At 46.3% G+C, this 280,596-nt stretch overlaps 22 protein-coding genes, 4 long non-coding RNA genes and 2 pseudogenes across 42 annotated transcripts; 16 read left to right on the forward strand and 12 right to left on the reverse strand.

Annotated features, from left to right (window-relative positions):
- Nucleotides 1-5,304: 5,304 nt before the first annotated feature.
- Nucleotides 5,305-8,696, forward strand: LOC120692558 (cyclin-dependent kinase inhibitor 5-like). The gene is made up of 3 exons (XM_039975883.1): nt 5,305-5,799; nt 8,014-8,223; nt 8,310-8,696. The coding sequence occupies exons 1-3, from the start codon at nt 5,459-5,461 to the stop codon at nt 8,377-8,379; spliced, it is 621 nt and encodes a 206-aa protein (XP_039831817.1). The 5' UTR covers nt 5,305-5,458; the 3' UTR covers nt 8,380-8,696.
- Nucleotides 8,697-16,809: 8,113 nt separating this feature from the next.
- Nucleotides 16,810-17,694, forward strand: LOC120689384 (keratin, type II cytoskeletal 1-like). Its single transcript, XM_039971672.1, has one exon. It carries the CDS (start codon nt 16,810-16,812, stop codon nt 17,692-17,694), a length of 885 nt encoding a protein of 294 aa, XP_039827606.1.
- Nucleotides 17,695-23,219: 5,525 nt separating this feature from the next.
- Nucleotides 23,220-27,106, reverse strand: LOC120691776. Its single transcript, XM_039974968.1, has 3 exons — nt 26,772-27,106; nt 26,318-26,641; nt 23,220-23,972 (listed from the first exon to the last, which is right to left on the reverse strand). The coding sequence occupies exons 1-3, from the start codon at nt 27,000-27,002 to the stop codon at nt 23,445-23,447; spliced, it is 1,083 nt and encodes a 360-aa protein (XP_039830902.1). The 5' UTR covers nt 27,003-27,106; the 3' UTR covers nt 23,220-23,444.
- A 3,898-nt stretch (nt 27,107-31,004) lies between these two features.
- LOC120693327 (IQ domain-containing protein IQM4-like) lies at nt 31,005-40,840 on the forward strand. Its single transcript, XM_039976744.1, has 11 exons — nt 31,005-31,415; nt 37,400-37,629; nt 37,739-38,240; nt 38,350-38,464; nt 38,853-38,918; nt 39,001-39,089; nt 39,176-39,266; nt 39,360-39,506; nt 39,578-39,670; nt 39,765-39,866; nt 39,986-40,840. The coding sequence occupies exons 3-11, from the start codon at nt 37,792-37,794 to the stop codon at nt 40,700-40,702; spliced, it is 1,869 nt and encodes a 622-aa protein (XP_039832678.1). The 5' UTR covers nt 31,005-31,415; nt 37,400-37,629; nt 37,739-37,791; the 3' UTR covers nt 40,703-40,840.
- Nucleotides 40,841-43,370: 2,530 nt separating this feature from the next.
- On the reverse strand, nt 43,371-45,320 carry LOC120692596 (non-specific lipid transfer protein GPI-anchored 14-like). Its single transcript, XM_039975957.1, has 3 exons — nt 44,823-45,320; nt 44,299-44,379; nt 43,371-43,749 (listed from the first exon to the last, which is right to left on the reverse strand). Exons 1-3 carry the CDS (start codon nt 45,154-45,156, stop codon nt 43,589-43,591), a joined length of 576 nt encoding a protein of 191 aa, XP_039831891.1. The 5' UTR covers nt 45,157-45,320; the 3' UTR covers nt 43,371-43,588.
- A 1,694-nt stretch (nt 45,321-47,014) lies between these two features.
- Nucleotides 47,015-54,701, reverse strand: LOC120688096 (carbon catabolite repressor protein 4 homolog 1-like). Its single transcript, XM_039970258.1, has 13 exons — nt 54,479-54,701; nt 53,997-54,300; nt 51,474-52,242; nt 50,832-50,918; nt 50,669-50,752; nt 50,506-50,592; nt 50,320-50,406; nt 48,816-48,869; nt 48,600-48,691; nt 48,388-48,502; nt 48,145-48,295; nt 47,863-48,014; nt 47,015-47,538 (listed from the first exon to the last, which is right to left on the reverse strand). Exons 2-12 carry the CDS (start codon nt 54,185-54,187, stop codon nt 47,869-47,871), a joined length of 1,863 nt encoding a protein of 620 aa, XP_039826192.1. The 5' UTR covers nt 54,188-54,300; nt 54,479-54,701; the 3' UTR covers nt 47,015-47,538; nt 47,863-47,868.
- An 8,491-nt stretch (nt 54,702-63,192) lies between these two features.
- On the forward strand, nt 63,193-65,249 carry LOC120692990 (protein SULFUR DEFICIENCY-INDUCED 2-like). Its single transcript, XM_039976395.1, has 3 exons — nt 63,193-63,446; nt 64,073-64,441; nt 64,568-65,249. Exons 1-3 carry the CDS (start codon nt 63,330-63,332, stop codon nt 65,006-65,008), a joined length of 927 nt encoding a protein of 308 aa, XP_039832329.1. The 5' UTR covers nt 63,193-63,329; the 3' UTR covers nt 65,009-65,249.
- Nucleotides 65,250-65,854: 605 nt separating this feature from the next.
- Nucleotides 65,855-68,029, reverse strand: LOC120692991 (putative vesicle-associated membrane protein 726). Its single transcript, XM_039976396.1, has 5 exons — nt 67,786-68,029; nt 66,558-66,699; nt 66,320-66,440; nt 66,165-66,227; nt 65,855-66,079 (listed from the first exon to the last, which is right to left on the reverse strand). Exons 1-5 carry the CDS (start codon nt 67,976-67,978, stop codon nt 65,933-65,935), a joined length of 666 nt encoding a protein of 221 aa, XP_039832330.1. The 5' UTR covers nt 67,979-68,029; the 3' UTR covers nt 65,855-65,932.
- Nucleotides 68,030-69,595: 1,566 nt separating this feature from the next.
- LOC120691285 lies at nt 69,596-78,500 on the forward strand. 3 transcript variants are annotated; one of them, XM_039974329.1, is made up of 15 exons: nt 69,596-72,061; nt 72,155-72,283; nt 72,375-72,563; nt 72,647-72,714; nt 73,578-74,152; nt 74,243-74,332; nt 74,405-74,467; nt 75,340-75,438; nt 75,997-76,112; nt 76,192-76,401; nt 76,522-76,794; nt 76,891-77,038; nt 77,344-77,477; nt 78,139-78,219; nt 78,309-78,500. In XM_039974329.1, exons 1-15 carry the CDS (start codon nt 69,611-69,613, stop codon nt 78,393-78,395), a joined length of 4,713 nt encoding a protein of 1,570 aa, XP_039830263.1. In that variant the 5' UTR covers nt 69,596-69,610; the 3' UTR covers nt 78,396-78,500. The 3 variants fall into 3 exon arrangements, with proteins under 3 accessions (XP_039830263.1, XP_039830261.1, XP_039830264.1); XM_039974327.1 differs by having other exon boundaries at nt 74,243-74,467; XM_039974330.1 differs by lacking the exons at nt 76,522-76,794; nt 76,891-77,038; nt 77,344-77,477; nt 78,139-78,219; nt 78,309-78,500 and having other exon boundaries at nt 74,243-74,467; nt 76,172-76,312.
- Nucleotides 78,501-79,771: 1,271 nt separating this feature from the next.
- LOC120691287 lies at nt 79,772-80,524 on the reverse strand. The gene is made up of 2 exons (XR_005682167.1): nt 80,208-80,524; nt 79,772-79,881 (listed from the first exon to the last, which is right to left on the reverse strand). It is a non-coding gene; the product is annotated as an uncharacterized LOC120691287 (long non-coding RNA).
- A 28,676-nt stretch (nt 80,525-109,200) lies between these two features.
- LOC120687927 (pentatricopeptide repeat-containing protein At5g15280, mitochondrial-like) lies at nt 109,201-113,406 on the forward strand. Of its 5 annotated transcripts, none has more exons than XM_039970022.1 (3): nt 109,201-109,410; nt 109,500-110,185; nt 110,766-110,917. In XM_039970022.1, the coding sequence occupies exons 1-3, from the start codon at nt 109,361-109,363 to the stop codon at nt 110,822-110,824; spliced, it is 795 nt and encodes a 264-aa protein (XP_039825956.1). In that variant the 5' UTR covers nt 109,201-109,360; the 3' UTR covers nt 110,825-110,917. The 5 variants fall into 5 exon arrangements, with proteins under 5 accessions (XP_039825956.1, XP_039825955.1, XP_039825953.1 ...); XM_039970021.1 differs by having other exon boundaries at nt 109,202-109,410; nt 109,500-110,563; XM_039970019.1 differs by having other exon boundaries at nt 109,205-109,410; nt 109,500-110,563; nt 110,753-113,406.
- An 86-nt stretch (nt 113,407-113,492) lies between these two features.
- Nucleotides 113,493-124,499, forward strand: LOC120687929. The gene is made up of 12 exons (XM_039970023.1): nt 113,493-114,068; nt 114,163-114,291; nt 114,383-114,571; nt 114,655-114,722; nt 115,585-116,159; nt 116,250-116,271; nt 117,351-117,544; nt 118,681-118,779; nt 119,352-119,467; nt 119,547-119,756; nt 119,877-120,149; nt 124,124-124,499. Exons 1-12 carry the CDS (start codon nt 113,526-113,528, stop codon nt 124,430-124,432), a joined length of 2,727 nt encoding a protein of 908 aa, XP_039825957.1. The 5' UTR covers nt 113,493-113,525; the 3' UTR covers nt 124,433-124,499.
- Nucleotides 120,677-121,966, forward strand: LOC120687930 (protein PAM68, chloroplastic-like). The gene is made up of 2 exons (XM_039970024.1): nt 120,677-121,377; nt 121,541-121,966. Exon 1 carries the CDS (start codon nt 120,746-120,748, stop codon nt 121,355-121,357), a length of 612 nt encoding a protein of 203 aa, XP_039825958.1. The 5' UTR covers nt 120,677-120,745; the 3' UTR covers nt 121,358-121,377; nt 121,541-121,966.
- An 818-nt stretch (nt 124,500-125,317) lies between the features above and the next one.
- Nucleotides 125,318-125,730, reverse strand: LOC120687933. Its single transcript, XR_005680911.1, has 2 exons — nt 125,614-125,730; nt 125,318-125,534 (listed from the first exon to the last, which is right to left on the reverse strand). It is a non-coding gene; the product is annotated as an uncharacterized LOC120687933 (long non-coding RNA).
- On the forward strand, nt 125,641-129,550 carry LOC120687932 (protein PAM68, chloroplastic-like). 4 transcript variants are annotated; one of them, XR_005680909.1, is made up of 2 exons: nt 125,641-126,806; nt 129,169-129,549. XR_005680909.1 is itself a non-coding variant. In XM_039970027.1 (2 exons), the coding sequence occupies exon 1, from the start codon at nt 125,791-125,793 to the stop codon at nt 126,400-126,402; it is 612 nt and encodes a 203-aa protein (XP_039825961.1). In that variant the 5' UTR covers nt 125,641-125,790; the 3' UTR covers nt 126,403-126,422; nt 129,169-129,550. The 4 variants fall into 4 exon arrangements, 2 of the variants coding, with proteins under 2 accessions (XP_039825961.1, XP_039825960.1); XR_005680910.1 differs by having other exon boundaries at nt 125,641-126,581; nt 126,666-129,546; XM_039970027.1 differs by having other exon boundaries at nt 125,641-126,422; nt 129,169-129,550.
- A 400-nt stretch (nt 129,551-129,950) lies between these two features.
- On the forward strand, nt 129,951-132,544 carry LOC120687931 (subtilisin-like protease). Its single transcript, XM_039970025.1, has one exon. It carries the CDS (start codon nt 130,000-130,002, stop codon nt 132,301-132,303), a length of 2,304 nt encoding a protein of 767 aa, XP_039825959.1. The 5' UTR covers nt 129,951-129,999; the 3' UTR covers nt 132,304-132,544.
- A 16,267-nt stretch (nt 132,545-148,811) lies between these two features.
- LOC120690236 (beta-galactosidase 5) lies at nt 148,812-155,443 on the forward strand. The gene is made up of 19 exons (XM_039972819.1): nt 148,812-149,299; nt 149,672-149,767; nt 149,869-149,981; nt 150,312-150,378; nt 150,472-150,564; nt 150,862-151,005; nt 151,587-151,675; nt 151,866-151,971; nt 152,066-152,153; nt 152,377-152,495; nt 152,582-152,743; nt 152,866-153,044; nt 153,216-153,325; nt 153,409-153,518; nt 153,604-153,714; nt 153,797-153,910; nt 153,992-154,194; nt 154,398-154,731; nt 154,846-155,443. Exons 1-19 carry the CDS (start codon nt 149,132-149,134, stop codon nt 154,963-154,965), a joined length of 2,526 nt encoding a protein of 841 aa, XP_039828753.1. The 5' UTR covers nt 148,812-149,131; the 3' UTR covers nt 154,966-155,443.
- Nucleotides 155,444-161,217: 5,774 nt separating this feature from the next.
- LOC120689793 (BEL1-like homeodomain protein 7) lies at nt 161,218-164,684 on the forward strand. Its single transcript, XM_039972192.1, has 6 exons — nt 161,218-161,475; nt 161,844-161,905; nt 162,115-162,894; nt 163,033-163,412; nt 163,504-163,564; nt 163,668-164,684. The coding sequence occupies exons 3-6, from the start codon at nt 162,226-162,228 to the stop codon at nt 164,274-164,276; spliced, it is 1,719 nt and encodes a 572-aa protein (XP_039828126.1). The 5' UTR covers nt 161,218-161,475; nt 161,844-161,905; nt 162,115-162,225; the 3' UTR covers nt 164,277-164,684.
- A 12,659-nt stretch (nt 164,685-177,343) lies between these two features.
- Nucleotides 177,344-185,556, reverse strand: LOC120691441 (annotated as a pseudogene).
- A 2,033-nt stretch (nt 185,557-187,589) lies between these two features.
- LOC120689632 (pentatricopeptide repeat-containing protein At5g01110-like) lies at nt 187,590-191,756 on the forward strand. Of its 4 annotated transcripts, none has more exons than XM_039971993.1 (3): nt 187,590-189,609; nt 190,339-190,470; nt 191,037-191,756. In XM_039971993.1, exon 1 carries the CDS (start codon nt 187,645-187,647, stop codon nt 189,598-189,600), a length of 1,956 nt encoding a protein of 651 aa, XP_039827927.1. In that variant the 5' UTR covers nt 187,590-187,644; the 3' UTR covers nt 189,601-189,609; nt 190,339-190,470; nt 191,037-191,756. The 4 variants fall into 4 exon arrangements, with proteins under 4 accessions (XP_039827927.1, XP_039827928.1, XP_039827926.1 ...); XM_039971994.1 differs by having other exon boundaries at nt 190,345-190,470; XM_039971992.1 differs by having other exon boundaries at nt 187,591-189,664; nt 190,345-190,470.
- A 456-nt stretch (nt 191,757-192,212) lies between these two features.
- On the forward strand, nt 192,213-201,026 carry LOC120689633 (DNA topoisomerase 3-alpha-like). 4 transcript variants are annotated; one of them, XM_039971995.1, is made up of 24 exons: nt 192,265-192,564; nt 193,516-193,694; nt 193,788-193,860; nt 194,152-194,274; nt 194,341-194,462; nt 194,533-194,605; nt 194,707-194,823; nt 194,949-195,032; nt 195,501-195,680; nt 195,809-195,937; nt 196,843-196,917; nt 197,246-197,335; nt 197,489-197,593; nt 198,224-198,258; nt 198,352-198,481; nt 198,657-198,709; nt 198,795-198,891; nt 199,000-199,038; nt 199,172-199,250; nt 199,367-199,438; nt 199,587-199,670; nt 199,862-200,023; nt 200,104-200,224; nt 200,487-201,026. In XM_039971995.1, the coding sequence occupies exons 1-24, from the start codon at nt 192,265-192,267 to the stop codon at nt 200,728-200,730; spliced, it is 2,766 nt and encodes a 921-aa protein (XP_039827929.1). In that variant the 3' UTR covers nt 200,731-201,026. The 4 variants fall into 4 exon arrangements, with proteins under 4 accessions (XP_039827931.1, XP_039827932.1, XP_039827929.1 ...); XM_039971996.1 differs by having other exon boundaries at nt 200,110-200,224; XM_039971997.1 differs by lacking the exon at nt 199,000-199,038 and having other exon boundaries at nt 192,213-192,564.
- On the reverse strand, nt 197,097-206,633 carry LOC120689635. The gene is made up of 2 exons (XR_005681371.1): nt 205,797-206,633; nt 197,097-198,513 (listed from the first exon to the last, which is right to left on the reverse strand). It is a non-coding gene; the product is annotated as an uncharacterized LOC120689635 (long non-coding RNA).
- A 4,077-nt stretch (nt 206,634-210,710) lies between these two features.
- Nucleotides 210,711-214,440, reverse strand: LOC120690340. The gene is made up of 4 exons (XR_005681714.1): nt 214,431-214,440; nt 211,714-211,715; nt 210,846-211,025; nt 210,711-210,770 (listed from the first exon to the last, which is right to left on the reverse strand). It is a non-coding gene; the product is annotated as an uncharacterized LOC120690340 (long non-coding RNA).
- On the forward strand, nt 213,115-217,148 carry LOC120690338 (myosin-binding protein 1-like). The gene is made up of 4 exons (XM_039972962.1): nt 213,115-213,639; nt 213,730-215,092; nt 215,169-216,537; nt 216,811-217,148. The coding sequence occupies exons 2-3, from the start codon at nt 214,096-214,098 to the stop codon at nt 216,518-216,520; spliced, it is 2,349 nt and encodes a 782-aa protein (XP_039828896.1). The 5' UTR covers nt 213,115-213,639; nt 213,730-214,095; the 3' UTR covers nt 216,521-216,537; nt 216,811-217,148.
- Nucleotides 217,149-217,899: 751 nt separating this feature from the next.
- Nucleotides 217,900-220,965, reverse strand: LOC120690339 (fructokinase-1-like). Its single transcript, XM_039972963.1, has 5 exons — nt 220,534-220,965; nt 219,713-219,960; nt 219,254-219,545; nt 218,658-218,810; nt 217,900-218,544 (listed from the first exon to the last, which is right to left on the reverse strand). The coding sequence occupies exons 1-5, from the start codon at nt 220,891-220,893 to the stop codon at nt 218,161-218,163; spliced, it is 1,437 nt and encodes a 478-aa protein (XP_039828897.1). The 5' UTR covers nt 220,894-220,965; the 3' UTR covers nt 217,900-218,160.
- Nucleotides 220,966-221,749: 784 nt separating this feature from the next.
- Nucleotides 221,750-225,052, forward strand: LOC120689385 (proline-rich receptor-like protein kinase PERK9). Its single transcript, XM_039971673.1, has 4 exons — nt 221,750-222,392; nt 222,675-222,723; nt 222,967-223,095; nt 223,460-225,052. Exons 1-3 carry the CDS (start codon nt 221,750-221,752, stop codon nt 223,007-223,009), a joined length of 735 nt encoding a protein of 244 aa, XP_039827607.1. The 3' UTR covers nt 223,010-223,095; nt 223,460-225,052.
- Nucleotides 225,053-257,673: 32,621 nt separating this feature from the next.
- LOC120689761 (glutathione reductase, chloroplastic-like) lies at nt 257,674-263,557 on the reverse strand. Its single transcript, XM_039972159.1, has 11 exons — nt 263,058-263,557; nt 261,877-262,102; nt 261,265-261,543; nt 260,994-261,167; nt 260,850-260,903; nt 260,615-260,763; nt 260,109-260,172; nt 259,859-260,029; nt 259,639-259,776; nt 259,428-259,482; nt 257,674-258,046 (listed from the first exon to the last, which is right to left on the reverse strand). Exons 1-10 carry the CDS (start codon nt 263,423-263,425, stop codon nt 259,450-259,452), a joined length of 1,656 nt encoding a protein of 551 aa, XP_039828093.1. The 5' UTR covers nt 263,426-263,557; the 3' UTR covers nt 257,674-258,046; nt 259,428-259,449.
- A 7,587-nt stretch (nt 263,558-271,144) lies between these two features.
- LOC120687664 lies at nt 271,145-279,513 on the reverse strand (annotated as a pseudogene). Its single transcript, XR_005680801.1, has 24 exons — nt 279,212-279,513; nt 279,022-279,128; nt 278,808-278,923; nt 278,002-278,264; nt 277,741-277,812; nt 277,542-277,617; nt 277,283-277,381; nt 277,040-277,194; nt 276,814-276,918; nt 276,548-276,634; nt 275,639-275,723; nt 275,414-275,561; nt 274,764-274,840; nt 274,595-274,675; nt 273,670-273,861; nt 273,475-273,588; nt 273,245-273,337; nt 273,031-273,157; nt 272,814-272,890; nt 272,450-272,497; nt 272,295-272,364; nt 272,155-272,228; nt 271,957-272,067; nt 271,145-271,740 (listed from the first exon to the last, which is right to left on the reverse strand). The product of XR_005680801.1 is annotated as a putative ion channel POLLUX-like 2 (transcript).
- Nucleotides 279,514-280,596: the final 1,083 nt, after the last annotated feature.

Below are 280,596 nucleotides of genomic sequence, written 5' to 3' on the forward strand. Positions count from 1 at the left end.
TACCCTACGTCCACTGGAAGAGGTTTTGATCTTGGTTGTGTATGAATCTATCCTCTGTCGGGTCTTGGCTTATTCCCAGCCTGAGTTTTTCTTCTAGCGGGCGCCCCCTTTTATAGACCAAGGGGTGCGGATACATAGGACGTTGGGGCCCCGACAAGTGGGCCCAACGTGACTGTGCAGCATACTGCGCAGAGTACTCAAATGGCTACAGTGGTTACGAATCTTTCCTCCGATATGCTTCCATCCCCTGCTGACCCTCTGACGAAGGGAGGTCTTCTCTTGTCCCGTCAGCAAGGTGCCCGTTGGGGAAACGTAGCTTGCGGCGTGGCCTGTTGAGGCTATTATGTAGGCGTCATAATGGGTGAAGCCGAGCTGTCGTGTCCATCTGTCATAGCAGACTGACAGGCGCGTCGTGGGCGGCGCCAGCGGCACCACTACATGTCTTGGTAATACGCGATCAATAGTCCCCTGGTCAAAGACTCACCTCGGCCTCTGCTATATCAATGCGGACGTTCACCTACCACAATGAATGTAGTGGCAGGTGATCCTTAGTATGGAGACCAAGCGGCCTTACATACGTGTCTGTGCTTGCAGACACGTGGCAGCTCCGGACCCCCCCCCCCCGAGGCGGGGTGTCAACCCCTTCCCTTAGTGAGGGGTCCGGTTACTATACCAGGGGTCCGGGACTCTGCGGGGGTCCGGTCCTCCACGAGAGGTCCGGAGCCCCCGGCTGTTCGGGCTGAGCGCCTGCTCCTTCCGGAACACGTGGTGCTCCCGGACCTTTCCCAACCAGAGGACGGGTCCAGGACCGTTGACGGGTGAACAGGGCTTCCGGACCGCAGGGGTTCGGCTGCTGGACGTAGTTAAGGATAACTACAAAGCTCTTCTTGCCTAGACACAGTAAGAGGGGGTACGCCAGTCCTGGGGTACCGACACTCATATTCTGGAAAATCTTCCCATGTCATAAACCTTCCATTCAGTATAGGTAAACCATTTAGGGAGAATGGGTTTTTAGGTCTTTCTCACGTGTTTTTTTTCGCTCGTCAAATGTTTACCTATCTTTCGCGGAGAATGGTCGATCGGTTTTCTTCTTTTAAAGAACTTTGTAAATGAATGATCAAGAGAAAAGACAGAGAGATATTGACTTTTTTCACATCTGTAACTACATTCTCACATTATTGATTTTTTTATCTTTTTATGCGATCGGAAAACGAATGAGATCAGAAAGATAGGCGGACGACTTGACGATAAGGTCGGATGTTTCCGTGAGCAGTAAGCAGCGGATCTCCCCTTTTTTTTTGGGAAAGCTGGTGGGCCTTTTGGCGTGTTAATTCTTTCGCCGGGGCGGCCTTCTTCGTTCGGTAGATCCGGTCGAGGTGGTTTTCGTTTACCAGCGCGTAGGTGGTTTAAGTTCCTATGACCGAACATATTTTCTTAATGTATTAAAGAGGGCCTCTCTAACCGGTGAAAAGTGGTAGGTGTCCACTAACGGCTATTCCTGGCTCGGCTTCGATAACGCAATTCCGGGAGGAGTCGGTAGTTGGGCACTGGATCCCTTCGGACCTGGAGAACGTGTGACACTGGGTCGGGGTTTGGTGAACCAACATGTCGCTCCTTTAGTTTAAGTATCGGGCCCCTTTTTCGTTGCCTAGGTTACACCTTCGGAATACCCTAGACGGGGATTTCGCTCTATTCCCCCCAATCTTCACTTTGCGCCACGCCGACTCTCCGTCGTGGAATTAGACCAAGGGTCGAAAACCCATACCATAGGACCCCGTCTCCCGTATCTTATCTTTCGCACGTAGGAGATCGAGACACTGCCTTAGGGCTATGGGGAAAGTAGATCGATTGCCCAAGAATTACAACTACATAGAGGGTCTCTACAAGTCTATAAAGAAGTTTCCAAAAATCGATCGGTAGTAGTCCGGTCGCACCCGAACAATAATATTCAAGAGGGAAATGCACCTAAGATCAAATATTTTGAGCCGGCTTCCGTGGAAAATTCAGACTTTCTTTTTGATGCTGCGATCACATAAAAACATAAACTTTGAAGCTCAATAGCTAAATACATGGCAATTAAATCATGAGCCGGGATCATTAAGAGCATACTGCGAGTAGGAAGTGGAATTAATACAATGAATTCAAAAGCATCAAACCTCTCTTTTTCGAAAGAATCGAAACACATCGAAATGGTACCAGCCGTACTTAATAATAGAAGGATTTGGCAGAAATATGTAAAATTGTCCCTCCTAAAAAAATGATTCCAGAATAAATGGGCAATAGTTAGGAGAGGTGCGACAGCGGCCAGCAGAAGCAAGGTTATTAGATACCGAAGGAAAGCCCGGCCAGAACCACACGTGCAAGTTTCCCTGCATGTGGCTCGTCCGTGATAACTTCTTCGGATTTGCGTGAACTAGCGGACCGATCACTAAGTGGTTAGTACCTCCAGCATGAGCGAACCTTTTCTGAACTGGTTAGGAATGGGTGCCACTATCCCAGCCCGGATCCAGCCGGGTTCTATTGATTATGTCCCCTTCCCAACAGTTGTACCTTGTCTTGGGGCGTCTTTCTTTGGCTTTACTATCAAGCCCGCCGGAAAAATCAAAGTCTTTCTCTTCCCGTCCCGGGTCATGGTGAGGCGAAGGTGCGTCCACAGAAGAGGAAATCGCAATGCATCTTGCTCAGCAGGCGTAGCTTGGAGTGGTAGTGTTGCGGGAGTAAGGTAAGGAAAGTGGCCTAAGAGAGGAAGCCAAACAAACCAACCTGGGCCTTTTGAGCGCTGCTAAGCTAATATGTGCCAGAGAAAGAAAAGGAGGCAGGGGCAGGACGGTCATTTCGCGTGGCCGTGCTGACTGGGAGGCAGCGTGGTGTGCCTGCGTGGCATGCCAACTCAGCAAAAATAGCAAATGTAAAACTTCTCTTCCGTTTAAACCCGACATTCTCGGAAGTTGACGTGCCATCAGAATAGCTAATTCCGTAGCCTGATAGTCCAAGAATCTGACACTGTCAAACAAGTTTAAAATCCAGCCATATGTTTAGTCTATATTTTCTACAAAACGAGGCCACTACACGGAGAGGGCTCTCCCTACACTGTTAATCGAACAGCCCTCGCATATATATCTATTATCTTAGTATTTGGTCAACAAACGGAGCTTCCACGTTCGCTCTTAAGACCTAAAAAATCCCACATTAATTGGAGAAAAAAATAAAAATTACACACAACTACCATTATAATAAGTTTAGCCCAAAATATCCATTTTAAAAAGATAACAAGTAGCACCTACGTGAACCCTTATTAAGAAAAATAAAAATTACCTACCACTGCTATTACAATAAATTAGTTAAAAATACCCCTAAGTCTACCCGTCAATTCAAACCATTGCTATTTAAAAATGTTTTCTTATTAATGTTTAAAGTTAAAATGTATAGCTCTGACGTGGACCCTTACTCGCTATTAAATCTTACGAGGAGATAAAGATTTAAATTAGTTGTACAAGGTAGAATTGATTGTATGAGACATGGGAATCCAATTCATGCTATCTCTACATATGGTTCCCACACAATTAAGAGAAGTGATAAATATACACTGTTTAGTTTCCAAAAAATTTCACATGCTACAGTAATTTTGAACGTTTGACCACTCATTAGGAGTATAAATATGAATAACTGACAAAACTCATTCTATAACCCCCGGGCGAAATCGCGAGATGAATTTTATGAACCTAATTATGCAATAATTAGACAATGTCGTGCTACAGTAAATAATCTCTAATGATGGATTAATTAGGCTTAATAGTTTCGCCTCGCAATTTTCTGTCCATCCATGTAATTAGTTTTATAATTAATCTATGTTTAATACTCGTAATTAGTATTGAAAAAGGTGCAAAAAAATTTTGCCCAAAAAATTTTGGTAACTAAACGGGGCTAAGTACTCTCACGTTATGCTGTTATTCAAAGAAAAGTATGTGGATTGGTGCATAAAGTTGTATTAATAAGTTGACGGTGTGTCTAATAACTTGCATCCGGAGCTAAAATATATACAGGAAAAAAAGATCATGACATATTCACTTGCATTGCAATATCAATCAAAGTACTGAAAAGAAACAAAATCAAATTGACAAGATCCAAGATAGAGAAATAAATTATGTGTCATAGCTAGCCGCGCAAATGCGCGGGTCACCTTACTAGTTAATGTTTATAGGAGATACAGTCCATGCGAGGGGGAGGCAGTGACAAATAAAATTGATATTGCCATGGATTACAGATCAAAATCTAATTACACCATTCTGTCTGTTCCAACAAGGACTTCAAAATAAGATCTCACCTGAGTAAGTTTTGATCAAAATATCGAAGTTACTTTGTTAAATCAAATATTACATTCTCTATTATATAAATTAGTCAAAAGTTACTTCCTCTCGTGTATATTTATGGACTGTGAAGTTATTTTTTCTGACCATAAAAGTTACTTTTTCTAACTTCATCGACTATAATGTTATTTTTTCTTAACCTTTATGGAATACAAAGCTACTTTCTATACTCATAGTTACACTCACAGACTATAAAAAGTATTGGAAAGTTACTTCTTCGTGTAAAAATAAAAATTACTTGTTCGTGAAAGTTAAATGTCACTTCCTACCACATTTAAATAGTGCAAATCAAAATGGCGAAGTTATATCTTGTAACAAAAACTGTTTGTTCGTATGTTGAACTTTACTTCCTACCATATTTAAGTAACATAAGTTTAGATAGCCAAGTTATATTTTATAGAGTTATTTGGAGAGGCCTCTTCAAATAGGTTTTTCGTTCTACAAATTTATTTAAAACTAAAGAAGTTTGACTTAGAACCAACCACCACAGTGTAGTCAACGCCGCAATGGCATGGCTACGCTCCGTATAGAGTCAACTACGATCACGTGCAAGTGCAATTGATGATTACTACATTGGAAAAAAAAAAGCTACTGACAGTGGGAACGTAATTGTGGAATTCTGTAATACTAAAATGTTAATTGTGGAATCCGTTTGGATGGCTATAATAAGGATTTTAGATTCCTAGAATCTCCCGGCATCCAAACGGCTCGGGGCGCACCGAAGGTCGATGACCAGCAGCAGCACAACTGAAAACGAGCTGGGGTCGACTGCAAACGGGCTGAGCGTGCGTGCGGCCTGAAACCATCATCTGCTCCATGGGCCTCTCTTTCCTTCCCAGGAGAGGCCCATCAAGTCTCAAAAAAAAGGAGAGGCCCATCATCAAGATTTTTGGAATGGCCTTTGTGGGCTGTGTCCCGCCGCCCTCGTCTTCCCCTCCCCATTATTCTACTCCCGGGATTCCTTTCCTCCCCCTGTTGCTGCGACCGCGACCTGCCGCCGCTTGCCTCTGCTTCTCCTCCTCGCTTCGCTTCCGACCAAGCTTTCGAGCCAGCGGCCGCCGCAGCAGGGGTTCGGGAGACGGGGCCAGGCCATGGGGAAGTACATGCGGAAGGGCAAGGTGTCCGGGGAGGTCGCCGTCATGGAGGTCCCCGGCGGCGCGCTGCTCGGCGTCCGCACGCGCTCCCGCACGCTCGCGCTGCAGCGGGCGCAGAGGCCGCCCGACAAGGGGGAGGCAGGCGAGGCCGCCGGGGAGTACCTCGAGCTCCGGAGCCGGAGGCTCGAGAAGCCGCCCAAGGAGCAGGCGGCGGCGCCCGCGCCCAAGAATGGCGCCGCTACGAAGGCCGCTGCCGCCGCGGCGTCGCCCGCGCTGGCCGAGGACGAGGTCGAGGTGTCCTTCGGGGAGAACGTGCTCGACTTCGATTCTATGGAAAGGTGAGATTTTTTGCCGTCCAGGTTCCGGTCCTCACCCAATTCTGTTCCTTTGCCGCGAGGGGGATTCGTTAGGGTTTGCGCTATCTTCTCGATTCCAGTCCATTAGCGCCGCCCGGGCTACCTAGTGCTTCGAATTCGCAGTTGAATGATGCCCCATTTGCCGCCCAATTCATTTTTTTTCGTTTGCCCCCCATTATCCTTTCCGGTGTGTCCAATGTTCTGTTGTATCCTTGGGACAACTTCTCGGTCTAGAGGTCCACTCTTTGGCTGAAATTGAGCCTCCTGAATTCATATCAGCTGCAAAAAATCACTTGGACTCGGTAATCCTGTTTAGCTTAAAAGAATCTCTTACCTTATTTTATTGAAACCTAGACATAAAAGATGCACTTTTTTGCTCAAATGAACAAGTAATCCTCACTTAGTTGCATGTCACTTGGATTCTTGCACCCAGTCCAAACTAAAGCTGCCTTCTTAGTAGTTTATCACTAGGGGCCGTTGCTTAGTTTTACCCGTAGCCGCAGGGGAAAAGTTGCGTCCTTTCCCCATGTTCTCTCCCCTTCCCTACACACGCAGCCCTTCTTTCTCTGGCATTTTCATTTGTGCTACCTATTTGGGTCTCGCTTAGTGGTGGGGTTCGGCAGTCACCCTCCCAATCTTTTGCCAATCAAAGGCCCTTTTGTAAGAAATCTCAATTGCCGGAGAGACAGCACAAATCTCACACTCAACATCCCATTTCGTGCGTTTCTGCTCACTTGCCACTGTTTTGTGTCTGGAGGGCAACTAAACAGCATGCCATTGGCAAACATCTCATCATTAGCCGTGTACCAGTCTACCAGAGTGTCACCACCATTGAATACCTCCTGCTTGTTAGCTGCCTGGGATCACTGGCCCTTGGGATGGACCACCCTTCTTGAAACGCAAACATGAAATGGAGTTTTCCCTCCATTTCTATTCTGGTGTATCAACCACTATACTTCTTCAGAAAAATGTCTAGCGCAAGTCCATCAAGGGAAGAATGAAAGATACGACTCTTTCTGGTATCTTTTTTAGATTATGGAAAAAATTCCGGCCTTGATCATTCACAAGTGAATGACTACAGCCACTCTTTCTGGTATCTACTGTGCAATGTGGTGCTCTGGGTTCTATAGCTGTTTGGGAAAAAAAAAGTAGTGTGTCATGAGATGTGTTACATTATTTTAGTCGCACATTCTTGTGTGCATCGGCCCACATTGGCATCAAAACTCATCCATCAATCCCTCATCTCATTTTCCATGCTTGATATTTCAGGCAACATTCTTCCTTGCTTCAAAAGAACAGAAAGAAAAGCAAGGTGTCACACAAATCTTAGCCCAGATTATTGTAATACCCTGATGTGTGGTCTAACAAATTGGGAGCCAATCCATATTTGTATTGTCACATCCATCCCCATTTATCACAAACAGCTGCTCAAATTGAAACTAAAAGGAGGACTGGAGGAGTATGGGGTCTGTGAGGTCACCATGAACGGCCTGGTGCTGATGGCCTTGTGGGTTCAATGCGGGTGGCGCGACAAGTAGAGGTGCAGGTGGACTGCAGGTGAAGTAGGCTGAGAGGCAGGGCCGTGTGATGGAAAAAACACCAGTGTTGATGATAGGTCGATGGCAGTGACTGGGGAATGCGACTACGGTGAACTTCTCTGGATCTGGTGCATAGAGGAGAGAGGCAGAATCCTAACGGACTCTCAGGTCTGACCATAAGAGTGGGTGGACCCAAAGCTTTGGTAGCCCCATATATCTGGAGGAGTAGAGAAAGCAAGAAACAACGTGGTTACCTCGGTACGCTTTTAATGTGGTGTTAAAGGTCATTGTTAGCACCAGGACGGAGCAAAATGTAGACACGATATTAAAAGCGCTACGAGGCAAGCGGATCTACATGACTATTTTGTTGTAGTGTTAAGGAAGGAGACATAGTTAAAGAGCAAATTTCGTCTGCCCATTAGTAAGGGTTGCAATAATAGTGCACTATTACAATATTGAACAGTGACTCGAATGGCTGTGGTTTTTTAATAGTGTGTCTGTGATACTTGGCCTTACTTGATGTCTGCTTCTGGGCAACCCCATGGGATTTCAATTTAGAAGTGAGAAAAAAATTTGTACACTGCAATGGTACTTGTGCATTTATGCCACTGTTTGTTTTTCTTTCGAGCTTTTTTACTCATGTCTCTTTTGGTTGCAGGAATACCAGAGAGACGACGCCTTGCAGTTTGATTAGGAACTCAGAGATGATAAGCACCCCAGGATCCACAACTAAAAGCAAAATAAGCAGCTCGATGACATCCCGTCGCAGAATGGAAAGCTCAGTCTGTCGTTTCATACCGAATTCACTCGAGATGGAAGAGTTCTTCGCAGCGGCTGAACAGCATGAGCAGCATACCTTCAGGGAGAAGTACGTCTGGCTTCCCTCTCTATGACTTAAACATTTTGTTAATTTTTGCATAGGCTGACATTGAACTGCAATATTGTTCTGATCAGGTATAACTTCTGTCCTGTGAACGACAGCCCTCTTCCTGGACGGTATGAATGGACGAGGTTAGGATGCTAGATTTTCAGCACAAGAGCTTCATTGATCTGATATGTCTACAGCAATGACTGGTGTCGTGGCCGTGGCGCCAACCAACTGGATTGCATTAGCCTCCTTGTCTTTTGTAAAAATTAGATTAATTAGCCTGTAGCTGAATGATCGTGTGTAATGAACAGGTCCAGCGCTGACTTACACACAGATCCCCAACCTTACTGTAACCGTTAACTGGTCAACGCTCATGCTGTAACCGAACCATCTCATGTAGTGTAGTGTAGGCCTAATCCTCTGTGCCTAGTCCTTGAACCAAATTAATGAATTAGAGTTATATTTGCATGACATTTTCCTGATGTTTTCAGCTGTTGCCTCTCACATGGCAAACTCATGCTCTGGTCTGAAAAATTGGCCTTGCAGTTTCAGAAAAAGGAAAGGAAAAATTGGCCTTGCGCCATTTGAACGTGGAGGCCCGTCATGCCCTTGGAAGGCCGTGTCATGATGGAATCTGTGGGGCTTGCATTCGCAGTATTCGTGATACTCCTTTTGAACCGCGAACTCGTTTGGGTTCCAATCCATTGGAGTTCGGTCTTGTGGCGTGAGTCAAGACAAGACACTCCGTGCAGTTTCCTTCGAGACTAAGTGGCGGAGCGTGAGATAATATTAAGGGGGGCAATTTGTGAAGGCTCAAGTTTAAAGAGCCGACATACCGCACCGTAGGCAAGTTTTAAGTGTCACATGTCATGGCGCCCTAGAGCGCAATGGAGAGAAAGCTTGGCGATAGTATTAGATAAATATGTGTGAGGCATCAAATAATATAAACGTAGCTACCTAAGCTTTTGAGGATAGCAATTGTCGGTACCCCAGGACTGGGGTACCCCCTCTTACTGTGTCTAGGCAAGGGTCTTGTAGTTATCCTTGACTACGTCCAAACAGCCGGACCCCTGTGGTCCGAAGTCCTGATCCCTCGGCAACGGTTCCGGACCTGCCTCACGACTGGGAAAGGTCCGGGAACGACGCGTGTCCCGGAAGAGGCAGGCGCTCAGCCCGAACAGCCGGGGCTCCGGACCCCACAAGGGGGCCGGACCCCACAAGGGGGCCGGACCCCGTGGAAGTCCCGAACCCCTCATAGGGTCCCGGACCTCCTGTATGGTAACCGGACCCCTCGCTAAGGGAAGAAGTCGACGCCCTACCTCTGGGTGGTCCGGGGCGGACACGTATACAAGGGCACTTGGTCTCCATACTAAGCCTCACCCACCACTGCATTTATTGCGGTAGGTGGACGACCGCATTGATACAGTGGAAGCCGAGGCGATTCTTTGACCAGGAGGCACTATTGATCGCGTATTACCAAGGTAGTGGAGCCGCCGGCGCCGCCCACGCCGCGCCTGCCAGTCTGCCATAGCAGATGGATACGACGGCTCGGTTTCGCCCATTATGACGCCTACATAATAGCCTCAGCAGGCCACGCCGCAAGCTACGCTACTCCAACGGGCACCTAGCTGACGGGACAAGGAAAGACCCCCCTGGGTCAGAAGAGCAGCAGTACGCATATCGGAGGAAAAGATTTGTAACCACTGTTGTCTTTTAAGTACTCTGCGCAGTATGCTGCACAGCATGTTGGGCCCACTTGTCGGGGCCCAACGTCCAATGTATTCGCTCCCCCTTGATCTATAAAAGGAGGGGCGCCGCTAGAAGACCTCAGGCTGGGAAAGAGCCAAGGCCAGCAGAGGATAGGTTCATACACACCACCAAGAACAATACATCTCCCAGTGGACGTAGGGTATTACGCTCCGGCGGCCCGAACCACTCTAAATCGTGTGTTCCTGAGTCCTTGTCTCAGCGTAGATTCAGCCCCATCGCCTAGAACTTCCCCGAGTACTCCCTCACAAGGGAATAGGCGGGTGCGCTCCGCCACCCGGCTGTGGGTACCCCTAGAAACCCCACGACAGCAATTAGCATAAAAATCAAGTTATCAGCAACAAATTATGAATTTATGAACTTGCAAGATAAGGTTTTAGAAAAGAATCGACAAAGGGACTAGCTGCAGCCCATTAGGAGCCCTGTGCTCTTCTTCATATGTCCAGGCGACAGTGCCCAGCGAGCTCCACAGCCGGTGAGGTAGTAACAGCTAACGAATACAATGAAAAGAGAGCGTTGCGACGTATTATCCAGCAATTATAGTCAAACGATACAAAATGCAAGAAAAGCAATAGACATGATTACACGTGGTCCTCTCTGAATAGTTCTGCAAGATTCATGGATGAACTCGGATACGTGAGTTACTTGTAATAAACGGACTAGCAAAGTAAACCAAACCCTCGCAAATTTTTTGGGAGGGGGGGGGGCGGGGGGGGGGGGGGGAGGTTGGCCTCCAATAGACTCCGCCAAGTGGTCACTGGGTGATGCCGTGGTGGTCTCACTTGCATCAGCAGTGATTAATCATTTCGGAATGTTGCAGGAGAATGCTTTTTTTTCATTATTTTGAAAGAAGTACTTGTTTTCTTCTATAAATATATTGTGGTCCAAACATGTACTACCCCCATACCTTAATATTTGACGTTTTAGACAAAACTTTACACTACAAATAAGCTAAAGGTTGATGTCCTAACGTCATTTAAAAAAAATCGGAGGGAGTATTTAACCATTTTAAAGAAGACAACGGGTGAAACCATCTCTAAATACTTTTTTTATATATGAAAAGACACTTCTTCCGATCTCTGCATGAATCTTCCGATATAAAGCATTTCCTTCTTCGTGACAACATCTACCTAATCACGAGAAGCAGTTCAAAACTGTTGGACCGGTCGGTACAGGAGCATGCGCTTTCTATTCAGCTCCCCTCGTCAGGTCCGAATCATTTCCTTCGTGTTCGAGCACACTATTCTCTCTGCTGGACAGACCAAGTGGCGAACAAAATTAAAAATCTCGGACCCAAGTCCTTTTGGGAAGCATAGCAAATTGTTATAGATTCAGACGTTTCAATCTGACGCTTTAGAAATTCATGACACCGTACATGCTTTCATCGCATGGATTGCTATGGCGTCCTAGTTTATCCTTTGTTCATGGAACGGACACTCGAGTCAGAGAGGAAACCACCAGCTCTCTGAATTCTGAATCATCGCGGCAGTTCGTGCTGGTACTGAATCCTCGTGTACTTTCCGGGTTTCCCTTTGTGCTGTGTCTGAATGACGAGAGATTAGGTCCGGTTCTGCTCGTCCTAAAGGTGGTTTACTTTTGGAATCGATCAAAGAAATGTGTGATCATATATGCGTGTCTAACCAAACCATTATGTGTTTGATTAGTACGATGACGTCGATACTATGACGACAAAGCTTTGGGGGGGGAAAAAGGTGCAGCCATCAGCAGTACTGAAAGAAAACTGCAGCTCAACTCCCTCTCGAGTCTCGAGGTTGTGTGTGATGAGAAACAAAATATTGCTAGTGAAAACTGCAGTGGCTGCGCTGTATTATACTACTGCACAATACTCCAAACTGAAGACCCATGGAGCGAGAACAGGGCAAAACAATGCTGATGATTCCATTGGAAACAAAGGTGCCGTCGCTATACGATGCATAGTTGTATACCTAGTTCAGTTAGCCAAATCATTGCTGTGACATCACCTGTGATCTGATCTGATCTGATAGTGTTGACGCAAATTTCAGTAACACACCAACGCACTAGATCGTGCGGCGCGAAAAAGAGCTCAATGCAGCTCTTCCTGCGTGGAGCGGTCAGACCGGTCTAAGGGACCGGTCAGATCGGTCGCCGGTAAGAATCGGAGACGACCGACGAACGCAAACCCGGGAGGGGCCCGTCAGGGTAGGCGCACATAGGGTTGTTTTAGGATCGGCAGGTCACCTAGAATGCCTTCAAACGTCGCGGAGACGAAGGAAGAACAGCAGATGGGGTTGGAAAAGCTAGGGTTTGGAGAAGAGGATAAAAAGTAGAGTTTGTATTGATTTTGTTCGATTGGATTTACTAATCGGTCGTGACCTTTTATATTTATAGGGTGGGGTGGACTTATCCCGCAAGAAATCCTGTTTACAGATCTAAATCTATAAAAAAAACCCTAGTTGTACTCGGACTCTACCTGAACCGGTCAGACCGGTCAGTCCCTGCCGGACAGGCCACAGTGCCTCGACCGGTCAGACCGGTTGGTGCCAATTTTGGCTGTCAACATATGCCCCCCTGTTTTTTGGTAAATCTTGCTTGCCAAAAAACATTCTTCTGAGCCAAAATTGGCTAAGGGCGATGATTAACACTACATCGGCCATTTTTTTTACTAAAGGCGATAAACAATTATCGGCCATGTTTTGCTCAAGTCGATGTTGAAACAACTTGTTTGGGCCGCCACACCTTCTTCATTGTCGCTGACGTCTTTGGCACGGCCTCCACTTGTTGTTCCATTGTCTCCTTCTTGCGCATACGTTGCAGCCTTTTCTTCTGAGTATGAGACAAGTCTGAGGGACACCACCTCGGCTGTAAATACTTTGAATCTTGCTCCTTGCTCTTCGCATTCTCTTTGCTGCAATCAACATCTTGACTCGATTGCTCTTGATGTCTTGACGATGATCTCGTATCCTTGACTTCGCTTGGTGGCCTCTTATGTCTCTGAGCACTCTCTTTCTTCTCATATTTGGCCAAGAGTTTCTTAAAATTCGTCCTTGTCTTGATTTTGGAGGAGTTCCCAGATTTACTGAGCGCACCGGTCAGACCGGTCGAACCGGTCAGACCGCTGCTATGGCCGGTCGGACCGGTCGAACCGGTCAGACCGCTGCTATGGCCGGTCGGACCGGTCGACTTGTTGTCGGCCTTCTTCTTCTTGTCTTGCCCCCTCCCCCGAGTGTTTTTGCGCCTTGTGGGATCTTCTGTGTCAGCTTTTTTTCAGGTCTTTCATCGACAATAACTACATTCTTCTCCTTGGTTGATTCGGCTTGACTCGGCCGAACTAGCACTTTAGGATTATTCAATTCCAACACATGCACTGGAAAATGATTCTGATCAACCTGCATATTAGGAATAACCAATCGTCCTTCATTAATGGCCGATTGAATTTGTCTACGTAACACATTGCAATCATTAGTAGCATGTGAAAAAGTATTATGAAATTTGCAATATGCTCGCCGCTTCAACTCTTCAAGCGGCGGTAGAGTATGTGACATCTTGACATATCCAATCCTATATAACTCATCAAATATCCTCGCGCACTTGGATACATCAAAAATAAATCGTTCATCTTGCCGATTTTTCTGAATCGGCTTAAGAGCAGAACAAGTAAATGGTTTAACTTGAGATGGCCAAGCAAACTCAGCAGCATACACATCATTAGACTCATCGTCCGAACAATTTGAATTGCATTCTAAAGCATGCACACTAGAATGATGATGCCTATGAGATTCTTGAGACTCTTTGCTTCGGCTTTCTACAGTCAAAGCTCTTTGATACACTTGAGTAACAGTAAAGAAATCATAGCATCCTAATCTTTCTTTAATATGAGAGCGCAAGCCATTAAAAGTCAAATCAGCTAAATCCTTTTCTGCAATATTCACACTAAAGCATCGTTTTTTGTATCGCGGAATCGTCTTATATAATCATTGACATATTCATCACGCGATTGTCTAACCGATGTCAAGTGAGACAATTTAAGCTCATCATGCCCACAGAAAAAGTGCTCATGGAACTTCTGCTCTAATTGTTCCCATGAGCCAATAGAATTAGGTGCCAAAGATGAAAACCATGAGAAAACGGTTCCAGTTAGAGATAAAGAAAATAAACACACTTTTAACTCGTTTATTGAACTAGCTTCTCCTAATTGGGCAAGATACTAACTAATATGCTCAAAAGTACTCATAGTATCTTCCCCACTGAATTTAACAAACTCAGGCAACCTAAAACCAGCAGGGTATACAACCGAATCAAACGAAGTAGGATACAACTTTTGGTATGTGCGGGTTTTACTTCTAACATCCACTCCAAAACTTTCTCTAAGCCGATTAGCCAAATCATTCTTATAATCAGTAAGCATTTTATCGAAATTACTCGAAGAATTTGGCTGTGGATGTAGATACCTCACGCTGGTTTGGAACAAACTGACCGGATGACCGGTCGGTACGACCGGTCGGACTGGTTGGGGGGAACCGGTCCGACCGGACTGATATACCGGTCTCTGCCGATTTTGTCAACACTGCACATATCGGTCGAACATCTCGTCGGAGATAGGATCGGTGTGTGGCACTGAATTTCTGGAGATTTCTGGTGGTGTGTACTGAACAATCTCGTTTGTTCGGCTAATGTTGGCCGAACCAGGAATACTCATAATAGGATCAGTGTACGTGGGTGTAACAGTTTGACCACTGAAATAATTCATCGGCATCCCATATTGAGGTTGACTCGTAGGAGATGCTGCCGATGGTTGAGGAACATAAAATTCAGAAGTAGAAACAGATGGAGGTCCGTCCGCTGATTCTGGTTTCTTACCAGCCGATTCTCTTTCCTTAGAGCTAAGCCAATTAACCCAATAAACATCACGCTCAGCTAGCAATTTCTGAATTTGTTCCATAGTAACACCAGAAGGTGGAGCAGTTGCAGCAGGTATTACCTCAGTAGATGCATCCGAGGAGGTAGAAGCGAAGTTGGTCTCCTTGATCTTGGTGACTTTGCCGTGTCGATCGACCTTGATGCTCGCAAGCGCCGCTTGTAGATCTTCTTCATCGTGCTTCTTTCTTGCGCTCCTCCAGCAGCAGATGGACATCCTCCGGAAGATGCTCATATGTCGAAGGGAAGATGTTCTCCTTGTCGATTTCTGTGTTGGAGCCCATCTTCTTTGGAGTAGATTAGATCGGTTTTATTAATCAAGATCTTTCTTCCCCAACGGAGTCGCCAAAAAGAATGTTGACGCAAATCTCAGTCAACACATGAACACACTAGATTGTGCGGCGCGAAAAAAAAAGCTCAATGCAGCTTTTCCAGCGTGGAGCGGTCAGACCGGTCTAAGGGACCGGTCAGATCGGTCGCCGGTAAGAATCGGCGACGGCCGACGAACGCAAACCCGGGAGGGACCCCGTCAGGGTAGGCGCACGTAGGGTTGTTCTAGGATCGGCAGGCCACCTAGAACGCCTTCAAATGTCGCGGAGACAAAGGAAGAATAGCAGATGGGGTTGGAAAAGTTAGGGTTTGGAGAAGATGATAAAAAGTAGAGTTTGTATTGATTTTGTTCGATTGGATTTCCTAATTGGCCGTGACCCTTTATATTTATAGGGTGGGCTGGACTTATCCCACAAGAAATCCTGTTTATAGATCTAAATCTATAAAAAACCATAGTTGTACTCGGACTCTACCTGGACCGGTCAGACCGGTCGGTCCCTGCCGGACAGGCCACAGTGCCTCGACCGGTCAGACTGCTCGGTCAGACCGGTTGGTGCCAATTTTGGCTGTCAACAGATAGTATCACTGGTGCTACTGAATACTACCTCCGTCCCACAATATAAATATTTATTGACTTCTGATGATCATGTTTGACCGGCGGCCTCGACGGTGGATCTCCGGCGGCGGGTGCGGACCAAAGGTCCGTGAGGCGGTGGAGGCGAGCGGAGGCGAGGGCGCGCGTGAGCAGAGGCTGACTGGTGATGGGCGTGATGGTGAGAGGCGGGCCCCACGCCACGGTGGCCGGTAGCGCGCGTCCCGTATCGCGCTAGATTTGGCGAGTCCGGGACGGTAGCGGGACCTTTCCCATCCCCCGCTGCAGCCTCGTTTTCCTGTAAGGTTTACTGAAGGACCTATTCAGTGTCCCGCTGCAGCTGCAGACAGCCTAACTGACCAACTCCTGAATAGCATCGCGCGTCGCATCATGTCCTCTTCAGGAACAAAAACTCAGGAACAAAAACAAGGATCCCACATGGCATGCCCTAGCTCGATCGTGTCTCGGCACTGTTGGAAACTCAGTTTGTTTCAGCCCGTTTTGTCAGAGGGAATGTTAGTTAGCGCTTGTTAGCTTTTGGTCAATAACTGAATCCGCTTTGGATGCGTCGTGTACGCCTGAATCGCGCTTTGTTCGCGGTGTGGCATTGGTCTTTCCGTTGAGTCGTAGCTGAAGCTTCGCGCTCCACTCGTTCGGTCGTGGGATGGCGCGATCAAGTAGGAAGGAGTGGCGCGCGTGGCGCTCGTCGTGGGTCGTGGCCGAGAGTCACTCGTGTATGTATATATTGTGATCAATAGAGTCAAAAACGCTGCGCATTAGCGGCACCAAAAACACCGTGTGTTCTTCGTTGTTTTCCACAGAGCTCGCGTGTGTTTAGTTCGCGTGTGTGCGTCCGGTGATCACCGGCGGCGTGGGGTCGTCGGTGTTCATCTTCAATTGGCATCAGAGCGGTTACCGCATTCTGGGAGTGCCCATGGTGATGCTCCGCCCACGCGGTCTGTGGGAAGCTCACCAAGACCAACTACGCCGAGTGGTCGGCGATGATGAAGGTGATGCTCCGCCCACGCGGTCTGTGGGAAGCCGTGAACTTCGCCGACGTTCCGGAGCATGAAGACATGATGGCCATGGAGGCTATCTGCAAGTCGGTGCCGGCCGACATGGTGGTGTCGATGTCAAACAAAGAGAGCGCCAAGGCGGCTTGGGACGACATCAAGACGGCGAACCTCGGCGTCGAGCGCGTCCGCAAGGCCAAGGCGCAGACCCTGCGAAGGGAGTTCGACGGCCTCGTCTTCAAGGACGGCGAGAGCGTGGACGAGTTTGCGGTGCGGATCAACAACCTCGCCGCACGGCTGAGGACGCTCGGGGACGACCACACCGAACCAACGGTCGTACGCAGGTTCCTGCAGGCGCTCCCTCCGCGCCACCACCAAATCGCCATGTCGATCGAGACCCTGCTCGATCTAGAGACCCTGTCCGTGGAGGAGCTGGTTGGGCGCCTGAAGGCGGCGGAGGAGCGGCACGACCTCAGCGGTGGCGGCAACAACCTCGCGCGGCTCAACCTCACAGAGGAGGAGCTGGTCGCGCGCGTTTCCAAGAAGCTGCAGCTCTCCGGGGGCCCGTCGAACTCCGGCAACTCTGGCTCAAGAGGGTCTGGGGGAGGCCGCAGTGGAAGCTGGGGGCGCGGCCGTGGTGGAGGCCGTGGCGGTGGGCGCGGTGGTGGCGCCAAGAAGCCTGGTGGTGACGCCGGGCGCGAACTCAGTGGCGACGTCGCGAGCGACGAATGTCGTTACTGCGGCAACAAGGGGCACTGGGCCCGCGAGTGCCGCAAGAAGAAACGTGACGAACAGGCCCATGCAGCCGAGGTCGAAGAGGAGGGCGCGCTTCTGGTGGGGATCACCTCCATCACCGTCGACTCGGAAGAATAGGTCCACGTCGCGGTCGGTGAAGGAGGGGCACGCGCGCGCTGGGTGTTCGCCGACCCGGTGGCACACGTGGCGTCGGCGTCTCCCGCTGCAACGCCCGCAGGTACGAAGGAGGTACACATCCGCGAGGACAAACTCTTTGTCCAGCTTGGTGAGAAGAACCGCGACGGGCTCACGCGGTGGATCCTCGACACGGGCGCCACGAACCACATGACCGGGGAGCGGTCATCCTTCTCCGACCTCGACACTAGCATGCACGGCACCGTCAGGTTCGGCGACGGGTCGGTGGTCGGCATCGAGGGGCGCGGCACGATCCTCTTCACCTGCAAGACCGGCGAGCATCAGAGGCTGCCTGGAGTGTACCTCATCCCCAAGCTCACGGCCAACATTATCAGCCTTGGCCAGCTGGATGAGGACCACTACAAGATCCTGATCGAGGAGGGGGTCCTGTGCGTCTGGGATCAACGCCGGCATCTCCTGGCAAAGGTGCAGCGCTCGGACAGCAGGCTGTACACTCTCGACCTCAACATCAGCACGCCGGTCTGTCACACGGCGTTCGGGGACGACATCTCCTGGAAGTGGCACACAAGGTATGGACACCTTGGTTTCCGTGGGTTACAGCTGCTGTCGAAGAAGAATATGGTCTATGGCCTGCCGGCCATCGACCATGTGGAGCAGGTGTGCGAGAGCTGCCTCGCCGGGAAGCAGCATCGACAACCGTTCCCAACGGCGAGCAAGTTCCGCGCGTCGCGGTCCCTGGAACTGGTGCATGCGGACCTGTGCGGACCGATCACACCAGAAACGCCCGGCGGGAAGCGGCTGTTCCTGCTCGTCGTGGACGACAGGAGCCGTTTCATGTGGCTGGTCTTGTTGGCGTCCAAGGATCAGGCCGCGGGCGCGATCAAGCAGCTTCAAGCGCGCCTGGAGGTCGAGTCTGGCGAGAGGCTTGGCACCCTGCGTACCGATCGCGGGGGAGAGTTCACGGCGCGGGCGTTCATGGAGTACTGCGCCGATCAAGGGATCCAGCGTCATCTCACCGCGCCGTACACGCCGCAGCAAAACGGCGTGGTGGAGAGGCGCAACCAGACTGTGCTCGGGATGGCTCGCAGCATGATGAAGGGGATGCAGGTGCCCGGATGGCTCTGGGGTGAGGCGGTGAGCACCGCCGTGTTCGTACTGAATCGCTCGCCGACGCGTAGCGTGGAAGGAAAAACTCCGTACGAGGTCTGGTATGGTTCTAAACCGGCTGTGCATTTCTTTCGCACTTTCGGTTGCGTTGCCCATGTGAAGGTTGCCGGGGGACATCAGAAGAAGCTGGAGGATCGTAGTACGCCAATGGTGTTCATCGGATATGAGCCTGGATCAAAGGCGTACAGGTTCCTGAATCCAAGCACTGGACGGGTGTTGATCTCCCGTGACGCGGTGTTTGACGAAGGGAGGGCCTGGAACTGGGATGGTGCTCCGACATCCACGGCGAACAACAACTCGGGGGAGCCGTTCACCGTCGAGTACATGACCACGTTCATTTCGGGCGGTGGAAGCCTGCCGCCGCCGCTCGGAGGCTCACCACCACCATCAGGGGCGGCGCTGTCTACTCCGACTAGAGTTCTCGGCACTCCTCCAAGCTCGCCGTCTCGAGGGGCAACAACGGCGAGCACCCCAGTGCCGGGACCACCGGCGGGCGTGGAGTTCGTATCTCCACCGTCGGGTGACTTGGAGCTGGATGCAGATCATGAGGACGACGCGCCTCTGCGATTTCGGGCATTGGACAACGTCCTTGGGGACGTTCCAGTCCCTGGCGAGGCAGGCAGGGAGCTCGACGCGGGGCTGCTCCTCGCTGTGGATGATGAACCCACCTCATTCGACGAGGCGCGCGGGGAGGAGGAGTGGCGCAAGGCCATGCTCGACGAGCTGTCGTCCATTGAGCAGAACGACACTTGGAGCCTCGTCAACCTGCCGCCCGGTCACCGAGCCATTGGGCTCAAGTGGGTGTTCAAACTCAAACGCGATGAGCAGGGCGCGGTCGTGAAGCACAAAGCACGCCTGGTGGCAAAAGGGTACGTCCAGAAGTTCGGCATCGACTTTGATGAGGTGTTTGCACCGGTGGCTAGAATGGAGTCAGTAAGGATGCTGCTCGCCGTGGCTGCTCAGGAGAACTGGCTTGTACATCACATGGATGTTAAGTCAGCGTTCCTGAACGGGGATATCGCCGAGGAAGTCTACGTGCAACAGCCGCCTGGCTTCACAGCGGCTGGGCACGAGCAGAAGGTGCTGCGTCTGAAGAAGGCGCTCTATGGACTCCGTCAGGCTCCTAGAGCGTGGAACCAGAAGCTAGATGCAAGCCTGCACGAACTTGGTTTTGTGCGTTGCACGAGTGAACACGGCATGTACACCCGTGGGAAGGGGCCATCACGGGTGATCGTCGGCGTCTATGTCGATGATCTGATCATCACTGGAGCCAAGGAAGGCGATGTCGAGGCTTTCAAGAAGGAGATGCAGCGCCTATTCAGGATGAGCGACCTTGGGTTGCTGTCCTACTACTTGGGCATCGAGGTCAAGCAATCCAAGGCTGCTATCACTCTCGGACAGGCTGCGTATGCGCGCAGACTGTTGGAGAAGGCGAACATGGGAGGGTGCAATCCCTGCCATACTCCGATGGAGGCGCGGCTAAAGCTGTCAAAGGATGGAACGACGGCGTTGGTAGACGCCACCGAGTACCGCAGCCTGGTGGGCAGCCTCAGGTACCTGGTTCACACTCGCCCGGACATCTCGTTCGCGGTTGGATTTGTGAGTCGTTTCATGGAGAAGCCAAGGCATGAGCACATGGCAGCGGTGAAGCACTTGCTGCGGTACATTGCCGGAACGATCGAGTTCGGCATCGTCTACCCCAAGCTGACAGGCAGCGACAACAACCTGATCGGTTACAGTGACAGCGATTTGGGGGGAGACACTGATGAAAGGAAGAGCACCACAGGAATCATCTTCTTCCTTGGGGACAAGGCGGTGGCTTGGCAGTCACAGAAGCAAAGGGTGGTGGCGCTCTTGTCCTGCGAAGCTGAGTACATTGCTGGCGCTGCTGCAGCTTGCCAGGCAGTGTGGCTCACGAGGTTGCTGAAGGATGTCATGGGAGATGATCCTCGAGTGCCTCAACTCAAGATGGACAACATGTCTGCAATTGCTCTCAGCAAGAACCCAGTGCTGCATGATCGAAGTAAGCATATTGACACTAAATTCCACTTTATTCGTGAATGCGTGGACAAGGGGAGCATTTTGCTGGAGTTTGCGAGCTCACAGGAGCAACTCGCTGATCTGATGACGAAGGCACTTGGCCGTTCGCGGTTCTGTGAGCTTCGGGAGAAGATTGGCGTGGTCAATCTGGGCTGAAACAACAGACTTTGGGGGAGAATGTTGGAAACTCAGTTTGTTTCAGCCCGTTTTGTCAGAGGGAATGTTAGTTAGCGCTTGTTAGCTTTTGGTCAATAACTGAATCCGCTTTGGATGCGTCGTGTACGCCTGAATCGCGCTTTGTTCGCGGTGTGGCATTGGTCTTTCCGTTGAGTCGTAGCTGAAGCTTCGCGCTCCACTCGTTCGGTCGTGGGATGGCGCGATCAAGTAGGAAGGAGTGGCGCGCGTGGCGCTCGTCGTGGGTCGTGGCCGAGAGTCACTCGTGTATGTATATATTGTGATCAATAGAGTCAAAAACGCTGCGCATTAGCGGCACCAAAAACACCGTGTGTTCTTCGTTGTTTTCCACAGAGCTCGCGTGTGTTTAGTTCGCGTGTGTGCGTCCGGTGATCGCCGGCGGCGTGGGGTCGTCGGTGTTCATCTTCAGGCACTGTTCCTCTGATCAGATTAGACGACGCATCCATACATCATACATGCATTTCCACTGAGATTTTTCGGGACCATACCGGCTACCAAGCTTTAGTACACAGTTTCACCTCCAACAGTTTTCGCCGACGGCCGGCCGACGCCTTCTCCTCGCCCTCGCACAGAGGAGACAGGGGTAGCCCAGTAGGCAATTTTGACATGTGATGTGATTTGACCGATCCGTCTGCCCGCGATCGAGCCGTCGACCTGGTGATGCAAAAACATTGGGCTGTGTTTAGTTCCAAATCTTCTCTCTCCAAACTTCACTATTCACTTATCACATCAAATTTTTTACCTCATGTATAGAGTATTAAATGTAGATAAATAAAACAACTAATTGTATAGTTTTGATGTACACGACGAGACGAATTTTTTGAGCCTAATTAGGTCATGATAGAATAATAATTACCACAAACAAACGAAAAATACTACAGTGTTCGATGTGATTTTTTTTATCACCATTTTACATATATAAACACAGACTTGAAACAGGGCCGCCATGTGCGAACTGTCCCCTGCAGCTGCAGGAGGCAATGCGGCGGGGGTCTCGGCCTCATCAGATCGGCAGCGAGCAGCGAGCATGCATGCAAGGTCTGGCGCCTCTCGTGGTCGCCGCTATGCTTGAGCATTTCGAGGAGCGTGGTCCTTGCCTCCTTGTGATAACGCAGAGCAGATCGCCATGAAACCTGCCTCTCGTGGTCAGGGGCGGATCCACGAGGAGGGCCAGGGGGGCTCCAGCGCCCTAAGCTGCTCTAATTATACATAAAACACTGTAGCAAGACCTCCAAATCACCATTAAATCTTCACACAAATCAATATTTCTATTATTTCAGCCCCTCTTCTCTTCAATCCTGCATCCGCCACTGCTCGTGGTCGCCGCTATGCTCGAGCATTTCGAGGAGCGTGGTCCTTGCCTCCTTGTGATAACGCAGAGCAGATCGCCATGAAACCTCATTCCCCGCATTCAGGGCGAGGGCTGCTGCAATCTGCTCCATGCTTGCAAAAACTCGGCTGCCTGCAACTGCAAGTGATGAGAATGGCAGAACAAACCCGAGCAACAGGGTGGTCAACTCGGTTGCCTTTGCCGGTCCGATGCCGTGGAGAAGACAGGAGGCATCCCGGAATAGAGCCAGGCCCCGGAGGCGTGGCGGACACCGCTTATGATGACGCGATCGCGCTGGAAACACACGCAAGTGCTGAGGCCCGGCGCAAGGGGCCAGGCGGCACAGGACAAGGAGAAGCCAACAGGAGGTTACAGTGGAGCTGTGGAGGCGGCATGGCGCGGTTGTGTTAGCAGCAAAGGATTCTTCAGAAACGGACGGCTCGTTTGCGGACTGTGTCAAAGCGCCAACCATCAAAGAACCACCCGAACCAACTTGCCAAAGTGGTCACTGGCTTCTGCCAATAGGGTATTCAGTAGTAGTATACTAGTAGCACGCGACATCTGACTTTATGCAGATCCTGAGATCGTATGCATCATCACAACATGGATGCATCTCACTCACATGTCCAGATACTTGTACAGTAAGAACAGTGGAGTAAAAGGTCAAAGTGAACCTAGAGAGTCTGATGAATCTTTCTGCAACCTCAATACTGTGGTCAAGGAAAAAGTAGATGTGCGTTTCAGAATTCGTTAATCCATAGGACTGGACTGGGAATGAATCGCAGATCCAAAGTGGGTTAAAATATTGCCATCATTATTGTTTTGGGTAAATCAGATACACAAATATGTACATGCACGATCATTGATGCCACGCACACTCACAAGTTACAAAGGGAAGACAGACAAATACGAAGCTACAAAGCTCCCTCTCTCTACTCAGACTAGTATGTTACACACACACACACACACACACACACACACGCCTGAATCATTCTTGAGCTCACTTGCCGGCAGCGATGGCGGCGCCGTACGACCGGCTCCTCCTGACCTCCTCCGGCGGTATGAAGGCGTCCGGGCCCAGGCCCGGCACGTTGAACGCCACGTCGTCGATGGTCCACGACTCCTCCATCCGCGTGACCACGCGCGCGGCGCGCACGCCCACGCCGAAGCGGGCGAGGTGCGCCGTCGACGTGCCGGCGTGCGCGACGGCCACGCCGCCGCCGCCGTCCACGGCGCGGTAGTCCGACATGGCCGACGCGATGGTGGTCTCCCAGTACATGGCGGGCGCGCCGGGGGACTGGATCCGGGTCAGCTGCGAGTCCTCCAGCCGCGCCAGGAGGCCGCTGCGCTGGCTGAAGAACCCCGTCAGCCCGTGCCGGATCACCTCCGCGGTGCCGTCGCTCCAGCTGGAGAGCACCGAGGGCCCAACGTCAAGGCGCAGCACGAAGCAGTCCTCGCCGTCCACCTGCTTCTCGCCGGCGTGCTCGGCCGTCGAGAAGATGGACGCGATCGTCACTGGGTCCAGGCCCTGCATGCACCAATAATCCATCACTTTATTTACTGCCAGTGAACATGTAAATAAATCATCAGAATCCTGGCAACCTCGCAAATCTGCAAGACTTTTGCCTTGGTGAATACTGACACCTTGAAAAATAGTATATGCGCGCGCGCCCACATGGATGCAGGTGCAGCAAAAACACGATGGAAAAATGCATTTGACAGCAAAGTTGACAAGACAGATAAATCTCCTTGACTTGTTGGCATACATGTGTTTGGTGCTTGCTTTAGGACCACCAGTGCTAGCAAATTTCAGAGAAGGGCAGATCAGATTCTCCAAGAAAATGGTAATCTAAGTGTGCCCAAGCCCAAGTGCATACTTAGATTACCATTTTCTTGTCTGAAATCCGTATCAGACAATAATTCTAAACGGGGAAACTTTCTCAGAACTTTCAGCTACTGCCATCGAGGACAATGCAACATGAAACAGACAAGTGGGAACTGGCAGTGCATTCCCTGCATCAGGGTTTAGGAGTAGGTAAGAACATGTCAGTACGCCATAATTTATTGGAATGGGACAGAGGACACTGCTGATATAATGATGCAGTACTGCTAAACAAAACACACCATTGCTTAAAATTCTCTATGATAGTACCAACAGCTAAGAGCCTCAACATATGTGCTGCATCCGTACAAGCCTCCAACGTGAATACATTTTGATGATACTACCTACATTTGTTATCCATTTCCACGGGGATTGGTCGAAACTTAACAATACTCAAGTCAAGAAGACTGAACAAATTGTATGCTTTGACTAGCCCACAGAGTCATATGCTCACTTGAGCTGTTCTTATTATCAAATTGGCTGAATGGTAGACCCTAAAACAACGACTCGAACAATAAACTAGTGTGTAGGCCTCATCAATCCAACGTTCAAACAGTTAGGCTTCATCAGATGTAACCTACTCTGCAGAATTTTATTAGAACGTTTGGTAAGCATCAAGATCATGAGAATCAGAACATGACCTCAGCACCCAATTTTCATATTGCAAACTATAGTTGGATATGGTATAGCTTTGCTAGAAATACCAACTGATAGCCTTAAGTGAAGAGTGTCAATGGGTCTAACCAAATAAAGCACAAAATCAGGAATTTATTTCCTTTCAGAGTGTTAGGAACAAGAACACTGTTTCATGATCCACAGATTTCGCCAAATAAGAAATACCAATGCAGCCGGGCGGCCAGTTGGCTAGCCCGGTCCGGTAGCGTTGCGCCCCAACAGATCCTGAGTTCGATTCTCATCAGAAGTGAATTTCCGGCTGTTGGGGTAAAAAAACCCCTCGCTGTGCTCGCCGCGAGGCTTGGCCCTCTCGGGCATGGGCCAGGGTTCGGGGGTTTTCTCTACCCGGGTAAGCCGGTGTGACTTCCTCTTAATGAAAAACGGTGGGGCCGTTTCCTCCCCGGGTAGAGTTTTTTTTCGTGGACAGACGACATGTATATTCTTCTTGCCAACAAGTTCTTCAGAGAAAACAGAGAATTGTTTTTCGTCAACTCCCATCCTCACACTGACACACCCTTAATGTGTTCAGGAACAACCTAACCTATATACTAAAGAGGTTCCACTAGCCAAGTTGATCGGGATAAGCCTAAACAAAAGCAGCCAATCTAAGTTAATGATGAAATCAAGCTCAGTGATCAAACAAATATTCAGACATCTCACACTAGGCTGATTAAGCTCTTTATAAAAAAGAGCATCCTGCGGACAGAGATATTCTTATTCCAGCCCCATGTGATGGATAAAGGCAGGCTAATCTCACCCTACCAACTGCTAATCGTCCTCCCCAGTTCAAACATGGACAGTTTGGAGTTTGGACTCCAGTTCTCAGGCTCTCCGCTCTCCTGCAGAGCTCGAAGGAGAGCAGAGCATGAGGCAATCATGACATCAACAGTGTGGCATCCTGCAGATCCCAAGATAACAACTGTGCAAGTGCAGAGCCCATACATGAGATAAATCCAAGTGCTATTTTTAACAAAAGATTCATCGCATTCGCATCGAGTTGTTTTGTTTAAGGGATCTTCTCCTCTATTTTTTTTCTATCATGTACTGCAAAGCGAAAGGGCGTGCGCAAAAGCAGGAGGCTATTCGATCGATGGCATGCGAAAGCAGAGGAAAGCCAGCAACGGCGGCGGCGGGCCCCGCCTGTCATGGGCCAGGCTAGCTCGCAGCAGTAACGCTGTGCATGCGAGGCATGCCCATGGCGATCGGCAAAGCGACGAGGGGGGAAAAAGGCGAACGGAAGAAAAAGGAACATGGCATCACGATGCGAAACAAGAGATGCCAGTGGGGGGCAGGGGAGGGAGCGCCATGATGCCAACCTGGAGCGCGCGCCGGAGTGGGCGGGAGCCGCCGCGCGCGGCGTGGGCGCCGAGCCAGGGCGTGCGGCGCCAGGCGACGCGGCCGTCGCTGCCGGCCGCGACGCTCTGCCCGGCCACGGACATCTCGACGAGCCACATGCTGGGCGCGAGCTGCCACAGCACGAAGCTCCCCTCGTGGGCGCGCCCGCCGCCGCCGGGCTCCTGCAGCATCGACAGTCGCACCCGCCCCGACGCGTACATGCTCTTGACGGCGCCGTCCTCGAGCTTGCCGCACCCCGTCGTCGCCCTGAACTGCTCGATGATGTACTGCGCCGACGACGCCACCTGCACGGGCACACACACGCGCGCATCGCTCCTCCATCATTCCATTCCAAGCAAAGCAAGCGCGCGCGTAGCGTACACACAGGCGCGCGGGAAGGTTAATTAGCTGTTGATGGCGGCGGCGTGGACGTACGTGGCGGGGAAGGCGCGGGAGGAGCGGGACGGGGGAGAGGGGGCAGGCGAGCACGGAGAGGAGCACGCGGAGGTCGGCGGCCGGGCGGGCGTCGTCCCCGGCGGCGCCCCCGGAGAGGAGGCGCGCCCACCGGTGCAGCGCCGCGTGGAGGCCCGAGCGCCGGCGCGCCGCCTCCTCCTCCCCGCCGCCGGGCTCCTCCGCCAGCGGCTCCAGCGCCACCCTCGATCGCATCTCGCTCGCTCTCCGCCGGCCTCTCTCTCGCTCGCTCGCTCCGGCCCGTGCGTAGCTTCTGTGTCAGGCTGCCGCGCGTGTCCGCTGCTGCTGCTGCTGCTGCTTCTCGTTATAAGAGGGAGGCGGCCACACAGGCCAGGCCAGGGAAGCGCCGCGCGCGGTTCACCTCGCGGGCGCGTACACGAGCTGCCTAACGGTAAGCATGACTGACCCGTGAGCCCGAGCTGCTGGGGGGTCCGCTGTGTCAGTGGAGCCGCTGGGCCCGGCGCGCGTGTGGAGTGCGGGGAAAGGGGGGGAGGGTGGAGCGTTCAAGGGAGGCAAGAAGAGGGAAGGGTTTGTTTTGGGTTGGGGAGCGGTCAAAATCTCGCTGGCGCTGGTGGCGTTTGTTGTTGGTGGCGGCGTGGCCGTGGCAGCTCAGCGTCCGCCTGAGCCGCCCGCCGCCGGCCTGCTCTGCTTCCCAGCCAAGCCAAGTCTCCTCCCCTCCAACGCCAGGCCGCCAGTCCGGCTGACACGCCTGTAAATCTCCAAGCTCTTACCGGAACCGAGCTGTTCCCTTCCCCAGTGAAAATCCTTGCGTTCGAAGCAGGCCGCTAGCTAGGATGCGCAGCCGGAGCCTGTGCACGGGTAGACGATGATGCATTGATGCGCCGCCGGCCGGCCGGCCGCTCGCACTGTTGCTTGCGGCCGCGTTCGCTATCAATCGATCGCAGTGGAGTGGCGCGCACGTTTGGGTTTACGAGGTGGACGTGCGGGAGCTTTCCTCCTCTCTGTTCCGGGGACAGGGGGATTTCGTTGATGTGCCCGGCCGGCCGGCGCGGCCTCTTCTCCCTGGACGCGGCGCGCATGCTGCCGTGCCGCCCGCAACCGCACTGCATGGCTCAGGTCGGTATGGCTCCCCCCGTTAGCCGGCGGCCGCAAGCATCGATGGCGAGGCGCTTTCGGCCGCGCGCGCCATGGCGGGACGCGACGGCGACCCCGCAACCCCGCGCACGCAATGCAACGCGCGCGGGGAGGCGGAGGCGGAGGCGGAGGCGGAGGCGGAGGGGAGCCGCGGCCAGCATTGATGCGCGGATGGTTGGGCTGGGGGGTTCCCGGGGACGCTGCAACGACGGAGCGACGGCGACGCGGCAACAAACCAGCAGGAGAGCTTTTGCCTTGCCTTGCCCAACATGTATGTATGTATAGCTTGGCTTCTTCCTCAATCCTGGACTAGAATCCAAGGCGATTTCCTTTCTCTCTGTTTTCTTTTTCTCAGTCCCTCGTGCCTTTTCGGGTATGGACACGGAAAACACACACGGGATCAGGCTTCAACTTGAAGGTTTTCCTTGCTGCGCCGAGACGTGTAGTGCGTTTCTTGACTGGTCTGCTGCTGAATTCTGGAGAGCGTGTTTAGTTTGTGTTTATCTACCTATCCGACTCCATCATCCATCGCTGTCTGAATCAGAGACAAAAGAATTCAGCTCTCTGTCATGGTCAGCACAGTATTGAATGATCCTGTGCGGTGTGGGGGTCTCTCCTTCCCTACATCGCTGACGAGTCATATCTCGCTTCAGAATCGTGCTGGCCTGTTCTGAATTCCCAATGATTTTTTCCTGAATTCCAGCGATGCAATGACAAGTGTACGATCTCAGGGGGACGTACAGGGCGCCATTGCTCAAGGCCTGAGATAATGGTTGTGTGCTTTATTGCTGGGCTCAGGTGCTGCTTGCCCAAGCAGCAGGGTGTGCTTAGATCACTTTGCATTTTGTATTTTTACGTTTTTGGAAAATAATCTTCAATATTTGAAGTATTAAATGTAGACTGATCACAAAACTAATTATAGATCTCATCTGTAAACTACGAGACGAATCTAATGAGCCCAATTAATCCACCATTAGAGCATGTTACTGTAGACGTACTGTAGCACTTTAGTGTCTAATCACGTCATAATTATGCTCATTAGATTTGTCTCGCGATTTACAGTCCATTTGTGTAATATGATTTATTTTTTGATTATATTTAGTACACTATGCAAGCGATTTACAAAAATTTTGCATTTTGCGTTTTGGGATCTAAACAAAGCCTAAAACAAGATTCATTTATTTTTACAGACTCAGTGCTCTTGCTTGTCACTGAACACTTCAATGATACAGTACACCGAAACAAATATTACTGCCCCTGCAGCCAGGATGAGCTATCCAAAACAAAAGGTATCTGATTAGACGCTAATGTGGTATCTGATGAATGTTTAGTCAAATTAAGCTGTAAGCTTATAGTACAAGGATGGATGACAACGATGTATTCAGCTACTTGCATTGTGCACCAAGCAAGTTCAACCAACGTAGTGGACGCAGAATATCAGTTTCCGGGTTACTGTCAGAATGATGGCACGGTAGCTGCCTGGCCCTGATCAACCACTCAAGTGACATAACGAAATTGCAATTGGCGTAGTACCTGTTCCTAGGAGGAGACAACATCGACCGATCGGAGACCAGGATGGCATGATCCGTGCGGGTTCAAGTCCATCGTGAACTGACCGGAGGAGGGGGCATGTCCCTTTCATGTGCGATACAACTTGATGAGTGGCGTTTGGTTGGCAGGATCTGGAGAAGACCACAGAGGACTCGGTTGCAATTGCGCATGCTTCAATGTGATTAAGGATGTAAAGTGTGTGACGACTGCGTCAGCATCGCATGAGCCACACACCTGATATTGTTGTGTTTTGGTTTACTGGGGAAGAAAGCATTTGATACGGTTCTGGTGACTTGTGCTTGTCACAAGCATGATCACTAGTAGCTTTGGAGTGTCTCCTCTGTCTGTTGACAATTTGCTGGTTGGGTTGGTGCTGGTGTACTTTCCTTGTCGTCACCGTTGTAACCTGGAGTACGCAGGTGCAGCAGAGAGGAGAGATGGGCTGAGATAGTTTCATCTCAAAAATTAAGGGGAAAAAAAGAAAGCGGGTGGAGATAGTATGGGCCATAGATAGGCCCACCGAGCCCAGACTGAGAACAAGAATGGGCCGAGCTCAAAAAAAAAATCTGTTTTATCTCCTCCAACTATCACGAAAATTTGATTTTCCTCCCGCAACTACGAAACCGGTACTTCACCTCCCTCAACTTTTCAAACCGTACATTTTACCTCCATCGAGTGGTTTTGAAGACTGTTTCGCTACAGTAACCATAGTTTTGTCTTTTTCTTTTTTAAAAAAAATATTTCAGTTGAATCTTTGAAAAATCATTGTAAATTATAGAAAAATCATAAAATAAAAAATTTAATTTTGTTGGACTCCACATGAGAAGATCTACACATTGAACATATAATATGATATGCTTTAGTATAAAGTTTTTACTACGAAGGTTTTGTTTTTGTCTTTTTTATTTATTTGGCTGAATCTATGAAACATCATTGTAAATCATAGAAAAATCATAAAATAAAAAATCTAATTTTGTTAGACTTCACATGAAATTAAATTTACAAAATTGAATTTTTTTAGATTCAATTTCATGTGGAACCTAATTTTGTAAATCATTGTAAATTCAATTTCATGTGGAGTTTAATAAAATTAGATTTTCTATTTTATAATTTTTTATAAACTATATACTAAAACATATCATATTATATGTTCAATGTGTAGATCTTTTCATGTGCAGTCCAACAAAATTGAATTTTTCATTTTATGATTTTTCTATGATTTACAATGATTTTTGAAAGATTCAACTGAAATTTTCTTTAAAAAGGAAAACTAAACTACGGTTACTGTAGCAACCGCGGTTACTGTAGCAACCGCGGTTACTGTAGCAACCGCGGTTGCTGTAGCGGACGCGGTTACTGTAGCGGAGCAGTTTTCAAAACCACTCGAGTCAGGTAAAATGCACGGTTTGAAAAGTTGAGGGAGGTGAATTATCCAATTTCGTAGTTGCGGGAGGAAAACTAAACTTTAGTGATAGTAGAAAGAGGTAAAACAAATTTTTTTTCAAAAAAAAAGCATGGGCCTCTAACTTCCTGGGCTCAGTGAACCAAACATGCGTCTTCTTCCCTACAGGACGGACAGCCGGAAACTGCAAGCAAAGTAGCAAACCGTCAGAGCTTCAGAGGCAGCGCCATGCGTGGCGGCGGAGATAGCTAGGTGCCGACGCATGTGCTCTTGAAATGCACGGGCGCTGCGGCGGATTGGTTCAGTAGTTCGCGGGGCGGATGCAGCTTTGGTTGTTTCCTTCCCCAGGGCCTCGGGGAGGGAAAAGGAAGGGAGCATGGATCATGTTGCTGCTTCTCAAAGTGCAGGAAGCGGAGACGATGACTGAAGAAGAAGGCTGGAACCCGCCTCCGAAACGCGACTCAACCTCATCACGGCATCGCAGTCGCCGGTGAGCCGTTGGGAGCACGGATGCCAAGTTCTGCCACTGCATGCGAGGTGTACGGTGGAATGCTCGTGAGGTAGCATCCTGCTAATTTGGCCTGGTTGGTGCGTTTCATTTCGCCTCGACGTGTGTAGCAGCAATCGGAGTCACGGTACGGTGCTGGAGCACTTATTTTGCTGGGCATCGAGTGCCAAGAGAATACTAAGCCCGTGTTCAGTTCCAAACTTCCAAATTCAAAAAAAATTTTCCGGCACCCGCATGGAGACTTAAATCTAGACGAAATAAAAAACGCGTTGCGACTGTTGTCTGTAAATGGCGAGACGAATCTAATGAACCTAATTAGGCTGTAATTAGGTGCTAAATTGCTACAGTAATGCTACAGTAAATAATCTCTAATGCCAGATTAATTAGGCTCATTAGATTCGTCTCGCGATTTACAGACGAGTTCTGTAATTATTTTTATGATTAGTCTATGTTTAGTACATCAAATATAAAAAGATGCCTTTTCAAAATTTTTACAGCCTGCAACTAAACGGGGCTATAGGAACTTTGACTGTCACTTGGATTATGAGTTCTACTCATAATCTCATTATGAGTAGACCGGTAAACCGGACCGGTAAACCGGTACTGGAGCCCGGCGGTTAGGCCGGTCCGGTCGGGAATGGAAACCCTGGTTACAGTAACCATCCTCTAATTACGCGGTCAAAAATCTCATTAGATTCTTCAGGGTTCCTATAGCGCAGGTGTTTTGAAGTTGGTTTTGTAAACTGACTTAGTTTGACACTCGTAATTAATGGTCAAAGTTCCTAGTGATATCTAGCACTAGGGAACCAAACGGGGCCTAGAAGCGTACGAGTAGAACTCATAATCCAAGTGACAGTCACCACAGTATTTGATGTACTAAACATCAAATACTCTTGAGACGAAGTTAAACCGGTACGTACCGGTATTCCGGTAGGATAGTCCGGTATACCAGCCGGTTTGGTCGGTATACCGGTGTTTTCGGCGGTCCGTTTTAAATCGTGAACCGACCGGTTACACCGGTATACCGGCCGGTTTGGCCGGTATACCGGTAGTTTAGAGTATTTTTCCGACGCTTGAAAAATGGATTCCCGGTGTGAAATAAAAGAAAATTTCGACATGAGCTATGCACATTTTAATGTAAATGACCCTACCAAAGCAATGAGTTATAATCATGCATACAAATACAATAGTAATAAGCGTGCATACAAATACGGAGTCATACACCTATACACATGAAATGAAAGTTCAACGTAGGAATGGGAAGACCCCCATTTGGGATGTGGTTTGGTATTCGGCGGTGGACATCAAAGCGATACCTCGCACTCTAAGCAGCTCAGCCTTGTAGTGTTGCCAAATTTGGCCCGTCCACGCCGATGTTGTCTGCCATTCCTGAACTAACATAGTGTAAAAATGGGGGTCTTCCCATTCGTACACCCATCTCGTCGGTGGCTGCATGCTGATGTCAGGAATGGGATAGTGAAAAGAGTGCCTCGAATCGCTGTAGGAGGAAGAAGAGTTCTGTGGACTGTCATAGTCCGTCGGTCCACCTGTTCTCCTCTGCGATTGCGGTGCTCCATGGTCGGTGTCCTGAGTGGCATGTGTGAACTGAGTTTCCCCTGCAATCAACCATATTTCATAATTAGTAGTCAATAGTCAGAAATATGTGTGTATTTGTATGTGCAATATATACCTGTGAAACGAACACCACGAGCACGACCACACCACCAGCAGCAGCATCAGCACCACTACCACCACCAGCAGCATCAGGCTCAGCACCGTCACAATCATCGGCCGAGCTGCTATCCTTGGACTCCTGATACGGAGGACTACGCTCACCTTCGCCATCATCAGTCTCGGTGTCGCTGTTCACTGGTTTTGCTGTTCCTTTGTCTTTTCGACGCTTCGAGTCACCCTTCTTAGGCCACTTGTGCAACTTTCTCTTCCCTAGGTGAGTGTCACCTATATTTTGACGTGCCCAATCGCTGATGGAATCATTCCCCGTAGCCTCACGTAGATCTGACACGTTTATTTGATCTCTGACAATATGGGACGGGAGAGGGATGTCGCCGTCATCATCATCCTCGTCCAGAACTGGAGCCCGGTTAGATCTACCATATTCCATCCATTCCCGCACCGGATTTTTCTCATCATAGAAAGAAAGATGGGCTAGCTGGTCAATGAAATCACCTTCTTCACGCATCAGTGAGCCGGAGACCTCCTCAAGTCGGAGACGAAGATTGTAGTTGACATAGACAAGCTTATTAAGTTTCTTGTGCGACAACCGATTGCGAACCTTTGTATGCAGCAAGGCAAAAGTACTCCAGTTCCGCTCGCATCCACTGGACGAACAACATTGTGAAACAAGCCTCATGGCAAGGTACTGCAGTTTTGGAGTACTTGATCCGAACATCATCCACCAAGACGCTGCATGTGCAACCAAGTATGTAAGCAATATTTTCGAATAGAGAAAATAACAATTTCATACGGAATAACTCTTACATGGGGATGTCTTTGGGTCCATCGCCATCCGCATTGCCATATCACTGCTATACTCGCCAATTTTCTACCGAAACACGTCAAACTCCTGCAATGCCTGGACGGCGCTCTGGAGATCCGTCATGCGCTGAAATGTATCCTTAAGTCCACGAAACATTTGTTGAGTTGGATCCATCGTATATGCATACCTCGGATTTAGGACAGCAGCTGCAAAATATAAATCACTTCAAATAAGCATTATTTCAATAGAGTTTAAAAATAGACGACTGATGTGTGCTTACCTGGACCCACATACGTGCCTATGAACACGTCACCCAACCTCTCGTCCACCACCTCTACATACTCTTTCAGTGTGGAAACATTTGTCCCAAAGAAAGACTTCAGCTCCTATTTCATAGTCTGGTAGGCCATCACGACTTCGCACATGTTCGGCTTCTTGTCCTGATTAGCGAAGCAGAGGAACTTGTATATTGGTTGAACCGTGTCGATGATATATTTCAATGCATCACACCACTCCATACTTGAAAAACTTGCATGAGTAAATCTACCATCTTCTGTATTCGTCCATTTGCTGTGTTGGAACTCAGTAGATGCCATCCACTGCATGAAACGATATATCTGCATACATGCACAACAAAAATATATCATCTCTGCTTGCCATTGTCTATCTGCATACATGCACAACAAAAATATATCATCTATTATTCTTACTGTAGCGAAAATGGCCTCTCATGCCATATTTCAATATAATGTTTTGGCGATTGATGACACACGCAACACTTGAACTAATGTGTTTGCTTAGATGATATACTCAGGCTTTTAGGTTCAAGTGATGACAAAGAGAAGAGAGGAGAAGCTAGGCCCGAAGGGCCGCCCCTACGGGGGTTCCGCTACCCGGTTAGCGGACGGGGGTCGAGGGGGAGCCGCCCCTCGCGGGTCTCAGGGCAGCGCCCTGAAACCTAAAAGAAATCAAGTCACCGGTTGAACCGACGCCAAGCAAATTACACACGTCGGTGCATTGACTTGAGCACGTCTGGGAGTTTTAGTATCACCGGTTAAACCGACGTAAGGCAAAATGTACTCATCGGTGCAATGACAGAGATGGCCTGCGGGCTAGGGTTTGGCACCGGATGAACCGACGATAGGAAGTTTGAATACGTCGGTGCAATGGCAGAAGCAGACCAAGAAAAATGCATACATCGGATGAACCGATGATGCACCGGTTAATGGCATCGGTGCAGTTGTCCAGAGAGTTTGTTTTTCAAGGATCAGAGGACAGTTGCACTCACCGGTTAAACCGACGCTAATATTAACATACACCGGTCGATTGCGTCGGTTGATTGCCCGTACACGTAACGGCTAGTTTTCAGTGGGCAGTTTAGTATCACCGGTTAAACCGACGATGGCAATTTGGGGAGCATCAGATTAACCGGTGTTAAGCACATTTCTGGCAGCTTTTCTCCAACGGCTATTTTTGCTTGTGCTGCCTATATATATCCCCAAGGCCGCACCATTTGAGAGTGCTGGAGTTCAAAGAAGTATACTAGAGCTAAAGATCATCTCCAACCACCATAGAGCTTCATTGTACATCATATAGGCTTAAGCACACTTGTTAGAGTGCTTAGTGCTTGATTAGGGATTAGTTCTTGCGAGAGCTCCCTTGAGAGAAGTCTTGCTGCGGCAAGCAAACACTTGTACTCGTCGTGTGACCCTCCGACTTGGTGTGGAGTGGCAACGACACTTTGTGCGGGGAAGGAGGCCCCTACTTGGTGTTAAAGCTCCAAGATAGTGAAGACGGTGCCGTGGTGACGCTTCGAGATAGACGGTGGCGGTGACCTCGTCTTTGTGACTTGGTGTCACTTAGCCTTTGCTTGTCGGGAGCCTTGGAGGCGTGGCAAGACGGTGATCAAGCGAAGAGACTCGGTATCACACTTGTTCTTTGTGAGCAAGTGGCCGTGGACGTAGGGAGGGACTTTGGTGTCCTAACCGAACCACGTTAAATCGTGTGTCTTGGTGTCTTCACGGGAGTTTGCATATCCTCTCCCTTACCGCTTTACTTACCGCATTACGTTTCCGCATTTACTCTTTCTTGCTTACCTTTACTTTCCTAGTTAGTTTGATTAGGATTGGCTATAGGTGGCAAGTCTTTTGGGGTAAGTAGAGGGTAGCATAGATAAACCTTAGTCATAACTAGCATGTGTAGGACGTGTTAGGTTTATCTTAAGCAATTAGATTGAGCCCTAGGATAGAAAAGCGATTAGCGACCCTATTCACCCCCTCCCCCTCTAGGGTCGGACACCCCGGTGATCCTTACACTTACTCCTACCTAAGTTATAGTGTCAAAAATCATCTAATACACCTAAATTAAATCTAGCTAAAACCTACTACATAGTGCAAAAAATCATGTAATATAAATAAATCTTTCCTAAATTCTAAATATACCTAAGTCATACACCTAAATCCTAAAACAAAACATCTAAATACACCTAAATCCTAGGAAAAAAATCCTAACCTGACCGCGGCTTACCGCCGCTAATTGGCAGTTTACCGCCTCTCCAAGCCGGTAAACCGGCCTCCCCGGGCGGCTAACCGGACGGGACCGGTAGATCTGCTACCGGTCTGGCTTACCGGTGGGGGAGACCGGTTAGCCGGGAGCTGAGGGCGGCTAGCCGGCGAAGGGCGGCGGTCGGCGACTTCTGGCGGCGGACTGGACTCACTGAGGGGGGAGCGGATGAGAGAGACGCGAGTGAGCCTTCTGGTTCTCGGATGCCAGGTTAAATGAACACTGCAACGCGATGGGCCCTTAATGGGCCGCGGCTTTTTTTCTTTTTCTTTTTTTTATTTAACTTATAAATTCCGCAAACCATACTAAATGAACGAATTTTGGAGAAAATTTGACACCATTAGATTCATTGCACCTTGAAGTATTTTTAGGAATTTTTCATTTTTTTTGAATTCAAATTTAAATTTTGAATTTGGACCGGTTTCATACCGGACCGAACCGGTACCGGGCCGGACCGGTTTGACCGGTAACCGGTCAAACCGGACCGGTTACCGACGGTTCGGTTAACCCTGACTGTAACATCACTGTAGCCAATCATCGTTTAATTACCGCCATTAGATTTGTCGCGAAAAGTTACACCCATCCCTGAAAAAGTTTTGCAAATAAACCTCATTTAGTACTCCATGCATGCAAGATTTTTTTTCTCGGCTTGCGTGCGCTAGGGAATACTAGAAGAAAACAAACAAGGCCTAGCGCATGTCATGTTTTCTATGTGATGTCTATTTTCAACAACACCAAATAGTATACCATCTTGCCATAACAAAATAAATAAATAGTATACCATCTTCCTTTTCTTCCTGAGAACATGTAGGCACCTCAGCCTTGCTTTGTTATTTATAGGCTCAAGGCTGGAGACAAACCTCCGCCGTGTTTTTGTCACTTGCCCTATTGCGTGGTCATTAACCATGCACCAGTTATGAGTGGTTCCTCCTAAATCTACTCTCATTTGCCCTGCAAATTTTGCTCTTTCCTTTCAGCCCTCTGGCTCGCAGACCTCCTCTCAAGAGGCTCTATTTGATGGATGGTGCAAGAAATTTGAAGGTAAAGAGGTAAAGCTGATTGTTGATTGATTGAGCTCCTTTCCCTTTTTTCGGCCTTAGAATACTTATTATGTCAAGATTTCTTGGTCTCTTCTTTCTTTCCTCTCCGTCTGCCGTCCATGCAGGAAACGACTTTTTAATCGTAAGAGGCACAAGACTTCTCAAAGGTAGTCTCATGGTAAAATCACAAATAAACGAAGAGAAGTCATGAATCTGTTTCTAACACAACTATGTCAATTCAAAGAACCTTATCCCATACCTTCGTTCTTGACACTGTGTGTCAAAGCATTCATAAAGAAGTAAAGAACACAACTGCGGAAGAGATATAAATGGGGCTGTCAATCTCATACCCACAAGATGACTACCTTCCTGAGGATGATGACGATGATATGGACAGGCTCTTTGTGCGGTCTCTAAGCTTTGATAATCTTAGCACGCTTGATACCCTTGAGTCACCACCGGCATTGCTCGATGCCCTGACTTCCAAGAGGCTCATCATACGAGGCTCTTTAAGCTTTGAAACAAGGGACAGTGATCCATTTCAAGCTGAAACTACGCTATCAATTGTGAGCCCTCAACCTGCAAAGAAGAGTGGCAACTACAAGCCTATCAACCTGCGAAGACATGGATCCTTGGATAATTTGCCACCAAATTCTCCGGTGATTGCAATGGTCAGCCCGAAACACCAGGCTGCAGCAATAAGGGTGCAGAAGGTGTACAGGAGCTTCAGGACAAGACGGCAGCTTGCTGATTGTGCTGTTCTTGTTGAACAACGCTGGTTTGTGCTATTCCATGCGTTTGATGATTCATTCTCAAACTTGATATGGTGTTTTTCTGATATTGGGGTAATGGTAACTAAATTTTATGAATTTTGATTCTAAAACCAGGTGGAAACTACTTGATTTCGCACTGCTCAAGCGCAGTTCAGTGTCATTCTATGAGGTACAGAAGCCGGAGACGGCCCTCTCAAGGTGGTCTCGTGCCAGAACAAGAGCTGCCAAGGTAAATTCACATGTTTACAAATTATGTTGCATAACCATTATTTTGAGCTTGTAACTGTGAATTGGAAAAAAGTATTATGGAACTTTGAGCTCGTGGCATTATTGTGATCCTTTCATTAGTATTAATCATTTTTATAATATTATGAACTTGGTAAACTGAACAGGTATAACTAATTTTATTCTGCTGTTACTGGTAAATTTGGTCTGGTGTTTTTGTATTGCTGAATGGTGTCATTAATGGGGCAAATGTTGCCATGAAGCTGATATGCCAAACTGCTGAAACGATGTGTTCTATTTTCCATAGGACTACTGGCACATTGTTGTTCTAGCACTATTGATTATTGAATACCGAATCTATCACTGGTATTTTTTTTCTGCTTTTGCTTCAGGTGGGGAAAGGTCTTTCCAAGGATGAAAAAGCTCAGAAGCTTGCACTGCAACACTGGCTCGAAGCAGTATGCATAAAAATGATTCCCTTCAAACACTAACTGATGAAAGGACATCATAGATAACAACTCATTTATGTTTCATTGACAGATTGACCCTCGACATCGGTATGGTCACAATCTGCACTATTATTACCAACATTGGCTACACTGTGAGAGCAAACAGCCATTCTTTTACTGGTATAGTTCATACAAAACTTTTAAAGCTATATCCAAACTAGGTGAAGAAAAGAAGTTAAAAGCTCTCTGAAATCATGTTTGAATAGGTTGGATATCGGTGAAGGAAAGGAGGTTGATATGGAGGACCGGTGCCCAAGATCGAAGCTGCTGCAGCAATGCATCAGGTATCTTGGTCCAGTAAGTGCCTCATCCCTCGCACCAATGAATCTGAAATCTCAAAGCTGAAAATTCTGCATATCTGAACACTAGATGTTTTGCTACTTTGTACAGAAAGAAAGGGAAATCTACGAGGTCGTGGTTGAGGATGGAAAGATGATGTACAAGCTGAGTCGCAAAATCATCGACACGTTTGAGGGCCCCAGGGGTGCAAAATGGATCTTCGTGCTGAGCACAACGAGAATTCTATACATCGGCACTGTATGTCCAACCCCACCACCTTGAAACCATGAATCTGGCCTCTAACAAAATAAACAACCACATTATTGCAGAAGAGCAAGGGCACATTTCAGCACTCGAGCTTCCTAGCTGGTGGAGCCACATCTGCTGCGGGCAGACTGGTTGTAGAGAAGGGAATTCTAAGGGTGCATGGATCAACACTTCACTACCAGCCTCGTAGTGTTTAGTACTGGTACAGCACCGAACTCACCTGTCTGATTCAGTTGAACATGTTTCCAGGCTGTCTGGCCACATAGTGGTCACTACCGGCCCACGGAGGCAAACTTCCGGGAGTTCATGAACTATCTGAAGACGAGGAACGTGGATCTTACAAATGTCAAGGTGAAGAAGCAAATCGAGTGCTATTTTGCTGTATATATCATCTTTGTCCAGGAAGAAAAGCCTATTACTTTGGCTTTTTCTGACACGATAACATCCTTATGTTGCCGGTTTTGCTACAGTTGAGCCCATCAGAAGGCGAGGAGGACGAGGGGCTCAGGCACAGGGAGAGCAGCGATCCCGCGAGGCAAGAAGACTCCAAGCCCCAAACCCCTGGCACCGACCAAGACAAGGCCACAGCCAACACCACGCCGGCCACGCCACCCTCCACGAGCGGTGATACAGCAACCACCGCAGCAGCAGGAGGAGGAGGAGGAGGCACCCCAGTGATGAAGAGGTCCTCGTCGGGCAACCGGCTGCAGCGCAAGCGCCCGCCGCGGCTGACGGTGAACAAGAACCAGCTGGGCAAGGGCACCGCCGAGCACGGCGCGGGAGCGTTCGGGGACTGCCTGGACTTCTGCAAGGAGAACCTGTTCCGGGGCGGCGAGGGAGGCGAGGAGTTGGTGGTGGTGCCGCAGGAGAAGATCCAGCACCGCATCAACTCCAAGATGGCCCTCCACTCGTACCAGCTCGGGAACCAGCTGTCGTTCCGGTGGACCACCGGCGCCGGGCCGAGGATCGGGTGTGTCCGGGACTACCCGCCGGAGCTGCAGTTCCGGTCGCTGGAGCAGGTCAGCCTGTCGCCACGGGCCGGTGCCGGGCCGGCCAGGTTCGGGACTTCGCCCCGGCACCAGAGCCCGTGCGCGCCGCTCGTGTCGCCCACGCCCGGTGGCCTCGTCCCGCCGACGTACGGCGCGGCGGGGACAGCTACGTCGCGGCTGCAGCACGGTGCAGCCTAGTCGCGCGCCATTGGCATATAGCATGAACCATACCAGCAGAGCTTCTAACTACCAGCACAGCAGTGTGCCACAACTCCACAGCATATTGTTGCCTATTCTTTGCACACTGGTGAATCACAACTTCTTTTGTGCAAGAAACTGTCTTTTCCCCTTCGTGTCTCCCCGAATGATGCGCGGAATCCTCTGTGGGGAAGCCTGAGAGTTCTCGTTTTCTTCTGCAGATCCTCAAAACACTCGGGCACTACACCGTTGTACTCATGAAACATTAGCCCTCTTGCCCTACAGTATGAATGCACGATAGAAAACATGATCAGCTCATTGGAGATATTTGCTCCATAGATTGGATACCCTAAGTGCTAGTGATGAGGTGACTGAGAAACTTACCATTCGCGATGATTGCAGTATGTGAGGAGATGATCGGCAATGGTGAAGGGCCGCACAGATGGTCGAAACCTTGCAGAACATTGTTGGCCGCTCGAACGATTTGTCATGATCTGGCCATCTGGGGGCGGGGGGCGCAGAGGGGTAAACCGAGTTGCTGCTGATTGAAGGGGGGGTCCTTGGCTGAGACGGAGAGGCACCTGTCCTGACGAAGGAACAGAGCCTGGTCGACGACCCGAGGTTGGTTACTGGAAGCAGCCTCCAGCGGTCGCTGATATCCACTCTGAAGTCTGAACATTGCGAAAGCAGAACGTTGTGCCACATTACCATGATGGACAATAAGCAGCATGTGCCTACCGTATTCCACAAGGTTGCCGAACTTGTCCGGGACGTGAGCAACGACAGGACCTGCAGGTGGGTTTGGAGGGTAGACTTGCACAACCTGCCTGGAAAATGGCAAGAAGCCGTGGAGCCGACCTTGGAACTTGGAATGGTTTCCCGAGCTCCAATGAATCATGGCTCCCAAACAGCAGAATAAAATATAAACGCAGGCACAACAAGGTAAAATCTACAGATACGACAGCGTACCGATAGTGATGGAGAAGAAAAGGGGCGCACCTCTCGTTCTCGCGAGGACGGAGGCCGACGAGCTCACTACCACGCGAAGCGGCGGCGCCAAGGGGAGCACTTGAAGCCACCGTGGGCCGGATGCCTGGATGCGACCCGTGGGCGTCGCGTTTTTTTTCATTTTTATATTAAAAAAAATAAAATTTCAAAAATATATGTCGGATAGAAAAATTTTCAAAAACGAGTGCATGTCGCCCATCCAGTGGGCGACAGGACATAAATATAAAAAAATTACATTTAGGTCCTGGCGCCCAGGGCGCATTAAACTGTGAACTTGTAAAATCGATATAAAATCGTAGAAAAATATAAAAATACAAACTCAACTGTTCTGGATTCTATGAAACAAGATCTACAACTTTTGTTACATAAAGTTTTTCATTTGATCAATGTATCTTGCTCTATTTTAAATACCAGTTTAATGCACTTTTATTTAAATCTCAAGATCCATCCTTTGGATGCATGTCATCTTTGGCCAGAGTGTTGCATATGGTGATCATAGGCTTGTACAAAATTGGTAGGCCCAGAAAATATTTCTAGAATAAGTTTTTAAATTAGATCTTGCAATATGTCTAGTTTAAATGGGTTATTTATCCATGCTGCTATATTAAGTATTAGAAGTCATAACTTTTATAATACCATTATTTTATTTCCTAAGAGATATAAAAAATGTATATAACAAGAGTTGTAGATATTATTTCATAGAATCCAGAACAGTTGAGTTTGTATTTTTTCGATTTTTCTACGATTTTATATCGATTTTACAAATTCACTGTTTAATGCGCCCTGGACGCCAGGACCTAAATGTAAATTTTTTTACATTTATGTCCTGTCGCCCACAGGCACCCTGTCGACCATTAGGGGGCGACAGGCACCCATTTTTAAAAATTTCACTATTCGATATATATTTTTGAAATTTTATTTTTTTAATATAAAAATGAAAAAACCTCGCGGGCGTCATCGGAAGCCACCCCGCTGCAGTAATGGGCCGAGTCGAGACTCACAAAGAAATAGCCCATTTTGGCCCAGTTACCATCGTCCCCCTGTAACGGTGAATATGCAAATCTGGACCGTAAGAGTCGGATCCAACGGCTAGAAGGACCCCAGGGGTGGACGGTATTTCATTTACCGTCCACCCCGCGGTCGTTACTTCGTGTCTTCGTCTCCCGATCCGGCCATACGCAGGGCCGGAGCCTCGCCAGGCGCGCCGCTGCCGCAGTCCGCGGTGCCCGCGCTCACGACCACCCTTTCCGTCCGGTGATGGATACGCCCCGACGGCCACCTCCTCGTTGAGAATGATCATCCTCAGCGCGCCGCGCAGGAACTCCTGGACGCGATGAACCCGCCGGGCGTTCGGGCTCGGCTCGCTGCTGCCCCGGTGCGGCCATGCGCCCATGCCCGAAGCCGAGGCCCTGTGGCCATGCTTCTGAAGCAGTCGGTGGCCTCGCCACCGGCCCCGGGACCCGCGGCGTGCCGGCCCGGCCTCCGATACGTTTGCCCGAACCTGTTGACGCCAAGTCTGTCGTCGACGAGTGGCGCGCGCGCGCCGCCGCCGCTGCCGCCGCCGACGAACGCAATGGCCCGCTAATGGAATCTGGTTACTTGGCTGATCGGCTGATACAAATGCGTCACGTGCTCACAGCAAACAGGCATTCAGGCAAAATAAGGATAAGAAACCAGAGGCACTGGTATAATAAATTCAAGCTAGCGAAATCAATCGTCTATCTTGGCCTACACACCCGTACGCTTAACACCAGTAGCATACAACAGTAGAGCAGCACAACACCACCACGAGCATACAGAATTTATCTGTCACGAACTACTACAGCATGACACACACACACACCCCGGTGATCTCTTGTGGGAGCACTTGACAGAGGTCTAGAATGAGCTAGGCGACAGCTCCGGCACGAGCAGGAGAAGGCAGCCTACGAGCAGCGCCGTGAGCGCAACGCCGGCGGTCGCCGCCGAGGAGACGCGGCCGCCTCCATTGGTCGCCTGGAGGCCGCGCGAGTCGGTCGTGGCCGTCGAGTTGTCCTTGGCTGCCAAGAGAAACCAGCGGCTCTGTCAGGTGCTACAGGCTACAATGGGATTGGATCGACCAAATTGGACTTATATTTGATAATGAAAATAAAAATCGGTGAGTCGCAACTCCAAGTGAGAAAGGGAACTTAAAGAATGCTTTAGTTCGGCTCTTATTTAGATGTATAAAGTTTTGGAGGTAAAGTACTGTAGTACTTCCGTTTGTATTTGATAATTATTATCCGATCATGAATTAATTAGACTCAAAAAATTCGTCTCGCAAATTATAAACAAACTATGTAATTAGTTATTTTGTTTAACTACATTTAATATGCATGCGTTCAAAGATTCGACGTGACGGAGAATTTTGTAAAGTTTTAAAATTTTGAAGACAACTAAACAAGGACTCGGTTCAAAAAAAATGCTTTAGTTTTTTTTAAAGGGTTCTATAGTCTGTACTGAAAGTCTGAAACGGTGTTAATCTCAAAAAAAAATCTGAAACGGTGTTCAGAATACGACATATCTGCAGCAGGGGAGGCGATAATGGTGTGGAGGACAGGCAGGCTCACCTGGGGCAGCAGCGGAGCCCTTGACGCCGCCGGGGCTGAAGACGGCGGCGTCTTTCGATCCCGGAGGAATATGCAGGAGCTCTGTAAGGCCAAAAAAAAGAACATTTTACTACCGGGCACCGATTCACCTCTATGCCTTGCAGTTGCACTGTTGCAGTTGCAGAACTCGAAGTAGAACATGCTGTTGAGTTTGAGTGAGAGAAAAAAGAATAAAAGAGAACAGTTCTGCATTTCCAAATTGCAAGATCCAGTTGCATTTTCATGGCCGGCTAACAGCTTGCTAAAAACAGAACACAGACAACGATACGAAACACAACAGGCGCGTGGTGCCAAAACCAGGACCCGGATCACGAAACGACCGCGCACGCATCGCCCCTGTAGACAGACGGTTGTCGCGTGGCGTCACCCGACTGGCGATCGGCATGGCATCCGAGGAGAACTAGAGCTTCCTGCAGATCCCCAGCTCGAAGCAGCCAGGCAAGGAAGAAGCAGCAAGCAAGAGCGGTGAGGGACCAGGGGCGTACGGGCGCAGTGGGAGGCGTTGGCGCGGGTGGCGCCGCAGGCGGAGGGGAGGGCGAGGGCGAGGGTGGCGTTGATCTTGATGCCCAGGTTGGGGTCGTCCTTGTCCTTGACGAGGACGCAGAGGCACTTGGGGCTCTTCCCGAGCACCTGCCGGAGGCCGCCGCAGCAGTCGGGCGGCGGCGCGAGCGCCTGCCCCTGAACGTACTGCAGGCACGGCGCCAGCCCCACCAGCTGGTCCGCGCACTCCGTCTTGTCCGCGTTCATGTCGCCGCCCGCCAGCGTCGCCGCCGCCGCCACCGCCATGACCACCGCCCACTGGGCCGCCGCCGCCGCCATCGTCGTCTTCCTGGCTCGCTCTCCCACTGTCGCTCGCTCTCTTCTCCCCTGGCTGTATCAGCTTGGAAGGCTTGTGGTGCGAGTGTTGGATGGGAGTGGGGTGAAGAGGGGGGAGTTATAGCGGCCGGCCGGACGGACGGGGCGAACAGAGCAGGAGCAGCGGTGACGTGACGTGTCCGGGCGCCTGGTCCTCCTAGTCGTGTCGTGCCCGCGTGGACAGGCGGATACGCAGTGGCACACTGTTCGGGTTCGGGCACTTGATGGCCGGGACCGGTAGGCCAAGCCGCACAGCACCAGCAGCCACGCGCCGCCGTCGGTAAAACGGACAAGGCGTTCTCCGTGTGGTGAAATGGTAACTGCTCGTCTGCTCCAGTGTTGTGTGTTGACCCAGTGACGTGAGGCCGCACAGAACAGAAGCAAAGCTCATGTCTATCTTTAGTGTCCGTCCAACCAACGAACTGAAATCAGAAATGGCCATGTTGATGGCGCTGCCAAAAATGCGATCGGTGCCACAAGAATCCGCTCGGAACCGTTGCCAAACTCTATCCCAACTCTCGCCATCGCCGTGTGTTCGCCGGTGAGCGATGGTGGTGGAGCGCCAAGGAGCCGGCCACTCGATCGCTGGGAGCAACACATGGCATGCAAATACAGCAACAGGAGCCCGGCTTTTGATTCTTGTCGTGGTAGCTAGCGAAGGCGGATGGGAGGAGCAGACCACTGCAACGCCCAATAACTCTGCATTCATCCTCCCCGTAGGGACTGGTGAAAGGCTGGAAACTCCATGTGGCATGTGCACTAGCTGACATGTAGTGACATCCAGACTGACAGCAGCAAAGACCAGCTATTGCGCCCTTACCATGGCCTTCTTCAGTGACGCACCAGGCACTAGACGAAGCCGAGGGAAGGCAGCAGGATCAGGATGACACGCAGGCGCAACCAAACAAAGAACGCTCTGAATTTCTTGTTGACACTGAATTTACATGGACAAATAGAAAGAACATCCCTAGACCCAGAGGAAGCAACCAGTAAAAAAGGAATAGGGCCCTGTTTAGTTCCCTTTACATGTAAACGCAAATTTTTTTGCGAAAAAATCTTGCCAATTTGAAATACTAAATGAAGTCTATTTATAAAACTTTTTGCATAGATGGGTTGTAAATCGCGAGACGAATCTAATGATACTAATTAATTCATGATTAAACAATAATTAGCGGGTGATTACTGTAGCATCACTGTTGCAAATCATGGATTAAGTAAGTTCATTAGATTCGTCTCGTGATTTACAGCCCATCCATGCAAAAAAAATTATAAATAGACTTCATTTAGTACTTCAAATTAGAAAAATTACTTGGCAAAATTTTGCGTTTACGAATTTTTTGCATTTACGGTGTGGGAAGGCCTAGGATTAACATCGGGGACACTGTCAAAAGTGGAAAGCCAACTAATGCCGCTTTAACTTTCATGTACCAGGGACAGCAAAACCAGCAGCAGCAGGAGCAGTGAATTATCGGCACCATATTAAACAGGCTACTGTAGATAGGGAATGGCGTCTAGCCGCTGCCAGCGGAAGTGAAATCAAGACTGACACGGTGCCACTTGCTTGGGACGTCCTTCCATCCATTTTTGTAGTACAGAGTACAATTTCTAACATGCCAGCCTGAATTACTTGGTCCTTCAACAACAACGCCACCTGTAAGTTCAGCTTTGGGTGTTCTTACAAAAAAAAACTGAGCAAAATTCATTTCTAACCGAACCATTCTCAAACATGCCCCTTACCTTACCTTTGGAAATCAAAATAAATTGTACAAGTTCTAGGTAGATAGAGATGGATGTTCCAGAAACAAGTAAACCGTCCTGAAGTACAGATCAAATTTCACAGTTTTCATTCAATATTGCCTCCCAAATGTGTAGCTCAAAATTCTTGCAACAGCCTCAACAGGTGCTGTTCCATGTCCTCCATGATAACCCAACAGCACTTTTCAATTAAGCATCTACAAACATCTACTCCTACAAAACAAAAGTTGAGCCCCCCAGACAACAGAATTTACATGTCACAATAAAATGAGACATAGGAAGGGATCATTTCCAGTTTGTAAGAACTAGATTCCATGGTAAAAAAAAATGTGGACAATGGACTCACACTGAAGGTGAGGGGTGAGAATGTGAGGCTGGAAAACTAAAAATGTCATCCAGATCTATTGAATTATTTCTCTTTGCAAAGATATAGGAAGTCACATTCCAACTAGAGCCACTACAAAACATCAGGGCAGCATGTAAAAGGGTGAGGAAAATCACAAGCCTCTTTCCCTTAGGCTTTCTCATTCTTGACTTCTACGAGGGCACGTTCTCTTCACATTGTTGAGAATCCCTCTCCTACAGCTCCTCCTGGTGAACACGAATGAATAGGATATTAAGGATGGATGGTAGGACTTGAAACAAAGCTAATATCGAAACATGGATTTTACTGCTTAATGGTAAAAATGGGCAATGTGAGCACATCAACAGTAAAATTGTAGATTTCAAAGTTTAAATAGCATAGAGCACAATAATATCATGCAGGATCAAGACATGCTCGCATATACTAACACGATTTGCAGCAGCTCGAGCTTTCAACTGAGCTCCACAATCAGCATACCACTTGCAATAATATAGGGGATGATCCATCCTTATTTACAACAGAGAATTTTATAAGTAGTAGTCTGCCCATACCTAAAATTATCGTCTAACTCTAGGCGTGCACCGGAATTCTGCTAGGAGTGCGATATGATCCGATGACCATTCAGGAGAAGGAAGAGCCGTGTCTTTTCTCAAGCTATCCTCGTCCAATAGTTCCAGTAACGACTCCACTGTCAATGAATCCGCTGAAATAGTAGAGCACATTATAAAAGATAAAGTTAACAACATCTACTTATTCCATGTAAACAGATAGACAAAGTTAAAAGAACACAGCATAGCAAGTGCTTGAACCAGCTCAAGGATTTAAGCACTGACCTGTGTAAAATATGTAATCGATGGTACCAGTGAAATCCCTTGTGCAATTTGTGAACAATGGCTCATTTGTCGTGGGGTCCATCCTCCTTCGCTGGTGATCCAAATCATAACCAACACTAGCCATCCTCGCAAAAGATGAGTATGCACTGACCTATGAACATGTAAATCTTCTGTTCAGAGCCAAAGCCAGGAGGGGGAAAAAAAGGAAACCAAATGGTAAGAGCCATGGTAGCCTAATTGTACCAGAGGAAGCTGGTGTGTCAGTTTGCTTAGTGGACGCAAAATTCCGAGAGGATCTACTGCCAGATCTGGATGCAATTGATCAACTTTGCCCATAGCAAGAAGCCCATGTGACGTACTACATGAAGAACATGATTGTTTCCCATTGAGTATTCACATTGAAAGACAACAATTACAACACAAACAAAAAGAAGTGCTCCTAATATCTAACAAACCTTCCGGGGATTGAATTAAAATCTCCGCAGACCAACATAGGAATATCCGCACTTACGGCTATTTTTTCCAATCCTTTTAGGAGGGTGTGTATCTACAATAATTTCATAGACATGAGATTCAATTGTTTAAGAAGAAAATGATGTCAAAATATGTGTGTGTGCGTGTGGGGAGGGCCGGGGGCGGGGGGGGGGGGGGGGGGGGGGGATGATTTGAACCTGCCACAGCTTCACATCTTTCAGGTCATGATGGATATTTATATGTGTATTCGCCTGTTTAGCACAAGCAAACAATTCAAGAAACAAATGAGATCCACAGGGCATTAAATAGATGCCATCTTGTGATGGACATAGACAAACTTTCAAAACTTTGTACATTATTATACATAAAAGTATTTAGCTGTCACATGAAATATGGTATGAACAGATCATCATCAAAGTTACCTCTGTATTATGTAAGTGCATATAATTAGAATAAATAATTGTCAAATAAGTGCATTGGATCCTAAATGACAAGTAAATGGGAACAGAACTTTTAAAAGAGACCCATGCATGGAAACAAGATCAATTCATATGTTTAAAAGCACAAAGAAACTTGCCGAAGGAATAACCAAGTAACCGACATAATCTAGTCAAAATAGTTCTGTTTGCTACCCGTAAACTGAAAACTATTCTCCAATCTGTCACTGAAACTTATTTCTCTATTTTCCACTGTTCGGTAAGGATCTTGGTTTCCTTGTCATTCTCATCAGGTCAAGGATGGTCGAATACCATACAGATGTAATAATAATAGCATAGAGGACTAGTTTACCTGTCTATCCCCTAACCATCATCATCTTTCCTATGACTAGCACAATTTCCAGGACCACCAAGTATCTCCTCTTCACTGAAAAATTCCCACAATCTATTCTCTGATCTGTCATTTAGAGTTTGGATTTCTCTGTCTTTCAATGTTTTGTAAGGACCTCATTTTCCTGTCACTTTTCATCAGGTCAAACATGGTTGACCACCTTTGAGACTTGACACCAACAAATTTAAAGTCTAGCAATATCCATTTTACCACTCTAACTATTACCATTTTTCAAATTCTAGCTGATCAGTTCGATCTACATCAATGTATCACTCTAGCACCACCATGCCTCTTCATTCCACACACTAAAGGTAATTTAATGACAAGCTAACAAAGGCCAATGAACATTGACCTAACAGAGGTGGTACCCTAAATCCATAATGAACTATTGATAAGAAAGAGAAGTGCCCAAATTTATCTGGCAGAGAGGGCATGGTTTTCCTTGATGAGAAAAAAAAAAAGCTTTCTCAGTAGCAAACATTCTGTAAGCTACTCACAAGTCACAACACAATAGAGGAACTACAACAAAATCTAAAGAATCTAGAACTAAAGATTATCAGAAAAACAAATTGTATATAGTAACATTAAGCTTACCCATGGGTCATGGTTAACAGAGTACACCACAAGTACTTTAAATTAACAAAGATACCGTTGATTTACAGTGTATTATTTGTTTTTCTAACCATGAGAGAATATAATGGTGCTCTAATGTTCATTAAAAGGACCTGAAAAGATTGCATGAAATGGCATCCTTCATTTAGACTCAAATGGTTTCGGGGATAAATAATCAGCCTAATGGAAGTTTTTTATCGTCTTCAAAAGCAGCAGAGATATTATTGACAATGCTAACCCCAATAATAAGGAAGCACTTACCACACAAAGAAGCTGTCTTTTACTAGGATTTTCAGTCCCATGGTTACCAAATTTAGCTTCTAAAACTGCAATTAACGCAATATTATCCTGCAAGGCAGATAAATTATTAGAAGAATAGTTAGAGGAAAGGTAATGACTAACCATGAAGCATGTAACGTATATTTGTAGGTTTCAAACTGGTTGTACCTTAACCAAACGAGTTAAAGCCAACTTCTTTTGGGCGGCAGGAATAATAGCATCAGTTAAAGACTGTGCAGCCTTGTTAAACTCGACCTGCAAAGAACAATGTCCAGAAAGTATTAGAATGATGATAGTCCAAAGGGTTAACAAAATACTAAAAAGCACCCACCTCATATTTTTTGACATGCGAAAATCTGTCCCTCCGGAAAAAAGTGGCACAACCATCAATTGCTTGAGGAGTTCCTGCGTACACCTGTTACAGCGATACTTAAGAAATTAAGCCCGATATCATACTGCTGTTTTACTGCAAAAGAAAAAAGAACCAGACAAACCTCTGTTGTCCTCCTTTTATAAAGTGCTTGATATCCATGTTTATCAAGCTCTGGTGCAAAAAATTCCTCAAAGTGATTATTTTGTACCTGGAAATAGTAACATACAGATCACCTTCACAAACATAGGGATGCCATGCTTTTGTTTTATGTTATTTTCTATGAAAATGCTCTCTATTCTCTCTGAAACATCAATCATACGAGGAAAGTAACAATTGTCAGGTGTCATTTATATGGGTTGAGAGTTCAGAGGAGGATGTAGCCTAATCAAGTAGCAAAGACCAAAGAATTGAAAGTAAGTTCAGAAGACAGACAGAAATGTTGTGATAATACTTCTTCTCATTCAAAAGAAAGATGATGAACAATATCCTACCATATGCCAAATTATTGTTCTAACCTCTGCATTGTTTAGTTACTCAGAAATAATAACTAAGGAAGAGTATTTGACCGTATCATGAAGCAATGGAGCAATGTTTAAGGGGCTAGAAATTCTGATTGTATTTGTCACAAGTTGACAGGAATAAACCAACATCAACTGATTCTTAAGATCATGATGCTGATCATAATACTTACAATTTAATAACAAATAAAGAAGTAGTTCCAATCATTCAACTTCAAATTATGAAAAAAAAATAGCACATATACCTCCTGAAGGCAGATAATGTCAGCATGGTAACCAATAATTTCACGCAGTAAATTTTGTCTTCTGTAAGCCCATGTAAGTGCCCAAGTTGGACAATAGCTGTACGTATCACTTGTCGCGTATGTATCAGCGAGAATATTGTAGGATAGCACAGTGAATGTCCCAAACGAAGAAGTTCGGCCATCTAAATCAAAGTGCCCCATAGCATCAGCTGTATTCACAGGGATCAAGCGACGTGGAGTGGGGGTTGGTGCTGGGATGACACGGGATGTCATGACGGAAGTAGGAACTCTGACTGTCCCCCTTGTTTCCAAATCCACAACTACACATTCAAATCTTAGTACATGCCCAATATCATCAGCGGTTGCTGTATATGTCCGAGAGCGTCCCACTTCGAACCATGTTTCACCAGAACTCTTTTCAGTGCCTGTTGGATACACAGGTGTAGGTCCATTATTAAAACCTGAGTTCTGCGAAAGATTTGGAGTTGAACCAGACAAAGCAGTACTGATAATCCCTGAACTCGAACTGCCACTGCCAAATCTGCCAAATAACTCCTCTTCTTCTGTTCCATTTTCGTTTAAAGCACTAATAGCACGTTCGTGCAGAACCCTGTGGTGTTGCCAGGCATCACAGAAGCACTTAGCAGAACAATGGTAGCTCTTCGCAACAGGTATTTTTGACTTCAGACACCCTATGCACTGAAGCGTTGCTTCTTCTGTTGGGTGTACACTGCAGATAGCGGCTCTTCGATCACTTTGTATGCGGTACCTTCAAGGTAGGAAAATGAATATTCATCCATTCATGGGTATTGTCTAAAAAGTTCAAAACTGTGTTAGCGTAGATTAAACAAGAAACTTCAGGCATCATGAATGAAAGATTATTGTATATTGTGTGTCGTATGGAGATTCCACGCTATAACAGGAGTTGATTCATAATGAAAGTACAGCAGATGCGTGAATTTCTAAGCAATGTTCAAGAATCCTATAAATACCACACTAGTGACAAAGTTTGCTGGCCTTAAAGAACCATAATAACAAGAACATAGCAACCGCAAAATAAACCTTAAGCATCCAACTATTCATATAACTACCAGTCAATATGCACTAAACCTTAAGCATCCAACTATTCATATATCTACCAGTCAGTAACTCAATATGCACTACTGCAAACGACTATACCATTGTCATAGATGAAGCTGGAATCAGAAAACTAACTATGCAACTAAAAACATGCAAAATTTCGAACTCATCAATTTACAAATAATTTTGCAGATATGATCTTTTTGCCCTAGTGATGGATGAGGTCACCAGAGACATACAAGGTGATATTCCTTGGTGTATGTTTTTCGCTGATGATGTCGTGTTAGTTGATGAAAGCCGTGCGGGAGTGAATAGGAAGCTGGAGTTGTGGCGGCAAACGCTAGAGTCCAAAGGTTTTAGACTTAGCAGGACTAAAACTGAGTATATGAGGTGTAACTTCGGCGCCACTCATGAGGAGGGAGATGTTAGTTTGGAAGGCCAAGTAGTGACCAAGAGGGATACCTTTCGATATTTGGGATCGATGCTACAGAGAGATGGAGATATTGATGATGATGTTAGTCATAGAATCAAAGCGGGATGGATGAAGTGGCGCCAAGCATCTGGCGTCCTTTGTGACAAGAAGGTACCTCAGAAGTTAAAAGGCAAGTTTTATAGAACGGCGATTAGACCGGCAATGTTGTATGGTGCGGAATGTTGGCCTACAAAAAGGCGGCACGTCCAACAATTAAGTGTTGCAGAAATGCGCATGTTGCGTTGGATTTGTGGGCATACAAGGATGGATCGAGTTCGAAATGATGATATACGGAATAGGCTAGGGATAGCACAAATTGAAGAAAAGCTTATCCAACACCGGCTGAGATGGTTTGGACATGTCCAACGGAGACCGCCAGAGGCACCAGTGCACAGTGGTATCCTAAAGCACGACGGTAATATGAGGAGAGGCAGGGGCCGGCCGAAGTTGACATGGGAAGGAACAATTAGAAGAGACTTGAAAGACTGGAGTATACCTAGAGATTTGTCCTTGGATAGGAGTGCTTGGAAAGCCGCGATTCTCGTGCCAGAACCATGAATAATGGTCTTTGTTGGGTTTCAACTCTAGCCTACCCCAACTTGCTTGGGATTAAAAGGTTTTGTTGATGTTGATGTTGATATTTATCTAACACAAGAGCCATAATAAGTAGTCGAACTAGTTATGTATCTAGCATGTAGCATCCTATGAGCACGCAATAATATCACAGGAAACCAAAAAATCATTTGAACAATATAGAGCTTGAATTTTTCATATTTCATATGCCTAATTAGAACGCGAAATGTGCTAAAATTGCTAATAATTCAGTCATTCTGGACTGCGTCAAGTATTGGAATGGTGAAAAAAACATTACATCAATCAGCTTGCATTCAAATAGCTGCTCAAATGAATATCCGTGTCAGGTTTACTATAATGGTCCTAGCCGCAAGACTGCAACTGAAGAGAGTGCTTACCACTTGTAGCGCATGAAGTAGCCATCCACAGGAGAGGCCTCAGACACGTCGTCGGTGAAGATGCCGCCGTCGGGGCGGCGCAGGAGCACGTACGGCGTGATCTCGCAGCCGACGATCGGGATCTCCGACGGGAGGTGCACCCGCAGCACGGTCAGCATCCTTCCCCCAGGTGCGGACTTCACCTGGGTCATGGGGGCTCAGCTGAACCCCCAAAATTTTGGAAATCAACTCCGCCCGCACCTCGATTAGGTACACGGAACTGCTACGATGCAATCGATCTCTTGCACGCCGAAGACGACGAACCCTATCGAACCAAAAATGGATGGATTCGATGGCGTTAGCAGGGTAACACACGTATCGCACAAATCGACGCCTAAAGGAATCTGGATTGAGAGGAACAGGGATTCGGCCTTGATTGGAGAACGCAACCAAATCCTCCCTCGCATCGAAGGAACCCATCGGAGCAAGCGCGGGTTACTAACCAACACGAGAAGGAACCAGTCGTCGTCCAGATGGTGATGGATCTCCCGCTCGCAGCTCGCCAGAGCGAAAGAGGAGCAGCGGACGGAGGAGACCGCGGAGGGGAAGGGGCCGGCGGCGGCTGGGCTTGTGCTCGGCGGCGAGGGGCGAGGCTTTGAGGGGTTAAAGCCCTGCTGCGTCCATTTGGAACTCTTGAGGAAGTGTGTGGGACCAAGGACCAAGTCTGATTGCAGCGACACGTTCAATTCACACAATCATACTGTACTTCACACCACACTTTATACACCCGCTAAATGTTCCTATTTTTTTAGACACGATAATATTTATTATAATAAAATCACATCAACATATCAAATACATCTCCTAAATACAGCAAATAGTGTAATCGAAAAAAATAAATACAGCAAATACCAATTCTCTACGCCATCACCCCAACTCTATCTACCTTCTTTTCTTCTTCCTCTTCTTCATTCATAGCTGAAAAAATAGAAATATTTTTGCGGCTCCTGCTCCTTCCGCCCCCAGCACAGTTGAGGTGTAGACTCTACCTTCGTCTATTACGAAAACGTGAAATGAAACTATAGTGATCGAAACTCACAACTAAACCAGACTGCAACGATATTTCCCCACACGCTTACACTAGGCTCTATAATTTCTACAACCAAAAGTCCAAAACTATTCAAGATTACAACATTTACTGTCTACAAATTTGTGCTACAAACGTAACATCAAAAACACAAAAATGATCGGGCGTACAAGTTCAATGCATCGAGCCCTTCCATAATGTTATGGATACTCAAAGGACAAGCCAATAAATGGAAAGAGATATAAGCCTTCGAAGGCCATGCAAATAAACAGTTTTTTTAGAAAACCGTGGGTGCCTTCTCTCATCTAATTATTTATTGGAGCTTCTATTATTTGTATGATTTCTCTTAAGTCTTAACCGGTATATTTTTTATGTAGGTTTGTCGATTTGTACCTTGAACGCTGTCCGCCTGTCCCTGATAGATATGGCAAGCTTCCAAATATTTGGACTTTGTAATACCTTTTTTCCTAAAGTGAGATTTTCTTTGATATTACGTATTTCTACTTTCTTCTCTGGTTGGGATTTGGCACTGCAACCTATAATTTGGAACACTCTACAAGTCTTCCAGGAGTAGCTTCAAAGCACCATGTTTTTTAATTAGTACCATAAGTACCTAGAAAAAATGAAAATCATTTTAAGAATGCGATCACAGCACCACTAGGACACGCATGCACACAATCAAACATACGAATATGTACGGGAACCTGGTCGCTACCCAAACCGTTTTGGACATGTTTGCTTTTGCCTCTGGTCTCAAAACAAATCCTCACAAATGTGCAATCACCCCGATATGTTGTAACCTTGGAAGACACTGCTTGCATCATGTGTTTCCTCAATGGAGTTCTGCAAGCCTTCCCGATAAATTATTTGGGCATCCCACTGGCGGTGAAAAAGCTGAAAAAGACCGATTTACAACCCCTAGTGGACAAGATTGTCGTCGGTCTGCCTCCTTGGAAGGCTTCCATGCTAACCAAGGCAGGAAGAACAGTGTTGGTCAAGGTTAAGCTTTCAGCTATCCCTGTACACATTGCTTTAGCCATTTCCCTACCTCCTTGGGTTATTCAGTGCATCGATAAACGGCGCCGCGCCTTTCTTTGGAGGGGATCTGACTCTGACGCAATTAGTGGTGGCCACTGCTTACATGCATGGCCCAGAGTATGCCGGCCTGCTATACTTGGTGGATTGGGACTGCCTGACCTCACCTTGCAAGGGTATGCCTTGAGAATGCGTTGGCTCTGGTTTCAGCGCACTGATGTTAGCAGACCCTGGGCCGCTCTACCGCAACAAGAACGGATAGTGGACATGATGTTCAGCTCTTCTATCACGGTTGAAATTGGAAATGGATTAAGGTCGTTCTTTTGGACGGACAAATGGATCAATGGTCGTTCCATTATTGACATCGCCCCAGCCCTCCGGAATGTTGTTGCCCCACAAACACGCAAGAGGAGGACAGTTGCTGAAGGACTCCTGAGCAATGCGTGGGCACAAGACATTACCGGTGCTTTAACTGTACAAGTTCTGATGGACTACTTACTCGTATGGGATACTATACACCAAAGCAACTTTACTTTGAACACCAATAGTCCGGATACATTTAGGTGGAAGTGGACAGCAGATGGCCAATTCACGACTGTTTCTGCATATACCGCCTTCTTTGTGGGTCAGCATGCCTTGCCTGGTGCAAGGGAGCTCAAGAAAACCAGAGCACCTGGTCGCTGCAAATTCTTCCTTTGGCTCGCGATGCATGGTCGGTGTTGGACTGCAGCCCGCAGGAAGACACACAACCTGCAAGATAATGATAACGGTAACCTTTGTGACCAACACCCTGAGGAGATCTCACACTTGCTGCTGTCATGCGTATTTGCCAGGGAAACATGGTTCATGGTTCTACGGCGGTGCAACCTTCAGCAAGTTACCCCTCAGCCCACAGCTTCTGGTCTCTTTGAATGGTGGTGCCGCTCACGCAAACAAATCAGAAAAGAGCTCAGAAAAAGGCTTTGACTCTCTTCTATTACTGGTAGCATGGTTATTTTGGAAGGAAAGGAACCAACGTGTCTTTCAAAGGAAATCACTAACGGTCCGTGAATTAGTGACACTAATCCTGGATGAAGCAAAGGTCTGGGCTTATGCAGGTCACACTCACACACAATTCTTCCTGCTATTCCCGGAGCTTTTGCGGGGACCTCTCATAGTTGAGGAGCTCGCTACAGGTCGCGACACGGTTACGATGTAATTTTTTGGGAAAATTTGATTCATGCCACCACAACTCCGTGAAATTGGGTTTCACGTTCAAAATCATGCCACTCAATGGCATGGATTTCAACATGAAATCCAATTTCAAGAAGTTGTAGTGGCATGGATCCAACTGACCCTAATTTTTTCCTTTTGCTCAGGGGCTCGCGTGATCTCTATCGAGATCACTCTTCTGTGTAATTAAACTCTCTTTCTTCTTAATGAAAAATGTGTTCAGGCACGGTCGCTAAAAAAGAATATCTTTGTAATCATGAACCTTTGATCCTTTAGACAAATAACTCTTCACTTTATCAAGCCATAATTAGAAACCATCATTGATAATACATAAACACTTGTTTCTATTTTCCTTTACAACATGCTTGACTTTCAACAATATTTGGCTTTTGCTTGATTATATATCACATGAGCCAATGACAATAATTGATTTGTAAGTAAATCCCTGCTCATGACAACTTCAATAATATTGTTAGTCCTTTAATCATGTTGTCAATCAAATCACCAAAACTTATTAGGGCCTAGATGCACTTACACTAGCTTTGCATCAACACGTTCACATAGACGACCAAGGTGGTGCTGGTGGGGCCTCGCACTACGAAAGAGCCTCCATCTGACTTGGTTAGATGGCTTCGGCAGCACTCGGGTCCTGGGTTCGACTCCTGGTGATAGCAAATTTCAGACTAAGGGACTAAGGTTTAAAAAATCCCTCTCGCTAGCCAGAGAAGTCGAAGTCGCTTCCTCTTAATAAAAAACTAAGGGGGTGCCATCATACCCCTTCCAGTCAAGTTTTTTGGTGGGACCTCGCATCAGAATAAACCTTGTTCGGATTCTCTCTGGTGACCTGGGATGCTCTATGATTATTTGGATCAGCTTGTCTCCAGTCGAGTTTTTGGGTAGGGCCTCACATCAAAATAAACCCTGTTCGGATTCTCTTTGGAGATCTCGGGCGCTCTATAATTATCTGGATCAGCTTGTCGCCGGCAGCGAGCTCGATGGGTGGCGTTGCTAGTCAGGTCGAGGCGGCTAGCGGGGTGATGAAGGTCTCCATAATAGATGATGTCGGGGCCGACAGGAGCGGATACAAGGGGGTGCATGGGGCTCATGCCCCCCCCCCCAATTTCAACCATGAATATTTTTGGTGGGAGCTTGCACTATTTCAACCATGAATAAAGAACAGGAAGAAGAAAAGGAGGAAGGAGAAGAATGAAAGGAGAGGAGAGAGGAAGAAGAAGAGGCAAATGAGTCTCCCTCCCAACTAAATTTCCATCCTAGATCAGCCAATGCGCATCCATCGGTTTGGTCGTTGGTGAGCTTGCCGCAGATGCTGCAGTCATGCTCCTCGGCGTTGCTGCCTTACGACCCTTCTGGCGGCGCCACCCACACCAGCATAGCGGCACGATCACGACGACAATAGCAGCACCTATGGTGATCTCGCCCTAGCTCTTTACTGACAGTCCAGGGTGGTTGTGGCTCATTCTCGAGCGCCCCATCACTCGCGTACAAGATGAATATGGGAGTCGGTGTCGCTGCATGGTGTGCCTGGCCCATGACATAGGTTTTTATAGCAAAGCGTGCGAGAGAAAGGCGACATGTTTGCTCTGTATTTGTATCAAATCTGACATGATAGGGGTGGATTTAAAGAGGGGATAAAGCGCTTTAGCCCCTACTATCCAAAAACTCCATTAAAATCAAAGAAGAAAGATGGGAAGGAAAGAAAAAAATGAAGAAAAAGAGAAGAAATGAGTGAAGATGACGTGGAGGAAGAACCCCTAACCTTGAATTTTGCGTGCGCCACCATGACATGCCATCTGGCTTGTACATTCTCTCTGTTAGGAAAATCCTTCCCATCGACTACAGAACTCTTTTACACGTGTGACGCATATGCACGAGTTAAAGTTGAGAAAGTTGAGTCTAAAGTTTGAGTTGTGCCTATTGAGGGGTCGGATTTTGGAGAAAAGTTGAGGTATTATTTCATATATTGGCTATCCATTGTGAATTATATTTGGTTCTACCATTGTGGGGGAGAAACTAGAAATCCAATTCTACGCTCGCTCGCTGGTTTTAATTTCAGCAAACGGTTCGACACGTCTTCGCTTTCTCAAATTGTCTCGGCGCTCTGCGCCTTCCCTTTCCTTTTTTAGTATCCCACGCAGCCGCCCTTGCGCTTCATTTTTATTTTTCGGTCGCATGGGGCCCACTTGGTTCTACCGTTCATTCATAAGGATGAGTAAAATATGGATTTCAAAATCAGTTTTCCTCCCTTTCCCTCTCTTTTTTATCGCCTTCCCGGATCGAACATGCAGAAAACTGTTTCCCAACTAGCTTCACGTTCGAATCATCTACAAACTCCGTTCACCAACCATTGATTCAATCTTGTGTGGTTTTAACTTGAGTGTTAACTTTCCCTGGACCACCTTTCCTGTACTTAAGAATGCATTTTTCAGTTCTTCTATTCTGGTGTGTGCGAGATGAAATTAACAGATTTGACCAGTCTCAGGCAGAGGAATGATGAGTCAGTTGCTGCATTCATACAGAGGTTTAGAGATGTCAAGAATATGTGCTATAGCCTGGTTTTGTCTGATCAGCAGTTGGTTGAAGTTGCTTTTCAGGGACTCTTGCCACACATTAAGGAAAATTATGCTTCTCAAGAGTTCGATAGCATTAGTCAGATGGCACATCAGATTTCAGGAGAGGTTCGGCCCTATGAGCAGAAAAGAAATAATTTTCAGAAGAAAGTTAATTATATCGATTGCTCGGACTGCTCTGACTCCGATGAAGAAGAGAAAATGGTGGGATCGGCTGAGTGGGTCTAGAATAATAAGAAGTCGATTTCGTGTCATTTGGGAATAAAGAACCAGAAAAGTTTGGGTTTGGTGTCACAAAAGCTAACAAAATCTTTGATTTGTTGTTGTCAGAAGGACAGATTAATCTCAAACCTTATCACAAAATCCCAACATATCAAGAACTCAAGAACATGGGGGTGGGTGACGCGTCTATAGGAGCGAATACAAGGGGGTGCATGGCGTTGCCGGTGAGGTCGAGGTGGATGGCGGGGTGATGATGTTCTCCGTAGTAGATGATGTCAGGCCGACGCGCGCCGACAGGAACGGATACTAGGGGGTGCATCGGGGCTCCCCCCATTTCAACCATGAATGAAAAAGAGGAAGAAGAAAAGTAGCAAGGAGAAAAAGAAAAGGAGAGGAGAAAGGAGGAAGAAGAGGCAAATGAGCCCCCCTCCCTACTAAATTTCCATCCTAGATCTGCCACTGTGCATCGATCGGCTTGGTCGGTGGTGAGCTTGCCACGGACGCTGCGGTCATGCTCCCTCGCGTTGCTGCCTTACGATCCTTCTTGCGGTGCCACCCACACTAGCATAGCAGCACAATCACGACGACAGCAGCAGCACCTACGGTGATCTCGCCCTGGCTCTTTGCTGACAACCCAGGGTGGCTGTGGCTCATTCTCGAGCGCCCCATCAATCGTGTACGAGATGAATATGGGAGTTGGTGTTGCTACATGGTGTGCCTGGCACATGACATAGGTTTTTATAGCAACGCGTGCGAGAGAGAGGCGACGCATTTGCTCTATATTTGTATTGAATCTGACATGATAGGGGTGGATTTAAAGAGGGGATAGGGGGCTTTAGCCCTCCTACTACCCAAAAACTCCATTAAAATCAAAGGAGAAAGATGGGAAGAAAAGAAAAAAAGAGATGAAGAAAAAGAGAAGAAATGAGTGAAGATGAGATGGAGGAAGAACCCCTAACTTTGAATTTTGCGTGCGCCACTGCGACGTGCCCTCTTGCTTGTACATTCTTTCTGTTAGGGAAATCCTTCCCATCGACTGAAGAACTCCTTTAGACGTGTAACACATATGCACAAGTTAAACTTGAGAAAGTTTAGTCTAATTAAAGTCTGAGTTGTGCCTGTTGAGCGGTCACATTTGGAGAAAAGTTGAGGTATTTCATATACTGGCTATCCATTGTGAATTATATTTGGTTTTACCATTGTGGGGGAGAAACTTCAAATCCAATTCTACGCTTGCTCGCTGGTTTCAATTTCAGCGAACGGTTCGACATGTCTTCGCTTTCTCAAATTGTCTCGGCGCTCTGCGCCTTCTCTTTCCTTTTTATAGTATCCCACGTAGCTGCGCTTGCGCTTCATTTTTCTCTTTCGTTCGCATGGGCCCACTCGGTTCTACCGTTCATTCATTACGATGAGTAAAATCTGGATTTCAAAATCAATTTTCCTCCTGTTCCCTCTCTATCTCTTTTTTATCGCCTTTCGGATTGAACATGCAGAAAATTGTTTCCCAGCTAGCTTCACATCCGAATCATCTACACACTCCGCTCACCAACCACTAATTCAATCTTGTGTGGTTTTAACTTGAGTGTTAAGTTTTCCCTGGACCACCTTTCCTGTACTTAAGGGTGCATTTTTATAGTTTGATCAGCAATCCAGCTCCGCGCTCCCTGCAATCTTGTGGATTTTCATGGCAATTTCTCCAAATTGATAGGATGTATCGTTTGTCTCTAGGAAAAAATCTGCTCGACTTGGTCATGGCTAAGAAAGTCGGAGTACTCGTTTTCCTACTACATTGTAATACTCGATTTCTTTTAACATTCTTTAATCTTACTATATTTCCTACGATATTGTTGTGTTCCCGGTTGGCATTCCTGTTTACTGCTGAAGTCTATGGAAGTAGACACCTCTCGGTGTACAGCACTGCCATATACGGCCTACAAATGTTACTATCTCCAAAAGTTATTGAAACACTTGGAAGTGAAAGAGAACCGTGAAACAGAAGGGAATCCAGCAGGCATGATGGCGGCACAAACCAAAGCTCCTCCGATGTCTCAAATTCTACAAGTCTACAATTGGCACAGCCCTTGACTAAAGACCGTATACATCGAATATTTCAATTGAAAACATGAGGGAAATTTGTTCCAAATTTAAGTCCAAGATTTTTTTTGTACAATTGGCCGGATACAACAGACTCAACGTGAAAACACGATAAATAGGAATTTGTCGATTTCACAGCAACTTAAATCAGAACGAGAAATTGTGACAATTGGGTTGTTCTTTTTTTTTCGTGTAGGGTTGTTCATACTTTCGTGGCAGAAGAAGCAGGGTCCTCTATATATGTAGGTTGTTCAAGCTCCAGAGATAAGCTTATCACAAAGTTTCCTTGCAATCCCATGTGCATTGCAGTTGCTAGATAAGCTTGAAAGAAGAGGCAAAACATATGTAGCCAGCATGCATCTAAGTAGTTATCTACTACCGAAATTGTACAATCTTTTTCGTGTGCCTAACAATAAACCATTTCCAGCGAGTTGGATGGGTGTGGCACAGTAGGGGTGTGTTTAGTTGGTGAAAAAATTTGGATTTGGCTACTGTAGCACATTTTGTTGTTATTTGGCAATTAATATCCAATTATGGATTAATTAGTATCATTAGGTTCATCTTGTAGGAATCAGTTAGACTATGTAATTAGTTATTTTTTTAACTGCATTTAATACTCTATGTATGTGTCCGAAAATTCGATGTGACAGATACTGTGTAAATTTTTTTGGAACTAAACACCCCCTAAGCGCACGGAGAAACTGACACAACACAGCTGCAGCTGGCCCGGGCGCCGGGTCTCCTCCTCTCATGTGGATGGCCTGGATCGCTCCAGTGCCACGTCCTTCCCGTCACGCGAAGAGGGGTTCTTATCAGGCGCGAGCGCGACCTAGCTACTGGACAGGGCGCGATGAACTTGCCCCGCTATGCCGGCTCCGGCCCGACCCCCGCGTCAACTGAGGAGTGAACCTGGACGGGTCCCCGTCCCAGTGCGCGGCGCGGGCAGGTTATAAACAAGGACAGCTCCTCCGCCTATCGCCATCGTCTATAACCGTACGGCAGCCAGCGAGGAAGCAGCAGCAGCAGCGACGAGAGGGGGGAAGCCCGAGTCCATCATTAGCTAGCTAGCCAGCTATAGCTGGTACACTACGAAGAGAGATCGAAGGTCGTCGAGGCATGGATCAGCTGTTCGCCATGGCTCGGCCGGCGAGCCCGGCGGCGGCGGCCGCGCCGCACGTCGCGCACAAGATCCCGGCCGGCGACGGGCCGTACGCCAGGGCCAAGCACTTCCAGGTAAGAACTTACATCCATCTATCGATCTGCCTGCCAAGCATGTTGTGGCGATCCAATTAGGAATGCACAGTCCTTTTGCTGCTGGCGCGGTTTCTAGGGATCTTGGAGAATGACAAGCTCATGTGATAAAAGACTGGATTTGTGAGATTCATTTAAAAAATATTGGGCTAGTTTATTAGATTGTTGCCCACGCTCGGCTGGGCTAGCTGCTCTTTAAATTAACGACCTATATATACTTCGTCCCAATTACAATTCATTTTGACCTTTTAGGCACAATTTTTGGTATGTATCTAGACACAGTGCACGTCTAGATGCATAACAAATAAAGTATATGTATCTCGGAAAGTTCAAACGACTTGTAATTTGGGAGTAGATATGAACTTTCTAATTTTGTATAATAACCTAGTAAATTTTAGCAAAATCTATCGGGATAAATAGGCTTGTTTTGAGCTAGCACCTCTAACCAAACGGCATGTGCACATGAGCTAGGGGCAATAAGCAAGTTGATGAGATATATAGAGTGCTGCCAATGCAACTGAAAACTAAAGCACGCACGAAAGAGACAGACACTCGGAACTAACGTCAAAAATTGACTGACACGAACACTTTCCCGATGAAAACTGAAGCTGGTGGAGAAGGACCTGGACGCGTCGATCGCGTGGTTCTGGAAGGCGATCAACACGGGCGACAAGGTGGAGAGCGCGCTCAAGGACATGGCCGTGGTGATGAAGCAGCGCGGGTACCTGGGCGAGGCCATCGACGCCATCAAGTCGCTGCGGCACCTCTGCCCCCGGCAGTCGCAGGAGTCGCTCGACAACATCCTCCTCGACCTCTACAAGGCCAGCGGCCGCACCAAGGAGGAGATCGAGCTGCTCAAGCACAAGCTCCGCAAGATCTACCTCGGCGAGGCGTTCCACGGCAAGGCCACCAAGCGCGCCCGCTCGCACGGCCGCAAGATCCACGTCTCCGTCAGGCAAGAAACCTCGCGCGTCCTGGTAAGTTCATTATTCGTCGTCGCCATGGCCGGACTAGCTCGGAGCGAGCTTGCGCTGCTTTTTTTACATTATATATTGTTGCATTATTCGATCTGACACTCTAGCTTGGTACGATACACATGACAGGGCAACCTCGCGTGGGCGTACATGCAGCAGCGGAACTTCATGGCGGCGGAGGTGGTGTACCGGAAGGCGCAGATGATCGACCCGGACGCCAACAAGGCGTGCAACCTCGCGCTCTGCCTCATCGAGCAGTCGCGGCTCGCCGACGCCGAGGTGGTGCTCGGCGACGTGCTCGCGGGGAGGTACCAGGCCCGCGACCAGCAGGACGGCAAGATCGTGCGCAAGGTGGAGGAGCTGCTGGCCCGGATCATGGCGCGGACGTCGCCACCGGGTGCTGGCGACGATGGGCGGCGCGGGGACGACGATGACTGGGTGGAGAACGAGATGTTGGCGCTGCTGGATGTGGCAGTGAAGCAGTGGGCGGCGCCCTACCGGAAGAGCAACAGGAGGCTGCCTGTCTTCGAGGAGATCACGCCTATCTACAGGGAGCAGATGGCGTGCTAGAAGCTAAAGTATCAGCATCTTCTAGGGCGGAATTTAAGTATGTGCTTGCATCTGTGTAGATGTTTTGTATGCATGTATGGGCATGTCTTAGCGTAGTCATGTATCGATGCATACAAATATGTACATATATACCATTGTACCAAGTGCAAGTCGTGCCATCACTCCATCTGTGCTGGTCATCACAGAGTGGTAAAACATTCACTATAAAGAATCTATAACATCACAGAGTGCTGTGTAATCACTTGGCTTCTCTCCTCTTAATAAAAAACGTGCTTATTAGGCATGATCCTTTTAATTTTTTTTAGTTTGGGATAACTTGATTTAAAATGAATTACTTATAAATTCTTTTAGTTTAAATCTGAATATTTTTAATTCCCACAAAATGCAAAACCACCTTCAAAATCATTCAAGGGGTCAAATTCGCCCAGTTTTAACAGTTGGATGACCTCTGTTATCCGGTTTCGTAGTTGAAGGTTGAAAATCAAAATTTTTGTGATTGCTCGAGGGTGTAAACTGGATATTTTCCAAAATAATAAATATCTTAGCAAAGATAATAAGTCAACTCAAGTGTCACAAACATGAAGGCCAAGTGCATGAACAAACTCTGCAACGAGTCACAGAGCATAAATACCTTAACTGACTCACAATTCACAAGTTACTACTATATATTACAATTATTGAGAATAATAGAGAGAGCTCTGTAATCACTTTGAGCCAAAGATCTAGATGCAGCTAAGAACAATGTGATCAATGTAGACATCACACCGCAGATATGGATTTTAGCGAGGCGGTGTGATGGTAATCCGCTCCCTACGTGGTCGTTTCCCTTTTCTTTCCCGTGTTACCTTGTTATCTGCAGGAACAACAACATCAAGCTGGAGGCTCTCTATATAGAGCAGTAACCAATGGGATGGGGGTTTCACATCACCAGCAATTGAAGTCCTTGCAGACTGTCAAGACAATGAGGAGGATCAGGGCAACCACGATGCCAAAAACGATGAGCTTCATCTTCATATTCTCCCACCACATCTTCCGCCGTATCTTTGTTCCCTGTTGCCTGAAGTCTTGTGCCTACAGGTGAAACAGGTGAACCTTGTGATAGTTTCATAGACGAAGTGAATGAATCCCAGGCAAGAGTAATAAGTATATAACGAACCTGCGATCGTAGATCCTCCGTTTTATCAACGAGAAGTTCAATTTTCTCACCACGATCTAGCACCTGATGACCAGTATATATAAAGCTATTTAAGCACCAAATATAATGATGATTTCTCGTGTAAACAATTAATAATGTAGTGAAATGAGACACACCTTTTCGATGTTTTGCATCATCACTCCCTTGACCTCTGTGACTTGAGCCTTCACTTTTGCAAGCTTGTCAATCTCCTCAGGGTGCTGGTCGCAGTACCTCATGTGCTCCTTAAGTTTGGGCCTAGAAGAAAAGACTTTCATTTAGCAGTAATTCACACTGACAAAGTGACTAGTTAGCTTTCAAGTGAAAATGGTCAGAGGGGTTAATGCAAGAGACTGGTAATATAATTTTACATACCCATATTCTCGCTTGAGGCCATTGGCATTAGCAGTTCTGGCTTTCCCTCCGCTATATTTCTTGGAAAAATCTTCCTTGACCCTCTCAATGAAGCCAATTGGAAGCTGTCGGCCAGATGATTCAGTAGCAACGACGCAGTATGCTGCACAGTAAAGACATTTTGTCACATGAAAACTTGCACCGCTAACTTTCTTGTAGATGTCAACACCATCTCCTAAGATTAATTTATCGTCATGATACTTCATTACTTCTAGTAGTGTTCTGTTAGTACTGAAACAATTGGAAATCAAAGAGACTATAGAAGTAGAAATGAAAACATCATGTCCAATGTGATTTTTTTTCACAGGTACGAAAAGGATATATACAATTTACGATCAGATGGAACTCACAAAGCAAAGTAGACGACATGCTCACAAAAATGATGGGACAAGAACTAAAATATCATTTCTCCGGCACAGATTATATGTAGTATAAAAGAAAAACAATGTTAACCCAAATGCTGAAAAGGGACGTCCTACGCATCCATCTTAATAATCCACATATGGGCCAAGAGAAGAATAAAATACCTAAAAGAGAATTTTTACAATGATTGAAAAAATAAGAGCCGTCTATCTGACAAAATCGTACGGGTGATCAAGATAGGAAGTACCTGGAAGCACCTAGACTAAAGTACCTGGTGGTATAAAAATATGGGACCAAGTGCCAAAAGTGGGACCGAATACTAATTTAATTTAATTTTTGTAAATTCCTTCTATTGATCAACGGTCAGAAAACATTTCAAGGTAAAAATATCTAAAAGTACTCATTGGCATTTTGCAATCATTGTAATAAAGCTCTACCTAAAAATTTAACCTACAAATGTATGTGTATGATGAAAATTAACCCAACCGTAGAAAAATTTAATATCGGGCTAGCCACATTGGTCATATCAAACACCGCAAGCAATGCAAAGCACAGCCCTTTACAGTTTTTTTTCTTTCTTTCCGACAAGAAGCTATCTCGACATCGCACTTTGGTTTCATCTTGTCTTTATCAAGCTATTAGTGTAAAGTGTAAAGACATGATGCTTCGATTCCCTAATGCAGTAATGCCTCCATGATCGCCATCGAGCAAAAAGATGAAAAAAGACACATTATTCTTTCAGACAAAATAATCACATGCTAATGATCTATGAACAGAGAGAGAGAGAGACTCGAGGGGGCCGGGTGAGATTAGCAGGGTGCATTACTGAATCCATCATGGATGTGGTAGTTGAAAGTGTGCCCGTCGCAGTTGTAGTTGAAGCGATTGTTGTTAGAAGGGAGCTTCTGCAGGCACTGCGCGGCGACGGAGGCGAAGTTGCCGGAGACCTCGGCGTGGTCCGCTAGCACAGTGGTGCCTCGCGCCACGAAGCTGTAGATCAGCGTGCGCTGCTGCCCCATCTCTCCGACCACCGACGCCGGCCTGCGCGGGGGAGCCTGCTTGGAGGTGGCGGAGCGAAGGGACTGGTGGTGGTGGAGGAGAGGGACCTGCTGAGGAGGTCGCGGTGTTTGGAGGTGCCGGAGAATTGTGGTGGCCAGGAAGCATGGATGCTAAGTTTAGGCAGGTGGTGATTCTCCCTCCCATGGCGCTTGTGGTTGCATGCATGCATGCTCCTGGCATCCTTTTTTTATTTATCTTTTTTTTGTTCCTTTTAAATTTTAATTATTAATTAAGAGGAAACCTTACATGCATCCTAAAATTAAGGCTGCCGATAAGTGTTATTGTGCGTGTCCATATAAGAAGGAGCGGAACTTGAATTGCTCTTTAGCATTTACCATCTTATAAACATTGCTATGAACGTAGGGATGCAGGTTATATATATTTCGGATCATTAAATCGACCTAAAATGTTGATAAAATTAACTAAAATGACATTTTGCATAAATAATTCGGGAGATGAAATGAAGAGTATCATGCTTTCGTAATTAATTAGTTGATTAAAAAAATACTATTAGGTATCCACTTGCATCCTTACCTACTTGAATGGAAGGAAATGTATATACCTCGTACGTTAGCCGAACAAGCAAGATGTTTCCAGATATGAAAACAAACCCATGTGTCGAGATGTCTTTTATGTGAAAACTATGCATACGATGCAAATTTTCTTTGTGTAAAAACGTAATTGACGTGTACTCAAACTAACCAACCGGATCAGTAAAGTAAATGTACACGTCGAAGTGGCTAACTGTGTTGTTGACTTGTTGCATCTCATAATGAAGTCCAGATAATTAACCTCATGTTCGAATGTGCGATATAGAGTTGTCAATTGGTAATTCTTATAGGCGCATCTCCAATCTTCTTTAGTTTAAAATTTTAAATTAAAAAAAATTGGATGTGCATCTAAGAATCACCAATTGACACCCCCGAGCTATGGCTACTTATATTGTACAAATTGAATGGGAGTCAACTAATAAAATGATAGTCTAATGCCTTCCAAACTTTGCAAGTTCCATAACAATAATACGATCGACACGGTAGATGTATACAGTGACACGGTATATCTCTGGGTCCTTGCAAAAGATTACTGCATCCTATGAACACACGGGGAACTCCAAACAAAATTCACCACATTGTCTTGGATCTACTACACTTGGCCGCTGTCGCATTCCCTGATGCATCGCAAAATGTGTCTCTTTTGTGACCTCATGGGTGACGACAGGTGAGTTGGTGATAGTGAACCGCAAACAAAACAAAAGCCCAAGAGAAAAGGGGAACGTGGCCCATGAGGCCTGAACCAACCGCCGGCGAGAGAAGCGCACGCGACGCAGCGGAGAGAGAGAGAGCCCGAAGTCCCCGTCACCACCTCTCGCGATTCGAGGCCCCCGGTTCGCATCGGCATCAGATCGGCTAGTAGGCGGCGGCGCACGCTCGGGTTAGGTGGTACTCCTAGACCTAGACCCGGCGGACCCACCGGCAGGAATGGAAAGTGAGGTAGGGGGCGCTGCGCTCCGGGTGCGGCTCCGCGTTTTTTTTCTCTCTTTTTTACAATAGGGCATCCGCCGGTTCGCCCCAAATCTCATTCCGCCTCCGCCGATGGGCCGAAAGAAGCGAACCCCCGCAAACCCTACTCCGCCCCCGACCGACGCCCCCCGCCGGCCGGCGGCGGGGGGCGGCGGGGACGACGCCGCCGTGCGCGCCGAGGTCGAGAAGGCGCTCGCGTGCCTGCAGCGCGGGAGCCACGCGCGGGCGCTGCGCCTCATGAAGGACGCCGTCGCCCGCCACGGGGAGGGCTCGTCGCCGCTCCTCCTCCGCGCGCACGGCACCGTGCACGCCCGCGCCGCCGCCGTCCTCGACGACCCCGCCGCCCGCGCGCGCCACCAGCGGGCCGCGCTCCAGGCGGCCCAGCGCGCCGTCGAGCTCGCGCCGGACTCCGTCGAGCTGGCCCACTTCCACGCCATGCTGCTCTACGACGCCGCCACCGACGCCCGCGGCTACGAGGAAGTCGTCTCCGAGTGCGAGCGCGGGCTCAGCATCGAGGCCCCATCCGACCCCGCGCCCCACTCCCTCAGGCTGCCCGGCCCCGACGTCGATCAGATCCAGTCCGAGCTGCGCAACCTGATCCAGAAGGCCAACCTCGCCTCCATCTCCACCTGGGTCAAAACCCTGGGCGGCGCGGGGGACGACAAGCTTCGCCTCATCCCAGTGCGCCGCCTTGCTGACGAACCCATGGAGGGCCGCCTTGTCCCCTCGATGCCCTCCCCGCGCCGCCCAAACGAGATCAAGAAGGCCACCAAGACCCCTGAGGAGCGCCGCCAGGAGATTGAGGTGCGCCTGGCTGCATTGAGGCTGCTGCAGCAGCAGAAGGAGCAGAGCAATGGTGCTGTGGCTGCCACCCCAACTTCTTCTCAGCCGCAGGGAGATGAGGCCCCCTCCTCATCGTCTCAGTCATCGGTGGGTGGGCATCGTGCTGACCGGAGAAGAGGCGGCTCTAGGAAAGCCACGATTTCATCTGCTTCTGATCGGATGGACCAGGTGCGTGCCTACTGGGGCGCTATACCAATGGAGCAAAGGCTTGCATTCTTAAGCGCCAGCATTTCTGAGCTCAAGTCACACTATGCTGCCGCAATGCATAAGGAGAAAGACGCTGCCAATATGGCATCTGACGTGCTTAACGAGGTGCTAGGGTTTGCCGCCAAGAGTGGTAAGTGGGAGTTCTGGGTATGTAGCCGGTGCCGGGAGCAGTTTGCAGATGCAGAGTCACACCGGTTGCATGTGCTGCGGGAGCATGTTGGCATACTCTCACCTGAGCAGCAGGATTTGGTGCCGCAGGAGATCGATGCTGACTGGGCAGCAATGCTCATTGGTTGGAACTGGAGGCCATTGGATGCTACTGCAGCATTGAAACTGCTCGAGGAAGAGCAAGCCGACAATCTTGGTCTGGATAGGGACAAGGATTCCATGTCATCGGACAATTGGAGTAACAAAGACAAATCAGACACGTCAGAATCATCAGTCTCGCCACATAATGAGGAGTGCGATGGTTTTGGAGTGATGACAAGGGAAGGTGACCGTAAGTGTCCACTCCCGGATGATGGTGAAAGGGCAAATATTATAGAGAAGATCCATTCATTGTTCCAAATCCTTGTGAAGAACAAGAATCTTTCAGTGAGCAATCTGAACAAGGTGATACAATTTGCTATAGAGGAACTCAGGGGGTTGCTGTCTGGGTCACTGTTGCTTAATCACCCGCTGGATGACTCACCGCTTTGCATTTGCCTTTTAGAGGCATCATCACTGAGGAAGGTACTAAAATTTTTGCAGGACCTGATGCAGTCCTCTGGACTCAATAGGCACTTAGAGAAGGCTGAAGGCCTAGGTGATGAGGATACTTCCCCCAAAAATCACAATGTACTGGAGAAGGTTACTCTCAATTCTGATTCATCAGAACTGATCATTGATGCAGAGACTTTTAGGGGAAAGTTTGACTCCGAGAATGTTGATACGGATGCACTGCTTTCATGGTTGTATGATGGATCTTCAATTGGAGAGCAGCTATTGTGTTGGAATCGTATGCTTGAGGAAAGATCAAATCAGGGAATCGACCTTCTCCGGGCACTTGAGAGGGAGTTCAACAGCTTGCAGAACTTATGTGAACGGAAGCTTGAACAGCTGAGAAATGAGGAGGCTTTGATTTCTGTAGAGAGCATCTTTGCTGGAGAGCAAGCAAAAAGGAATAGGAGGGGGCAGTTCATTGGGTACGAGGAGCTCCTCAGGAAGCGGCAGGGTGTTTTGTTGGAGTGCAATGCTGAGGAGCTGACTAACAGTAGCAGATATGAGTTGGATGCAGTCTCAGCTATTTTGAAGGAAGTTCACACATCACACTTTGGTTATGATGAGGCTCTTTCTAGCATGGCCCCACGCCTTTGTGACTTCGATGGGTTAGACGATGAGGAATGGAATATGCATGGTTTAATGCATTCAAATTCAAATGATGCCGTGGTAGAGATGATTGTTTCAAAGATGAAGGAACAAATTACTATGGAGGTCAGTTCTTGTGGACTTTAACTGCAGGAGTTACTTAAAATCTTGAAAATGCATTTGCAATCTTTGTTTTCTAACTTTTTTTTTGGCTTGCAGCTTAGCAAGATAGATGCTAAGATTATGCGAAATGTAGCTGTGATGCATCAACTGGAGAATGAACTTGGACGTTCTTCTTCTCTTGATTATCGAATGATTCTTGTGCCTCTCATGAAATCGTTCTTGCAAGTTTGTATTCAGCATCCAAACTCTGTTTCTAGTCAGTGCCTTATCTTTTTGGTTCTTCGTTGCTTAGTTGTGGCTGCGGTATGCAATGCAGACCTATTTGGAAGAGCTGGTGGACAAGGATGCCAGAGAGAGATCTGATGCTGCAAGGGAAGCCTTCCTGGCTGAACTTGCATTGGATGCTAAGAAGAATGCTAGCAAAGGGGGTGACATGAAACAATACCATGAGAAATCAAAGGATAAGAAGAAGTTGAAGGATTCTCGGAGATCCAAGGACCTCAAGGTGGTTGTGATTTTGAGTGCAGTAGGCTTTTGATTTACAAGGAAATTTCTTTTCTTGCTATAATTCTCCTGATTCATCCCTAGGATTCAAGCTGGAGTGACCAGTATCTTGTTTGCGAAGACAGTGCTGATGAGGAAACAAGAGAGAAATTGTAAGTGATTCTTATAGTACCTATGCTCTCATAAATTTGATTGCCATAGAAGATCTTTTTGAGGGGCACATCTATTCTAGTTTATCCTTAATTAGGTACAGAGCATTGACATGTTTCCTCAGGGAAGTGTTTTCGAATTCTAGTTTTCCTTATTTTGGTATCCGTTTTTAATCAGTACTACTAGTTTGCATCCTGGTCAGCCTATGCTTGTTCCAAAGTTAGATTTTGTCAATAGAATTTACTTGAGGGAAAGATGTTTGTTTGCGTGATTACAAGCTTACTTTGTTTGATGCAATGTTTTATTTCTTTTCCTGCGTATATCATGGCATTTAATCTGGCCACAGTAGGAAGGAGCCAATTGACATTGCATGTTTTTTTTACATACTTGCTGAACAATATTAACCTTGACCAGTAATTTTGCTTCCATTTGAGCTAGCCATGTTGCTTGATAGGTTCGCTGGATAATGTTGAGAACAGTGATTGTACTGCATGTTATCATGCAAGTATTGTTTTAAAACCATGCATTCCGCTTAACGTCCGAGGGCAATTAATTGGTTATTGTGGTTATAAATTCCAGCCTCATAGAAGCGAATATGGATAGAGAGCCATCTTTATCTTATTAATGCCATTCTGCACCTGAGATGTCAGTACGTATCTTACATGTGCTTATATTAGAAATTTACTGCAAAAAAAATTTACTGCAAAAAGCTTGTTTCATCAGTCACCAGTGCCTAAGTTATTTAGATTGTGCAGCATGATTAAAAAGATGCTTCAATGGAATAATCCTTTCATTGACCTATTTTTTTTTTTGGAAAGTGGTTGTATGCTCGTTTCATTGTTTTGATCATGCTAATATTTTGCAGTCAACTTGTTGCTGATTGTGATGATTTGGACTGCAAACTCTCAACAAGTGATGATTACTTCAATGAACAAGAGGAAGAACTTAGGCGTAGAGTACAACTTGAAGCAGAGGAAAGAAAGCTGGAAGAGACTCTGGAATATCAACGAAGGATAGAGGAGGAAACAAAACAGAAGCATCTTGCAGAACAATTTAGAAGTACCTATGCATCTTCTGTTGTTGGGACAGCTGGTCTTTTAAGCACTGGGAATTTAAACAGGGCCCAAGATAACCGTGAAAGTGCATCCACTAACTCTTCGTTTGCTTATCTAGAAGGCATAAAGTTTGGCGACTTTCGCTATTCTGAAGTTCCATTGCGTGAACACTCTAACTACACTGAGAACAATTTCAGGGAGAAACATAATGGATTGGATACACCTGGGGCGCATGCATTAACCAGCAGCGATATGAGTGTTTCTAAGTTAACATTGAGAACGAATGGGATTTGGAAAAATGCACAACATACAAAAGCTCAGGGTAACCCTAGCTTCCAAAAGTCCAGGAAAAGTACTAGCGAAGCACAAAAGAAGTATGCCCAAGGTTGTTGGTTATGGTGCTACGCCTTGTACAAGTTAGGATCTATCATTGTCATTCACAATTTTAACATTTAATATCTGTTTATTGTTGCAGGTGTGCCTGGTGCTATTTATGATGATGATGGTGATGATAGGGCATCTGATCCCCAATTTGGTATGACAACTCCTAGATGGAGCAGCACTGGTAAAACACCTTCCTATGTGAATCACAGCTATCATAATGGAAAGCAGAATCAGTTGCATATGTTGCCTTCAGATGATCGACAGTTTGTTAATAAAGGACACACTGCAGGAACAGAGGAGCCAAATTTTGAGAAAGGTAGCTATTTTTGTATATCCACAAGTCTATCACTCTATCCTTATAAATGATTTGCACTATAATTGTTTAAGTACTTGATATAGTAGTTGAAGCTTCAAATAGAATCTGCTAAGTTTGACACACTAATTAGCAAATACTCCCTCCATCCCAAAAAAACATGTCATTCACTGTAGGATTCAAAATTTCCCAGAAAACAAGTCATTTACCCTATTTAAAAAGTGCATGTGCATGCAAGAATTCCAAATATTGGTAATAAATAGAGGCAAACATGGCCATTTTACCTCTTTTGTTAACCGGTCATTGAATTCCTAGAATGACTTGTATTTTGGGACGGAGGGAGTAGTTGCCTGTATAGTAATAATATGTTGTGGTTCCTTCTAAGCTGTTTCCTTCTGCCTACTTGCCTTTTTTTTCGGTTTTGTTTCCTTCTGGCACAACATTATTCTGGTTTTGTTTCCTTCTGGCTACCTGCCTTTTTTTGGTTAAAAAAAAGGTATTTTGGGGTTTCCTATGATACAAACACGTCCAATGAGCAATAGAATTCATACATAGCAAATAAGTTTAACACATCTTGGAATGCCTGAATAGATCTAAAAGCTTATAAAGCATTGAAATACTTCAAAGCTCCAATTATTCTTGTATTTTTACTTTAGTTCTGTAGAATTCGTGTACTTGCTTTATAAGCATTTGTGTTAGTTGACCAAGGCAACCTGTAGGTACTTTGTTTACTATGGCAATTTTTGCATATTGGTTCCAATGGTTCTTTACTTCCTAATTCCTTGACACCTTGTCTTGTAAATTACCAAGAAATGGAATTAATGATGTATATGTTTTTATTTCTTTATGATCCGAACTTCTCTGTTCTCATCCAGTTGGCGATGGTGCAATTTCATCAGCAGATGTCTGCATTGAGAATGATTTTGATAAAAGGTTTCAAGAAGACCTTGACGAAGCTGTGCGCCAAAGCCTTGGTACCCTTTCTTTTTATGGCTGCTTCCATTCTCAATGCTTGTGCTCATATCTCATGCTAACATGAACATTTGTACTCAACACCTTTGTAACATCGTAAATAGATCTTTTTGTGCTGTATAAGGTCCACAAATTATCTGCTTTTATAGTTCCACATGAAACATGATTTCCTCTTGTTGAATGCATGCTTGTCTAGTAAGTTACAATTGCTGAGTGTTTCCATACCAATGTCCTTGAAGAATAATTTGGCGATTATAATACCAGTATTATATTTTTACCTCAGGTTGCCGACATTAGGATCTAAGTTTGATTAGTTCTTGGAAGAGTATTTTTATCCATTTATTGTTGACTATCACTTCACCAACAGCATGATGTACTTTGAGTTTGAGATGATGTACTAGTCGAGGATGAGCGATTTAAATAACTAATTTCTTATGCCAAGTGATCATTATATAGGAATGATGATGTGGTGTTGCAAGGATTGTTGTAGTATCATGTGTTAATGATATTAATTTCGTCTTCTGCAATCTCCATTTCTGACTTATGTTCTATTGTTTAAGGTTATGATACCTATTCTGCTGGTACCATATGCACTTCAAATGGGACAGAAGTGTATGGAGCTGGCCTTAAAAATGCTGCTGGTGAATACAATTGTTTCTTGAATGTGATTATTCAGGTAAGGATAAATTTGTATGTGCTTTTCCCAAGGATCAAGTAACCATGCTTGTTGACCAGTAATGTTCTTCTTTATTCAGTCATTATGGCATATAAGGCGGTTTCGATACGAGTTCCTTAAAACATCATCACTGCACAAGCATGTTGAAGATCCTTGTGCTGTCTGCGCATTATATGATATCTTCATTGACTTGAGCAAAGCTTCCAAGGGTCAAGGAGAAGCTGTTGCGCCTACTTCTTTGAGAATTGCTTTGAGCAAATCCTACCCGAACAGCAAATTCTTTCAGGAGGTAAATTAGCATTCTCCTGTGATAGTTTAAGGGATTTACGTACGTTCATTCAGCATTTTATCATCTATATTCTTGCAATCTCCATGTTCGTTGACCGTAACCAGTTTATGATCACTGCAGGGGCAAATGAACGATGCATCTGAGGTACTGGGGGTAATCTTTGAATGTTTACATAAATCATACACTTCTCGTACTGTCTACCATGGTAAATCTCATGAGAAGAATTCGATTGGATCATGGGATTGTACAAATATTTCTTGCATAGCACATAGTCTTTTTGGAATGGACGTATATGAAAGGATGAACTGTCACAATTGTAAATTGGAGTCTAGACGCCTCAAATATACTTCATTTTTCCACAATATCAATGCTAGTTCACTCCGAACTGCAAAGGTTAGTTTTCTTTGTTTGGTTGAATCTTATCATATGTGCCCTTTGTATATTGCTATCAGGAGAGCTGCTGATTCCTAACTATTCTTTCTTCTTCAGATAATGTGTCCAGATTATTCATTTGATGAACTTTTGAAGGTTGTAGTAATGAATGACCAACTAGCTTGTGATAAAGATGTTGGTGGCTGCGGAAAACTGAATCATATACACCATATTCTTTCTAGTTGCCCACATGTTTTTACAGTTGGTAAGCATTTTGTTCTAGGATGTTTCAGGCTGCAATTATTTTATCCCATGGAGATGGAGTTCCATGTCCAGTCAAGCAGTTTGACAAATATTTGATCTCACACTATTCTCTTAGGATTATTTTATCTTTTTTATTGCCATAATCATGTAGGATAGATTGCAGTATTCTCTTAGTTGACCATCCTTAAAAACGCAACTGCAATCCTGCCTGCTTTTGCCATGTTACTGCACTTGAACACTTGATGCTCTATGTTTGGTGAGGTCATTTATTGACATGCCTCTCTACTTTTTGAACTTTCATTTTAGTTTTGGGATGGCAGAACAACAAAGAGAGTGTGGATGACATATCTGCAACTTTGGCTGGTATTTCAATTGAGATAGACATTAGCATATTCTACCGTGGTCTAGATCAAGGAAGCAAACACACTCTAGTGTCAGTGGTATGGCCATGAAGATCCTTTATTTTGTTCTATCCCATTTTTTAATATATGTATGGTTTTGTTTATAGCTGTTTTCTTGAACTTGTAATTTATATTCTTCTGCTATGCATATTTAGCATTATTTGTATACTCAGAAAATAGGATATATCACCCACTTCGGCAACTTTTTGTTTTTGCTTTCTGAACTGTGAGCTGCTGATAGTAATAGAAATTAGTCGGTTGATGTGTTTAAGGTGAAAAGCGACAACAGGACTATAATGTGATTGTCAACAGCAGCATATTATGCATAGCAGTTAGATGCAGGTGCAGTAGCGAATTCTGTTCAGCTGTTCTAAAACCCATAACATCAAAATGGTTGTACTACTATTACCTTTCACGTACTTGTGATGATATATTTATAACTTCTGGTTGCCAACTGCTGCAGTAACATAGCAATCCAAGTTTCAAAAATGATTGGTGTAAATTCTGATTTTGGTTCTGATATGTACTTTTTTCATATTATATTTCTAATGTTGCTCTACACCCCTATCAGACGATAATCAAATAAATACAGATTTGTTTTGTTTTCTCCAAATTACGGATTTACATTGAGGGCCTTAATATTAATAGCATAGGTTTTCACAGTATCAGTTGTATATCTTATTGCTCTTAACACCTGCAGGTTTGTTACTATGGCCAGCATTATCATTGTTTTGCTTTCAAGGATGGACGATGGGTCATGTATGATGACCAGACAGTTAAGGTAACCAGATAGCCTAAATTCAGCATCCTCATCTGCTTTTCCAACTCTTGCATAGTATGACCTTGTTTTGCCCTATGTCATTTGTGCAGGTTATTGGTAGTTGGGGTGATGTGATTGTGATGTGTGAAAAGGGTCATTTGCAACCGCAAGTGCTTTTCTTTGAGGCTGCAAGTTAGTTTGCTTCAGCTTCAGGAGTGTTGTGCAATGGTTAACACGCCCTCAGATATATAGGGTTCCCCCTGTGGTCGTGAAGATTAAAAATAGAATAGCAAATTCGTTTTGATTTTGGTGGTGGTGGTGGGGGGGGGGGGGGGGGGGGGGGGGCGGCGGAGTTACATTGGTCCATAAGTTGAGCCCGTACTAAGCAGTCATCTGAGCATACTAGGGCAGAAAGAGAGCTGATTATCCTTGTCTCTTATTTTCCCTTAATCTTGGGTATAGTTTCTGAGCCTCTGACCCTTCATCTGCCAATAAGATTTCACCACCGATCAAGTGGGTTTGGGGCACTCGCACTGCCATCGAACAAGTCTACCTGAATCTATCAAAAGCTCTTCATTATGCACCAACTATGTATAGAATTTTGTGCTTAAAATGCGGAGTCTGGTATAGGATCGTTTGTTTTGCTTTTGGAGGAAATGGAAGGGAAGATGTGGTGTGAGCTGTATTCATTCATCAGAGAAATGTTTGGACTAGCAAATGTTTGGAATAGCAACACCACTTGGGATATGGTACTAACTCCGGGAAAGGGCGAGATGAGATAATGTTCCGAGAAATCTGTAAAGCATGAGCCTACATAGAATGACTGGATGAGATGTGATATGGTCATATGCGATGAATAACAGAATCCTTATCACTACTGTTGGTGCCTCTTTGCTGGCTGACACAGCAACCAAAAAATGCTGCCGCTGCTGTTCATTTTTTCCGTTCTCCCTTAAATTCTTTAATTGGAATGTGACAGCAGGTCCTGAGGTCATCTGATATCTCGTACTGTATGGTTGCAATCGTGTTGATAACTTTGCACAAACAACGTGCCTTGGCGCGCTCAGGCATTTTAAGCTAAACTACCAAGTGACGATTAAGTTACATAGCTAGGCATTACTTTGATGGCTGATCAAGGTAAAAAGTAAGCAGGTAAACACATGAAGGTATGAACATTTCTTATTGATAATTATATTATAGGTACTGAATAGTTGACATAAATATTGCAGGAGATAGTGACCTTGTTTGGCCATTCCACGATTAGTGCGCATGTTTTTCGAAAAAAAATCTCGCATGCATGGTGTACTAAATGAAGTCTATTTGTAAAATTTTTTCAGGAATGAGTGTAACTTTTCGCGACGAATTTAATGATGGTAATTAATCGATGATTGGCTACAGTGATGTTACAGTAATCATACTCTAATCGCGCGGTTAAAGGCCTCATTAGATTTTTCAGTGTCACTAGCGCGGGGGTTTTGAAGTTGGTTTTGTAAACTGGCTTTGTTTGATATCGTAATTAGCGGTTAAAATGTCATTATTCACTAGCACAGCACAAACCAAACGGGCCAGTAGGTTAGGGTTTAGCATTTGTAATTGCAGGAGGTAGTACATTAGGTTACATAGCATTTGTAAGTCTTTGGAGCTTCTAGGTGGTTGCAGAAATCATGCAATGGTAGGGATCCCCTGCAATTTTTTTTTCATTTGGTTAGAGCAAGACTAATGGTTTAGTCTGATGCTGGCTGCAAGAAACTTTATAACTCATTTCTTAGCCCACTTGTATAGTGGTTTAGCTCTCCATTAATATATAATCCATTTATCTATCTCACAAAACTTTTTGGTTTTTGTGTCGAAGCTAGCTGTAAGCTAACAGTTCACTTCTCTCTCTCATTTTCTCTCTCCTCCACCTCAGCAATCAGTCTGCTTATAGCCCATCATAATACTTGCTTTTAATGTGAAACAACCTTTGAGATGATTTTCATGAAGTAGAAGACAGTTAGTTTAGTTCATACCTGTCTGTAACATGGTGATGCTGTTGTTTTTTTATGCTAAACAGTGGACATCATCATTTGATTTGAATGGTCGGAGATATGCTTTTTGTTGGAAACATTTTCTGCAGCTGTTAAGTCCAGTAACTTTTTAGCAGCTTTCCAACCATTGTAGAGCAGCTCGGCGCAATTGAGAGCATACGGCAAAAATAGCTAAAGTAGAAAATAGTTCTGGGCTCTTAAACTAAAAGAGCCTCTCAAGCTTGGTATAACCACAATATTATTGTCCATAATGTTGTTGGTACACAGCAATTTCCACCAAGTTAAGTGGCCAAAGGTAGGTAATATTCCATGAGGTGCATCGGACAAATAATCAAAGTGAGCCCGGATATCCAAAACGGTAGCAAATGCTCTGTCTGAAGTCCAATTAACAAGCAGTAACAAAATTAAGACTGCTTTGGTCAAAAGCAATATTATTTGCAAACTGAGCTATAGATGTACCACTTCATTGTATCTTAGAGAAGTTAAGCATTCACTCAAACCAATTAATATAAATTTGCCTGCTTAAAATTTTAAAAGGGTTCTGATAGGAAGCATGGGTTCTGATAGGAAGCATTAAGACCACTGCACATAACATTCACTGTAATGGAAAAGGCAAGAGCTATGGCACCATTGAGACGCTTTTAGTCAACAATTTGAAGTAAACACAAACAAATTTTTGCCAGTTTGAAACTTTCACAGCCTTGTATTAAAAAATGGATGATGCAGAGCTTACATGTTACCTTAGGTACCGTTTGGATGTTAGCATTGGGGCCTGGAATCGGGAATTGGAATTCGCTGGCACCAATGCCACCGTTTGGATGTCACTAGAATTGCAAATAGGAAACGCGAGCCAATGCCGCGCGGCATTCGCTTCACTTGCCCGCACCCTTGACCAAATCGGAGCCCCGCACCTCGGTATTGCAATGCATTCGACCCCACGCCGCTGGCCCTCTCCTCCCCCAGTCCCTCTCCATTCGCCGGCCGCGCCACTGCCCCTCTCCATCCACCGGCATGCCACCCCGCCCTCCCTCTCCTTAATTCCGTCAGCGGGCTGCACCCCTTCTTCTCCTCCTCCTCCTACTCGTCTTCCTCATGGCCGGCGCCCCTCCACCTCTTCCTCGCGGGCTCGCGGCCGGCGCCCCATCGCTTCCTCGCGGCCGGCGCCCTTCCTCTCCCTCCTCCCACCCGGCGCCCCTCCCCTGCCTCCCAGCACGGTGGGCCGCGCGGCGCCCCTGTTGGAGTAATGGGCTTGGCCCATTTATTCTAAAGCATTAAAAGAATTTAAAGCCCACTATTAATGCTAGGGAATCAATGTTTAATTCCGTACCGGGAATTGAGGAGGATCTCAACCGACTTAAAAGGTGGACTTCTTGTACACCACTTGTGAAGCCGGTAAGAGGAGGACGGTGAACCACACGCGCGCGCGCTCGCTCGCCTCGCCGAGCCGGGCCGGGCCGGGCCGTGGCCGTGGCCGTGGCCGTGGCCGAGGCCGAGGCGAGGCGAGGCGAGGCGCGGCGCGGCCGGCCGGCCGGACGGTGCGGTGCGGTGCGGTGCGGTGCGGCGCGGCGCGGCGCGGCGCGGCGCGGCGCGATGTGATGGCTATTTTGCCGTTGACAGCAATTAATCGTGCGATTAAACGTGCAATTAAATCTGTAATTAATGGCCATAACCGCATCACCTAAATGACTCTGATGGTGTCCAGGTTCAACGAACCTGAGCACCTGAGTCACTATATAAGGAGTGCCATTCCCCTCATCCATCCTGCACCAGAGCACTGAGGCAACTCGGCTCCTCTCTTCTCCCTCTCCAGTTGCAACAACTGAGTTCCCCAACGCTAATTTCTGCGCGCACAGAATTAGCGTGAGCAGGCCTCCGAAACCTTGCTCGCCTTGAGATCCTGCACGGGATAGGCGGGCAATCAGGTTTTTGGGTAACGCTTTAGCGTGACTGCTCAAAAATACTAAGGTTTTGCCCGATTGTACGACTACTTCCTGGTGGACGAGCCGAACGACTACGTCGACTACATTCTGGTGGCCGAACGACTACGTCGACTACATCTTGGTGACCGCTCGTGGGACTGCACTGCGAACTTCTTCCTGCACCGATTTAGTTCGACTACTTCGACTGAGGCCAACCGAGTAGATGTCTACTCCAGTTGGTAACAGCGCAGCCAATGCCTCCGGCAACGGCCCCGCTTTAGGGTACTCCCTGAAACTTTGGTTATTTATATTGTTTATGCTTATATGTGTGATAAGTATAAACATGTTCACATGTTTTATTTTACTCCTTAAAGTCATAGAAATATTGCTAGTTTATACATTTAATTTTGGAATTAAAATATACCGAAAATTGCCTAGTTTTCTAACAATCCAAAAACCTGATTGTGTTAATAGGCTTTCGGTATCTAGCTTTGCTGCATCAATCAAACCATCACCTTTTGATGGTTCAAATTACAAACGTTGGCAAGAGCGGCTTATACTGTGGTTAACACTATCGAGAGTGATCCATGTGAAAGAGGGTAAGCCTGAACAATTCTCTCCAGAGGAAGGGAGTGCGTTCGATGAGGCTGATATCCTCTTTCGAGGCTTGATCATTAGTGTTCTCAGTGATAACCTGGTGGATTCTTATATCCAGCTGCCAACTGGCAAAGCATTGTGGGATGCTCTTGAGGCTCAATATGGAGTATCTGACGCCGGGAGTGAGTTGTATATCATGGAGCAGTTCCTTGAGTACAGGATGGTCGAAGACCGTTCTGTAGTGGAACAGGCTCATGAAATACATACTCTGGCAAAAGATCTCAAAAATTGCAGCAAAGAGTCCCCATGTGTGTTACCCAATAAGTTTGTGGCTGGAGGTATAATCTCTAAGCTGCCACCTTTTTGGAGGGACTTTGCTACTTCTCTAAAACACAAGAGACAGGAGTTCACAATAGATGGACTCATAGGGACTCTTGATGTTGAGGAGAAGGCGAGAGCAAAGGACATACGTGGAAAAGGAGTTGTTGGTGCTTCAAGTGCCAATCTTGTTAAGAAGAACAACTCCCACAAGAACAAGAAAAAGCCACCGCAGAACCAACCAAAGACTAAGAAGACAACCACTTTTAAGAAGAAGAAGAAGACGGGAGCTTGCTATGTGTGCGCTAGTACGGATCACTTTGCTGCAAAGTGTCCGAACCGCAAAGGCAACGACTCCGCCAACATGGTTATTAGCGAGCCTGGAGGAACATCGGGGTACGGTAATTTATTACCTACTGTTCTTTCAGTCTTTGGTTCACCCGAGTGGTGGGTTGACACTGGTGCTAATATTCATGTTTGTGCTGATGCTTCTTTGTTCTCTTCTTACCAGACCGGCGGGACTTCCTCCTTGCTGATGGGGAACGGATCACATGCGTGTGTTCTTGGTGTTGGTACGGTAAATCTGAAGTTTACTTCGGGGAAGACCGTGCAGCTGAAGAACGTACAGCATGTCCCCACCATCAAGAAGAATTTAGTCAGCGGCTCTCTACTGTGTAGAGATGGTTTCAAATTAGTCTTTGAGTCCAATAAATGTATCTTGTCTAAGTTTGGTACTTTTGTTGGAAAAGGTTATGAAAGCGGAGGCTTGTTCCGTCTTTCTTTGTCAGATGTTTGTAATAAAATTGCATACAATGTTATTAACGTTGATGAAACAAATGTTTGGCATTCGAGGCTTTGTCACGTTAATTTTGGTTGTATGATGCGCTTAGCTAATTTGAGCTTAATTCCAAAGTTCACTTTTGTCAAAAATTCTAAGTGTCATGTATGTGTTGAATCAAAACAAACTCGTAAGCCTCATAATACCGCGGAGGCAAGGAGCTTGGCACCCTTAGAATTAATTCATTCCGATTTGTGCGAAATGAATGGAGTGTTGACAAAAGGTGGTAAAAAATATTTCATGACTTTGATTGATGATAGTACTAGATTTTGTTACATCTATTTGTTGAAGTCAAAAGATGAAGCTTTATACTACTTTAAAATCTATAAAGCTGAAGTAGAAAACCAACTTGAGAGAAAGATCAAAAGAGTTAGGTCAGATCGTGGTGGCGAGTATTTCTCAAATTTATTTACTTTATTCTGCGAGGAACATGGTATTATTCATGAGAGGACGCCTCCCTATTCACCTCAGTCAAATGGGGTTGCCGAAAGAAAGAACCGCACTCTAACGGATTTGGTTAATGCCATGTTAGATACAGCGGGGCTTTCCAAGGAATGGTGGGGTGAGGCTATATTGACTGCATGTCATGTCCTAAATCGTGTTCCTACAAAGAATAAAGAGATAACTCCATTCGAGGAATGGGAGAAGAAAAGGCCAACACTGTCATACTTACGTACATGGGGTTGTTTGGCAAAAGTGAGTGTGCCAATAACCAAGAAACGTAAGCTTGGACCTAAAACTGTGGATTGTATCTTTCTAGGTTATGCTATTCACAGCGTTGGATATAGATTTTTAATAATGAAATCTGGAGTACCTGACATGCATATTGGTACTATAATGGAGTCCAGAGATGCTACATTTTTTGAAAACATTTTTCCCATGAGAGATGAAACAAGTTCATCTAGACAAGAGTTCATCGAGGATGATGGCTCTGCTGAGCCGATAGAACACAATGAACATACACTTGTAGAAAATCCTGAGGAGAATAACAATGATGCTCCAAGAAAAAGCAAGAGACAAAGGACTGTAAAGTCTTTTGGTGATGATTTCATTGTATACCTCATAGATGATACACCCAGAACCATTGAAGAGACATATTCATCTCCTGATGCTGACTATTGGAAGGAAGCAGTAAGGAGTGAGATGGATTCTATTATGTCTAATGGAACCTGGGAGGTCGTTGAACGTCCTTATGGATGTAAACCGGTTGGATGCAAGTGGGTGTTCAAGAAAAAGCTTAGGCCAGATGGTACTATTGAAAAGTACAAGGCTAGGCTTGTGGCCAAGGGTTATACCCAAAAAGAAGGAGAAGATTTCTTTGACACTTATTCACCAGTTGCCCGATTGACCACAATTCGGGTGTTACTTTCCCTGGCAGCCTCTTATGGTCTTCTCGTTCATCAGATGGACGTTAAGACGGCTTTCCTCAATGGAGAGTTAGAAGAGGAGATCTATATGGATCAGCCGGATGGGTTTGTATCAAAGGGTCAAGAAGGAATGGTTTGTAAGTTGTTAAAATCTTTATATGATCTCAAGCAAGCGCCTAAGCAGTGGCATGAAAAGTTTGATAGAACTTTGACCTCTGCCGGCTTTGTTGTGAACGAAGCTGACAGATGTGTGTACTATCGTTATGGTGGGGCTGAAGGAGTGATTTTGTGCTTGTATGTGGATGACATACTGATCTTTGGCACTAGCCTTAATGTGATTAAGGAAGTCAAAGAGTTTTTATCTCAAAATTTTGAGATGAAGGATCTGGGAGAAGCTGATGTTATCCTTAATATAAAGCTGGTAAAAGAGATCAATGGTGGGGTGATTCTTACACAGTCTCACTATGTGGAGAAGGTGTTAAGTCGCTTTGGTTATAGTGACTATAAACCTGTCTCAACACCATATGATGCCAGTTTAATTCTTAGAAAGAACAAAAGGATAATGCGAGATCAGCTGAGATATTCTCAGATCATTGGTTCATTAATGTATTTAGCAAGCGCTACAAGACCTGATATCTCGTTTGCTGTAAGCAAACTGAGCCGGTTTGTTTCAAACCCGGGAGATGATCATTGGAAGGGTCTTGAAAGAGTAATGCGCTATCTGAAGGGGACAATGAACTATGGAATTCACTACACCGGGTACCCAAGGGTACTAGAAGGGTATAGTGATTCAAATTGGATTTCTGATGCTGATGAGATAAAGGCCACAAGTGGATATGTGTTTACACTTGGTGGTGGAGCTGTTTCCTGGAAGTCTTGCAAGCAGACCATCTTAACGAGGTCAACTATGGAAGCAGAACTCACAGCATTAGATACCGTCACTGTTGAGGCTGAGTGGCTTCGTGAGCTCCTTATGGACTTGCCGATAGTTGAAAAACCGTTACCGGCAATCCTAATGAACTGTGACAATCAAACGGTAATTGTCAAGGTGAATAGTTCAAAGGATAACATGAAGTCATCTAGACATGTGAAAAGGCGGTTGAAATCTGTCAGAAAATTGAGAAACTCCGGAATTATAGCCCTGGACTATGTTCAGACGGCTAAAAATCTGGCAGATCAGTTTACAAAGGGTCTTTCACGAAATGTGATAGACAATGCATTTATGGAATTGGGCTTGAGACCCACGTGAGTCATTCTATAGTGGAAACCTGTCCTATGTGATCGGAGATCCCGTGAATTAGGATGGTGAAACAAACTAAAGTCTGACTGTGAGAAGAGAACCTTTGTGAAAAGGGCTCATTCCGTGTATAAGGTGCATTTCTCTTCTAATCTGTATGGCAGGTTGGTCTATACCTTAATGTGTGCCAGGTGGTTTCTTTTAAACAAATGAGTTGTTTTCTTGAAACAAAGATGTTGTCCTACAGAACATCTGAAAGGAACACACCTATATGAGTTTGACCACTGGTCATGGTCTATGAAAATTGGGTATTCTCTAGAAACTCATGAAGGGCCTGGAGTATGACTTATAAGCTCCAAACCGCGGGGATGCTTTTGCAGCCTAGTACCAGTGTAGGGCTCTGGTCAAACTTGTTTGCACAAAACTGGCAATTCAAGGCATAGTCCATTGCACAGTTGTGAATAAGTGTAGCCTTTGTCCTAGATGGAAGTTCAACTTAACAGTCTCTGTCGAATACTGGTATATCAATGAGAGAATGAGGGTATTTCTAGTGTGGCTTGAATTTTTTGGTGGGGATTGTTGGAGTAATGGGCTTGGCCCATTTATTCTAAAGCATTAAAAGAATTTAAAGCCCACTATTAATGCTAGGGAATCAATGTTTAATTCCGTACCGGGAATTGAGGAGGATCTCAACCGACTTAAAAGGTGGACTTCTTGTACACCACTTGTGAAGCCGGTAAGAGGAGGACGGTGAACCACACGCGCGCGCGCGCGCTCGCTCGCCTCGCCGAGCCGGGCCGGGCCGGGCCGTGGCCGTGGCCGTGGCCGTGGCCGAGGCCGAGGCGAGGCGAGGCGCGGCGCGGCGCGGCCGGCCGGCCGGACGGTGCGGTGCGGTGCGGCGCGGCGCGGCGCGGCGCGGCGCGGCGCGGCGCGATGTGATGTGATGGCTATTTTGCCGTTGACAGCAATTAATCGTGCGATTAAACGTGCAATTAAATCTGTAATTAATGGCCATAACCGCATCACCTAAATGACTCTGATGGTGTCCAGGTTCAACGAACCTGAGCACCTGAGTCACTATATAAGGAGTGCCATTCCCCTCATCCATCCTGCACCAGAGCACTGAGGCAACTCGGCTCCTCTCTTCTCCCTCTCCAGTTGCAACAACTGAGTTCCCCAACGCTAATTTCTGCGCGCACAGAATTAGCGTGAGCAGGCCTCCGAAACCTTGCTCGCCTTGAGATCCTGCACGGGATAGGCGGGCAATCAGGTTTTTGGGTAACGCTTTAGCGTGACTGCTCAAAAATACTAAGGTTTTGCCCGATTGTACGACTACTTCCTGGTGGACGAGCCGAACGACTACGTCGACTACATTCTGGTGGCCGAACGACTACGTCGACTACATCTTGGTGACCGCTCGTGGGACTGCACTGCGAACTTCTTCCTGCACCGATTTAGTTCGACTACTTCGACTGAGGCCAACCGAGTAGATGTCTACTCCAGTTGGTAACAGCGCAGCCAATGCCTCCGGCAACGGCCCCGCTTTAGGGTACTCCCTGAAACTTTGGTTATTTATATTGTTTATGCTTATATGTGTGATAAGTATAAACATGTTCACATGTTTTATTTTACTCCTTAAAGTCATAGAAATATTGCTAGTTTGTACATTTAATTTTGGAATTAAAATATACCGAAAATTGCCTAGTTTTCTAACAGCCCCTCCCCTGCCTCCCTCCGCAGCGAGCCCCGTGCCGCCCCTCCGCGGTGAGCCGCGCGGTGCCTCTCCCCAGCCTCCCTCCGCGGCGAGCCGCGCGGCGCCCCTCCCCTGCCTCCCGCCGCGGCGAGCCGCGCGGTGCCTCTCCCCGTGCCGCCCCTCCGCCAGGCGCCCCTCCCTTGCCTCCCTCCGCGGCGAGCCGCGCGGGCGCCCCTCCCTTCTGCCTCCCTCCCCGGCGAGCCCCGCGGTGCAGCCCGTCTTGGAGGCCAGCCCGTCTTGGAGCAGCAGCGGCCGGCGAAGCCCGACCCCTCCCGTCCTTTCTCTCTCTCAGTTGAGCTATGGCTGGGGTGGAGCCGTGGAGTTGAGAGTGGAGAGACGTTTTCAATTTTACCGTAGCAATTTTATCTGTATCCAAACAGCTGATTTGGTATTGCATCCCATTTCCAATATTGGTCTGATTTGGTATTAGAACCAATTCAATGCCAAGCCCTCCAATATCTACATCTAAACAGACCCTTAGACTTTTTGTCCAACTGTCCAAGTAGAACATATTCCATAGGGGAATGAATAATGCACTATATAGGTAAAGTCTTTGTTGCTCATCCTAAACACCATAACACATGTTATTGTTATGGAAGCGAGGAGAGAACAAATCACAATCAAATAGTTCCTGCTGCTAGCCATAGCACACAGCTTGTAGTAAATCTTCCTAACATAGGAAATTCATTAAACATAGGTAAGATCAAACTGGAGTCAGCCTTATATCACATCACCACATGAAAGCTTTATTTATTCCTTTATTTGTTGTTCAATCGGTGCACATTTTCCTGTAAACGCATAATTATCTGTCCAGTATCAATGAATCCAAAAAAATGTCACAATTCAGAATAGTATTAGTTTGTGTTTTGTATTTGCAGTGGAGTTATAAAGTATCACTGTGAAGCATTTTAAGCAGAGCATCACATGAGTTTTTTTGCACCTGCAATGGAGTTATACAATATCACTCTGTAAAGCATTTTAAGAAAAAGCATCACACAATTGAGGGAGGGAAGGAGACTTTCAGGTGTCCATTTAGTCATTTATCAAGTATGCTAAAAGTTCCACACCTACAACTCGGGGTCAGAACCACTGCTGAACACTGAGCTGTCAATAGAATATTCAAGATTCCAACCTGCTTCAATATGCAAAACACGCTGCCTGCATACCTGTAGGATACAAGAGATGAGACTAATTAAAGTAGATGCTGCTCAGATGCTAAAATGGCAGAAGGAATTATATACAGCACTTCATCCTTTAGTCCTAGATGCCGAAACGACAAAAGAATAAGATAACCTTTGAAGTATGCTCAGAAGTTAATAACTCAAGCCACAACACTTAGCTTCATGATCCACTATACAAGCTAGGGCTATTTTGCACAGATTTTAGATATAGGTACCACGAAAACTTTAAGAAATTGCAATATGAAGATACAGCTTTCAGTTTTCACAATTGCCATATATGCAAGTAAACTAAAGAACAGTATCAGAACAGAACGTAGAGCTGATGAAAACTGTAACCATTGCACGCACATCAGGAAGTATAGATTTTAACACACCATAGGTATAGTTGCATAGATGTGGCTCATGTTATCAGAACTTGTACGGACTTCGTCACACAAGCTAAAGAAGCCTTCAGTCCTGGTAAAAAAAGTTTACAATTGCAAATGACGAATTAAAAGTTGCATGAAAGTTTTCATCAAAATGCTTTGTTAGCATGAAAGAAAAAGTTGCAACATGGATATGATAAAAGACTACAGGTATTTTAATAGAAACAGTGGTTCTTGCTGAATCTAAAAAAAAATCCCAAATAAGCACAAAAAGATTCACCTATCAGATGCGTGAGGCTAAAGCCTGAAGCTCTAAAACAAACAAGGCTTGATCAAATGAGACGCACCAAAAGGATTGCTCATTTATTTGTAATGCTATAGAATTCATTTGGATTGACAAAAATTTCTTGTTCCATCTTGAGCTAGTGATTTCAAATTAAAAACCTAAAGCAGTCCATTTTGACCTTATTCTAAGAAAACAGAAGCTGAACCAGAGATTTTTTTTTGAAGAAAGGTGTATATGTGCAGTAAAATTAACATCAATTTCAATAGGCCATGGAATGTAATGGTATTTCTCCAGACAGAATGACCTATGACTTCCTTGTCTATGGATTTCACAAGTCTGGAGATGCCAATAGTTCAGTTAGCATGCTTGATGCCTGTATTGCTCAGGGAATACAACCAAGCAACCGCAGTCTCAGAATAGTGTTGAGTCATCACTGCAAGCTAGGAAACCTTGACAAATCACTAGAATTATTTCACTTGATTGAGAGCAGTGGATGGAAGCATGGTTCTATCATTAGGACCATCCTCACTTCATGTCTTCTTTCATCTGGGAGACATTTGGAAGCAAAATTATGTCTGAACAACCTGAGCAAAAGTGAGTTTATTGGATCGTACACCAATTTTGATGACCTCGTCAAGAAATTCTGCGTACTAGGAGACTTGAAAACGTCTCTTAAACTGCTAGATACAATGTTAAAGAAAGGCAAACTACCTAGTGAAGTCAGTTACAGTTCTATTATATACAGACTGTTTATATTAAAAGAATTTGATCAGGCACTTGATTTTCTCGTGGAAATGCAATTTGCGAGCCTAACACCAAGTGAGACCTCCGTTGATGCACTTGTACATGGCCTTTGTGCCACAGGAAGAACTTGTGATGCTATGAAGATTTTGCAAATGCTAATCACCTTGGGATCTGTACCATCCTATGGCATGTATAGAGTTGTTCTTGATAGCTATTGCAGAAGTAATAATCTACAGAAGGCTACGGCACTTCTGCATGACATGCAACAAGCAGGGCAAGTACCCAACTTTGAGATGCAATGGTCTATTATAAGCAATTTCAGCAGTACCAATGAGAAAGCTGAAGGACATGGAGAGCCCATTTTGCCAAACCTTTTCCTTAATCCCCCATAATGGTCATAATTTGACATGTGGTTTTCAGAAAACGGTGAACTGATGAGTATTGTAAGTTGAACCCTGTGGAACTGACAACACACACTGAAACCAAGCTTATGCAATACTGCAACTCTAATGTGCTACTTGGGGAATGAAGGTTCAAGATTTGATAAACCACCTCCAGGTGCCCAGTTCTAGGATCATGCATATACCTGCTCACCACACTCACTTCATAAGCAATGTCAGGCCTAGTATGGCAAAGATATATTAACCGACCAACTAGCCTCTGATATCTCTCCCGATCCACAGGGTCACCTAACTCAGCACAAGTTTGGTGATTCCTATCAATGGGTGATCCACATGGACGACACCCAAGCATCCCTGTCTCCGCCAACAAATCAAGGACATACTTCCTTTGAGAGAGAATAATTCCCTTTGATGACCTAGCAATCTCAATCCCAAGAAATATCGAAGTGGTCCAAGATCCTTTACCTCAAAGGATCTACCTAGTCTTTCCTTCAGTTTCTTGATCTCATCTACATCATCTCCAGTGATCACTATACCATCAACATATACCGCCAGGATGGTGATATGAGAGCCCTAATGTCGGTAGAAGACTGTGTGATCTCCATTGCATTGGGAGTATCCCATATCACACACTGCCCGTCTGAATCTGTCAAACCAAGCATGTGGTGACTGCTTCAGGCCATAGAGTGACTTTTTGAGTTTACACACCTTTCCAAGAGTCTGTTCATTCGCAAATCCAGGTGGAATTTCCATATATACCTCTTCTTGCAGATCCCCATGAAGAAATGCATTTTCACATCTAGCTGATGAAGTGGCCAACCAAAGTTTGCTGCATATTATATCAATGTCCTCACCGTACCCATTTTTGCCACAGGTGCAAAAGTTTCATCATAATCAATTCCATATGTTTGACTGTACCCTTTTGCAACCAATCTTGCTTTGTACCTATCCACCTTTCCTTCAGGAGTCTGTTTCACTGTGAAGACCCACTTGCAACCCACAACCTTCTTCCCTTCTGGAAGATGAACAAGTTCCCATGTCTTGTTCTTTTGAAGAGCAAGTAGCTCTTCTTTCATTGCATCCTTCCACTTTGGATCCTGTTTAGCACACCTCCAATCCTTCGGAATAGGTACTGTTTGCAAAGATGCAACAAAGGTCCTATATGCAGGTGAGACACTAGAATATGAAACATACTTCGCAATGTCATGTTCAAAACCATAACGAGAAGGAGGTTTTCCAACATTGGCTCTAGGATCTTTACGCTGTGCAAGTGGCAATTCTACATGCTCAAGGGTGGAAGGAATATTACCAGTCGGGACTGGAGAGCTTGCTGCAGAGGAGTCTGGAGAGGGATGTGGGACTGGAGCTTCAACTTGTTCAGGTTGTGGTTGCTCCCCCTGCTTCTTAAACCGCCTTCGAAAGTACACTATAGGTTGCTTTCCCTGCCTGGGTTGCTCCCCCTGCTTCTCGTTCACTTTCTCCCCAGTTGGGCATGGAATTGTCCCAACAACCACAACATCACCGTCCTCCATCTCCTCCTGACTATCAATGTTTAGGTCATCATCACTATTACCATCACCACTTCTTTCATCATGACTTTCACCATTGCTTGACATCTTCGGGCTTATCATCTCCACATCTTGTGGAACCACACCTCCAACAATCACTCCTCCTGAAACTCCGCTCACTAGATCACTTTCTTGACCATTTCTTTCATCCCCCTCTATATGGTCACTCTCATTGACCGGAGAGAGCTCCTCCAAAAACTGATCCAGACCATCCTTCCTTATATAGTATGGTTCTTCCTCACAAAAAGTCACATCCATGCTCACAAACAGCCTCCTACCGATAGGGTCCCAACACTTGTACCCTTTCTGAGTAGAAGCATAACCCACAAATATGCACTTAACAACTTGAGGATCCAACTTTCCCACCGTAGGCCGATGATCCTTCACAAAGCAAACACAACCAAAAACCTTGGGTGGAACTTTGAAGTCATGCCTACCCAACAGAAGCTCAACAGGTGATTTCATACCCAGTATTCTTGATGGCATTCGATTGATGAGGTATGTGGCTGTCATCACTGCTTCACTCCACAAATACTTGGGTACATTCATCTGAAACATTAGAGACCTTGCTACCTCCAACATATGACGATTCTTCCTCTCAGCTACACCTTTCTGAGGTGGAGTTCCAGGGCAAGTTGTTTGATGAATGATTCCTTGATCTGAATTCATTATTCACATACTCTGTTCCATTATCAGTCCGAATGATTCGAACCCTTGCATTAAACTGATTTGCCACTAATTTATGGAAATCTTGAAAGCACTGGAACACCTCACTTTTATGCTTAAGCATGTAGATCCAAGTCATACGAGTGTAACAATCGATAAAGGTGACAAACCACTTAGCATCACTCACAGAAGTGACTGAACAGGGACCCCAAATATCTGAGTGTATTAGAATAAATGGTTCACAACTGCGAAGGCCAATACTAGGATAGATGGATCTCGTATGCTTGCCAAGCTCACATGCATCACAAACAAGTCTAATTTTGTCCACTCCCTTAAACATAGCAGGATACAACTGACTTAAATTTTCAAAAGATACATGTCCTAACCGACAAGGGAGTAGCAGAATTTCTTTAACATCTCCTTCAGCAGCTACTGTCGATGCTGACTCCTCATGACTGATGAACCACAACCCATTACGCCTGACTCCAGTCTCCCAATCCTTCTCCCAGTCCTCCTCTCCTGAAAGACTCAAGAATTTTCATCAAATGTTACCGTGCACTTGAATTGATCGATGATTGAACTCACAGAAAGGAGATTGACTGGAAATGATGGAACATGCAGGACTGATGACAGGTTAAGAGAAGGTGTACACTCTAGAGACCCTACACCATGGATAAGTTAGGAGGTGCCATCAGCAATTTGAATGGACTCAATGAGTGTAAGGACTGTATGTTTTGAAAGAACTAGACATGCCAGTAACATGCTTGGATGCCCCTGAATCTATGACCCAATCTATGTGATCCTATATGAAGATGCAAGTGCCTGTGCCTGAGTACCTTCGCCCATGCAGGCGTAGTTGGCAAAGTTACCGAAGTTGTTGGAGGTTGAAGTCACAGGATCATGCGAGGCACTGGTGGAGCTCTCAGGAGTTTTGCCTTTCTTCCGTTGCTCCCATTGTTTAACCTGCTCTCCCGTCAGAGTGACAGACAGAGTATCCTCACCGGCCGCCACATTGGCCCTTGGGCCACCATGACCTCTACCACAGCCTCCACCACGGTAACCACGACCTCCTCCATATCCTCCACGAGAACTCCCACGACCTCCATGAGTTCCACCTCGACCACCACTACCTCTTGGATTGGGACAATTGTAACTCATATGTCCCTTTTCCCCACAATTATAGCATTCTCTGTCTTCAACAGCAACATAGGCCGGCTTCATAGAATTGCCACTATCCATCACTCGAAGCCTGCTCTCTTCATCAATCATGGCTGAAACAGCCTCATCCATGGTAGGAAGACTCTCCTGGTGACAAAATGCAGCTCTCCTACTCTCAAACTCTGGGTCCAGATTCTTCAGGAAGTGGGTCACTCTCCTATCCTCCACCCACTTATGAACAGCCTGAGCATCCGTGGTGTCTCCATTTGGAGAGAAGCATAGTGATCTAGCTCTTCCCACAAGTACTGAAGCTCACTTGCATATTGCTCCACTGGTCTTCCTGCCTGTTTCACTGCATTTGCCTTGCCCTGAATTTCCATCATCATCATCACATTTCCCCTCCGAGAGTATATGTTACTTAAGGTCCTCCATATCTGTGATGCAGTGTGCATGGCTTCTACCCTCTTGCTAACAGTGGGAGACATGGATGCCAATAACCATGCCACTATCACCGAATTTGTTGCATGCCAAACTCTCCACTCAGTGCTAAGCTTATCAACCGGCTCAACACAGGTCTCCTCCAAATAGTGCTTCACTCCCTTGCCTCCTAGAAGCACACGGACTCTCCTGAACCAGCTCAAATAATTCTTACTGCCCTCTAGCTTCACATCGTTCGGCATAAGCTCCAACTTCAACTCAGATAAGCCTATATTTGTCTTGGCACCAATCAAGCCTAACCCCATGAGCTCCTGAATCATACTCCTCATCTCACTCATCATCTCAGTCTTTGTAATTCCTTCTGAACCACCACCTTGGGCTGCTTTTGTTGCAACCTCTTCTTTCTTCCTTTTTGCTTCGATTTCTTCTGGACTCATTTTCATCACACAATCCTTCACACTTCTCTAGGATTTAATGCGCAGCAGCAGCCCCGCAGCGTGCGCTCGCAACGATAAGGTGAAAGCAAACTTCTCCCTTCTTCACCTCAGATGCAGAAGCAGCTTCACCAGCACCTAGAGGAGCTGCCAGTCACACAACCATGTAAATTTGGGCTCGTACCCCACAGCCAGCACCACCTTATTGTGCTGCGGCCACCTCCCAGCAGCCACAAGTGCTGGACCCAGAATTTTTTTAGAGCCTGGGCCAAACATAGCTAATAATAAGTTGATATGGTGCAGTTCTTTGCTACCTTAGGTCATTCTGGTGATATAGCTTTATGTTACACACAAGATCATATACTGGACATAAGCTTAGAGGTACACAACAGTAGAATTATCATGTGTATGGGCTTCTCCACGTTGCCTGGCCTAAGTATCACCGATACGCGATACGCCGATACGGATACGGGTACGGCGATATGGCGATTTTCAAAAAATAAGGATATGCCGATACGGCATGTATATAAATTTTTACAAACATAAATTATCAAATAATTCTTGAGAACGAAATAGATAATAAACATTATATTTTTAAAGGGCCAACACATGTAGCAAATGTTCAAGTTCAACTAGAAATAGCTAAATGATTAGTTCAACCTTGATGGGCTCCCGATGCTCTTTCAAATAAGGTGTTATTGGCCCAAAAGTATCGGACGGAGTATCGGGAAGTATCGGACGGAGTATCGGAAATTAAATCTTTTATTTTTAAATCATAATTTTCCGATACTTTCCGATACGCGTATCGGGCGTATCGGGGCGTATCGCCGTATCGGGCCGCATCGGATATGGGTACAACACCCATTTTGAAGTATCGGTGATTCATAGTGCCTGGCCATGCAATTTGTGTTGCGCATCTAAGCACCACTCAGCAGGGAGCCCGGGCACGTGCCCAGGGTGGCCGGGCCCTGGGACCGCCCACCACCACCGCACCTTCACACCCCCACCTCCGTGGAGAGCCTGCAGACCCCCACACAAGCTACACCAACCGCTCGCCTGCGTCCGCCCAGCACGCGCCGCACACAGGGCTGCAGCCCTCCTCACGCCGGCCGCTCGCAGCCACCTCCACGCGCTCCCGAGCCACCGTCGGGGCTGCGCCCGCGGCACACGCCGACGCCCGCGACTCCGGCCGGGCCCGTAGTCGCGCCGCACGTCCTCGCGCCGCAGCCTCGCGCGCCAGGGCACGAGCGCCCACGCCGCAGTCGCCTCGCGCGCCCGTGCCGACCGCAGCTCCGGCGACCCTCACTTGCTGCAGCGCCGACGCCGACGGTAGGTTCCTCTAACCCTAGTGTTGACAGCCAATTCTGGCAGTTCAGAGGCCGACCGGTCTGACCGGTCTGGTCTGTACAGTCCGAGTAGAATTAGGGTATTTGTAAAGAGTCCTCATGTAATCCTACTCGTGAAGGGGTACGTCTTCCCCGGCCTATAAATATAAAGACTAAGGCCGATTGAGGTGATTCCCAATCGAATCAATACAAAAAATTGCATTACTTTTATCTCTCAAACCCTAGCATTTTCCAACCCTAAATTGCTTTCTTCCTTCATCCCGGCGGCGTTTGAATACGTTCTGAGTGGCCTGCCAACCTCAGAGCAACCCTACGATCACGAGCTCCGACGGGGTCCCTCCCGAGCTCACTGTTCTAGGTCTTCGTGAGTTCCCTGCCTGCACCGGTCAGACCGGTCGGCGAAACCGGTCAGACCGGTCCGCCCAGGGTTTTTGCTGTGTTGATCGTTTTGATGATCGTCGTGCATTCTAGCGCATTCGAGTGTGTTGGCGCGATTCTATGTCAACACACTTTTTGGCGACTCCGCTGGGGAATCAGATTAATCTGGTTTTAAAACCGATCTAATATAGATTCTCCGAGAAGATGGGTACTCATGGTGAAATCCACAACGACAATGTCATCAAGGCAACCATGGAGGAGCTAACTGAAGAGGAGCGCAACGCCTACCTCATCGTTGAAGAGCACCTGAAGGGGCAGTTTCTTCAGGGATTCAAGAAGGAGCGAGGAGGCCTATTCAAGAGGGTCGGGGAGTTCGTGATGCCATCGTTCAAGTTAAACCAAGACAAGGTCGAGGTACTTCCTAATGATCCCTCTGAATTAGTTAAACAATTCTCTCTCATGGTAGATTCGAAAATATCTGCTGCGCAAGTAGCTGCGGGAGAGACTCTTGCTGGGCTTAATGATGAAATTGCAACGCTTAAAAAGGGTAAAACTGTCGAGAGTGGCGCTCAATTCACAGGAGCAGATTCGGCTGGCACGTCTCTTACCCAAGATCAATTCTATGGGATGCCGCCGAACTCGTTCCCAGGGCAAACTCCGTCGCCATCTACTGTCCATGCGCCACCGGTCCCACCGGTCTCCTCGACCGGTCAGACCGGTGCTGGCGGTCAGACCGGTTACGCGACCGGTCAGACCGGTCTGACGGGACAGCAGCCAGTGCCCTCTGTGCCGCACACGTCCAACCCTAGTTCGGCCGTCCCTAGCCGAACTAATGAGATGGTGATGTATACAGGGCCCCATGTTACGTCACAGCAGGGATCTGGACCTCATCGAGGACCGATTCCTAACACTAACGTGGCTTACTCCGGTCCTACTATTCAACGTGTTTCATCCTCTTCGTATACTTCGGCCAATGATGCTTGTCAGGCCGATTTTAATAGATTTAAAGAAGATTTGGCCGGTGTACTTAAATCTAAACTCGGGATTGATATGGGTGGGTCGCGTTTATATTAAAAGCCATATCCTCCTGAGTTTGATTTTATTTCATATCCTGCTGGTTGGCGCGTTCCCGAGATTGTCAAATTCAATGGTAAAGATTCTCGCACGACTTGGGAGCATGTTAGCCAATATGTCTTGCAATTGGGAGAAGCGGGTCTTAATGATGCTTTGCGGGTTCGCTTGTTTTCTTTGTCTTTGACTGGAACCGCTTTCTCTTGGTTTTCCTCGCTTGCGCCGGGATCTATTTTAAATTGGAATCAATTAGAGCACAAATTTCATGATCACTTTTATAGTAGGGAAGCCGAAATTCGATTATTAGATTTAACGTCGATTAAACAAAACCGAGATGAATCGGTTTTGGATTACTTCCAAAGATTTAAAGCTTTAAAAAATCGGTGTTTTAATTCATCTCTTTCGGAGAAGGATTTGGCTAACTTAGCGTTTAATGGCTTGCGTTCTTATTTGAAGGAGAAACTTGAAGGTTTTGATTACATTACGATTAATCATTTGCAAATGCGAGCTATTGGCACCGAATTTAAGTACAAAAATTCTAAAGATACTTTCAAGCCTCATCGGTCCAACACACATGTTCTTGATCATGATTCGGATAGTTCGGACGATGATAGTAAGAAAGTATATGCCGCTGAATTTGTTTGGCCATCAAAGGCCAAACCCGGTTCGGTTCCGTCTCTCAAGCCGATTCAAAAGAATCGGCAAGAGGAGCTGAAATTTACATTTGATGTTTCTAAGTGTGATCGGATTTTTGATGAATTGCTTAAGAATGGTAACATCCGATTGTCACATGCTATTCGATCTCCTGATGAACTTAAACGACATGCATATTGTAAGTGGCATAACTCTACATCTCATGCTACTACTGATTGTAATGTTTTTCGTCGACAGGTACAATCGGCCATTAATGAAGGACGATTGGTACTTTCTGAGATGCAAATTGACAAAGCTCCTTTCCCTGTCCATACGCTGGAATTGAACAATCCAAAGGTGCTCATTCGGCCGGAGCAAGCCGAAGGAGCTAAGGGGAAGCATGTTGTCATCGGTGATCCAAGACCGATGAATACAAGTGACAAGATCCTTGCCCGGGAAGTTATCAAAGAGAAGACTGATGATGGCAATGATACTTTGAAGATCATTGTCAGAAATCCCAGACTCGGGGGGCAAGGAAGCTCTCCACCAGAAAATCGTTTTGCTGATCAGGCGCAACCGGTCAGACCGGTGTCTCCGACCGGTCAGACCGGTCCGACCGGTTCTTCCAGCTGGTCTGACCGCCCTGGTGACCGTCCCCGGACTTTCAAGCCAAAACGTCCGGAAGTGGGTACTTGGAAGACCAATGAGGTGAAGGTGCAGGGAAGAGCTACTAATCAGAAGCCCACATTCAACGAATTGTTGAACAAGTACACAAAGGCCGTTCACAACGATCGGCCGCTAATAAAGAGACCGCGATCACCACCGCGCCAAGATCGTCCAGCGACCCCGAGGGGGGAATTCAGCAGGCGCAGAGGTGATGTTGTCACATTGTATCCTCCTCAGAAGATGTATGCTACCATGCCATGGATGCCACCGGCGTCAAATGCAACAAATCCGGTGTGGGAGCATGAAGGGATATGGATGCAGTGTTTTCCGATGCCTTATCCTCCACATTATCAGGGGGAAAGCTCCAGAGTACCAGTACATGACCGATTGGGACCACGCCAATTTGGTCCAGTGCAGCAGGCTTCACCGGTCAGACCGGCCACCTCCGACCGGTCAGACCGATCTCATCAGAGGCCGAGCCAAGCTCCTGTTCCGAGGTTCGAGCATCGCGTCAAGGAGAAGAAAGGGGAGCAGAAGCCTGTGGCCGACCCAGAGAAGCTTAAAGCCGATGTTCTGGTTCAAATCGGTGAAATCAAGGTGCCCATAAAGGATACGGGCAAGAAATCGATGGATATAGATACATCGGTTGGCGTTCCTTCGCAAAAGCCAGTCATGGCCAATGATCATGAAGCTGGTAGCAGCAAGAGCGCGGCGGACAAGTACCATCAGCCTAGGTGGTGCCCTTCGGGTTTAACTCATACACAAAAGAGGAAATTGCAGCGCCTTCGCAACAAAGAAAAGAAGGAGCAGGAGAAAGAGAAGAAGAGGGATGAGGACTTCAACAGATACAGCCCATGTTCCCTCAGAGCAAGGTTTGGAAGGCCAAGACAGCTAATCAGCCAGCCAGACTGGTCGAACCGCTGCAGACGACCGGTCAGACCGGTCAGATAGACCGGTCGAGCCTTCTGCAGAGCCAGCAGCCGAATCGGCGCCGCCCGTTTCGGTTTCTTCTGTTGACGAAGCCCCAGCAGTTCCTCCAACAGCCGAAGACGAGGAATTGGTGGATTATGAAGCGTCTCCGGAGCGCACCAATTTGGAGATTAACGTGGTGCACTTGTCTTCGGATTATTTTGTGGTTCCGGAGGAAGACATGGCTCATCTTCAGTTTGGTCCCCGTGAAGCTGTGTTACAGAAGCCAAGCGAGAAAGACAATCACCTTAAGGCTCTTTACATGAGGGGACACATCAACGGAAAGCCGGTGACTCGCATGCTAGTGGATGGTGGGGCCATTGTAAATCTTATGCCCTACTCATTGTACAAGAAGCTCGGCGGCCAAGACGAAGACTTGATCAAGACAAACATGACAGTCAGCGGCGTTGGAGGGAGCAAGCCTCTTAGCACCAAAGGAGTTGTGTAACACCCCGGTGTTAATTTTTACGCTAATATCATGCTTAACCGCTAATTAAGGCTAACCACCGTCGTTAGCGTTAATCGAGTTTGTGCGGTAAACATCGGTTTAGCAGTGTTCGATCACGTTTTTCTCCTTGATCCGAGCCTCAAATCAATTTTCTCCCAAGATGAAAGTTGTAGATTTTCTTCTCCTCTACAACTTTTATTTTGGCCAAATTTTGAGTGCCAATGTGAAATTTCGAGTTTTGGAAGGTCAAAATCGGCTCAAAAACTTTGAACACGGTCACTGTGCTTGCACTGTCGCTTGAGCGGCGGCGACAGTGCCGGCGCCGCCAGCGTCGCCGTGCCGGCGAGCTCACCCGCCACTTAACATCCTCATGGCCGCTTCGTTGGGCAAGTTCGATTTCGCTGCTTCAGTTCCCCTTCCTCGCGCCGCGCGGAGCACGCGAGCGGAGCAGATCAACCGCGCGCCGCTGCTTGCCGCGCCAGCCGTCGTTCGTCGCCCCGCCGTCGTTCCTCGTGCCTTGACTCTCCCTAACCCCGATCCACCTTGCCCTCCACCTCCACCGCCCCTCTCTGAGCCGTTTGTGCCGTACCCCGGCCGAATCGAGCTCCCGACCGCCGTCCGCCATCGGAGCTCACCGGAGCTCCGCCCCGTTCGACGCTCTCCTACCTCCGGCCCTCCTTCACGCAAACCAAGCCCTCGGTGAGTTTCCCCATGCCACTCTCCTACTCCCCGGCCTCTTTCCCCCTTGATTCCGTGGCCTCCGGCGTCGGAACGCCGCCGCGCCGCCGTGGCCGCCGCGTGCCACCGTCGGCGCACGCGCGCGGGGCTCCCCTGCGCGCGCTCGCGGGGCACCGTCGCCCGCCCCGACGCGCCACCGGTACGACCCCACCGGCGGGGACCGCCGCGCGCCGCCGCCGCCCTTGGCCTTGCGCCGCCGCGAGCCGCCACGCAAGCCCCCTCCCCCTGCGCCTCCCCGCGAGCCGTTGGCCGCCCTGCACCCCCGGCCGCCCCGGGCCGCGGCTCGGCCCAGCCGCGCCTCCGGCCGGCCACCGCCGGCGGGGAGCGCCGCCGCGGGCTGCACCGGCCAGAGCGCCGGCCGCGCGTGCGGGCGCAAAACAGAGGAGGGCGCGGGCTGGGCTCCCTGACGGGTGGGGCCCGGCTGTCAGCCCCCATTTTTATGTTTTTCAATTATTTGTTTAGGCTGAAACCTTATTTAATTCATAGAAAAATGTAGAAAAATGCTAAAAATGCAAAGTAAATTTTGGTAGTTTTCTTAGATCTAGAACTTCAGAGGAAAAATACTCATGCATGTCAAATGTCAGTTTTATCCCTGGTAGAATTTACTTTGTGTTTGAGCTTGTTTATTTTTTATATGCAGTTCTGTTGATCTAAAAATTATGAAATTAATTTAGTAGCCTCATATTTTCATGTGAGACCCACTGTAAAATTTTCATGACCTGTTTCTGTACACTTTTGTGTAGATCTATTTGTGTTTGGGTTAGCTTGCTAGGGCTAAAGTAAATACTTTCTTTCATCAATAAAAGCTGAAATAATTCTGTGGCATGCTTTATCAATATTACGTTAATCTGGTAAATTTTTGTTGCTAGAGCATGTATGAAAGTTAGGTTTTTGCTTTTACATTGCCCCTAGCTATGCTTTTTTTTCTTTATTATATGTTGTTAGTTAATTATTTCTTGCATGTGTAACCTCAACAAAACAAACTCCTGTCTTAATCCATGCTACCCTAAGCAAGTTTAGTAGTTGTTGTTTTGAAGGAAACACTTCAGGCTAAAACGAGTTGAACTTCTGAACCGCATGGCAGTGCATCGTTTCGAAATGCATCGCATCTTAAGCACTCATATATCGCACTGTGTCCTAACTGTTGCATGGCATTCTTTTTCATATGTGTAGACACCACAAACGAAGCCGCCTACGAGCTGATCACCGAGCCGATCCAGGAGCCGCAAGCGAGAGAGCAGTAGGAGGACGCAGTCGAGCCCACTTCCGAAGAAGTTGCTAACCCCGCTGACCTGCAAGGCAAGCCCCGGAGCATAACCCATAAATTCAGTATATTAATGTTTAATTAAGTAATTGTGCATTTATGTTCTAGAAATTATATGGAACCATAGTATGCATGTTTTCCCTAGGTACCTGTGTGTCTATACTAGTAGGCAGGTGTCGATAGAAATGCTCTGCTAAGTAGAATTTCGGTAGAAGTCGAGTGATTGCTGTCACTCGCGAGTTTTAGGATATTGATTCCTTAACTATGGCTTCGATATGAGTTGATGAGTAAAGAGAATTGGAGACCGGGCGGAAATGAGTTGGAGTATTGTTATGGAATAGATGAGAAAATGAACTCCCGCCTGTGTCGATTGAGGACCGTACCGTTGTTGGCCCTGATGACTGAGGATTTAACAGTACTAACCACATGCCGGAAGTAGGAGGTAGTCGAAACCGGTAAGCTAATTACCTGATTTGCAACGATACTTTGAATCGCGACCTACTACTCTGGGAGTGGAATGATGGCGGGTGTTGGATAGTATGTCGCCTCCGGGTTCTCCGGGAGTTCGCCGTGAGGGACCCTTCACCCGAGTTTTGGCAGGCGTGATTCAGACGCCGGGGTGATGATGGGAACAGTTGACGTGTGTGGCCCGACGGGGTTTTCACGTGTCGTGTGAGTTAGGTCCACTTTGCAAGGTTAAATCGGATCGATTCGCCGTCTCTCTCAGTTAAGAGAACCTTGGTCACTGCGTCACATCGTAGTAAGTAGTGGAATAAGCTTTGAAAGGTGAAGGCGGAATGTTGAATCTGTTGTTTTGAAGAATTAATCTGATCTACCCTGTGTGCTCTAGATGTTTAGGCGAATTTAGTTAATACTCGATGTACTAAATGGAGCTAAAATATTGAAAGTAAGGATTCACTGCTTGCAGCCTTTCAGCAAAAGAACTCCAGAGCCAAAAAGCTTTGCATGTCTAGGTAATGGGCTAAGTATACCCAAGATCGGGTAAGCCTTGCTGAGTATTAGTATACTCAGGGTTGTTGTTGTAACCCTCCTGAGCAGGTTGTGTTCCCGCTGACTTTGAGGAGGTCTGTGCGGCTTGGATTGGACAACCGCTTCCTCCTGGGTGGACCGTCGAGTGGGCCCTGTCTTCCCCGTGAAGATCGGGCAGGTTGGCATCACATCGGTGGGCAGGATGTGGAGCTCACCTTATATCATCGTCGTGGTTACCGTATTGTATTTCGAACTCAGTTTTAAACTTTCGCTGTGCTTTTGAACTATGTCGTTTGTACTTAAAGTTTTTATGTAAAACCTGTGTTGTAAATTAATTTGAAGATTTCTGTATGCTGGTATCACCTGTGCTCGTTTTCGTGCGGGTCTACTAGTGCAATTGTGATCCTGGAGTACAGTAGTTTGATCGGGATTTACCCGACAGCCTGTCAGATTACACCGTTTTAAGTGCCGAGTAACTTGATTAAGTATTAAGATGATGGTTAGCGCACTTAAGCCTGTTTAATTTGGGCGGTGCTGCTACAAGTTGCTTCCATGGAGCTCACCATTGGGAGTAAGACGCTTGCTACAGCTTTCTTCGTCTCAGAAGTGCAAGGTAACTACAATTTGATTCTTGTGAGGGATTGGATTCATGCAAATCAGTGTGTTCCTTCTACCTTGCATCAATTTCTTGTTCAGCGGATCGGCGATGAGGTTGAGATTGTCCATGGGGACACTTCATCCTTTGTTGCTTTAGCCGATTTGGATTCTATTAGTGCACACGACAACGTCAAGTGTTTATCGGGCGTGGATCTGTCCGATTATGATTTGATCAGTTGCACTAAGGATGGTTTTGTCTCTGCTGTACTAAAGCCGATGGATAATCGGCTAAATCATTTAATGTAAATCAAATGAGTACAACAGAAGCTCCAGAAGCGACCGGTCAGACCGCTCGTGCCGACCGGTCAGACCGGTCCTGTCCTGTTCGGCGCACAGGGCCGACCGGTCAGACCGGACACCTCGACCAATATGTGTGAAGCCATTGAAGATTCTGGTGATCTAGATAAGTTGGGCCAAGGGTTTACATCGGCTGATCCTTTAGAAAAGGTAGATATTGGTGATGGAACTATTCCTAGGCCGACTTTTGTAAACAAAATTTATCGGCTGAGTATAAAACCGATTTGGTTAATTTATTGAAGGAATATGTTGATTGTTTTGCTTGGGAGTATCATGAAATGTCTGGTTTGAGTCGTGATCTTGTTGAGCATCGTTTACCAATTAAAGTCAGTTTTAGACCTTATAAACAACCGGTTAGGCGTTTCAATCCCATTATTTATGACCGAATTAAAATTGAAATTAATCGTTTACTTGATGCTGGATTTATTCGGTCTTGTCGTTATGCTGATTGGATCTCTAATATTGTACCCGTTGAGAAGAAAGATTCAGGGAAAATTAGAGTGTGCATTGATTTTAGAGATCTTAATAAAGCTACTCCCAAGGAGAAATATCCTATGCCTATAGCCGATATGTTGATCAATGAGGCTTTCGGACATCGTGATATTAGTTTTCTTGACGGTAACGCCGGTTACAATCAGATATTTATGGCCGAAGAAGATATATCTAAAACGGCCTTTAGATGTCCGGGATTTGTCGGTTTGTTTGAGTGGGTGGTTATGACTTTTGGTTTGAAAAATGCGGGCGCTACTTATCAAAGGGTTATGAATTTAATCTTCCATGATTTGATTGGTGTCATCTTGGAAGTGTATATTGATGATATTGTCATTAAATCGGCCGGTTTAGATCATCATTTAGCCGATTTAAGAATTGCTCTTGAAAGGATGCGCCGGTATGGTTTAAAGATGAATCCACTCAAATGTGCTTTTGGTGTATCGGCTGGAATGTTTCTTGGCTTCATTATTCATGAGAAGGGAATAGAGATTGATCCTAAGAGAGTCGAAGCCATGAAGAAGGTTGAAGCCCCTACATGTAAGAAGGATTTACAGAAGTTCTTGGGCAAGATAAATTTCTTGAGGAGATTTATATCTAACTTGTCTGGGAAGATCGATGCTTTTACTCCTATTCTTCGGTTAAAAAATGAAACCAAATTTACTTGGGGGGCAAAACAGCAAGAAACATTTTAGAAGATCAAGATTTATTTGTCTTCACCACCTGTACTCAAAGCACCTATGAGAGGAGTACCTTTCAGACTTTATGTGACTGCTGAAGACAAGGTTATTGGGGCTGTTTTGACTCAAGAGACCGAAGGAAAGGAATATATTATTACATATTTAAGCCGACGACTTATTGATGCGGAGATGAGGTATACATTTATTGAGAAGTTATGTTTGTCTCTTTATTATGCTTGTACTAAATTGAGACATTATTTATTATCTAGTACTTGCATAGTAGTATGTCAAACCGATGTGATCAAACATATGTTATAAAAACCGATTTTGAGTGGTAGAATCGGTAAGTTGGCTTATGCTTTGGTTGAGTATGATTTGGCTTGTGAGCCTTTAAAATCTACGGGAAGCCAAATTGTAGCGGATTTTATTGTTGAGCATCGGATTAATGACAAGCATGTTTAGAAGTCGGCTATATTATTTGCACACCATGAAAGTTGTACTTTGATGGATCGGTTTGTGATGATGGTCAAGGGATTGGTGCCGTTCTTATTTCTCCGAATGGTGCTGTTTTTGAATTTTCAAACCGATTGGAAGAAGAGTGCACAAATAACAAAGTGGAATATGAGGCTCTTCTATTTGGCTTGGAATTCTTGCAATCCATGGGCGTGAAGCATATTGAAGCCTTTGGAGATTCTGTTCTGGTGGTGCAGCAAGTATCTAAGGTATGCCAGTGTTATAATGGTTCCCTAAATGCATATCTTGATAAATACCTCGACATTATTTCTTTTTTCGATGAATTTATTATCAAACATATTCCGAGGGAAGAGAATGGAAAGGCAAATACTCTAGCTCAGCAAGCATCTGGCTATAATGTTACGAAAAAATATTTCAACATTCGTAAGCCGATGCAAACGAAAGCCGAGTGTTTGGTTCTGGACGCACCGGTCCGACCGGTCAGCGAAACCGGTCTGACCGGTCTAGACCGGTGATGCAGCTGCTGGTTATGATTCAGCCAAAAAAGATGATTCAATTGTATGGGCCGAAGCCTAGGATTGGAGGGTTCCTCTTATGTCATATTTGAGAGATCCTGGTCGTGGCGCAGAGAGAAATATTCGGCATTTGGCTTTCAGGTATGTTTTAATTGACGATGATATTTATCGTCGAACTGCCGAAGATTTGCTCCTCAAATGTTTAGACTCGGATCAGGCTCGGATTGCTATGGGTGAGGTTTATGAAGGTATTTGTGGTACTCATCAATCGGCTCCCAAGATGAAGTGGTTACTCAGAAGAGCTGGTTTCTATTGGCCCACCATACTATCCGATTGTTTTAGATACTATAAAGGGTGTGAAGAATGTCAGCGATTTGGTGATTTGCAATTGGTGCCTACTGCGTTGATGCATCCTATTATTAAACCATGGCCGTTCCGAGGTTGGGGGTTGGATTTTATTGGACAAATTAATCCTCCATCTTCAAAGGGGCATCGCTTCGTGTTAGTTGCTACAGATTATTTTATTAAGTGGACCGAAACAGTTCCTTTGTAGAATATGACACATAGGGAGGTAATTGAGTTTATTACTGAGTATATTATTCATAGATTCGGCATTCCACAAACTTTGACAACGGATCAAGGTCCTTCATTTATATCAAAAGAGGTGCGTGCCTTTGCCGAATCTTATAAGATTAAATTGCTCAATTCATCTCCATACTATGCTCAGGCCAATGGGCATGCCGAGTCTAGTAATAAGATTTTGATCAAACTTATCAAGAAGAAGATAGAAGAAAATCATAAGAGATGGCATGAAGTGTTATCCGAAGCATTGTGGGCTCATCGTATATCTAGACATGGTTCTACTAAGGTTACTCCTTTTGAGCTTGTGTATGGTCAAGAGGCCGTTTTACCCGTTGAGGTAAATCTGGGCGCATATAGGTTGGCAAAGCAAAATGACCTCTCCACTGTTGATTACCATGATTTGATGATGGATAATATTGATGAGGTGACCGACAAGCGTTTGAAGGCTTTGAAGGAGATTGAGAAAGACAAGCTTCGGGTAGCCAGAGCTTACAACAAAAAGGTAAAAATTAAATCTTTTCAAGTTGGGGATCTGGTTTGGAAGACAATTTTACCTCTTGGGATGAAAAGCAACAAGTTTGGCAAATGGTCGCCAAGTTGGGAGGGTCCGTACAAGATTGTCAAGGTTGTTTCCGGTAACTCATATATGATGGAGATGGTGCAAGGTGAACGTCTACCTAGAGCTATCAATGGGAGATACTTAAAGAAATTTTATCCTAGCGTATGGCAAAGTGCATGAAGACAAAGATGGCCGGTGTTAGATATCGCCCTTAGTTTTGTTTTTAGACTTGTATGCTCTGTGTAAAACATGTACATCAGGATAGTTCTTGCTTTTTGGCTTGTGAAACTCACCAAAAAGCAGGGGGCATATGTTGACAGCCAATTCTGGCAGTTCAGAGGCCGAACGGTCTGACCGGTCGGGCCGACCGGTTAGACCGGTCTGGTCTGTACAGTCCGAGTAGAATTAGTGTTTTTGTAAAGAGTTCTCATGTAATCCTACTCGTGAAGGGGTACATTTTCCCCGGCCTATAAATATAAAGGTTAAGGCCGATTGAGGTGATTCCCAATCGAATCAATACAAAAAATCGCATTACTTTTATCTCTCAAACCCTAGTCTTTTCCAACCCTAGATTGCTTTCTTCCTTCGTCCCGCCGGCGTTTGAAGACGTTCTGAGTGGCCTGCCGACCTCAGAGTAACCCTACGATCACGAGCTCTGACGGGGTCCCTCCCCAACTCGCTGTTCTAGGTCTTCGTGAGTTCCCTGCCTGCACCGGTCAGACCGGTCGGCAAAACCGGTCAGACCGGTCCGCCCAGAGTTTTCGCTGTGTTGATCGTTTTGACGATCGTCGCGCGTTCTAGCACATTCGAGTGTGTTGGCGCGATTCTATATCAACACCTAGCTCTCTGTAGACCATGTTGTAGATTGGGGAATTTCACTGGCTGGGTCAAACTTCCCCACAACGTTCTCTTCTCTTTTATCTTCTCCACTTTACACAATGATCCTTATACATTTACTAATTACAATAATACACCAACACGCCGCCGCCGTTTCTCGTCTCCGCCTCCCCAGCTCCCCTGACCTCATCCGGGTCCGGCGGGAGTCGCTGGTCAGATGCGGCGTGCGGGTCTTTTCTCAACGGCGGGGCTGAGAGGCTGTACAGGATTAGATGTGGAAGCCATGGCGGTTACCGGGCGCAATTCGTATCCGCCATCTCAGGTGAGCAAGTGACAGCTTTCAGCTAAAATGCACCGACCGACGTTTCTTTCGCTCTAATCGACTCGTTCAAATTCCATCCCTGACATCAGGAGAGAAGCCAAGTTTGGAGGCCGAGGTTTTGCCAATGATGCCCCGAAGCTGAACTCCGACAACGGGAGCTTGTTCAGAAGTGGAAGCAGCCACGTTGGGGAGAACCGCAATCCAGTCTTTGCAGGCGCTCCGGAGGAAGCTGGGTCTGATTTTGTGCAGAAAACTGGAGGAAAGTCCAAACCCGAGGCCCATTCTGCAGTAAAATCATGCTCTGGTATTGGGAGTCTGATTATATCAAAGTGCGCTCACATATTTGAGAGTAGAAGGGACACCTTTGATGGGAAGTGCAGCTTGCAAGATGTTCTTAAGCCTGGTTTGTGGCTCTCACCGGAGACCCTTCGCCGGTTCTGGCGCGTCTCTGAGCTGAAGCCTGAGGATTATCTTGACATATTGATTGGTTTTGGGTCTAGCTCGGGACAAGTGAGGAACGCGAGGTTTTTATGGAATTTGTACAGGTGGGCCTCACAGCAAAGCAAGGAGTTCCAACATCTGCCAAGGTCAAATGAGACCATGGTAGCCATACTTGTGGATGCTCATATGCTCAGTCAGGCTGAATCACTACTGCTCTCATTGGATGATCATATGGCTCTGGCCGTTTCAAGTGAACTATTCAGTCGGATTATCCAGGCGTATTCAGAAGCATGCAACCTCGAGAAATCAGTTGCACTTTACGATTATGCAAGGTGTAAGTGTTTGATTCCTTCAGTTTCATGCTACCAAGTACTTCTTCATTTTCTGATCAGAAAGAGAAAGGATGAATTGATTTTAAGAGTATATTTGGACATGCTTCAAGCTGGGTTCGGTTCTTGCACCAAAGGAGACATTCTTGATTCTGTTTTCATTGCTTTAATCAAGAAAGACAATTTTTTGGAAGCTCTTGCTATACTTCGGCAAATAAAGAGTTTGGGTCTTAAATTAAGCAAGGGATCCTTATCAATTATTGTAGAAGAATTTAACAAGAAAAAGGACATTGGGGATATGATGAACTTTTTGGAAGAGTGGAGGTGTTTACCTGAGTTGCGTCTTTGCAACAGAATCCTTGCGTCTTCATGCACAAATCTCGGTACTGATCAGGCATGGTTGGTCTTCCAAAGATTGGAGGCATTAGGGTTTTCTCCAGATGCTACTACTTTTGGAATTTTCATATTTCATAGCTGTAGAGAAATGAAACTTATATCTGCATTCGTATATTTATCAGAGTGCTTTTCTAGACATATTAAACCTAGGGTGTGTGCTTATAATGCTATTTTAGGTGGCGTTTTCAGGGAGGGACTGTACAGACATGCAAAGTATGTCTTTGAAGATATGGTTGAAAGAAAAGTAACGCCTAATCTTTCAACATATAAGATAATTCTGGCAGGATATTGCTGGTATAGACAGTTTGATGATATTGAACAAGTCTTGAGGGATATGAAAACCAATGGTGTAAATGATCTTCCTTCTGGAAACTGTGCACTCTCTAAGACCTTATCATTCTTGGGGCTAGATTACCTAGGAGTGAAAATTAAGAGAGATAATGCCACTGGTTTCCCGAAAGCTGAGTTTTTTGATTCGGTTGGCAACGGTCTTTATTTGGACACTGACTCAAAAAAGTTTGAGATTTCACTGGCACAGATTTTGGATACTGCACTTCAACCAGATGTTAACTCAGAGCTAGTCAGTGCATCTCAGCAAGGCAATGTTGCAAATGCTCTTCTTGTGAAAGATGAAGCTTTTCAATGGGGATATGCCATTTCACCAGCTAGCTGTTCAGAATTATTCAAGGCCTTATGTGTGAGCCCTGCATTTGTAATAGATGCCATTGACCTTATGGAGGAGATGCCAGATATATTTGACAAGTTTGGTGCTCAAAGCCTTAATTTATTTATCCAAACCTTGAGTAGGAATGGGATGCCAGCTCATGCAAGACTGGTTTTTAAAAAAATGGTCAGAGAAGGCTTGTCAATCAGTCAAGATACATATACTTATTTGATGATAGGCTTCTGCAAAGAAAGAAACATAGCAGGGTTTTGGGAATGTTGGAATCTTGCAACAAATTATAGTTGGTCACCTGATAGCAAGGATATGATGGCCCTCACCAGTTGCTTGTGCAAATGGGGAGTAATTGAGGAAGCCCTGAAGCTTATGAACCAATTATTTGACTGTTATCCGGATCTATTTTTCAGTGCATATTATGCACTTCTCGAAGAATTGTGCAGGACAGGGTTGACCAGTGTTGGATGTGCAATGTTGGAGGCTCTCAAAGAAAAGGGAATGGTTGTGGATAGCTCAATGCTCTTTTGTGTGATGGAGGGCTTCCTAAAGGAGCATAAGACTGCTGAATCAATTGGAATGTATGACATGTGGCTTTACAAATGCAAAGAACTAGATACATTTACTTTCCGTTCTATATTGCCTTCAGTGCCATTGCTTGATATGGACCGAGCCAAGAACTTGGTTGAATCTGTACTGAACATGGAATTTACTGAATTCTCATATTGCAGTTGCATTTTGAAGGAATTAGTGCAAACAGGAAATATGAAGCGGGTAATGCAAGTCTTGCAAGAATCAATTCCTTGGAAGCTCAGTGGCACCTTGTTAAATTCCTTAATTCAAGCATATGGTTGTCTAAAAAATTGGAGAATGTTAGATGCAGTTCTTTGCATGATGCTGAAGATGCATGCCAACCTTTCTATATCTAGCTATCGCTTCCTTGTCTGTAGAATGTGTGAGCAAAGTCGGTTTTCTAGTGCATCAAGCCTTAGGACACTGTTCCAACATAGTGACAAGTCAAGAAAGCTAATTTCATGTAATATTCTAATATTTTATCTTTTTCAGAGAAGGAACACCTCACAGGTTCATGATTTATTGAAGGACATGGAATGTAATGGTATTTCTCCAGACAGAATGACCTATGACTTCCTTGTCTATGGATTTCACAAGTCTGGAGATGCCAATAGTTCAGTTAGCATGCTTGATGCCTGTATTGCTCAGGGAATACAACCAAGCAACCGCAGTCTCAGAATAGTGTTGAGTCATCACTGCAAGCTAGGAAACCTTGACAAATCACAAGCATTATTTCACTTGATTGAGAGCAGTGGATGGAAGCATGGTTCTATCATTAGGACCATCCTCACTTCATGTCTTCTTTCATCTGGGAGACATTTGGAAGCAAAATTATGTCTGAACAACCTGAGCAAAAGTGAGTTTATTGGATCGTACACCAATTTTGATGACCTCGTCAAGAAATTCTGCGTACTAGGAGACTTGAAAACGGCTCTTAAACTGCTAGATACAATGTTAAAGAAAGGCAAACTACCTAGTGAAGTCAGTTACAGTTCTATTATATACAGACTGTTTATATTAAAAGAATTTGATCAGGCACTTGATTTTCTCGTGGAAATGCAATTTGCAAGCCTAACACCAAGTGAGACCTCCGTTGATGCACTTGTACATGGCCTTTGTGCCACAGGAAGAACTTGTGATGCTATGAAGATTTTGCAAATGCTAATCACCTTGGGATCTGTACCATCCTATGGCATGTATAGAGTTGTTCTTGATAGCTATTGCAGAAGTAATAATCTACAGAAGGCTACGGCACTTCTGCATGACATGCAACAAGCAGGGCAAGTACCCAACTTTGAGATGCAATGGTCTATTATAAGCAATTTCAGCAGTACCAATGAGAAAGCTGAAGGACATGGAGAGCCCATTTTGCCAAACCTTTTCCTTAATCCCCCATAATGGTCATAATTTGACATGTGGTTTTCAGAAAACGGTGAACTGATGAGTATTGTCAAGTTGAACCCTGTGGAACTGACAACACACAGTGAAACCAAGCTTATGCAACACTGCAACTCTAATGTGCTACTTGGGGAATGAAGGTTCACACAAGCGTCAACTTCCAAGCAAGAAGGCCTAGGTGATGGGGATACTTCCCCCAAAAATCACAATTACTGGAGAAGGTTACTCTCAATTCTGATTCATCAGAACTGATCATTGATGGAGAGATTTTTAGTGGAAAGTTTGACTCCGAGAATGTTGATATGGATGCACTGCTTTCATGGTTGTATGCTGGATCTTCAATTGGAGAGCAGCTATTGTGTTGGAATCATATGCTTGAGGAAAGATCAAATCAGGGAATCGACCTTCTCCGGGCACTTGAGAGGGAGTTCAACAGCTTGCAGAACTTATGTGAACGGAAGCTTGAACAGCTGAGAAATGAGGAGGCTTTGATTTCTGTAGAGAGCATCTTTGCTGGAGAGCAAGCAAAAAGGAATAGGAGGGGGCAGTTCATTGGGTACGAGGAGCTCCTCAGGAAGCGGCAGGGTGTTTTGTTGGAGCGCAATGCTGAGGAGCTGACTAACAGTAGCAGATATGAGTTGGATGCAGTCTCAGCTATTTTGAAGGAAGTTCACACATCACACTTTGGTTATGATGAGGCTCTTTCTAGCATGGCCCCACGCCTTTGTGACTTCGATGGGTTAGACGGTGAGGAATGGAATATGCATGGTTTAATGCATTCAAATTCAAATGATGCCGTGGTAGAGATGATTGTTTCAAAGATGAAGGAACAAATTACTATGGAGGTCAGTTCTTGTGGACTTTAACTGCAGGAGTTACTTAAAATCTTCAAAATGCATTTGCAATCTTTGTTTTCTAACTTTTTTTTTTGGCTTGCAGCTTAGCAAGATAGATGCTAAGATTATGCGAAATGTAGCTGTGATGCATCAACTGGAGCATGAACTTGGACGTTCTTATTCTCTTGATTATCGAATGATTCTTGTGCCTCTCATGAAATCGTTCTTGCAAGTTTGTATTCGGCATCCAAACTCTGTTTCTAGTCAGTGCCTTATCTTTTTGGTTCTTCGTTGCTTAGTTGTGGCTGCGGTATGCAATGCAGACCTATTTGGAAGAGCTGGTGGACAAGGATGCCAGAGAGAGATCTGATGCTGCAAGGGAAGCCTTCCTGGCTGAACTTGCCTTGGATGCTAAGAAGAATGCTAGCAAAGGGGGTGACATGAAACAGTACCATGAGAAATCAAAGGATAAGAAGAAGTTGAAGGATTCTCGGAGATCCAAGGACCTCAAGGTGGTTGTGATTTTGAGTGCAGTAGGCTTTTGATTTACAAGGAAATTTCTTTTCTTGCTATAATTCTCCTGATTCATCCCTAGGATTCAAGCTGGAGTGACCAGTATCTTGTTTGCGAAGACAGTGCTGATGAGGAAACAAGAGAGAAATTGTAAGTGATTCTTATAGTACCTATGCTCTCATAAATTTGATTGCCATAGAAGATCTTTTTGAGGGGCACATCTATTCTAGTTTATCCTTAATTAGGTACAGAGCATTGACATGTTTCCTCAGGGAAGTGTTTTCGAATTCTAGTTTTCCTTATTTTGGTATCCGTTTTTAATCAGTACTACTAGTTTGCATCCTGGTCAGCCTATGCTTGTTCCAAAGTTAGATTTTGTCAATAGAATTTACTTGAGGGAAAGATGTTTGTTTGCGTGATTACAAGCTTACTTTGTTTGATGCAATGTTTTATTTCTTTTCCTGCGTATATCATGGCATTTAATCTGGCCACAGTAGGAAGGAGCCAATTGACATTGCATGTTTTTTTTACATACTTGCTGAACAATATTAACCTTGACCAGTAATTTTGCTTCCATTTGAGCTAGCCATGTTGCTTGATAGGTTCGCTGGATAATGTTGAGAACAGTGATTGTACTGCATGTTATCATGCAAGTATTGTTTTAAAACCATGCATTCCGCTTAACGTCCGAGGGCAATTAATTGGTTATTGTGGTTATAAATTCCAGCCTCATAGAAGCGAATATGGATAGAGAGCCATCTTTATCTTATTAATGCCATTCTGCACCTGAGATGTCAGTACGTATCTTACATGTGCTTATATTAGAAATTTACTGCAAAAAAAATTTACTGCAAAAAGCTTGTTTCATCAGTCACCAGTGCCTAAGTTATTTAGATTGTGCAGCATGATTAAAAAGATGCTTCAATGGAATAATCCTTTCATTGACCTATTTTTTTTTTGGAAAGTGGTTGTATGCTCGTTTCATTGTTTTGATCATGCTAATATTTTGCAGTCAACTTGTTGCTGATTGTGATGATTTGGACTGCAAACTCTCAACAAGTGATGATTACTTCAATGAACAAGAGGAAGAACTTAGGCGTAGAGTACAACTTGAAGCAGAGGAAAGAAAGCTGGAAGAGACTCTGGAATATCAACGAAGGATAGAGGAGGAAACAAAACAGAAGCATCTTGCAGAACAATTTAGAAGTACCTATGCATCTTCTGTTGTTGGGACAGCTGGTCTTTTAAGCACTGGGAATTTAAACAGGGCCCAAGATAACCGTGAAAGTGCATCCACTAACTCTTCGTTTGCTTATCTAGAAGGCATAAAGTTTGGCGACTTTCGCTATTCTGAAGTTCCATTGCGTGAACACTCTAACTACACTGAGAACAATTTCAGGGAGAAACATAATGGATTGGATACACCTGGGGCGCATGCATTAACCAGCAGCGATATGAGTGTTTCTAAGTTAACATTGAGAACGAATGGGATTTGGAAAAATGCACAACATACAAAAGCTCAGGGTAACCCTAGCTTCCAAAAGTCCAGGAAAAGTACTAGCGAAGCACAAAAGAAGTATGCCCAAGGTTGTTGGTTATGGTGCTACGCCTTGTACAAGTTAGGATCTATCATTGTCATTCACAATTTTAACATTTAATATCTGTTTATTGTTGCAGGTGTGCCTGGTGCTATTTATGATGATGATCAATGATTTCAAATCGAGCGACTAGTCGCGATTAATCGACCTTATCGGTCCAGCGTGCTCGATTAGGGTCCACGACTCGATCAAGAAGCCCGATCGACCGATCGACCGACTAATCGGCGATTAGAGGCGATTAATCGTCCGACTAGGGGTGTTCTCGATTAGGTTTGTGTAACTGGGCTAGATTGCTTGTGGGCTGGTGAGAAAATGAGAGGCCCAAAGCCCACTAGGGTTAGAACTTAAGAAGCAAGACTGGAGAGGCTCCCAGCCAGGCAGCCACCATTCCGTCCCGACCGAGCTGCGCCTGTGTCGGCAGCCGCCGCTCCCTCCATTGCCGCCGCCGCCACGGCCCGTCGGCGCCGCGAGCGAGCTGAGCTGCCCCGACCGGCGACCTCCTTCCCTCCTTTCCCTCCGGCGACCTCCTTCCCTCCTTTCCCTCCGGCGAGCTCCCTTCTTTCCTCCGTTCCCTTCGGCGAGCTACCCCGACCCGCGACCTCCTCCTGTCGGCGCGCGAGCGCGAGCACGGGTGACGGGTCCGGCGAGCTCCAGAGAAGATGGCTTCGTCGTCCTCTGATAGTGGTGAGCAATCCCTTCTTCCCTCCTTTCCCTCCTCTATTCCAGTGTGCCGATTTGCTGTCAAGTACCATTGCATCCTGTGATTCGTTTGCGTCTTGAGCAGAAGGGGAGCTGAGGCGTGCTATGGTGGAGGTTATAATGCTCAAACCAGATGCACCCAGTGCTGGTGGGAGTGGTGACGCTGCCGACCGTCCTTCAGTGGTTGCCTCCACTGGTGGTGTTGGTTCTTCTTCCTCAACTGCTCCAGATTCTGCAGCGTATGCTGAGAAGGCTATAGCAAAACTACCACCGCACCTTGCTAGTACTTCAGTACTTAACTCCTATACTATACAATAATATAAGTATATATATATATATATGGATCCTAAATGTCCTGGACGACTAGGGTCGATCAGACCCGACTAATCGACCCTAGTCGACGACTAATCACGATTAGTCGTCTGGTCCACCCATTGTTCGATCAGACGATTAGGCGATTTAAAAACATTGATGATGATGGTGATGATAGGGCATCTGATCCCCAATTTGGTATGACAACTCCTAGATGGAGCAGCACTGGTAAAACATCTTCCTATGCAAATCACAGCTATCATAATGGAAAGCAGAATCAGTTGCATATGTTGCCTTCAGATGATCGACAGTTTGTTAATAAAGGACACACTGCAGGAACAGAGGAGCCAAATTTTGAGAAAGATAGCTATTTTTGTATATCCACAAGTCTATCTGTTAGAGTCAAGGGCCTATTGGGCCTTAGCCCATTAGGGTTAATTAGTTGCTTGCTTAGGGGCAAAGTCAAACCTCTCTATATAAGGAGATGAGATGTATCAATCTAATCAAGCAAGAGATTAGAAGGAAAACTCTTCTCTCTTGCCGGCCGTGGGCAAAGCCCCACGGCCGGCCTTCTAGCGCCCCACCAACCCTAGCCGCCGCCTCCTTCTTCCTCCCCAGTCCCCTCGATCCAACAACAACCATAACACTATCACTCTATCCTTATAAATGATTTGCACTATAATTTTTTAAGTACTTGATATAGTAGTTGAAGCCTCAAATAGAATCTGCTAAGTTTGACACACTAATTAGCAAATACTCCCTCCATCCCAAAAAACAAGTAATTCACTCTAGGATTCAAAATTTCCCAGAAAACAAGTTATTTACCCTATTTAAAAAGTGCATGTGCATGCAAGAATCCCAAATATTGGTAATAAATAGAGGCAAACGTGGCCATTTTACCTCCTTTGTTAATCGGTCATAGAATTCCTAAAATGACTTGTATTTTGGGACGGAGGGAGTAGTTGCCTGTATAGTAATAATATGTTGTGGTTCCTTCTAAGCTGTTTCCTTCTGCCTACTTGCCTTTTTTTTTTGGTTTTGTTTCCTTCTGGCACAACATTATTCTGGTTTTGTTTCCTTCTGGCTACCTGCCTTTTTTTTGGTTAAAAAAAAGGTATTTTGGGGTTTCCTATGATACAAACACATCCAATGAGCAATAGAATTCATACAGATTGATAGCAAATAAGTTTAACACATCTTGGAATGCCTGAATAGATCTAAAAGCTTACAAAGCATTGAAATACTTCAAAGCACCAATTATTCTTGTATTTTTACTTTAGTTCTGTAGTATTCGTGTACTTGCTTTATAAGCATTTGTGTTAGTTGACCAAGGCAACATGTAGGTACTTTGTTTATTATGGCAATTTTTGCATATTGGTTCCAATGGTTTTTTACTTCCTAATTCCTTGACACCTTGTCTTGTAAATTACCAAGAAATGGAATTAATGATGTATATGTTTTTATTTCTTTATGATCCGAACTTCTCTGTTCTCATCCAGTTGGCGATGGTGCAATTCCATCAGCAGATGTCTGCATTGAGAATGATTTTGATAAAAGGCTTCAAGAAGACCTTGACGAAGCTGTGCGCCAAAGCCTTGGTACCCTTTCTTTTTATGGCTGCTTCCATTCTCAATGCTTGTGCTCATATCTCATGCTAACATGAACATTTGTACTCAACACCTCTGTAACATCATAAATAGATCTTTTTGTGCTGTATAAGGTCCACAAATTATCTGATTTTATAGTTCCACATGAAACATGATTTCCTCTTGTTGAATGCATGCTTGTCTAGTAAGTTACAATTGCTGAGTGTTTCCATACCAATGTCCTGTTGGCCCGTTTGAAGAATAATTTGGTGATTATAATACCAGTATTATATTTTTACCTCAGGTTGCCGACATTAGGATCTAAGTTTGATTAGTTCTTGGGAGAGTATTTAAATTTTTATCCATTTATTGTTGACTATCACTTCACCAACCGCATGTACTTTGAGTTTGAGATGATGTACTAGTCGAGGGTGAGGGATTTAAATAACTATTTTCTTATGCCAAGTGATCATTATATAGGAATGATGATGTGGTGTTGCAATGATTGTTATAGTATCATGCGTTAATGATATTAATTTCGTCTTCTGCAATCTCCATTTCTGACTTATGTTCTATTGTTTAAGGTTATGATACCTATTCTGCTGGTACCATATGCACTTCAAATGGGACAGAAGTGTATGGAGCTGGCCTTAAAAATGCTGCTGGTGAATGCAATTGTTTCTTGAATGTGATTATTCAGGTAAGGATAAATTTGTATGTGCTTTTCCCAAGGATCAAGTAACCATGCTTGTTGACCAGTAATGTTCTTCTTTATGCAGTCATTATGGCATATAAGGCGGTTTCGATACAAGTTCCTTAAAACATCATCACTGCACAAGCATGTTGAAGATCCTTGTGCTGTCTGCGCATTATATGATATCTTCATTGACTTGAGCAAAGCTTCCAAGGGTCAAAGAGAAGCTGTTGCGCCTACTTCTTTGAGAATTGCTTTGAGCAAATCCTACCCGAACAGCAAATTCTTTCAGGAGGTAAATTGGCATTCTCCTGTGATAGTTTAAGGGATTTACGTACGTTCATTCAGCATTTTATCATCTATATTCTTGCAATCTCCATGTTCGTTGACCATAACCAGTTTATGATCACCGCAGGGGCAAATGAACGATGCATCTGAGGTACTGGGGGTAATCTTTGAATGTTTACATAAATTGTACACTTCTCGTACTGTCTGCCATGGTAAATCTCATGAGAAGAATTCGATTGGATCATGGGATTGTGCCAATATTTCTTGCATAGCACATAGTCTTTTTGGAATGGACGTATATGAAAGGATGAATTGTCACAATTATAAATTGGAGTCTAGACGCCTCAAATATACTTCATTTTTCCACAATATCAATGCTAGTTCACTCCGAACTGCAAAGGTTAGTTTTCTTTGTTTGGTTGAATCTTATCATATGTGCCCTTTATATATTGCGATCAGGATAGCTGCTGATTCGTAACTATTCTTTCTTCTTCAGATAATGTGTCCAGATAATCTTAAGAGCTGGGCTCTAAACAAGTTGAGATAATTTAATATGATTTCAAGTTAAAAATATACAAGAGACAAGTTGGATTTTAAAGTTAAATCAATAGAATCGTAATCCGTTGCCACTCATGCTTACAAGTAGCTTGACTGACACAAGTTCCAAAAGGATTGACGCTTGACTCGCCTTCTTCAGAGAATCCCTTGTCCACAGCTCCTAGGTCTTGAGAATCTCATTCCTGCGTTAGACAAGAAATTTTGAACATAGTTTTCAAAAAGGAAATTCTGAACACAACATGCGTTTGGGAAGGCCTGAACCGAACGGCGCTTCTTGTTCGTCGAGGAACCGTGGCCTCGACCTCGAGTCCTCGACCTGGATGCCTCACACATGACACACTGGCGCGTGCCGCCTGGAGCCTGTCCGATTCGCCTGTTAGAGATAAGATGCCCCGTTGCTGTAGCAAGTGATTTTGGCTTGAAACGGGGCTCTCGCCAATGGAGCTGCCGCTCGCCCCACACGCCGCCCTCCTCTCCTGCGGCTCCGCACCCTTCGTCTTCGGGCTCCGCTCCCACTCCGCCGCTCCGAGCCGCCGCGCCTCGCCGCTCCAAGCCCGCAGGAACAAGAACTACCGGAGCGACGCGGACGCCGGCGGCGCCGCGGAGCCCAAAATCATCACCCTCGGCCGGCCGGGGAAGAGCCGGCGGCGCCGCAACAGGAAGAAGCAGCCGCAGAAGGATGAAGCCGACGACGATGAGGAGGAGGACGACGACGACGAGCGCGACGCGACGATCCCGGAGGTGGTGACGAACCGGATGATGCGGCGCGTGGGGGTGTCGGTGGGCGCGCCACTGGCTCTGGGCGGCGGCTTCTTCCCGGTGTTCTACTACCTCAAGGCGGTGCAGAAGGTGGACGTGCCGACGTGGATCCCCTTCGGCGTGTCCTTCGTCTTCTTCGGCGCCGCGCTGCTGGGGGTCAGCTACGGCATCGTGTCGGCGAGCTGGGACCCCGCCAGGGAGGGCTCCCTGCTCGGCTGGACCGAGGCCCGCCGCAACTGGCCCGTCTTCTGGGACTCGCTCCGGGGGCGCTCGCCTCCTCGCCGGGGATAGGATAGCTAGAGCTAATCAAGGCCAGTAATCCACCCTCTTATCTTTGCTACATTTTATACAGTACTTGTCATGTGGCCATTCTTGCAGAGTTGCTGTAGATGTAGAGTGTTCTTGCGTTGATTTTTTCAGGCTACAACTCGTTCGTCTGATAGTACCTCATTGCATCGATCATGCTACACGTAGGTGACCAGTTCACGCCTGTAGTAAAGATGAAATCAGTGCTGGACTTCAATGGATTCTTTGATCTTGGCATTGCAAATTAGGCTGGGAGACGGTTCATCTGTGCGACTGCTCTGCCAATCCAACAGCACCGCGCCGTCGTCGTGCGGGGCAGCAGCCATTGCTCGGCTCGGCGTTGTTCCTTCTGCGGGAGTCCAATGATGCCGTGCACTCTTACTCTCTTAGTAAGGCAGCCGATGAGCCTGTTGAAATTCGTTCAAACGTTTGTTTAAAATAACACTGTTCAAACACCGTGCACGATTCAATTCGTTTTCTCCTTCTCCTTTCCTTTCCCTTATTGTACTCGTATCTTATTGCCTTTTCTTTCGCGCTGCTCAAACCTGCATATCTTATTGCTAGTCTAATAACGAGCTAGTGACATCGATCTCTTGGCTTTGTCATAAGGATTAAGGGGAACAGACAAAAGTCCATCTACATACAACATTAGTTCACGTGCACGTGAACTAATGTTGTATGTAGATGGACTTGTTGTCTGTTCATGTGGTGAACAAATAAAGGTAACAACCAAGGGATCATTCTGAAATTAGATTATGAAAAGATTTATGATAGAGTTAGTTTCGAGTTTTTGGAAGATCTTTTGTCTTCTAGGGGTTTTGGTGAGAGATGGAGGAGTTGGATTAGACAAGTGGTTAGGGGGGGGGGGTCCAATTTGCATTAGAATCAATGATGAAAATGGCGGTTACTTTCGGCCAGGTAAAGGCTTGAGACAAGGTGACCCTCTATCTCCCTTACTTTTTAACCTCGTTGCTGATGTCTTCACTAGGATGCTAATGAAGGCAGCTACAGAGAGTCTGATACTCTGATCACTGGCCTTTTATCGGAAGTGTGTGAAGGGGGGAATTATCAGCCTTCAGTATGCTAATAACACCCTCCTCTTCCTCCAAAATGATTTGGATAAAGCTAGAAATCTAAAGTGGCTTTTAGTCTGCTTTGAGCAGCTTTCAGGCCTAAAAATTAACTATGACAAAAGTGACCTAATCGCTATTGGTTTGGATGAAGAAAGAGAGAATGATATGGCCAAAATCTTTTGCTGTAAAACTGATCAGCTTCCTTTCAATTACCTTGGTGTGCCTCTACACCATAGTAAGCTGAAGAGAGAGCATTTAGTGGTAGATAGGTTATTAAGAGGATTTCTGGTTGGAAGGGAATACTCCTATACTATGGTGGGAGGCCGACTCTACTAAAATCTTGCTTGGCAAGTATTCCAATTTATTTAATGTCTGTAATTAAGTTTCCAAAGTGGGCCACTAAAACAATTAACTCACAATGAGCCATTTCTTCTGGGGCAACACAGAAGAAAATCACAAGTACCATCTAGCTAATTGGCAATTGGTCTCTCAACAAAAAGAGCTAGGAGGTCTAGGAGTCCATATTTGAAGAACCTTAATATGTGCTTGTTAGCTTCCTGGATCCAGAGATATCACCTAAGTGATTATGTGCTCTGGAAGGATATTGTTGACTACAAATATATGATCAATCACCCTAACATTTTTTGTTGTCTCGACAATGGAACCTCCCCTTTTTGGAAAGGGGTTTTGTGGGCGGCTCAGGCTGCTAGAATTGGCTACTGCTGGAATATTGGTAATGGTCGTAGGGTCAGGTTTTGGGAGGATCAGTGGTTTGGTAGCTCTAGTCTGGCTGTCCAATACTGGCCTCTTTATATCATTTGTAATGAAAAAAGGATAACGGTTGAGAGAGTCTGGGATAATGCCAATTTAAGGCTTACCTTTAGAAGAGCGGTTTCGGAGAGCTAGATGTTGATGTGGGAGGAGTTATGTCAAATAGCTTGTAACATGGTGGATAATGATGATGACATCATTTGGAAGTATGTGTTATATTGTGATCCAAATTCAGCCCCCCACCTCCCACCCCTGGCGCGGTCCGGTTCATATACCCTTTAGGGTTTGCTCCTCGTTGTTTTATTCCTCTTGTAAGCCGCAGTAGGCGTTGCAAACACACAGCCGATGTATCGAAGATTTGCTGGCTGGCGCCCGTGGTTTTTTTCCCTTCCACATTGGAGGGGTTTTCAACGTTAAATCCTCGTGTCTCTTGTGGTTGATCTTGTTGTCCTTCATCGTTTGTTCGCCGTCGATTCTAACAGTATGAGTCTAAAGGTACATATTTGGTTCATTCCCTTTATTCTATTGTGAATTCTAGGAGGGTAATTCTAGTCTATGAGCCTGCAGTTTGGAAGCTAAGTATTCCACCTAGGATACATATTTTCTGTGGTTGCTATCCAAAAACAAACTCCTGACTAGAGACAACCTGGGTAGAAGAAGAGAGCTCGATGATCAAATTTGCTTATTTTGCTGTGAGGCAGAGTCGGTTAACCACCTATTTTTTGAGTGGTGTGTTGCCAAATTGGTTTGGCTGGAAATTTCTGCCATTGTGGGAAGAAGGATTGGGATGGATTTTGAATCCATTGCCCGCTGGTGGGTGAGCAATAATAAGAATGAAAATCTGAATTGTGTCTGTGCTACTGTGCTCTGGGCTCTTTGGAAACTAACGAATGGTTTGTGCTTTTAGGGGAAAACTTGGCGTGGCGAGGAACCAGTACTAGGGGCAGTGGCAAGGATGCTGGACAGGTTGAGGCCTCTGTTCAAGGAGAAAGAGCTCAGAGATGGACTGCTTCATTGGGGCTCTGGCGCAGCTTGGGCCAAGACTGCCGAGAATTGTGTGGATGAACAGTTCAGAGTCGGTGACATCTTCTTCTACGCAGTCCCATCAGGGCTCCGGCGTTGCACCCTATTCCGCAGACTTTTGCCGATCTCTTGTTCTCTTTCTGGTAGCACGAGAGTTGCTCCAGCTAAACTTGTATCGAGCGGGCAGGCTTAAAACACTTCTCTTTCACGCTCTAAAAATCGTGTACAGAAACCTTTTCTCTAAAAAAAAGTTGACCTGACCGCCTCACCGGAGTTCGGCTGTCGATGGGTGGCCGCCGAGGGAGACCCCATTCTACCACCCCTCGCAGTCCTCAGGAACGAGCGCTCTCCTCAGGAACGAGGGCGACGCGAAAGGGACATGGTGGAAGACGAGGAAGGTGTCGATGGGAAAGGGTTTTCGGATAAGGTCGCAGTGCATGTGGTAGAAGCAGACCGGCCGTAGCTGTTTTACCTGTTGGCCTCATGCATCCGCAGGCTGATAGTTCAGTTCACAAGTCGTCGGTCATCGCCGACGTGATCTCCCCGTCGAAGACTTCGGGCCTACACGGGTCTGCTGCGGCGCCGTTCTCACAACGGCAACAGCCTCGCTCCCGGTCCCAGAATACGGCATACCTCAAAGGACAAAGGCAATCTGATCATTGGAGACGTCGTTATAGTAGACTAGTCCAAACAGCTGCAGTCTGACACTATTAGGACAAAATATTTTGGCAATACGACAACTCAGCTATATGAGAAGTGGATGCTTGGAATCCTCGCAGCACAGCGTGGTCAGGCGGTCAGCGAAGCAGCAATGGGAAGCTCCGAGCTCTCGCACTCGGTGTTCTCCCTTGCTCCATTCCTTCTCCTCCTCGCTGCCCTGGCCGAGGTGGCCGGCGCTGAGCTCGCCACGTTCATCGTCCACGTGCAGCCTCAGGAGGGGCAGGTGCTCGCTTCCGCCGCCGATAGGCACGCCTGGTACAGGTCGTTCCTGCCCGAGGACGGCCGGCTCGTCCACGAGTACCGCCACGTCGCCAGCGGCTTCGCGGCCCGGCTGACGTGTCCAGATAATCTTAAGAGCTGGGCTCTAAACAAGTTGAGATAATTTAATATGATTTCAAGTTAAAAATATACAAGAGACAAGTTGGATTTTAAAGTTAAATCAATAGAATCGTAATCCGTTGCCACTCATGCTTACAAGTAGCTTGACTGACACAAGTTCCAAAAGGATTGACGCTTGACTCGCCTTCTTCAGAGAATCCCTTGTCCACAGCTCCTAGGTCTTGAGAATCTCATTCCTGCGTTAGACAAGAAATTTTGAACATAGTTTTCAAAAAGGAAATTCTGAACACAACATGCGTTTGGGAAGGCCTGAACCGAACGGCGCTTCTTGTTCGTCGAGGAACCGTGGCCTCGACCTCGAGTCCTCGACCTGGATGCCTCACACATGACACACTGGCGCGTGCCGCCTGGAGCCTGTCCGATTCGCCTGTTAGAGATAAGATGCCCCGTTGCTGTAGCAAGTGATTTTGGCTTGAAACGGGGCTCTCGCCAATGGAGCTGCCGCTCGCCCCACACGCCGCCCTCCTCTCCTGCGGCTCCGCACCCTTCGTCTTCGGGCTCCGCTCCCACTCCGCCGCTCCGAGCCGCCGCGCCTCGCCGCTCCAAGCCCGCAGGAACAAGAACTACCGGAGCGACGCGGACGCCGGCGGCGCCGCGGAGCCCAAAATCATCACCCTCGGCCGGCCGGGGAAGAGCCGGCGGCGCCGCAACAGGAAGAAGCAGCCGCAGAAGGATGAAGCCGACGACGATGAGGAGGAGGACGACGACGACGAGCGCGACGCGACGATCCCGGAGGTGGTGACGAACCGGATGATGCGGCGCGTGGGGGTGTCGGTGGGCGCGCCACTGGCTCTGGGCGGCGGCTTCTTCCCGGTGTTCTACTACCTCAAGGCGGTGCAGAAGGTGGACGTGCCGACGTGGATCCCCTTCGGCGTGTCCTTCGTCTTCTTCGGCGCCGCGCTGCTGGGGGTCAGCTACGGCATCGTGTCGGCGAGCTGGGACCCCGCCAGGGAGGGCTCCCTGCTCGGCTGGACCGAGGCCCGCCGCAACTGGCCCGTCTTCTGGGACTCGCTCCGGGGGCGCTCGCCTCCTCGCCGGGGATAGGATAGCTAGAGCTAATCAAGGCCAGTAATCCACCCTCTTATCTTTGCTACATTTTATACAGTACTTGTCATGTGGCCATTCTTGCAGAGTTGCTGTAGATGTAGAGTGTTCTTGCGTTGATTTTTTCAGGCTACAACTCGTTCGTCTGATAGTACCTCATTGCATCGATCATGCTACACGTAGGTGACCAGTTCACGCCTGTAGTAAAGATGAAATCAGTGCTGGACTTCAATGGATTCTTTGATCTTGGCATTGCAAATTAGGCTGGGAGACGGTTCATCTGTGCGACTGCTCTGCCAATCCAACAGCACCGCGCCGTCGTCGTGCGGGGCAGCAGCCATTGCTCGGCTCGGCGTTGTTCCTTCTGCGGGAGTCCAATGATGCCGTGCACTCTTACTCTCTTAGTAAGGCAGCCGATGAGCCTGTTGAAATTCGTTCAAACGTTTGTTTAAAATAACACTGTTCAAACACCGTGCACGATTCAATTCGTTTTCTCCTTCTCCTTTCCTTTCCCTTATTGTACTCGTATCTTATTGCCTTTTCTTTCGCGCTGCTCAAACCTGCATATCTTATTGCTAGTCTAATAACGAGCTAGTGACATCGATCTCTTGGCTTTGTCATAAGGATTAAGGGGAACAGACAAAAGTCCATCTACATACAACATTAGTTCACGTGCACGTGAACTAATGTTGTATGTAGATGGACTTGTTGTCTGTTCATGTGGTGAACAAATAAAGGTAACAACCAAGGGATCATTCTGAAATTAGATTATGAAAAGATTTATGATAGAGTTAGTTTCGAGTTTTTGGAAGATCTTTTGTCTTCTAGGGGTTTTGGTGAGAGATGGAGGAGTTGGATTAGACAAGTGGTTAGGGGGGGGGGGTCCAATTTGCATTAGAATCAATGATGAAAATGGCGGTTACTTTCGGCCAGGTAAAGGCTTGAGACAAGGTGACCCTCTATCTCCCTTACTTTTTAACCTCGTTGCTGATGTCTTCACTAGGATGCTAATGAAGGCAGCTACAGAGAGTCTGATACTCTGATCACTGGCCTTTTATCGGAAGTGTGTGAAGGGGGGAATTATCAGCCTTCAGTATGCTAATAACACCCTCCTCTTCCTCCAAAATGATTTGGATAAAGCTAGAAATCTAAAGTGGCTTTTAGTCTGCTTTGAGCAGCTTTCAGGCCTAAAAATTAACTATGACAAAAGTGACCTAATCGCTATTGGTTTGGATGAAGAAAGAGAGAATGATATGGCCAAAATCTTTTGCTGTAAAACTGATCAGCTTCCTTTCAATTACCTTGGTGTGCCTCTACACCATAGTAAGCTGAAGAGAGAGCATTTAGTGGTAGATAGGTTATTAAGAGGATTTCTGGTTGGAAGGGAATACTCCTATACTATGGTGGGAGGCCGACTCTACTAAAATCTTGCTTGGCAAGTATTCCAATTTATTTAATGTCTGTAATTAAGTTTCCAAAGTGGGCCACTAAAACAATTAACTCACAATGAGCCATTTCTTCTGGGGCAACACAGAAGAAAATCACAAGTACCATCTAGCTAATTGGCAATTGGTCTCTCAACAAAAAGAGCTAGGAGGTCTAGGAGTCCATATTTGAAGAACCTTAATATGTGCTTGTTAGCTTCCTGGATCCAGAGATATCACCTAAGTGATTATGTGCTCTGGAAGGATATTGTTGACTACAAATATATGATCAATCACCCTAACATTTTTTGTTGTCTCGACAATGGAACCTCCCCTTTTTGGAAAGGGGTTTTGTGGGCGGCTCAGGCTGCTAGAATTGGCTACTGCTGGAATATTGGTAATGGTCGTAGGGTCAGGTTTTGGGAGGATCAGTGGTTTGGTAGCTCTAGTCTGGCTGTCCAATACTGGCCTCTTTATATCATTTGTAATGAAAAAAGGATAACGGTTGAGAGAGTCTGGGATAATGCCAATTTAAGGCTTACCTTTAGAAGAGCGGTTTCGGAGAGCTAGATGTTGATGTGGGAGGAGTTATGTCAAATAGCTTGTAACATGGTGGATAATGATGATGACATCATTTGGAAGTATGTGTTATATTGTGATCCAAATTCAGCCCCCCACCTCCCACCCCTGGCGCGGTCCGGTTCATATACCCTTTAGGGTTTGCTCCTCGTTGTTTTATTCCTCTTGTAAGCCGCAGTAGGCGTTGCAAACACACAGCCGATGTATCGAAGATTTGCTGGCTGGCGCCCGTGGTTTTTTTCCCTTCCACATTGGAGGGGTTTTCAACGTTAAATCCTCGTGTCTCTTGTGGTTGATCTTGTTGTCCTTCATCGTTTGTTCGCCGTCGATTCTAACAGTATGAGTCTAAAGGTACATATTTGGTTCATTCCCTTTATTCTATTGTGAATTCTAGGAGGGTAATTCTAGTCTATGAGCCTGCAGTTTGGAAGCTAAGTATTCCACCTAGGATACATATTTTCTGTGGTTGCTATCCAAAAACAAACTCCTGACTAGAGACAACCTGGGTAGAAGAAGAGAGCTCGATGATCAAATTTGCTTATTTTGCTGTGAGGCAGAGTCGGTTAACCACCTATTTTTTGAGTGGTGTGTTGCCAAATTGGTTTGGCTGGAAATTTCTGCCATTGTGGGAAGAAGGATTGGGATGGATTTTGAATCCATTGCCCGCTGGTGGGTGAGCAATAATAAGAATGAAAATCTGAATTGTGTCTGTGCTACTGTGCTCTGGGCTCTTTGGAAACTAACGAATGGTTTGTGCTTTTAGGGGAAAACTTGGCGTGGCGAGGAACCAGTACTAGGGGCAGTGGCAAGGATGCTGGACAGGTTGAGGCCTCTGTTCAAGGAGAAAGAGCTCAGAGATGGACTGCTTCATTGGGGCTCTGGCGCAGCTTGGGCCAAGACTGCCGAGAATTGTGTGGATGAACAGTTCAGAGTCGGTGACATCTTCTTCTACGCAGTCCCATCAGGGCTCCGGCGTTGCACCCTATTCCGCAGACTTTTGCCGATCTCTTGTTCTCTTTCTGGTAGCACGAGAGTTGCTCCAGCTAAACTTGTATCGAGCGGGCAGGCTTAAAACACTTCTCTTTCACGCTCTAAAAATCGTGTACAGAAACCTTTTCTCTAAAAAAAAGTTGACCTGACCGCCTCACCGGAGTTCGGCTGTCGATGGGTGGCCGCCGAGGGAGACCCCATTCTACCACCCCTCGCAGTCCTCAGGAACGAGCGCTCTCCTCAGGAACGAGGGCGACGCGAAAGGGACATGGTGGAAGACGAGGAAGGTGTCGATGGGAAAGGGTTTTCGGATAAGGTCGCAGTGCATGTGGTAGAAGCAGACCGGCCGTAGCTGTTTTACCTGTTGGCCTCATGCATCCGCAGGCTGATAGTTCTGACTTCACAAGTCGTCGGTCGTCGCCAACGTGGGCTCCCCGTCGAAGTCTTCGGGCCTACACGGGTCTGCTGCGGCGCCGTTCTCACAACGGCAACAGCCTCGCTCATTGGAGACGTCGTTATAGTAGACTAGTCCAAACAGCTGCAGTCTGACACTATTAGGACAAAATATTTTGGCAATACGACAACTCAGCTATATGAGAAGTGGATGCTTGGAATCCTCGCAGCACAGCATGGTCAGGCGGTCAGCGAAGCAGCAATGGGAAGCTCCGAGCTCTCGCACTCGGTGTTCTCCCTTGCTCCATTCCTTCTCCTCCTCGCTGCCCTGGCCGAGGTGGCCGGCGCTGAGCTCGCCACTTTCATCGTCCACGTGCAGCCTCAGGAGGGGCAGGTGCTCGCTTCCGCCGCCGATAGGCACGCCTGGTACAGGTCGTTCCTGCCCGAGGACGGCCGGCTCGTCCACGAGTACCGCCACGTCGCCAGCGGCTTCGCGGCCCGGCTGACCCGGGAGGAACTCGACGCGCTGTCCGCGGTGCCCGGCTTCGTGGCCGCGGTCCCGGACGAGACGCACGAGCTGCACACGACGCACACGCCCCTCTTCCTCGGGCTGGACGCCCACCAGGCCCAGATGGCCAACCGCAGCTCCGAGCGCGGCGCCGGGGTCATCGTCTGCATGCTCGACACCGGCGTCTTCCCGACCCACCCCTCCTTCGCCGACGACGGCATGCCGCCGCCGCCGCCCAGGTGGAAGGGGCGCTGCGACTTCACCGGTGGCGCCGTGTGCAACAACAAGCTCATCGGCGCCCGCTCCTTCATGTCCAACGACTTGCGGGTTCAGCCGGTCGACGACGCCGGGCACGGCACCCACACCGCGAGCACGGCCGCGGGGGCCGTCGTGCCAGGCGCGCAGGTCCTCGGCCAGGCCGCGGGTGTCGCCGCCGGGATGGCCCCCCGCGCGCACGTCGCCATGTACAAGGTGTGCAACGAGACGAACTGCCTCAGCTCCGACATCCTCGCCGGCGTCGACGCCGCAGTGGGTGACGGCTGCGACATCATCTCCATGTCTATCGGCGGGCTGTCGAAGCCGTTCTACCGCGACACCATGGCCATGGGGACGTTCGCCGCCGTCGAGAAGGGCGTCTTCGTCGCCATGTCAGCTGGCAACTCTGGCCCGAACGTCAGCTCCGTGACCAACGAGGCGCCGTGGATGCTCACCGTCGCCGCGAGCACAATGGATCGCTCGATTCGCTCGACGGTCCGCTTGGGGAACGGCGTCCTCCTCGACGGCGAGTCGGTCTACCAGCCGCACGTCCCGGACTCCACCTTCTACCCGTTGGTCTACGCTGGCGCTAGCGGGAAGCCGTACGCCGAGTTGTGCGGCAACGGCTCGCTGGACGGCTTGGACGTCGGCGGCAAGATAGTGCTCTGCGAATACGGGAGAGGGCCGAGGCAAAACATCTCGAGGATCTTGAAAGGCGCGGTGGTGCGGAGTGCCGGCGGCGCCGGCATGGTCTTGCTGAACACATTCGCCCAAGGCTACACCACGCTCGCCGCCGCGCATGTCCTCCCGGCGTCGCACGTCGACTACGCTGCCGCCGCCGCCATCAAGTCCTACGTCAGTTCCACGGCGAACCCCACGGCACAGATCCTCGCCGGGGGAACAATACTCGGCACGTCGCCGGCTCCATCGATCGCCTTCTTCTCCTCTCGCGGGCCTAGCCTCCAGAACCCCGGCATCCTGAAGCCTGACATCACGGGCCCCGGCGTGAACGTGCTCGCCGCGTGGCCGTTCCAGGTAGGTCCGAAGACGGCGCCTCCTCCCCTCTCGGGACAGACCTTCAACGTCGACTCCGGCACGTCCATGTCGGCGCCCCATCTCAGCGGCATCGCGGCGTTCATCAAGAGCAAGCACCCCGATTGGTCGCCGGCGGCGATCAAGTCGGCGATCATGACCACCGCCGACGTCACCGACCGTGCCGGCTACCCCATCCTCGACGAGCAGCGCGAGCCGGCCGGCTTGTTCGCCACCGGCGCCGGCCACGTCAGCCCGGAGAAGGCCGCGGACCCTGGCTTAGTCTACGATATCGCCGCTAGCGACTACATCGGCTTCCTCTGCGGCCTCTACAACAGTCAGAACGTCTCGGTGATCGCGCGAAGGCCCGTCGACTGCTCGGCCGTCGCGGTGATCCCGGAGAGCATGCTGAATTACCCGTCGATCTCGCTCGCGTTCGAGCGCACGAGGAACTGGGGCACGCCGGTGACGGTCGAGCGCACAGTGAGGAACGTCGGGGAGGTGCCGGCGGTGTACTACGCGGCGGTCGACATGTTCGACGGCGATGTGACCGTCGACGTAGCTCCACGGGAGTTGGAGTTCTCCGAGGAAAACCAGGAGCAGAGGTTCGAGGTGGCCGTGTGGGCGAGGCGGAATGGCGCCAAGGTGGTGCAGGGCGCGCTCCGGTGGGTGTCAGACACGTACACCGTCAGGAGCCCCATCTCCATCTCCTTCCTCTGATACCACTCCTGTATCTTCATCTTTTTTTTTAAAAAAAAAGGATTTTTATTCCATTCAATCCCACTACACATTCTTCGCCTTGGCTGCCACTAGCTAAGTCCTACGGGGCGTGTTTAGTTTAGTTTAATGACAAGCATCGCCATGTCACAGTCTATGCGTGACTGTTGTTTGGTTCTTGTTAAATGCCTTATAGGCACCATATCCTATAGAAACCAATATCCTTATGCAAACTTTAGAAACTCCAACAGAGGCTACTGGATCCCCATCCGAGGGCACCGATCCGAGCTGGGCACTTTTTCATTTAGGCGCCCGCCTCACCCCCCCTGGCCTGCTCCTTTCGCAAAAAAACCCCCTAACGCCTCCGTTCCGTCTGGGCGAGGAAGCGCCGTTCCGCTTCCGTTTCCTCGGTGCGAGGCGAGCGAATCACCCCGGCCTAGGTCTTCCGCCGGTGGACTCATCGCCTCCCTCGGCTCGCCGCCTCCCTCAGTCCCCCGCCGGCTGCCTCGGGACGCCGCCTCCTCCCTCGAGCTGCCGCCGCCGCCGTCGGACCGTCGCCTCCCTCAGGCCGCCACCTCCTCCGTCGGGTCGCAGCGTACTCTCTGGAGCCGCCGCCTCTGGAGCCGCCGCCTCCCTAGAGCCGCTGCCATGTCTGCTTTGCTAGCTGAACCTTGTCTCCACCAAATGTGTTCTGTCATTTGAAATGATGAGATTGATTTATGTTCAGTCCATTTGTAAAATAAGAAATGATGAGATGTAATTGTGTTGTGTCATTTGAAGAGATTTAGATTGAATTGTATTCTGTAATGACAATGACTCAAGTGCAATCAAAATTGGTTGAATATTCAGAACAAAATTGGTTGAAATTGGTTTAAACAACCAACTAAGCACGAGAGCAGGGTTCAAATGTTAAAGCATTATCTTTATGGTGGTTTGGCATAATTAATGAGTCATTCTCAGACATACTCAGAGAAAGAAATAATTTTCTCAATAACCGTAGAGAAGTAGTTTTCAAGATTTAGAGCAGTATTTGTTTAATGACATGAGAGTAAAAGTAATACTACAATTTCAGCTCACTCAACCTGACATTCTGACCTTATTCAATTTTTCATTCCTATCTCCAACTCTAGCATGCATTTGTCCCTGCAACATTCTAGTGTACAGAAGTTGAGCAAGGTTACCAACAAGTCATTAGAAACAACTCAAAAAGAGACTACTACAAATGGAATATTTGAAGTAGAAACCAATGCACCAATCCAGCTTTCACTGATCAGGGTCAGTGTTCAGATATATGCCTAGCTGGACCAATCGGTCACCACTGCCCACAATTAATTATATGCTCACCATTGCTAAGAAATGTGAGAGATTTAGCCTCAAAATGATCAGAAAGGAATTAAATCAGATGGGCCTCCAATCTGCAGAGCATGAAAAACATAAATGACAAATGTGTCTCCTTCACATTTCACATTCAGTAAATGAGTCCAACTGTTCTGAAACTGATAGTGAAGCAAACTCAAATACAAATATGGTTCACAACTCACATTTAAATAATTATTACAAATTGGCTCACCTAGTAGCAATAAGTTTACACTAATTTGAAATGTAAAAGCATGGTCCTAGTAGCAAGGTAACCTACAGAACATTGTTTGGGCAATTGCGTGTATCATGATCCACTAGTTGCTTGCATTTTCGACACTTCCTTTTTTTTAGGCTCCTTCTTATCCTTGCTCCTCCTAATTCTTTTGGATCTCCCTTTCGACCTAATATCGTTTGGTGGATGTATATCGACTTCAGTTGGAATTCTATTACCCAGGAAAGATTCATATTCTTCTTGTTTATCAACTCTCGTAGCAGGCGTGATCTTCTGGAGAGGTTCTACTAGGTTCGATAAACTAGAATATAAAAAGCCCATCCCTTGTTCAGAGGTCTTGGCCATTTGGATAATATCTTCAAACTTGTTGTGTGATTCTGAAATCTTTTTCCGCATTGCCACCTCCCTTGGATCCTTCGGCTTTTCATCCAGTAGGTTACCTTCATCATCATAGAATAGTTCCTTGTAAAATTGAAGTGCTCATTAAGACTGAAGTGCTCATTAAGACTGATAGTATAAAACAAAAAAGGGGTTGTACAGAATGAAACAAAAATACCAAAGGAAAAAAATTGTATGAGCAGATAAGAAAATCACTCGATGCCTAGCAATTGTTCTAAGCTGTTAAGGAAATAGTAGATGAACTTACTGTTGTCCTCAAATATTGTGGTGTGCTTGGACGTCTAGGGTGGGCTTCAACTCCGACGTCGACGGTAAAGCCAGCATGATCATCCACTGCATGCACGCAGCCAAGTTAGTAGTGATCAGATTGATTTTGATCAAAGAAAGCAATGCCGGCATGAATGGATGCACTACCAACGCTGAAGTTCGCGTCGCGGGCGGCCGCCGGCTCCATGGCGGACAGCAGCTCCATGGCGGCGAGCAACTCCATGGCGGACGTTCGGCTTTGAAACACAGGAGCGACCAGGCTGTTGGAGTTGGCGTTGATTCCCGATGATGCATCTCCCAACTCCATGGCGTTGCGGGTGGGCGCCGGCTCCATGGCGGACGGCGGGACCACGAACGAGCTCGTACCCGAGGGAGGCGGCGTTGCATGAGTCGCGGCACCCAGAACGTCGCCTAGGGCAGGCACGTTCCGTGACTCCGCCAGTCCGCCGCCCTTCTCGCCACGGACAACACCTAGGGCTTCGTTCTTCCTGGAGCTCGAGGGCCGGCGGCACGTAGGCCAGTGCTGGAGCTCGAGGCCGGTGGCACCTAGGGCAGTGCTGGAGCTCGGCGGCAACTAGAGCAGGAAGCGGCGTCACCTGTGCCTCGTCTCACGGATCGGCAGAGAAGCCGAAACAAATCATGCGACACTCGTGACGGAACGGCGGGAAACGGGACGGGACGGAACGGAACGGACGGGGTGGAACGGAACTGACAGAGGGGGGATTTTTGACAAAATCGCAGGCCAGGTGGGGGGATGAGGCGGGCGCCTAAATGAAAAAGTGCCCAGCTCGGATCGGTGCCCTCGGATGGGGATCCAGTGGCTTCTGTTGGAGTTTCTAAAGTTTGCACAAAGGTATTGGTTTCCATAGAATATGGTGCCTAAATTATATTCTGATCCACCTGTCATGGACTCATTGTTTTGACAAGTGGTGTCGAAACAATTGTTTTTTTTGTTCGCGAAAGGGAAATTATCCATACAGTCACACACCCACGTTGAGAAAGAAGTTTGTCGATGCGCTGTAATGTTGGTCATCATCCAAATATGGCCCTAATCGAATCAAATAAGTGACCGTACTTCTAAGAGCAAACCTAGAGTTCCTGATGGAAAATTTCAAAAATATTATGAGCCCATTACGGCTACCATTTTGTACCAGGATGATCGAGGAGTGCTATGCAAGATGTAATGAGTTAGACTCGAAACCTAAACTGCAGTTGGTCTCTTGATGTAGAGGCCGGATCTTGTATCCGTTGTCTAAAAAAAGACTCGAAACCTAAGCGGCTAAACCCGCACCCCAACAGAAGCTCTCTCTGCGACTCCAAATGTAGACTCCTCTGAATTGTACCTTAAAATACACCAAATCCTACTATCCTGCGCTGTTTCTCGCCTGATCCTTGTGACGGAAAACTGCAATCAGCTAGTATCCTCTGAAATCTGAACTGGCTGCGGCAGCGGTTCGATCTCTCCCGTCCTGTCCGCAACTCGCCACACCCCCGTACCTTGTATCTGATGGACTGAAGATTCCCAGAATGCCAGTAGAACTCACCCTCGACAGCAGCCGTGGTAGACTGGTAGTCGAGGGGGCGTCTATTCCTCGCTCGCGCGAGCTCGCGCCGAGCTGTCGCAGCTACGCTCCGCCCCCCGCTCCCCCGCCTTCCTCCGCCTCCCAGGCTCCGGCGCCGCCCTCGGCGCCTCCGCCGCCGCCCTCCGCCGCCGCCTTCCCTAACCGAGCTCGCCGCCGCGCGCCGCCGCCTTCTCCTCGCCCCCGCCGCCGGCCCCGCCCACCGGTTATCCGGCCCCGCCCGGCCGGCGGCGCTACCGCGCCGCCGCGCCCTCCGCCGGTCGATCCGCCGCCACCGCCTGGCCGCCGCCGCCCCCGACCCCTCCTCTATTGCCGGCGGCCATGGAGCCGCCCCGCCCCCCAACAACCCGAAATGATAAGGCCGCCACCGCCCTCCACCACCCCGGCCGCCGGCGACCTCGCCGGCGGCCGCTCCGCCCACCTACCACCCCTCCCCGGCCACCCCTCCCCTTCCCCTAGCTCGCAACCCCCGCCGGCGGGCGCTCTCCCCTCCCCTGCTCGAGGAAGACGATGAACAGGGCGAGCCGGGGGCTTCTGCGATGCGGCGCGATGAAATCGCGCGCGCTATGAATAGATCTCCCGGTAGTCGATGGAGTAGACGGCAACGGCCACGCTCGCGAGTGCAAAACTTTAGTGAAGTAGGACCAGTAACTGTAAGACACCCTGAGCGGCAGGCCGGTGGCGCATAACTTTGAACGTTTCATGAAGGCCCAGCGGTGGTGGTGCCGGCCGGTGGGCGGGGCCGCGAGGGTGATCTCCCGCTCGCGGGCCTTAATAATGACGGCTGAACGGCGGCGACCCACGGACTCCGAGCCCAACAGATGAAGGCGGCGGTCTGTTTGCTGGTGGGTGGGCTGGGTCACATCCGATTACAAATTACTCCAGCAGTAGTACTACAGTAAGCAGAGCCCAAATGACATTCATGTTGACTCGGCATCCAAATCGCTCGCTCGGAAATCGTAACCCAGCTGAAATTATATATTTGGAAAAAAAAAACAATCGTGCAAATGGAGCGTTTCCGTACCACAAGAACCCTCGGGGTTGAGAGATTTGTGTCGGTCGGTCAAATCCCGAGAACACATGACCCCCCACCGGCAATCCTGCAGCTCGTAGCTCCTGATCCGAGCTAGCGCCATTAGATCACTTTGCAGGGCTGCAATCCAGCGGCCAATGCAAATCTCATCTCGTCCGGGGCAGTTGAAACGCAGCCCGATTATAAATAATAAAACCCTAAACCCTCCGAGATCCAGATCCGTGCTACGCGGGCTCTCGCAGATCACCAACGGAATAAACAAGAGTGCAACCGACGCGAGCTATCAATGTTCGCCTCCCTTCCTTAAACAAGAGAAGATCCAAGGAAGGAGCGAGCTAGAAATCAATGCGAAATCGATCACTTGCTCCCTACTACTCCTGTGTGTAGATGCTGTGGGGTATAGAGTGTCTCGGATCCTCGGTGGCCTTGAGCCCGCCGCCTGCGCTCCACCGACGCAACCGCCATGAATAAACTGGCTAGCTACTCCAGGGGCAGAGCCGGTATGGCGACCTGCCCCTGGCCTATACTCCAGCAGTGTCAGTGTGGGCTCGCGGTGGACGGTGGGTTCAGCTCTGCCCCATTCCAATTCCTAATTCCATGTGGCCGTCGCCACCATACGAGCGAGGCCGTACCAGCTGCCGTGTGTGCCCTGCTCCCCGCCGCCAATCGTGCTAAGCTGTAGCTGTAGCAGGTGGTGCTCTTCCCGATGAAGCGCCTAGAAAGCCACTCATCTCGCATTGCTTTCTTTGCTGCATACATACAGTTGTTGTTGTTGTTGTATTGGTGATGTGATGACGAGAGTCTCGCGTGTTCAGAACTTTCAAGTTACCTACCCGCCCGATAAATGCTCTCGTGACGTGCCGTACGGAAACCGATCTCCAAAGAACTCTAAATTTAAGCATGTTTGATCTGAAGCAATTTGAGAATAGGTAACATACTAGAAAAATTTTCCTGGGTAAGTGTGTAGAGAAAAATGTGTGCTGATTTGCGAGAGCAGTCTGTATCCTAAAATTGGACGTTACACAGTGCGTGCTCAATCCTGGGTGAAAGGACGTCTCCTAGTACTGATTGATGCTCTGCTACCGGTACCGGTGCCGCGCCGTTTCCAACGAATGCGCTGTGATCTATCGCGTCTCGCAGCGGCAGCGCCCAAGGAAGGGAGGACGCGCACGTACGATCATCGTCGCCTTCTCTTCCGTTCCGTTGTCTTTCGAAAGAAAAAAAAAATCCATGGGCATTCATCAGCGCGTGCCCACCACGTACGTACGGATTCATTCATCCATCTGCCGGCGCGGCACGCGTACACGCACGCTCTCGAGCAAGCAAGCGACATGGTGATGCTGCCAGCTGCCTTGGCTTCCTAACCACAAGCTAGCGGCGCTTTTAACGAACAAGGAGCCCTCGATCCCGCCTGATTCCGCGCGCGCGCAGGGCCAGCAGCGAGACCTGGCGCAGACACAGGCGCGGCAGCGCGTGTGCGTCGTCATCCATCCCGCCCGTGCTTTTCTCAGGTTGGCAAAGGGGGGGCCGCGCTTTCGGCGCCATCGGCGTCGCTTGCCAGTTGCCATCGCCACGGCTGCGGCTGCGGCTGCGGCCTGCCTCGGCGGCCCGTGGACGCGACACGCGCATGTGACCGCGAACCCAGGCGCGGCGGCGGCAGCGCGCCAGTCACAGTGTGTGTACGTACGTGAGACTGTGAGAGATGCTGCTCTCCGGTGGTCCGGTCCGGCCGACGGCCGCCCTCCGTCTCTTTCCCACGGCGCGGCTGGGCTCGGAGGCCCCTCGGATTTCAGTCAATGATCTGACCATTTGTTGCGTTGCGTTGCGCCCTCTCCTCTGCTGGCGGGCGCCTACACGTGATGGTACCAATCCTAGTATATCCGCGGTAGAAATACAATACTACAATGGATGCGGAACAGCAGGAGAGGCCCACGTGGAAATGGGGATGGGGCTAACTGTCTGAGACTATCCACACCCCATCTCCTCTACATTTCAACTCTAAAAAGAATATTCCTGTCTGGTCAGCGAGATTCTCCCCCCTACACCAACTTATCCCGCACTCCATCTACTCCAGATTTTTACTCCATACCCCACCATCAATTACTTTATATTATAAACTCAACCACCCCTCCCTTCCCCACTCCGCCCATGGCAGCGGCGAGCTCTGCCCTCGGCCCCACGTGATCTGCGCGCGGCGGCCGCGTCCGAGCTCCGCCCCACGCGCGTTCGCGCCGGCCACGAGCTCCGCCCGCGCCGCCGCCGCCCTCCGGGCCGGCCGCGCGCCCGTGCCCTCCGCGACGCGGCCTCGCTCGGGCCGGCGGTGCCGCCCCTGCCCTCCGCGACGCGGCCTCGCTCGGGCCGGCGGCGCCGCCCCTGTCCTTCGCGTCGTCGCCGTGCTCCGGGCCCGCGGCGCCGCCCCTCCCCTCTGCGTCGTCGCCGTGCTCCGGGCCGGCTGCGCGCCCCTCCCCTCTGCGCTGCGGCCTCGCTCGGGCCGGCGGCGCCTCCCCTGCCTTCCGCACCGCGGCCTGGCTCGGGACGGCGCCGCCGCCCCTGCGCTCCGTGTCGTTGCCGTGCTCCGGGCCCGCCTCCGCCGACCATCGTCCGGGGTCACCTCGTCATCCGCCTCCCGGCCCTCTCCTCTTTCCATTGGAGCGCAGGAGGATGCGGCCGTTGTGGGGCCCACAGCGGCACAGTGGATGGGGTGGACGCCGTACATGCGCTGCAGATGGAGGGGTGGGGCATTTCCCCAACCAATGGAGGGAGCGTAGAGTAGTGGGCTGCATTGATATCAACTCTAAATAGCAACTCTAAATGTTTGGGGGAGCACTGGAGGTGTGGGGTGCGGATAGTCTGATCGACCTGTCCACTTGGGGCGACACGCGACCACTGCCCCATGTGCCCAGCCCTGGAACACGGATCGCTGTGACTGTGAGCTGCCCAGCCCATGCTGCTGCTGTAAACAACGTTCAGCTGCTGTTTTTTTTTTGAATAAAACGTTCAGCTGCTGTTACCGAACGAACCTGCAGCTGTCACTAGCTTCATGGACCGGGTTCGATCGCTTTGAATTATTTTTTGAAGAAAAGATCGCTTTGGATTTGCTAATTGAGTTCCATTCCATCCATCCTCCCTCTCCGCCTCCGAATAATATCTTCTCCATCTTTTCCTATGGTCCAGCAAAGCGACGCAGCAGCGCCGAAGGGATCACAGGCAGACGCGCCCAGGGCGTGGTGGTCCACCTCACCTCCACCAGGCGCCGCTCGCTCCAGTGTACGGCCGTGATGACATACTGTGCGTCCGTAGTATGGCCTTGTTTGGTTTTGCAACAATCCTAGCGTGCACGCTTCCCAAAAAAACTCAAATGCATAGTATACTAAATGAAGTCTATTTGCAAAAAAAAATTTAGAGATGAGTATAACTTTTCGCGACGAATCTAATGACGATATTTAATCGATGATTTGCTACAGTAATGCTACAATAACCATTCTCTAATCGTGCGGTCAAATGCCTCATTAGATTCTTTAGAGTCACTAGCGCGGGGTTCTGAAGTTGATTTTGTAAATTAGGTTTGTTTGACACCGTAATTAGCGGTCAAAATAACACGAGGATAAAACCAAACAAAGTCAATGTATATACTGGTTGGTTGTATGCTGTTACTGCTGATGCGTGATGAGGTCCGCCATCCCAGGCGCTCTGTCCGATCCGCTTGCACCGCGCGCCCGGATGACGCGAGATATACGCTGCGCACACGGCAGCCGTACGCGTCCATGTCGTCACGGCCTCGTCCCCGGCCCGTTCCCGTTCCCGAGAGGCACCAAACACAGGGGAGCGTCATCCCCGCCGCTACCTGTGCAAGCGTGTCGTGAGCAGGGTTTTATTTCCCAACCGGTTTCCGGTAACCGCCGGGCTCCGGTTCCGGTTTACCGGACCGGTTTGACCGGTTACCGGTGGAAACCGGTTGAATTCAAATTCAAATTCAAATAAATTCAAATTTTTCCGTGCAACCGGTTCCGACCGGTTTACCGGCCGGTTTGACCGGTTTACCGGCCGGTTTTACCGGTTTACCGGTCGGTTTGACCGGTTTGAAATTCAAAAGCTCCCGTGCAACCGGTTTACCGGCCGGTTTTACCGGTTTACCGACCGGTTTGACCGGTTTACCGGCCGGTTTGACCGGTTTGATCGGTGGGCCTTCATGGGCCGGTCCATTTTTTTTCTTTTTCTTTTTTGATTTAACTTTAAATTCCCACAAACTATACTAAATGAATGAATTTTTGAGAAAATTTGACACCATTAGATTCATCACACCTTGAAGTATTTTTAGGAATTTTTTGGGAATTTTTCATTTTTTGAATTCAAATTTAAAATTTGAATTTTGGCCGGTTGGGTACCGGCCGGAACCGGAACCGGACCGGACCGGTTTGACCGGTAACCGGTCAAACCGGACCGGTTCCCACCGGTTTGGTTAACCTTGGTCGTGAGTCGTGACCGACACCGGATGGCCGTGGAGCGGCAGCAAGGAAGCGCACACATGCTGAGCATGCGCGGGCGGGCGCCGAAAGGGACGGGCACGGCACGGGTGGGTGGGTGGCGCGCACGCACGCGCGCCATTACACGGCGCGCGGGGGCTTGGACACTTGGTTTGGTTCGGATCACGGGGGCCTGCCCCGGGTTGGCCGTTCCCCTGCCCCCACTACCCACCCTCTCAACCGTCTTCCCCACTCGAAATCGCCACCTTTTCCTTCCTTGTTGAAATCCATCGATCACCTAGCTAGCTTTATGAAAGCCCCCAACACGTTTATGCTTTTGTTGAGGTTTCTGTAGATGGGATATACGTGGTGTGGTGCCCAGGGTTTTATTTCCCAACCGGTTTCCGGTAACCGCCGGGCTCCGGTTCCGGTTTACCGGACCGGTTTGACCGGTTACCGGTGGAAACCGGTTGAATTCAAATCCAAATTCAAATAAATTCAAATTTTCCCGTGCAACCGGTTCCGACCGGTTTACCGGCCGGTTTGACCGGTTTACCGGTCGGTTTGACCGGTTTGAAATTCAAAAGCTCCTGTGCAACCGGTTTACCGGCCGGTTTTACCGGTTTACCGACCGGTTTGACCGGTTTACCGGCCGGTTTGACCGGTTTGATCGGTGGGCCTTCATGGGCCGGTCCATTTTTTTCTTTTTCTTTTTTGATTTAACTTTAAATTCCCACAAACTATACTAAATGAATGAATTTTTGAGAAAATTTGACACCATTAGATTCATCACACCTTGAAGTATTTTTAGGAATTTTTTGGGAATTTTTCATTTTTTGAATTCAAATTTAAAATTTGAATTTTGGCCGGTTGGGTACCGGCCAGAACCGGAACCGGACCGGACCGGTTTGACCGGTAACCGGTCAAACCGGACCGGTTCCCACCGGTTTGGTTAACCTTGGTGGTGCCTCGGCCAGGGTAATGTCGCTGCTGGGGCGCTTGCCGTGTCCTCGCCGACGCTGACAAGTTGCGCCGCCATACGAGTCTTCGCTACACTTGTGGTCACCTAGAACAAGCCCTTGTTTAGTTGTAAAATTCAAAATTCCAAATCTATCACATCGAAAGAGAATTTTACATGCATGAAGTATTAAATCTAGATGAAATAAAAAAATAAATTGCATAGTTTGCTTGTAAATTGCGAGACGAATCTAATGAGTCTAATTAGACTATGATTAGACACTAAATTGCTATAGTAATTGCTACAGTACACATGCTTTAATGATGGATTAATTAGGCTCATTAGATTCATCTCGTAGTTTATAGACAAGTTCTGTAATTAGTTTTATAATTAGTCAATGTTTAATACTTAAAATATGTAAAGATTCCATTTCAGAAAATTTACGAACCCAACTAAACAAGACTGAATTGAATGGCCTGTGTCCGTTCACAGTCACAGTTACAGCACAGGACTGAATCCATCGTTTCACCGAAACCTACACAACAACCCAAATCCGGTCACCTTTAGTCCTTTACTGATCCTGAAAGATGCTTTCCCTTGTACTGCTTGCGGGTACATGGTATTGGTAGGTGAGTAACGAACTCGTCAGCCGTGAGCCCGTGACAGGGTGTGGTTGTACGCAGGGAGCGTCGCCAAGAATTGGGGGGCACTTCAGGCTCAGGTGGCAATGCGCATCCTGCTGACCGTAACGTCAAACATCGCTTTCGTGTCCTTGGCCTACTAATCACTACAACATGCAGGAAGATGACTGAAAAAGACACGCATTGGGGACTTTGGGTACGAGTAGTTTTTTAAAAAAAGTAAAAATAAAAGCGGTCTTGATCGTTAAAGGAGCACGGGATCATCACAGGAGCATATAGAAAGCTTAGCTCTTAAGCTCACTAGTTTGTTTCGTGCTACCCAAACTTGCGCTATTAGAGAATCTGCATGCATGGAGCACTAAATGAAGTTTATTTGCAAAACTTTTTTATGAATGGGTATAATTTTTCGTGACGAATCTAATGACGGTCATTATTTGATGTTTGACTACAGTGATGCTATAGTAACCATCCTCTAATCGTGCGGTCAAAGGCCTCATTAAATTCATCTCGCGAAGTAGTGCAGGGATTGTGGAGTTATTTTCGTAAACTGCCTTTATTTAGTATCTCTAATTATTGGTCAAAATTTGCGCTACTTGTTGTGGCAGAACCGCCTAAATTATCCCGGCTCAAGTGCGTAAACCATCACCATAAAGGCAACATTAGCTTAAACGCACTTCAAACGGAACAATTTTTGGTCTGTCGGGTAACGTCCCGATACAACCACCGATTCTCGGATCGAACAAGCATACCCCGCACGAAGGCGAGTTCAGAGATATTACAACCACACTTTTACAACACAGGCATATTAAAGATTACAAACCAGTTCAAAAGATTATTACAAAAACCAACTTAAGTAAAACAGTTATTCAAGCCATGATTATAAGTTCAGAGTCTAAACAGCGGAAGATGAAACACGATCTCTACGACACGTCGCCAAAAGTATACCAAGCTAGCCCAAGCCGGGTATCACTCGTCATAGTCATTGCCGGCCGAAGACGTATCCCATTCTACGGACCAGCCAGGAGGCAACGAGCAAGGATAGGTCAAGCTAGCGACCTGATCCTCAAAAGTCATACCTGAAAAAGGGTTTTCAACAGCAAGGCTGAGTATTCTAATACTCAGCAAGACTTAACCGACAACGGGTATAAGTAGCCCACCTTAGCTAGATTATGCAAGGCATTGTAAGGCTCTGGTTTTCCTTTGCTGAAAAGCAATAAAGAGTAGGTCCTTACTTTCAAGTTTTAGCTGCAAGATTCTAGTTGATTAACCATTCTATGTAAGTATCTACTAACCATTCATGGTGAAACTTATAAGCAAACATCAAGATTAATAAGAATATTGTTGCTCTTATTACTCTGTGTGGCAAAGAGATCAAGCAGTCTCATTTCATCGTGAGAGGCGGACGATTCTGAATCGAAATTCAACCTTGCAAGGGTAACCTAGCACACACGTCTGGAATACCGTCGGGTCATTCCCAAACAACCGTTAACCTTTCTTTCCGGCTTGTGGATAGTGCCACTCTCCCCGACTACAGGGCTCCAAGGCCGAACCTTGTCCCTAGAAGTCGTAGTGTTGCGCAACATAAAATAAAACCTATCCCTACTGAGAGAGTGGGAGGTATATCCACTCCCCGGTCCAATCGGCTACTAGGCTTGCCGCGTACCATATTTACGGCATGTGACTAGTACTTTCAAAAACTTAACCAGCACTACCACACACCGCGACCTTAGCAAGTTTATCAACACAGACGGGGTATCACATAAGGTCATGATATCGAGCACAACCCCGTCCGTAGTCCTTATATTGATAACAGAAAGTAAACAGGAAATTCCTATAAAGCTCGCGAGTGACAGGCGATCACTCGACTTTTACCGTTCCTATAAGCTTAGCAATTACTCGAACTCAAGTCTAGTGTTCAGTACATTGGTTCCTAGGATCATGCATCTAGGTTTTCAATTCAACTCCTATGAACTGTAAATGCACAAGTAAAATAATACAGTAAATGAAATTAATTTGAAGTATAGGTTATGTCCGGGGCTTGCCTTCTCGGTAGTTGTTAACTATTTCAGCGCTAGGCTCTTCCGAACTTTGGTTCGGGGCTTCAGTTAGTTCCGCAGTGTTCACTTGAGCTTCGAGATCACCTCCGTCAGAATCCGGAATCAACTCGTACGTCCCGTCTGACAAGGTAGTCGTATCTATATGTAATGCAAGAACAACATTATAAATAAACATGGGCAATCGTTTATAGAGTAGTTAAATAACAAATTTAACTACACAAGGCATCATGATCAACAGCACAAAAGAAGTTAACTAACTTCATAAAATGAGTGGTGGTGATTTCCTATACAATTAAGTCATGGTTTGTAAATAAATCAACAACTCAAAGTAAAAAATAGTAATAAAATCTACCAAAATTACACTAAACAGAACATGAACAAAGTAATCTACCCTACAAAAATCATATGAAGACATGTAACCATTTAATCACAATAAATCATTTATGCAGGCAACACCTAGCACAAGCTTGAATTATACAGACTAAAATATAGCAAAGTAGAAGCTCAAAAATTAACAGGAGATCTACACAGGTAAGATCTATCTACTGTGAATTTTTCATGATTTTATCTACACCGAAATAATTCTGAGAAAATAAATAAAACAGACAACAGATTAGCAAGATTTATATTTTAGCCCCTGATCTAGCCATGAACTAAGGCTCAAACTTCCTGGACAAGCTAACACACTCCAGAAGAACACTCAGGAATATTTTCATGATTTATTAAGAACAGAAACTATTTACCATGAATAAAGTCTATTAAACAAATATTAAATCAAATAAATAGCTACAACAAAGAACTGATCATGAAATTTTTATAGTAAAGCTAGTGTAACAAGAGTAAACTACCACCAAAATTTCAAAGCAATACAAGCTTTCAAGCATCAGATAAGAAAAAGATTAAAGAACAAGTAGTTATACACCTAGTAACACAAAACAACATCTACAGCAAAAACTTGCAACTAAGGCCTAACATATTCTGGTTCTACTGCATAGAGCTCTTCAAGAGGATTCCAAAACATCAAGATTTGCTATTTTACGAATTTTCTACGAATTGATCTAGAATTTCAAAGTTCACTGAAAAATATTACAAAGCAGTCCTTAGTGCACTATTCACATGAGTCTAGGTCTATTCAAATAACACCCTGAAGTTTTGTTTCTTCCACCCCGAGGTCCTTGGACCGGGTCAGAGAGAGGGGGCGGCGGTTGACCGGCGATTTCCCGGCGAGGGGCTCACCGGCGGCGAGAGTGGAGGGGTGCGTGAGCTTCACGGGTGCAAGGCGCACCTCTGGGTGGCCTAGGGTCGCGGGGAGAGGCTCGGAAGCGGCGGCTCGGCGGAGCAGGGCGGGTTGGCGGCGGAGGCGAGCGACGGCGAGGGTGCTCCGGTGAGGATTGGGCGAGGGGAAACGGTCTGGGAGTTGCGCGAGGGTGAGGCGCGGCTAATGGTGGGGGATGTAGGGGTGGAGCGGGTCTGGGTTGGCGGCTCCGCGGTGGGGTGGAGCTCGCCGGGGTTCAAGCGGGGCGGCGGCGGCGTTCTGCGGCGTGGGAGCGAGGAGAGCGAAGAAGGGCGGTAGGAATTGGTCTCTGGGGTATTTGTAAGCCCAGGGCGCTCGCTAGAAGGGGACGGCGCGCTCTGCAGCGGCCGTTCCACGGCGGCGTCGCGGTGGCGGCCGTCGGGGAGATTCTGGGCGCGGCGGGGGTGCGTGGCGAGGGGTGGAGGCTCCAGCGCGAGGCAACAGGAGGGGGAGGAGCTCGCCGGCGACGCGTGGGAGCCAGCGCACGGCGAAGTAATGGCCGGGAAAGCCGGGAAGGCGCTCCACGGCGGCGCTGTCGGTGGCCGGCGGCGAGAAGCAGAGCAGGGAGGGGGAGATGGTCATAAGGGCGATTTTGCAATTTCCAAAAGTTCCAGGGACTAAATTGTAAACCAGCGATAACTTTTAAACCAAAGCTCAAATGGAAAAGTGCCCAACATGAAAGTTGTTCAAAATTTCAAGATCTACAACTTTGATGTTGTGCAAAAATTTATTTGGCCAAAGCTTCAAGAGCTAAAATTAAAATTGTTGAAGGGATTTTGAATTCCAGGAAAATTGTCTTTTTCAACGTAAATTCACTACAAACATAGACTTACAAACAAAATTGGTTGCCCTGCAATAAATGCACTGAAATTTTGCACAAACACCCTCCATAAAAGCTATAAACACAAATAACTATATAAAGGACCTTGCATAAAATCATAATTACACATATAACCTTTCATAATTACAAAAAGATCCTTTTTAAGTAATTCAAGCACATGATGCATAGCAAACCTACACCATTACTGTGCAGGCACCTAATTAAAATACTGTGTAAACACCCGGGGTGTTACATGCTACTCATCAAACCAAACGTGTTGCCCCGTTTGGTTTCTTCCACGCTATTCTACGCTAGAGAAGAATCTCGCATGCATGATGTACTAAATAAAGTCTATTTGCAAAACCTTTTCAGGGATGAGTGTAACTTTTTGCGACGAATCCAATGATGGTAATTAATTGATGATTTGCTACAGTGATGCTACAGTAACCATCCTCTAATCGTGCAGTCAAAGGTCTCATTAGATTTTTCAGAGTCACTAGCGCGGGGGTTCTGAAGTTGTTTTTGTAAACTGGCTTTATTTAACACCGTAATTAGCGGTCAAAATATCACTATTCACTAGCATGGCACAAACCAAACGGGGTAATTTTTGCTCCTTGCCGGTCTGCTTCTTTATATCTTCTGCACTTGCCAGGCACTATTCCGACAGCCTGAATATACACAGTTGTACCACTTGTAAGTTGTAACGCGGTGTGGATGTTGTATTTGCTCCAATATTTTCCTCCTTTGCTCGTGCCAACCCACCCATATCCTAACTCGCAAACGTACGTGGAAATAACCAGCAGCTGATAGTCCGGCGAGGGCCAACTCGTTTCTTGTGAATTCTTTGGACGGTGGCCACTACTGCCAACCTTTTCATGACGCATTTATGTCTTCATTGGCTTTTCTTTTGCCAAAGACAACGCTGGTTAATTAGGGGGGAGAAAAATACTAGCAGGGTCGTCCAACTTCCAAACGAATTACACGTCCATTTGAGTATATAAAAAAAATCTGTCAGGTTTGGGTTGGAGGTGATTATTGGTATCCGAAGTTTCAAACAAGACGTTAAGGTGCTAATCTACCAAACAAATTAAAGGATTGGAAAGCCGACCCCCATTAATTTCTACTCTTATAGCTTTGACTTTTCCTTTAAAAACAGTTTCGACTAGTAGTGAGCTTGGAGCCTGGCCCCCCGGGGGTTTTTTTAACAGGGGTAGTAGGTACGAATTGCGACGGGAGGACGAGACGAGCCCCCACTGTCAGAATTTCCCATCTCTAGATCGCAGTCGCAGTCGCAGCCTCGCAGGGAGGCCATGGCCACCAAGCACCATGATGACCTGCCCATCTTTGTACTGTTCCTGCTTCCCTACTCCCCGGCGCCCTACCCCGTACACACAACACACGGGCCGCGGGTAGCCGGCTCCAGGCCGGCAGGCCGCTCTCTTTCGTCCTCCCTCTCCATACGCGCACAGAGGGCAGCAGGCCAGCACACATATCACTCCTCGGGAGCCGAGCCGCTACCCCCACTGTCACTCCCCCCAAGAGCCCACCCAAAGAATCCTAGAATCCAAGAAAGGCAGCAACAAAAACAGGGGAGGTCTGAAGGAGGAAGACGAGTTGCTGGCGGGGAGGAAGACCAGTGTGTGAAGACCACGGTCTCACACACACTTGCGCACTCTCAGTGTGTGCGGTCTTCTTCTTTGACCGCCGGCTCGGAGTGGGGAACCAGCCATGGGGAGGTGGTGGCCGGCTGCCCTGCTGGGCTGCGCGGTGGCCGTGGCGGTGCTGGCGGCCGCCGTCGAATGCGCGGTGACCTACGACAAGAAGGCGGTGATGATTGACGGGCAGAGGCGGATTCTCTTCTCTGGATCCATACACTACCCCAGGAGCACCCCTGATGTAACTACATTCTTCAAAATCTCTTCCTTTTGTTCCTCTTCCCCGGGGAGGTTCTTTAGATGGTTTATGGATGTGGACGCCGGTTTCTTGATGCAATGTTCTGAAAAGCCAGCTGTTGTTTTCCTTCGACGGGCAGTGGGATGGGGTTACACAATGAAGCGTTTTGAGATTCTCCGGATGCTGTCTTTCCTTTCTGTTTCTCTCCAGTCTCCAGCAGTCATGTTTCTTGGTTCTTTGTTGCTCTGCATTGGACTAATATGGTATTATGACTAGAAACTCCTGACGAAAAGAACTGTTTTGGGTGGGTTTGTGGCTTATTTTTGTAATTTATTGGTGCTATAGTGATTGCTTCTTCTTGCCTCTCTCAACCAGATGTGGGAAGGGCTGATTCAGAAGGCTAAAGATGGAGGCTTGGATGTGATTCAGACCTATGTCTTTTGGAATGGACATGAGCCTACTCCTGGAAATGTGAGAAATTTTAGACCTCTTCATACCTTTCCATCTCTTCCATTCCGCTGTCATTATTCAGTCATACAGGATTTCCGATGGCATTTTCTCGCTTCGCGCAGTACTATTTCGAAGAGAGGTACGATTTGGTCAGGTTCATAAAGACTGTCCAGAAGGCCGGGCTGTTTGTACATCTCCGCATCGGGCCCTACATTTGTGGCGAGTGGAATTTCGGGTATTACTCCATTTCTTGAAATCACCTCTGTAAAATGGAGTATTACCGTTTTCCTGGTTAGGTTTATGTACATGCAGTAGGGATGAAGGGGTTACCCAAATGTGTTCTTTGGGTTGTCAAATTAATTGCGTTTTTTTGGAGCGGCAAATTAATTAAGTTGACTGGTCATTTTAGCTCATTTCTCCCCTCTAAATTAATTACGTGGCATGCCATTGTAGTAGTTTATTTTACCAAATTTTGGGCCGACCCAATGACCCAAAAATATAAATGTTGCATCCCTAACATGCAGTACTCCTGTTTCCTGACTTATGTTGCAATGCAATTTCGTAGTGGCTTCCCAGTTTGGTTGAAGTATGTACCAGGCATCAGCTTCAGGACAGATAACGAACCTTTCAAGGTCGGTCTGTGAAGTCACCAACATTTCTGGATCTAGTTGGAGAGACACATCCTTTTCTTTTCATGGTTGTAATGCTGCCTTTTTGTTTTGCAGACGGCAATGCAGGGTTTCACTGAGAAAATCGTGGGAATGATGAAGAGCGAAAAACTCTTTGCTTCCCAAGGTGGCCCTATTATCCTCTCTCAGGCGAGTATAAGTGTATAAATATTTTCTTTTAGTTTGGTGCTAAGGTTTATGGTTGAGTTACAGCATATGGTGATAAGCTGCTGCACCTTCTACAACATGCTAATATGCTTTGAGATTTTGGACAATTGGTAGGATTAGCAAATTTACAATTGTGCCCCTCTGCTAGCTTTGTGCTGGTAAACCTTGATACAAGTCTGAAATTAGCATTTCGTGTATAGTGATTTCTAGTTGACTCATCTTAATTTCATATGTTCCCAGTAGTTCATACTGTTGATCGCTATTATTTCGTTTGTACAGATTGAAAATGAGTATGGTCCAGAAGGCAAAGAGTTTGGTGCTGCTGGCCAGTCATATATCAACTGGGCTGCAAAGATGGCTGTCGGATTGGGCACTGGTGTGCCGTGGGTGATGTGCAAGGAGGAGGATGCACCAGATCCAGTGGTACGGTAATCCTTATCTATGCTAATAACTTCATTTGCACTACGTTACTTATGGTCAAGGGGTAATCGGATTAGTAAACTGATTGTCATGTACTTCTGATAATGTGCCTAGGTGGTCTGTTGTTACCTTTCTTTACTTTATGCAGTAGTATAATTCCAGTGAAAAGGATATTGTTGTGGTTCCCTAATCAAAATAAGGGGTTTGTCTCCAGTTCTAAAGAATGTCACTTCTGAGTTCTGATGTGTCCACAAATTGTTACGTTCTATTTTTTCTTTCGCATCAATATATTAAGAAGAAAAAAGGGTTGGGGGGGGGGGGGGGGGGGGCGTAAAGAGCCCCCAAAACAGAAAATTGTTATAGGGTCTGTAACACACCCTGAAAAACACACACTGAAGCTGTCTCTCTAAAAAGAGGAGAAAATTAAATGGAATCTCAATGCAATTCTGTAAGCATTTGGTGCCTTGGCGGACCAAATCGAATCCATGCCAGCTCTCTTTTGATCTTCACGAATTTATACTGTGGCCTCTATCTTGTCTGTCTTTTGGAACAAATTCTTGAATAATTTTGACTTGTTTTAACAGATCAATACATGCAATGGTTTCTATTGTGATGCATTTTCTGCAAACAAACCTTACAAGCCTATGATGTGGACTGAAGCCTGGAGTGGCTGGTAACTCTTTGTCTTTACCTTTCCTTTTTGGGAAGGTAGTCTTTTGTCAAATTATTGCAAGTGCAATAGCCAATAGTCATTGGTTTATTCAGATTTTTATCTTTTTGTTTCAGTTTCTGTTTGCTCTCAGGGGTCATATGTATTAGTATTTGCGACATCTGTCCTAAAAAGAATGTTCACAAAAATTTAGGTTCACGGAATTTGGTGGAACCATCCGCCAACGACCAGTTGAAGACCTCGCATTTGCTGTTGCTCGATTTGTACAGAAGGGTGGTTCTTTTATCAATTACTACATGGTATTTCATGGAAGTACTCATGTTTTATCTTATGCTAACTGTTGTGAGATACTCATGGTTGGTGGTTTACTGGTTTTGATTGTTGTCAATGAAGTATCATGGAGGAACAAATTTTGGACGCACTGCTGGGGGTCCCTTCATCACAACAAGTTATGATTATGATGCTCCAATTGATGAATATGGTAAGTTTACTAGGAGAAATTCAGTAGAATCTTTCAGATGTGCGTCGTTGCCAGTTTTATCTCCATAAAGTGTATAAATATACCATTTTTTTAAAAAAAGTTGCATCCATGCATTCTAAATATATTGGTAACTATCAAGCCGTAACCTGTAACTGCATTTTGTAGAATATATATCTTTTATAAGTGTGTTATTGGTACTCATACTCTGCTTTGTTATGTCCAGGACTTGTTAGAGAACCGAAGCACAGTCATCTGAAAGAACTCCACAGAGCTGTTAAGTTATGTGAGCAGGCATTGGTTTCTGTTGACCCAGAAATTACTACCCTTGGAACCATGCAAGAGGTATGTCTAAGTTGGCTTTTCTCCGCAGTGAACCATGTATCATATATGGGTTAATGTCCCACTTATATATATCATCCATACTTCAGGCCCATGTCTTCCGATCTCCATCTGGCTGTGCTGCTTTCCTTGCGAACTACAATTCTAATTCTTATGCAAAAGTTGTGTTCGACAATGAGAATTACAGCCTTCCACCTTGGTCAATTAGCATCCTTCCTGATTGCAAGAATGTAGTCTTTAACAGTGCAACAGTAAGTTTCACTTATATTTTTGTTTCAGTACAGCACATTGTTCTCTTCTTGCATTTTCCCCCTTTTATTCCGCAACAACTGTATGATACCTGGCTTATCTGATTGAAATTGTTTCTCTGCAGATTGGTGTTCAGACATCTCAAATGCAAATGTGGGCAGATGGGGCCGCCTCAATGATGTGGGAGAGGTATGATGAAGAGGTTGATTCTCTGGCAGCTGCTCCACTGCTAACGACAACTGGTTTGCTTGAGCAGCTTAATGTCACGAGAGACAGCAGTGATTATCTGTGGTACATCACCAGGTAATGATGTTTCCATGTCTCACAGATATAAATTTGTACACCACCAGCAGTGAATTTATTTGGATTTCTTGGTTATGGAAGCCTGGGACTGTTATTCTGTGCTTTTGCTCTACATCTCAATACGCATGGGAATTTTTTTTTGTATCTCAAAGCTCTAATTATTGTCTACAGTGTTGAGATAAGCCCATCTGAAAACTTCCTTCAAGGTGGCAAGCCTCTGTCTCTCAGTGTGCAGTCTGCTGGTCACACCTTGCATGTCTTTATCAATGGACAACTTCAAGGTATATACTGAGAAAAAACACCTGTTTCTGAACATTAGTGTCACGGAACATGGTTTCTGAATAAAATAATTTTACTTCTGTAGGTTCTGCTTATGGTACCAGGGAAGATCGAAGAATTAAATATAATGGCATGGCTAACCTTCGAGCCGGTACTAATAAAATTGCACTACTGAGTGTTGCCTGTGGATTACCGGTCCGTCCCCTCATTACTGCATGAATCTATATATATTCACCTTATAACCTAGTATATGACTATTCAATTTTCCGTCCTGACATAGAATGTTGGAGTGCATTATGAAACATGGAACACTGGTGTTGTTGGTCCTGTTGTACTTCATGGGTTGAATGAAGGTTCGCGAGACCTTACTTGGCAAACTTGGTCCTATCAGGTATATTTAACATCACAAACCTTTGTCAATGAATGGATTATTATTAAGAAAAGAAAGTAAACTTGTCTTTTCTCCATGCTAGGTTGGCCTGAAAGGTGAACAGATGAACCTGAACTCCATAGAAGGCTCAAGCTCAGTTGAATGGATGCAAGGATCGTTGTTAGCCCAAAACCAACAGCCATTGGCCTGGTATAGGGTATGAAAAAATTGCCATCCCAACACTATTTGTTTGCGGCTACATTTGCACCCCCATTCTTAGTATATTTTCTCTTCATAGGCTTATTTCGAGACTCCCACTGGGGATGAGCCACTAGCTCTGGATATGGGTAGCATGGGCAAGGGCCAAATCTGGATAAATGGACAAAGCATTGGTCGGTACTGGACAGCATATGCAAATGGGGACTGCAAGGGATGCAGTTACACGGGGACATTCCGTGCACCCAAGTGTCAAGCAGGCTGTGGTCAGCCCACGCAACGTTGGTAAGAATATTTGTTACAGCATTTGATTTTTTTGGACTACCATCGCTTGAATTTTTTTTGCAGTACTGAAATTCATGATGCACTGTCTAGTGTTTTTGTTCTCCTTTTTCCCTTTTTCTTGAGTGGTTTTTAGCTATTATGGTTCTGCACTCTTGTTCATGAGATGCCACTCTTAACAAAAGGTGTCAAATTGCTGTCTGCAGGTATCATGTGCCAAGATCCTGGCTGCAACCCACTAGAAATTTGTTGGTAGTTTTTGAGGAACTTGGTGGGGATTCATCGAAGATTGCTCTTGTGAAGAGGTCAGTCTCAAGTGTCTGTGCTGATGTATCTGAGGATCATCCAAATATCAAGAAGTGGCAGATTGAGAGCTACGGTGAGCGTGAGTACCACAGGGCCAAAGTGCACTTAAGATGTGCACCTGGGCAATCCATTTCCGCCATCAAATTTGCAAGCTTTGGGACACCTATGGGAACTTGTGGAAGTTTCCAGCAAGGAGATTGCCATTCAGCAAACTCTCACACTGTTCTCGAGAAGGTTTGTTCTTTGTTTTGGCCATTTGAGTTTTTGCCCTGTCAAAGAAATACTGGGGCAAGCACTTTGCGATATCATTTAGCCTCACAGCATCAATATTATGTTTCATGTGAACAGAAATGCATTGGCCTGCAAAGATGTGTCGTTGCTATCTCCCCCGAGAGCTTTGGAGGAGATCCCTGCCCGAACGTGACAAAAAGGGTGGCGGTCGAGGCAGTCTGTTCTCCCACTGCTTAGCCTACTTCTCCAAGCAACAAATTTGAAGGGGATTGACAAAAAGGTGGACAAAAACAATGGGGAGAGATGAATTGTAAGTATCGACTTGAAGTAGATGTGGTTGGATGATTAGGTCGTGAACTTAGCATTCATCGTTCAGATTTCCAGATTAGGATTGGTTCCCTGCTACATCTCCATGAATTGTTCAAAGCGGCAACTTGGTAACTGAAGTTGGCCCGGGAATGGAGTGTAGACGGGAGTAAACGCAAAAGATTGCATTCTTTTGCTTGTGTTAGTAGTAGTAAAATTTCTTGAGACGGAGAAAGACGCAGGTGAAGTGTGCATTGTACCTTTTTGATGTACTAGTGGTAATATGAGGAGACCGTGTGCGGTGTGCCTGAACATGCCGATGGTAACCTGGTGTTGTCTGTTACCGAAGTTTAGATTTGGTAGCGCTTCTGTTCTGTGAATGGAGAGAGCCTGTGGAATTTCTTCGCAATTATCAATGTTCACTCGTGATAAAAGAAAAGATACTACGACGTGTGTGCGCTTGGGAGTTGTTTTGTTTTGGGGACCAAAATGCTGGTGAGTTATTTTGACACTCCCACTTGTAAAAGAGAACGTGGGTCATTCATACTCAGCATTGGATGCGTTTTCTCCCACACTTGTAAATGCTGATGAATTCACTGCCAGAAAGGCGAAAGTAAATAAACAAGGTCTCGTCTGACTGACAGCGACAAACGTGCTGACAGGAAGGCCGGGCGGTTGGCCTCCTGCTGCAGATGAGCAGATCTGCAGCGCAGTGCGATCGCAATAATAAACGAGCGCCCCTTTTGACGATGTGCTCCCCCCTCCTCTCGTCGCGGCACTGCACTTGTGGCCTTTGGGCTGGTGCGCTCGCGGTCGAGGCGACCGACACCCATGCGGCAACAAGGCGGCAGGAGGGCGCGCGTTCTTTTTTTTAAGCTCTGGTTTGGTTTAGTTTCTTTCAAAATTTCAAAACTTTACAAGATTTCTCATCACATTAAATCTTTAAACGCATGTATGAAGTATTAAATGTAGCTAAATAAAAAAATTAATTACACAGTTTGTCTGTAATTTGCGAGACGAATCTTTTGAGCCTAGTTAATCCATGGCGGGACAATAATTACCAAATGCAAATAAAAGTCCTACAGTGTTTTGCAGAGTCACTTTTATGTAACTAAACAAGGCCTCAACCCGCGTCTTTTTCGTCGAGGTGTGGGATGAGCATGCATGTGTGGCCTTTTGATGCTTTTGTGCCGCTGCCTGCTTCCTGTGCGTTTTGGGGGCTGCCGTCGTGGCGTCAGGCCGTGTTATCGCTCTCGAGGATTTTGCTGAACGCGGGCTGTTCCTGTTCGGTTCTGAATCAGAACTCAGGTGCTGCTTTGGTTTGGTTGGGGTAGATTCTTTCGATCCTTGCCAAGGGACCACCGGGCAGGCGTCATGAACGGAGCGGGCAGTGCTGTGCTGCATTGCCGCCGCTGTTATCTTTACGCGCAATGTTGGGAGCAGCACGCACAAGCCTTCACCTCGGCAGCGGTCGTCGCGACGGGTCTTGCTTGCCCTTTCTTCCTGCCGCTGCGGCGGGTGCCTTGCGAGTTGCGACGCGATGGACGACGGCCACCGGCGACGAGCCCACTCCGCCGAGGTACGCCGCGTGCGCTGGCAGTCTGGCACATGCTGAGGCGGGCCTGGCGGACCGAGGCGGCCTCCGTGCTGGGCCGCACGCGCCGAAACACACGTCTTCCAACTATTCCCCAGCCCAATTTGCAACTGAGGCTAAAAATTGGGCCCAGTTCGCACGTCCTCCTATTCCGCCGCAGCCCAAGATCAATGGGCCAGGCCGGAGGAGCGCCGAGCCGCCGAGGGACACATAGGACACTGGAAGTCTGGAAGGCAAGGGAAAAACCAAACCGCATCCACTTGTGCTGCGCGCGCCAGCATCAGCATGCCCGTGAGGCCAGAGCGCGCAGCGGCGCCGCCCGCAGCAGCACCCTGACCGCGGCGGCGTGGCGCCCACTCCGCCCCCGTCCCCCGGCATCCGCGCCCGGACGAGGGCCCCGCCGGCGCGTGCACGGCCATCTCCTCCGCACCGCACCGCACCGCACCCCCCACGCGGCAAGTACATCGCCTCCGCGGCCGGATCCCCGGACACATGGGCTGTCGGTCCGTCCGTCCCTCCAACTCCAATCCCCATGCGGCCCGGATCATAGGGCAGCAGCGCTCGATCCCACTGCACCATTATTGGCGGCGGCGGGTCCCTGCCCTATCCACTATCCACCATGCTTTGCCTTTGCACTACTGTTGCAGATTCTGAGGTCTGGCCGGACTCACTTGGCGCCTGTACTTGAGGAGGGTACTTGGCGATCGACGTGCGCTGGGGCATGGCATGGGTGCCGGGACCAGGATCCCTTTCATCCGCGAGCAGCCGATGCGATGCCAGCGAGCTCCCCGTCCCCGTCGGGTGCCGACGCTTTGTCTAAAGCGCCAGCGCGCAGCGACATATACTAATCCTGATAGAAAGCGAGAGAAAAACGGGGAGAAGGAAAAGCGACCGAGATGCCGGTATAAAGACGGAACACCCGCAGATACTATTGTTTTTGCATTCTTTGGGCCTTTTTTTTTGTTTGCTCTCTCTCTCGGACGTTCAGCTCTCATCTCTCCGCTGTCTGCGCTCGCTCGCCGGCGGCGAAAGCTACCGTCAATCTGCGTCGCCGCCGCGGCTTTTTCCGCCAACGCGAGTGTCGCGTGATCTGGAGCGCAGGCCCGGATCCAAGCTAACAGAACGTGACATCATCCAGACAAAGATCGCGCCACGGACATACATAAAAAAAAACCACTAGAAAATTACTATGCGTTTCGATGCTTTCGCTTTCCTCCATTTCTTTAACCTGCAGCGCGCCTGCTCGATCCCTACTCGCTCGTACAATACAAGGATGCAGCACCTGAAGGGGTTGATGCGTTACTGAAAATCAAGCAGGGATGGAGATGGACTGATGGAGCGCTGCAGAACATCTTGCAGGCTGCTATGTGAGGTCGGTAGGGAGATGAGATGGGGATAGGCTTGGGTTTCAATCAGGGTCGCTGAGGCACGCACACGCGTGAGTGCAATCATTGGCAGCTGATGCCGGGCGACGGCTCATTCCTGGCGTCTTCCGAACCGCCTCAAGAAACAAGTCGTCAGGAGGGAGAAGAAAATTGCATCTTGGAAGGGTGATGACGGACGATCCAGTCCAGACGGGGGTTAGGTTAGGTAACGGGCCTGCCTGCACATCAGGCATCAGCTGATGGCGCTCTCTCATCCCTCCGCGTTTCACGTGACTCGACAAGAAAACTCTTCTTTGTCCTCGTTTGGTAGTAGAGCTCACCGCCATCTCCATCCTAACGCAACCCCGATACACCATCTCTTTCCTTCTCCTTCTCGTTTGGTCGCAACTAAACACCACAAGAAACCACTCCTACTCTCTTTTTTTTTCATTAAAATTGTTAGTCAAGAGCACTTGCTGCTGTTCTGATTTTCCTCTCATTTTCAGTCGATCTGAATTGATACGAAATAAGTGCGTTCTGGAAGACGCGTGCGACCCCGCCCATTGTTATCCCCTCCGACGATCTCTTCAACGTCACTATGGAGCGAAGCTGCCGACCAAATTACCTGCACAGCTCGCTCGCTCGCCTAAGGAACACCAAGCCTTGTCCTGCTCGGCGTCCGTCTCGCGTGAAGCCGCCACTTGTTCCATCCATTCCACGGGCACCTCCCAGCTTTTCGTCTGAATGCAACGCTTCCACCGTTCCACGCCTGCTGCGCGCGATCCGGTCTCGTCGTCTCGTCAATGATCCCAGACAGCGCCTCTTCCGCGGACTGCTCCTCCACAGTCCCGGGACTGGAAGCACCGGGAGTTTCTCCCCTGTTACCCAACAGCGTTTCCGTCTCCTCTTCCCGAGTCATCAGAAGCTTCGATCCGTTGGCCGCACCGGCGAATCACCGGCCGACACGGCGAGCTACCCGATTCCAATGGCGACCTGACAGAGCTCATCGATGTCACCTCAGCTAGGATAAGCGGTGAGGACAAGGCGAGGGCGATCACACGGAAAAAGCCAGGTCTACGAGCGAGCGAGGCACAGCGGTAGGGTGTTAAACAATTCGCTGGGGGAGTTTCTGAGGGGAGACACGTCAGGATCAGATCGACAATGGCGTCGGGTGGCACAGGATCCGTCATCTGAACGAGATGCGCCGCAGCCGGGCCGAAGTTTCTTGGTGTCAGGAACCGACATATCGGGTAGCTGTAGGTAGTGTGACCCGATCTCTGATGGGATTGGGATGTCCATAACGAAATCTGATATAGGGCATGCAATGCATCATATGTTTCTTGAGAAATAAGGGATGTGAGCTTCACATTTCTCTAGCAGTGTTTATTGCTACACTAGAAAATTCTTCTGAAACCAAGTGGTGCACCGTGCACTACTAATCTTATGCCTTACATCTTAAGGATTTCGGCAAGACTTGATGCATGCTCAGTCTGTACTGAATGCTTTTTTGATCAGTGATCTCTTGTTTTTATTAAAAAAAAACTTGTGAGGCTGCAATAAGCTCATTGTCGAAAATGCTAGACCGAATTCTAAAATCAAAGATAATGTTTCCTGAGCTTGAAATCACCGGAAGATGTTCATCTAAACCTATGAAGGATCTCTATCATCGTTCAGTAAATTTCTGACTGACTGAGGTCAGTTTAGTCTTATACTCCGGTCTGCTGTAACTAGACTTCCAGATAATGCAATCAGATATTGCAACCATAAATAAATAAATCTGATGTGACCTATGCTTCTTGACCATTGAAGCCTAACCACGACACCTGCATATTATTTTCTTATAGCTTTTCATAAATCACACGAAGCAACTGGTATTACTAAAAAGAAAATTTTCAGATTTTTCCTATGCTTGGACATGGCACATTCGCTGAAAACTATGAACATTCACAATCTTGAGAAACACACTATATCTTTTTAATTTTTAGGTTGAGGGATAACATAATTTGCCTTGGCTGCACTCTACTAATTCACCGAATTTCGCCGAATCCCACATGTCAGTGATGCTACCAAGAGCAGATGAATGGGAGATGTTGGCTGGTCAAATTCATGATTGGAGGGGACCAATGGAACACTTGTCCTTGCACATCACTACCACATGCCCAATTTCAAAAGCAAGTGCTGCCACCAAACTGAAATAAAGGTGCCATTAGTTATGTGGTGTTAGGGGCGCCCTCTGCACTTTTAACCAGAAATGAAACGAAACGAAAAAGGAGATTTGGGCGTGCAGCGCAGCACGTCTGGTGGTACATTTCTGTTCCTGCACTTCGTCCTGCGAGACGTCAGCGTCGTCTCCCTATGCACTTGCCCAGGAGGATCTGATGATGATCAGTTGGAGATTGGGAGGTTCAGAAGGCAAAGAGGGTTTAGGTCCACCAACTGGTGGTTACAAGACTAATACAGCTTAACAGATGGCATCACCAACTCTAGCGATTGGCCTCCCAGCAATCAAGACATCGGGAGTAAATCGCCTGAAAATGGCAACTTGGGGGGCTTTTTCGGGTAAAAACACACAAAGCACGGGAGCAAATACCTTCCTGTCCGGCGAGTGAACTAGGCAACAAGCTGGGTTCCTCTGCTGAAATGGCACTACTGAAAGTTAAATCACACTTTAGTTCAAAAAAGAAAAGTGAAATCACATCAGTAACTTCCAAGAAGCGCAAAATTCAAGAAATTAAACAATTATTCTTTTCCTTGTGTTCTTAGTGGAGAATACTAAGCTGATCCAAGATGGCTATCCGATAGCGCATGGGGAAAAAAATGTTTACACGGTATTAAAATTCTTGTATGAATTGCATCGATGTGCCTTTGGACATGGATTTTCCTATATGAAAAAAGAAACAAAATGCCAGAAACTCTGTCACTTACCAAAGAAGGTGGTGAGCACAACCATGGATGATAAGCTCTTTAGGTACGCAAACCGATGGCTGAGATTGGTCATTAATTAAGTGAAAGAAATTACAATTTCTTGCACTCAACCTCAGCCGTCAAATCTCCTACTTCCCGAGCATGCAGCAGCGTGTGAATAATTTTTAGGCGATCCACGAGAGTCGAAACCTATGTGAGAAAATGATGGAGAGAAAGAGATAGAGAGGAATAAGCGAAAGGAAACAAACAAAAATGATGGTGGGGCCTCTTTAGGATTTTTAGGGAGGTAGTGTTAGGCAACCCTTATTGGTGGCAGGAGTATATTATTGCTCAAGGTAGGAGGAGTGAGAGGTTAGAACAGCTCAAGTCTAGAGAGGGAACCAAAAGGGAAAAATAACAAAAAGAATAGACACAGCTCTCTTCTTCTTATTCCAATCTTCTTTCATCTGCTGATTCCTTCTTAGAATCATTTGGATCAGCCCTGTCCCCTTGCTGGGTGGTTTCTGTTATAGTCAAGAACTCTTGCTTGCTTGGTCTCAAGTTCAGTTTCTTGAAGAGGTATAGCCTTATCCTGGCAAGTTTAAATTCTTTTTTGCATCTTAATTCTTTTTCTGTGAACAACATATGCCATATGAATTCTTTGCTTTCTACTTTCTTCTTCCTGCTTGTTGAGCTTTCAATTTTTCGTTAGCTTCTTGTGTTGGTGGTGACTGGTGGGTGCACCAGCTGGATAGGTTGGTTCTTGTTTGGCTTGTTTCTGAAGTAGTAGTCAAGGTGCTTTGCTCGGACTAAATTCCTTTGAAATGTCTGGCTGTGTGCGGAAATTTGGGATTTCTTTGCGTTCATAGACACGAATTTGGACTGCCGAAATTAGGTGTTGCCTTTATCAAAGCGTCTGAAAGGCTTCCATTGCTTTCTATATGCAGGCACTTTGAAAGCCTTGGGAACTGTGTTCGGAAGTGCAGTAATCTGAAGTTCATCGTCCCAGGTAGATAGATGCCTCAAATCCTGTTGGATTCACTCTTTCCTTCTCGTCCTGATTTACTTCACTTAGCTTCGCTCGCCCAATAGATGAGTTTGCGTTTATGCCTATTGGACGCACTAAGTTGTCTGACGAATTCACTATCCTTTTCTTTTAACCCCAATTATATGCAGAAAAGCCGATTCTGACGGTTTTACTTTTTCTTGTGCAACCAGATCCTGTTTTTGCAGCTTTCATAACACCAGTCTGATGATAAGATCAATCACTACCTCTCGTCACCACTCTGATGATCCATCAGCTGGCCTCATCTTCCGCTTCTGAAGAGGATGGCCACATTCTTCTCCGCTTCTACCGATCAGAGGGACCTCGCCGCCGCCGGCGACATGTCGTTCCACCACTACACCACGTCCAATCCGTACTCGGATACACCAACCGGTGGTCTGATACCTTTCCCCGCCACCATCATGTCTGAAGGCCACGTCGCGCATGGCGGCGACGGCAGGGACGAGCCGACCTCGTTCTTGAACGCGCGGGACGGGCCATCGAGCGGCGCCGAGATGGGCCTGCAGACGCAGCTGCTGATGGCGAACGCGTCGGCGGCGCAGCACCAGGGTCTGTCGCTTAGCCTCGGGACTCAAGGCGTGCCGGTGGAGTCTCTTTACCAGTACCGCCAGGCAGGCATGGCCGCCGCCTCCTTGCTTAGCCCGGGCCAGACGACGACGGCGAGCAGGAACGCACAGAGCATCTACATCCAGAACTCAAAGTACCTGAAGGCCGCGAGGGAGCTGCTGGACGAGGTGGTCAATGTCCGGGACGCGATCAAGCGCAAGGGAGACAAGAACCACCAGAGCAAGGATTCCGGCGAGGGCAAGGATGCCGAGAAGAGCGAGGAGAAGGCCGACGAGCACGAGGGCAACTCCTCCGCCGAGCTGACGCCGTCGGAGAGGCAAGACCTTCAGAACAAAGTGTCGGCGCTGATGGCCCTGCTGGATCAGGTAATTTTTTGTCACTGTCTCGCCGAGTTCATGGCTACGTGCGTGGTGCGTGCATGTTGTTCTTTTGCTGCCTGCAAGTCGGCAAGTGGGTGTTGGAGCAAGAACTTGGCATAAATGGAAGGGTAATTTTGGCGACAGGTGGACCGGAAGTACAGGCACTACCGCAACCAGATGCAGATGGTCATGTCGTCCTTCGACGCGGTGGCCGGCGCCGGCGCGGCGAGGCCGTACACGGCGCTGGCACTGCAGACGATCTCCCGCCACTTCCGGTCGCTGCGTGACGCCATCGGCGCGCAGGTGCAGTCCCTGCGGCGGAGCCTCGGCGAGAAGGACAGCTCCGCGCAGGGCGGCGGGCTGTCCCGGCTGCGTTACATCGACCAGCAGCTCCGGCAGCAGCGCGCCATGCAGCAGTTCGGCATGATGCAGCAGCCGCAGCACGCCTGGCGCCCGCAGCGCGGCCTCCCGGAGTCCGCCGTCTCCGTGCTCCGCGCCTGGCTCTTCGAGCATTTCCTCCACCCGTAAGAACCTACGTCTTCCTCGTGATGTAGAACCTTTAGCTTGCATCACTCCACTGCTCACCGATGGATGCTCCATGAATCGATGGCACAGATACCCAAAGGATTCTGAGAAGTTGATGCTCGCAAGGCAGACAGGCTTGTCCAGGGGCCAGGTGAAACATGAACTCGATGCCGTGCCCGTGCTGTCATTCTACTACTTCGAGGGAAAAAAAATTCTTGTCCTTGCTAATAAGCTGCGTGTGTCTCTATACGCAGGTGTCCAACTGGTTCATCAACGCGCGGGTTCGCCTGTGGAAGCCGATGATCGAGGAGATGTACAAAGAGGAATTCGGCGCGGAGATGGACTCGCACTCGTCGTCGGAGAACGCGGGCAACAAGGGCAAGGATGAGGCGATATCTTCGGAGGATCACGACGAGTTCCAGAGCCCGTCGAGCGCCGCCAAGCACGGCGCAGCAGCTGGCCACCTCAGCGCGTTCAAGTCGGAGGCGATCGGTGGCATGGACGCCGGCGGCGTCGGCCTGTCCGGCCTCGCCGGAGGCGCCATCGGCTCGTACGCGACCAGCCTCAACCTCGGCGCCGTCGGCAACGGCAGCAGCAGCCTCCTGCAGGACGCGCTCGCGCACCACCACGGCGACGCGAGGTTCGTGGCGTACGGCGACATGGGCGGCCTCGGCGGCGGCGGCTACGACGGCGGCAGCGTGTCGTTGACGCTGGGCCTGCAGCACTGCAACGACGCCGGGACCGTGCAGGCCGAACAGCAGGGCCTCCTGTACGGCAACGCCGGCGACTTCGAGTTCATGAACGGCTCCGAGGACAGGCAGCGGTTCGGCTCGTCGCAGCTGCTGCACGATTTTGTCGCGTGAGCGCGCGCGGCTGGGGTGCTCGTTGGGAATAACGCGGACGGCGTCAGAAGCCTGGGATGGCCGGCCGGCGCCGCCGCGGGTATACATACCGTGATCACAGTTCAGTTCATCATGGTACACGGTTTCATCAAACAAGTATACGCATATACTGGTGTGGTAAGTGAGGTAGTAGTGGGAAATGGGGGGTATACAAAACTGTATATGAGGTGTGGTAAGTTGTAGGGTACTGTAAAAGGATATTTAGATTGGTATTTTTGGTAGCTTGAAGATTCGTGTACTGATGATTCAAGTCCCATATATGATGTGTTGTTGGTCCAATTGGACCTCAGTCCGTGGCTTCCTTTAATTTGGAGATTGTAGACACTAATGTTTCATGTTCTGAATTATGGTACCAGTTGTTCAGTTCAATTCTAACAGCAATGCAGAAACAGTAGTGTGTTTCCATGGCTTTGTGCAATGGTCTGCATGGTTTCCGGTATAAGCTCATGATTTGAAGTTTTGAACTTCTCATGACATCTGATTTGAGACATATATACTGGCTGGTGGGCTGCAATGCAGTGTGTGCGCCTGGATTCCTCGAAGGGTGGAGCAGGCCAGAAAAGTCTGAATATTCAGATCTTTTTTTAAAAAAAAAAAGTTTGAATATTCAGACATGTAGAATGGATGCATATGAATAGTCACATGTGTGTACCTTCTTCCTTTCATTTGACCTACTTAGGCAGGTGAAGATTGCAAACGAATGTCCCCATATATCTCTATTAATAAGCAAGTGTAGAATCATATTAAATTCAGACAAGCAGGCACAAACTTTCAGAAGTAAGTTGTATATGCAAATTTTGTTCTCATCAGTCAGGCCAACAAGGTTGCTAGTCCAACTGTTGTAATATTTGACTTGAATGTGCTATTTTCCCACAACCTTGTTGACCTGGCTCTGGCTGAGAAGAACACAAGCTGCATCTCCACAAGAGGACAACGACTAAAGACTTTTGAGGGCAAGAGAACTTTTGAATGGCCGCCAGACAATAGGCAATCATATAATATTATCATCAACTAACAGTATAGAACAGTTGACCATCGTTCATCCTGTACGCATACTACCATGCGGACTATTTCTCACTGTGCTGGGATAGCACCAGTGGCGGAGCGTGAACAAAATATAAGGAGGGGCCAGTTGCAAAGGCAAGGAGATATCAACGCCAGGAGTAGTGCCAACATGCCCAGAAACCATGCGACAGTGAGTGTCCGTTGCTTTTGCCTCTCGACAGAAAGTGTAGTAGATATAGAATGGATAATTTTGCCTTTAAAGCCAAGGCCACAGCTTATACAAGTTAACTACCACACTAAATTTCACAGACAAAGCAGGGGCCGGAGCCCAGCTTCGCCTCCACGAGGCTCCGCCCCTGGATAGCACCAATATTGGAGTCCATCGTACTCGTGACTCCGTCTCTCACCGACAGCGAGTTTATGCTTCGTCGCCTCTTGTCTCACTCTTTGCCCAGCAGCAGGGCCAGGGTCATCACTCCTCGATGAGATCATAGCGACTCCCCAGTCCCCCACTCTTTTGCACATTGTGTGTTTGGTTCAGGCCAAACTTTACCCTGCCAACAGGCAACTATATTTGCCTGAACTTTCCAAAGATGTCGACACTAAAACAACAACAACAACATAGTCTTTTTTCCCAAGCAAATTGAGATAGACTAGAGATGAAACCCGAAAGAAATAAGTTCAAGGTTCAGGCACATTGATAGCTAGTCTCCAAGCGCTCCTATCCAAAACTATCTCTTTAGAGATATTCCAATCCTTAAGTTCTCTCTTAACCGACTCATCTCACATCAGTTTAGGTCTACCTCTACCCCCTCTTTACATTATTGACCCGCTCAAGAATCCCATTGCACACCGGCACCTCAGGAGGCTTTCGTTGGACATGTCCAAACCATCTCAACCGATACTGGGTAAGTTTCTCCTCAATTGGTGTCACCCTGACCCTATCCCGAATAACTTCGTTCTGGACTCTATCCCTCCTTGTGTGCCCACAAAACCACCGCAACATCCGCATCTCTGCTACACTCAGTTAATGGACATGTCGTTTTTTTAGGCCAACATTCAGCACCGTATAATATCGTTACTGTTTGCAAGTTTTAGGGTGATCGCCTACCGACTAACGTTTTAGGGTGATCGCCTACCGACTACCCAAAACCAAGTCCTTCAATTAGGATTTGAGTTGACTGTCAATTTTTTAGCAAATCGATGGAACATTCAGAAAGTGTTAGGCAGCACCGGGACAGAATGGTGCCGACCTACAGTTATCCTCTTCGGAGCACGCACCTGATCGATGTCAAGGTCGATCACATATTTGGACCTGTGCTTGATCATCTTGAGGCCACGCGATTCATTCATCATCGCGGCACAGCGCTTCCACAGCCACACCACACCGGTGAAGACCACAGCGATGTTGAACGCGTCACCGTCATCTTCGTCCTTGATGTCGTGACTGACATCGAAGGACTTGGCGGTGCAGAACCTGGCCGAGCCCAGGTTGAGCAGGGCGAGGTCTGTTAGATATCTAGGCAATTTTCGATATATTTTAATTCCAAGATTAAATGTATAAACTAACAATATTTCTATGACTTTAAGGAGTAAAATAAAACATGTGAACATATTTATACTTATCACACATATAAGCATAAACAATATAAATAACCAAAGTTTCAGGGAGTACCCTGAAGCGAGGCCGTTGCCGGAGGCATTGGCTGCGCTGTTACCAACTGGAGTAGACATCTACTCGGTTGGCCTCAGTCGAAGTAGTCGAACTAAATCGGTGCAGGAAGAAGTTCGCAGTGCAGTCCCGCGAACGGTCACCAAGATGTAGTCGACGTAGTCGTTCGGCCACCAGAATGTAGTCGACGTAGTCGTTCGGCTCGTCCACCAGGAAGTAGTCGTACAATCGGGCAAAGCCTTAGTATTTTTGAGCAGTCACGCTAAAGCGTTACCCAAAAACCTGATTGCCCGCCTATCCCGTGCAGGATCTCAAGGCGAGCAAGGTTTCGGAGGCCTGCTCACGCTAATTCTGTGCGCGCAGAAATTAGCGTTGGGGAACTCAGTTGTTGCAACTGGAGAGAGAAGAGAGGAGCCGAGTTGCCTCAGTGCTCTGGTGCAGAATGGATGAGGGGAATGGCACTCCTTATATAGTGACTCAGGTGCTCAGGATTGTTGAACCTGGACACCATCAGAGTCATTTAGGTGATGCGGTTATGGCCATTAATTACAGATTTAATTGCACGTTTAATCGCACGATTAATTGCTGTCAACGGCAAAATAGCCATCACATCGCGCCGCGTCCGGCCGCGCACGCGCACCGCACCGCCCGCCCGGCCGGCCGCGCCGCGCCGCGCCCTGGCCCCGGCCCGGCCCGGCCCGGCGAGGCGAGCGAGCGCGCGCGCGCGTGTGGTTCACCGTCCTCCTCTTACCGGCTTCACAAGTGGTGTACACGAAGTCCACCTTTTAAGTCGGTTGAGATCCTCCTCAATTCCCGGTACGGAATTAAGCATTGATTCCCTAGCATTAATAGTGGGCTTTAAATTCTTTTAATGTTTTAGAATGAATGGGCCAAGCCCATTACTCCAACAATCCCCACCAAGAAATTCAAGCCACACTAGAAATACCCTCATTCCCTCATTGATATACCAGTATTCGACAGAGACTGTTAAGTTGAACTTCCATCTAGGACAAAGACTACACTTATTCACAACTGTGCAATGGACTATGCCTTGAATTGCCAGTTTTGTGCAAACAAGTTTGACCAGAGCCCTACACTGGTACTAGGCTGCATAAACATCCCCGCGGTTTGGAGCTTATAAGTCATATTCCAGGCCTTTATGAGTTTCTAGAGAATACCCAATTCTCATAGACCATGACCAGTGGTCAAACTCATATAGGTGTGTTCCTTTCAGATGTTCTGTAGGACAACATCTTTGTTTTAAGAAAACAACTCATTTGTTTAAAAGAAACCACCTGGCACACATTAAGGTATAGACCAACCTGCCATACAGATTAGAAGAGAAATGCACCTTATACACGGAATGAGCCCTTTTCACAAAGGTTCTCTTCTCACAGTCAGACTTTAGTTTGTTTCACCATCCTAATTCACGGGATCTCCGATCACATAGGACATATTTCCACTATAGAATGACTCACGTGGGTCTCAAGCCCAATTCCATAGATGCATTGTCTATCACATTCCGTGAAAGACCCTTTGTAAACTGATCTGCCAGATTTTTAGCCGTCTGAACATAGTCCAGGGCTATAACTCCGGAGTTTCTCAATTTTCTGACAGATTTCAACCGCCTTTTCACATGTCTAGATGACTTCATGTTTTCCTTAGAACTATTCACCTTGACAATTACCGTTTGATTGTCACAGTTCATTAGGATTGCCGGTAACGGTTTTTCAACTATCGGCAAGTCCATAAGGAGCTCACGAAGCCACTCAGCCTCAACAGTGGCGGTATCTAATGCTGTGAGTTCTGCTTCCATAGTTGACCTCGTTAAGATGGTCTGCTTGCAAGACTTCCAGGAAACAGCTCCACCACCAAGTGTAAACACATATCCACTTGTGGCCTTTATCTCATCAGCATCAGAAATCCAATTTGAATCACTATACCCTTCTAGTACCCTTGGGTACCCGGTGTAGTGAATTCCATAGTTCATTGTCCCCTTCAGATAGCGCATTACTCTCTCAAGAGCCTTCCAATGATCATCTCCCGGGTTTGAAACAAACCGGCTCAGTTTGCTTACAGCAAACGAGATGTCAGGTCTTGTAGCGCTCGCTAAATACATTAATGAACCAATGATCTGAGAATATCTCAGCTGATCTCGCATTATCCTTTTGTTCTTTCTAAGAATTAAACTGGCATCATATGGTGTTGAGACAGGTTTATAGTCGCTATAACCAAAGCGACTTAACACCTTCTCCACATAGTGAGACTGTGTAAGAATCACCCCACCATTGATCTCTTTTACCAGTTTTATATTAAGGATAACATCAGCTTCTCCCAGATCCTTCATCTCAAAATTTTGAGATAAAAACTCTTTGACTTCCTTAATCACATTAAGGCTAGTGCCAAAGATCAATATGTCATCCACATACAAGCACAAAATCACTCCTTCAGCCCCACCATAGCGATAGTACACACATCTGTCAGCTTCGTTCACAACAAAGCCGGCAGAGGTCAAAGTTCTATCAAACTTTTCATGCCACTGCTTAGGCGCTTGCTTGAGACCATATAAAGATTTTAACAACTTACAAACCATTTCTTCTTGACCCTTTGATACAAACCCATCCGGCTGATCCATATAGATCTCCTCTTCTAACTCTCCATTGAGGAAAGCCGTCTTAACGTCCATCTGATGAACGAGAAGACCATAAGAGGCTGCCAGGGAAAGTAACACCCGAATTGTGGTCAATCGGGCAACTGGTGAATAAGTGTCAAAGAAATCTTCTCCTTCTTTTTGGGTATAACCCTTGGCCACAAGCCTAGCCTTGTACTTTTCAATAGTACCATCTGGCCTAAGCTTTTTCTTGAACACCCACTTGCATCCAACCGGTTTACATCCATAAGGACGTTCAACGACCTCCCAGGTTCCATTAGACATAATAGAATCCATCTCACTCCTTACTGCTTCCTTCCAATAGTCAGCATCAGGAGATGAATATGCCTCTTCAATGGTTCTGGGTGTATCATCTATGAGGTATACAATGAAATCATCACCAAAAGACTTTACAGTCCTTTGTCTCTTGCTCTTTCTCGGAGCATCATTGTTATTCTCCTCAGGATTTTCTACAAGTGTATGTTCATTGTGTTCTATCGGCTCAGCAGAGCCATCATCCTCGATGAACTCTTGTCTAGATGAACTTGTTTCATCTCTCATGGGAAAAATGTTTTCAAAAAAATGTAGCATCTCTGGACTCCATTATAGTACCAACATGCATGTCAGGTACTCCAGATTTCACTATTAAAAATCTATATTCAACGTTGTGAATAGCATAACCTAGAAAGATACAATCCACAGTTTTAGGTCCAAGCTTACGTTTCTTGGTTATTGGCACACTCACTTTTGCCAAACAACCCCATGTACGTAAGTATGACAGTGTTGGCCTTTTCTTCTCCCATTCCTCGAATGGAGTTATCTCTTTATTCTTTGTAGGAACACGATTTAGGACATGACATGCAGTCAATATAGCCTCACCCCACCATTCCTTGGAAAGCCCCGCTGTATCTAACATGGCGTTAACCAAATCCGTTAGAGTGCGGTTCTTTCTTTCGGCAACCCCATTTGACTGAGGTGAATAGGGAGGCGTCCTCTCATGAATAATACCATGTTCCTCGCAGAATAAAGTAAATAAATTTGAGAAATACTCGCCACCACGATCTGACTTAACTCTTTTGATCTTTCTCTCAAGTTGGTTTTCTACTTCAGCTTTATAGATTTTAAAGTAGTATAAAGCTTCATCTTTTGACTTCAACAAATAGATGTAACAAAATCTAGTACTATCATCAATCAAAGTCATGAAATATTTTTTACCACCTTTTGTCAACACTCCATTCATTTCGCACAAATCGGAATGAATTAATTCTAAGGGTGCCAAACTCCTTGTCTCCGCGGTCTTATGAGGCTTACGAGTTTGTTTTGATTCAACACATACATGACACTTAGAATTTTTGACAAAAGTGAACTTTGGAATTAAGCTCAAATTAGCTAAGCGCATCATACAACCAAAATTAACGTGACAAAGCCTCGAATGCCAAACATTTGTTTCATCAACGTTAATAACATTGTATGCAATTTTATTACAAACATCTGACAAAGAAAGACGGAACAAGCCTCCGCTTTCATAACCTTTTCCAACAAAAGTACCAAACTTAGACAAGATACATTTATTAGACTCAAAGACTAATTTGAAACCATCTCTACACAGTAGAGAGCCGCTGACTAAATTCTTCTTGATGGTGGGGACATGCTGTACGTTCTTCAGCTGCACGGTCTTCCCCGAAGTAAACTTCAGATTTACCGTACCAACACCAAGAACACGCGCATGTGATCCGTTCCCCATCAGCAAGGAGGAAGTCCCGCCGGTCTGGTAAGAAGAGAACAAAGAAGCATCAGCACAAACATGAATATTAGCACCAGTGTCAACCCACCACTCGGGTGAACCAAAGACTGAAAGAACAGTAGGTAATAAATTACCGTACCCCGATGTTCCTCCAGGCTCGCTAATAACCATGTTGGCGGAGTCGTTGCCTTTGCGGTTCGGACACTTTGCAGCAAAGTGATCCGTACTAGCGCACACATAGCAAGCTCCCGTCTTCTTCTTCTTCTTAAAAGTGGTTGTCTTCTTAGTCTTTGGTTGGTTCTGCGGTGGCTTTTTCTTGTTCTTGTGGGAGTTGTTCTTCTGAACAAGATTGGCACTTGAAGCACCAACAACTCCTTTCCCACGTATGTTCTTTGCTCTCGCCTTCTCCTCAACATCAAGAGTCCCTATGAGTCCATCTATTGTGAACTCCTGTCTCTTGTGTTTTAGAGAAGTAGCAAAGTCCCTCCAAAAAGGTGGCAGCTTAGAGATTATACCTCCAGCCACAAACTTATTGGGTAACACACATGGGGACTCTTTGCTGCAATTTTTGAGATCTTTTGCCAGAGTATGTATTTCATGAGCCTGTTCCACTACAGAACGGTCTTCGACCATCCTGTACTCAAGGAACTGCTCCATGATATACAACTCACTCCCGGCGTCAGATACTCCATATTGAGCCTCAAGAGCATCCCACAATGCTTTGCCAGTTGGCAGTCGGATATAAGAATCCACCAGGTTATCACTGAGAACACTAATGATCAAGCCTCGAAAGAGGATATCAGCCTCATCGAACGCACTCCCTTCCTCTGGAGAGAATTGTTCAGGCTTACCCTCTTTCACATGGATCACTCTCGATAGTGTTAACCACAGTATAAGCCGCTCTTGCCAACGTTTGTAATTTGAACCATCAAAAGGTGATGATTTGATTGATGCAGCAAAGCTAGATACCGAAAACCTATTAACACAATCAGGTTTTTGGATTGTTAGATATCTAGGCAATTTTCGGTATATTTTAATTCCAAAATTAAATGTATAAACTAACAACATTTCTATGACTTTAAGGAGTAAAATAAAACATGTGAACATGTTTATACTTATCACACATATAAGCATAAACAATATAAATAACCAAAGTTTCAGGGAGTACCCTGAAGCGGGGCTGTTGCCGGAGGCATTGGCTGCGCTGTTACCAACTGGAGTAGACATCTACTCGGTTGGCCTCAGTCGAAGTAGTCGAACTAAATCGGTGCAGGAAGAAGTTCGCAGTGCAGTCCCGCGAACGGTCACCAAGATGTAGTCGACGTAGTCGTTCGGCCACCAGAATGTAGTCGACGTAGTCGTTCGGCTCGTCCACCAGGAAGTAGTCGTACAATCGGGCAAAGCCTTAGTATTTTTGAGCAGTCACGCTAAAGCGTTACCCAAAAACCTGATTGCCCGCCTATCCCGTGCAGGATCTCAAGGCGAGCAAGGTTTCGGAGGCCTGCTCACGCTAATTCTGTGCGCACAGAAATTAGCGTTGGGGAACTCAGTTGTTGCAACTGGAGAGGGAGAAGAGAGGAGCCGAGTTGCCTCAGTGCTCTGGTGCAGAATGGATGAGGGGAATGGCACTCCTTATATAGTGACTCAGGTGCTCAGGATCGTTGAACCTGGACACCATCAGAGTCATTTAGGTGATGCGGTTATGGCCATTAATTACAGATTTAATTGCACGTTTAATCGCACGATTAATTGCTGTCAACGGCAAAATAGCCATCACATCGCACCGCGCCGCGCCGCGCCGCACCGCACCGCACCGCACTTGCACGTCACGTCACGTCCGGCCGCGCACGCGCACCGCACCGCCTGCCCGGCCGGCCGCGCCGCGCCTCGCCTCGCCTCGGCCTCGGCCACGGCCACAGCCACAGCCCGGCTCGGCGAGGCGAGCGAGCGCGCGCGCGCGTGTGGTTCACCGTCCTCCTCTTACCGGCTTCACAAGTGGTGTACACGAAGTCCACCTTTTAAGTCGGTTGAGATCCTCCTCAATTCCCGGTACGGAATTAAGCATTGATTCCCTAGCATTAATAGTGGGCTTTAAATTCTTTTAATGTTTTAGAATGAATGGGCCAAGCCCATTACTCCAACAAGGTCTAGCAGCGACCAGCTCTCTGGAAGGGATCGGATGGGGAGATCTGAATGAAGAACGGAGCAAAAAGTAAACGGCTCGCAGATTGGAAGTTGACGCTCGATCGAGGGTAGAAGGCACGAACCAGCCGCTAATCTTGATCGTCTCAACGTGATCGCAGCATCCGCCGGCGCTGGAGGGATTCTCCGGCTTCCGTCAGTCCTCCGCCGAAACCTTTTTCCTTGGGTCCGTCTTTCTCGGGAAAATCTATTTATCGCATATGCGATTTCCTATCAACCCATCACAGAAGAGGGCGCCATGGCTCATGTTCATCTTCTCCGTTGAGATAAGCGGCGGCCGGAGCTTGGGGAGGGGGAGGGGGTGGTCGGGGAGGGGTGGTAGGTGGGGGGAGCGGCCGCCGGCGAGGTCACCGGCGGCCGGGGTGGTGGAGGGTGGCGGCGGAGGTTTAGAGTTCTGGGTTACCTGGGTTCGGGGAGCTCCATGGCCGCTGGCGATAGAAGAGGAGGGGGCCGGGGCGGCGGCGATGGTTCGGCCGGCGGAGGGCGAGGCGGCGGCCGGCGGCGGGGGCGAGAAGAATCTGGCGGCGCAGTGGCAACGAGCTTGGTTAGGGTTGGCGGCGGCGGAGGCGCCGGGGGCGGCACCGGAGCCAGGGGAGGCGGGGGATGGTGAGGGAGCGACGGCAAAAGCCTTCTGCAATGCGTTTTTCGCCCCTCGCATATGCGGAGAATAGAATCCCCCTCCTCCTCTCCTCCCAACTCCCCGCGAGCATCGTAGCACAGGGCAAAGCATCTCCGTTCAATACGAGCCATCCGTCTGTGATCCAACGGCTCCCATCGCGCTATCAGACCATGGCCACCTCAACCTGGGCCGCCGATTGTGACCAGGTGGCCCACACTAAGGCCAGGAGCCAGTCGCGCCGCCGCAGATCATCGGCCTGCCACCAAGAGTCGATGCAGCCGAGTCTTCTTCCCCTCCTGCTACAGTTCAGAGCGGCGGCGGAAAGGTGTTCTCGGCCCCGGCTTCGATCTGCTTGCTTCCCCCTCCTCTCCGGCGGCCTCGTCGGCGCCGGAGAGGGAGGGGAAGCCGGATCTGCCGTGTGCTGTAAATATTTAGGCCTAGTTCCCTAGATTAGGCGCTAAATAAATTTCCCATGGAGTTGGTTAGCCATGGGGTGGTCGGGTTCTTCCCCGCCGGCGGCGACGACGGCGGCGTGAAGCTTTTGTTCCTCCTCCTGTCCGTTGGCTTGGTGTTCGGCTCCGTCGCGGGCCTATCAAGCTTCACGGTCGCCGGCGTTGGGAGGTTTGTCTTCCTGCTTTTTTGCGAAAGGGCGGGACTCCTTTTCCTCTGCGGCTTCGTCTTCGACGCGTTTCGTCAAGGGCCTCACGGCTTCGTCGACACCGGCGACGGCGACGGCATGGGGATTTACTTCCATTTTCCCGATGGCGCTTGTTTGGGGGAGACAGCGTCGTCTTCGTGGAATAAGGTTCTCCAGACTTCTCTCTCCTTCGTCGGCGTGTGCTCCGGTGCCGGCGTCGGGTCTGTGAGGTCTTATACCAGAGTTGCGGTGGCCTGCTGGTTGTCTTGCTGTCGTTGCCTCTCGCGCGTGGAGCCACGAGGGTATTGCGACGTGCCCGTCGTCTACGGAGTCTTCCGGTGATTTCATGAAAGACGTGTTTCTGGTCTGATTGTAGATATAGGTTTGTTTGTACGTGTGTGGTGTGGTGTGAGTGTGTACAAGCATGTACGAACAAATTCTACAGCTACATGAATCCAGATGAGAGGTTTCAAAAAAAGAGTCGATGCAGCCAGCAATGTAGCAGCAGCTCGACTGATGCAGCAATGTCGCCCATCTGAATTCATGAACAGAATCCATCCGATTCAGGCATGGCGTGCCTACTGCCTAGAGGTACGGTCTCTCACAATAGCGGCACCAGTACCTTCGTTCATCAGACTGGAATATTGGATAGAGCATTAGAGCGTAGATGTTCTTTTAGATGATAGAGCACGGATACGATTCTTTTGTTCCTCTGTTGTGCTGTGTGTCTTGTGTCCCTTGATGTACGTGTGCAGCTGCTGACGTGGATTTGCGACAACAACCAGTGAGAGGCTAAGTCGGCGTCGCCTCCAATAGTCGCCTCCAATATTTGTGTCCCTTGATGGCTCACCCCAGCGACAACAAACGATTGAGATCCAGAATAGAGATGACACCGACACCATACAACTTTTCCATGCCTCACTTCTCACCCCAATTCCACAAATTTGCAGACCAGAAATATAATCTGGTTATCTCTTGTATCTAGAAAAATTCATCATACAACGGAATCAGTAGTTCTGACATTCACGAGTGTTAACACTTGTACCATAAGACACATGTACAACTTTATACAAACACACCGCGCTGCAACACCGGATTTGCCAAACATTGCAAAGAAGCGCTAAAAAAGAGTTAAATACACCAGCGGTCCTCGAACTTGTCCCGAAGTGCCATTTAGGTCCACGAACTTGCAAAATCGAAATCTGGCACTCTGAACTTATTAAGTTGTGCCACTTAAGTCCATACCACTTGATGTGGCGCCACGTGACATGAATATATGCAAAAAAAGCCTTTAAATTTTATCATCTTCTATATGTAGATCCTCCTCATCTCTTTCACCTCTTTCTCAATCCGCCACGCTGCTCCTACCGCCGGCAGCCACTCCCTCCCCGACGTCCAGAGCGCCGCCGCCCCATCACCTGCCCTACAGCCACGCCGCCACTGGGCAGCCACCGCGGGAGGCTGGGGCCGGGGCCGGGGCCCTGCTTGTGCCCAGCCTGCTGCCGGCAAGCGCACGCAGCCGACCGGCCTCCCGCGCCGAGACCGCCTCCCATCGAGGGCCGCCTCCCACGGCGAGGCCACCTCCGAGTGCCGGCTCCCATGCTGGGCTGCCTCGCGGCGAGGCCGCCGCACGCGCCGAGGTCGTGACGGCGCTGCTGCTACTACTCCCGCTGCTCGCGCTCGCTACACGCGCTGACGACGATGGTGGCGGTGATTCCGAGGCCACGGCGGTGTTGCCGACAGAGGCGGGGCCGGGGTGTGGAGGGCACACCCTGCTCCCGCCACCGCCGGATGCTCCGGCCCCGGCGTCCATAGCTGTGCGCTCGCCTCAGAGGTCGCTGACGCACACCTCCACCCTCTGCAAGCTCCTCTCGTGGTGGGACACGAGCGGCGGCGGCGGTGCTAGCTCCGCCGTGTTGATGAAGGGGCAGGGGCCTAGAGGGCGCGGCAGCAGCAGTAGGCCCTGGAGGACAAGGACGTGTGGCACCGCAGGGCACTCGCAGAGGGCACCGGGGCGGGTGGCAGGGTCTGAGGCCGCGGCGGCGCTATTGCTATTTGTGCCCACTGCGCACGCCGACGACGACGGTGGCAGCGGGTCCGAGGCCGCGATAGGTCGGAGAGGAGAGGCGCGCCGGCGGAGGGAGGAGCGGCGTGCAGGTCGGCGGCTCGCCGGAGGTGGGCGTGCGGCATGGAGGCCGGTGGCTCGCGGCCGCGGGAGGCGCGCTCGCGGCGTGGAGGCCGGCGGCTCGCAAAGGCAGACGCGCGGCAGCCCTGCCTTCTATCCCTCAAGGATGTGAAGGTAGAAGACGATAAAACTCAAGGGCCTTTTTGCATATATTCATGCCCTTTGAAGGGGTATGGACCTAAATGGCACAACTTAACAAGTTCAGGGAGCCAGATTTCGATTTTGCGAGTTCATGGACCTAAGTGGCACCTGGGGACAAGTTCGAGGGCCGCTGGTGTATTTAACTCGCTAAAAAAACCTGCTTGAAGACTAAAAAAAGAGAGAACTTGCTTCACTTCCTCTCCTAGTTACAAATGTCCAGCATAGACTAGTCAACACTTAACAGTACCATCACGTTGTTTGTCACTCTGTCAGCATCCGACACATGCATTCACCTGCAAAACAAAGCAAAAGGATGGTTTACTCGTCATCGCGTTCAATCTTCTACTAGCAAATAACAAAACATCTAGTAATACCCAAATTAGTCATTAAGATGTACCTCTTGAACAGGGATTTGATGTCCTCTTGTAGCACAGGGCTTTCAAGGAACATGTCCTTGCAGTCTGAAACATCAACCTTGGTGAGCTCAAAATCCTCATTGTTGCAAAGCTCATCCCACTCGAACCACAGCTTTGATACTCGCTCTTTCTTGAATGCAGTATGGTGATCCTCCTCCTCCGACGAGCCAGCAGCAACGAGACGGTAGCAGTACACCGTTTTAGACTGGCCTGGTCTGAATGCCCGCCCGATCGCCTGCCGCATCACAGCAGGATTCTCATGGACATCCAAAATGACAACACGAGACGCACCAACAAGGGAGATCCCCTCCCCACACGCTTTGATGGAACCAAAGAAGACTTTAGCTTCAGGTGAGCTGTTGAATCTCTCAACTGCTTGCTCTCGCTGCTCTTGAGTTAAACTCCCATCCATCAGGAAAGTGTTAACTCCTGCCTTCCATCCTTTCATTTTGGTGAACAGTGTTTCCAAGAAATTTAGAGAGCGCACATACGCTGAACACAAGTACCTTCTCTCCTACAGTTTCTGAAAGAGACAACAGATTGTATATGAATTTTGCCTTCACCCCATCATTGATATCAATTCCGCGTACTATCGAATCCATCTTCCTTTTGCAGATATTTCTATTTTGCTTATCAACATTCTTGACATCCTTTAGGCATGGATGAAGAGAAACAGCATTGCTTTTTGCATGTGCTTCAAATCTTTTCAACCCTACCAAACCCTTGACAACACCTTCCTGTTTGGTACTCATATTTAGCAAAACTGTGAAATCCACAAGTCCAGGTAGCTCCTTCAAGATCTCACCTTGGTAATAGTGGAGTATATTCTCAGTAAGCTCTCGTAGATTCTGTATAATCATGGCTCTCACTATTTTTTAATCCTTCTGAAGGTTCTGCTCAATCAATTCATAGAAAACCTTTTTAGAGATGGTTTTCAATCGCACATTGGTCCCTAACACATCCATCTTAGTTAGTATACGCTTCATGATTGCATGGGATCTCTGCATCTTCAAGAATTTCGGTCGTACAAGGTTCAAAATATTGAAAACCTCACTTACGTGGTTCTGAAACAAGGTTCCTGTGAGAACCACTTTTCGAGGAGTTTGGATAGTTTCAAGTGCACTGAGCAGGTCTGTTTGGTCGTTTCTCGAGGTGTGGCCTTCATCTAGAATTACAAGGCTAGGGACCCTCAGCAGCTTCTCTCTGCACATTACTGTTTCTCTATCAGAAGAGTCATCAGAAATTATGTGTGAAAACTGCTGATAGCCAATCAGCAATATACTTCTGTTTTCTTCCCACAGTTTCAATATTTTACACTGCTCAGACCGGCTATTAGCTTTGGAGGAGTAAAAGTCATACAAAGGAATGTTCTCAACTTGCCAGCGGAGAAATTCACTTTTCCATGTTCCCAAGATACCCTTTGGAAGCATAATCAATGGCCTCCCAGTCCCAGCAGGGTACCTTGCAAGAAAGCTGTGGACAAAACTGATAAGCAGAAAGGTCTTTCCAGAACCAGGCGCATGTGCCAAAAAAACTTGACCTGCGGGGGGTGAGACCGCCCCCCACGGCATTGTTTGAGAGGTAGAATGACCTTCTCACAGTATGCCAAGAAAACCCCTGAACCCCTGCCCCACCCGTACACGGGGGCCCGTCGCCTTGTGAGTTAGGCCGGGCTCCACAGTGCTTTGGACGTGGGACAAGCGAGGGAGTTTTTTTAACCCCAGAGCTGAAATTCGCCCCCGAGCGGGATCGAACCCAGGACCTCTGGGGAGTGACTCCAGCGATGCTACCACTGATAAGCAGAAAGGTCTTTCCAGAACCAGGCGCATGTGCCAGAATACAACCTCCTGGATTGTTCTCATCTGCCAGATTCTTGATCAAGAAATTGAAACATTCGACTTGGTGAGGTTTCATCTGTTGTGAATGCCGAGGGTGGATTGACAGAGCATCAGGGAACACAATGAGATTAGTACCTAAAGGATTATCAGTTGGATCTGAATCACTAGACTTTCTGTGTTTTGCTGGGTATGTTCTGTATGACTGCTTGTGCTGATGCATGCAAGAGAGAAAAAAAGATGAGAAGTGGGATCCACTAACTCACAAAAAAGAGCAAGAAAAAATAGTGATTCAAGAAAAAGAAATAAGTGCATTTACCGTAAAAAATTTTAAAAAATGCAACTGAGAAATTGAATCGAGCCTGATATCGGAAAAAGGACTTCAAAGTTTTATCTATGTCTTCCTTTCAGCCAGAAGCGCATTGCAAACAGAAAATTGGAATGGTGTGAAAATGTGTGTTTGATCAATAATTACAGCTTACACATGCCGATTGCCAAGTTTTGAGAAAATACTAGCAAAATTCCATAGTAGCAACAGCAGCTGGTAAATTAGATGAAAGGACACATATTTTTTAGGGAATATACTTTGAGAAACTGTTTGAGTGAATCGATTCATTAGATATAAAAAAGCACATTTTTTTCTATTTCAAGTGATGCCATGAAATCATACTTACATGACAGTGTACAGATTGATTGCCCAATAAAATTTCAATAAGTTCAGCAACAGAGTAAAAGCTGATGCTTCATGAAAAACAGGCCATTATCAAGATAAGTGCTAAAAGTTATTAATTATTGCGTTCAACATTAACCAGTAGTATTGCTATTGGCAGGAAGTCAAGATTGAAATAATATAAGAAAACGATTGGGATTTTAATCAATTTATGGATTCCAACAAAGAGGGAGTTGATTAAACTAATTAGGACAAGAAATTCTACACCTTTTTTCCATGAGTGCTCAAAAATATTCTCGATGCGCTGCTGGATCAGACCACAAATACGGCACACAATGCCTAAATCATCTTTCAATAGGAAGTCATGGTCACATGCATCCTCTGTTTCCTCACAGTTACTCTCTATTGGAACTATGCCCTGATTAACTTGATTGGTCTGCATAAGTAAATGGATCAGGCTCAAGTTACAGTAAAAATGAAGATTCCCATTGCAGTTTTGGAATTTATAGATAGAGCCAGGAAACACTGCCTATGGAGGGGCTCTGAAATCAATGCAAAGAATAAATCTTTGGTGGCATGGCCCAAAGCACTAAAGCCTAAGAACAAAGGAGGATTGGGAATTGTTGATCTCAGAACTCAAAATGATGCACTGCTCTTAAAACACCTTCATAAGTTTTACAATAAAAGAGACATTCCATGGGTTAATATGGTCTAGCAATCCTATTATTCACAAGGACAAATCCCTCACGCTACTGCAGATAAGGGTTCCTTTTGGTGGAGGGATTTACTCCACCTGAGTGATAAGTTCAGAGGTGTGGCTAGCTATGCTGTAGGGAATGGCACATCTGTGTTGTTTTGGTTAGATGTATGGAATGGACACTATCTCCAAGAAAAACTGCCAAGGCTATTCTCCTTTGCTAAGAATCAAAAAATTCCAGTGGCTGCCTTTCTATCAATCACTGACATGACCAGTCACTTTCACCTCCCTCTGTCTGAGCAAGCGCATCAAGAATATATAGAATTACAAGGAATCATACAGGGCATCCAATTGAGAGAGGAGGACAAAGATCAGTGGAGCTACATTTGGGGTAAAAAAATATACGTCAAAAAGTTTCTATAACCACATGTACAAAGACCTTCAACCTCCAAGGCCCTTTCTCTGGATCTGGGAATCAAGGTGTTGCAACAAATTGAGAGTGTTTACATGGTTACTGCTAATTGATAGACTCAATACTAGAAATCTACTAAAAAGAAAAAAAAATTCAAAATTGAAGGGAACAATTACAATTGTGTCTTCTGTACCTCGCAAAGAGAAGAAACAACTATGCATCTCTTCTTCACTTGCCCTTTTGCGATCAGATGTTGGCAAACGATAGGAATCCAATGGCAGTATGGAACCCTGTTCTTCCAGATGTTGGAGATTGCTAAGCACAATTTCAATGGCACCTTCTTCATGGAGATCTTCACTATTGCAGCATGGCAAATTTGGAAGCAAAGAAATGGTCTAATTTTTGAAAAATGTTCAGTTAGCTTTGGCAGATGGAAAAGCAATTTTGTGGATGAATGCCGAAATCAAGCTCATAGGATGAAAGTCTCCCTTAAGAATCCTTTTTTAACCTGGCTCAACACTACTGTTTAGAATCCTTGTACATAGGGCCTTTCTACTCCTTTTCTTTCTCTTTGTTTTACAGCCTAGCTCTCCTCTGTAAGTATCTTCTTGTAACTTGCTCTTTAACTTGTTTTTAATAAAAATCTTTATAGTGCGGGTCTCCCTCGCTGTGTTTCCGGTTCAAAAAAAAAAAGTTACAGTAAAAAAGGCAAATCGCAAACTAAGAAAAAACTAAAAGATACTGTTTAAAATAATTCAGTACTATTACTCTGATGGTCAAGCGTCAAATTAAGAGAGTCAAAGGATAATAAAGGGGCATAACAGATAACCACAAAATATGCAATACAATTAGTAAGATCGTCATGTTGTACTAAAGGGATTCATCTAGTAAGAACAAACTCCTAAATTGTGGGCAGGAAAACCCACAAGTGGATATCAAATTACAATTCAACAAGTCACAAAGAAAATTGAGAAGCCAGGAGTTGAGGTCTAGTCTGATATAGTTGCAACAAATTGAATGATTCCATATTCAAGTACCTCTGAAAATGCCAGTGCAACTGACATGCCCATCCAAAGATCATCCAGCTCATCAACCGAGCTGTCTTTCTCATGATGATTACTCTCGTTGCTCCACGGTTCATTTTGTACAATTTCACAAGATAGTTCGTAGGAACCAACATTTTTCTCTATGGTTTTTCCAATCTTTCCTTTCTCTTCAAGATCATCCTGTTCAAATGCAAACGAGTGAACATTATCAGGTGGAGATAGCTGTATTTATCAGCCTATAAACTTCAGCTTAAAAAATCTATGCTGTAAGCAAAATCTTGACGTTTAAAGATGATGATAAACCACGATTCTTCATGTCTCCACATAGGTTAATCAAGAATATAGTATATATGAATCTATCAGATAAAAAATATAACAACTCTATAGAAGAGACAACATTCAGTTGCTTTTAAGCAACACACCACAGTCTTACCAATACATGCATTGCTTGGTCAATGTGTATTGACTTGTTAGTTGTTAAAACACTTGAGTAGGATAATGATTCAGTTGTTAGGCACAAATAAATGCTCAGTGCTTATTTGCAGCTCTCTATTTTTTTTAAAGATCATAGGGATTAACATAGTACTGTTAGCAGCCAAGTAAATTTATGAAGAAAAAGGCACATACCTCAGTATTAACTTTTACGTTTACATGTCTTTTCTTGATCAACGGCTCTGTTACCCTGACACTTCACTGAAGTCACCGATACGTATCGAAGGAGTATCGACGGATTAAACATTTAAAAAAAATATTTTCAATTTCCGACGCGTCCCCGACACGGCCCGGCCCAATAAGCGCTTGAGCCGCCACCTCCTCTCTGTTCCGTGCGCCGCCGTCGCTCCTCGCCTCCTCCCATAGATCGACGCCGGCGCCGCCGGGAGCCAGCTTGCCGCGCCTCCACAGATCGACATGCCGCCGCCTCCCTTTAGGCCGCCGCCTCCCCATGTCCTCCGCCGTGCCGCCATGCTGCGCCCGCCGCACGGGCCTCCGCCGCCGCCGCCGTGAGGCGGGCGAGCCGAGATCCGCCGGCTTCCTCCACCTCTGCCGCGCCCACAGCCGCTTTCCGCCCCTGCCTCCTCGCCGTTTCCGTCTCCTCCGCCCACGGCGCCGCCGGCACCTTGGCCCCGCCACGGCCGCTGCCCTGCCGCGCACCGGAGAGGGAAGGGATAGGGAGGGGCGCGGGAGAGGGAAGGGAGAGGGAGGGGGGGGGCGCCGCCACGGGAGAGGGAGGGGAGAGGGAAGGGCACGCGGCGGAGAGGGAGAGAGCAGAGAGCAGAGCAGGGGAGGAGAAAATGAGTAAAGGAGGAGACGGCCGAGGAAGAGAAAATGAGGGGAGGAGAAATAGGAAGAGAGAAAGGAGCATATTTTACTTTGCTTTATGTGCTTTATGTGCTGTTGATTGTTATTTTTATTTTATTTTATTTTATGTTACGTATCGTAGTGTTGCTGTTTTTAGAAAAATAACGAATCGCCGTGTCCGACACGTATCGTGTTCGACACGCGTGTCGGAATCGGGGTGACCTAAATCAACGGCTGCCGCTCAGAAGTACTGTGGCTATCAAATAGAATAATCTTTTTGGTCTTGAAATAGAATGACAACATGTTAGTAATGGATGCATTCAACAAAATTAATTTACTAAATGCTAGCATGTAAATATAATTTCTGATCAAGGCAATTATGGGTGCTCATTAACCTACAACTTCAATTTCTGTGTATAAACAAATAGTATGTGTTTTCATGGCAAGTTGAACGCACCTCAGCAGAAACATTGTCGGTGTCCATGCCGTCCTTTGGTCGCTTACATAAATCATGTGGTTCAGTACCGCTATTGCAATTATCCAGCCTGATGATATCCTGACGCCCGACTGGCTGCTCAAGCAGCAGGTTCTTTTGGATACAATTGCCATTATTATTAGATTAGAGGATGAATTCTCATCTCCACAGGATTTAACCCTGTCCTTGTTGTCAGAATCAACAGCTGAAACTGTTGAATCAGCCCCAACATTGCCCACATTAGCTTGGGTATGATATTCAACATTGTCTTTGTCTTCATCCAAGTTGATAACATTATCTGAACTATAATTACTCCGAATTAGTCCAAAGTCATATAGTGTTGCGTCTGAAAATTTGGGCACTGGACTGGTAGGCTGTTGGATTGGTACTTGCTGTAGCCTTTCTATGATGCCAATAAATTCACATCGTTTGATGTTGATTGACTTGAGATCTTTGGTGGCACTCCCAGTCTTGAATTCACTGAATGGGTCAAGAAACTGAAGACGAAGACGTCTATTATGAAGGAAGATGTTTGACTGAGACTGAGTCCCTGTTGAGCTAGTGTGCTCATTACCAAGTTTCTGCCTTTTGTGTCCAGCAGGATCCATCCTTCAAAAGAATAGAAAGAACTATTACACGCTTTGAGAGGCACATCCTGCAAATAAGTTAAATATTAAACAAAAAATTGTATTCTGTTGTACTTGGTGGCCACCTACCTTGCATATTTGTCACACAAATAATTAGCTCTTAAATTCATGGTGAAGGGAAATTAGGAACATTCTGTCACTAAAAATATGATCATTGTAAAGAATATCAAGCAAAACTTTCATGCAACGAGTAATGAAACGGGTAGAAAAATTAGCTACAAATGATTTAAGCATTTCAGTTCCCACCCAGCTAGGAAGGAAACCTGACTCATGGAAGGCGTGGACTTGCACATCGACTAGCAGATTGAAGTTATATTCAGCTTGAATTCGTATTCCCTCTCTTGTTTTAATTTGGGGGCAAGTCGAGAAAATAGCCCTCTAAGAAAACAATACCAGGAAGAATTAAAAGGTCATAGGCAATCTCCCTAAAAAAAAATCATAGGCAATCAGGCAAACGCAACCACCTCAACCCCAGGAACCAAACAAGAAATGGGAAATGGGCTGGACTCCTCGCGTGGCTGCGCTGGGATTCTGTCGAATCGAATCCTCTTAGCATGGCATGGAAACGGGGAAGACGACGGTGATCGAGATCTTCCGGGCCATTGGCGGATGCTCACGACGGAACTGCCTTGCCGGCCTACGCCGCGGCGCATGTCCGCCATGCCCCGGCCCGGAATCTCGGGCGCCCTGGCTCTAAGGAAGCTAACCTCCACCTCCAGCAAGAACAATCTCCCAGATGGGCCTTGCCGACCCGGCCAGCGGTGATAGCGCCCGCAATGGAGCACCGAACACTACGGTGAGGAGGCGGCGCGCCGCCGGTTGCTGGCGGAGCTGGTATTCACGCGGAGAGACGGAGCCGTGGGCCCGTGGCTAATTTTATTGCAAAGAAAGAAAGCAAGCGAGCGGAGCAGCCAATTCGTGGACAGGAAACTACCGATCTTGATGAGATGCTCTCATTTCAACACTTAACTAAAAAAACGAGTTCAATTTGATCGCTGACAAAAATAACCTCCAGAAACTCGCAAGCTCGAAATTCCGCAGGGAGAAAAGGGATTCGTTCAAGCAGCCACATCGATCAAAACCCCTCCAAACCCACAGATCGCACTTGCACAAAACAACATTGGATATAGAAAAGCGATAGACATGAGTAAAACATTTGGGAGGAGAGGAACCTGGATGATGATCGTGGGAGGGGAGTGTTGGGTGACCCAAACCTTTTCTATCCAAGACAAAGCGGCAAAGCCAAGACAGAGGACATGCAACACTCGTTGGGTAAACAGCGAACCGTAGATAAAGCAGGGAAATATGCAAAGGATGGGTCTCCCAGTGAAATATGCATAGCATGTGCATGTTAATACTAGGACTAGCACCAGGGAGTTCTTTGCTCTCTCTTTTTTTTAAAAAAAAACAGGGAGTATTTTTGCCCAAGCAGACATTTGATTCCCTTTTCAAAAGAGCGTTCACAATATACAGCAGTTGCACATCGCAACACATTTACTCAACTAATTTGGAGTCTATATGGTTTGCTTCTAAAATATCGGCATGCCAAAATATGGGTAAGCCTATAAATTTTGCATTAAGGTCAAAAGGTAGCCCATCTAACTAAGTGCTATTTTAAACTTGCTAAAAATTTGTTAAAAGAATTGGTACGCCCATATTTATATGGGCAGGGCAATATTCCAACAAAAGCAGAGCTTTGATGACTCATGCTATAGGCTTACAGCAAGACATCACTAAACTGGATACAAGACAGTGTTTTCGCACACCATAAACTTAAAAGGAAAAAAAAATCAGCTTCCTCTGTTGACGTCACGGAACCTGCTGCTGCTGGGGCTGCATTGCACCGGCACTGCCGCCCCCCTCGCTGCTGCTGCCGCCGGCGCCGGCGCCGCCGCTCCCTCTCCATGACTCCATGCGCTGTTTCTGAACGGCGGCGACCCAGCCAAGGTGCCAGGCGCGCCACCGCGGGTCCACGGCCTTGTTCCGGTGCATCTCGACGAACCTGTCCGCCAGCTTCTCGCCGCCCTCCTCCAGGGCCTCCCTCCCGATCTCGGCCGCCCGGTCGAGGAAGAACTCGAGGACCACGCCCAGGTACTCGCCCCAGAGCTCCAGCCCCAGCACCGCCCGCAGGAACGTCGCGTACCGGGCCTCGTAGGTGCCGTCCGCCACCAGCGTGCACACGTCGATCTCGCCGTCCCGCGTCCGGCACAGCCGCAGGAACCGCTGCTCCATGGGGTGGAACGCCAGCCGGAAGTTGGCGCGCGCGCGGTCGCCGAGGAACGCGATCGCCACGCGGTCGTGCGCCAGCGCCGCCGCGTGCGCGTCCGGGAACGGGCCCACGGTGCGGTACGCCTGGCGCTCCGGGTCCACCAGGACGTGCGCCGCCCACCCGCCGCCGGGGATCGGCCTCACCCCCGCGTACTGGAACCGCGGCACGGGTAGCGGAGGCGCCGTGGGGGCTGGCGGTGGTCTCCCGGCCTGCGGGTGTGCTGCAGCTGCAGGAGCACCGGAAATCATCGCCGCCGGCGAGCCGGCCCCCGGAGCTGAGCTAGAGACCGTCATCGTCGTCCTGCTGCCTCGACGACGAGTACGCAAGCACCGTACCGCGGCAAGGACGTGCGTGCTGTGAGGCGATGTACGAGCTTGCCAAAGCTGTGCTCTGATTTGAAGGCGCCGCTCGTCTGGTGCAGCAGACCGACTCGGATTCGCCAAGCTCTCCGGCTTGCATTCGGCGAAGGTCTCCGACTCGAGTACGGATGCGACCTGGTGCCCTGGTGGCCTGGTGGATCGAATATCGAACGAAATATCGAAGCCGCGTATCCATGGCCTTTGCGTATTCGTGGTGGCTGATTACGTTAACCTGAGTCGAACACGGCTTTATGGTTTACCGCATTTCTTATTTTCCAGCCACTCCAAAGCGCAAAGCAAAGCACACCCGAGTCCACCGCCGCTCGCCGATCGCCGATCGCCGTCGCTAATGGCGTTCCCCCGTCGTCTCCCTCGCCTTCCCACGGCCACCGCTGCCACCAAGCGGTCGGCTGGAACTCTCGCCATCGAACTCGGAGGAATCGGCGCGAGACCCTCAACGGCCGCCCTGGCTGCAGCCGCTACGGCCGCCGCCGCCGCCGGCCGCGCCTCCGAGTGCCAGTCCCTCCTCCTGCGCATGTCCCGCCGCCGCGGAGCCTCCCGCCACGATATCGTGTCCTCCCTCCTCGCCTCATCCTCCCCCACCACCCCACAGACGCAGGTCTTCGACCTCCTCATCCGCACCTACACCCAGTCCCGCAAGCCCCGGGAGGCCTTTGAGGCCTTCCGCCTCCTCCTCGACCACCGCGTCCCCATCCCGGCCTCCGCATCCAACGCCCTCCTCGCCGCACTCTCGCGGGCCGGGTGGCCTCACCTCACCGCGGAGGCCTACCGCCTCGTCCTCTCGTCCAACTCCGAGGTAAACGCCTACACGCTTAACATCATGGTCCACAACTACTGTAAAACCTTAGAGTTCGATAAGGTTGACACCGTCATCTTCGAGATGGAGAAGAGATGCGTATTTCCGGATGTGGTTACACATAATGTGATGATTGATGCCAGGTTTCGTGCCGGAGATGTGGATGCAGCAATGGCATTGGTCGATTCGATGGCTAATAAGGGGCTGAAGCCTGGCATCGTGACATACAATTCAGTGTTGAAGGGTCTGTGCACACATAGGAGGTTGGATAAAGCAAGGGAGGTGTTCAGAGCAATGAATCAGTGTGGTGTTGCAGCTGACATTCGGAGTTTCAATATTTTGATTGGGGGATTTTGCAGAGTTGGGGAGGTTGAGGAGGCAGTGAAGTTTTACAAGGAGATGCGACAGCATGGTGTTACACCAGATATGGTCAGCTTTAGCTGCTTGGTTGGATTGTTCTCAAGAAGGGGGAAGATGGATCGTGCAGCAGAATACTTGCGGGAAATGAGGGTTTTCGGTTTGGTTCCTGATGGTGTGATTTACACAATGGTCATAGGTGGGTTTTGTAGGTCTGGGTCAATGTCTGAGGCTCTGAGAGTTAGGGATGAGATGGTTGGATGTGGATGTCTACCAGATGTGGTAACTTACAATACCCTGTTGAGTGGGCTTTGTAAGCACCACAGGTTGCTTGATGCTGAGGAGCTTTTGAATGAGATGAAGGAGAGAGGGATTACACCAGATTTATGCACTTTCACAACTTTGATTCACGGATATTGTAGGGAGGGTAATATAGAGAAAGCATTGCAATTGTTTGACACATTGTTGCAGCAGCGCTTGAGGCCAGATGTTGTGACATACAATAGTCTTATTGATGGGATGTGCAGAAAAGGTGATCTGGCCAAAGCTAATGAGCTATGGGATGATATGCATGCTAGAGAAATCTTCCCCAATCATGTTACCTACAGCATCTTGATAGACAGCCACTGTGAGAAGGGACAAGTTGAAGCAGCATTCAGTTTTTTGGATGAAATGGTTAATAAAGGCATTGTACCAAACATCATGACCTACAATTCCATTATCAAGGGTTATTGCCGGTCAGGTAATGTAAGAAAGGGGCAGCAGTTCTTGCAAAAAATGAGGCAAGACAACATACTGCCAGATTTAGTTACTTTCAACACCTTGATCCATGGTTATATTAAAGAAGAAAATATGGGCGAAGCTTTCAATGTGTTTAAGATAATGGAGAAGGAAATGGTACAGCCAGATGTTGTCACATATAATATGCTAATAAACGGGTATTCTGAACATGGCAATGTGCAAGAAGCCGGTTGGGTTTTTAAGAAAATGGGTGCTAGAGGAATTGAACCTGATAGATATACATACATGTCTATGATAAATGGACATGTTGCAGCTGGCAACTCGAAGGAAGCATTTCAGCTTCATGATGAAATGATCCATAGAGGATTTGCTCCTGATGATAAATTCTGAGAAGTACTGGTAATGGTACTGTACTCTTGCCAGTGTCTACTGTGAATTTGATGAGGTGTTGAGGGTGAGTATGAGACGTCTTAGCATTGAGCCTTGAAACAACAACTAGTTTTGCATTTAGCCCTAATGCTTACGGTCATAGTGGAATCAACAATGAAAAATGATGCCTGGTATACTTACCTTTTTACGACATGACAAATCGTGTCCTTTACCAGATCAAGAAAGAAACTTGTTAGATGTACAAGTACAAGTGACATTAGCGGTGCAAATTAATATTATTTTTCTTTTTGGCCTTTTTTAGTATTTCACCCTTCTACCTGGTTTGTGACTTGGCACTATCATATACTACCCCAACCCCGATAATTGTCTCAGGAAGTTATTACTATTGAAGTTCTCTCCCATGGGAACTTTGTATTGTGGGAGTGGTTTGTTCACCAAGGTCCAGAAATGTTGGACAGAAGAATTTTAGAAAATCTTCTTAAACTCTCAGGGACTCTTCTGTCCCAGCAGAAATGTTCCCTCCACATATATTCTACCTTTTACAAACTCAGCTAGGTCCAAGTGCTTTAATTTGCTTATTAGAAATACTTCCAGAATCATCTTACCAGGAGTTTATTTTGACAAAGCCTTTGTGTATCTGTTGAATAGTATGTTATCAGTTAGTGGCATTTTTTAAACCATCTGTTTTTGTGGTTGCTAAACTCACATGTACGCTTCAATGAGTTACTTCCTGTTCAGGAGCAGATCCAGAGAAATGGGAAAGCACTGGAACTTCATTACTTGGTCTTGGTGAGAGAGACAGATACGACACAAAGTAGCCAAGTAGGTAATGCCCGAGCTGCAACAATGGTCTACAGATTCCACTATATGGTAAGGTTTTTAGAAATAAGAAACATATTACTTGGTTATGGCGCTGCTTGTTTGCACTGAACCTTTTGTTGGGAATATAAAGGATCGATGGGTCAGAAAAACAAAAAGTTCAGGATAAAAAGAAATCAGTGCCCCCCTCCCAAAAATAAAAAAAATAAAAAATAAAAATCTAGTGCTAGGCTTATTTGTTACCTACTGACCATATACCTCAGGACATTGCTCTGCCTGACAATCTTCATTGAAAAATGTTTCTTTTAGTGCAAACATCAACACCCTCTTGCTCATGAAATTGTGACCAGCAGGGCAACGTCATTAAATTTAATTTGTGATTATTTGCACTGCTAGGTATGATCATAAAAAACAGACCTCTTTGATTGGGTAAGAAAAACTATAATCCTTTTAAAATTTAAAATCTGGAGGATGTCATCTGAAACCAGTGATTGTAAGAAGAGCTAACCATGCAAAAAGAGATGTCAGTATGTTTGATCGGTCATATTAACAGGAACAATGAACACAGTATGTACAAGATGTCATATGTACAAGCTTACACCATTGTTTACATGCAGGCTAAGCAAAAACCGCTGCACAGAAAAGATAGAAAATTGGCTGGGGTACTAAATATGTCCGCTCCCTTCAGTCTGAGCTCCAGAAGAGCAGCCAAAAGAACATTGAATGGGAAAAAATGAATAAAAGAACATTGTATCAAAACTGTACATGCCTTGAAGAAATCTTCATGGGTGTGGGCATCTTCCTCCAGGATTATTGGGATCAAATGTGCAGCCCGATGCACCAGGCATTGATGATGTCAAGGACGCCGATCCTCCTGCTTGTGGCCTTGATTTCTCTCTCAGAACCCGGAATGCAGCGATGGTGGTGGCTTGTGCGCTCAGGACTAGGATGAGAATAAGAATCAAAGGCAGTGCTTGTTTTCTTTGGTACAACATAGACGACATTCTGGTATCTTCTGAAGTTTTGTAGTATCAAAAGTGAGCTTCGAAGCTCACGGTTGGTAAGGCTATATAGGAGCATGTGCTTAACACTCCGCGTTTGGTTTCCTTGAGGCTCACGGTTTCGACGCGTTCAACAGTTCTGGCATGTGGAATATTAGCAAAGGTTGACCGCTGCAAGAGCCGTCGACTCGCCGGAACGAGCTCACAGAAGGAACAAACTTCCACAGTTGTATTTCTGAAGTAAGATAAGATCAATACTTACTGTTTGTGACGCTATTAAGTTTTTTTTTTGCAAGATTTTTTCCATAAAAAAATTGCACTAGATTTTCAGTCTTCCATCCCCGATGCGTGTCTCGCAAGGTACTGTAAATGTCAAATTCCTGATTTCGTCGCAGATTCGTTATGAAATCGTATCCGCAGACCGCGGTTACGAGGGTGCCTTTTAGTTGATGTGGATTACACATTCGTGATTTGAGCTTTTGCCTGGTTCAGAGACTCACAGGCAAGATCAGTGCTGCTTCGATGCACACACACCTTTGACGACGTTGAGAAACCACGCAGAATTCTTTTTTCTGTTTTTCCTTTTTTGGGACGACGCGCTTTTTGAGAAGGCCACATGAAGCCCAAAAACTTAACTATCGAGATGGGCCCGTTAAGCTTCACAGCCCAGTCCATTTTCTTTAAGAAAAGGAAACACCTAGAAACCGCTTTGTTTTTCTCTAAAAAAAAGAGAAAAAAAAAAGAACCCGCTTCGCCAAACTGGAAATTTCAAACCTCCCGCCCGTTCGGCTGTTCCCCAACCCAACCCCCCGCCGCACCGCTCGACCCCCTCTCGGCTCTCGCGATGCAGCCCGGCGGCGGCGGCGGCGCGATCCGCGTGCTGAACGTGGCGGAGAAGCCGTCGGTGGCGAAGGCCGTGGCGCAGATCCTGTCGCGCGGGTCGATGCAGTCGCGGGCGGGGCGGTCCCAGTACAACCGCGTCTTCGAGTTCAACTACGCCATCCACGGTCAAGTCTGCCGCATGCTCGTCACCTCCGTCACCGGCCACCTCATGGAGCTCGAATTCGAAGACCGGTTCCGCCGCTGGCACTCCTGCGACCCCGCCGACCTCTTCCACACCCCCGTCCGCAAGTCCGTGCCCCAGGTATGCCGCTCGCTCTCTGCGTCCCGCGCGTGCAATTTCGCCAAACAGCTGGTGGGCGCGTCGCTATGGCCTGCTTAGGGCGGTTCGGGTTTGATTAGTTGGTGCGTGGGCTCCTAGCGGTTGTGGTGGTGTCTTACAGTCTTTGGCATCCGCAGTATTTTGTTGTCATGTTGTGCTTCACATTCGTGCATTTGCTGAGGTGTGAACAGTGAACTCCATCCAACAGCGTGCTTGGTGTTTTGCTGTGTACAGTATCGTGTGACTGGTGCACTAAATGAGCTCCGATATTTGGAGTCGTTATCCCATTAGTAGAGGAACACGAAATGCTAAAGTTTGACTGCAGGCATAGCATGATAGTTGCATGAAACTGCAGATCAGCCCATTTGGTAGAGTCAGTCCTCAGGCCTTTGTTTAAACAGGTTACACAGAGTGATGTTTTTTGATGCAATCATTTTACATACGGACCTTGCAGGGTTTTAGCTATAATTATATGCTCATAACTCAGAAGAACTGCATTTTTTTGAGAGGAACAATTGCATTGCATGCAGATAAATATAAGTATAAAAAGCTAAAAAGGATAGACACAACTAGACACCAAATGATTCACACCAATCATGTAGTTCAGGGCATAGTCAGCCACCTTAATATAGCTGGCTGTGGACTGGATGCTAACAGAATGCTTGGTCTTCTTCATGATGACACAATCTGTCGTTTTTTACTTCTTTCTTGTAAATTTGTAATCTTCTCCTCTCTTACTGCTTGGATAAATTTGTTCACGCAAGCACAGGTTTATCGGCATGTTTAATTTGCCTGTCTTTGGCTGTCATGTTGTGCACATATTGAGATTATTTTCTTCATAGATATGAACCGTGGCATGTCATGATGTTAGTGTAACCTTTTGGTTTATTTACACTTGAGTTATATTCATGAATTTGTTTCTCCAAAATGCAGGACAAGCAGGCTATAAAACAAACTCTGGAAGAAGAAGCTAGGAGGTGCCAGTGGCTGGTGCTATGGCTTGATTGTGATAGAGAGGGTGAGAACATAGCATATGAAGTGATCGAGGTTTGCACAGGTGCTAACAGTCATCTTAACATTTGGAGGGCTCGTTTCTCAGCTTTGATTGACAGGTATTGGTTTCTATGGTTGTTCTTTTTCCCTATGATGTCATAACTCATACTCATGCCCTATTGCTTTGTCTAAAAAAAATAATGAAACTGCAGGGAAATACATGAATCTGTGCAACGTCTTGGCAGATCCAACAAACTCTTTGCAGATGCTGTGGATGCAAGACAGGTGACTCGAGTTTGCACTAACTTTAATTATCGCACTAACTTTAAATATTGCTAGTCATATCTCATGTACTTGACCTACACTTTCAACTATCAACCAATTTACAATGCTCTGGCAATCTGATTGAACTCCATGATGAACTTTTGCTGCATGTTTCCTCCAATACTGACGATAAAAGATCTAAAGCTGCAGATTTGCTAGTATATTTTCTCCGCCTATGTTATTTGTGTCAAGATGAGCACTTTTCTATTCATTGTTATTTTCAAGCTCAGATAAGTAAGAAACTTTGTGCAGGAAATTGACCTTCGCATTGGTGCCTCCTTCACAAGGTTTCAAACAATGCTGTTAAAAGATGCATTTGTAATTGATGTCACTGGGGATGGCAGGAATTTAGTTCTGAGCTATGGTCCTTGTCAGGTACTTCATTAAAGCTACTACATGTATGCTCATTCTTTATTTATCTAAAGTTTCTTTTCATTGCAGTTTCCAACCCTAGGTTTCATTGTTGAGCGTTTCTGGGAGATTCAAGCTCATGAACCTGAGGAGTTCTGGACAATAAATTGTACTCATACTTCAGATGAAGGCACTGCATCTTTTGGTTGGATGTAAGATGCCCTTAAGTTCTTCTGATATTTTCATTCTTGAAGTCATGTGACATTTTCTTGTTCTTGGTAGACGTGGCCATTTGTTTGATTACCCATGTGCTGTTGTACTCTATGAAATGTGTGTGGAAGAACCGATGGCAACAGTAAGCGCGTTCTTATCTTTCTGTTAATATCAGCAGTTAAAAACTCAAATAATCATGAACCAAGAGTACCATTTTTAACAATAGATCTTTGTTCACTGCAGGTTCAAAATGTTAGGAATCAAGAAAAGTTAAAATACCCCCCATATCCACTAAGTACTTTGGAGCTTCAAAAACGTGCTTCTAGGTACTTCAGAATGAGTTCAGAGCACACAATGAAGGTCTCGAAAATCTCATCTTATTGGTTTATTTTTCCTTGCCAGTTCCAATACCTAATAATGGGCATACCTTGGTAGCTTGATTATTTGGTTGTTTTATTTGCTGGTCTCCTCCCTTTCAATTCCAGGTGGCTGAAGAACTTTATCAAGCAGGATTCATCAGTTATCCAAGGACAGAAACTGATAACTTCTCTCCAAACACTGATCTTCATGTCAGTATAGGATTTTACTCCTGTGATTTGTTTTAACATTCTTCCTTTTGCTTTCCTGATGATTTTGAATTTGGTTACATTTTTTTATTTAAGCCTATAATTCTGCCAGACAACTGATGTAGTTAACAATATGCCAATACTAGTTTATTTGAAAATGACAAAAAACATGTACTTAGTTAATTGGTTTTCATGTATCCACAACATGTTTCCTATAGGTTGTTTCCATTGATGGGAATGTACACTCTTATTGATCTTCATTGCATTATGTCCATGGATTAATAGGCATGTCATGACGAAATCGCACCGAGAAAAATGTAAAAATGCACTCTAAACATTCTGTGTCATACTCGGCTCTTACAGTGGTCACACCATTACTCACTCTTATTTATTTAATTTTTCTTGAAGGTATGCCCATCCTTGCTTTATCTTTTCACCTTTTAAAAATATTTGGCTCCCATTGACCTATAGGCAATTGTACGTGAACAAGTGGAGCATCCAGTATGGGGAGCATATGCTCACCGACTTCTAACTCCTGAAGAAAGACTTTGGAGAAATCCCAGCAATGGTGGTCATGATGACAAGGCACATCCTCCTATTCATCCAACCAAATTTTCAAGAGGTGAAAGTAACTGGAGCCCAGACCACAATGTATGTAGTGCTACTGAACAGCTGAGAGACAGTCTTGCTGAGAGATCAAATTCGTTTTTAAGTGTTCTTTACAGAGGTTCCTATACAAGTCTAATAAAGTTTTGTATATCTTATTTTTTGGTGTCCAGAAATTATATGAGCTTGTTGTTCGCCATTTCCTTGCATGCTGCTCTCAACCAGCTGTTGGAGCTGAAACAACTGTTGAAATTGACATAGCCGGTGAACAGTTCACTGCATCAGGGCGTGTTGTACTTGCTGTGAGCATCCTGTTTTCCTATGTTCTTCTTTTGTTGCTTCCCTTCAATCGACTACCAATACCATCAATACTTCAAGCAGCCATATGTAATCAGTTTCTCTTGTGCTGCATGTTCTAGGGTTCTATTTGAAATTATCTCTGCCATTGTCTGGTACACTTATAGAGTAAAATTGGGTTAAAATATGGAATCAGCAAGGACTAACAGGGCTAATTTGTACAGAGATGTAACATCAGCAGATTTTGTTAATGTGAAGCTGCCTCTAAGGCCTGATTAGTTGTTTCTTTTTTTTTCTTGAACGGAGTAGTTGTTTCTGTGGGCATGAAGCTGCTAAACCTCTCAAAGAATAGGTTTTTGCCAATGTTCATACACAAAACTACTCTAGTATTTATTGAACACGGAAAGAAAAAGGGGGAATTTGTATAAAATGTGAATGTGACAACTAACATGCGTTTTCTCTTGTTAGTTTTATCCACCGAAAAATAGTTGTACTTTTAGTTTTATTTTTGAAAGTCCCGTCATATGAACATACATGAGCACAGCTTTTACCATAATAATCTGCTGTGGAAAGAAAAAGGGTCAAATTTTAGTTATGGCAATCGTGCTGGTTTAAATTGTACATGATATGTTTGAATGGACTCAGTATTTCAGTTATAAATGTGTGATAATGACTGTTGCTTCCTGATTTTTGCTAGTACTCCGTAATTTGTATTGAGCAAGTCCATTAGTAAATCAGTCATCTGTTGATAGAGGAGAAACCCTTGTATTCAAGGATCCTCAGCAGGCACCATTTTTTTTCTGTTTTATGACCACAATTCCTATTGATAATAAGATCCTTCCATTATCTGCTTCACCTGGATCTGTTTATTTTTTCTGTCTTTTAAAAGAGATGCTTTCTTCTTCTGTAGAAAAATTATTTGGATGTTTATCGCTTTGACTCATGGGGTGGAACATTACTTCCAACGTACAACATTGGACAGCAGGTTTGATGTAATCATATTTCATACTCTAAATTGTTTTGGTCAAGTTGTTTATCCTGCAAAGATAAACAAAAGCAGATTAAACACCGCGGATAAATTTGTAGTTTGAACTAAAAATATGGTGGTACATTCATATTATTGATGATGTTTATGTAAACATGTGATACATGCAGCACTGTACATTTCATTGCAATATTTATGGAGTCGCTCAATATTTGTTGATCACAACTAGTTGATTGATTTGATTTAGAGAATGGCGATGCTCTCCAACATTCGAATCCTATTAATCAAATACAAAACTGACGTGAACTATCAACTTAAAATCATGCAGTTTGTTCCGACAACTTTAACACTTGATTCTGGAGTGACTCGGCCGCCCCCTCTTCTTGCTGAAGCTGACCTTCTTAGCTGCATGGATAAAGTACAAAAAAAATTCCTTCTTTCAACCTATGATATATTCTTTTTCTGAGGCAATAACTACAAATCCAGAATTGCTGGATTGTGCCACTTACTGAATCTACCTATCTAGAATTTTAAATCATGCAAATTTGACCCTTTTCGATTCTATTTCCAGGCAGGAATTGGTACTGATGCAACCATGCATGATCACATAAAGAAGTTGCTTGACCGTTGTTATGCAACCAAAGATGAAAACACACGTTTCTCCCCAACGAATCTTGTATGTATCCCCTTTGATAGCCTATTATACATTTGCATGCAGATGTCATGTAACTATCCTATCTGATCTTGTTTTTCTTTCAATTATATGTTTCCACTTGTTTGTTTCTTAAAAAGAACAAATACTCATCTAAATTCTGATTTGACTAGAATACTCTGCATATTGTCCATATATCTAGATGCAGGTGTTGCTTTGTTAAATCCACTGATTTTGTGTGGAAAGTACTCTTACCATCATGGGGTTATTGTTATTTGATGTCTGAAAGCAAACTTTTACATTTCGCTTATGTAAGAGATGCATACTTTTCATGCTGCACTTGGATGTTCTAATCCAGTTCATGCTAATCATCAATGACATTTCTTCTGCCTTTTTCCTTTTCTTGTTTATTTAGCTTCAGACTTCAGATATCTCTCATTCCTGATAAGCAAATTTAGTATCAAATTTGAAACTAACAGTGGGCTTTGGGCCTGGTTGACAACGAGATTAGCTTTTCTACGATTTATTATAGTTTAATTCTTTCAGTTACCTTGATAATGAGTAATGTGGCCAACTTTTGAGTGCGTTTATCTTCTTGAAACATACCTCCGTTTCTCTAATGAAACAAACCTCTGATTCATGGGCAAAATGCAGGGTGAGGCATTGGTGATGGGTTATGATGAAATGGGGTGAGTTGATTCTAGAATCGCTGCACTTATTGAATCTGATTCTGATACGATGACATATGGTTGCTTAATGCTGGCTGAAACACTTTGTTTTAGGTATGAGCTTTGGAAGCCTTATTTAAGATCAATGATGGAAGCTGATATGAAATCAGTAAGCATAGGTACAAAGAGTAAATCAGAAGTACTTGAGAGTTGTTTGCAGCAGATGAAGGCTTGCTTTCTTGATGTAAGTTGTGAATTTCTTGTGTTCCATGATACCTATCCAAATATTGTCATATTAAAACCATGACAAAACAAGAAATGAAGAAAAGCAACTCTGTTGTCACTACTTTATTTAGCTACAGTTAGTCTGAATGTATATACAGTAATTTGATTGCATGATGGTCGTTGGTTCAATGCAGGCAAGGGTGAACAAAGCGAAGCTCCTTGATGCAATGGGGACATTCTTTGCAAGGTGTTTGATTTTGGACACTAACATCATCCTTTTTTACTTCTATGGCCTCTTAGCTTGAATTTGCCTTTTCCTTTTCCTTTTGTAGGTCTAGTAGGCCTATAAATGAGACACAAAATCCAGTAGAGGCTGTGAGGCCATGTGCTGCATGCCACGAATCTGAAATGGTGCTGAAGCAAAGGCAGGTAAGTTGTCTCCCTATGACTCTTTCTTTATTTGTTTTTCTAGAGAAATTGGCTATCACCCTTATTCATTCCTGTGCTTTGCTTTCTCTCTCTCTCTCTCTCTCTCAGACTGGTGAATTTATGGTTGGGTGCCGAAGTTATCCGCAAGTGAGTAACATGGTCTTTTGATACAAGTAAATTACCTTATCATGATGGAAAATGGCATGCAGAATTACAATCAATGATACAAATATGTGAACTTCAGTAATAATTTTGATATTAATACTCATTGAATTTTCAGTGTAGAAATGTGGTATGGCTCCCAGGATTTATTTCAGAAGCGTCTGTAACTAATCAAGTTTGTCCTATCTGCACACCAGGTCATCTTTAGAGTTCCATTTGTGACATAGCACTAGGAGCTTGACTTGTGTTGGTTTTTGTTTAATTTTGTTCGTTTGCCATTTCCATTAAATGGTATGCCAACTCACATTTGCAGGTCCTGTTTACAAGATTCAATTTAAGTTCCGTCGGAGGGATATTCCACCAAATTTTGATGTTGATCACCTAGGTAAACCTAACTCCTAAATGCATAGCCCGCATAGAATTGTGTTTTTCTATGCTGCGCAGTTCTATTTGGGAGCACTGACGTAAACTTAGACAATCAACTTGTCAACTCTATCTGTGTGCTTAACTGCTTATGGCCATTTGTTTGATAGGTTGTGTGGGTGGATGTGATGATATACTCAAAGAGCTTATGGAGATAAGTAGGTTCGGAAGTCGTAGCCAGGCTGCAACTCCAGGTTTGTGATGCTTGTCCCTACTCCCTGATTCATACGTGGGCTCATATTCCTTTTTTTTTCTCTAAATGAGATGTAATTAGTTTGTTGATCATTCTCATCTGTCTCCAGTCTCCACGTTATGCTACTAAAAGAATGGGTGTAACTTCTGTTCTAAAATATTAATTTAGTTTTACGACCATATTACTTCACAGCAAGAGGACGACAGACTCCGAATGGTGCAAGGCAGGGGCCTCCAAGACAGGATTTACATACTAATATCCGTCCAGTAGGCCAACTTAATAATGAGAACCCATCGGTTATGCATTCTCAAGGTTTCCGTTCAACCCATACTCAAAACCCAAGTAATGCATCAGGTATCTGAGTATTTGTGCTACTTATTCTGCAACGATATACATAGCTGCTAGCCTGCTACCTTATCTCAAGTTGCGTTCAGATGCAGGTCAAGTGCTGTGCACTTCATGTGGAGAACCTTGCATATTGCGGATCGCGAATACAGATGCTAACAGGGGGAGGAAATTCTATAAATGTCAAGATCCTGGCTGTGGCTTCTTTAAGTATGTGATGTTCTCGACTCCGTGCTATGCCTGTGGTATATCATTAGTTATGCAGGTGGTCCGACAAGGGTGTCATAACTTGCTTGTATATGTAGTAAACAAATTGTTTGGATTTTGAACAGGAGAGTGGGACCGTTTATCTTACGTTTAAGCTGTTGGCTCATGTTTTTTTTAAAAGAAAAACTTTTATTTCGTGCTGGTAGCCTCTGTTTGCCATGTCATGGAAGATTGATTCCTAACTTGCATGAGTTGCCTGACGCAGATGGGAAGACGAACTGGAGAACGCTATGCCGGGAGGCCGACGCGGGCGTGGTAGCAGCAGGCAGGCGCCTGCGTCTGCATCTGCAGGACGGAGAGGAGGCGCCCAAGCCCGAGGCCGGAGGGGCAGAGGCCGTAACGCTGACGGTGGGATGTTCGTTTCAGCGACGGGCGACACCGTGTCCGGCTGCTGCTTTACCTGCGGCGACCCTTCCCACTTCGCCAACGCCTGCCCGAACCGGAGATAGGCACCAGGAACTTTGCTCGCGGGGCGTGTACAGAGACTGGCATTCTTCGCCAAAGGCTGAACCCTTCAGATGATTTTCATGTACGAGGTGCATAGCAGCATAGGATTAGTACTCATTTCATGCGCACCTGTCCTGCTCAGGGTGATCTTCTAGGCAAGTAAACAGAATGTGTCTATTACTACTAAGTAGGAGTATATATAGGTATGATTGCTTAGAGAAAAAAAAGCAGAAATGGACTAGAGATCAAGAAATGCCTAAGCAGGCTGTCGCCCGAGCAGTGCCGCGGGGCAAGCATCTGTACTTGAAGCATTGCACGTTGGGCCATATAACCAGCACCAAGATCGTAGCAAATTCCGACGCGTCGTAATTCGTAAGCCGCCGGGCGTCTCCCTGGCTGGGTCTGACGGGATGATGACACAAGCGTGGTGGCGCCGGCGGCCCCTGCTTGCCGAATCCTCCGTGCGCTTGGGGATTGGGACGTCGCACGCCGTCGATCCGGTGGCCGTCGGCGCTGAGCAGGAATGGACGGACTGGGCCAACCTGATGCCTGACCTCGTCGGCGAGATCTCTGGCCGTCTCAGCATCACCCGGGACCCCACGCCCTAGCTCCGCCTCCTGAACTTGGCCACCGGAGCCTCCCTCGGCGTCGTGCTCCATCCCGTTACTCGTGCTCGTAACGTTGCTTGCCGGCGATTCCCCAAGCTCTCACGCGTGACCACGCACGCAGAAGCACCTCCTGTTGCCGCGCTCCGCTCTCGTAGTCGTCTCGTACGTGCCGGCTTCGGAGCACACCGCGGTGATCTCGGTGGCGCCCATGCTGCCGTGCGGTGCCGCAGCGCCAGCGCTTTCCAGGTCTTGCTAGGTTGTCCGTCCAGGACTCACCCCCGCCAGGCCGCCACTCACGACCCGCTTCTGCCGCCACGGCGCCACATGTCCGGCTCCAGCAGTCCAGCTCCCTGTCCAGCCGTCCGACCGCGCCAGCGCGTAGCACGAGCCGCCATAGCCATTGAACGCTTCCATCGGAGCGAGTTGCTCCGATCCATCAGCACGTGCAGCAGCTCACGGACGACGGCGCCCGGCCTGGCGAGCCGAACCGCGGCGCCGCGACGGTTTCGGCCGGCGCCCTCCTCTCATCCTTGATTTGAAGCACAGCGATGGCGCCGCGTTCTCCCTGGCGGTCCGGAACACGCCTCTCACCCTCTTAGGCTTAGGAGATATGGCGGTGGAGGTCAGGACGGCATGGCTGCCGGCAATGGCGCCGGCCGGCGTGAACTGGAGGCGGACGGTATTTCATTTGCCGTCTGGGTGGACGGTAAATGAAATACCGTCCACCCCTGGGATCCCTCGCGGCCGTTGGATTGTACCTATGCGGCTTAGATCGACGTTGCGTATTACTGCAGGGAGCGACGACCCTCTTCGTCTTCCTCCCGCGACGGGCCCGCGCGCTTTCTGTCCCCCGCACTTCTCGACGACACCGGGATCCTTGGGCCCTCATCCCAAAATTGATCGACGGCGCCGGCTTGAACGACTGCACTTCCCCGCCCACCCTCGTGATCTGCCTAAGGGACCAGGTGTCCAACATCGTCGTCGCCAAGCCCGGCCGGCGACGCGTACTGGACGGTGGTGACCCGGGGGGCGGCCGGGGCAGACGTCCGGCGTGTCCCACTGGCTGCTCGACTGGCTCGGTAGGGTCGTCGCGTTCCAGTCGTTGCTGTCCCTCGGAGTGAGTGCGCTGCTACGTCAGCACGCGGGAGGGGCGGGGGCCCGTCTACCTCTCTCGCAGCTGGTGCAGCCGCAGCCTCGGCTGGTCGTCGTGGTCCAAGTCGTCAACCAGCGCAGCGCAAGAGGTCGCTCGATCGACGACGCCATCCGGTACAGGTATGTCCTGTCCTTCCTGGTGGGCTGGTCGGCGACGAAGGCGGCGGCGGCCGGGAGGGTGCTGATAGATGGTGCGGTACTGCCGTTGGAGAAACATGGCTTGTTTGGAAGGCGTGGTAGCTTACGAGCCGGCGGAGGTTTTCACGGCGGCCGGCGTCACTGGCCGCATGCTGGAGCTGTTGGAGGGGTGGACATCGCCGGGAAGAGGCTGGTACATGCCACGGAGGAGCCTCGCCCGCCTACCATCAGGCAGCCGTGAATTTCACCGCATGCCATCCATGTGCCCATGAATTTGCGCGATGATCAAATGATGGTACTGTACTTTTGTAACGACCATAGCAACATTTATGCCATTTCAATTGATTTTGGTGATCGTATGACAACGCAATCAATGAGACTAATGATTTTATTAAGTGAACATTTCAAGATCTCAGGGGTGAAGTAAAAAAGCCATGTAAAGCAAAATACGAAGAAAGAACTAAAAAACGTTGAATTGGATGAGTTCTGCAGAAAACAGGAGCACCGGAAGAACCGATGCATGTAGCATCGGTGCATCCGATGGTTGTCGGAAGTTCCGACGCCCTAGCATCGGTGCAAATCTGAGCACCAAATGGAGATCAAGTGAAGACCAATTCAAGATAGCCAAGTCACCGGTTGAACCGACGGCGTCAAGCTAGGCATCGGTGCATTAGATGTACTATGTTCCAGAGACGATGTCAAGCACGCAGGAGCCAAGTCTTCAGCACCGGTTGAACCGGTGGTCCATCGGAGCATAGCACCGGTGTAATGACGTCAGCAGAAGAGAGAAGTCTAACGGCTAGTCCAGTTGCTGTTGTGACCGGTTGAACCGACGCCCATAGCATCGGTTCATCCGATGGTCTCTGGAGTCCCTGCAACTGTGTCAGCAAGCTAACGGCTAATTCAGTTGCTGTGAGTGACCGGAAGTTCCGACGCCTCTTCACCGGAAGTTCCGATGCCTACGCAAAATTCTGCCAACGGCTACAAACGACTAGTTCGACTTGGAGGCCTATATATTTGTGCTCCCCCGGCCATTTGAAGATTGCTGGAGTTGCTAGAAATCATACACACACACCCAAGAACACCTCCAAGCCATACAAGAGCTCATTGATCATATCCTTAGGTTTTAGCACTAGCTTTGTAAAGTGTGAGTGCTAGATTAGCTCTTGAGTGAGTGAACAAGCAAGGTTGAGATCCTTGTGGCTGGTTCTAGAGCGAACCACACTTGTATTACGGTGTGCCGGCCCCTTGGAGCAATTGGTGGCTCGCCGGCAAGTCAACGATCCTCCGGCTTAGTGTGGAGTGGCGTCGACGACTTTGTGCGGGGGACGGAGACCCATCCTTCGTGGGCAATCTCCCTTAGTGAAGATCGGGATCAAGGTGACCGTGATTGTGTTCACGGAAGAGACTTGATTGCCGGGAAGCGATACTCTTCGTGAGTGCTTCAACAACGTGGATGTAGGGGCACCTTTATGGCAATCTGAACCAAAGGATAAATTCTCGTAACGAGAGTTCGCTTTCTCTCATCCATCCATTTAAGCTTCCGCATTTCATATTGCAATTTGTGTGCCTTTACTTTCTTAGTGTAGTATCTTGCTAGGATTGACCATAGGTTGCAAAACTCTTTTGGGATGAGGGTTTCACACTAAGGTGAACCGTAGTTGCACATCTAGATAGCTTGATCTAATTTAAGTTTTGTGCAAACTAGTTGGAGCCATAAGTTAAAATTTTAATAGTGACTAATTCACTCTCTCTCCCTCTTAAGCTAGAGCATCCGATCGCTTTCAACTTTGGAATATAAGTTCATCGTCCACTGGAGTGTGGGATTTTCTCTAGTCAAAAGTTCAGCGGAAAAACAGGATCAAGGCCGGCATCACTTTTCCCTTGCACTGTTACCATCATACCCACTGTTCTTGTCAAGTCGCAATCGTATGACTAGTACTTCACCACACGCTATATTATGTAGCTAGTACAAGCTACTGTGCGTCACATCATTATCTAATCCTGCGATCGAACTACGCAGATGGTTTGTTAGGAGCTCTTTGGCATGCTGCATGAGTAGGAGAAATGCAGTGTAGGAATGCATGCCCTGACACTTGTAATTCACAGTGGGAATTTAGAATGTAAGAAGTTGATGCATGATTGAGGTCAATGTCAGAAACAACTGTCTAGATGCAACGCATAAAAAAACACAGGAATTTATTACTTGAAGGAAAAGAACACATGCATAACGTTGGACATAATAATGCCTATTTTCCCAAAATAATCGTGTAGCTAAGGTTTAAGTTAAGTAACACAGCTGAATCCTGATATGGTGATGATGACCTGAAAATTACGTGTACGTTTATTCGGGATTAGAACGCTCTTTTCTGATAGATTGTGTCAAGTAAGACACCTGATGATGACCTGAAATTTATGTTAAGTTTAGGCATATAGGTTTTGTTATTCGGATCCAGAATCTAATCCCGTAGTACGTTGAAGGTAAATAATGATGAGCTTTTGTGACTGAGTAGGTGCTTGGGTTCCACCGCCGCACCAAATGGTGTCGGCAACGGGCATGGCTTTATTTGCAGAGATGCTTCCGTTGCCACACATGAAAAATCTTGGAAGCGATCTTTCCATGATCGGAAAGATTCGTAACGAGGACGACACCAACCCAGCTAAACTTTGCGATCATCATTGCCCACGCCCACCTTGTAATATATATAAAGTTCTCACCAAGAAATATATATACTGTATTGAAGTACACCAGCGATCTTGTTACTTCAGTTTGCATGTTGCTATAATTAAGCTTCTGTCTCTATGTAATTATGTGTGACAAAGAGGCTTTACGTTGGGTATTATGCTCTTCTCTTCTCTCTCTCTCTCTCTCTCTCTTCCCAGAGGACAAAATGGAAAAGAAAAAGAACAAAAAACTTCAGGCATTAGGCCTAGACTTATACTACAATTATAAATTCTGAAAACCTGAAAAGCCAATGTGGTAATAGAAAGAGAGAACGGAAAAATAATTATCTTTGGAAAATCGTCAAACTTGGAGCAAGTATGAACTAGCAAATTAGAGGCCAAACGACTAAACAGACCAGTGAATTCAGTGATGACAGTCTGTCAGCATCAAACAAGCTGAGATAATTCTATATAGAACAGGATCAAGGAAAAGCTTACTGTCTTACTGAGGAATTGTGGTGGTGCATGTTGGAGTGTTCAGACCATGGGATCTGTTGGTACTTGGTAGGGAGTTGAGTCGTCCTTGACAAAAGATCATCGTCGTCCTCGGTGATTCGGAGAAGGGAGAAGAGTTGAGTTGGGGGGAATGAAGCCTGGTCCGAAACCATCCACCATGCTGCGATGCTCCATGGATCCGCGGTGTTAGATCTCCGACCAGACAACATTCCCCTCAACTGCCATATGTGAGAGAGATCGACGAGAGCAAGCTTGAGTGTTCATGTGGATTCAGGAGTAGTGTGTTTATTTGTTTGTGTGTGGTGGAGAGAGAGAGAGAGAGAGAGAGAGAGAGAGAGAGAGAGAGAGAGAGAGAGAGAGAGTTCATAGACTTATATGCACGATTAAGATAGGAGAGAGAAGCAGGCAGAGGGAAGCTTGTTAAGAGAGAGAGAGAGAGTTCATAGACTTATATGCACGATTAAGATAGGAGAGAGAAGCAGGCAGAGGGAAGCTTGTTATCGCCCGGGCAAGGTCGGTGCGTACTTTCACAGCCTTATGGCTGATTGATATACAAGATGCTTCTTTCTCTGCCGTCGCTTTCACACCACATATATCTTGCATGACGAACAGTACAGATCGTAATTGTACATCTCCTGAATTAGCAATTTGATCACGATGTTCTAGTTCAAGTCAAACCTGCTCACCTCTAGCCATGCATCTCACCATGAGCTATGATGAGTTCATGACTAGCTAGCTCTACCTCCTGAATCCTGCAGAAAAACATTGTTTAACCGCCATATGGACAGTGAGACGATGAGAAAAGAATCTAGAGCTCCTCTAAGACATGGTCGTGTAATTGTGTTGTTGGCAGAAGTAATGCAGATTAAGACGCAGGGCCGTATCTAGGCCCGTGCGGGCCGTGCGACCGCACAGGGCCCCTAAATTTTAGGGGCCCCAAAATATAATGAGTATACTAGGTATAGTTACATAGTAGATTTTGTTTTAGTTATATTTTGATCTAATATGAAGCAAACTGTAGCCCAAATATGTCATAGAAGAGGAAATATGCGGCTTGACCATTGTCTTTCAATCAAATCTGCAGATCGCAGTGCAATCTTTTTCGCTTCCACTATAACCGCTGGCCAGGCACGACACAAGTCACGTCTGCACTTCCACCTTCCATATTTCACTGGGCACTCGCAAGTGCAACCATGGTACTAGGGTCCAGTTCATAGTTTCGCACAGGGCCTTCGAATTTGCCGGTACGGCCCTGTTAAGACGCATAGAGTCGTCTGAAGAAAAAAAAGCTGGCCTTCATTTCTCTGAGAACCAAGGCCTGCTGCGACGATGCAGGCATGCTGGTACATGATTTTATTCCCAAGCAAAGGATTTCTTTTGCTTTGCATGCACGTACTGCGTCGACGCGCTGGCCGGGTTGCATCGCATCGCATGGCCTTGCCTGCCCAGCCAGTTGTTTTGATTCCAAGCTTAGCGTTTAAGAAACTTGCCTGCAGCAAAGAGAGCTTTTCTTCTCGTGGGGCTGTGAAAGACAGAGCAAACAGGTGGTGGGGATGCTGTGAAAAGAGAAACGATGGGGACTCTTACCGCACCGTTCATCTAGTAATTTACTTGCATTTTCTCCTTCTTCTTTTTTTTAATTATTTCTGCACAAGAAGATGGGGAATCGCAATGCCACGCTTTGTATGACAGGGACTCATGGGAGAGTTCTTGATTTGTGTAGGCAGGAATTTTGCTGGAAGGTTGTGGAGGAACGAAGAAGCCAACATGTATCACACACATGTTAGCTAGATTCTGTATGGGCGCGGCGTCGGACCAAACGGCAAGCTAGCTAGATTCTGTTGATCACCTCTAGGACCTTGTATGAACTGAGCACTGAGCTCCCAAGGCTGCACCATACCTTTTGCTTTCATAATTGAAATGCATGCATCATTTATTTTCTAAGACCTCATACGAAAATATGTATTTCATACGAAAATCATTTATTGCAATTGTTGCAGAAGTACTCAGTTCGAACCCACTTAATATCTCCTTCAGAAGAGTTTTAGTTGGGGATAAGTTAACCGAGTGGTATAACTTTGTTGCAAGTCTGTTACATATCTATATATCTTATATAAGTGCAACCCACTAAGAGTCATTTACTTTGATTTCTCTGCAACCACATTAAGCCACATCATTCTTTTTGTTTCAACCGTTAGATCTTCAGTAGATAGATAAATCCTGGCCATACGCTGTGATTCATCATCCTCCATCCCACTTACAGTCACTAATTGAAACATTGCGCTATATCTCAGCAAAAGAAATAGTTTATGTGAGAATCATTAGTGTGGAGGCACTAAATTTATTAGCACATCCAATTACTGAGTTCTTTAGTGCTCACCTCATAAGAAACTGGTCCATTGCATGCGTGCCTGCCCATTTTCTTTTGTTTACTTTCCCCAGGTAGTTTTTATGTTGCCATTAAGGTGGCTTAGAAGACTAATGGCCATTTTGCATGTGTGTCTATCTGTTTTGCATGCCCGCATGCATACTTTAGGTGGCTTTGGTTTTGCATGCATTGCGCAAGGAGAGAATTTGCATGCATCCACTTCTTCTTGGTATATGTGTTTAGCCTCATGGCGCCTAATAAAATGGCATGGAGGAAGTAATCCATAGCTCTTCGGGTTCCATTCTATGGACTGCTTGGCTTTCTCAGGCCCGCATATGAACACCTCACCAGTGGTATCGTTAGGCCAGACCAGAGCAAATAGATGCAGAAGAGGAGTGGAAAGAAGGCCATGAGTTGTAGCACCAACGCAGCTGCCAAGAAGGCGAGAACACCGACGCCACATCAACCGAAAGTGCCGGTGCTGTAGCGAGCCCATGGCGACCTCCGCGATGAGCAGCGGGAGAGCCTCATGGCGGCGATAGTGAACTCATGCCGGTTCACGAGATACGGCAGCGACGAGGCCCTCCAGTACACCGAGAAGTGTGGCCACGAGGAGACCTACGAGCAACGCACCCTTCGACTCCCCGTTCGGCGCGGTTGTGGCTACTCAAGCCTGCAACTCTATGCCCACGTCCAGGACGCACGCGTGCAGGGATCTTATTCACATTTTTCTCCATATATCCTTGAGATTATCTTATTCACATTTTTCTACATCCATCATTTATAAATTAATTTGTTGTCTTCATATATCCATTGTAATATCTTCTTCATATTTTTCCCATTCATCTCCAAATATGTTAGCTAAACAATAACCTCAAACTGTCATCTAAACTATAACTTTGATTCCCGCAGCCAGGGTTTCTAATCCCGACCGGACCGGCCTAACCGCCGGGCTCCGGTACCGGTTTACCGGTCCGGTTAGGCCGGATACCGGTCGGAACCGGACAAAAGGAAGTTTGAATTTGTTTGAATTCAAAACTCGCAGGTCAAACGGTACGGACCGGTATACCGGTCGGACGGTCCGGTTTACCGGCCGGTTTGACCGGTATACCGGTGATGTGGGAGGGGTAGCCCGAACCGGTAAACCGGTCGGTTACACCGGTATACCGGACGGTTATACCGGTAAACCGGCCGGTTGGACCGGTATACCGGTTTGTTTTCCAGCGCTTCAAAAATAGATCCCGGTGTAAAATAAAAGAAAATTTCGGCATGAGCTATGCACATTTTAATGTAAATGACCATACCAAAGCAACAAGTTATAATCATACATACAAATACAATAGTAATAAGCGTGCATACAAATACAGAGTCATACATCTAGACATATGAAACGAAAGTTCAACGTAGAAATGGGAAGACCCCCATTTGGGACGCGGTTTGGTATTCGGCGTTGGACATCAAAGCGATACCTCGCACTCTAAGCAGCTCAGCCTTGTAGTGTTGCCAAGTTTGGCCCGTCCACGCCGATGTTGTCTGCCATTCCTGAACTAACATAGTGTAAAAATGGGGGTCTTCCCATTCGTACACCCATCTCGTCGGTGGCTGCATGCTGATGTCAGGAATGGGATAGTGAAAAGAGTGCCTCGAATCGCTGTAGGAGGAAGAAGAGTGCTGTGGACTATCATAGTCCGTTGGTCCACCTGTTCTCCTCTGCGATTGCGGTGCTCCATGGTCGGTGTCCTGAGTAGCATGTGTGAACTGAGTCTCCCCTGCAATCAACCATATTTCATAATTAGTAGTCAATAGTCAGAAATATGTGTCTATTTGTATGTGCAATGTATACCTGTGAAACGAACACTACGAGCACGACCACTACCACCAGCAGCAGCATCAGCACCACTACCACCACCACCAGCATCAGGCCCAGCACCGTCACCATCATCACCATCATCACCATCATCGGCCGAGCTGCTATCCTCGGACTCCTGATATGGAGGACTACGCTCACTTTTGCCATCATCAGTCTCGGTGTCGCTGCTCACTGGTTTTGCTGTTCCTTTGCCTTTTCGACGCTTCGGGTCACCCTTCTTAGGTCCTTTCTGCAACTTTCTCTTCCCTAGGTGAGTGTCACCTATATTTGTACGTGCCCAATCGCTGATGGAATCATTCCCCGTAGCCTCACGTAGATCTGACTCGTTTATTTGATCTCTGACAATATGGGACGGGAGAGGGATGTCGCCGTCATCATCATCCTCGTCCAGAACTGGAGCCCGGTTAGATCTACCATATTCCATCCATTCCCGCACCGGATTTTTCTCATCATAGAAAGAAAGATGGGCTAGCTGGTCAATGAAATCACCTTCTTCACGCATCAGTGGCCCGGAGACCTCCTCAAGTCGGAGACGAAGATTGTAGTTGACATAAACAAGCTTATTAAGTTTCTTGTGCGACAACCGATTGCGAACCTTTGTATGCAGCAAGGCAAAAGTACTCCAGTTCCGCTCGCATCCACTGGACGAACAACATTGTGAAACAAGCCTCATGGCAAGGTACTGCAGTTTTGGAGTACTTGATCCGAACATCATCCACCAGGACGCTGCATGTGCAACCGAGTATGTAAGCAATATTTTCGAATAGAGAAAATAACAATTTCATAGGGAATAACTCTTACATGGGGATGTCTTTGTGTCCATCGCCATCCGCATTGCCATATCACTGCTATACTCGCCAATTTTCTGCCGAAACACGTCAAACTCCTGCAATGCCTGGACGGCGCTCTGGAGATCCGTCATGCGCTGAAATGTATCCTTAAGTCCACGAAACATTTGTTGAGTTGGATCCATCGTATATGCTAGACACGGTGTCCAAACTATGTGGTCATACACGTCACTTAGTAGTTCGTTGCATGCTTTTTTGTAATTCGAGTTGATGACACTCATCCAAACTATGCAGCATCTTGAGTTCTTCCGGTCGCATCAATAGACTTATGGAACCACATGACCCCATTGCAATATATCAAAAAGTTGATGACACTCATCCTCGTCGGACCAGTCCATGAATCACACATCAACGTGACGCCAAATAAGGGCCAGTCTTTCTGAAACTTTACGTACCTTGTCTTCAAGTCTTGCTCGTTCTGATCAAGGTACTTGCCATCAATATCCCGTCCAGTGGGTGATGCGATACCTTCACCTGCAAACCATATGAAAATCATGAGATACAAGGATGTACGCTCATAGGTATCATTGCAATGAAAGAAAACTTACCCCACTTTTGTGTCTCCCTGACCGCACTGATAAAGTATGGACTGTCAGCCTGTCTTCCAGGAACTCCTGCAATATGGAAAAACTTTGACCAAGCTTTACCAATAGCTTCCTTTGCGTTCTTACCCTTCTGCGTCCAGGAGCCTGTATCAATCCTTAGTTGCATCATTCCTCTTCTCCCACCAGCTGCCAAGTTATAGTCCTCCACCACAGGACTTTCCCTCTGCGAAGTGGACCTTCCAAACATCCTCTGCATAACATTCCCCCTCGTCGAACCACTACCTCCTCCACGCTCATATGCACCTCCTCTCTGTTCCACCCCCCGTCGGAACTCTGCTTCCGCTCTTGATAGATCCATGGCACGCTGCACCTGAGCTTCCTCATCTTCTTCATCACCGGGATAGTTTCCCTCCGCTGCAGCCTTCTCCCGTCTCAACCTCTCTCGAGCCCGGTCAGCAGTTGCCTTCTTTGCCCTATCCAACTCACGCTGAAAGAAGTCCCGCACATCAGGTGGCACATTCCTGCAATGGACCACCTCCGCCCCGCGCCCAGCCAAATGTTGTTTCAATCTAGTCGCACCACCTCCTCCTTTCTGCGTACGACAATAGTTGCATCGCCATCCGGGATAAAGATTTTCCCCGTGTTCCCATACAACATCTCTGCTTGCCATTGTCTATCTGCATACATGGACAACAAAAATATATCATCTAATATTCTAACTCCTAAGTCATAGTGTCTAAAATCATCTAAATACACCTAAATCCTAAAACATTCTAAATCCTAAAACATCCTAAATCCTAAATCTTACCTACATTCTAAATATACCTAAGTCATACATCTAAATCCTAAAAAAAATCATCTAAAATCATCTAGGGAAAAAAACCTCACCTGCCGGCGGCTTACCGCCGCTCGTGGCGGTTTACCGCCTAGCCGGGCCGGTAAACCGGCCTCCAAGGGCGGCTAACCGGTGGATCCGGTGGCGCCACGGCTTACCGGTGCGGGGGCCGGTTAGCCGCTCTCAGGAGCCGGCTGGCCGGGTCAGGGCGGCGGACGGCGTATGCGGGCGGCGGACAGGGCTTCCTAGGGGGCGAGAGGAGCGGACGAGTGGCTGGTGAGGCTGCGGGATGGTTGTGGATAGGTTAAATACGCTGTGCCGCGCGATGGGCCTTAATGGGCCGTCGTTTTTTTTCTTTTTCTTTTTTGATTTAACTTCTAAATTCCGCAAACCATACTAAATGAACGAATTTTTGAGAAAATTTTACACCATTAGATTCATCACACCTTGAAATATTTTTAGGAATTTTTTGGGAATTTTTCATTTTTTTGAATTCAAATTCAAAATTTGAATTTGGACCGGTTGGGAACCGGTCGGAACCGGAACCGGTCCGGACCGGTTTGACCGGTAACCGGTCAAACCGGACCGGTTCCCAACGGTAAGGTTAACCATGCCCGCAGCAACGCGCAGAATATTCAACTAGTTAATCTAAATGAGGGGACGGGGCATTCACCGTTAATTTAATGTATAGGCACCTAGTCAATAATAGTTTGAAAGTTACGCAAGAAGATTTTTGCTTCAGAAGCAGGCAGGTTCGGAATAAACTTGAGTAACTCAACTAGATGAACCATGGAGTTTAATTGGTTTTTGCATAAAACGATAAAAGAAGATCTAGTAATGCATCTCACATGCTCACAGTAGCACTACCAATCGTTACTTCATATCGAAAAAGCATCACCATGCTGTCGATAGAGTCCAATGTTTTGAGCAAATGATTTGAAGGAACATATAGGTCTCTTATGATCACTACTGTTATGATCTGATTTGCACTGCATATTCTTTTGCTTTATTTCTTCAGGCTTGGGTGGTCTTCTTCCCCTATTGTAACGGGAGGCCATGCTTAAATCTCTCGACCTCACATCACATGCAAAGGCTAGAGAGAGAAATGCGGGGTTCAGGGAGGAGACGGCGGACATCTGTTCCCTCTCTCTCCTCCGGAATCCTGCACCGAGAGGGGGGGGGGGGGGGGGAGCCATTTTGCCTCCGCTTTGCAACCAGAAACATTTTTTCCCCCAATTTCTCGGGATTTCACCCCCATACTTCTGGACCCTTTGGTTGATTCCACTGTATCGATTTCGTTCTTTGCGTTTCCAAATCGGTGATTATTTAGGGAAACGCAGCTTCTTGATCGAAGATCTGCATAGCTGGTACGTTCCGAAATGCATTCCCCTTCGAATCTGAACAATCTGGTGCCAATGTGAAACCCTAAATTCTACATTTATGCAACTATTTTGCAGGAAAGAGAGGATCTTGTCATCCATTGGTCGAAATATTGGGTTCTCGCGATCTATTTTGTATGAACATTGCCGATCGATTTTGTGCGAGCATTGGTGCGCGATTCAAAGAAACCTGCAGCTTCTTGTGCATTCGTGAAGTTTGAGGATAATTGCAGCCTCTTGCTGCATTGGTGAAATTTTTCTGGGGAAGCTTTCATATTTTGGAACCACAGATTGGCATGGGTGACCAAGATTCTAACACTGCCCGTTCCTCGTCAACAATGTGGTGTGATTTTAGTATCCTTGTGCCTCACTGATGGGAACTTCATAGGCAAGATAATATTTTGGAGCAACCTACATGCAAATTGGGGGTGCGTTGAGCTTCCCATGGCTGCACAAGCTCGTGCAAGGCCGCAGAACTTTTCGCGGCAATTCTGGCCCTTGCTTCGCCATGCCATCAGCGAGTGCTGCCTGATCATAATGCTCGTTGCGACCGCCGCACTGTCATACATGGCCACAAGGTTCGCACGCATGTGCAGGCTCCGATCACCATGTATGCTCTGCTCGAGATTAGATCGGTTTCTACTTGGTAAGGCCTGGTTCTCTGAAGAACTGGTTTGTGCTTCACACAGGCTGGAAATCTCACGTTTATCATATTGCCAGAGTCACAGCAAGCTTGCATGTTCTGATGACATGTGCGATAAGTGTCTGCTTTCTTGCACTACCTCGGATGTCAAGCCTTGTAACCTGACAAACTTGAATGTTAAGGAGAAGGTGAAGACTCGGTCAAAATCTAGGCACAAGCAGCTGTGTTCTTGTTGTTCAGTACGGTTCAAGAAGGCACGGAATTCACACAGGCTATCTGAGGATGAAAATAGCAGGTTTCCGGGTGATGATATGAACAAAGTAAGAAACATAGCCATGGCAAGTGTTGGGCATTCTTCAGATGACGACTCTGATCACTTGGCTTTTGAAGGTTACAGAAAACTAAAGGTTGGCCACGATTCTGAATCTGAGATTCACATCTCAGATAGTGATGATGATGTTGGCCATGCAATACTTCATGAAGCTAGAGGATTAGCCGTTGACACCTCAAGTCGTGATGTGCAGCTGCAACCGATGATCTCCAGTGCCAACCACTTGTCAATGCTTCCTTCTGATAATACTGTTATGATGAAGCCCAAGCAACCACTGAATACGGCAAGAGATACTGACAGTCAGCCTAGTGGCACCAAGGTTGCAAAATCTTTGGATCGTTCTATTGGGCATGGTCTGGATGAAATCAACTTGAGCCAAATCAATGCAAATTCAAGTGATAAGAATATCGACATGGAACCAAAGGCTACGCCTGAACAAATTCGTGCAGAGCATCCAAAAGAGAAAAGTACGTACGTTATCCAAAATGTTGTCATCCTTACCTAACCTGAACTATTTCTGAGCATGTCAAATTTGTATTGTAGCTTTTCTTGTTGGTATCGAGGAAGTCGGCGATTCTTTTGAGGGTGTTCCAGGAAGCCCTGATGAGGAAGTTATGAATGATTTTGCTGCTTCTGCAAATGCTGGAACAAGCTCAAGTGCAGACACTCATGTCAATCACAATAACAGCATAAAGAATGCTTCTGGCAGTAGAGGCTACCTTAAATCTCCTCGTTTATCTGAAATAATCTCTGCTAGAGACACCAACTCAAAAACAAATCAAGAGGTGAAGACATTTCTGTCACAATTTTCTGCACGAGGCCTTGATGTCCCTTTCAATGAGATGACAACAAGCCCCAGAATCAGCGCACAGATTGATGAGTGCAGGCAATATGATGCTACTGGTATGGCCCCATTTCTTGAGAGGAACAACTCAAATCTGGAGCCATTTGATGTGAATGCCACTAGCGAAGATGAAGGTGAAAGTTCTATTGAACGCTTGAAGCAGCAGGCTGAGGTTAACAGGAAAAAAATGAGTATGCTTTATAAGGAGCTCGAGGCAGAACGAAGTGCTTCAGCGGTAGCAGCAAGCGAAGCAATGGCTATGATCAACAGGTTGCAGGAGGAAAAGGCTGGAATGCACATGGAAGCACTGCAGTATCTCCGGATGATGGAAGAGCAGGCTGATCATGACCAGGAAGCAATTGAAAAATTGAACGACTTGCTTACAGAAAGGGAGAAAGAATTACTTGACCTGGAAGCTGAACTAGAGGGTTATCGGAGCAGGCTTCATGATGAGCCATTTGATGTTGGAAATTTCAGTGCTACTGATGGAGCTGTAGCATTTGGAGTCCTGGATGGCTCAGATTTCATGAGGCATACCATGTTTGATTTTGAAGATGAGAAGGCAAAGATTTTGGATTCTTTACACAAATTGGAGGAAACACTCAGCATGTCTTCCATAAATAGACTTGATTTGGGTGGCACAAACGATACCCTGCAGATTGGGCCATTGAGAGATCACCTAGTGAACAGCAGCCAATGTCTACAGAACTCGGAGATGGGGACTTCTCAAATGCCTCAAGAACACGTGATTAGTTTACCAGTTTCTTCTCAACAAAACGATGAAAATCAATATGTTGAGAACCAAACAAGTTCTCCTTCATGTTCCCAATTAGATGGTGCAAAAAATTGTTCTCTGACGAGCGTTAAACATGACATTTCTCTCCTCAATACTAGATTCAAGGCGCTTGAAGCTGATCAGAATTTTCTCAAGCAAATACTAAGTTCTCTTAATTGCAGCAGAGATGGAGTGCAATATATCCAGGAGATTACTAGCCATTTGAGAGAGCTGCGAAGAATCATGGCTGAACAAAGAGACATGCCAGTGCTATGAGCTTGATCACTCTGAAGGTAATCGTTTGTAGTTCATCTGTTAGTAGTGAATGATTATTTCGAATGCTTTAGATTAAAGTAGTACTTCAGAATCATTGATCTTACAGAGGGTACACCTTCACCAGATTGTCATGTAGGTGTATCTTTTAGTCACTTTTACTGCTGTATCATCGTATACCTAACCTTTGGTTATTTGCTTCAGTTTTTTTTCCCAATATGCAGTTGCAACTCTCATCATTTTATCAAATTACATTTCCAATCTAAGCATTTTGATCCAACCTCTTCTTTCAGTTTCTGCCGCTGAGCTGCTACTGTTAGTGCACCAAGTGGCAAACTCCATGGTTGAAAAATGCTCCAGTTCGGAGATCTGACAAATGGCAGCAGCAGACAATCTTCCGGATGTGATTTTGCTTGGGAACACATATCATGGCAGCACCTCCTGAACTTGCTGAATGTGACTTAAAATTTCGCAGCTGCCAGCAATTTCTCAGGCGGCTTAGATATTTCTTGTACATTGTCATCTGGTGGTGGTGGTGGTTGTTACTTGTTAGGAGCTAGTTTGTCAGTGTAATTAAAATTACGACGCCTTGTTGAGATCAGTTCAGTTAGTAAACCAGCTGTTGATCATGGCAAATGAGTTCGCCCCGACACTTGGAATTGGGACGCATGTCCTGCAGCACGCCCACATCCACACAATCCACAAACATCACGTTCAGAATTTTGCCTTTCCATGATGATGCCAGAATGTGAAAACTGTGCCTGATCAGCATAGAAGGGTTTAGAGCATAACGAAATGACAAGCAATCTGATACTGTAGCAATCTTATTGACGATTGCTACTCAGTCATTTTTGTAGGCAATGAAAAGCTCAAAACATGTTTTTCTTTTGCAAAACTATCATGAGAAATCTGCGGTGGGTGAAAATGAAAACTACCTGCCCCTGCGCTCCTGTTGAATAAAGGAAGTCAAACCAGGAGAATGGAGATCATCTGGGGTAATTGCCTTCATCTCTAAACACGCAAAAAAGTTTTGCTCAATAGGAGATGCATTTGTTTTTTTAAAATAAAAGCAGGAGCACTGCTGTCATATAAGAAGGAATCAAGCAAGTCTTACAAGAGGTTGTGTATTACATGGAAAAACCAATACACTCGTGAAGAAAAGAAGACACGATCATGATAAAACTAAGTCAGCACCAATCATCGAAGTACCACTCAATCGGAGATGCATTTCTAATCTAAACTTCTGCAGTATCTTTGCAGGTGCAGCATCGATCTTGAAGTGAACATTAAAAGTCTCACAAAAACCAAGCTTGGTGCCAGTACACTAGTAAGACAGCCTCAGGAGTGAGAACTATCAGGGTATCACAAAAATCTGAAGAAAATAACTCATGAACCAGGGGGGCACTCGGAGCCCCAAATCGCGCTCAGGATAGAACAAAACTTTAGATGTTACCATCATTCCATGCGATGGCACCAGCTGTAGAGCTAACAAGCTTCACAAACTTCTTCTCAACAAATAGCTTTACCTGGAGGCTAGCCTCCAACTATCAGTCATCACCTGAAAACAGCGTGATGGTGGGGGTAAAAGGAATAACCTGTATGAATGACAAAATGAATACAGCCATCTACTATTCAGCATGGATTCAAGCCTGGACAGTGCTTCGCTCTGACACAGCTTCAAACATAGGCAGAAGGTCGGAAACTACATCACAAACAGGAACATGCACATGGTTCTCACTGAAACCATTGACTGCTACCCTAGACAGAACTGTGACCTCAGGACAGCGAGAGCTTGCTTCAATCAGCTCACTCCATGTTGTGTCTTCATTGAGATCGGATTCTCTCAAGAGTTGTAGTACTTTATCCAGGTGAGCAACATTCCTACCTGCCCCACAGCCGGTGGCGGTGGCTGCACCAACTGCATTTGCTAGTGTTAGTGTGTTAACCGCTGGCAAGTCATGGAGGAACCCGAAAGCTATAGCAGCAGTAAAGCTATCTCCGCATCCAACCGTGTCCACAACATTAATCTAATGAAAACAGGGAGCATAGTGAGAATTAACAGTATGATAAATCAGAATGTAACTTTGATTACTTTCGTCAAACTTCACAAATGAAGGCCACTTATCAGTACAGTGAATACCTTGAAAGAAGGTGCACAGGAAACAGCATTCTTAGTGATCATAATTGATCCCTTGGAACCCATTTTGATGACAACCTGCTTTGTGCGGATTCCCCTCTTTAGCAACTCTTGCCCAGCCTCAATAGGATTTTTAACATTCGTTAGAGATTCAGCCTGTCAAATAAATATGAGAAAAAAGAAATAAGTAAAAACAGAATATGCAGCTTAGCTGTGTTCCAAAAGGGCCAGATTCAGCAAAGTATTTTTTTTATAAAAAAGGCATAGCAATGTTTTGTAGTATACTAAATCTTTTTTAAAAAAAAAACAGAATTTACAATACCTTTATCTAACCATTCTTTTTTAAGATAAAGAAAAGGAAAAGCCAGAGACAAATATTCAGGTTTTACCAACCACAACAGAAACAAACAGAAAAACCACAAAACGTAAATCATTTATAGCTCACTCAACCTTTCTTAGAGAGTCCAGTCAGGTAAAGAAATGTGCTACAAGAATGTTAGGCTGGATAAATGATCAATTCATCATCCCACTGAAATGAGAATTTGCATAAAGTACTCAAGTAGTAATTGGAAACTACACTTGCATGTATGCCAGCTAACCTCATCTGATGTCAAAAGGAGAACATCACTGAGCCTCAGAGCATGCTCAAGTGCTCTTCGCTCATCAAGGGTCCCATTTAAGAGAGATTTTCCACGGGGACCAGGATCAAAAAACACTGCTGTTCCCGCATCAATTGCGCAGTCAATAGAGGATGCGATAACATCAGGAAAGAATTCATCGAAAGCATAGCCATTGCAAAACAGTATTTTGGAGTGACGAATTGCTGTCCTGATATCTGCCGGAAGCTTACGTATCCAACTGAAAGCTGGCTCTTCACTGAAGTCTGCACGGCTGACATTGCAAAGAAAGCAACACTGATAAATGACCAAGCACATTGCAAAGAACCCAGTGAAAAAGTTAGATTAGCTAACATGAACCCTAATAATAGCATAATAAAAATATTATGAAGAATCTTTCTTCCAAAGGAAACACAGGGCATGAGAACTGTCAGTTCTAACCTGCAGAAACCATGTTTCTGAAATGGGTCTACAAGAACCCAACATAGAAGTGTTTCATAGGCCTGACAGCATGCAGTAGCATCAGTATTTTCAAGCATCCCAACAACACTAATACCCTCCGCCTGAAGCACATCAAGAAGGAATTTCCCGTATACTTCCTCTCCTACATGCCCCAGTGTGGAACAGCGAAGCCCAAGCCTAGCTGCGGCAAAGGCTAAGTTGCAGTTCCCACCAGCCTCCCAAAATTTCTGTTCAAGTTAAAGAATACAAAATGTTAACAACATATGACAACTGGGTATTCCATCATGTGGTTCAGGGAGAAATAGACACAAATCAGTCATAGTATTCTTATATGATAGAACAATAAACATAATACCCAGTTCTCTGCATTTCTCCCAAGCAGATAAATCTCACCAGAAACTAGCAACCCAAAAATATAGCTACTACATTTTTCCTGCTCCATTCCCTGAAACTGCAATCAACCTTGCAAACATAGACATTGGTACAAGCTTATCCATATTGAGCCATCAACGTCTAGTTGTCACTGAAAGTTCCCAATCATTCTCCACCACTCAATCTAATGCTAATTACAGCTAAAGAATAACGACAAGTGAAAATAATGTAATCCTTCCCAGTCGACAGAGAGGAATCTGTAGCCGAATTTAAAAAAATACATCGAAAGCATTATATGCTCATACATTTCTGCTTCCTCACATCATGTCCGTCTCTAACGCCAAATCCAAGCAACGAATAGCTCGAGAACTCTAGATTGTGTGACAACAACAACAACAACAACAACGATTTAATCCAGGACGTCCGACCTGATCAGGCGGGGAGGCGGCGAGGCGCTCCATGTATGCCTTCCGCTCCTCCCGCTGCGCCAGCGGGAGCTGGGGCACGCTGAGCACGACGTCAACGCAGAGGTTCCCAAGCGTGGCGAGGTCCGCCTCCTTGCCGCCCTCCCCGGCCCCGTGCGGCGGCCGGCCCCGCCTCCGCGCCTCGTTGACGGCCCCCGAGACAGCGGCCGCGACGGCGCGCGGGCGGGAGGCGCAGCCCGCGAGGCGGCGGCGGGGCGGGAGGTGGAGGACGGTCTGCGGCGCGTGGCCGCGGCGCGGGACGGGCTCCGGGGTCGGGGAGGCGGCGGCCGGGTGCCGGTGAGGGTTTAGGGTTTGGAGCGCCATGGGGGAGGAGCTTCGGAGGGGGCCGCGCCCGAGGTGGCCAGGCGGGCGGGGTGAGGGCTCAGGGCTGTAACGAACGAGGTTTGGAACGCCTTTTTTCTTTTTTGAGGCGAAGAGAGATGAATGATTGGATCAGATGACGGCTTTTCTTTTAGAAACTCTCGATTCTGACTCGCGGAGTTAAAGGCTGTTTAGTTCCCAAAATTAAAATTTTTGGATGTCAAATTGACTGTTTGACGTCGGGAGAGTTTTTCGGATACTAATTAAAAAACTAATTTCAGAACTCACCTAGAAACCGTGAAACGATTCTTTTGAGGCCTTTGACCACATCATTAGCACATGTGTGTTACTATAGCACTTATGGCTAATTATGCGCTAATTAGGTTCAAAAAATTCGTCTCGTCGTGTACATTCAAACTGTGCAATTAGTTTTATTTTTTAACTATATTTAAGTGTTCAAAGGGGAGCTAAAAATTTTTGGTAACTAAACGAGCTCTTAGACAGACAATCACGCAGAGCGAGTGGCACACGGTTCCGTTGGATCATTTTACCACTTTCTTAAATCTGTTCCAAAATTTCTAAAGTAATTTTCTTTTAGAACAGAGGAGTATACATTATCTTATCCTATATGAGTATACCCGCATATAGTGTTTGAATAGCCTATATAAAAATGTAATCTTTAAAAAGAGAATTGCGAAAAGAAAAAAAATGAGCGAATCACATTCTATGATAGGTAGGTTACCCAACTTGTGAAGAACCAAGGCATCGTAGATAAATGGATAGAAAAACTATATATAAAATAAAGGTATCTCTATCTCTACTACTAAAAAAGACTTTTTTTTCGTCTTTTACGTTTTCAATGGTCAGCGGTACGCTTTCAACCCCGCCCCCGCCCTCCATCCACCTCGCCCCCGCCCCCGCCCCCGCCCCCCGCAGAACCGCCTCGCCGCCCTCCATCCACCTCGCCCCCGCCCTCGCAGAAACGCCGCCGCAGCGGTTCCTCCGCCCCTCATCGACGCCACCCTCGCCCGCCGTCCGCGCCGATCCGCCCCTCATCGACGCCACCCCCGCCCGCCGTCCGCGCCGATCCGCGCCGCCGCTCCGTTCCCGGCCGCCGTACGCGCCGCCGCCGCTGCGCCGCCTCCGGCGTCGCCGATCCGCGCCGCTTCCCCCATCCCCGGCCGTCGTCCGCGCTGCTGCTACCTCGGTATTACCCCCTTCCTATCTGCTCCCTCCCGCACCCGCGCTCGACGCCACCGCAAGCTCTCCCCTCCCCCTCGCTCACCGCTCCGACCTCCCCCTCTCCGCTCCCCCACCCTCGCCGCTCCGCCCTCCTACCTCGCGCTCCACTCCACCCTCCTCCCCATCGCGCAGGACGCCGACGCCCGCGCTCGCAGCCGCCGCGAGGTCCCCCGCCGGGAGGGGAATCGCCACCACGAAGCAGCTTCGAAGCCGGCCGCCGCCGGCCGGATTCCGGCCAAATCCGGCCCTATCCGCCATAGGTGAGTACACCCCCTCCCTCTCCTCTTCCTTTTTCCCTCCTCTCTGGCATCTCAATCCCTCCCTGCCGCCGGCGAGCTGGCCCTCTCCGCCATAGGTGAGCACAGCCCCTGAGTTCCCCTTCCTTTCCTCCCCTTTCCCCTCCTCTCCGGCATCCCAATCCCGCCCTGCCACCGGCGAGCTCGTCAGCCGATGGCCTTGTCTGCCATGGCCAGGAGCCCGTCAAGCTTTTGCAAGGAACGCCCTGCGAACCCCCTAATCTTGGTTGCTCGTCATGCTTGCAGGTCAGAGATCCCTGCATATAGAATTTGATTCAATTCGGCTCCAAGTCAGGTGAGCCCCTCTTACAGCTTGAATCCACGTCTGCTTATCCCTGCAGCAGCATCTCACGGTCTCACCCTTTTGCCTCCTCCAATAGTTTGTGATTTTCTCCAGTTTGATTTCACTAAATGTATCTTGGTTCTCCTCCCACTGCGACTACGAGATGCTGTGACCAAAGGAGTGGGGGTTGTTCAATTCCACTTGTTACAGTACACAAACACAACTAATTTGTTTTGCTTCCTGTATCGATCTCAGAGGATGGAACATATGCCATGAAGAAGGTGCTGATACAGAGTAAGGACCAGTTGGATCTGGTGAGGGAGGAGATTCGTGTGTCACCTCAACCTGTTGCCGCTTCTTGATCATGCTATAATAGCCGTCAAGGTAATCTGTTTTGCCTTATGTTCTTTTCTTTGTATGTTACTAGAGATGCTATAATTAACTGGACATTGAGATGACAAACTATGTGCAAGATTTAGGGAAACATGTTGAATTTGACTAATTTCACCGTGATGGGTAGGCATTATAAAAGCACACTATTTTTAAAGAAAATTCTGAGCCCTTTCTTTTCTCATCTGAGATGTATAAAAATGGATTACAAATGTGTGTATAGTCTGCTGTACTGATGAACTGTCAAGTAAAATTGTTTTGTTGGTTAGGGAACTTAATGTTTTACTTAACTATTTTTTTTCCAAAAAGTTACCTCATTTTGAGAAGGCTTGTGGTCTTGATATTTTAGAGTACACAGGGAGATTGGAGCCATGAAGCATACCTGCTCTTTCCAGTCCATTTGGATGGTACATTGTTTGACAACGCTAACATCATGCTGTCCAGAAAGGAATTCTATTCAACAGCTGACGTTCTGCAAATATTCCATCAGGGAAGTCCATTGATGAGATGAGATCACTATATTCAAATTTCTTGATGTTGCCATTACTACTTTTAACATTGCTTTCTTGCAATTATAATCCCAATTGGTCGAGAGTCGAGACCAATGTTCAATATGAAATAAGTTATCATGTAAGTCCTTCGTAATCTTTCTGAAATAAAAGGACTGCTGGCATGGCATTACTTTGTTTGTTAGCTTGCATGGTTTGTTTTTACTCGAGTAGAATTATAGCTCATTGGTAACAAACATGCTTTGGCATTACTTTGTTTGTTAGCTTGCATGGTTTGTTTTTACTCGAGTAGAATTATAGCTCATTGGTAACAAACATGCTTTCTACTTCATGTACCATGTATGCCTCATGTCATATTAAATTGGGAAAGCTCGGGAAGAGCAAGTTGTAGTATGTGTATAAAGTAACTCTAATCCTATTGGTTTCTTATAGTCTTCTTATGTTGCTGCATCAAAATTACCTTCCTGTATTGGTAGAATGGGATATCATAACTTGCATGCGAAATGGTTACCCTTGTTCTTTTTCATCCTGTATGTACTTCTGTATTGTGTATGCTGATAGAAGGTTACTGACAGATGTGTGAAGGACTGAAGCACATGCACAGCTTTGATCCTCCATATGCTCATAATGATGTGAAGCCTGGTAATGTTCTTATAACCCGTCGTAAAGGACAAGCACCTGTTGCAACTTTGATGGATTTTAGAAGTGCAAGGCCTGCAAGAAAGCAAATCCGTTCTCATTCTGAGGTGTTACAGCTGCAGGTTTGAAGCATTAGCTTCTGGGTTTTTTGCCGCATAAGATAACTCTTGGTAAACTGTGTTTTCATTTTTCATATAATATTAAATATTTATCTCCATAATCTAGATATCCATTTTGCTTGCTACTCAAATGTACAAATAAGTTTCAGTGACTCTTCAGAAACCAAAAAATAAGAAGGAAATGCTGACTGTAAGTTCTGTTCTTTCCATAAGTTAGTGAAATTGCAAGGCTGTGTAATCTTCTAGACAGGTGATCTTACTTTTTAATATTCAGGTTCTAGCTCAAAGAATTTGAAATCTTGGTACATTGAAAGCTATCGTTGTCTAAGTATTACTGAATACTGACCCATATCTTGTTCTGTGTAGGAGTGGGCTGCTGAGCATTGCTCTGCACCTTATCGTGCCCCTGAATTATGGTTGTGCCCCTGAATTAGGAGTGGGCTGCTGAGCATGGACCTTGCAGAAGCAGGTTTGTCCAAGTATTTGGATATGGCGACAATAGTTGTGCTACTGAATGTCACAGCTCACAGTGTTGTACCACCTTATTACTGCCTTTGAATAGTTCATTTGATCGTCACTAACAGTGGAGTGTGCTATCGAATATTAATGTAGAGATTGGGTCCTTTACAATTTAATTTGTCTCATGGTTCACTTTGGTTATTGCAACATGTGATTGTTTGTTGATGCTCCGGATGACCGGACGAGATAGCAGAGAAAATCACACTCCGTTTCTTTTTGTTTAACCTCGCGTGATTATCCTGTTGCACGAAATGTCCATGTCGGATGGTTCACTACGCTCTTTTTCAAAATGTTTTTTAGATTACCATTTTATTATTTCCTTCTAATGTATATACTTTAAATATTGAAAATTTTCTGTCCTCCATGTATCACTTCGAAATTTTTTCTGCTCCCGTAGCAACGCACGGGTATGAATCTAGTATACGATGAAAGAAATGATACGGAGAAGTCCGGACACAGCAAAGGCAGCAAATCTTTTCCCTCGCAGCTTGCTGCCACTCTTTTTTTTTTTTGATAGAGAGAACCGGTTCTATATGAACATATAGAGTTCTGGTGGTTTACATGCTACATCTTACAAAGATATCTTTGAAAGAAACAAAAATTATAGTCAAATTCTTACAAGACAATCCCGATTATCCTTATCGTGTACTGCATTAAATACTCTCCACGCTAGTGTTTATTCAGCCAGCGGTGGGCTAAACCATAAATCTTGCTTTAAGAGAACTATGCTCCTATATATCTCCCTAGTAAGATGTATAACACGTGTATTCTCTAATGACACCAGTGAGACGGCCTCGACAGTGACCGGTCCCATCCCGGATCGCGGTGCAAGAAAGAAATTCACCGTCGGTCGGTTCCAACGGAGCTATTTTAGTACTGAGTATGTATTAAAAAGTGGACTTGGTGGAGTGTAGCAGACATCTTAACTGCTGCTGGAAGAGCGGAGAGGGGGAGGGTGGAGCTATGCAGGGCTCCGGCTCCTCCAAAAACAGTTCCGGCTCTGGCTCCTCAGATGGAGCGGCTTCTCTGGTGGAGCTGGAGCCGTTTTAGAAAATATTTGGCAAAATAGCTTCACTTGTTAGATTGATGTGTAAGCCGCGTGAAGCCACGATTTCATGGCTTCACCTTGCCTGTGTAAGCCGCCGATGGCTTCAGGACCGGCTTCACACGTGAAGCCGGTTACAAAACTACCATTTGGGAGGGCTTCGCCTGGAGCCGCTCGTGGAGCCGCTCCCGAAGCCCTCCCAAACGGGGCGTAGTATCAACTTTTACTGAGGCATCATTTCAGGGACAAACGATGACGCAGCCCTTAATGACATCACTCATCACCACACATATGTTGGACAAAAGTTCCAATATAAAAAGTTATAAATATTAAATCGAACATCCAAAATAAAAATTTGATCACACTATTACTTTTCTTGTAACAAGATGGTAAATCACACTCGAAATGTTTGAATAATATTTTGAGAATACCTTTTTTCATAAAGCTGGAATTTTTTTTTATGAAGCTAGGAAAAAAAATTTCAGGTCCAAGAAAAAATGTTCTAGCTTTAGAAAAACAGTTCATAAGGACCATGGACTATAATATGAAACAATTAATTTAGCTACTCAGGAGATGATTTCTTTCTGCAGTTAAAGAAGTAAATATGATGCACAAATGATAATATACCATGAACAAATATTAATCATCACAAACTAGTTAAAGGCCAAAATAGTTACATCCTTTCTTATATCTGTCACGAGGCGACTAGTGTATCATTAATATGTTAGCATCAACCTCGAACTTGAGAAATGAGTACTAGGAATGAAGCTGTGTCTCGGTCAGAACAGAACATTGTGTTGTGCCACGTTAATTGTCTCCACCAAGTGAAACTATTCAAACTTGGGAATTGAATCCAAATAAGGTGCCGACAAATCATTGAGGCTGTTCGGCTTATCTAGGTTTAGTTTGTTTCGGTTTATTTCCTCTCACAGAATAATATTCATTCTACCAGTCCTACACTATTCATGCGGTCAGCCGAACAGGGCCATTCACACATGAAACAGTCCTGCATTAGGCAGAGATGGACTATGAATTCACGAACCCAAGGGATCGGACAGACTGGATGATGAAAACACGAGGAACTAAGTCTGCAATCAGATCGCTTATTTTGCTAGGCCATTCCCGCGGGGCACGTAGACGTTGAACGACTCGCTGCGAATCGAGGAGACAAACGATCAACGGTAAGAGTAATTTTGTTCATGTATGCATGCACGGTCCAGGCCTTTAGTTCATACATATACTTTCGTTATCGCTACGACGTAGAGTAGTCTTGGTTGTATACTACACTACTGTAGCATGGATTTCAGGCTTGGAAATTTGAATTGAAATGCGGACCGCGCTGATCAACAGTTCAAACCGTGTACCTAGGCTTAGGCTTACCCGTCTGAAAAATAGTAAGAGGCGAAGAACTGACCCGTTCATTTTTTTTTCGACAGTACGTTATTAAATTGGTTGATCAGGCATGGGCAACGAACTGTCTATAAATCCATCATGCATGCACGTACGTCTCCCTCCAGCAACGTAACAGCAAACCAACCACTTGAACGCGCGCATTCCACGTACGCACTCTACAGTAGTAGCTTGATTGCAGTCGAAAAACCTTGCACAAAGGAATTTGTTTTGGTATTGTCGAGTATGCCACCGGTAAGGGCGGCGGCAGTGGCCGTGCTGCTGCTGCATTGCTGCGGCGTGATGATCCTCGTCCTCGCGGCGAGGCCGCTGCTGCCTCCGGCAGCCGGGGAGGACGGTGGGTGGCAGCTGCGGCACGACGGCGCGGGAGCGTCGTCGATGATCCTGCAGGTGCTGGACAAGAACAACGACGCGCCGAGCCAACCGGGGCAGGGCAATAACTGCGACTGGCAGGGCCCAGGGCACCCCAAGGGGAGCTGCCCACCGCCTAGCTAGCTACCTAGAGGATTGGCTAGCTGCTACTTCCTCTCGCAAGCGCTGGATCATGTTCGTAGCGGATTGATAGTGTTATTAGCGCTACTAATTCCGTCCAATGAGACAATATGTAAATAAATAAGCAGTCCTGTCACTGACGCAATCAAAACTAGTGTATAGATGAATGCATGGCTAGGTGATTTATTAATTAGATTGAATAATAGCTGGGGTTGGAATTAATAATAAATTAATTAATTAAAGGTGCAACTCGATCGATCGCAGTTATAGCTTGTAATGTATGTTGGTTCATTCGCCTCCAGATGTACAAGCAGGCATTTCAGGATACCGGTTATAGAACCGGTGCCTAAGAGTCGTGACACCCGGTACCATAAGGCTTTTTTCTACTAGTGTTTGCGTCCAATTGCAATAGATTCGTGCCCATTTGCAATCAGTTCTGTTCAGAAACAGTTAATATAGTTTCTCAGTTGCAACTGTACAGAGAACGAATGCACCTTGTATGTAGGACCTTACACACCTTACACACAATTACGGTGGTTCGATCAACGTAATTTTCTTTCCAGATAATCATTCGTTTTATGTTTCTAATCTTCTGCTGTAAACAACGAAATCTGGCCGTATTTCTCTTAGGCCATGTTTAGTTCCCAAAAAATTTTGTACAGTACCCGTCACATCGAATTTTCGAACACATGCATAGAGCATTAAATGCAGTTGAAAAGAATAACTAATTATAAAGTCGAACTGATTAGTACGAGTCGAATCTTTTAAGTCTAATTAATGGCCGTGTTTGGTTAGTCCTGATAATGATTTTTTAGGACCAGTTGATTTTTTAGGACAAGTTGGGCCGATAATGATTTTGAATTCAGGCTTCTTTTTGGAACAACGCTTTTGCATGGAGGCTCATCACATGGTCCGGGGGTGGGCCTTATCAAGCCTAGTACAAGGCCCACAGTGCGTGTACAAAGCAACAGCCCGCGCATATGGCGGATGATCGGCCGGAGGTAGGGGGTGTTTTGTTGCTAGCCACACTTTTGCCATATCTAATTTTAGACAAGTTTGACTAAATTAGTAGATGTTTAGTTGGTAACTAAGTTTAGGCAAGGTTTTTTTGGGTTCCACATATCATAGACAAGAAAAAGTGTGACAAGATTCCCTTAGGCAAGAAAAGTGTGGTGGCTAAATTCTTTGTCACATATGCCACATTTGTCTAACTTTAAGTGTGGCAAAGTGTGATTGGTAACCAAACAAACCCCTAGTAACTTTAGCTGAACCCCTCAAAAAAAAAAAGAAAACTTGTGAGCTCTGGATGACCGATCCACCGCCAGCGAAATGTCTCCCGCGCCGGCAGTTTCTGGGAAGCTATGTGCGGTTGCGATTTGCGCACAACGGCCGGCAGAACGACAGCAGATTAAGCAGTTAATAAGCTTAATTGTGGAACTTTGACGAGTGATCATGAAGTCTCTCGGTGATACGACCCGACCATTCCAAACAGTAGTAGTATGACAGCTACTAGCTGAAACCGACCGAGACCTGTTCATCACGGGACCCAAGCCGTGCAGATGAACGGTCAGTGAGAACGTACACGGAGAGGCAGCAAGTGAACCCCGGCACCGAACCGTGTGGTTAACACTACACGGTGAGGAGATGAGGAACAGATCAATGAGTCCGCGGGGACTCGATCGTTAACCAAATTGGAACCGGCCGGGCACCGAACCGTGTGCCGGCCGCTCGCTAGCTGCGACTGCCGATCGAGTAGTCTGATGCCCGCTGCGGCTGGTCGTACCTCCGGTGCAGCTCCGCCAGCCGCGCGCCGGCGAGCGCGCAAAACTTTTGCCGTACTGTGTTCCGGCCGGAGCGCCACCGGCCAATCCTGTCGCCGCCGAAGGAACAAGACCGGTGAAAGTTCGGCGCCAGAAGGAAGTCCTGAAACATTTGCTCAAGGATACCGCTCGCTACGTCCACACGCGAGAGATGAGAGTCGACTCCCCCCCCCCCCCCCCCCCCCCCCCGGGCGACCCGCCGACCCTCGCCAAACCTCCGAGCCTGCAACATCTACTACTAGAGTGCCAATTTGCGGCAAAAACCTGGCGTTGTCGCCTGCCGGCATCACAACAGCGAGATGCCGACTACTGGAGTACCTTGTTTACTATGTAATATACACCACCTTGCTCTTATTCTCTCTTTGTACACATCTGCAGTTCTGCCTGCCTGTAAGTGCGCCACGCACAACCCCTTTCATCACGGGATCACCCCGGCATCAATGAAACCTCATTCATGTGGGGACTCATCGTCCCCCCCCCCCCCCCGGTGTTACCATCAAAAAAAAAAAGTTCGGTGCCAGCAGGCATTTATTTTCTCGCTCGGAGCATTGGCAGCAAGTAGTTCCAACGAAACGCCCGCCGGCAGAAGCAATATAATTTGGTCAGAGCACGCAGCAGCCGGTTGTGAATCCTAGCTTACCAGTCGCCGTCCCCCGCGGCGACGGCCGGGCGACCCCATCGGATCCGACCCAGTAGTGTTGAAATTGGACCCCGCGCGCGCAATGAAAAACTGTCAACTTTAGCTACGCCGTACGCACGACAAGCAAGTACTAAAACTAGGGTTGCTTTGACCTGACAATTAACAGAATGAATATATAATCAGTCACCAAAAGCTTAAAAGTACGAGGTGAGGAACCGACCTGGTCCTCCGTTTTACCATTTCGTTGCCGTTGCTCATCATCGTGTGCCGTTAAACTATAAAAAGGAACTCACCATATGCAAGTCTCGCTCTCCCTCTCAACAAACCACAGAGTTCAAGGCGCAAGGTTCGAGCGACGTGGCACGTAGCTCATCGTGCTAGCTAGCTGTTACTAATATACTAGCCACCTTGTCAGCAACAACACGAGAGCGAGGTTAAATATATAAAGACCTGCCTTTTGAGGTGTAGATTGCACTGATGACGACGACGACGATGATGGCTAGGGCGGTTGTGGTGGCCGTGCTGTTGATGCAATGCTGCAACGTCGTCGTCCTCGCGGCGAGGCCGCTGCTGGACGGCGGCGCCGGACGGTGGTACTCCGGCGCTGGGGCGCTCATCGTGCAGGTCTTAGACAAGGGAGGATGCTCGGGGCCCGGCGGGGGGAACAACGGCGGCTGGCAAGGTCCCCACCCCGGCGGAGGATGCTAATCGTGTGCCCCGCGTGGGCCGGGGTGCCTGGCTGCAGCTTACTCCTGCAGCTTGGTCAATTCAGTTTGCTCATATAACTGAAGTTTTTTTTTAAAAAAAAAGTTTGTTCACACTTAATTTGGAGATTACGTACAGTTCGTAGAATAAATTGGTCCCTGACATGAGTCCTGTATAAAACTAAATTGTACCGATGACTAGAAAGTGATTACTACGCATCTTCCATCGATTTTTAGATTTGAATGTAATAGAGGAAACAACATCTTTTTACGCTCTTCAACAGGTACCATGCGGTGGTACAAAAATGTAACAGGCCCATGCGGTTTGTATTATTTTACCTTTTCAAGGTATATATTCATCATCCTAACTAACTGACTCAGTTATGCTTATGCACTCGTTTTGTTCCACCATATTTGGTTTGGATGCATATGAAAACTACCACTATTCATGTATAGTTTCGTCCTTATAACATTTTTCAACAAACTTTTCACGAGTGGCCAACGATTTCTAATATATTTGGACAGCTGGCTACATAACTGTAGGGAATGAGTTCATCGGAAGTTACTTTGTGATTTTATAAATTTATTAGAAAATATGCAAAGTATATTAGGAAAGCTGCTGGCCACTTGAGAAAAATATTATATAGATGGCACTAAAACTTTTGGCACTCTTACAAAACTGTTGAGAAAGATAGCAATACCGGCCTCCTAGTGTTTTGGGATGGACCACGCCATTTTTGAGGATTAATAAGTATATTTTACAAAAGGTAATGAAATTATAATAATTGGCACAGGCTCACGTTGGGCCTTCATCTACAGTCATTCACTACTATAAAAAAGATTTTTAGAGACGGGTAAAAGGTATAATTTTTTGATTGAATATGCACACTTACATCACCTATGATTCAAACCGCCGATCTCAAGCCTTGTGTGCTCCTTCCTTAGGGCAGTCCCAACCCTCCAGCTCAGCTGGTTTCCATAGCATTACATATGGTGCCACGTAAGCAAAAAGCTGAGTTGGCAAGTGAGTTAATGAGGATAGAAGAAAAAATATGAAAAAAATCGGGTCTCATGCAAGAAACCATATCTACGCGAAAACAAAGACAAAAGAAGAGGTGATTGGAGGGAGAAAAGAGAGAGAAGAAATATGATTGGATAGCAATTTATTTTGAAAAAACCATCCATTGGGGATGTAGTTTCTATGAGTAGTGTCTATATGACATGGCAAGTATAGAAACTACTAGTAGTGTCTTGGGTTGGGATTGCCTTTACCACCACATCACACAGCCACTTATGACTCAAAGGGATATGATATTGTTTTATATTAAGTTTGAAGTTGATTTGTAGGGGCAGGTGATACCGTCACTCGCCCCAAATAATCATTTTTAGAGACGGATGACGCCACCACCCGTCCCTAAAAATATTTTTTCAATTTATTCTGAAAAATCATTCAATTCATTAAAAATAGCAAAATATTTTAAAAATGTGAAAATTATACCAGAAACTTATTGCGACCTGTATAATTTAGAGAAAAATAACAAAATCTAATTCGAGTGTCCATATTAGTTCAAGGTATGGAAACCACAATGAATAACTCCCACACTAACTTATCTCATACAAGTCAAGGCTCACTTTGTGGTTTCCGCACTCATAATCACTTTATACTATGAAATGTGCTTTTAATATTGTTTTCTAGTTCTACGGATCGGATCAAAATAGGCTTATGGTAAAAATTTCACTTTTTTGACATATTTTGCTATTTTTTGATTTAAACGAACTTCTGAAATAGATTTGAAAATTATTTGTAGGGCGGGTGAGGGTGTGACCCGACCCTAATAATGCATTTTCATGGGCGGATCAGATGCTATAGTAACTCCGCTCCATTTGTAGCAAAAGATCAAATTTTGACTCACCTCTAGAAAAAAACCGGGGCATTTCTACAAATTATTTTTTGTAGTTGTGGTTGCCTTTTTTTTTTGGCCGAGCACAAGTATGTCGAACAGTATCATTACTATTACTATGAGTCTTTGTTTAACTCCTGTAGCTGGACTCGATCAACAATTGAAAAAGAAACTATCTCTCGTCGTCCGACACGAATATAGCTGGAACAATGGCCATAATAACTACAATAAGTAGCCATCCCCGTTCCAAAAGAAACGGATAGCGACTTGGAATGTCAACTCCAAGATGAGCAGATATCTCTCCCGGCCCACTAGATGTCTAGATATATATGTAAAAATCATATTTATATTATGAGCAACTTTATACGAAAAGTGATTTTAGCTTTGCCATAGAGTAACTGATTGGAAAAGTAAGCGTTGAATATACGAGAGGAGAGTCACGCAGTCGTTGTTGAAAGCAACAAGCGAAAGAGGATTAAAAACATGCCCTGCATTGCTTTCTGGAGACTTGTTTTACCACAACTATATAGAAATGTTTCATGCCAAAAAAAATCCTCGAGGTAAATTGAAACCACAAATAACGTTACAAATAAGAAAATTATACCTCCTTTTTTCTGTTATACCTACCCTGTTTTTTTATTCAAAAAGGACTTTGAGCCCGGCGTACTGGATGGCTCGACTGGACTGATGAACCTGGCCGGACGGCTGTGTATACTGTAGACGACTTGAAAGGCGCCACTTTCTCGGAAGCAAAAGGCCCGGCCGGTTACATTGCTGGTGGGGGAAACCACGCGCGGAATTGAACCAGGTCAGAAAAGCATGCCGCGCGAGAGGTAGCTGATCACTTTGTCCGCGGCGACTAATTGAATTCGACCAGACTGAATCCAGCAGCCAAACAAAATCCGACCAAGTGTTGTTGAAATCAGACAAACGAACATCTCAAACACGAGAATTCAAACAATGTATATGTGTTCATGGTGCATGGACCTCCTACTATAGTACTATTGGTCGGTCCAACAAATAGATCAGCTAGCACAGACCATTAATGCTTTGATTTTTTTCCCCGCTAAGTACATAATTCGCTACTTCCCGCGAAAACTTAAGGAATATTATATTTTTCACTTTCTTATATATTCGCAAATCAGCAAGAAAAATCGTATGGGTCGGTGCAAATTATTAAATACTAATGTGCAACGACTCGATCACTGTACGAAAACGTAGGCACGTACGTACATTACATCGTATGATACAAGCACAAAACGTACCTGCTAGTATATGCATGGCACCCTGGCTTTGATCCATGGAAATTTCAAACTTGAGGATTGAACTTGAACTGGACCGAGCGCTGAATACCGCGTAGCTATCGGGTCAGCGCGTACGTGCTTGCGCTGTTGATCGCCCGGCCCGGGAAATCGAAAGGCTTAAAAGTACAAGTCCAAGAATAGACCCGGTCCCTTGTCATACTTGTTAATTAATTGGGGGTTGAACCTGAACCTGCTGCGGCGCCGCCAAACTATAAAAGGCCACCACCTTGTCTCTCTTCCCACAACCATTCCAATCTCCGAAGCAATCCTTCCATCCCCATCGACGGACTCCAACTCCAGCGCACGCACCAGCTCCATCGATCACCTCTGCAACCACACCTTTTTTTTTTTAGGGTCCTCTGCAACCACACCTGTGTGTGCTAGCTATAGCTACCTCGATCTGTTCGTTCTTGTTGGAGCCTGCGCATTTGGCGAGCTAGATATATAGCTAGCTAGAAGATCAGAATCCGACACACGTCTAAAAATTAAAGGATCTGCTGCTATGTCGTCGGCGACGGCGGCCATGGTGAAGGCGGTGCTGCTCGCCGTCGTGCTGATGCAATGCTGCAATGTGATCCTCGCGGCGAGGCCGTTGTCGGAAGCAGCGGCGGTGGCGGGAGGCGACGGCGGCTGGCTGGGGCTGATCATGCAGGTGCTCGACAAGGGCGGGCCCAGCGGCCCGTCGGGCGGTGGCAACCCCGGCGGCAGGCAAGGTCCGTAGGCTAACCGGAGTGCCGGACGGCCAGCCGGCGGCTCGGTCAACTGCCTGTCCGCCGCGCAGGCAGGAATGACGCATCTGCTGACTCTAGGCTGCTTGCGGTTTCGTTGATTTGCGGACGTTGGTTAACATGTACATGCGTAGAGAATACTACTGTTCATTCCTTGGATCTCTGACAGATTTGTAGTCAGTGGATTGACGATTCCTAAAAAAAATGCTCGGAATCTCTCTGACATAGTTCGTGTATTTTTTGTAATTTAACTTGAGGTTGTATTCATTCTTTCACAAATATAATAGAGACGAGCGCCCTGGATCAACTGAAAAATATATATACTTTCTCCATTCCACTATTTTTATCCATAATATTTTTTTCAAACCACTGAAGATATCTATAGTCTAAATATTGCAATATTTTCACTCTCGGTCAAAGAAGAGAAGAGAGGTTGTATCACATTATTTAATAAGAGCAATTTCACATGCCTTTTATATTATTATATATTTGGAACTAGTACTTCCTTGTTCAGTGTGTATGATAGTGCTGTGGACAAACATTGCAGAACATCTATCGAGAAATTACTTTTTGATTGTCTCAAATCAATTAATCATTAGGAGACCGGTTGGAAAGCACAGGTACGCTGGAGTTCGAGTATGTCTAGCTAGATGGAGCGTGCACTAACTAAAAAGCACTTGAAACCCAATTAACACATGAATTCGAGGGCTTTTCTTAATTTAGCCCGGCTGATAAATACTCAATCTCCAAAGCACTCTGCATAGAGTAAAGTCTTATATAAGAAATGGCCTATCCATACAAACTGTTGTGTGCAATAGCTCACTGAGGCGCAATCGGTGATATCATGTATTTCTCTTCTTTAATATCTACTATATAGGCTCTATATATATATCCTATACTAACCTCTGTTTCAAAATAATTGACAACTTTGACTTTTACTATTTATAGTTTGACCAATAATATTTCTTTAATTATAAAACTACGCCAAGAGAAATAAGCATCATTAGATTTGTGACAAGAAGTACTATATCAATGTAATACACTTCTATCTATGCGTGCAAATATTCATATAAAAGACGTAAGTCACACTTTGAATAGTAAAGTCAAAATTGTCAGTTATTCTGAAATGGAGGTTTGTATTTCTGTACGTGTTGGGAGTGATCTATTACATATACTAGTTGAATACCCCGCGCGTTGCTGCGGAATTTTAGAGCAAAATTATTGAAGTTGAGTGGGCTGAAAAGATAGAGTTATGAAGTTGCAGCTAATTTTAGCATTGGAGATATATGGCATGGTTGTGTATAAGAAATGCTAAAATACTGAAGTTGATGTATATATAAGAAGTTCAAGTTGCTAAAACTGATAAAAGAGGAACCATAATTGTTACGATAAGGACGCTTTAATGTTGAAATGGAAATGTCTGCATTATTTTGTGAAGCAAGAGATTGGACTTTGCATTGACTCTCTTTGGATAAGTGATTTTTTTGCAAGAGATTTTTAAAAAAATTAAGTGTGGGCAACACAGTTTTGTAAAATGTTGATAATTGGAAAGAATATATTTTGTTTAATGGTTTTGGTACCTATGTTTAATTGGACGAATGTAGATATTTTCAATTGGTTATGGATTCTCCACCATCGTGATCTTTACTGTAGTATAATTGGATGTTAGGAATGGGTGTAATAAAAATTAATGAGGAGTGTTAGCACATATATTATTTTTTTGACGTTTTGTTGCTAATTCCGTCATATGACAATAATAAAAGCAAGTAAAAAAGTAAGAACTCTTAGTGGGTTGTGGAAGGCTAGGATATGAGGTTTCATTCAGATCTAATGGTGGAAATAAAATGATGATGTGGCTTCACCACATGTGAGAGAAATAGCTATTAATGACTCTAAGTGGGTTGCACTTATATAAGATATATAGATATCTGCCATACCAACTTTTTCTTAGATTGCCGTACGTTGTTCTCCACGGCTGGACCAACAAATAACATTCTGGCTAGCCGTGTATAGGAAAGGACGTCCACTAAATAGGGCGTGTAGACCGCACAGCTTCTCTTTTCACCTACACTTTTTCACTTGTTTCCTCGCAAAAAGATAAAAAAAATTATTCACAATCCACCAAAATATAAAGTTCCACTCTGGCCGCGATGACATACGGAATATACAGCTACTACAAACATTCCCCTTATATCCATGTGAGGCTATTTTGGTAAGCTAACAGGATGTACCGGAAGGTACCTTTTCTATTTTATTTGGTATGGATTCCACCTATTTTGATACTGATTGGTACTTTTTTTTTTCTAGGTACCGCTTATATCTCAGCCGTCGATTCAGCTTGATGGACGATCCTCATTTATTTCAATCATTGTAAAATTCCTCATATATATAAACAGCGGTGTGCCTATGCAATTGCGTGAAAAGCACGTGGCTCAACACCCATGCAAGCTTAGCTTCCACCCTCTTTTTATGTATTTCATATCATCTAAATGAAGAGATAATCAATTATTTTCTCCGGTCAACATGGTAGGGGTACCTCAGAGAGGTAGGGTTGCGTGTTTCATAAAGGTTAGTGTGTGTGCCCGCATGTATTTGAGCATCCAAACCTTTAATAGGTCTCGTGAAAAAAATTTAGCGTTGAGAGTTAACATGGAAGTTTTTTATTGACCATTTTTTTTGACTCAGTTGTTGGCCAATTACTAACTTTTTTTTTGGGTAGGCCAAAGACTAACAATAACGGATACTGCTACAAAAGCGTCTTGGTACCATGGCACCCGGCTTTGATCGATGCATGGGTTTTCAAACTCGTGAATTGAAAATGAAATGGACCGCGAGCGCTGAACACCGCGTAGCTAAGCGGGCCGCCGTGTACGTGCTTGCACTGCATGCGTTTCTTGATCGATCAGCCAGGACCAAGAGCCGAAGAATATAGACCCGGTCCGTCGTCATACTAATTTGGCAGTTGTGAAATTAACTTGAGTTACTGAAGCTATAAAAGGAACCCATCCTGTCTCTCTTTCCATCAACCAACTCATCTCAATCCAATCATATCGACACAGCGCGACATCGTCGTCTGCTTGAACAAGTAGCAAACAAGCCAAGCAAAAGTAGCTGTATCTCTCTAGCTTTTAGCAACCCCGGGATCATCTGAAATGACGTCGGCGACTGCGGCGTCCATGACGAAGGCGGTGCTTCTGGCCGTCGTGTTGATGCAGTGCTGCAATGCGATCCTCGCGGCGAGGCCGCTGTTGGACGCGGCGGCGGTGGCGGGAGGCGACGGCGGGTGGCTGGGGATGATCGTGCAGGTGCTAGACAGGGGCGGCCCCAGCGGGCCGCCCAACGGCGGCAACCCCTGCTGCAACCAGTCTCCCGGCGGCGGCCGATAAATAAACTAGCTCTAGCTGGGCGGCCAGACGGCGGCAGGCGGCGGGAGCTCCATCGTGCATATATGCATGCCTGTGCCCGCGCGGTCGTGTTCACTCGTAGGCGTAGACGACGATGTTTAACATGTACATGCATGGCATCGATCTCTGTCTAGCTACCTAGTAGTTGATAAGATTAGATTAATACATACATTCCGTGCAAAAAAATGCATGGATTCTCTGCTTCTCTGACAGAAGTTCTTGTGTAACTGGTTTATTATTCATCCTTTGATTTCTTTCTACAAATATAATAAACGAATCCTGATCGACAAAAGGAAAAAAGAAATCACAGTGTCCTACATTGTCTAAGATCTTTTTTATTTTTTATTAGCACAATATAAATAATTGGATGTAAGGAAGAAAAATAAAGCGTTGTCTATCAGACTATTAAAAGGTAGAAGTAGTAAAAAGGAATACCTTTCGTCGGATCAAGACCAAATTCACCAGCTTTTTATTTGAATATACACAGCAGCAATTTCTTTATTGCAAGTAACACATGCTGATCTGATAGTCCAGTATGTGGTGCCGTAACAGTTTGACGCTTTGACCTTATTATTAATAATAATAATTAATAATAATAACATTTGCTTGGACTCGATCAACAAAGGAAAGGTCAATGCGTAGGAGTATGTCCGAGGGACCTGTGGACCTACTGCGCTACACACGCGGCCACTGGCCACAGCATTAGACCAATCTCAGTGGAAGTGTTATAGTGTCATGGACATTAAATTTGCTAACATGTATCAATAGTATGAGGAGAGAGGAGTGTCATGAAATGTGAGGAGTGTCATCACCATGATACTCCACTGGCACAGTTCTCAAGTTTTCAGTCTTGGTAACCGTGTCGATGACACTCTCACTGAGACGGGCCTTAGACGAGCGAACATCGGCTAATAGGTTATTACCATCGGCTAATAGGTTATTACCATCACTACCTTATGATGAATTTATTCCAGTTGTTGATACATCACACATAGCAACTAGCGGAGTGCTGTACTGGTCTATAAAATTTATAAATACGATCGTTTAAACACCTTTGTTTGACTGAATTGCGTAGACACAACGATGTTTTGAGACTACTCAAAACTGTTCAGACTTGATTGAGCTACCGGCCAATAAGATATTTTCCTTTCTCTCACCTTTTCTTTTTGATCTCTTAAGACCATTTTCCGACGCTACATATCTATACGACTATTCCCTAATAATTTCTCTTTTAGGATATACTAGTTCTTGTATGCGCAAAATTTTTTTTTTGAGAAAGGGACCGGGATTTCTGTATGCACAATTATTAATTAGTCAGTTCATCATTAGTCTCTTAGGATCATTATGGATTCTTGTGAAAGTGACAGGAACAAAAAGAGGAAATAAATATGTTCGGATGGTTCTGAGATATTACACCTGGTCCGTCAAGTGTCATATACAGTATGTTAGTCAGGATTCAGGAACCGAGACCACTGTGATTTCAAGGTCCTTGCAGTTGGCCGGTCCTTCCCAGTTTTGCCTGGTGTACTCGACTGATGAACTTGCCGGCCGGCCTGTCTTGTAGACAACGAATTGGAAGGCACAAATCGAGAGCAGCCACCTTCGCGGAAGTGAAGCTGGTGGCTGGTGCAGTTGCAGCTCGGTAACGGCAGAACCAAGTCAGAACAGGCTGCATCGCAGCACGACTATCGAGCACGGCTGATGATCGTCAGGACCGGACGACGGTCGACCAATGAGTCGCGGCTGAATTCGGCCGAATTTGGAATCTGCCGAACATGAAAACATGAGAATTCAAACAATGTATATGCATCCCCTGGACCAGTAGTTGGCCCGTCCAACAAACACAAGGGCGACGTACTAGACCAGTAAGTATAATTCACTTTAATTAGTACCTACTAGTCCAATTCACTAATCTCATCGATCGCAAAAGAAAGGCAAAAACTTGATCACTAGTTCACTACACACCAAATTCAGGGTCTTACCTGCGATGCGCTTTCAAGTTTCAACCTTGCGAATTGAAATTGAAATTCAACCGAACCGAGCTAGCTCTGACGAAAACCGCGTCTCATAATAAATCGGGAGAGAATGACAAGGCTTACTGAAAGTACAAGGTAAAAAGGTAAGAAATGACTGATGACCTCCAGTTCGTTGTGTTGTACCTTTTGGCGGTTAGTTAAACCTGCGTAATCAAACTATAAAAGGAAGCCATGCATCCTGTCTCTCTTCGAACAACCATCTCGACTGAGGCATCCCACAAACGGACAACCAGAGCTCTCGCTCGTCGTCTCTGAAGCATTTCTTCGATCCGCTTGTCCACAAGTCAGAAAAACCAAGCATTATTGCTTGCAGCAAGTGTAGAGCAACAACTTTGACAGACCTTTACGTGTTTATATATATAGGCAATCTGATATGGCGTCCTCGGTGGCGGCGATGATGGCGAAGGCGGTGCTTCTCGCCGTCGTGCTGATGCAATTCTGCAACGTGATCGTCGCGGCGAGGCCATTGCTGGAAGTAGCGGCGGTAAAACAGCCAACAGGAGGAGGAGGCGGGTGGCTGGGGCTGATCATGCAGGTGCTAGACAAGGGCGACACCAGCGGGCCGCCGGCTGATGGCAACCCCAAGGGCGGTGTGTCTCCTAAGCCACCAGCCATGAACTAGCTAGCTAGCTGCTCTGCTGATGAGTTAGCAGGCGCTGTCTGCGGTTTCGTTGATTAGAGAAGATGCTGATCGATCGATTAACGTGTACATGCATGCGTAAGAAACTATCCGATCCGTTCGATTTTTGTACTCATTAGCTAGCTAGTTGTTCAGTCATCGGATTAATAAGGGATTAGCTAGTTCTGTGCGTAAATACAGTTAATGTAATTTTGGGTCCAGAATTTGGCAAGTGCGAACTGCATGCACTTGAAGTTGTATCCATTATTGTTTTACAGATATAAAAATTATTGTTTTACAGATATAAAAATTGTGTCGGTGTTCAGACCCAGGGGCCTGGCACTGACTAGTAAAGATGCTGCGTGTCCGAATCCTAGATGGTTGATGCAACAGGTAACACAGTAACGCACGGGGTTTATCCTGGTTCCGGCCGTTGAGCCGTACGTCCAGCAAGAGTGTGCGAGTGCACTGTACTGTCTTACACCGAGGTGCCTGTAGTAGGTGGTACAAGCGAGGCGAGAGAGGGAGGGAAACTCTCAAGTCTCTGCTAAGAGATTGAGGCAAGTGTCGATATCGTACTCCGGAAAGCGGGTGTGTGTTCTACGGGATGAGTTGTGTGCCTGGGCGTGTGAGATGATATCGCCTCTTTGCGAAGGAGCCCGACTCCTCCTTTTATAGACTCAAGGAGGGGATGAGTTGTGTGCTTGGGCGTTGTGGTCGTTGTGGATGGGTACCGTCCTTCATGCGTGACGTGGCGGCGCGTCGAGGGTCCTGTTGGCGGGGGTCTTGCTCCGGTCAAGATCCGTACCCCGTCCGAGGATTGCGCCCATACCCGTCGAGGGTTCTGCAGAAGAGAAAGTACGAAGAGTAGGCATCACAGTGGCAGGAGCAGTGCCGGGCACATTTGCATAGAGTGTCGCAGGTTCCCACAGTGTCGGAATAGTGTTGGGGATGGCGGAATAGTGACCGGAGTCGGCGGACGGGACTCCAGTCACAGCTGCTGTCACTACTAGAAAACGGGCCAAAGGTACCAGCTGCTGCACCTGGTACCAAAACTCAAGAATAAGCACCGGGTGGTGCCACCAACCGGTACCAAAAGCGTAAGGAGGAATAGAAACCGGTTGGTGGCACCAACCGGTGCCTAAAGAACGGACAACGGCACCGGGCCTTGCGATTACCCAGTGCCACCAGGTGGCCAGGGCAAAGGCACCGGTTGGAACGTTCACCCGGTGCCATTGCGTAATATTTAGCACCTGCTGCTGATCTCCAACCGGTGCCGTTGTGCCGGCACTATAAATATCCCGCCCCCTTCCCCCCTCCAAGCTGCCGTGAACTCACTGTTCATGGCAGCTGAGTGAGGAGAGGGGTGGCAAATTTTTTCAATTTTTTTTAAAAAAGATTAGTTATTTTTCTCCATAACTTAGCAATTGGTTTTTAGAAGCAGTTATCACTTAATTTAGTTTATACATGTGATAATTAATTTTAGTTGTATGCATTATCAATTATATATTTGAATTCAAATTTTGTATGGAAATATGATGGTATTTAAAATTTATATTTTATAATGAATAATTTATTTTGACACTTTAATGATGTATATAAATGAATTGGGAACCCAGATTGTTATTTAATTTATTATTTTTACATTCTAATTATGTTAGTTATAATTTTGTAGTTAAGTTTTATTAATAGCGTATTCAATGTTAGTTATAAATTGGTAGTATGAATGAACTATTTGTACACTACAATGATGTATATAAATGTATTGTGGACCCAGATGGGTCGGCAATGGATGTACATGGCCGACCGGCGTTCAGAGGAGTTCATTGATGGCGTGCATGAATTCATAGAGGCAGCCGAGAAACACAAGTATGGCGGTTTCATTCGTTGTCTATGCAAATTCTGTATGAATGAGAAGTATTATTCATCATCAAGGACCATCCACAGTCACTTGTTCAATAGTGGTTTTATGCCGAACTATTATGTTTGGACGAAGCATGGAGAAAGAGGAATTATGCTGGATAATAATGAATAAGAAGATGACAGGATTCCTAACTTTGCAGCCAATTACGCTGCCTTTTTTTATGACGCTGCAATGGGTGAACCTGAAGAAGATGCTGAAGGACACGTTGTAGAAGATGATCTGGGTCAGATGCTGCACGAAGCTGAGGAAGTTTGCGAAACAGAAAAAGAATCGAGAGATCTAAAGCGTATGTTGGAGGACTACAGAATATTGTTGTACCCAGATTGCAAACAAGGCCAAAAGAAGTTGGGTACCACATTAGAATTGTTGCAATGGAAGGCATCAAATGGTTTGTCTGACAAGAGATTCGAGGAGTTGCTGAAACTTATAAAAAGCTTACTCCCTGAGGGTAACACCTTGCCGGAGACAACATACGAGGCAAAAAAGGTTGTTTGTCCTTTAGGATTAGTGGCACAAAAGATACATGCTTGTCCTAATGACTGCATCCTATATCGAGGTGAGTATGAAAATTTGGATTCATGCCCTGTATGCAACGCATGCCGGTATAAGATCCCTCGAGATGATCCAGGCGATGTTGAGGGGATGTGTGTCAAGAAGAGGGTGCCTGCCAAGGTGATGTGGTATTTCCCTCTAATACCACGTCTGAAACGTTTGTTCATGAACAAAATGAATGCTAAATTAATGTGATGTCACAAAGAAGAACGTAAGCAAGACAATATGTTAAGACACCCCGCTGATGGGTCGCAGTGGAGAAAGGTGGACAGAATATTCCCAACATTTACAAATGATGCGAGGAATATAAGGTTCGGCTTAAGTACGGATGGCATGAATCCTTTCGGTGAGCAGAGCAGTGGCCATAGTATCTGGCCTGTGACACTCTGTATATACAATCTTCCTCCTTGGTTGTGTATGAAGCGGAAATTCATTATGATGTCGGTGTCGGTGCTTATCCCTGACCCGAAGCAACCTGGTAACGATATAGATGTGTATCTAAAACCACTGATTAAGGATCTTCTATTGTTGTGGAAAGAAAAAGGTGTTCATATGTGGGATGCGCACGCAGAGGAACATTTTAACCTTCGTGCATTGCTTTCTGTAACCACCAACGATTGGCCAGCACTAAGCAACCTCTTCGGACATTCCAATAAGGGTTATAGGGCATGCACCCATTGTTTAGAAGAAACCGATAGCACGTACCTCAACCACTGTAGGAAGATCGTGTATATGGGTCATCGTCGATTTCTTCCGATCAAGCACCCATTAAGAAGGAGGCATGCTCACTACGGTGGAAAGACACATCATCGTACCAAGTCTAGTCACCGTTGTGGGAAAATGGTGTTTGAAATGGTCAAAGATATAAAAGTAGTATTCGGAAAAGGACCTGGCAGCAGATCAGTGCAGAGTGATGACGGACGTGCACCTATGTGGAAGAAGAAGAGTATTTTTTGGGAGTTACCTTATTGGGAAGTCTTAGAGGTCCGTCACGTAATTGATGTGATGCACCTAACAAAGAATCTTTGTGTGAACCTTCTAGGCTTCCTTGGTGTTTACGGTATTGTCAAAGGATACACTGGAAGCGCGGCAAGATTTTCAACGTATGAAACAAAGGGCCGCCCTACATCCAGAAAAAAGAGATAAAGGACGTCATTACCTAGGTCCTACGTGCTACACTCTTAGTAAGGAAGATAAGCAAAGTATGTTCGACTGTTTGAACAGTATCAAGGTCCCATCAGCCTAATCTTCGAACATAAAGAGGCTACTAAACCGGAAAGAGAAAAAAATTCGCACATGTAAAGTCCCATGACTGTCACGTGTTGATGACGCAATTGATTCTAGTTGCACTTAGATTGTTCCTCCAGCTAATGTTCGAGCAACAATCATAATGCTATGCGCTTTTCTCAACACAATTTCTCAGAAGACAATCGATCCATCGAGTTTAAGCAGGCTACAAGAGGATGTTGTCCAAAGTTTAGTTAGTCTTGAGATGATATTTCCTCCATCATTCTTTAATATTATGATGCATCTTCTAGTTCACCTGGTCAAATAGATTGGTATTCTCGGTCCTATTTTTCTTCATAATATGTTCCCTTTTGAACGATACTTTGCAGTCCTAAAGAAATACGTTCGTAATCGGGCTCGTCCAGAAGGAAGCATTGCGAAGGGTTACGTCACAAAGTAGGTCATTGAGTTTTGTGTTGACTATGTGGAAGAACTCTGCCCAATCGGGATTCCAGTATCACGTCATAAGGGACAGCTGATTGGAAAGGGCACACTTGGAAGAAAATCAGTAAATGCCACAAATCATGCCATATTGAGAAAAGCACATCTCACAGTTCTGCAACAATCAGCATTGGTGGCTCCATACATGGAGGAGCACATGTAAATTATGCGAAGCATGTACCCTTTGAAGTCTAAGACATGGATTACAAAACATCATAACGATACATTCACCACCTGGTTGCAGAAGGAAGTCATGGTCAAAGGTGAAATTCATGAGCAGCTGGCTTGGCTGGCCAGGGGTCTGGCAAATTCAATCCTGATGTACCAAGGATATGAAATTAATGGTTACACATTTTATACATGAGCCCAAGATAACAAGAGCACCAATTAAAATAGTGGTGTTCGTATTGATGCCACTGACTCTAGTGGCCAAACGAACTCATATTTTGGTTACATTGAAGATATCTGGGAACTCGACTATGGGCCGTTGAAGATCCCTCTATTTCGTTGCCAATGGGTTAAACTGACAGGAAAAGGTGTCGATATCGACGAGTACGGAATGACAACGGTAGACTTTGCGCCGCCGCCCAATCATCAGCAGCATGTTCCTGTACGAATCTTAATTATATATGCATGGTGACTTCGGTAGATTAGTTTTGCAATTAACATGCCTTTTCTGTAATTTAGTCGACCTCCGCATCGACTTCGTTGAGCCAATCAAAAGGGAGACGCCGGCCAACCAAAAAAATAGAGGGAAGACAGGTCGTCACAGAAGTGGACGCAGAGGGCTGTCCAAGTGCTCCAGAGACTGCTAGCACAAAATTTATCAATCAATGTGGGGTTATTGTTCGAGTAAGAATTCCGATCACCACAAAACTATAGAAAACGAGCAAACCCGAAGAACAGCAACACGCCATGCCTCCACATCAGAAGGAAATGCTATGGGCAGAACTCAAGGATATGTTCACTCTTCCTGAAGGAGTTGACCAAGAACTTGTGAAGAAATGTGCCTTGAAAAAGATGGCCCTTGCCTTTGCAACTTTCAAGAAGAAGTTGTACAACAATTACATCAGGAAGGATAAGGAGCCGAACTGGGACGATCTTCCTCAGGTTAAACTATACTGGGAGGAGTTCAAACAATATAAACTATCAGATGAAGCCCAAGGAAAATCCGAACAGGCCAAGGCAAATGCATCAAATAAGAAGTACAGCCACCACCTTGGGGCTGGCAGGTACAAGAAGGCAGTCAAAAAATGGCAGAAGATGGAGCAGGACCTTATGGACAGAGGCATCAGGCCGACAACTTGGGATTGGCCGGATAGATCCAAGTGGTGGTTATTTGCTAACGACGTGACACTAAACTAGTTGGATGGAACTTTGGTCGTGCCCGAGCATATGGAAGAAGTGTCCCGCGATCTGGTCACAGCAATAGATGAGGCCCAACAAGGAACATTCCAGCCTCAAAGGGAGAATGATGAGCTGACCAGGGAATTAAAGAATCCGGAACACCCTGGACGAGCCCGCGGCATCAGCGTGGTCCCATGGAAAGTTGCTTGGGCCGGAGATTCCTCTTACAAGACTCACTGAAAGAGTAAAGCCGAACAAGAAGAGAAACTCTGTGCCATACAAGAAGAGATGAATAGGAAGGTTGCGTCCTTGGAATCTCAGATGGACGCCAGGGTCAATAAGGCAGTGCAGCTAGCTCTGAGCCAAAGGGGCACTGCTGGCAAAGGCACACAAGGTGAGAAATGTGAAGAAAAAATGTGGCAAGACCATTCCTCAGCTTAGCACACAACAAAAAGAACTCGAGCCCCTCCGGGTGCAAGGGTTGCCACTCCTACACCCGACGGACGTACAACTTCAGGCAGACCTACAGGCCGCGATATTTCTTTCTGAAACTGGATTAACGCTAGAGCAGGCAACGGGCAAGTGGAGGCGGAAATCCCTGTCGCTCCCGTTCTTACTCCATTCGAGCATGGAAAACCTTTTGTCACTGAGGAAGAAGAGAAAAGTCTAGGCACGCAGATGTTCAATTTGCATAGATGGTATCTGCGAATGTCGAATAACGAAGGGAAAATGTTTGGAGTCAAGTATCGTGACCATGATTTCTTCCGCGGGGAGGACGACTTCTGGGTGTATTTCGAAGATTTATATCACATTTACCATCGACAAGCCCTCGACGCCTCTATCATCACCATTTGGATTCTGTAAGTATCACTTACCTCTACATTAATAATTTTTGTTAACAAGACATAATTATCTGTGTGCATTATATAATTTCTATTGTATTGTTTAGACAGGAGACTCAAAGAAGCTGAAAACATAGATGGCACCATCAGATCGGCTTCATGTCTCCTTTGCTAGTCAACCAGAAAATGCTCAACGAAAATTACACGGCAACGTGCCAAAACATGTACGATTCGTTGACTAGGCAAAATTACAAATTCTATATATACATACCATACAACTTTGGGTAAGCCTTGGTCGACTCAATCATCTGTTATATTACTAAATAAATACTAAGTCGTCTAATGCATGCATGTAAATATCCTATCTATATTTGCAGTTATCATTGGATTTTACTCATACTTTCCGTAGAGACCGGCAATCTTGTAGTCTTTGACTAAATGAGAAATCCAAAGTCTGCAATCCAACGTAACTTTGAGCGCAAGGTTTGGAAAAAATTTGTGAAAACAAACAAAGGACATAGTCAATAGAGGTCCGAACTGAATGTTAAAATGGATTATCCGGTATGTTGATTCACAAAGATTTGTCTAGTTAAGTAATCCCAAATTGTTCTAAATTGAGTAATTTATTTGTTTCTCCTTAAGTGTGCGAGACAACAACAAGGAATTGATTGGTGCGGGTACTACGTATGCGACTACTTGCACATCATGACTCCATGCGGGAAGCCTACTACGGAGGAATTAAGAGTACGTACAAACCATTCACTAGTACATTTTCATAATTATACTATAACCCACATGATGTTAATCTTTTTTCCTAAATGATAGATGTCTCAAATGGGGGATGAATGTTACTCTACTGATCGGATCAACGCCGTGTACGAGTAGCTCGCCGGATTCATTTTGAACGAGATCCTGAATCCTAGAGGCGAGTTCTACCACGACGGTCACATCCATAGAGAATTTCCATCGAGCTCCTGATGGGCCCAGTAGTTGGACTACAAACATGACTTCTACATTTGTAAATATTTCTAAACGTGATTGTGGCAGAACCGCCTAAATTATCCCGGCTCAAGTGCGCAGGCCATCACCATAAAGGCAACATTAGCTTAAACGCACTTCAAACGGAACAATTTTTGGTCTGTCGGGTAACGTCCCGATACAACCACCGATTCTCGGATCGAACAAGCATACCCCGCACGAAGGCGAGTTCAGAGATATTACAACCACAATTTTACAATACAAGCATAGTAAAGATTACAAACCAGTTCAAACGATTATTACAAAACCAACTTAAGTAAAATAGTTATACAAGCCATAAGTGTAAAGCTTCAGGGTTTAAACAGCGGAAGATAAAACACGATGGCTACAACACGTCGCAAAAGGATACCAGGCTAGCCCAAGCATGGCATCACTCGTCATAGTCATTGCCGGCCGAAGACGTATCCCACTCTACGGACCAGCCAGGAGGCAACGAGCAAGGATAGGTCAAGCTAGCGATCTGATCCTCAAAACTCATACCTGAAAAAGGGTTTCAACAGCAAGGCTGAGTATTCTAATACTCAGCAAGACTTAACCGCCAACGGGTATAAGTAGTCCACCTTAGCTAGACTATGCAAGGCTTTGTGAGGCTCTGGTTTTCTTTTGCTGAAAAGCAATAAAGAGTATGTCCTTACTTTCAAGTTTTAGCTTTCAAGATTCTAGTTGATTAACCATTCTATGTAAGCAACTACTATCCAATTATGGTAGAAATCTAAGCAAACATCAAGATTGATTAAAGTATTGTTGCTCTTCTTACTCTGTGTGGCAAAGAGATTAAGCAGTCTCATTTCATCGTGAGAGGCGGACGATTCTGAATCGAAATTCAACCTTGCAAGGAAAACCTAACACACACGTTTGGAACACCGTCGGGTCGTTTCCAAACAACCGTTTGCCTTTCTTTTCGGCTCGTGGATAGGAACACTCTCCCCGACTACAGGGCTCCAAGGTCCACCCGTGCCCGGTCCACCCTTGTCCCTAGAAGTCGTAGTGTTGCGCAACATGAAATAAAACCTATCTCTAAGAGAGAGTATCAGGTATATCCACTCCCCGGTCCAATCGGTTACTAGGCTTACCGCGTACCATATTTACGGCATGTGGCTAGTACGTTCAAAAACTTAACCAGCACTACCACACACCGCGACCTTAGCAAGTTCATCAACACAGACGGGGTCTCACATAAAGTCATGATATCGATCACAACCCCGTCCGTCGTCCTTATATTGATAACAGAAAGTAAACAGGCAATTCTTATAAAGCTCGCGAGTGACAGGCAATCACTCGACTTTTACCGGTTCTATAAGCTTAGCAAGTAGTCGAACTCAAGTCTAGTGTTCAGTACATAGGTTCCTAGGATCCTGCATCTAGGGTTTCAATTCAAATCCTAAGAACTGTAAATGCACAAGTAAGTAATAACAATAAGTGATAATAATTTGAAATATAGGTTATGTCCGGGGCTTGCCTTCTCGGTAGTTGCTAACTATTTTAGCTCTAGGCTCTTCCGAACTTTGGTCCGGGGCTTCAGTTAGTTCAGCAGTGTTCGCTTGAGCTTCGAGATCACCTCCGTCAGATTCCGGGATCAGTTCGTACGTCCCGTCCGATAAGGCAGTCGTGTCTATATGTAATGCAAGAACAACATTATAAACATACATGGGCAATCGTTTATAGAGTAGTTAAATAACAAATTTAACTACACAAGGCATCATGATCAACAGCACAAGCAAGTCATACTAACTTCATAAAATGAGTGGTGGTTGATTCCTATAGCATTTAACTCAAGGTTTGCTAATTAAATAAACAACTCAGATCACAAATAGCAATAAATTTAGTAAAATTTACCCTAAACATAACATGAACAGACTAAGCTACCCTGCAAAATTCATGCCAAGACATGTAGCCAACTAATCACAACAATTCTTTCATTCAGATAACACCTAGATCAAGCTTGAATTATACAGGTCGAACTAGAGCAAAGTAGAAGCTCAAAAATTAGTAACAGACCTAAACAGGGATGATCTAGCTACTGTGAATTTTTCATGATTTTATCTACACAGAAATAACTCTGAGAAAATAAACAATACAGACAACAGATTAGCAAGATTTATTTTTAGCCCCTGATCTAGCCATGAATTGAAACTCAAACTTCCTAGACAAGCTAATATACTCCAGATGAACACTCAGGAATAAATTCAGGATTTATCAAGAACAGAAACTATTTATCATAAATAAAGTCTATTAAACAATGATTAAATCAAATAAATATCTACACAAGAGAACTAATCATGAAATTTTTACATCGAAGCTAGTGTTACATAAGTAAACTACCATAAAAGTTTCACTGCAAGACATAGCTTTATGCAGTAGTTAAGAAAAAGATGAAAACAACTAATATTTATGTACTAGAAACACAAATCAAAATCTACAGCAAAAACTTGCAACTCAATCCTAACATATTATGGATCTACTGCATAGAGCTCTTCAAGAGGATTCCAAAACATCAAGATTTGCTATTTTACGAATTTTCTACGAATTGATATTGAATTTCAAAGTTCACTGAAAAATATTACAAAGCAGTCCCTAAGGCACTATTCATATGTGTCTTGAGCTATTCAAATAACCCCCTGGGGTTTCTCAAATTCTAGCACAGGGTCCTCGGCCGTGGGGAAAAGCACAGAGGGAGGATGGCCGGCCAAATCCGGCGATGGTGAGCGCCGGCGGCGAGAGTGGAGGGGCATGGGAGGTTAAGGAGACCAAGGCGCACCTCTGGGTGGCTTTGGAGCTCGAGAGGAGGGCCGGAGATGGAGGGTCGACGGCGAGCGGCGGCTTGCGGGCTCGGAGCACGGCGGCGGAGTAGCTCCGGTAGGGTTTGGGCGACGAGAAGCGGCTGGGAAGCTGCGCTAGGACGAGGCGCAGCTAATGGTGGGGGCTGTAGGGGTGGAGCGGGCCTGCAGTGGCGGCTACGCGGCGGGGTGGAGCTCGCCGGGGTTCGGGGTGAGCGGCTGCGGCGTTCTGGGGCGTGGGGTTAGGGAACTGGCGAAAAGAAGAGAGGAACAGCGTGGGCTTCTTGTAGTACTCAGGCGCGCGAAAGATCGAGAGCTGGGCCTCTGGTTTGGGCTCTCCACGGCGGCGGCGAGGTGGCGGCGGCGCGGGTGCTTCTGGACGCGGCGGCGTGCGTGGCACGGCTGGGGGGCTCCAGCGCGAGGCAACAGGAGGGGGAGGAGGAGTGGCGCGACGCGTGGGGGCCAGCGCGACGGAAAAAGGCGGCCGGGAAGCCTCTCCACGGCGCCGGCGTCGGTGCCGTCGGTGGGCGGCGGCGAAACAGAGCAGGGGGTGGTGGTGGAAGAAAAGGACGATTTTGAAATTTCCAAAAATTCCAAGGACTATTCTATAAACCAGCGATAACTTTTAAACCAAAGCTCAAATGGAAAAGTGCCCAACATGAAAGTTGTTCAACTTTTCAAGATCTACAACTTTGATGTTGTGCAAAAATTTATTTGACCAAAGACTCAAGAGCTAAAATTAAAAACATTGAAGGGATTTTGAATTCTATGAATTTTGTCTTTTTCAAAGCAAATTCACTTCAAACATAGACTTAAAAGTAAATTTTGCTGCCATGCAATAAATGCACTGAAATTTTACAGAAACACCCTCCACAAAAGCTATATTCATAAATAACTATATAAAGGACCTTGCATAAAATCATAATTACACATATAACCTTTCATAATTACAAAAAGATCTTTTTTAAGCAAATCAAGCACATGATGCATATCAAACATACCCAATTACTGTGCAGACACCTATTTAATTACTGTGCAGACACCCGGGGTGTTACAGTGATGCCTTAATGTTTGTGTATTTGTAAATATATTAGTTCATCTAATTTGCTTAATTATCTCTGAAAACGAACACGTACGTACGACCAATGAACATATAATACTGTAGAGCTCGAGTGCGTTTAGCAATTATAAAAGAATAAACAGTAATAAATAAAACAAACAAAACTGGATTTGGAAAAACAAGGGGAAAGGTCATTCGTACCGGTTGGAAAGACTAACCGGTACTAAAGGGGCTGCCACCTTGCGTCAGCGTGGCAGCCTCTGTGGTACCGGTTGGTCTTTCCAACCGGTACCAATGGAAACCTAAGGCACCGGTTGAAAAACTTATGGTCTCGGTTTGCGAGAATCAGTTGGAAAACCGGTGCTTAAGGCCTTTTCCAACCGGTTTCCATAGCCTGTTTTCCAGTAGTGTGTGCGGCATGGTGGCCTTAGGGATGGCACCCGCGGGTGCGGGTGCGGGTTTGGTGAAAACCCGCCCGCAGGCAAACCCGCGGGATTGGAAAAAAACCCGCCCGCGAGCAAACCCGCGGGTGCATTTCTGCACCCGCACCCGCACCCGCGGATTTCGGGCGGGTTTCGGGTGCCCGCGGGTCTAACAACAGATATAATAAAAATGTACAAATTCATCAATTTAAACAGTCAAATAACACATTTCTATAAATAATAAGAGCAAACTAGCAACAAATCCATTAGTTCAAAGTAATAAGGATAAACTAACAATAAATTCATAAGTTATGTGCTCATTTTGTAGTTAGGATAGTTGTGATGGACCTTATCTAAGTAGTTTTGTTTTTTTTTCGAACGGATGCGGGTCCACCCGCGGGTGGAATCTCTAATCCGCACCCGCACCCGCAATATGCGGGTGCGGGTGCGGGTCCACCCACGGGTGAAATATCAGACCCGCACCCGCATATTGCGGGTTTAAAATCCGCGGATACCCGCATCCGCGGGTGGAATTGCCATCCCTAGGTGGCCTGATGCCGTCTGACTCCTCACTCCGCGGTGGAGTGGTTGGCAGTTAATGCTCCTGTCAGACGGGCCGGTGAGCAGATGGGTTGCTAGTTCCAACTGCCGAGGGGTAGCCTCGAGCGAGGCGGAATTTCCCCCTGAGCCGAGGCCCTGCAGAGGGCTCGGTTGAGGCGGAGTTGGCCTGCTCTTCCGAGGGTAGGTCCGCTACCCTCGAGCGAGGCGGAGATGAAGTGTGCTGTCGAGGGCCTTGGCAGGGAGGCCTCGAGCGAAGCGGAGGTTGTTCCGCGGGTTCGAGGGGGGTTCGGATGGGCTGTACCGCGGAGCTGGGCCGCGGGTTGAGCGCGAACTGGGCCTCTTCGGGATCTGGAGAGGATTTGGGTGCTGTGGGCCCAATTGCCCAACTGCATTTTGCGTTTGTTATGGTGATTTAGTCCCAAGCTGGCATTGTTTTCATCTTTATCGAACCATATATGTGTTTAAAGGTTTAAAGTTATATGTAAATGATCTTTTGATCTATGTAAAATGTAAATGATCTTTTGATCAGTCTCGAGCCGTACATCATGAACTTTATGGCCGGCCGCCGTGCAGACGAGTTCTGTAGTTCTGTGAAGCGAAAGCTGCAGCTAGCAGTTCCTGTAGTTATGTGCATATTGGTCGTGCGTTCCTGATCAAATTGTTCATGTAGTTCTGTGCGTTCCTGTTCATGAACAATGGCGGTCCGCGGCTTCTGCTCTCACTGAATTCGACCGACCAAATTGAAATCGGCCGAACAGGAAAGCAGGAGAATTCAAACAGTGTACATGCACGCCTTGGGCCCCTGGACCAGCAACAAAGACGTACGTACGTATTCATAGGTGTATGTCTTACTTAGTAGGGTAATGAGAGACTTTTTTTGATCAGCCTAGCTTTGATAGATCATCAACGATGCTTTTTCAACCTTGCGAATATATTTAAATTCAACTGGACCGATCGAGCGCTGAAACCGCGTACGTCCCCGCGTCTAATTAGCCGTGAGGGTACTAAAAGTACAAGGCCACGAATAGACCCCGTCCGGCCGTCGTCAACGATGAACATGAGCAAACGTAGCTATAAAAGGAAGCCGGCCATCCTGTCTCTCTTCGGCCAGCAACCATTTAATTTCGACCGAGGAACGAGACGAGAGCTCGCTCCATCGCTCCAACGATCGTCGTCGTCCGAAGCATCTCTTCGATCTGCTAGCTGCTTGTCCAAGACACTGTCATTGCAGCTAGCCAAGTGCATGCCTAATAAGGAGTACTAGCTAGCTAGTTAATTAGTTGACCATCTGATATGGCATCGTCGACGGCGACGATGGCGAGGGCGGTGCTGCTCGCCGTCGTGCTGATGCAATGCTGCAACGTAATCGTCGCGGCGCGGCCGTTGTTGGAAGCAGCGGCGGCGGCAGGAGGTGATGACGGGTGGCTAGGGCTGGTCATGCAGGTGCTAGACAGGGGCAACCCCAGCGGGCCGCCGCCGAACGGCAACCCCGGCGGCCGGCAAGGTCCACGTCGCCCATAAACTAGCCGGCCGGCCAGCAGCCGCGGCGGCTCCACGACGGGTGCCCATCGGCGTGGGCGTGGATGATGAATCTGCTGAATTAGGCTGCCTGCGCTTTTGTTGATATACGTTGATTAACAACGTGTACATGTGTAGATATTGTTCACTTTATTATTCGATTTACTTTATTCGATTTTTCGTCCTATTATTTAGGTACTTTGAATTCTAAAGGGACGATTATTAGTTCCGCACGTGCAAATAATGCACTTTCTGTGTAATTTTAGGTTTGTAGAATTTAATAAGTGCGAAGCGCACTTAAAGTTACACTGTATTCATTCTTTCTATAAATATAATAATCAAAGCATTTTTAATTTAGCAGAAAAAATCACTACGCGTACGCAGTACATTGATTTTAGCATTATTTTGAGAGGGATTGCTTGCCTGGATATTAATATATTATACGGGGTAAAAAAAAAAGAAGGTATCGCGCCATGTTAGCACTATTAAATTTCAAGAGAAGAGCATGGTGCCATAACTATTTGACGCTTTGACCTTTACCTTCGCTTTGGACTTGGTCCACAAAAGAAAGGTCAACATGTGCGAGCAAAGACCTACCCCTACCTACATGCGGCCACTGGTCACGCCATTCAACTCGACGAACAGCAGCTGGCTGTTGTTACCGTGCCGCCGTCGCTAGAACTGTATGTAATTAGTATGATACGTAATTAAATAATATTATTTGGCATTATTGCTTCATGCAACCATGCGTGTCCACAGCACATCAGAGTACTCGCTAGCTCTACAATGTGTTTGTTTAAACACGTTTAGTTTACTGATTTGCATAGTACATACAGATCAAGGTTGACACTCTTTCGAAGCCAATGCAAATTGTTCAGACTTGGCTGAGCTAGCAGCACTCTAGACCAGTAATAAGTAAACTTGCCGCCTACTCTCCTTTGGGAGTATTCCTTAAGCCTTTTCTCACCACGATTGTGAATGGCTTGCCTATATCCCGGGAAGCCGCAAAAACAACCTAAATTTTCTCCCTTAAAACTTTTGAGGATATAGTTTTATGCAGAAACTAGTTCAGTTAGTTCTTTCTCACTGTTATACAGTATGGCTTCTTGTTGCCCCTTGAAAAAAAAAACTTCAAAAAGGTACGACTTAGAAAAACAAGGCTTGATTAGGTTTGAATACCGTAAGTAGGCCGGCATGCCGCATGCGTCTGCGTGACTACATGCTTTGAACAAATAAAAAAATTAATGCCACTCCTTTGAACTAGACTGTATATATGGCGTTACTCTGTAGGAATAATCTGATGCAGAAACGAAGAATGGCTAATGCATGCCCTGATCTACTCCTCTTGCTAGCTTGCCACCTGTAACAGTGACACGTCGGAGAAATGACCGTGATGAAGGCGCGTGTAGTGTGGTGAATTATATCTTTTTACAATTTGACGTTTAAGTGTGCATCTTTATGTAACATGTACGTACATACATACTCCCTTTATCCCGCAAAGATTGTTTATTTAGTCTTCAAATTTTATCCCACAAAGAATATTCATTTAGATTGCAGTAAAATCCATCTGATTAAAACAATAATATCGAATACCAAAAAATTATTACATTGAGAAGGGCATGGAGCCAATCAAACGTTTAAGTAGATGTTACTTTATTTCTTGTTCCAATGCATTTGTATTTATTAAGGATATAGAGAACCAAATAAACAGCGTGGTTTTCAATCACGACTGCTATAGTTAATTAGGGATAATATGATTATTTTCCACTATTAGTAATATGTCAGAATTTTTCTAAACAAACAATATTTGCTCGACGAAGGGAGGCACATACACACACGCCTCAAGCACACAGCCAGACCGACCAAACCCCAAGCCTGTAATAAGCAGCGTGTGGCGCGGAAAGTCCGTACGTCTGATATGCGGCGTTCCACACTGATTTCTTGTTTCCACCGCGACATCACAGTCGCACAACGCAGCTATTTGACGGCGACTGATTCTATAGTTTGACATGCACCCGAGAGGGTATGTAGGCCGCAACCAAGACAGGTTTCAACGTTCAAACCCATGCACGTTTAATCGATCGATCACGCGCGCCGCACATGTACGTACGCTGATGACATGCATCCACATGGAGTATGCTGCACGCTTTTTTTTAACTGTACAGGAATGGCATGTAATAAAAAAAAAAGTCCAGTCAGATCTTACTTGACGGTGCAGCTGTGCGGACCTGTCGTTTCCTGACTATGCTGCACGCTTTGAACAAATTTTTTTTTGAATCGATATATTCATGGCGTTTCTTTAATTTGAACTAATGACACACAGTTTGAAGGGATCTAATTCAGTCGCCCCCCAGCTAGCTGCCACACAGATGTCCAAGTGTGACCGTGATACTAGGTCATGAGAAGCAAGTACACACAAGCACCGTCGGACCGTCCTGTGCTTGTGGAACAGTAAAAGTCCAACGTACCTACTCAGTATGTTCCGTGTTGGTTGAAACTTGAAACATACACAAGATTACAAAGTAACTACGTATGTATGCACGCGCCAAGAACACAAGACCGGATCGATAGAACCGAGCCAAACACCGTGTGATACGGAACAGTACGGCAGTGGCACAGTCCGAGGGGAAGTCCATTGTATATGCACGACTCCCTACCCGAGCTATCAGACTGCGACCAGTTCAAGTTGACACGCCCGACAGGCAACGAAGCATGGCACAGACATTCAACGTTCAAACCCATGCACACATACACCTACGTACGGTACAGGCGTGCCGCGTGCATGGTATACAAACATACTTGGTTCTCAGTTAAGTTCATTATTTATAACACCGGAGATCCACAACAAAAACCGTGTAAAAATTCAAATATCCAACTTGGGTCTAATGATAAGGAAGCTACAATGTGTGCACGATAGCAAGATACAGGGCCATACCCCCCACCATAATCTTTTTTTTTCTGTACAAGAAACATTTATAAATGTTAAGATCATCCTAAAATTGTTAAGTGCCTGACAAATATAACCGAATGCTCATGAAGCAGCATTCCTTACTTATTACAAAATTTCCAGACTGTAAGACAAACATCTGCGGCATTTTATTTCAAATAATGGGAAGACATAGGGCAACGGCTCAAGCTGACAGAAAAAGGTCATTTCTATGATACACCTTCGCTAGTTTGCTAACATGGATTTCTCAGAAACTGCTAGCCGTACTGCTACTCACCCGTGTATTTCCAAAATTACATTCTGCTTTTGTCCTGGAACAGGAATACTACTCCTACAATGCCTGCAAAATAAATGAAACTTGGAGACAATGCCGGCAAAGAAAAAAATAATAACAGCGGTATTTCTTCAAATGAAAAACAACAGGGAGTTGCAAATTATGAATTTATGTCAATCACTCAATTCAAAGAAATAGAATGACAATAACCACACTTCATTCAGTACTAACATCCAGAGTCCAGACTCCAACTAGTAGCCTGAGAAATAAACCCTAAAACTCAAATCCCAAACACCTAAATAAAATGGGGCTTTGCCACTCTTGCCCATATTTCGATGTGAAATGGTGATTTTGCCCTTCCTTTTTAGACTGTGCAAATTTACCCCTACTTTTTGAAAATGAAGGAAGCATTTGCCCCTATTCCATGAAAGCCAGTTAACGGTGTTTAAATCTGTATAAAAAGACTAATTTGCCCTTGCAGATTTGCCCTTACTATTGTGTGAACTTTATGATTTTACCCTTGTTTTGAATAGAAGAATTAGACAACATTTTAACAGGTCTAAAAGAATTTTCTTAAGAAAATTCAAACCAAATTGAGGGAGTAATTTGGTTCCAGGGTTGAGGGAGTAATTTGCATTGGAAATTTCGGTATGCTTCTGGGTCTTCACCTCTTCTCTCTTCTGTTCCTGTGCCTGCAGAAGCAGGAGTTGTGCCTGCTCGGCCAGACGCTCAGCCAGCTGCAGCAGGGCACGTGGACTAGCAGCAGCCAGCGCTGGTCCTCTGCGAGGTGGCGCTGCGCTCGGGGCGGCGGCCAGCAGCTATGTGCTAGGGAGGCCGCGTGCGTCTGCCTGAGCACTCCCGTCGGCGCGCACCCGCCTGCTCACTCCCACCCACGCTGGGTGGCCGCGCTCCCCCGCCTGCGCGCTCCCGCCTATGCTCGCCCGCGCCTGAGCTGCCGCGCGCGCGAGCCCTCCACTCCTGGTCCGCGCGAGCCCTCCACTCCTGGTCCGCGCGAGCCGCCCTCTCACCTGCCGCCGCCACCGTCTGCGCTAGGGTTGTATGGGGAGGGTCCGGGTGTGAGAAAGGAGATGAGAAAGGAGCTTTTGGATAGGATTAAGGGTACTATGGTCTTTTCCTATTGCTCTGAATGTTTATCAAATGTTTCTATTTTTTTTAGTGGACAATCAACTAACAGAGTTAAAACCAGGGGCAAACGGTGCCTTTGTTTCCAAAAAGCGAGGGTAAAGTCGCAAAGTTGAAAAAATAGGGGTAAAATCACCATTTGAGTGTGAAACAGGGGCAAGAACACCAAAATCCCAAATAAAATTCATCAATCGAGGTGTCAAGCTGTTGATAACAAAAATAAGTTTAAGACAACACTGCCACTGCTCTGAGATAAGCAAAGAACAAATTAGCTTCCGGCAATCTAAAAGAACTATATGCTTACCTCCTACATAGAATGATATCTACTACTTAGTTGCAACCTCATCTTTAGATTCTACCTGCAATTGCATGGGCAAAAGGTGTAATGAATCATATAAAATACGAGAAGCAATAACAATTCCAGTAGAAAGCAAACTATTCTAAAAAATAATATTTTCCCAGTAAATATGCCAGTATGCCAAGGTAAAATTTTGTTTCAGGATGGCATTGTGGACCTGATCTGCAGAACTTCTCCGAATTTTTCTAGTCGCATTCCTCATCGTGACGAATTCCTCTGCAGATGTTGGGTGAATGCCAATAGTGGCATCAAAATCTTGCTTTGTCAAGCCAGCCTTAACAGCAATTGCAATCCCCTGTCATAGAACGTGTACATTCAGGAACCAAGTCGAGAACCTAAAAGAAATGGCAAGCAAAGATGCATGAACTCATGCAGACCTGAATTATCTCAGGTGCATCATCACCACACATGTGCACTCCTACAACTTTGTCTGTTGTAGCACAAACAATAATCTTCATTAATACACGGTCAGGTAGTCCAGAGAGAGTGGCCCTGAGAGGCCTGAAGTTGGCAACGAATACATCAACATCTCCATACTCTTCAATAGCCTGTGAAAATATGCATATATTAGCTTCCTTTGTATATTAAATTACTTACAATACTTAGATGCATGCCATGTATAATCACCTGCTCCTCAGAAAGACCTACTTGTCCAATTGGTGGTTGGGAGAACACAGCAGAAGGTACAGCTCTGTCAAAAATTGTAATCCACAATGAAATAGTACTCAATTAATATCAACAAAATAGGGAGACCAATTGCGGTTCGTGCAGTAGATAGCTCAGAGTATGTGTGGCTGGATGCATAAGCAAAATGAGCAATCAGCAGGACAAACATTATGAGAGATCCTGAATACCCCAAAAATCAACTTATGATGAATCAAGGCACAAGGATGCAAAATGGCACTCTTGGCATGCTCAAATATAGGACACAGAAAGATCACAACATGAATGTCAGCATGGTGGCAGGTGATAAAAAGGATACTGTGCCCGTGATAATTCTCAATTCAATTTCACCAGATGGGCTCATCCAGGGTCAAATGGTTCAGTAGCCTTGATGCTATAACAAAAGAACCAGTTCCCTCAAATATGTGGCGTTCAAGGTTATGATGATGAAACATGATAAATGTCTATACCTGTAATCTGGTTTGGTAGGTTCATTACCAAAGCAAGTTTTCGCAAATGCCCCTCCCTCCATCAATGCAATTGGGGTGAGGTTAATCCTGTTGGTAACGTCTCCCACCGCCCAAATTGAATCGACTGAGGTATGGGAGTACTCATCAACCTAGCACAAAATTGTTGCAAAAGCTCACAAGATTACATAGTGAAACAAAATCAGATAACCTCGACACCATTTATTGTTTCACCTACCACAATCGCACCATTCTTATCCATTTCAACCCCCACCTCTTCTAGTCCAAGGTTCTAAAAGGATAGCATGTGTGTTAGGAATTGGAATGAATGCATCAATAAATATATATATATAAGATCTCACGAACTGCAAGTGCTCTTAACCTTTGTATTCGGTCTACGACCTGTTGCAAACATTACATGTGAGAACCCACCAATAGTTTCTTTATTGGTCTTCAAAGATAGCAGATCATTTGATTTAGTCACAGCTTGAGGGGTCTGTTCAGTATGAAATGTGATTCCCCTTAAAGACATCTGTTCAGCAATGAAATCTCTGACCTGTTTGTCCGAAAAAAGGGGAGAGAACAATAAGCACAGAAGTAAAGCATTTGATTTGTTATCAATGCTATCTTTGATCTTCTAAATATATGCTCACCTCTTCATCAAACCCTCTTAAAACTTTCTTCTGCCGAATAAACACATGGACGTCACTTTTTAAGCCATTGAAAATGCCAGCAAACTCCAAAGCAATATACCCGCCCCCCACTATTGCAATTTTCTCAGGTTTTGAGGGCAAATCCAGTGCAGCATCCGAATCTATAGCATACTCTATTCCGGGGATATCTGGCATCGATGGTCGGCCACCAACACCAATTAGTATGTTCTTAGCTGTGTAGAGCTTACCATTCACGCTAACAGTATGAGGATCAACTATCTGCACTAAGAAAAACAATAGATAAGCAGATACACCTTCCTATACGGTATTCATTTCAGAAACAGTCATATCCAAAAGAGTAAAATGCACCGTGGGCACTTGAACTTGCAGCGCTGTGTCAAATAGATCCATGAACTTAGAAACCAGACATCTAGCCCCCCGAACTTGCGAACCCGTTCACCCCAGGTCCAGCCCGGTTTTGCATGGTTTCGAGGGGCTAGATGTTTGGTTTCTAAGTTCATGGACCTATTTGACAGAGCGCTACAAGTTCAGGTGCCCACGGTGCATTTTACTCTATCCAAAATATAACATGATACACAAACATCACCCAACCTTTCCACGGCCTTCAATTAGTGTGACTCCTGCATTGTTTAAGATATTCTTGTAAATACCAACTAGGCGCTGCAGCTCTGTATTTTTGTTGGCTATGAGAGTGCTCCAGTCATGCTTCGGATCAGTGTCATATGTCCATCCGAAGCCATGAGACTCTTCGAACACGTGTGAATACTTGGATCCATACACCAACAGTTTCTTTGGAACACAGCCACGAAGCACACATCTGTAATTCAAGAAGAAAAGGTGTTATGCTATACATCAAAAGTCAACAAGTAAAACATATTTTAAGGCTAAACATAGAACTGAATTCATGAATATTGACATGAACCAGAAATCATTGGCAAACACAGAATATACAAACCACAGGATATTTATAGAAAAATGTGTTATGCTAAATGGTAACCAACCAAGAATAGACATCTTAGACAGAAAAGGCATGTTGTAGACATTTAGTAAAAGGGGTCACCGAATGCAGTCTCAGTTCTGATATTCAAAATTCTTATAAATGACAAATGGTGGAGCAATGCTGAGACAGGCTACATTACAGTGGCACAGGTAACACAAAACAGTGTCTGCAGCTGATACATTGTTTTTACAGCCAATCGAATTCATCAACTAACATTGAAGTCAGAAACAGCAAAACTTCAAGCATTCAATCAGAGTTTCATATGAAAAATATTTGCTGCTGGACAAAGGTTGGAATAACAAGAAATTGCTCATGTGGAAATCATGTGGCTCAACCACTCGTGTAACACCATCACAATTGCATGAAAAAACATTCTTCATCAATAATACCTTAGACTCTGAAAAAAAATAGCATGCCATTGTGATGTGTGGTAACTTTAAATCTTATTAGTCCACATACTTGGTCAAAAAGTACTAGTAATGCACATAGTACTGCAGTAGTGTAGTCCCAACACCAACAGAAACATTCATCACCAAAGAGCACTAACAATTTAATGCAACGGAATTGTTCCATAATTCAGCCCAACTTCTCGTGGAATAATTCCAACTGGAGAGCAATTTACTAGGCAATCACTCTCTAGTGAGAATCATTCCACGAGAAGTTCAGCTCAACTGTGGGGACGGCAGATGCAAAACCGAAGTAAATTTTGTCGCAATGGCATGATCAAACCAAGCAAAAAAAAACATGGAGACCAGGAGGTGCGTCCTCTTACGTGCCGCCGAGGCCGCCGTGCTCATCCGAGGCGACGGTGGCGAAGGGCATCTCGCAGATGGCGACGCGCGCGCCGTAGAGCGTGGAGGCGAAGCGCGACGCGCGCACGCCGCCGCTCCCCGCGCCGATGGTGAAGAGGTCGTAGTCGTACTCCCCCTCGGCGGAGGCGCCGTTCGGGGACGCCGCGGCAGACGCCGAGACGTGGCGGCGGCAGGGGCGGGAGGCGCGGGCGAGCCTCGGGAGGGCGGCGAGGGAGGGGAGGCGGAGGAAGCCCCGGCGGTGGTGGAGGGCCCCGCGCGAGGAGAGGGAGCGGGATAGGGTTTGGAGCGTGGAGGAGCAGGAGAAGGGGATGGTCGCGTGCGCCGCCATGGCTGGGCCAAGCCTGTGGCTCTCGCTCTGGCCTACCACACCGCAGCGGCAGCGCCGCCGCTTCCTAGAGTCTAGGGAGGGGAGGAAGGCAGGAAGCGGAGAGAGGAGGCCAGATAGATGATTCGTCTGGTGTGTGTGTGTGGAGATAGATGATCCCGTCGGCAGGCGTACAACTTGGAACCATCGAGTCCCGTTAAACAATAGCGAAGGCGTATTTCTTCTCTTTAAAAGATAGTTTACGTAAACGAAATTTTGAGTCGGATGTTACGTTAAGATCTTTCGTAAGAAACCACGCCAAAGGTGAACAGTGGCACACAAATTAAACCTTGAGCAGCATCCATACATGTTTGGCGAATGGCGATGGACACGTCAAGTTTCAACTTGTCTCCAATTCTGATTACGCAGAGCTCAGCTAGATGAATGTTGTTTAACGTATCTGAAGTTGAAGAAACGGAACCTATACTGGATGGAGGCCACTATAATTTGTCGCAAGTTTCTTCACAGATACACGCCGGAGGTTTGTGAATTTAGTGGTGGTCCCATCATTATGTTCTCTAGCTTCAGATCTGGAAGGAAGAACCAGTAGACCAAGTCGAGGCGGTGCACACACACCTCTGCAGCGAACAGGGCTCCTTAGGTGCACTTTTTTGTTTTTGAAGCAAAGTTATGTGTTTCAACTAGGAAACACTTCATGAATGAGAAAATTGCTAGTCTAAGATCCGAAACAACTGGTTTTGTTAAAATAGGATTCCTAACATGCGCTTGCTAAAATAGGTCTCCAAACATTTGGACTTCAAAATACATGACATTATAGCCATTTTAATTCATTTGATAAATCTAAATACATATATTTTTTCTCATATGACTGTATTGCCCCTCCCAGCCCTAGACGCCGCCTGACCGCGCCGCCGCCTCGCCTGGCCGCCGCCGCCGCGGGCTCGGAGTCCGCGGGGAGCTCCTCGAACGCGGGCAAAGACGATGGCGTCGATCTGGCGAGCTTCGACAAGGCGTTCGTCGAGGTCGACAAGAACACGCTGTACGACCTTCTGCTGGCCGCCAACTACCTCAACGTCAAGGCGCTGCTGGACCGGGGATTTCTAATCCGCACGCGCTCGCCAGGAGGCTTCCTGGCAAACGATTTCAGACATGCCCCTACATACTATTTTTGGAAACCAAACATTGTGTATCTTTCTCTTTCTGAATTTTCCCCTTCCGCACATGTGCACCAATCATCGTCATGCGCGATTTTTTTTACCGAACATTTTGCCACGCACCCAGACCCGTTCTCTTTCACGAGCTTTCCAAGAGTCTTTTTTCGGGCTATGCTAATAGGCACGCGCGCCAGCACCTTTGCGAGCGCTCCATCGGACAACATGCAATTTGTCTTTTCTGCAAAATTTATTCTACACATTTTTAGAATTTACAACTTATATATATGTATAACTTCTTCTAGATAGATATTAACTAGTTGTGATAACTTTTCATCACATCTTTTACAATATACATAACTTTTATCTATAATTTTTTCCAATCAAATTTTTATGTGGTAACTTTTTAACATTACTTTCACAACATGTACAAATTTTACTCATAATTTTTTAGCCTAGTTAATAAGGGATAGTTTTGAGCATAACTTTCACGTGAATATTACAAATTTGAGAACATAAACATTTGATTTTCTAGTTTATGGACCGGGATGACACAGTGGAACAAGTTTATGGACCGAGATGACACAGATGGACAAATTTGAGGACCTGAACGATCGATTTGTGAGTTTAGGGACCGGGATGACACAGAGACACAAGTTTAGGGACCGGTGATAGACTTTACTTTAAAAAAAAACTTCTCACACAACTTTGATATATAAGTTTGTCATACAATTTGTAAAAATACAAGTTCCGAAGATAACTGTTTAGCATAAATTGTGTAAAATATTTGTCAAAAGATCATCTTGGAAATACAATATAAAAAAGGTAAACAAAAAGGATACGGACTCCAACTAGCAACTAGGCTCGTGTATCTCTGTCGGTACCCTGCAACTGGGGTACCCACTCCTACTGTGCCAAGACTCGCGTAGTTATCCGTAACTACGCCCTAAGGAGCTGAGCAGCCGGACCCCTGGGGTCCGACTCCATCTCACCGGACCAACGGTCCCGGACCCGCTTCCCGCTCGGGGACGGATCCGGTGTCACCACGTGTCCTAGAGGTGGAAATGCTCAGTACCTGTGGCCGCGGACCCGGACCCCCGCAGGTGGGTCCGGGACCTCCACGTGCCATCCGGACTCCCGCAGATGGGTCCTGGACCTCCACGTGCCTATCCGGACCCCCGTGAGCTCTCGGCTCAGCTAGCTGCTCGGGAGGGGTCCGGAACCGCCACGTGTCACGCGGGCGCGGGCGCAAGCCTTCCGCTGGAAGCTCCCTCACCCACCCGCATTAAGTGCGAGTGGTTGAGGTGGGCTCTGCTGCCTCTGGGCACGGGGCAGCTTTTGTCAGTCCACACTATGGATCGCCAATTACCGACGCGGCTCGTCATTTACCAAGACAAGCATTAAAGACTCAGCGCCGTGCGCATGCGCGACGAGTCATGATGACCAGCTACTGACTGGAGCAACAGTGCACACTGCTACAGTGGACTGAGTCAGTAGTTCGGCGCTTCATCATGACCTCGACGCGCGGCTGCAGAGGCTAGACTCTACTCTGACAGGACAGCTCAAGACCATCCCTGGTCAGAAACTACGCACGGAAGCCGACGACAAGATCTCCGGATCTGAGGCATTGAAGGCCAAAGTGTAGTTTATAATACATCGCCGGGTCCACATGTCGGGGTCCGTGCGGGTGGGTGAGGGAGGCTCTGCTGCCGCTGGGCACGGGGCAGCTTTTGTCAGTCCACACTGTGGATCGCCAGTTACCGAGGCGGCTCGTCAGTTACCAAGGCAAGCATTAAAGACGCAGCGCCGCGCCCATGGGCGACGAGTCATGATGACCAGCTACTGACTGGAGCAACAGTGCACACTGCTACAGTGGACTGAGTCAGTAGTTCGGCGCTTCATCATGACCTCGACGCGCGGCTGCAAAGTCTAGACTCTACTCTGACAGGACAACTCAAGACCATCCCTGGTCAGAAGCTACGCACAGAAGCCGACGACAAGATCTCCGGATCTGAGCCATTGAAGGCCAAAGTGTAGTTTATAATACATCGCCGGGTCCACATGTCGGGGTCCCGCTCAGTGTACGTGCTCCCCTTGGACATATAAAAGGGAGAGCACACCCGCTAGAACACAGATGCATAAGGACGGACTCAAGCTCTCGCACCTCCTCACTCTCGTGGGAAGGCAATACAACACACAGTGGACGTAGTGTATTACGTTCCGGCGGCCCGAACCACTCTAAATCCTGCTGTGTTCCTTGTGTTCTTGAGGGAGATCGATCTAAGACTAGCTAACCCCCCGAGTACACACCCTCTGGGCTAGGGCGGGTGCGTTCCGCCATCCGACCGTGGTTGCAGCACCACGACAATCTCATATACATGCACGATAAGCATAGTACTCATCCTCTCACAGAAAAAAAAAACATATGTACGCAGACAGCAGCTAGCTTGCGCCGCTATCGCGTCGCGCGCTACGAAGCCAGAATCCGGGAAGGGACGCTAGTAGAAAGGAAAAACGAAAAAGGAGAAAAGGCACCTATAGGGCCCACGCACGATTTCGCTGTCTAATCGATCGCTGGGAAGCTCGCTAGCGCTCGCGCGTAGGAATGGATTTGCGAAACTCTGCTGCCAGAAGGTCGCCGACATGATCAGTGGCAAGACCCCAGAGGCTGCCATGATCAAGTAGCGGAGGCCGCCGCCATGGATCAAGTGCTCAGATCTATCGGGTGCCCCTTTGCCATGCTGTTTCTTCAACGGATCCTGTTTCCAGTGCTACCTCGAGATACTTTGCTGCAGACATTAGTTTTCAAGAGGAGTCTCGCGGCGATGGAGTACTCACGGCGTTGAGAGGGAAGGGAGAGAAGGAGGGCGGCGTGCAAGGGAAGGAGGGGCGGCGTGCGGCGATGTTCTTTCCCAGCGCGACGGGAACGAAATTCGTACTCGGGCCGAGAGGTCGTGGATGAATCGGTAGATAGAATAGATCAAATACCACAATGGTCATTAAGAAAATGAAGTGCAAATGTTTGGGGTCCTATTTTAACGAAGCCGATGTTAGAAGTCGTATTTTAGCGAAGCCGCTCGTTTGGAGTCCTAAAATAGCAATTTTCTCTTCATGAACATACTCTTGCGCTGTGAGATTCAGCAACGTTAGCATGCCCTGTAAAGATCCTGATAGCAATGGAAAGAATCTGGTTCTCCTTTAGGAGCATGGCAATGGTAATCAAGCTCCACTCCCAGGGCCTTCCCACTGCAGGATTTCATATTCCTCATCCATGTGATGGAACCGTTAAATTAAAACTCCAAATTAAGCGTAATGACCGTCATTTGAACACATCGGACGTATTAGCTTAATGGTTTAATTTGGCGATACTTTCTCAACCCACGGCCCTATCGAAACAACACCGGTAGTCCCACGCGAAGGTGGACGTAGATGGTATAAGCACGACAATTACTTGAAAATACAACACTTGACATAATAGGATAACACACTTTTACAAACCAACTTCGAATACAATAATTTTACAAACCGGGTTTAAATACATATTTGATATACAAGTCTTCCAACTATTAAAACTAGAATTTATGCCAAGGAAAAGACTATACTGCACTACCCCTAGAGGTACAGCCTGACACCACCGGTCAGACCGGTGCATTCCACCGGTCAGACCGGTGTGCATGGGTTCCCCACGTAGACACTGGTCAGACCGGTCCCTCCGACCGGTCAGACCGGTCCAACAAAATCTGAGGGGCTGCAACTCTGCCCTTAAGTGTGCAACCCGACAACTCTCTAACCTAGGGGTCTCGATTCACGACTTCCCACCCCTCTGCATCCCGGCGGATAAATTTGACGCAGCAAGGGCAGAAATCCACGTCTGTGTGCCCTGAAATAAAAGTATGGTTGCAACAAACCCTAAGCAACTAATACTCAGCAAGACTTACCCGACCAGTGGGTATAAATTAACCCACGTATCTAGACATGCAAGGCTTTTGGCTAGTGGTTATTTTGCAGAAAAGCACTGTAAGCGACTCCTTATGTCCCAAGTTTTAGCTCCCATTTCTATCAATAGAATTACTAATCATCTATGATTAGCAGAACTACAACAATCAAGGTGATCAAATCATTAATTAGATATCATCAGCCCACATTTCATCTCTTCTCATTCTACTCACTTTCCTTTCTACGATGTGACCAAGAGATCAAGGCCCTCATAACCGCGAGACACGGCGAATCGATTCGATTTAACCTTGCAAGGTGGACATAAACAACACTGCACGCAAAAGCCCCGTCGGACCCCACGCACCAACCTTTCCCCTCCCCGCCTCGAACTACAGGAACCAGCCCAACGACATATGGTCAGCCGAGCTCAACGTGAGACCACCAAAAGTAAACATATGTATCCCCAATTCTCCGCGACTACTCTACTCGCCCCAGGAGTTGGGTGTGGGTTCCTGTAATTTCGAAGCAAAGCAGTACTCGGCTTACCGGTTTCGACTACCTCTTACTCCCGGCATGCGGCTAGTACAATTCAATCCCCGATCAGCGCAGCCGACAACGTATCGGTCCTTAATCGACACAGATGGGGCTACACCTCCCCCCATCCGGTCTCCCATCCCATACCTTCCATCTTGAATATAATAATTCATATACTGTAATTTAAAGACATCCTATATCTCGCGAGTGACAGAATTATCACTCGACTTCTATCGAGCCCTATTAAGCATAGCAGTGCTAACGACCTATTCATACTAGTATAAGGCCCAGGAAGACCTAGGGATCATACAACTAAGGTTTCAAACAATTCCTAAACCTAATGCACAATTATTAGAGACATATATAGATGTCATAATTTGAAATAGGAGGATGTGCACCGGGGCTTGCCTTGAGTCTGCTGCTCAGCGCTAGGGTGAGATGGGCCTTGGGCCGACTCCCCACGGACCTCCTGCTGCGGGGCTTGCCCCCGTGGCTCCTGTGGCTCCGCAACCACCTCGTATATCACCACCTCCGCCTTGGCTGCTACACGTGTGCATATGCATATGATATGAGAGAATGCATGCATGATTTGCAAAAATTATAAGTAACCGATACCCGAATTAGTTTTCATTTATTTACACTAACTATCCCTTACTAACCCCTCTCAACCACTGCCACACCGGTCAGACCGGTCTGGCCTGTGTGCGACTCAAAACAAAAAATCCGGAGTATCCGGACACCTACTCGGAGTATCCGGACTCCCAAGTCTGGGGTTTCCGGGCCTAAACCCGGAATGTCTAAACCACCACAAACCCGGAGTATCCGAACCAATGGCCGGACTGTCCGGACCCCTACCGGTCAGACCGGTTCTGCCCAGATCAAAACCTAGAATCCTTGGCACGGCAAAAATCGCCCACTAATTCCAATATCCTTCTAGACACTGGTTCCTAAATACATTTGGACGTTTTTGACCAGAGGAAAATACCTAAAACCATCTAGAAAAGGAGATCGAACCATCCCTAGCTAAAATACCTTGGATGACCTTTTTCCCCCGCGAAGAACTTGGATTCTCAACTCCCCAGGGAGGGAATCACGAAGAGGAAGCTCTCCCACGCCGGTTTGATCCTTCCTTGGCCTTGGGAATCAAAGGAAAAGGAGAATTTGGGGAGTTTAGGGCTTGGGACGGGATGAGCTCGGGGAGAGTGAGGGGAGAGAGCTAGTGATGATAAGTGAGTTGTTGGGAGAGAGAGAAAAGTGGTTTAAATGATGTGGGCCCAAAACCCACAAAACAGTTTCAACCGGTCAGACCGGCCTGGCCCAAACTGACAGAACAACTTGATTTGGTGAATTGTCGCGGAAGTTAGAGCTAATGGCCGAAATTAATTCTTAATTACAGGTGATTAATACCTTAAGTGTTACAATCCAGATATCCTACATCCAACTTCGTCCAGTAGGCATCAATCAAACAGAAGCATAAGAACAATTCCTCCAATAACTGTCCCAGCAAAGAGCCGGCTGAATCGATTTCTGTTGATCACCGGTGTCAGTCTAAGCAGTAATCGTTGGACCATAGATTCAAGGCTATGCTTGCTTTGCTGCAACAATCTGTTGACACGCCAGCACTTATGTTGTTTCAGCTGCCTGAAGATTGGGGAGCACCTCAGTGAATGGCGAGGACCAATGTGGACAGCTTTGGGATTATAAGCCTCTGGGTCACAGGACTGGATTTCCTCTGGCTCTTTGCTAGACCTGAAGTCTCGCCACTCACCCGGCCTCCCCATCTGCAGAGGCCATCGTTTTCTCACCCTCGTATTACATGCCCTGCACGTATATATGTAATATGTGGGGGTGCAAGCCAGGTACAGCCTGCAGGCTGCAGGTAAAAATATGCACATGCAAGGGAACAAGAATCTTTAACTGACCTCTTAGTTGCTCTGGCAAAGACAGATCTCATAAAGCTGAATCTGTAGAAAGGTTTGTTGAAGGTAGCTAAAGGTAAAATAAACTTTTCCTGTGTCAAATCAGATGCTAAAGGAGAACTTATCTCCCACAGAAAATAGCAAGGCCACACCCAGCTAATTTTGTCTAACTCTGAGTCAAAAAAAAAAAAATCGAAACACCGTATGCATTGATCAGATGGAAACTTCTTTTTTCAGACATCTACATCATACAAGTTGACTGTTTTATCCACTATGTTTACAAATTAATAAAAAAAGATCCTGCAATTGAACTGCAGAATAAAATATTTGCACCAAAGAAGTTCTACAGCTATGGAACAAACAGAATTTAGTCCTCGGCTATATTTTGCTTTTCCTTTGTACGGAAAGAAATGAAATATCAACAGGCTATAGATCAGTGTGGGTGCTAGCACCTTGGCGTTCTCCAGACAGATTTAGCACAGCCTTTTTCTGGTTCGCTTTTGGCTGTTGCATTTTCAGTGTGATATATCAGTGTAAGACAGTCTAGCGTGGTTCTCCACAGGACCTGAGTCATTGTAAGAAACTTTCATATCTTCTTAATGGAAATATATGCAGCCCTCCTGCATATTCTCGAAAAAAATAAAGCAAGCTGAAAGAACTATCTGGAAGTTTCCCTGTCCATCATAATTGGCTGTTCACCTTCGAATTCCGATATCACAATGAGCGAATCAGTCATTTCAAGAGATAGTGGCTCCAACTTGTTGGTAGGATTTATATGCTGCCATGGGGATAAAATAAATGAACTGTATCATTATTAGCACCTAACAAATTGTAGTTGTTGATATTCGAAAGGACAAAAGAACCCCATGTCAAAGCACATCAGGTCAATAGAACCTCAATGGCATCTGAACAAACAAAAGTTATCTGAACAAGACCTAATGTACTTAGAACATCATTTGCACATAAAGCTAACAAATAACACGGGAAAAATTACCTGCTTGCCATCCTTGACGTAACCAATTGCAACTTCACGACGTAAAACTGCCCTTTCAGAAAGCTCCGAGAAGGATATTTTCTCTCCTTCCTTCATGTATAGGCTGATTTCCTAAAATGAAATAAATGCAACAGGGTACATGCTTCAAAGACCAAAAGCAGCCTAGAATGTACTGGGGACAAATTATGGTCATATTACCTTAATATAGATCTCATCACCTTCAGCATCCAGAATGTCCTTCCACACTTCATTCAGCTCGCTAGTTTCCGCAACTACATCCCATTGTTGTCATGAGATAAAGAATTTTTTTAAAAAAATGGAACAACAGGACAACTAACCTTGTGCTGTCACACGGCTCATTACTTCCTCCGCTCCAATAAATGAAAGCGAGGGTCTTATTTTAGATATCTGTATAAAATGGAGAAGTCAAGAACTTTTTGCCAAATTTAAATTATTTTCATGACGAGTAATTAGTATATTAGAAAATTCTTACTTGTTTACCCAATCCTGTGTCGACAATTTCTGAGACAAGGTTCTCAACCTAAAAGGTATTTCAGGTTACAAATCAGATAACTCAAACAAATATGTATCTTTTTAGGATCTTAGCTTAGGAACATTTATAAGAAAAAACGCTGTAGAATGACAAGTTGGACCATATCAGGATCCAATGTTAGTCCCATTGTCAAAGGGAGAACAAAGAATAAAATATACCATCATAGAACCAATATTTCATTGAATAATGATTTGTTCATTCTGGGTTCAAATTTGAGTCTCGGTAATAGATAATTTGAAGAAAATATGCAGGTTTACTTATTGCATTTCAAAGATTATTAGCTAATTATCAGTGAGGAGCTGACCATAATGCCATGTTTCTCGCAAATGTTTTCAGCAAGAAGAAGGGTATATGCCAACTGTTTATCAGCCTGTGTAGCATCTGCTAAAACCACAGAGTCACAGATAAAGCATCAATTATAATAATGATCTAACAACAATGAGAATGACGATGAAGATGACGATGATGATGGTAATTGTACTAATCATAATCGAGAAATATCATAGTTCTTTTGTTGGTACCCCCAATGAGCCAGTCTCTGTCAGATATCACAACAATTGAAAGTGGAACTTTTTTATCAGACTTGGCAGATTTCCGGATGTTAATTATCGTGTCCTTCAGAGTATCATAGTTCAAAGGACACCCCACCTGCATTAGTATGTTTCAGATAAAATTCAGATAGTAACATTTTATGTATGACTAAGCACACTAACAAAGGTATAGACCGAAAGATACCCGATGAGAAACTTTAACATTTTTAAGCTGGCTCTGCAAAGGGGGGTTGATAATACTGCTCCTCTCTTTAACAGGGGTTTCAGACAAGATTTCCTGCACATTGAAGTAAATTAGCTCGTCCAAATTCCACCCTAGGTATCAGCGTATGATCGGTTTCTTTTGCCATGATTAAAGTGTGAGAGTAGGGCAAATGTGTTTATTGTTGTCGCAGTTGGTCTCTGCCTACATACCACTGTACTACCAGGTCCAAGGTAACTATCATACTCCCGTATCATCTCAGTAACTTTTGGTCGCCAACCAACAATAAGCACGCTTTCCTTTGGCCCCAGCATATAATCACTGGTCTGCATACATTCACCAAAGATGAACCCAATAACTTAGAAAGGGGTGAATTCCTATAGATGCATCATTAGATCAGACTTTACCTTAGACAGCGATTTTGAAGGGCGCTTTACAATGCTCTTTAGCCGTGTTTCCTTGTCCGTGGTAGCAGCCATACTAGATCCTTGATCCTCTCTTGATTCTGAGTAATGGCTTGATGTTTTTGTTTCTTTTGGTCTGCTTAACAATGTATATTGAGGTCTTCTCCTCCAACGAACAGGAGCAATAAGAAGCAACTATGAAGAAAAAAGAAAGAAAACGAAATCAAGAGTGCATCAAGTCAAAAACTAAATATATAAAGTGCCATGCATCTACTCATGACTGATCCTAAAATTTCTAAACTTCCACCCCACTTTCTTTATGTAACAGTGAGACAAGTTTAATTTTTTGTTCTGCATAAATGGTTCCGGAGAAAAGTTTCAAACAAGAAAAAGTCTACAATGATACTTCCGAATGAGCAACTATATGGAAAGGGAGCAATGAGTTACAAGCGTGGAATGCGAATTCACACACACTCTATTTGTGCAAGGGAAAAGTATTCACTCATCAGAAAAAAAGTGGAATGTCTCTGTTAGGTGCTTGAGACCTCAACGGCTTCCCTTTACTTGCTTAATGAACCATGATACATCCCCTCTCTTTGTATAGAGCCCACACTGAAGTAAACAATAGATACACTCCTAAGTAAAGACAGTTGGTTCCAAGTTAAGCTGCTTTGGGGAGAGGAGATGGTATGGCTGCCCTAGGGCTGCTGGCCACCATCCATCCCCTTGGTTAGGTAGTAGCAGCTGAGCCAGCTGCTGCCTATAACAGTATTTCATTAGCTCATTTTGATGGATGATTCAGGATAACTAGTGACTGAGGCTTGAAGCTTTCAACAATCACATTGTTCTCATGTAACCCTATGTCAAGGGAAATAATTTTCTATTATCTGGCTTTAATATAATAACCAGCATCCAGAAAGATACATACTTTGTCTGTTTCTTTCAGCACTTCATCATCGCTTGGGTGAAAATAAATTTTTCCAGACCGGAAGATACCACAAACAACTGCCTGACCATGAACATGAAGCGGAAATGTCATAGCAAAAAGAAGTGGAAAAGACAGCAGAGTTGAATCAGTATATTGGAAAGAACATTACATCATGGATTTTACGTCTGACATCCATGTACTTCATGCCCCCTAGTTCAGTCAGGCTGAAAAGATTGAAAACATTTTCTGCAGGACAAAACAACAAAAGTAAAAAATCCAAGTAGGGTAAATTCCCTCTACATCTTATTTGAGGAAAAAAAATCAGCCCAAAACTCATCAGGACACTGTTAAACTAATGTAAACTGAGCCAACAAAGCAGAAATGTATAGAATGATAAAATTACAGAAACATGGCAGTATCAGAACAATCTGCACACATCGGAAGTATACTATGGTATGATTTTCCCTAAGATAAATAATGATTTCAGAAGTTCTAAAGAATAATAAACTAAGTCATGTTTGGCATGTGGCTGTACCAAAACATGCCACACAAAGTGTTCTGAAAAAATTCTGGCCAGATATTGTGATATTAAAACATGGCGAATACATTAGACTGCTATGTATGAGTATGATGATTTTCAGGCGATTGCAGTTGCAGTAGAAATTGTGCTAAAGCAGCTAAACCATCAGATGAACGATGAATGGCAAAAAAAAAGTGAAGCATGAAAGACCTGGGTAACACAGTTTTGCTCCCAGATGCAAAGTATAGCTCACGTAAGTTGTTATTCACAAATACATGTTAGCAAGATAAGAGCATTACTGCACTGGTTAAGCAAGTGCTTGTAGATTTTGAGAAGGCCCTTTTGCCTAGAGCATTGCACAAACAATTTAGAAGCAACCATCTCCACAGGTTGCACATTTAAGCCATTGATTGATTTCAGAAGTTCGCAGGTGGTGGAGTTAGAAGCCTACATTAATACAAGAGATAAGCATAAAGGCCTAAATGTTTATAAATGCATAGTATAGATTGTGAACTTGCATATACCTCAACAATGATAGGGATAGATGCGATTTGTGTAATAGGTTGCAGAGCCAATAAAGAGACAAATGCATCTGTGTCCACTTCATACCTGAGGAGGTTCAGCAGGTTAGAGCAAGTATAATAAGGTACAGTCAGCTGGCGAAATAAACTGCCACATCATCTAAATCCAATGTGGAGTGAGAAACTAGGAAAGAGAATGAAGTAGGCGAGTCATGAGTCGCCGGCCTAAAGCGGGCGCATGCGCGCGCCTACAGCTCCATTGGCTGCGCTGCTGCTGCGCTCAGCAGCTATTGGTCGCATACGCTGCGATGCTCCCTTCCAATGCACTGCCGAATTTAATACTCTGCCACGCTGGATTTCAATCCGCCGACTGCTGGCGACTTCATTAGCCATTCTCTTAGATAGAAAAATAAATTTACAAAAATAGCTGACAGCACAGTTAAACATAATGCAAACTTGAACAACTGGTGCTAAAGTTTGCAAAATGTAAAGAGCTTGTCTTGTTATATTTTCTCACAATTATAAACTAGCTGTTTGTTCCAATACATTCATTCAAATATTCAATTTAAGAGTTACAAATATCCCAACGCCCTTGAAATGTTTAATCAAATGGACCTAGAAATTGCTATCATATTTCACAAGGGCTGACAGCACAAACGTAGGTTGGCTCCGCCCGAGAGAGCCAGATGACCTGCTGTTACAGCACTTGCTATTTGTCTGCAAATTCTTGATTCACTAATACTACAAAGGAATGTTATGAGATACATATAAGTCAAGCTGCCCCTCTGGCCCTCTCTCAAATGGTTCAGTACTGGAAACGTCATGTAATGCTAGCCTGAGCCTGTGGGAAATTCCCTACAGCTATTCATTGAGAAACATGCTCAAAGTCGAAGGTTCATGATACATACATACCGTTCGTTCTTTGCTGGCAAGATGATTATAGACTTTGCTCTGTGTGCTGCTGCCCTCTCAAATGATTTTGGCATGCTAAGGCTACAACTGCAGGTTTAAATGCGCAGCCACAAAATGTTTTCAGTATTCACAAATCAACGAAAATATTTGTGCTCATGGTATCTGCTTGTGTTCTTCACAAAAGTGAAACTGGGATAAAGGTAAACAGATTAAATAAAGTTGTCACTCCTTCAGAGAAGCAATACCGTGATGAGTAATCCCTTTACCTCTTGGTGATTACATCAATATGGTTCAAATCTTTGGCCATGCCATCTGCAATCTTGTCAACTTGCTTCCTTGGAAGATCCGAGAGAAGAAGGATTCTCTGCTTCCTGGACATTGTTCATAAGAAAACAATCAGCTGCATTAGATAGTATAGATAGATCTTACCAATCCTCGACAGCAAAAGGATGGACCTACACTAATCGAAATGATGTGTCATCCTTCAGTTACCTTGCTGTAGCTACACCTAAGCGAATTGCTGATTCGTGGAGCTTATCCAATTGGTTCAATATGGAAATCAGATGGCTATTGACTCCACAGATGATGATATGATCATCCTCAATGACCTGCAACTATGCCCCTTCCCTTACTTTATGCATATGGGTCTGTGGACAACCAGGCATATGTGTTAGAAACCGCATCAACACAGAAGTTTTTTTCACATCAGTTTCAGATGATTTTGAAACCACTCACTCTAAATTGCTCTGTCATTGCGCTTAGTAAACGGGAATAGAATAATATACCCCAGACAGCAAGAAAGAATCCAATGACACGCTCAATACGTGTCTTTTGCTGTGCAAACAAACAAAACAACAGATTAGAAAAGGGTCATTATAGGAAAAGAATTTAAAGAAATAGTTAGTCAATCTGTTAGGTACAAAAACAGCTTGGAAAACACATCAGTCCTTAAGCCTCAAAGAAACTGGCAGTAGTCTCCCTAGTCCCTGCTTACCCTTAGATGGGTAGATGATGAACACAGACATGCCCAGGCTTCCCAAAAGCAGTCCTCCAGGGAATGTTGTTTGTTCCTGAATTAGAAACCAAGATACTTTATCATTTTTTACATCAGAATCAACCACCAAGGATATAGAATATCCTCCAAAAACAGAGAATAAGAAAATAAATGCATTTTTCAAAAATAACTAACAGACCTGAACTTATGAAACAGTAATCCTCCAACAATGACAAATGAAAAGCACGTGATGAGCAAAGTAACAATAGACCTGCAAACAAAATCAAGATGAAATGTGAATTTAATAAACTTTCATCAAGAACTTTGGTTATTATGCATAACTACGCCTTTGAAAAGAAAATCATGATGTGCAAAGAAGTAACAGCTCAGTGACAAAAGAAGCATGAAATGATAGCATACAGATACTACGAAGTTATCTACATCACAGAGTAACACTTACAAGACAATGTTCCGTTCAAGCTGAGAATTGAACAGATAGTATAATCGTGAAATACTCCATCTGACATCAGGCAACGGTGGAAAAGTCACATCTAGCTTAAGAGGTATGGGTTTTCTGATAGGATCAGATATGCAAGCAAATGGCAAAGTTGTAATGCCACTTGACATCCATGGAAGCAAATTCATCAATTGCATCCGGCTAGAAACAATTTTGTGTAGAAAGAAGATTGCCATGCTTATAATGGCAGCCATGTTACTGTTTCCCTGGGGGGGGAAATGAAGCAAACATAATGTGAATTAAATAGACAATTCATTGCAAAGTACTATAACTAAACAGAGGGCCTTGCATATGATATATTGTGTCTTATTAATACCCTTAGTAATGTTACCGACATAGCAACACTAAGCAAAATATCCAACCTGAAGTACTATCATACATCTCCAGTAGGAATAAAAAAAAAGGTACCGATGGGCTATATTTATTTGGTAATCAGTTCGGTAGAAGCAATGTTTCTGCAGAATTTTAAAATTCAATGTTCCATATTCCCCTCAATGCGGCATAAGTATATACGCTATGAGGGGATAAAAAGTCGAGTTGAGAAAAATTACAATAGAAAACAAACATACATCTTAATCATGTGTCATGTGCCTTGTCTATTCAGTTTTCTGTATCAGATTCCTGCAGATCACATGGCAGCCACTAGCATCCCAATATACAAAACTTGCAGGATTGGAGCAAACACATCCACTACAACATATTAGTTGGCTCGCAACAAGAGAGAACAACCATTGAGGAAAAAAAATCACCTGTGTGGGAAATCGCAAGGAACTTGCAGTGGCCGTTGAAGTGTTCGGCGTTTCTGCACTCTTCACAGTAATGTCGTTATCATCGGCCCCGCTCTCCGAGGTGAGCACTCCTACTCCTGATGAAGTAAGACAAGACAAACGAAGCTCAAACAAAAAGGAGCAGGCGTGGGGAAATGACAAGCCAGACCGTGACAGAGCAGCCGCTTCACCGAACCTGGGTTGCCGGGCGGATCGTCAGCGCGGCGGGCTCCGACCCAGCGGCCGCGGTGATGAACGCGGAAGCGCCCCGGGAACGCGTGGAACCTGGAACCGGTGAGCGGGCTATGCGTTCACTCTCCGCCGTTGCTCCGCAGAACAGAAACAAGAGGGGATCGGAGCAGTCCACTCGTTGGGCGGCGGCGTACCTGAGAGCGCGGGGCGTGAAGGAGGGGAGGGCTCGACGGAGGGAGAGCGGTGGCGGCGGCGACACGGCCGCGTGGAGCTGCGACCTCATCATCGCCTCGACGCCTTCCCTCTCGCTCGCTCGCTCGGCGCGCGCCTGTCTCGGGAGTATCGGCTCTCGGCTTGGCCAGTTGACGAGGCCGTGCCCGGAGGAGTGAGGGTCCCGAGGCGAACCAAGAGGCGCTTTTGAGTTTGACCAGGGAACGCAACGCAACGGTGATGCCCCCAAGGGATCAAGGATGAGGGCGGCGGACATATGCGGTGGCTGCCGGCCGGGGGGCTCCCACAAGTCCGATGTCGCGCTGGCTTTTCGCTTTTGGGGGCGTTCGAAACAGAAAGGAACATGGCCCAGCAAACGTACCCTACATCGAGATCAAGCCAAAAGATATCGCGATCTCGAGCTTGTTCCTTCTTGCCCCGAGCATTGTCAGCACGCTGCACCGTTGTTTCGTTTGCCCAGAACATTATCGACACGCTGCACTGTTGACACCGCAGCACGCTCCGGTACTGGAGTGTCGCCGTCAGTGGGATAGGATAGGAACTCTCGATTCTCGATGTGTTAAATAATTTTAACTTTGATTAAATTTATATAAAAATTGCTAATATTTATATTTTTAAATAAATTTAGTGTGAAAATCTATTACATGATTAATCTCACCATCACCAGAATAGAAACTCTCGCTTCCGATGATTCAAACAATTTTAAATTTAATCAAATTTATATAAAAAAATAGTAACATTTATGTCTCCAAACAGATTTAGTATGAAAATATATTACATGATTAATCTAGTCATATTTATTTTATGGTATAAATATTAATACCATTTTATACAAATTTAGACAAACTTTTAAAATTGTTTGACTACTCAGGGACCGAGAGAGTTGCGTAGAGACGGAGTAGAAACTGAGAGCCCTTCCCCTTGACATCACCAAACTCATCAGCCTCTCAAATAAAAAAATGTCATTCCATCATAAACCGTATTCAATAATTATTAACACAGTGATTTAGGACTACGTTATATCACGGATTTAATAAGCATCGAGTCCACTGGTCACCAGTCTACAAATTGATCTACCCTACAAATACATTCGCACCAAAATCACATGGCACAACGCTTCCACAGTCATCTGGAGCACACAAGCATAAACTTGGGGCACTAGCTCACCTTAGAGGCCGAGCAGAACAAAATAAAGCGCGATATCAAGCTTGAAGGAATTGGGGGAAACTGAGGGTGGGAATACGTACTATATATAGTTAGCTATCATATCACTAGAGCTCAACTTGATGGAGAACCACCCGGATGAGTTCATCAGTGTTACTGTGGAGAATAGTTTCAGGAGTTGTTG

This window comes from Panicum virgatum, chromosome 9N (assembly GCF_016808335.1).
Source record: "Panicum virgatum strain AP13 chromosome 9N, P.virgatum_v5, whole genome shotgun sequence".
NCBI lineage: Eukaryota > Viridiplantae > Streptophyta > Magnoliopsida > Poales > Poaceae > Panicum > Panicum virgatum.

Coding starts and splice junctions, on each gene's coding strand:
- LOC120692558 (XM_039975883.1), top strand. CDS start 5,459: ATGGGGAAGTACATGCGGAAGGGCAAGGTGTCCGGGGAGGTCGCCGTC. Junction 5,800..8,013: donor GACTTCGATTCTATGGAAAG/GTGAGATTTTTT, acceptor TTTTGGTTGCAG/GAATACCAGAGAGACGACGC. Junction 8,224..8,309: donor CAGCATACCTTCAGGGAGAA/GTACGTCTGGCT, acceptor TGTTCTGATCAG/GTATAACTTCTGTCCTGTGA.
- LOC120689384 (XM_039971672.1), top strand. CDS start 16,810: ATGATGAAGGTGATGCTCCGCCCACGCGGTCTGTGGGAAGCCGTGAAC.
- LOC120691776 (XM_039974968.1), bottom strand. CDS start 27,002: ATGCGATCGAGGGTGGCGCTGGAGCCGCTGGCGGAGGAGCCCGGCGGC. Junction 26,642..26,771: donor TCCCGCGCCTTCCCCGCCAC/GTACGTCCACGC, acceptor GTGCCCGTGCAG/GTGGCGTCGTCGGCGCAGTA. Junction 23,973..26,317: donor CACTCCGGCGCGCGCTCCAG/GTTGGCATCATG, acceptor TGGTGCATGCAG/GGCCTGGACCCAGTGACGAT.
- LOC120693327 (XM_039976744.1), top strand. CDS start 37,792: ATGGGGCTGTCAATCTCATACCCACAAGATGACTACCTTCCTGAGGAT. Junction 38,241..38,349: donor GTTCTTGTTGAACAACGCTG/GTTTGTGCTATT, acceptor TTCTAAAACCAG/GTGGAAACTACTTGATTTCG. Junction 39,507..39,577: donor GAATTCTATACATCGGCACT/GTATGTCCAACC, acceptor ACATTATTGCAG/AAGAGCAAGGGCACATTTCA.
- LOC120692596 (XM_039975957.1), bottom strand. CDS start 45,156: ATGGCGGCGGCGGCGGCCCAGTGGGCGGTGGTCATGGCGGTGGCGGCG. Junction 44,380..44,822: donor CAACGCCTCCCACTGCGCCC/GTACGCCCCTGG, acceptor TTGGCCTTACAG/AGCTCCTGCATATTCCTCCG. Junction 43,750..44,298: donor GGGCTCCGCTGCTGCCCCAG/GTGAGCCTGCCT, acceptor TTCTCTTGGCAG/CCAAGGACAACTCGACGGCC.
- LOC120688096 (XM_039970258.1), bottom strand. CDS start 54,187: ATGACCCAGGTGAAGTCCGCACCTGGGGGAAGGATGCTGACCGTGCTG. Junction 48,870..50,319: donor AAAGACAGCTTCTTTGTGTG/GTAAGTGCTTCC, acceptor TGTGCTAAACAG/GCGAATACACATATAAATAT. Junction 48,692..48,815: donor AAGATGTGAAGCTGTGGCAG/GTTCAAATCATC, acceptor AAATTATTGTAG/ATACACACCCTCCTAAAAGG.
- LOC120692990 (XM_039976395.1), top strand. CDS start 63,330: ATGGATCAGCTGTTCGCCATGGCTCGGCCGGCGAGCCCGGCGGCGGCG. Junction 63,447..64,072: donor CCAGGGCCAAGCACTTCCAG/GTAAGAACTTAC, acceptor TGAAAACTGAAG/CTGGTGGAGAAGGACCTGGA. Junction 64,442..64,567: donor AAGAAACCTCGCGCGTCCTG/GTAAGTTCATTA, acceptor TACACATGACAG/GGCAACCTCGCGTGGGCGTA.
- LOC120692991 (XM_039976396.1), bottom strand. CDS start 67,978: ATGGGGCAGCAGCGCACGCTGATCTACAGCTTCGTGGCGCGAGGCACC. Junction 66,228..66,319: donor TGATGCAAAACATCGAAAAG/GTGTGTCTCATT, acceptor ACTGGTCATCAG/GTGCTAGATCGTGGTGAGAA. Junction 66,080..66,164: donor CGGAGGATCTACGATCGCAG/GTTCGTTATATA, acceptor TTTCACCTGTAG/GCACAAGACTTCAGGCAACA.
- LOC120691285 (XM_039974327.1), top strand. CDS start 69,611: ATGGGCCGAAAGAAGCGAACCCCCGCAAACCCTACTCCGCCCCCGACC. Junction 76,113..76,191: donor TCTTGAATGTGATTATTCAG/GTAAGGATAAAT, acceptor TTCTTTATTCAG/TCATTATGGCATATAAGGCG. Junction 77,039..77,343: donor CCCACATGTTTTTACAGTTG/GTAAGCATTTTG, acceptor CTTTCATTTTAG/TTTTGGGATGGCAGAACAAC.
- LOC120687927 (XM_039970018.1), top strand. CDS start 109,361: ATGTGGAAGCCATGGCGGTTACCGGGCGCAATTCGTATCCGCCATCTC. Junction 109,411..109,499: donor ATTCGTATCCGCCATCTCAG/GTGAGCAAGTGA, acceptor CCCTGACATCAG/GAGAGAAGCCAAGTTTGGAG.
- LOC120687929 (XM_039970023.1), top strand. CDS start 113,526: ATGGATGCACTGCTTTCATGGTTGTATGCTGGATCTTCAATTGGAGAG. Junction 117,545..118,680: donor GGAGCCAAATTTTGAGAAAG/ATAGCTATTTTT, acceptor GTTCTCATCCAG/TTGGCGATGGTGCAATTCCA. Junction 120,150..124,123: donor GTTCACTCCGAACTGCAAAG/GTTAGTTTTCTT, acceptor TTGTGCTTTTAG/GGGAAAACTTGGCGTGGCGA.
- LOC120687930 (XM_039970024.1), top strand. CDS start 120,746: ATGGAGCTGCCGCTCGCCCCACACGCCGCCCTCCTCTCCTGCGGCTCC.
- LOC120687932 (XM_039970027.1), top strand. CDS start 125,791: ATGGAGCTGCCGCTCGCCCCACACGCCGCCCTCCTCTCCTGCGGCTCC.
- LOC120687931 (XM_039970025.1), top strand. CDS start 130,000: ATGCTTGGAATCCTCGCAGCACAGCATGGTCAGGCGGTCAGCGAAGCA.
- LOC120690236 (XM_039972819.1), top strand. CDS start 149,132: ATGGGGAGGTGGTGGCCGGCTGCCCTGCTGGGCTGCGCGGTGGCCGTG. Junction 151,972..152,065: donor CTTTTATCAATTACTACATG/GTATTTCATGGA, acceptor TTGTCAATGAAG/TATCATGGAGGAACAAATTT. Junction 152,744..152,865: donor TAGTCTTTAACAGTGCAACA/GTAAGTTTCACT, acceptor GTTTCTCTGCAG/ATTGGTGTTCAGACATCTCA.
- LOC120689793 (XM_039972192.1), top strand. CDS start 162,226: ATGGCCACATTCTTCTCCGCTTCTACCGATCAGAGGGACCTCGCCGCC. Junction 163,413..163,503: donor TTCGAGCATTTCCTCCACCC/GTAAGAACCTAC, acceptor TCGATGGCACAG/ATACCCAAAGGATTCTGAGA. Junction 163,565..163,667: donor CAGGCTTGTCCAGGGGCCAG/GTGAAACATGAA, acceptor CTCTATACGCAG/GTGTCCAACTGGTTCATCAA.
- LOC120689632 (XM_039971993.1), top strand. CDS start 187,645: ATGGCGTTCCCCCGTCGTCTCCCTCGCCTTCCCACGGCCACCGCTGCC.
- LOC120689633 (XM_039971995.1), top strand. CDS start 192,265: ATGCAGCCCGGCGGCGGCGGCGGCGCGATCCGCGTGCTGAACGTGGCG. Junction 194,463..194,532: donor ACTGCATCTTTTGGTTGGAT/GTAAGATGCCCT, acceptor TGTTCTTGGTAG/ACGTGGCCATTTGTTTGATT. Junction 197,594..198,223: donor GTTTCTCCCCAACGAATCTT/GTATGTATCCCC, acceptor GGCAAAATGCAG/GGTGAGGCATTGGTGATGGG.
- LOC120690338 (XM_039972962.1), top strand. CDS start 214,096: ATGGCTGCACAAGCTCGTGCAAGGCCGCAGAACTTTTCGCGGCAATTC. Junction 215,093..215,168: donor AGAGCATCCAAAAGAGAAAA/GTACGTACGTTA, acceptor TTTGTATTGTAG/CTTTTCTTGTTGGTATCGAG.
- LOC120690339 (XM_039972963.1), bottom strand. CDS start 220,893: ATGGCGCTCCAAACCCTAAACCCTCACCGGCACCCGGCCGCCGCCTCC. Junction 218,811..219,253: donor TCCTTTTGACATCAGATGAG/GTTAGCTGGCAT, acceptor TTTATTTGACAG/GCTGAATCTCTAACGAATGT. Junction 218,545..218,657: donor CCTGTGCACCTTCTTTCAAG/GTATTCACTGTA, acceptor TGTTTTCATTAG/ATTAATGTTGTGGACACGGT.
- LOC120689385 (XM_039971673.1), top strand. CDS start 221,750: ATGGTCAGCGGTACGCTTTCAACCCCGCCCCCGCCCTCCATCCACCTC. Junction 222,393..222,674: donor TCCGGCCCTATCCGCCATAG/GTGAGTACACCC, acceptor TCATGCTTGCAG/GTCAGAGATCCCTGCATATA. Junction 222,724..222,966: donor TCAATTCGGCTCCAAGTCAG/GTGAGCCCCTCT, acceptor TATCGATCTCAG/AGGATGGAACATATGCCATG.
- LOC120689761 (XM_039972159.1), bottom strand. CDS start 263,425: ATGGCGGCGCACGCGACCATCCCCTTCTCCTGCTCCTCCACGCTCCAA. Junction 260,904..260,993: donor GTCGTAGACCGAATACAAAG/GTTAAGAGCACT, acceptor CTATCCTTTTAG/AACCTTGGACTAGAAGAGGT. Junction 259,483..259,638: donor GGAGAAGTTCTGCAGATCAG/GTCCACAATGCC, acceptor ATGCAATTGCAG/GTAGAATCTAAAGATGAGGT.